This window comes from Eublepharis macularius, chromosome 18 (assembly GCF_028583425.1).
Source record: "Eublepharis macularius isolate TG4126 chromosome 18, MPM_Emac_v1.0, whole genome shotgun sequence".
Lineage (NCBI taxonomy): Eukaryota > Metazoa > Chordata > Lepidosauria > Squamata > Eublepharidae > Eublepharis > Eublepharis macularius.
The window spans coordinates 2,642,961-2,903,662 of NC_072807.1; the positions used below are offsets into that span (position 1 = coordinate 2,642,961).

Here is a 260,702-nt window from a genome sequence, read left to right on the forward strand (position 1 = left end):
AGGGGCTAGGGCCGGCCTTGGGGGAAGGTAACGGGGCGCCTCCGGACATGACCTTCTGCCACAGGGAGGAGTTCAGTCGGGCCTTGCGCTCCTGCCGGGCCTTGCTGGTGAAGCCCTGGCAAATCCTACAGGCCGACACATTGTGGGTCTCCCCCAAACAAAAGAGGCACAGTTCATGGCCATCGGTCTTGGCCATTTTCGTGTGGCATTGCAAGCAATGCTTAAAGAGAGCCTTTGAGGCCATCTTCAGGGGCACGCTAGAGAGAGGTCAAACAATCCGGGTCGTATTTACCGAGTCCAGTCAAAGTCCAAATCAGTAAGCCGAAGATTAGTCGAGGTCCGAAGTCCAAAGTCAAAAAGCCAAAGATCAGTCAGAAGTCAGAAAAAAGCACAAAGCACAGAGCAACGAAGCTCACGTTCTCTCCAAGCGGCGGCAAGAAGAGAACTGAGGGAAGGGGCCGTTGGTCGCTGGAGGATCACGTGACCGTTTGGGCGGGAAAACGGTCGCTGAGGCGCGCGACAAACGGCCACTTCGGAGCCATGGAAGCTCTAGAAAATTCTCCGGCGGCTGGCCTGCGCCTGCGCAGTCCCCATGTGTGGAGGCACAGAAGAACGAAGATGAACGTGAAAGACTTCATCCCTTCAGCTGGTTAAAAAAAAGTGCATCGAAATGGAACAGGACAGGAGAGAAGGTCATGCCCAAATTTCTTCGTCTTTAAGAGCCAATGCAGGCCTCAGCAAAGCTCGGGTAGAATACCTTTCCCTGCTTGAGCCGAAGGAACCCTCATAGGGATTTCCACATTTTTGTTCTCACTCAATAAAAGCTCCATGAGATGGGTGACCTGCCTGTCCACTGCCTCCTCTAAATAGCCGTGGCAATATCCACACCCTCATCCCCCACACCAACTGGAAGCTTCATCTGCAAAGTTACTGTAGCCCAGTTGTTAAATGGTTCGGCTGCGAATCAGCACTCAGCCGGTTTGAATCCCTCCACTGCCAAGAGCTCAGTAGGTGGCCTTGGGTCAGCCTCTCCTCTCGTCCACAGCTCCCCAACTGTATTGTGGGGATAATAATCTGACTTTGTTCACCTCTCCGACGGGGGGGGCACTAATCTGTCTAGAAGTGCTATATATGTGCAGTTATAAATTACCAGTATTATAGATAGAGTTGACAACTAGGAGGGGGAAATGCCCTGTCCCTTTAATGGGATATTATTTACCAGGTGAGGTCATTTACCTCCATGCCATGAAAAGCTTCACCTGCCCATTCCCACAAATTAAGTCTCTGTCAAAGGACCAGAATATATTTTTCTCCCAGCTGTTCACAACTGCAGTCTTTAATATAAGGTAGCTTCTAAGCATTAGCCTGATAAATGTCGGCTGTGTTAGCAGCCCTGTCCGTTCTCCTTATTGAAAGGGCAGCTTGTGAGTATGAAATATCACAAGCCCCTTCCTCATATGCCTTAAGCACATGGCACAGTCTGGCCAGGCAGAACAGATGCCAACCCCAGCTGGAGTTGAAAAATTACCAGAAGGTGAGTCAGGCTGACGGGCTGCCCCTCCAGGCCCCGGAGAAGCACTTAAAAGGGGTCTTCCAGAAGTTCCTGCGTATCTCATCAACACCCTTCCGTGCCTTCCTTGCCCCTCCTCCCTATTCCGGGTTATTCATATTATGTATTGTGATTTCTGTATATAGTGATTTCAGCTAGTAAGGATTTCAGCTCATACGAAGAAACATCTTTATTGAGAACTGGAAGCAGACAGACAACACAAACTCAACATGAGCCAAATATATACCAACAACCAATAGGCACATGAAACTAGAACCCTTATTTTGCATTAACTGTATACAAAGTACCTTATTTACAGTGCTTGTGATTGGACTTGATTGTCCAGTACGGATTGGATGCAGCCAGCAGAGAAACAGCCAATAGCAATGAGGGCTTCAGGAGCCTAGGCTCAGACAGAAGCACAGTCAGTGCATCACCATTCAGGGACCTGATAGCCCCTCCTATCTGGCCATCGTCGGTCATCAAGCACCTTCTTTCACCTATAGTTTCTCCAAGACACAATCAAACCTTTCCGAATGTATTGTTTCACCTGTGGACAAGCCATCAAGCTATTGTTTCAGGAGTAGGAGACATAATTCTGCCCCAGGGTATATTTCACACTCTAATTAGGCTGCCCCCAGGCCTATGCTGTGTGTGTGTGTGTCCTGCGATCCTACGCACACCCTCAGACACACGTCTGGGCTGCCTTTTTGCTGTGAAGCGCTGGTCGCTCAAATTGCTGCTCTACAGACATCCTCTGGCTCCTAGACTGGTAAATATTATCTGACCCCGAGTCTCCCTCCCTCCCTCCTCCTCCCCCCTGATTTTCTAGTTAGCCCTATGTGTATGCTGTGTGTGATTTTCTCTGGGTTTGCCTTTACTACTCCTTTAATATAAAACCATTCTGGTCGAACGCCCACCTGATTCTTTCAGAGGGTTCTCTAAAAGAACGATCCTAGTCTACACTGGTGGAGACATCCCAGCTATTCCCTCTCACTGCATCTCCTTGAATGCTAATGCCCCCAACTCACAAGAAGACCCCCCCCCATTTAGGGTAACAGCTGATGCAGCTGCATCCTTTATTGAATGGACCAGGGTCCAGTTGGGGAGCCTGATCTTCTGTGGCTGGAATAATGTGTATTTAATGTATTTAATGTAGAATGGGAAATCTTTCTATAAAGAGCAAGATTCAAGCCCAGCGGCACCTTAGAGACCAACTAGGTTTCCAACTAGATGAGAAAGCTCATACCCTGGAAATCTAGTTGGTCTCTAAGGTGCCACTGGACTCGAATCTTGCTCTTCTCCTGCAGACCAACATGGCTACTCACCTGAAACTTTGTATAAAGACTGCCTTCGTTCACAAAGGCCCCAAATGAATCTGAAGGTGTGGTGGTTTCAGTCTTGCAGACGGGAGTGGGCTGGGCACTGGCAGCTGTTTTAGTTGCCAGCCCTGCAGCCTCCAGACGGGGTCTCTTGAATCGTTTCCCTTCATACTATAGGCATTTGCTGCTCCTGTGGGCAGGTGGAATTTCTTCCCTGGGAGCAAGCCCTACAGTGTGTAGAAACATCTACTTCTGAGTAAGTATGCCTTGGATCAGGCTACTGTTGGCTCCAAGAGGAAGCCTGGCTGCGTAGGTAGTGGAGAGGCGCCCTCTGCATACAGAGAAGCTGTAAAATGAAGGAAAGAAGATGTGAAACGACTGCAAGCCATGGCAGACAAATGCAAAATGTAAATTAAAAATGAACAGGAGATAGCTCTTGCTAGAGATAGATAGGGGATGGTGGCTTTTGCTCATATAAACTTGGAAAGCGCACACGTACTAATCTCTTCCATCTTCAAATTCAGCTACTAAAATTAGCATAAATGACATAGAAAATGATTCGAGGCCCTGGTAGCCAGGGGGAAACCAAGGCAGGCAGACATTCATGCCGGTCAGTGGTCTGGCAGCTGAAGAAATGTCCCCCTTTAACAAGCTTTTGTCGTTGCCATTCGAAAAACGGAGCATGTCAGTTTGTTATCCATCTGGGGTGATATCTGGAGTTTGCATTTCCTTGCTATCAACATTCTTTCACCCTGGTTTTGCAGAGCTAACCTAACATAGCACATTTGTTTTGATGACATTCTAATATTTTAATCGGAGCCAAGGAAATGCACTAGTCAGAGGATCACAAGACCTGCAGCCGTTCACCCTAAACTCTTTCATCTGAGGTAACCCCACCTCTCCCTAAATTCACACCTGAGTCTGAGCCATCCTACCCAAGGGGTTTTTGAAGTCCTGGGGTACCTTAGAAACTTCTCTGGAGCTCCTAAATGAAAAGAACTGTCTTGGCTTCAACCTCCTGGGAAGACAGCTGCTTGTTGTTACTCCAGGGTAAAGGTAAGCTGATTTTATTTATTTATTTATTTATTTATTTAATTAGATTTTTAGTCCGCCCTCCCTGCCAGGCAGGCTCAGGGCGGAGTACAACATTTCTTTTTTTTTTTTAATCAATTTTTATTGAATGGGTTTCGGCCATTCAATTTTGGCCGTTACTGGTTTAACAAAAGGGATTCTGGCCAGCATGACGATGGAGGAAGAGCAACTGTTGCAAGGTGGCGGAGTTGAAGGTCTGATACGCCCCCAGGACACCGGGGATACAGCCCACGAAGGGGAATCCACCAGGGGTGCAGAAGGACCGATAAGGCCATGGCCCACAGACTATGTTCCTCCGAGGTCATGAGGAGCCTCGGAACCCAGTGAACGAGGGGAAGATGGAACGAACTGCGAAATCCAAGAACATTACTGCCGGATGGAAGACAGAGTGGGAGCGATGGAAGAAGACCTAGCCCAAGCCATCTACTTTATTGGTGTGTTGGTGAGAGAGCAAAGGGAGGCGAGAGCAGTGGACGGACTAACGGTAGCCCCGCTAGTGCCAACCGTAGCTCAGGGACAAGTACCGAGCAGGGGCCCAATATCGGTGGGTACCCAATCAACTCTGGGGTCGGGTGCGGGACCGTCACCGATTCAACTGCAGCCGCCACCAACTCAAACTATGCCGGCGGTGCCCGCTCCACCACCTTTGATCCCGCAAATAGTACCAACCCCTCCGCAAACGCTACAACTCCTAACTCAACCGACACCCATTCAAACGGCCCTGCGGCAGGTCCCACCACCACCACCTCCTCTTCAGACGGTACCGCAGCCTTTACCTCTTCCACAACCGCCTCCCAGACAGGTGCCTCCACCACCTCCTCCTCAGGTACCTCCTAGACAAGGGGTACCCCAGCACCCAACTCAGCCAAGGCCGCCTCCTCCTATGCAAGTCCTTCCGGCACCTCAACCACGTCCAGGAATTATCCCACCGGGGGCCCTGGGGCAAGTACCGCGAGCCCCGCTGCCCGGAAGTGCACCTAGACCCCGGCCACAAGGAATTCCCCGAGGCCCGCAAGACCAGCCCAGAGGATTAATGCAGGGGCTAGTGCCACCCTGTCCCCTGCCAGCCCCGTGGCCAATGCAGCCAGACAGACGGAGAGAACCGGAATTACCGTGGGGATGGATTAAACTGGAAGCCACTTTTGATGGTGATACGCAAAAGTTGGGATTCTTCGTAGTACAGGCACTCCAGTTTTTCAACCGTTGGGGACACCTTTTCCTGGACGAGGAAAGTAGGATTGATCACCTGGCATCGAGACTGGAAGGCAAAGCAGCTGAATGGTATTTAACATTACATGACTCTGGCGCTCCTGAATTAGACACTTTACAAAGTTTTGTGTCAGCGCTACAAGCCCAATATGAGGATCCACTAAAAGAAGATCGTTCCCATACAGAATTACAAACCTTACGGCAAGGTACGCAACCAATCAGAGACTATGTGGCCAAATTTTGGCAATTAGTGGCCAAGTGTCCCCATTGCGAAGAAGGGACCAAAATTGTAATGTTTAAAGGAGGCATGAACCCCAGGCTGCTAGATCGAGCCCTAATGCAAGATGTCCCACCAACGCTGTTAGGTTGGATACAATTGGCCTGCGAAGTCGAAAATTGCATACAGCAGGTAAGATTAGTGGAGCAACAACAAGCCTTAGGGGCGAGAAGAACACTGGTAATACCCAAAGGGGGGCAAACAGGTCCCCCAAGTCGTGGAGTAAGGGACACTCGTTGGCGACAAGGACTATGCCTCCAATGCGGAAGGAGCAGACACTTTGCAGCTCAATGCCCATCCCGCATACCAGCAACTGCCGCCCCTACTCCTGCTTGCCCCATCCCGGCCCCAAGGGCCAGTCGGGGACGTGGAATACCAAAACTCAGTCAACCTGAAAAAGGCTTGGAAGCAGAAGAAGTTTTAATGGAGTTGGATGCACAACCTGCATAAAATGAAGAAGAAGCTCCCAGCCCCCAATCGGGAAACGAGATGGATCTGTCGTAACGAGGCCCAAACGGCAGATCGAAAAAGAAATCACCCAGAAAGAGGTGAGAGAAAAGGGGTCTGTATTGTTTGTTCCCGTAAGATTACTAAATCCAAAAAGAGGAACTCATATTTGTGTAGAAGCTTTGATTGATTCTGGATGCTCCAGAGACATTATAGCCCCAGCCTTAGTAAACGGCTTGGGGTTGGAAACCAAAGAATTAGAAAATCCTATCATTTTTGAACAAATGGATGGATCCAACATGAACCCAGTGAATTTAGAAACCGAACCAATTCCCACAGGTATGGGGGAGCACTGGGAAAGCAGATGTTTCATTGTCAGCCATGCAGCAAAATACCCCCTTATCCTAGGTAGCCGTTGGTTATGGGATCATAACCCTTACATAGACTGGGCTAAGGGAACAAAAACGACTGTAAACATCATTGCTGGCTGGCAGAATGGGGGAGAGACAAGCCACCCCAGTTGGATGTCGCCCTTCTAACTCAAGAAGAAATTAATCTGTTACCAGAACTGCTCTTTATTATAATGGGGAATTAGCTGTAGCAGTCTGTAACTATTAATATTAAGCGAGGATCATAACCTATGTCTACGGAGGTCCCGATCCCAGACACTCTAGTGAAAAAGAGGCAGACAAGGAGTAAGGTCCAAACACGTGTATTGAGTGTAGCGTAAGCCTAGCTTGCACAATCATACAGAGAACACACAAGACCTAAGAAATACAGGGTATGAAATACAGAGACGTTCGCATTAGCTGGTTCCCAACGATGGTAAGGGAAATACTCACAATCCTGGAGCGAAGCAGAGACACGGCAGCGAGGGTGGCCCAATGCCAGCACTGGGACCACAGACGGACAGCAAGGAGGTCTGGATAGGGAATGGCCGAGGCACCGAGTGGTCTGAGAGACCAGCTTAAATACCCCAAAACGTACCCTGGGGCTGGTGCTTTACTTGGTGGTTCTCACAGATTAAAACAAAGGGTCTAATGGGCTACTGAATGGCTTGGATGGGCCACTTTGGTAATCAGATTGTGATAAGTGACACCTCAGGAAGAGGGGACAAAAGAGGGAGGGGGAAATCCAAGTGGGCTGAAAGGATGTTCCAGCGGACAGGGCTTGTCCTGATGTCATCAGCTTTGGAATGCGGAGGTTTCTTTGAGATGCATTCTTTAAGTGCTTGGGATGGTCGGCACTTAGCTCTTCTCCGGGGCGGCTCCTAAGATATGCAGAGCGGGGCGAGGGGCTCTCGCTGCGGACGTGGTGTGCCCGCTTCGCCGAAATGGCTTCTCAAAGCAGTCTTCTTCCCAGGGTCTTCTGGCTGCCTGAGAACATGGATGCCGGCTGGGCATAGCTGGGGCTGGATAGCAGGCTGCCCGGTAGCGAGGGCAAGCGCGGGGACCGGCCCGTGGGAGGCTCCAGGCGGGAACTGACCAGGGAGCGCCTAGCCAGGCTCGCTGGAGGTTTCCCCGGCAGGCGCCCGGCTGCTAGCAGCGGCTTGGGCCCATATGAGGCAGGCTTCCATGGAGGCAGCGGGAACAACACTTTAAAACACAGTCCAAAGCAGGGAACAGGCACGGTCCGTGGCAGATGGCAAAGCAGGCACGGGGAACACAGTCCAAACACACACTGGGAATTCCAGATATAGGTCAGGGCAGGGCTGCCCAGAAAGAGAGTCCTTTGTGCAGTTAACCAAACATGGAGTCAGTAAACTACACAGTCTATAGCAGCAGCAAGGTAATTGACACGCAGGCAGGAAACTGACACGTGTGCCAGAACACACACGTGCAAAGCAGTCTTTGGTGTAGCAGTAAAACAGCAACGCAGGAAACTTTAGCACAGTTCATAGCAGGCTTCAAAGCAGGGGAGGGGGCCTACTTGGCAACAATTCCCCCCCTCGGAGACCCCGGGACGTCAGGCGCGCGGGTCTCCGAACTTGACTTCAAAGGCGAGGTGGTCAGCAATGTCCGGTGGTCGAGCTTCGAGCGAAGAAGGAGTGGGAAGGGAAGGAGGGGGAGGCGTCACTCAAAATTTAGTTTGGAGAACCACCTAACCGAATAAGTGCAATTTAGATCAGCCAATGGGCTGCAGGTCTCTGGGTTCACACCAGGGGGTGTGCTAAGTGCAACCGTCAGAATAAATAGTAATAATTCATAGGTGATAGCAATTCATAGTGGCAGGCAGCAATGATCAATTCATGCATATAAATAACAACAATTCATATTTGGGTACATTGATCAATTCATGGCGGGAGGTAATTCATACGGAATTCATGGTGGGTTAAAAGCATTAAAAACCAGGGGCAATTCATATACATGGATTAATTCATAAGCAGAAGATTTAAAAGCAAGGACAATTCATGGTTCAATTCATGAATGCAGGGTTAAAAGCAATTCATACAAGGTAAAAGTGAAATGTGCAAGCAGGGCATAGACCAATTCATCAAGGGTTGAACAATTCATAGATAATTAAAACCATAACTACATAAATACATAGGATTAAAAGCAATGATTCGGGAGGTTAAAACCAATAAAAGCAGCAAGAGTAAAAGCAAGTGCGTGGAAACAATTCATGAGGGGTGAGCGGCGGAAGGGCTCATAGGGGGTCAGAAAAATAAACTCTGCAATTAAAAGACCAACTCATATAGTCAGATTAAAACCAAATTCTTCGAGCTTAAAATCAGAAATAAAATAACCTTTAAAAGAGACCGTTCAGGAGGGGTCCCGGTTAAAACCAAATTCATAAAATAATAGATATGCTAGAATTACCTCGGCGGAGGGAGTCGGGTTAAAAAGGCAATTCCTAAGGTTAAAATCAAATTCATAGGGATAAAGTTCATGGGCGCACTTGCAATAGATAGAGAGAGGGACTAGTTCGGGGCTAAATTCATGGGAGTTAAAATTCATAAAAGCAATGGAGGGAAATTCATAAAACCATAGAGTAACAAAGATCACAGGCGGCTCAGTCCATAGTACAGCTGCTGGACTGGGTTGCATATATACAGGAACAAGCAAGCTTAGTCCATGTGTCCCAAAACACACTTCCACCCCCCCTTGCTGTCTGTGTCAATCCGCAGAGCAGGGTCGGCAGGCGGCGAGAAGGGCTTCAGGCACACAGTTCTAGTCCTCATGGAGGTAGTGCCGCTGGCGGTCGTTTGGAGACGGGCCGTGGGCTGGGAGGCAGAGAGATATGTCCCCCCCTAGTCCACAAGAGGGCCTCGGAGCGGTGTCCGGCAGCAAAGCGTCCATGGGGCCGGTGCAGGATTCATACACATAATAAAATCCAAGCGTAGTTCATAATAACATAAGCAAACAAACGAGGGTTAAAGGAGGGCGCCACGAATAACCATTAGGGCAAGATGAGGTCTGGATTGTAATGATCCAGACGGTAGGACAGCTGGAGTTGCTGGAGCTGTCGGCGGCTCCAACAGCCCAAATAAAGCAGTGAGGCACACAACAACGCTTGAAAGGCCAAAATAACAACGATCGGGTGCAGAGCCAAGTTGTAAATTCCAGTGGCAGTGGGGCTCCAGCCAAAGAGGGTCTCCCACCACGAGTGCTCGCCGGTGGTCTTAATCTGCTGGACCAGATCCAAAATCTCCTTTCCGTTGTGGGACACAACCAAAGCAGTGGTGTCCCCGTCCCTCTGGATGCTCTGGAGGGTGCGGTGGAGCTGCGGGTGGGCCAAGAGCTCGTGGATTAGCTCCAGACCGATGCCAAGGGAAACTGGCTTCACATAACGATAGATGGAGGGTGCCACCAGGATCTCTTCTTGGGTCCAGACCGGTACCGTGTAAGTGAAGTCGCAGGCTGCCACCGAAGACAGGTTGCAAAAGCAGCGGTTGACTCCCGGGATCACGGGCTTGAGCTGGAACAAGCTCAGGATCACAAAGTCGCAGGCCGTTCGCACGCAGGCACATCCTTTCCCAAGGTAGACCACAGCGGAGCTGTTCTCCCGGACGACCTCGAAAGGGCACTCATTGAGGGCGTCGACTTGCGGGGCTACACAGGGGTGATGAGGGGCAAAGGCTTGGTCCTGGCAGATGAAGCCGGTCTGGTCTCGATGCTGGCACCCTTGGAGGCTGACGAGCTGCCATCCGGTCGGGGTGAAGCGGGCCCAATGGTCGGGGTGGCGGGCGTAGAGGACCTCGGTGTCGCTGACTTGGAGTCCCAGAGGCACGACTGGATACACGTGGAATGACTCGTGCGCACTGGCCGTTAATAAAAATAATTTAAGCTCCTGGGTGGTCGGTGAGAACGAGGAATTTACAAGAGACCACCAGGATTCAAGCTCCAGTTCTATGGGTGACAATTTGGGCGTGATCAATCTTTTAATTTCCAGGGGCAAATGCCCATCCGTGGCTTGCCGAATTAGCCCCATGGCCACAGCCTGATTTAATTGTTGAGCTTGCATACATGCCATGGCTATTGACACGTTGCGTTCAAAAGACTGTGTCCCTTTGAGCAGCAGAGAAAAATCTCTTTCAATTTGACTCTCCCAGTTAACTAAAATGGAGCTGATCTCGTGTTGCCCATTCGAAATGGAATTTAGGGACTGCACCACCGGTTTACCTAAGTCAGAGATGCTAGTCGTGACATGGGCAAACTTATTAGCGAGAGTCTCTATGTTGACCGAATCCATGATTGCTAAGCCTCCGGCTGCAGGGGCAGTCCAGTCGGCAATGCTTCGTCTGGCACGCGAGAGAGAGGGGGAGGGATCGATCCACAGTTGTAGCCATGCATTCCAACCCTTGCTACCGGCCTCCAGATAGGGAGCGCACTGCGGCAGCCTCTGGGTTATATTCAGTTCAGCTAAGTCTATGCGGATCTCTTTTAAAGACATTTGCGGGCGGACTAGAACTCTCTCTCGAATGTCAGTTTTCAAAACATGGGAGCCCACTATATGCGTGCCGCCTTGGCTTAACTGCTTATTGCTAACAATCAAAGGGTCAATTTGGATGGTGTGGGTCTCCTGGGTCCGGATCAGCAGGGAATAATTGCCTGGTTCGTGAGTCAAATTTACAAAGAGCAGCCCAAGCCGGTGAAATTTCTCTACTAGGGGCTTGGTTTGGCATTCGGGCGTCTGTTGAACCAGAATCCAATCGGGTGGGCCGTGTTTGGCTAGGTCTTCCTCTTTTACAATCCAGGTCAGGTTCTCCCAGCGTTCTATAGCAAAGGAGAGAACTGTGCCTGAAGGGGGCGTGATAGTGACTGATGCAGGTTCAATGGTAGTGGTGCCTAGTAGGATGGTCATTCTAAAGGGGTCTCCTGCCTTCCATACTGCGGCCGACACTAAGATAACTTCACAGTATGGTCCGAAAGCCTCAGTGACAAATGGCGAGGTTTCGAAGTTGGCAGGGGTGGTATATCTGTCTACCACCGGGACTGCAGTGGGGGCTGGCCTGATACGGGGAAGAAACATACAAGGAATCGGGGCAAGTGGTGAGACTGTATCGGTAGGCGAGTAACATACTAATTCTTGGGACAGAGTCTTTACTCCCACACATAAAATAACAAGCTCTGGGGGCCGGATCCACTGCTCTTCACAACTGCGGAAGTTAGTGCGATCCGTGGGGGTGGTCATATTGCTCTGCTGCACAACTTTGCAGACCATCATTTCATTTCCTGCCAGGGTATTTATACATCTCCAGTGGGGGTAGGGCATTAATTTGGACGGACGTCCCTCTATTAGGGTGCCTGCCAGCACGAGCAAACACAGGGTAGCCAGGTGCCTCATCTCCTGGCCTTCCTTTTCCTTTTTGTGCCGAAAATATCCTGGGGAGACCTGCGGATATAAGTACAGGTTCCCTGAGTTTATTGCAGCAAAAATAAATGAAGTGAAGTGGGGAAAAGGAGGGCGTATTTCTGCCAGCACTGTATGTTAAGCGGGGTTCGAACGAGAAGTCCCAGAGCACTAAGCGAGCCTTCCAGCTTGTTGCTCTGGGGAACTCCTATGCGGAGGCTTCTTCCTAAAGCGTGTATATTTCAGGGGGGACGTCTTTGCGTCGAGCAAGGGTCGGCTGTGCGTTAGGCGGGATTATGCAAACTCGCCCCAGGGGTCCCTGGGTGCCTAGGCTATGTGGCCTTCAGGTGCCCCTTGCTCGGTGGCGGGCTATTTTTATTTTGCGGGCTGAGAGCTATCGGTCCGGCTCGGCCTGTCCTTGCCGTTTTAAAAAGAAAAGAAAACTAAAGAGCGGTTTCCATTAACTATAAGGGTTGTTGCTAAAGGAGACCTTCGTTCTATTTTTCTAAAATAATTTTTAAGTAGGGGTGGTTAGGGTTGAAGGTATGTTTTATGATGGTTTGCTTTTGCTTTGCCTTTTTCCCTCTGCTTTTTTGCAGGACCTCTTGTATGTATTTCAGCGGACCATATTTTTTCCTAGGATCAATTTTTGGAGGGACTCCCTCGGGAGGCCCCAATTTCATGTTAAAAGAAAGAAACACACAAAGCAAAAGCACACGGGCGTGGGTTATTTTCAGGTTGCCCTCACTTGGAAGGCCTGGCAGGGCTTCATTAAAACTTCAATATGTCTCCCCCCCTTCTTTTCCCTTATACGGTACGGGCAAGGGAAAAGATTACGTGGGGCGGGCGGCTGCTGGCGGAAAGGGCCGAAGTGGAGCCGAGGGCGCTCGGCAGCGTTTATCGAAAAGCGGCGGAGGCGGCCGAGATCTGTCGGCGCCACCGGGTCTGGGTTATTCGGGGGTCATCTTGGCGCAGGGGATTCTGGCTATGTAAATGAGGCACGCTGCCCCTTGTGCGTGGCGAACGCACCCCAATAACATATTCCAGAGGGCACATATTTACAAAATACTGGCGGGTCTTTTACCTTTGCACTAAAGCGTACTAGATGGTGGCGCCGTATAGCAACTCACCATGACGAATATGAACATTAGTAAAAGAGGGATGTTGGGCTATTTGGGGATCCTTTTCCAGGGGAGGCACGGCCCTCAAAGCCAAAGCCGACCATCATGCGAAAGCGTGGGTCTGGCAGGTGAGACCCCGAATCTACGTAGATGCGGGATCTTCACCAGCACGGCGGGTGATATATTTTCGAATACAGGGATCACCTTATTTGGTGATTCCACTATGTTCGAAAGAATGCAGTCACCTCTGGGCTAAAGCCTCTCCAAACCTTTTCACACACAGCAAATCTCTTTTGCCTGTGCAATTTTTTTCCGAACATGCGGCTTACAATCCAATTAAGAATCACTTTCGGTGGTGGTCCTATTTGGCTTTGATTGCCGTGTCTTCTCCTAAGGGTCCCAACTGTGGGGCCCGCCTAATGAGGTCAAAGAATAGAACTGGAAAAACTTTTAACATTTACACCGATATCTACATATTCTACTATTTCTTTTATTCTAAAGCTACAAAGGTCTGGTCTAAGGGGACACACGGTACCTCTGGCCCAGGGTGGAGGGATATCTGGCGAATCACTGGGCAGAGGGGGGCTGGACTGGTGGAGGTTCCCCCAGGGTCGTACACAGGAGGGGCGGTTTGCAGCGGCTTCCCTTTCCATTCTTTTAACTGAGAGGCATGAAAGTATTTTAGCCACGTCCCTCCTGTCCTTCTCTGGATGGCTACCTGATAGACGGCTGGGGAGACTCTTTTCGTGATGGGGACTGGGCCCTGCCATTTGGCTGCTAGTGAATGCGCCTTTTGCGAAAACTTCCTGTACAGAACGAGCTGTCCTTCCTCCCACTGCCTGGGGTTCCTGACCCATCCTAATTTGCGGTCCATATCTTTCTGAGCTGTGCCCAACTTCTGAGCCACTTGCATGTGGACGGCGTGTATGGATGAGAGCAGGTCTTGGACCCAAGCGTCATTAATCACTACGGGCTGCATATCGGAAGGGAGCTGCGTATCTAGCCAGAAGGCTTCCGGGAGCTGCATTCTTCGCCCTGTCATTACCATATGGGGTGTTAGCCCGTGAAGTGCGGTAGTGCCTCTAATGGCCATTAGGATTATGGGGAGTTTTTCATCCCAGTCTCTCCCGGAGGAGCGAACCATTTTGCGGAGAGCCTCCTTGAGGGTCCGGTTGGTTCTTTCTATGGCGCCCGAAGCTTGAGGGTGGCCGGCTATGTGGAACCGTTGCTGGATGCCTAGTGCTTTACAAAGCTCCTGTGTAACTTCTCCGATAAAGTGTGAGCCTAAATCGGAGTCCATGACTCGCACAATGCCCCATCTTGAAAAGACATTGTTGAACAGTAGTTTGGCGGTGGTGGCTGCATTGTTGCGCTTGCACCGAAACGCTTCGACCCATTTGCTAAAGGGGTCTATGACAGTGAGGCAGTAGCGATTGCCGCGAGCAGTGGGGGGAAGGGGGCCGATAAAGTCAATCTGTATGCGAGCCCAGGGTCCATCAATTCTCTGATGCTGGAGGGGAGCTCTAGGTCCGGTGGGGTCTGCATTAACCATAGCGCAGGACAGACAGTTGTCTACCCATTGAGCTACTTCGGTGCGCATGCCAGGCCACCAACCAACCTCTTTTACCCTTTCCAGAGTCAGATCTTTGCCTCGGTGTCCCTGCTCGTGGACAAACTGAATTAAGTCAGCCCTAACTTCCAATGGTACTACCCAATGGCGTTCGCCGGCTGCATCTACTGCCCAAACTATGCCTTCCTCTTCTCTGATCATGAGTCTTCCTGTCTGATCCCTTCCTGCGGTTAGGAGGTCAGTTATTTCTGGGTCAGATCTCTGCAGTTGTGCTAGGTCTAGTGTTCCTGCGGTCCCCTGAGCTTGGTTGTGGGCTTGTGCCCGAGTGGTGACAGGGCGGAGGGGACAATCGGTGGCTGGTTCCGGTAGGGGAGCATTTTCAGTGGCGGCTGCCTTGGCTGCGAGGTCTGCCTGGTCATTCCAGTAAGCGGTCTCTGAGTTCGTCTTCTGGTGTCCCTTGACATGGGTCACCTGCGTTGGGCCTGAGCGGGACTGAAGGAGTGCTGCTACTTGCTGCCATAGCTGTAGGTGGGCTACGGGCTTCCCATCGCTTGCTCTCCACCCCTGATTCTGCCACACCGGGAGCCAGACCGTGGCGGCTTTGGCCGTCCAATCCGAGTCTGTGTAAATGGCAAGCGGGCTTTCTGGGGGCTCAAACTCAAGCACTGCCAGAAGCGCTTGCACCTCAGCCGCTTGGCTGGAATGGGGGCGGGCTGGACCTCTGAGAGTATGGGCGTCGCTCACTCGCACGGCGCCGTAGCCTGTCCGAGGGGAGCCTCCAACGTGAAAGGAGGAGCCGTCACAGAACCAGCATGTGAAGCCGTTCTGTCGGGCTTCCTCTAGCGGGACTCCCCAAGTGACTGGCCAGACAACCTGTGGTGGCGGGTCCAGGGGGCACTCGTGCTCGGTCCCGGTTACCAATAGGCCATAGGGGGCTGGTGGCTCAGTGGTTTCCTTTTTGAATTCTACTCCGCGGTTGACTAGGGCCAGGGTCCATTGCGCTATGCGGGCGTTTGAGACTTGTCCGTCTTGTATTTTTCCCGACAGGATATATTTGAGAGGCGTGTGAGTGGTTTGCACTATTGTACGTGAACCTCCTATGATAAATTCCCAATGGGTCAGACTCCAAACCAGAGCAAGGCATGTCTTCTCGCATGGGCTAAACTTAGTTTCTACTGCGATTAGGTTGCGAGAGGCATAGGCTACTACTCTAGCGGTTCCTGCTTGCTGCTGGGTGAGCGTGGCTCCTATGCTCTTGTCTGATACTGCTAACTGAATAAAGAATGGCTGGGTGACATCTGGATGGGCTAGGGCCGGGGCTGCGGCCAGACTGCGCTTTAGCTCGGCTAAGGCTGTCTGTTGCTCCGGTCCCCACTCCCAGGGAGTGTTCTTCTTGAGGAGAGCATAAAGGGGGCGAGCTTTGTCTGCAAAGGACTCGATGAAGTCTCGGGAAAAGTTAAAAGTTCCTAGAAGGGCTCTGAGGGAGGGGACATCGGTGGGTGCAGGCAGCTTGGAAATGACCTCCATTCGCTGGGCGTCCGGGGTGCGACCCTCGGGTCCCAGGGTCAGACCCAGGTACTTGACGCTGGTCTGAACCAATTGGGCCTTTTCCCTGCTTGCCTTGAACCCAGTCTCGCGGAGGAGTTCCAGGACTTCCCTGGTGATTTGGCGGGCTAATTCTTCCGTGGGGGCGTGGACTAAAATGTCATCCACGTAGCTCAGTACGTGGGGCCTCGAGGAGGGTTGGAGGCGTTCCCACATCTGAACTACATGGTCATGACAAATGCTGGGACTGGAGTGGAATCCCTGGGGTGTCCGCTTGAATGCGTATTGCTGGCCGCGGAAAGTGAACGCGAACTTGTACCAGCAAGACTCATGCAACCGGATGGAGTGGAAAGCATTGGCCAGGTCTATGACCGAGTAGAACCGGGACCCAGCGGCAATGGCCGTTAGGATCTCATTATACTTGGCCACAACCGGGGCAACTGGAGGGGTGGTGGCATTCAGGGCACGGAAGTCGACCGTCATTCTCCAGGTCACTCCATCTGCTTTCAGAACTGGCCACAATGGGGCGTTGCAGATGGACTGCATCGGGAGTATGACGTCCCACTCAAGGAGTCCTTCTATAGTCTTGGCTATCCCTGCCTCAGCTTCTGCTGGGTACTTGTACTGTCTTTGGGGAGGGGGATCCTTTCCTTCAATCAGGACGCAGGCGCCCTTCACTATCCCACACTCGGCCTTGTCTGTCACCCACACTTCAGGAAAGTCCTGAACCCAGGGGTCTCCTGTGATGGGGGCGAGAGGAAGGGGGGCCTTGAGGGCTGCGCATCGATGGACTGCATTGACGAAGTCTGGGCCTCCTGGGATGCGCCACAGGAGCCCGTTCGCTAAGTCAATGGTCAGTCCCTCGGCACGGAAAAATGGCATGCCCAAAAGTCCATCGTCTTCTCCTCGGTTTGCGCATGCCGAAATCCGGGTGGTCAGGTTCCCAACGGAAAGGGGGATATCCTGCCAGACCGGGGATTCCTGCATGCCGCCTCCAAAACCGGCGAGTTGCATGGTTGTGGGGGTCTGGGTGCCCTTCGTGACTAAGGTGGGCCGGAGTATGTTAAGTGAGGCTCCGGTATCTATGAGGAGAGTGGCAGGCTTCTTCTTTTCCCCGGGAGTCCCGATCCCTGCCTTCACTGTCGGTCTCCCCCATGTGTCCGGCTTTAGTTTGGCAACTATGCCCACGGAGGGAGACTGGGACTCGGGGCAACCCTATTCTGATCCTGCACCCTGATCGGTGGAAGCGGCGCTTCCTCTAAAGGGGTTGTTGGGGCTCGGGCGTTCCCGAACCGCAGCTATCGGGGGACTCGAGAAGGGAGGGTCTGGCGGCAAAGGGGGCGCCGACGGAGGTACTGGGGGCTGCTGCTGGTCTTCCCACTCCATGATCGCCTTCATTAGGACGGACGTGGGCTTTCCGTCAAAGAGCTCCATGTTCGCTCCAATGTTTTTGAGGCGCATCCATAGTTCCCAACGGAGGGAGTCCCTGGACTGGGGCGTGCTGCCGCGGTCCCGGTAGCCCTCGTGGTCGCCCTGCGATGCTCCCCAAGCATTAGACTGATCTGGAGGCGGGTAGACCTGATGGTGGTACGGGTGCGATGCTCGCGAGTGAGAAGGGGCTATGGGTGCATCCTGTAGTCGGGGTTCGTGGGGTCCTTGCTGGGAGGAGGAACTGTAACTCGGGGCGGGCGCAAAGGAGACTCCCGGGCGGTAGTCTCTTGGTCCTCTTCCCCGGTTAAAGCTGCCGCTCCTTCCCCTCAGGATCCCTCCCCTTGCCTCCGGGTACGGGCTGCGTCCCTGCGGTCGGTATTGAGAGTGGGGGCCATGATTGGCATAGGTGACTGCACTTATCGGCTCGCTTTCCTTTCTACGAGAGGCCGGGGACTTCACATGGCGGATGGCGCCGGTCTCCCGCAACAGGCCAGCAATGCTCCTGATGCGGGATTCCAGCTCTCCCCATGTAATGCTCCCGGGCTCGACTCCTGCTAGGGCTAGGCGAGTGGTGCTGTTGAGTCCATCTATGACTGCCCTCCTGAATTCCAAGTCGTCGAAGTCCGGCATGTCGCTCAAATCTAAATCTACCTCGTCTGCTAGTTCGGCTAGGAGCTGTTTCCTGGCTAAATATGCCTCTGGATCCTCTCCGGGTTTTTGAGACTCTGCAATATACAGGGCTTTTAAACTCTTGGTGGGCCACAGGAAGGCGCACAACTCTTTCATGGCACCATACTGACTGCGAGTGGCTAGTCTCCGGTTAGAAATATATGCGTTGAGGGAGGTGACTATTTCGGGGCTGGCACAATGGCGAGCCAGCTGAGCTACATCGGAGCCACTGGCGGAGGGTTGGGACATGGTCACGTGAGCAAACCATTGTATAGCTGAGTCTCGGTTCAAGGGTCCCATGCGGTCCGCTATGGCTTGGAGCTCATCGGGCCTCCAATTGCGGGTCTCTTTAACTATTCGGTCTGTCTTCCTGCCATCATCGTCTGTGGTGACAATTTCTTTGGTAGCTATCGGATGGAGGGGCTGTGGAGCTTCCTCGGGCTGGGGCGAAGGGGGTGACCAGCTGTCGGTACTACCTTCGGGGAGGGCCAAGAGGGCTGCGGGATGCACGGCGGAAATTACGGCCTGCTGCATCCCCAGGTGCTGTTTTAGGGCCTCTAGCTCCCTCTTACAAGCGGAGTGGTCTGCTGCGGCTATCTTTGCAACTTTCTGCTCTGCCATGAACTGGGCAGCATGGGTTAATTTTGCAATTTTCTCCTGACCTTCAATTACTGCGTGCTCAGCCATATCGGCACGAGCGGTGGCTACTTCAGCCTTGTGCTGGGCGTCCTGGAGGGCAGCGGCTAGTCCCTGCTTCTCCAGCATGAAGTTAACGCGTTCTGAACGCCACTCGGCTGCTTTTTCCTCATGTTCCTTCTTTTCTTTCCTTAGCTTCTCTATCTCCTGCTCCTGTTCTTCCTGAGCTATCTGTAGCTTATTAATTAGGGACACGCTGTCCTGTAGGGCGGTGAAAAGTGCCCAGGCTCCATACCTATCCTTCTTACTTGACCTAGGTTTCTCTTTTTCACAAAAATCTTGGAAGGCGCTTCTGACTATCTGGAGTGGGTCGGGTCCCTTGAAGGAGCCGGCTTCCCAGGGGCAATCTCCCTTCTTAACTAGCCACTTCTCCAGGCGGGGCACGGTGGGGGCTGCCCGGTACATCTTTTTCCTTTTTAGTTTAAGGCTGATCTCGGGGGAGGTTAAAGAGTAGATCAGCGACACCAGGGGCGGGGCGATTAAAGCTGCTCAAGGGTTTTAACAACTTCTTCCTCTCTATGTTCCTTTTGGGAGGTTTATCCTTCCCTCAGGTCCTCAAGGGTTTTTACCAGGGGGTTTTAAGGTCCTACTTTTAGGTTCACAAGGGGATTTTTAAGGGTTCTACACTCGGCTCTTCTCCACCGGGGGAGAAGGGAAAATTCCTATTCCCGTTTCAAGCTTGCCTACAAGCCACGGGACCAGGAAAAGTTTACTGGCTCAGAGGGTGCTCTCAAGCTCTCTAAGCCCAAGAACCAAAATTCTCAGCGCTTCCAAGCCTCTGCCTAGAAGCTAAAGCTCAGGGGTCTCCCAAGCCTCTACTCGGAAAACCAAAGCTCAGGGGTCTCCCAAGCCTATGCGCTCAGAAAACCAAAGAGTGTTCCCAAGCCTCTGCCCGGAAACTGCAACTAAAGGGGTCTCCTAAGCCTCTGCTCAGGCAACCCGAAATGCTCCCAAGCCTATACTCAGGAACTGAAGTGCTTCCAAGCCTCTGCTCAGAAGCCAAAATGCTCTCAAGCTCTCTGCCCAAGAACTAAACTCAAAGTGTCCCCAGGCCTCGTGCTCAGAGACAAACGGTTAAACTGTCTCCAAGCCTCGACCAAAAGACTACAGCGCTCAAGGACTGCCTCTGCACGTCCCCAAGCAAAATTGCTCAGGAGTAAAGCTTACTGTACTCCCAAGCGAGGTGCGCTCAAGAGTCCTACTAACTCTCAAGCAAAAGTGTGCCCAAGAGTCCCACTGACTCCCAAGCGAGGTGCGCCCACGAGTCTGACTTACAACTCGCAAGCGGAAAGGCGCCCAAGAGTCTAACTTAAAACTCTTAAGCACGGTGCGGCCGGCTGCCGCGGGGCTTCAGGAACCTGGCTTCAGATTCCCAAAGCTAACTAACTGAACAACCAAACGGACTGTCGATCCCTTCACGTTTCCTCCGGAGCGGGGATTGAAGCCTAAGTGCTGGCAGGAGCGGGGTTTGGACGGACTTAGGAGAGACGGGGGAGGGCGGAAGAGAATTTTATATGTGCTGCTTCAGGATATGTATATATATGCGTATATATCTAGAGCCTACTTCTGGGATCCCACCCACATAGACGCGTTTAGGCGGCCCGGAAGGTGGCCAGGAACTTCACCAGTTCAGAGGTCCTCACCCACAGTACACCGGTTATAACGGCTGGAGGGCCTCGCGGTGCACCACAAAAGGCAAGTAGTCCAAAGCTGGCTGAAGGAGGAAATGGGGGAAAAGCCAACCCACAAGATAGAAATGCTCGCTGGAGCCACACACATTCACACTTTTAATTCCCTGAGCTAAATTGCGCTCTTTGCACTGAGGTCTGGAAAATTTTCCTCTAAGTCAGTTCGCTGAAGACACGCGTGTCGACTCACGTGTATTCACACGAACTGGGTTATGCCCGCATCCTCCACCAGTAAACTGTTACCAGAACTGCTCTTTATTATAATGGGGAATTAGCTGTAGCAGTCTGTAACTATTAATATTAAGCGAGGATCATAACCTATGTCTACGGAGGTCCCGATCCCAGACACTCTAGTGAAAAAGAGGCAGACAAGGAGTAAGGTCCAAACACGTGTATTGAGTGTAGCGTAAGCCTAGCTTGCACAATCATACAGAGAACACACAAGACCTAAGAAATACAGGGTATGAAATACAGAGACGTTCGCATTAGCTGGTTCCCAACGATGGTAAGGGAAATACTCACAATCCTGGAGCGAAGCAGAGACACGGCAGCGAGGGTGGCCCAATGCCAGCACTGGGACCACAGACGGACAGCAAGGAGGTCTGGATAGGGAATGGCCGAGGCACCGAGTGGTCTGAGAGACCAGCTTAAATACCCCAAAACGTACCCTGGGGCTGGTGCTTTACTTGGTGGTTCTCACAGATTAAAACAAAGGGTCTAATGGGCTACTGAATGGCTTGGATGGGCCACTTTGGTAATCAGATTGTGATAAGTGACACCTCAGGAAGAGGGGACAAAAGAGGGAGGGGGAAATCCAAGTGGGCTGAAAGGATGTTCCAGCGGACAGGGCTTGTCCTGATGTCATCAGCTTTGGAATGCGGAGGTTTCTTTGAGATGCATTCTTTAAGTGCTTGGGATGGTCGGCACTTAGCTCTTCTCCGGGGCGGCTCCTAAGATATGCAGAGCGGGGCGAGGGGCTCTCGCTGCGGACGTGGTGTGCCCGCTTCGCCGAAATGGCTTCTCAAAGCAGTCTTCTTCCCAGGGTCTTCTGGCTGCCTGAGAACATGGATGCCGGCTGGGCATAGCTGGGGCTGGATAGCAGGCTGCCCGGTAGCGAGGGCAAGCGCGGGGACCGGCCCGTGGGAGGCTCCAGGCGGGAACTGACCAGGGAGCGCCTAGCCAGGCTCGCTGGAGGTTTCCCCGGCAGGCGCCCGGCTGCTAGCAGCGGCTTGGGCCCATATGAGGCAGGCTTCCATGGAGGCAGCGGGAACAACACTTTAAAACACAGTCCAAAGCAGGGAACAGGCACGGTCCGTGGCAGATGGCAAAGCAGGCACGGGGAACACAGTCCAAACACACACTGGGAATTCCAGATATAGGTCAGGGCAGGGCTGCCCAGAAAGAGAGTCCTTTGTGCAGTTAACCAAACATGGAGTCAGTAAACTACACAGTCTATAGCAGCAGCAAGGTAATTGACACGCAGGCAGGAAACTGACACGTGTGCCAGAACACACACGTGCAAAGCAGTCTTTGGTGTAGCAGTAAAACAGCAACGCAGGAAACTTTAGCACAGTTCATAGCAGGCTTCAAAGCAGGGGAGGGGGCCTACTTGGCAACAAATCGCATCCCTAAAGAATATAGAAGCCTGAAACAAGCTTTCAGTGAAGAGGAAGCGGACAGTCTTCCCCCTCCCCCCCCCCATCGTGCTACAGACTGTGCCATTGAAATAATACCAGGGGAAAGTCTACCCAAGGGACAATTATATTCAATGAGCCCTTTGGAAAGGGAAGAGCTCTGAAAATTCATCGATAAAAATTTGGAAAGAGGATTCATACTAGTCCTCATGCTAATAGTCCTCATGCAGCTCCTGTACTTTTCGTCAAAAAAAAAGGATGGCGGCTTGAGATTGTGCACAGATTTCAGAGGGATCAATGCAGTGTCAACAACCAATGCCTACCCCATCCCACTCATCCGATATCTACTCAACGTCGTGGCTCAAGATAAGACCTTGTCCAAATTGGATTTAAAAGATGCCTACTTCGATGTCAGAATCAAAGAAGGAGATGAATGGAAAACCGCGTTCCACACACCCTTAGGTCAATATGAATATCGTTATGCCTTTTGGCTTATCTGGAGCTCCTTCCGTATACATGTCTATGATCAATGAAGTACTGCATAAATACTTATATAAGGGAGTGGTTGTTTACCTAGATGATGTGCTCATTTATTCAAAAACAAAAGAGGAACATATAAAACTAGTACGGGAAGTACGGGAAGTACTAACCACTTTAATGTGCCACAAACGCCCTATCAAACTCTCAAAATGTGAGTTTCATCAAATAGAATTGGATTACTTAGGTTATCGCATTTCTGGACAAGGGCTAAAAATGGATCCCGCCAAAGTCAAAGCGGTACAGGACTGGCAAACCCCCTCCACTCGTAAACAATTACAATCCTTCCTGGGGTTTGCCAACTTCTATAGAGATTTCATAGAGGGATTTGCCCAAATTGCCCTACCTCTAACCGAGCTTCTGAAAACGAAAGGGAGGGGGGAACAGGCAAAGAAACCCACCTCCAAATTGGAGTGGAACAGAGACTGCCAATTGGCTTTCGATGAACTCAAAATTAAATTTACGTCCGAACCTGTTTTGCAACACCCCGATGAAAATCGCCCTTTCATAGTACAGGTCGATGCCAGCGATACGGCCATAGGGGGAGTGCTCCTGCAGAAAGGGGGAGATGGGAAAGCAAAGCCCTGTGCGTATCTCTCTAGAAAATTTTCTGAAGCAGAACGACATTGGAACGTCTGGGAAAAGGAAGCCTTTGCCGTAAAGGTAGCTCTCACAGTGTGGCGTCATTGGCTTGAAAACCCTCCACCTAATACAAAGGCAATTTTGGTGGCCTGGGATCCGAAAAGATGTATCCCAAAATGTATCTTCCTGCCCAACCTGTATAAGCACCAAAACAAGGAAAGGAAAACCCCGGGGACTCTTACAACCATTAGAAACACCCAATAGACCCTGGGAAGTAATATCCATGGATTTTATTACCGATTTACCTGCAGAGGCTGCTCCTGTATTCTGGTAGTTGTGGATTTGTTTTCTAAACAAGCACACTTTATTCCATGTACAACTGTACCTACAGCCAAAAAACTAGCTGAATTATTTATGAAACATATTGTGAAGCTGCACTCTTTTCCCTCTAAGGTGATATCGGATCGCGGAGGACAATTCGTTGCCAACTATTGGCGGGAGCTTAACCGGAACAGAGCAAGGAATCAGCTCCGCTTTCCATCCACAATCTGACGGACAGTCCGAAAAAACAAATCAAATCTTAGAACAATTCCTACGTTGCTACATTAATTTCCAACAAGACAACTGGGCGGAGCTTCTGCGTTTCGCTGAATTTGCTTATAACAATGCAGTCCACAGTTCAACAGGTGAAACCCCCTTTAAAATCGTACATGGCTATGATGGACAAGCATTCCCCTTTGAAATGCCAATGAAAAACCAACCCGCCAGAGATCTGCAACAATGGTGGACTAACATCACAGAACAATGGGCGGCTATCCAAACAACTTTAACCAAAGCCAAAGCAGACAACAAAAAATACGCCGATCGCCACCGTGCGGCCCAATGGGATTTGCAACCAGGAGATAAAGTGTATATCTCTACAAAAAACCTCAAAGTGGAACAAACCAGTAAAAGACTGGCTTTAAAGTATTTAGGTCATTTTCCTGTCAAGAAAATAATAAACCGCGTGACTGTAGAAGTTATTTTTCCAAAGAATCTACGCCACGTCCACCCAACATTCCACATCAGCTTGTTAAAAAGAACTCCTGCACCAGACAAATGGCGCCCATCACCAGCAACCCCTATTCCCACCATGATCGATGACCAAGTACACTACGAAGTTGAAGAAATTCTGGACTCTAAGCTCAGGTGCCATAAACTTTACTACTTAATCCATTGGAAGGACTTTGAGGAGGGGTATAGGGAATGGGTGGAGTCAATTCACATCAAAGCTCCCCGTCTGATCAAACGTTTCCATCAGCAATATCCCAATAAACCGGGGGGAGAGGGGTCTTAAGGGGGGCAGAATGTCAGGGTCTGTTTGTATGTTGCCTGACAGGAAGCAACCTGACTAACGCCATGTTTAATTCTTTAGTTGTTTAGTCTTCTTTTCCCTCTAGGCCCCACCTGCGAGGAGCCGTTTCCATGGGAGAAGACACTGTCTTATCTTTTCTACAAGCCGAGTCGACCTTGACTAGTGTTCCCACAGAGAACTCTCCTGCTATGTGAACTCTGGGGGGAGGCTGGGCTCTGCGAGTGTGAAATGTAACAACTTCTAATCTGTATCTCATTCCTAACAATGCCTTGTTCAGCCAGGGTCTCAAATCCTGGAATATGGACGTCTAGGCCTGAATGCTGTCTTTCAAAATAAAACCTTTTGAAATCAAGAGACCTTGTCTTCTTGCAGAAGGGAGTGAGGCAGACTCTCGTGTCTGAAATGCCATAGCCTGACATAGTATAGGTGTTATATGTTCCCTAATTGGGACCCTTGCAATTACTTGCGCAGCTGCATTTTTGACCAGCTGTAGCCTCTGGATCAGGCCCAGGGGAAGCCCTGTGTAGAGCAAGTTGCAGTAGTCTAATCTAGAGGTGACCGTTGCTTGGATCACTGCAGTTAAGTCATGGGTTGATAGGTAGGGGACAAGCTGCCGGGCCTGTCTTAGATAGAAAAATGAAGACGGGCAACTGCTGCGACCTGTGCATCCATAGTCAGGGAGGCATCCAGGATCACCCCCCAGGCTCCTAACTCTCGAAACCGGCGCAAGTAGCGCTCCATCCAGAGAGGGGAGCTGGAGTCCCGTGCCCATGGCCCCCAGACCCACATACAAGACCTCCGTCTTTGTGGGATTTAATTTCAACCAGCTCTGCTTCAACCATCCAGTCACAGCTTTGAAGGCATGCTCCAAGACATCTGGGGCAAAATCGGGCCGGCCATCCATCATCAGATATTGTTGGGTGTCATCAGCATATTGATGACACCCAAGTCCAAAACTCTGCACCAGCTGGGCGAGGGGGTGCATATAAACATTAAATAGTAATGGGGAGAGTATTGCCCCCTGAGGACACTGCACACCAATGGGTGGCGGGATGACAATTTCTCCCCAAGTGCCACCCTCTGTCCCCGACCATGGAGAAAAGAGACAAGCCACTGTAAGGCAGTCCCTCTTATCCCGACATCGGCAAGACGGTGGGTCAGTAGATCATAATCAACCGTATTGAATGCTGCTGACAGATAATAGAGCACTGGTAAGGAAACAGCCCAAACTGGTACCTCCCATCTTCTGCTTTGAGCCCCGAGAGAGACAGTAACAGTAAGACATTTAAATTAACTCTTGCCCCTGCTGTAATTGCTCTTCCCCAGAAAAAAAGGGAGGGAGGCAAATGTTGGCTGTATGATGGCCATCCTTCAGAAGAGGCCAGTAGTTCTCCTGGAATTACAGCTGATCTCCAGGCTACAGAAATCAGTTCCCCTGAAGAAGAAGAAGAAGAAGAAGAAGAAGAAAAGGCACCTTCGCAAGGTAGACTCTATAGCAGAGCTCCTCAACCTGTCCGAACCTGCAGGCACCTTTGAAATTGATACAAGGGGGCGGAGCCAATCACAAAACGTCAGGAAGTGAAGTCACACACAACACATAGTAACATTTCAGGCAAGAAGCTCTGTTTAATAGGAGACCTTCTTAAATTAACATATTGTTTAAAAATATGTTCTTGAATACAAACAGCTTACCTACCTTGTATAATGCAGCAAAGATCTTTGTGTTGTAGTGGTAGCTGCTGCTGAAGCAACTTTTAAGAAATCTGAGCAACCAATCAGATGTTCAGTGACCAACTGGAAGCGAAGCCCCTCAGGGCAAAGGGCCCACCTAGCCCTGCTCACAGCCTAAAAACATTTGGCAGGCAGGCATCAGGAAATATGTCAGTGGGCACCTATGGCCACCATGTTGGGCACCCAGTCTATGGAACTGCACACTGCTGAGTTCCCTCTGTCACCCCCAGGCTCCACCCTCAGATCTCCAGGCATTTCCCAAGCCAGAGTTGGCAACCCTAGCTGTGTTCTCGGCTGGATTTTTAGTTCATGCAGCGGAGACACCAGGGCTGGACTTGAGGGCAGAAGTCCAGGGTCCAATCTAGCAGGATAATCAGGGGACCCCCCCCCCAGGGCAGGTTGTGTCCTCTGCCTAAATACTCATGGGATCAGGTGACCCCATCTGTGCTTCTGTGCTTCACATTTGATGAGCGCTTGCCATTCAAAGAAGGGGGCCCCCCCAAGGCCATGATTTGTGTCTGTTATTTGCAGGGCTTTTTTGTGAGTATGCTCACTGGAACTGAGAAGAGGCGCGGTTTTGGGGGGCTCCCCCAAGTCCTGAGGGGGGAATTGGTGGAAATTGGCCCAAGCTTATATACGAGTACTGGCACCTTATTTATTTATTTTTAATTGCTAGCATGGCATAGTGTTGAACTAGGATCCCGGGGGACCCGGGTTCAACCCCCCACTTCTACCCTTGAAGTTCAGCGGGTGGCCTTGGGCCCACTACACTCTGCCTAGCCTACCTGACAGGGTTGTTGTGAGAAAATGGAGGCGGGGAGACTGATGTTCTAGGCTGCTTTGAGTCCCAATTGGGGAGAAAAGTGGGATACAAATAAATAACGTGCGTCTTGGTTATTTATAGTTTCCCTTTCTCAGTGGGACTCAAGGTTGGTAATCCGCTGGGAAACAGTGCAGTCAGAAAGAGGATTTCTTTAATAAGCTATGTAACAGGCCTAGATTAAGTCCTACATCTAAAATGACCCAATTGCCTCTCCTAAGGTAACGCACTGAATGTCAGCTTTGCAACACGGGTCAGGCCCCTCTGCAGGCCAGAGAGGTCGGCGAGCAAACGACTCCCTGCCCGCTCTCAATATAAAAAGGAGCCGCGTCTTCGCAGGGCGATGCAAACGGGGTCGTTCCCCTTCACTAAGCAGCGTCTTAAACGAAAGGGTCGCTTGGGGAAGCTGCGGCTCTTCTCCGGTTTAGCGGGATTAACCGCCGCTGCCCCCAATCCCGCTCCGACCGGCCGCCTCTTCAAGGGGCAGCGCCGCGCGCGCCTCCCCTCGCCCCCTCCCGGCGCGCGGCTTCAAAGACGCCCCAGCCGAGCCGGCCTCGCTCCGCCAGCCCGCAGCCTCCGGCCCCGCCCCCTCATGCAAATCGCTCGCTCCTCTCCTGGCCAATCCGCGTCAGCCTCGCTCCAGCTTCGCCCACGCAGTCTGGCGGAAGCTATCAATCATTCTACGGTTGCCGAGGCGACAAACCGCCTACCAACCCCCCCACTCCCCGCACCTGCCTCTGGCGTCCATAGCAACGCAAAGAACAAACCTCCTGCCTGGACTTCTCCATCCTTGCAGCGGCTGGGTAGGGGGGCTGCCTTTGTTTCTTCCTCCCCAGCCAGAAGAGTGCAGGGGCCTAATGGGGGATTATTGGGGGAGGGGGAGGGGGAGGGGTGCTGGCTGGAGTTGAAGCATCGCCATGGGATTTAGAGGGCAAAGGAGGTCCAGGGCCCCAAATGACAACGGCAGGCAAGCAGGTTGCGGCCCTTTAAAAATGGAGTGAGTCGGGGGAATTTCCGCAGGCGCCGCTTCTCCTCAGCCCAAGATACACCGCGCCTGCCAATCCCTCCCTTTCCACACGTCTTTTGGGCCCCAAGGTTGGCATTGGTAGGTGAAAGCTATCTTGGGGTATTTTATTACAATATCCTAGGAGAGCAAATAATTAGTATAGATAAACTATGCTACTTGCGGACAAAAGTAAATGGATAACAAGGCAAATGGCAAAGCTCCTTGCAAGAGTGATAAAGGCCTTATCAAAACCATCTATTGCTGTTGTGCCTGATGGATAAACTTACGTATTTTGCTGACTGACTGAATTGCTTGAATGGATGCTGGTTTTAGTTTAGATTTGTTGTGATTTTAATGATTGTTATACAATTGTAAGGTATATTAGAGTTTTTACTGTTACTGTGATGGTTGTATTATAATCCTGATGTTGTTGTCAGTCAAGGCTGTGAGCTATCGCAATAAAGCTTATGACGATGACGTTTGCCGGGTGTTTAACGGCCTTGCCTCTTACATACTAGCCTCGAAGAGTACCATGGCTTAGGAACCTGAGCCCATCAGTTTCAAAAACCTGGTTCACTTCGGGAGGATGACCCAAGGGCCTCTTATGATTCTGAGTCAGTGGGTGGATTCTAGTTCAACTGACGGCTGTTCAAACGCAAGGGCCTTCAGTGAAAGAATAACCCCAGGTAGTGGGCGTATTAAATGAGCCACAGGGTGTTCATTGGAAAAAGGTCACTGCCCAGGGTATGAGGAGAAAAGGCCATTTCGGATGGATGAGGCTATATTACTAGTACACAGTCCACATTCACTGTCTCTAGCAAGCCAGTTCCAATACCCCTTTCAATCTCCTGAAAGTCTGCACCTCTCTCTTTCAATGCTTTGAAAGTCTCAGTTGTTGAAAATGTCCGATGAGGAACCTGAAGATAACTATGATGCTGAAGAACAGAAAGAAGAGGGTGATGAGAAAGGGGGAGAAGAGGAGGAGGAGAAGGAAGCTGCTGAGGAAGAGGAACAAGAGGTGAAGATTTGATAAGATCTACTACATTATGCCTAAAAAATGGAGGTGTCCTTCCACCAAAGTTTAAAGTCCCATTCATAAATGTGAGAGAAATTCAAGAGCATACTTATGCTTCAGTAATGAAATGGACTTGAAAGGGCTTAATTCTGAGTGGATTGCCCGTATCTGAGGGGAAAAGGTAGTTTTTGTTCCTGTTCCCCCGCCCCAATATCGCATTGTTTCTTGGATGTATGTATTTCACTTTTATTTCATTGTTCTCGAATGGTGTCATCCAGTTTTACTGCACTGTTTATTGGATGTATTCCATCGGTCTTTATTGAATTGTTTTATAATTCTGTAATCTGCCCCAATGAGAAGAGGGAGGGAAGTACTGCTTTTCTCTGTGGTAAGTTTTTTTTCCTTAGAAAGGATAGGAGAGAGGCCGTTTGTGATTTGTGTGGAGTGTTAACAAACTAACCATAGTTAAAATAAACCAGTGTTTGGTGTTTTGTCTGAACTGAGCCTTTGAGTCTAAAAGTAAAGAAGAACCAGTTGAAAAAGGGAAACCATACAGAGGATAACTTCTTTTAGAAATGGCATTTATGTGGAAGCAGGCTTGGTATATATTTGGCAAGGATAATGGACTCTGGATTTAATCAGGAATTACCAGGTTGCAGACAACCTGGCATTTGTCTTTTACATTTGTCCAAGTTGGGAGACAAACCACTGGCAGCTTTGCTCCCCACCTTTCCAGTCCTGCCATGTTCTTATGAGAAAGGCTCCTCACACAATTAGGCCAGTGGGTGGAGAAAAGGAGGGGGAAACGGAAGGAGGGAGAAAAATACGTAGGAGATACTACTGCTGCTGCATCTTCTGAGTCAGTGGCAAATTTCAAAGGATAGGCCAAATTAGGGTTGCAACTGGATAATCATAGCAGTATCTTTTTTCTGACTGTTCTCTTTCCTAGCATCCCGTCTCCAACCCCCTCACTGAGGAGCACTTCAAGGAAGGCCTCTCGCTTTTGAGTAAAACTGGCAATGGCTTGGCTCACGCCTTTGTGAAATTTGAGGCCAGAGAAAAGTAAGTGTGCAAGCGTGCTTGGGGGTTGCCAACTTCCAGGTATGGCTTGGTCTTCTTCCCAAATTATAACTGAACTAGGGCGTCACATCCCTGCTGAGCCCTCTCCACCCCAAAATCTGCCCCCCCCGGCACTGCCCCCAAATCCCTGGAATTTCCCAAGATGAAGTTGGCAACCTTGTATGTTTAGGTCACCATTCCAAAGGGGTCCTGTTCCATCACCAACTTTCCTGGAAAAATGGGACCAGGTTCGACAGAAAGCGAATCCTGAACGTCTGGCAAATGTTTCTTCCCTTGTTCTGTGGCAGGGAACTGACAGACATCACCTTGATCCAGAGCTTCATCCACTTACGCTACGTAGACCTGTCGGACAACCTGCTCCGAGATCTGTCTCCCTTGTCGTGCCTCACACACTTGCTTTGGCTGAAGGTGGAGAACAATCAACTGACCAGTGCCAGCATGGAGGAACTGCCGTACCTGCAGATTGCCAGTTTTGCCAACAACCACATCAAGGACACCCACGGCATTAATCACCCGCGCTTGACCAACCTCAGCTTGAAAGGTGTGTGGGGTGAACGCGGCACGCTAAACTGAGAGGAAAAGCTCAACTGGTTTCTTCCTTGTTTATTTTTTAATGAATTCCTTGCTTCCCTTTATCTATTTTGGGAGGTTTCCAGACCACCATTATTTACTTACCTTAAGTATTTCAGTCCCCCTTTTCTCCTCACTAAAGACTCAAACCAGCTTACAAAGAATCAGAATATGGTCTAATTTAGCCAAAAAAGGTACAGAGCTCCTGAGCTGCTCTAGGATCTGCTGGCCTGGCTCAGTTAAAGGCTACAACCCTAGGCTCCTTTGGCTCTTGTCCGTTATCCCATGCCAAAGGCACAGGACTGGGGCCACACCCAGGCTAAATACCTGCAACAGATGCTCAACCCAGACCCCATGCTCAAGAATAAAGATGTTCCCACCTTCCTCGTCTACCAGAAAATACACTGAAATACTTGTAAATGTAACCGAGTTTTCAGCCATACATGATCCCCAAGACATTTATTAACACAGTGGAAAACAACATCTTACTATATAAAAGAATAAGCGTGTTCCAGATGACTTATTTCCTACCCTGCTGCACCACCAGAGGGCGCTGCCATGGAGGGAAGCCCAGGCGAGGCAGCCTGACCCTCCAGAGAGCATGCTGCAGCGGGAAGCCCAGGCCAGGATGAGGAGGGGAGCAGGTGGCAATGCCTGCCTCCCCCACCCCCGCCTTCACCCAGCTGGGATCAGGAGCAGAGCAGGTGGCAATGCCCACCCCCCTCCTTAACCAACCTGGGATCAATAACAGAGCAGGAGGCAATGCCCACCCCCACCAACAGCCAGTTGAGATCAGGAGCAGAGCAGGTGGCAATGCCCACCCACCCGTTCACTCAGCTGGGATCAATAGCAGAGCAGGTGGCAATGCCCGCCCCCTTTACCTAGCCTGGATCAGGCGAGGAGCAGGTGGCAATGCCCACCCCACCTTCACCCGGCTGGCATCAGGAGCGGAGCAGGTGACAATGCCCACCCCACCTTCACCCAGCTGGGATAAGGAGTGGAGCAGGTGGCAATGCCCACCTCTCCCTCACCTGGCTGGGATAAGGAGCAGAGAAGGTGGCAATGCCCACCCCTCCTTCACCTGGCTGGCATCAGGAGTGGAGCAGGTGGCAATGCCCACCCCACCTTCACCCACCTGGGATCAAGAGCTGAGAAGGTGGCAATGCCCACCCTTCCTTCACCCGGCTGGGATAAGAGGTGGAGCAGGTGGCAATGGCCGCCCCCCACATTCACCCAGCCAGTATCAGGCATGCAGCAGTGGGCAGTGCCTGCTCCCCCCCTTCACCCAGCCGGGATCAGGTGCAGAGCAGGCGGCAATGCCCCCCCCTTCACCCAGCCAGAATCAGACATGCAGCAGGAGGCAATGTCCGCTCCCCCTTCACTCGGCTGGGATCAGGCACAGAGCAGGAGGCGATGCCCACCCCTCCTTCACCCAGCCAGGATCAGGAGGGGAATAGGAGGCAAAGCCTGCCTCCCTTCACCCGGCCAGAATCAGGCACGGAGCAGGAGGAAAGCCCACTTCCCCTTTACCCAGCCAGCATTAGGAGCAGAGCAGGTGGCAATGCCCACCCCCCCTTCACTTGGCCGGAATCAGGCGCGGAGCAAGTGGCAATGCCCGCACCCCCTTCACCCAGCCGGGATCAGGAGCAGAGCAGTTGTCAATGCCCACCCCCCTTCACCCAGCCAGGATCATGAACAGAGCATGAGGCAATGCCCACCCTGCCTTCACCTGGTCAGGATCAGACACAGAGCAGGAGTTAATGCCCTCCCCCCCTTTCACCCTACTGGGATCAGGTATGAAGCCGGTGGCAATACCCACCCCCCTTCACCTTGCTGGGATCAGGTGCGGAGCAAGTGGCTATGCCCCCCCCTTCACTTGGCCGAGATCAGGTACAGATTAGGTGGCAATGCCTGCCTCTCTTCACCTGGCCAGGATCAGGAGTGGAGCAGGTGGCAATGCCCCCCAACCTTCCCCCCTCCCCCGGCAGTGATCAGGAGCCGAGGAAGTGGCAATGACTACCCCCCCACCCACCTTCACCCAGCTGGGATGAGTCACGGAGGAGGAGGAGGCAGTGCCCACCTGCCTGCCATCCCCTTTCTTGAGCTAGTTGCTAGTTTATAATAAAATGGACAGAAACCAAAAAAACAAATAAAAAGAACCAATATCCCACAGCTCTACAAAAACCATACAAAAAATCCTGGCATACTGTCACATCCAAGTCACAGGCCTTCCAGAAAAGACAGGTCTTTTAACCTATCCAGAATGATTCCAGAAATGTGGTCTGTCTCAGCTCCTGTGGGAGGGGAAGAGTGTTTTGCAAATACAGCCTCCAGGATTGCCAAATCAAGGAGGAAAGTGGCAGGAAATAATCTGTAACCCTTTATCTACTGCTTTTTTCTCACTGAAAACCACTTCCCCTGAGCTGTTTTATTCCCACTGGGGAAACAAATATCTGTAAAAAAGCAGTTTGAGGAAGTCTTGAAGGAAGGCAAGGAAACAACGGTAGTGGAAAGAATTAGAGTTCCCTTTTCTCTATTTCCATTTCCTTCAGAAAGTACTCCTGGCAGCTAAATTTGTAAAAGAAAAAAATATTGAGCCCTAATTCTGTACCACTGCAAAATACTCTGGAGTGAATAAATCTCATAATCATTTTCTATTCCTCTGGTGCCAAGGGAATGAGATTGAGGTAATATCAGGACTGGATCCAACCAAGCTATCAAATCTGCACACACTTGAGTTGCGGAGTAACAACATCAAATCTACAGCAGGACTCTACTTGCCCAAGCTCAAAAGTTTGTACCTGGTAAGAGAGAACACTAGTAGTTGTAATTCAGAGAATGTACAGATGCCCAAGTTCCAGAACCCCTCCTCTCCTAAATCCCCACAAGCTTCAATCCTGATGGTAGTCTTGTGCTCTTACATTGATGAGATGAACAGCCTAACCAAAGTTATCGTAGCCTAGTGGTAGTAGTGGTGGCCTTGGATCAGGGAGACCTGAGTTCAAATTCTCACTTGTCCACTGGATGATTGTCAGCTGGTTATTCTCTCAATAGCCTGTCCTATCTTACAGGGTTGTGGTGAGGATGAAATAAAATAGCCCCAGTAAGAAGGGTAATGTTATACATGAAATAAACCAACTTTGGTTGACATCAAACCCTGACCTCTCCTAGATCTTCCAGGGGTGGAACATCACAATCCACAGGGAAAACGATATGCTTCTCTTCTATGCCCCTGCCTTCACATTTTGTTAACGGGCATAAGCTGCTATCGTTCCTCTGACACGCTTTGGTTCCTTTTAGGCTCAGAACTGACAGTGCCGGATTCTGCAGCTTTGTATCTGATAGCCTCTAGTAGAATGTGTCAAGATGGGAATGAGAGAAATATCTGAATATGTGGAGCCCCCATGAGAACTTGGGGATCTGGAACTTTGTGAGGGGAACAGCAGATTCTCCCAGTCCCCATGCCGTACCAAAACAGGAAGTGTGAGTGCGTGCACTCGGGATCCGCACCCACCACTGATCCGATTCTCCCTCTCCCCATCTCAGGCTCAGAACGCCATAACCCAAATAGAAGGCCTGGAGGCTATGGCACAACTCACAACCCTGCATCTCCGGGACAACCTGCTTGAAAATCTGGATGGCTTCTCAGAAAGCGTGAAATCTCTTCAATATCTCAACTTACGGTGGGTTTGCCTCTTTTGAGGGTCTCCACCAGAAACCCCTTTGAAAGTAATGGAGAAACCACAGGACTAAAGACCCCTTACAGTTGTCGAATAGTAAAGAGTCCAGTAGCACCTTTAAGATTAACCAACTTCACTGTAGCATAAGCTTTGCTGTGGTTCTTGAAAGCTTATGCTACAATAAAGTTGATTAGTCTTAAAGGTGCCAGTGCTGCTGGACTCTTTACCATTTTGTGACTACAGACGAACATGGCTAACTCCTCTGGATCTTACAGTTGTCTGCTCTGCAAACACCAACCTTTGGTAAAAGTCTCTAGCTCTTTTAAGAGGTTTAAAAAGGTCATTTTCACACCAATGCAGGGGGAACGCAATTACGCAGATCCAGGAAGTGGCTAAGCTTCAGACACTGCCCATGCTAAGGGCCCTGGTCCTACTGGACAACCCGTGTTCAGATGAGGGGGAGTACCGGCTGGAGACTCTGGTCCTGCTCCCCCGCCTTGAGCGCCTCGACAAAGATTTCTTTGAGGACGACGAGCGGGCCGATGCGGAAGACATACGGCGGCGGCGGCGGGAAGAAGAACTGGAGCTAGAGAAAGAAATGCAGCGAGAGAAGGAACTGGAGCTAGAGCTGGTGAGACATCGAGGGGTATTCCAAGAGGACACTGGTACCTTGTATCTGTAGCAAAGGACTTGAGAGCAGCGTTCTCACCAGAGCAGTGAGAACACATGCAGCCCCATGGCAGGGAAAACTGCCCGCCCCTGTGGCCATTTTGGCATGGGAAAATGGTGCAGGAGGGAAGGTTGAACCCCCACCCCCAGCCAAATCAGGCCCTGGTATGCTTAGGAACATTAGTTCCTCAATGGCACATACGACTGCAAGTGAAATCAGGAGTCTGGTTGTTTTGGCCCTCTTGTGAAAGATGTGGCAGAGAGCTATAAAAGAAATGCCAGATGTTGAGGGGAAGAAGAGGAGACAGGCTGGAGGAAAACGCTGTAGACATTTGGGCAATAGGAGGGCTCCTTTAACCGTGCCTGGGTGATAAGGCTGGGCTGTGAGGTATTGAGATTAATTTCCCTAGAGAATCTCAAGGAGGGGCCGCTCTGAATCTCCAAAGAGGCCCTGGAGGGGGGGGGGTGGCTTGCAAAGTCTTGAAAGATGAAAGCAAATACTCAATTGGAAGTCCCCTCGTCCTCCTTCTGTAGAGATGCAGTCTACGCTGCGTGGCTGTATGGCTCTCTTGTAGTGTGGGGTGAAAAAGGCAAAATCGCTGCTAAGGATTATTTGGAAAGGGACAGAAAGTGCCTAATGCCCTTATATAAATGCACGGTGCTGCCATATTCTGAAAACAGGCCACAGTTTTTGCGGCCCTGTTTCAAAAGAGGGCAACTGAAACAATCAAAGGCTGGGAACACAGTCCCATGAAAAAGGTGACAATATCTGAAGTTGTTAATTTTATTTTAAAAATGACTGCGCCTATAAATGAAGCAAATAAATAGATCAGGCATGATGAAGATGTTAGCAAAGAGGGTAGGGATTTCCCCCCCAACTTTGTTGGGTACTTGAGGTGACCCAATGAAGGCGAGTTCTGTTAGGTCAGACAAAGGAAGTTCTTCATCACACAATACTTAATCCCACAGAATTCACTGTGACAAGTTGTGGTGACACAGTGGCTTTTTAAAGAGAGGTTAGATAAAAGCTTGTGTCAAATGGGCTCGTGAACAGCTATTCGCAACAAGAACTAAAATGAGCCTCCACCTGCCGAGGCAGTGTATCTCTGAATACCAAGTTGTGGGGATCAAAGCAGGAGGCGTGGCCTTTTCCGGGCCACTTTTCCCTCTTCCTGGCCACTGTCGAAAGCAGGAGACTCGATCTCACGGCCTGGCTCTGATCCAGCAAGCCCGTTACTGTGCTGCTCAGGGCTCAGTATGTCACGAAGGATGCAGTGAGCAGGAGAAAGAGGCAGAAGGAAAGCTGAAGTCTGTGTTGCACATGGTGCAGGCCTGGGCGGCAGCAGTTGCTCTGAGCCGGTCAGAGAGCCAGGGAGGGAAAGAGATGGAATCTCTCTCTCTCTCTCTCCACCCAATACCGATCAAAGCACCTGGGCAGGGTGCCATCGGTGAGTGGGAAGCCCAGTTGAGGAGCCAGGGAAGCTCTGCCAGGCCTCCTGGAGACTGGCTGCATGCGGGCACTGCCAGCCACGCCCTGAAAGGCTGCACCCAAGCTTAGGAGACCGGCCCTGGCAGAGGGAAAAAACACCTGAAGCAGCTGCTTAGACCTCCAAGGCCAAAGCCAGTGGGGAAGGCCAGCTGCACAAACCCCGGGTGGCTCTGGCACATCTCAGCTGCTCGACCAGGCAGACGCATTTATTGTTATTATTTATGTCATTTATAGTCCGCCCTTCTCACTGAGACTCAAGCGGGATTAGTGCAGTCCGTATCAAGGACATTTCCATAAAGAATGCCACAGGGTAAATGAACACCAGTTAACAAAGACCGGAGCGCCACTCCGATAGCGAATTGAAGACAGGCTGAAACAGACCCGAAGCCGTTCTAGGGCTGACCTCAGACCGCACGGAGCACACGCACTGAAACAGGGCCCGAGGCGGGGAGGGGTCGCTGGCGGGCTGAGCGCCGGGCTGGGCCGCAGCTGCTGCTGCGCGGGGGGGGGGGCGGGGGGGGGGCTGCAGAGCACCGCCATCCAGGGCGGCTCGTCACGGCCCGTTCCCTTCTCCGTTGCAGGAAGCAGAGGAGACCCCGGAGCCCGAGGCCGTCGAGTGAGCGCGGGCCGGACTCTGCCTCGCCGCCGGACGCCGCGCCGCACCCGGGCTTCCAGGGAGACGCGGGCCCGCTCTGCAGAGGCGCCTTGGCAAAGCCCCGGCCCAGCAGGGGGGCGCCGGCCTGCCCCGGGCCGACTCCCAGCAGGGGCCGGGCGGGCGGGGCTGCCGCTGCGCTGCGCTTCCCCTCGCGGGGGGGGGGGGGTGATGTGCCGCGTCGGAATAAATGGCGGGGGGGGCTGCCGCGCGCTCCTGGTTGCGCCCCCGCCCCCCCCCCCCCCGCCGCGGCGCCCGGCCCGCTCCGCTCCATCCGCTACGTGCGGCTCGCCCAGCGCCCTCGCCCGCCTGACTCATCGCCGCGCTGGGTCACATGCTGCCGCCCGGGCCCAATCGGGGGCGGCCCCAGCCCCGCGCGCCGGCGCCCAGTCCCAGCACTTGCGAGCCGCGCTCCGAGGACGCCGCAGCTCCCCTCCGGGTCGCGCAGCCTTCGCCCGCCTGCCCGCCCGCCCGCCGCCCTCGGCAGGTAGGTGGCCCCGGAGCGCGCCCCTCGCCCCTCCGCGCGATGCCCTCCTCGATGCCGGCGGAGCACAATAAAAGCGCAGCCTGGCGGACCGGCGAGTGCGAGGAGCGTTGCTTTGCGCTGCGCCGCCCCCGCCCCGCTGTCGGTCTTCCCCGCGAAGTTAACTGGCGGGCAAAGGCGTCCCGGGGGGGGGGGGGCAGCCTGCTGGGCCGCGCGTGGCGGGAGGGAGACGTGGCGGCCCGAGCCTCAGGCTGCGCCCGCCGTTTGGCTGCAGCAGCGCGGCAGGCTGCAGGCGGTCGCCGCCCGAGGGCCGGAGAGTCCTGGCCGGCGCCTGCTGGGCTCCCCCGAGGGCTGCGTGTCAGGGCGACGCCGGCCAAGCCCCGAGCGATGGGACGAGGCGGGCGGCGTGTGGCGGGCTGCCCGGACAGCAGCGACCAAGCGGAGGACGTGGACCCCCGGGCAGAAGCGGGGGCTGGGAAAGGCCGCCCCGGGGACGGCTTAGCCCAGCCGGCCTTGCTGCCTCTCGCCTGCCCCGCCCCCGGAGCCCCCGAGCCTCCCCGCAGTGCCCTTCACGCCTCTCCGGGCAGTGCCGCCCCTCGCTCGCCTCCGCCGCCCCTGCCCGCTTCTCCTGGGGTCCCTTTGGGAAAGAAGGGGAGGCGATGGGGGCGGAGGGGAGAGGGAGGCCTCCCAGCCCGGCCCTGCCTGCCGGGGCTCCAAGCGCTGCAGAAGGGCTGAAGGAGAAGGGGCCCCGACTGCTGCTCCCTCAGAGGGCTGGGCAGGTCTCGATTGTGGTGCAGGAACCTTGCCACGAATGGGTGATCGAGCACTGCCTGGGTGCCCATACGCCAGCACCGGAGAGGGCCCTGCAGCGCTTCTCCGGGCCCTGAGCAAGGGACGGTGACCTCCTTCTGGGATCCAGAACAACCCCCCCCCCCCCCGCCGCAAGGGAGCATCTGTAGTGTCTCAGACAGACTGCCAGCCGGCTTCCATGTGCCGAGCAGCTGCAGGAGCAGCTGATGGGGGATGCCGAGCCAGGAGGCGCTGCAGAAGACGGTGGGAGAGGAAGGCAGACCTGCGTGGGCTCCAGAAAATCCCAGCCTGAAACTCCCAGACATTTGCAGGCTTTCCTGGCACGCCGTCTCTGTCAGATTTGGGCAACACGAGGGAGACTTAAAATCTGACTGGCTTGGTGCCTCCGCTAGCCTGCTCTGGCTGTGCTGTGGCAGGCGGCATCTCAGGCCCCTCCGCTCTTCTACCCCCCCCCCTTCGAGATTGCTGCGGCCTTCTCTCCTCCAGCCCCTCCCTTCCGTAGCCTGTCCTCTGCGTCACACACAATGCAGGTGATGGGATGTTCGTAAATCTCTGCTTGGCTCAGTGTAAGGTCAACCCAGCATTGACATTCTTAACATTAATTCTTCATTCCAGATTAGAGCTGTTGCTAGCCAAAGGACTTAGTTAGGGAGGGGGCCACTGGGACAAGTCCAGGAACTGGTGGAAACAGCTTGCTGGGATGTACGGCGGCTGAAGTCACTTCCACCCTCGCTTGCACCCAAGGCCGCTCGATGCATTGGCTGTGGGCCATCCATCTGCAAAGCAATAAATGGATACAAACCAGGGATTATTCATTCATTTGTTTCATTTCATTTCCTTGATACCCCTTCTCTCTCCCCAGTGGGGACGCCAGAGCAGCGTACGTCCTTCTCCTTTCTCCATTTTATCCTCACAATAACATAACTCTGTCAGGTAGGTTGGGCTGAGAGTGTGTGTGACTAGCCCAAGGTCGCCCAGTAAGCTTCCGTGGCAGAATGGAGATTTGAATCTGTATCTCCCAGATCCTAGTCTAATGCTCTAACCATTGCAGCACACTGGCTCTAAGGTTAAAACAGGAATACGGTGAAACCAGTAAGTGAACTCTTAGGCATTCCAGAACACGGTCTCTGCACGTGGAGCCAGCTGCCCGTAGTAAAATGGCAGCCCAGAGAAAGGTCCGTCACACAGGTTACCTGCGCGGCCCTGTGAACTGCCTTGACGTAGATCATTTGGGGATGCATAGAACGGGTGTTCTGAGATCTTTAGGGGAAGAGTGGTAGATGAGATTTACAATAATTTTTGAAGCCAAGAAGGTGCTTTCAAGCACTCGCCAGAAGGGCTGCCAGCTTCTGGTTGGGAAATGCCTGAAGATTTGGGAGGTGGAGCCTGGAGAGGGCGGGGCTTGAGAAGGGGAGCACCTCAGCAGGGTGGGATGCCAGAGTTCACCCTCCAAAGCCATTATTTTCTCCAGGGGACCTGATCTCTAGCCTGGAATTCAGTTGCAATTCTAGGTGATCTGTGGCCACCACCTGGAGGTTGGCAACCTTACCCATCAGCCTCATTGCTTGATCACCAATCCTGTACTTATAATAGACTAGGAAATGGAAGTAGTTAGAACTTACTTGCATATTTGCGCCTTGGCTTTCTCCCCAATGAGGATCCAAAGCAGCTTGAGACATTGTTCTCCTCTCCTCCGTTTAATCCTCACAACAACCCTGTAAGGTAGGTCGGGCTTAATGTATGGAACAGAGATTATTAGCCTCCATTGTGTTTTTACCTTAAAACTGATACTATCCAATCAAGTTTATTTATTTACATTATTTGTAGCCCGCATATATCACTGAGTCTCAAGGCAGATTACACAGTGTGAGTTAGTACAGTCAGTTTCAATAAACAATGTAACAGAGTATATAAATGCAAATTTGCGATGATTTAAAACCATCAGAAATTCAATACAGAGTTGAGGCAATGCTGAAACAGAGCAGAAGCAATTCTATGACTGACATATTAAACAACGTAGAACCACCTATTAGGATCATACTTAAAGCAACAGATAGTACATAAAAGCACGTAGTAGTGAAGTCTCTGTCTCTGTACTGATGGACCTCACAGAGACCACTTCCGTACAGTACAGCCCTCCTGTCTGAGTAGAAAGCCCTCTTGAATAATTCAGTTCTGCATTGTTTGTGGAAAGCCAGGGGAGGGGGAGTTTTCCTGACCTTTTCAGGCAGGCCGTTCCATGAGGTGGGGGCCACCACTGAGAACGCCCATGTACAGGCAGCTGTAGATTTTGCCCATGTGCAAGGCGACACCTGCAGAAGGCCTATTCAGATGAGCAAAGCTGTCATGGTGGGATAAAGGGGGAGAGGCAGTCCCATAGATACGCCGGACCAAGACCATGAAGAGCTTTAAATGTGACAGCCAGTACCTTGAACTGAGCCCAGTACTGCTAGGTAGCCAGTGGAGTGGCTGCAGAGGGGGGGTAATATTCATGCTCCTCCTAGCTCCTAATAATAACCAAGCTGCGGTGTTCTGCACTACGTTAATCTGAGTTAACTTAAAGAGGAGGCCTAGGTACAGAGCATTACAATGGTTAAAGACTGATGTTACCACGGCATGGATCCAGGTGGCCCAATCAGTCATGTTGAGGCGGGAGACCCTTTTGCAGGTAGAATGAGGTGGCAGAAAGCATTTTTTGCAGCTGTCTTAACTTGCTAATATGCTAACCTGGGCTGAAACAAATATGAAAGGATTCCTTCATGGGAGGACATCTTCGTTTGGGAAGGGCTTAGCCTGGCTGACATTGCCCCCTCCCCCAAATAAGGGAACGCAGAGGATCTGACCCTTTTGAACAGCCAAATGGGCTCTCATGCCCAAAGGAAAGGCTAGAAGGAATCTGTCCTTTAAAACTGGAAGAAGGAATGTGCCTTCCTCATCTGATTTTTAAAAATCAGGATATGAAAGAAGGTGCAGAATTCTGCTTCCTCTCAGCTTTCATTAAAAATAGCAAGTTTCTAGTCCTTCTGATTCTGATTGTTGTAAAGGTACCCTTGAGAGTGCTTGGGCAGAGATGAGCCAAACGAAAATTTCCCATAGCCAGAGCAAGTGGCTTTCTCCCAAGCAAGTCCAAGGTCAAGTGTGAGGAATGGTGGCAATTGCAGAATAATTTGTCAGGTTATGATGGGCAGCCATGTTAGTCTGTAGCAGTAGAAAAGAACAACAGCCAGTAGCACCTATAAAACGAACAAAATTTGTGGTAGGGTAGGAGCTTTCGTGGTATCTGAAGAAGTGAGCAGTGGCACACGAATGCTCATACTCTACCACAAATTGTGTTAGTTTTGTAGGTGCTACTGGACTGTTGCTCTTTCCTACTGGTCAGAGTGTCTCTGTTGTATTTGCATAAATTATGCAGGTCAAAGAATTCACTCACCTTTTCTATCCCAGTTACGAGCTGTCTCCAGCTGATGTGCAGCCCTCTTAATAGCCATGCGATTCTAGCATTTGCCATCAACCTTCACTGCAGTTTGTGTGCCAAGCAAATGAAGATGTGTGCAACCTGAAGGGCAGGCCTCTGTATTTCCCTCTTCCCTCCTCTGGAACCAATCCTTGCAATCATATTGCTCCAAGACCTCTATGTTGCCAAATGCAAATTCACTTCAGAGGGCAACAGCAACAAGAGCAGAGCAGGCAACTGGTAACAAGCCTAGGTTAGTTACCTCTGTCAGCATCTGACTCTGGACAATCTCTAATGCACCCTTGTGGTCTTTTACAGGTCCTCAAATGGCACAGCATGGGATGAATGTATATGCTGATGCTCTTCCCTTCCCCTGCGGCCTCCTCTGAAGCAATTGGCAGCTGAGCCTTTCAGGGGAGAGAGAGGGCCGTCTTCCCAAGGAACCTTCCTGAGTAGCACACCTGACACGTGGTGTCAGTTTCCATTTGAACTCCCAGCTTAGCCTCTGCGGGATCTGTTGGTCAGGGGTCACGTAGCCTAACGCCACCTCTGAGAACACAACTCCCCTGTAGATGCCAACTGGGTCAGGAGCCAATCCCCTCCCCAGGGAACCAGGAGAACTGTAATTCCGAGAGAGGGGCTAGGGACGTGCATACGAAGCCGCCTTACACCAGTTCAGGCCCTTGGTCTCTCAAGGCAAGCTCTGTTTCCTCCGACTGGCAATGGCTCCTCCAGATCTGAAGCAGAGGCCTTTTATCCTGGGGAACTGGGGACTTCGGGGATTGAACTTGGGGGTATCTGCAAGCCAAGCAGCTCTGTCACTGAGCCACTGCCCCTCCCTAACTGAAGATGGCGGATACTGAGTCAGCCCCTTGGTCTATCTTGCTCAGAATTGTCTACTCTGACTAGCAGCAGATCTCCAAGGTCTCAAGGTCTTTCACATCACTTGTTATCTGAGAGCCTCTAACTGAAAATGCTACACATTGAACCTTGCGTGCAAAAGGGGTGCTTTACAACTCAGCCCCGGCCCTTCCGCTGACCTCTGGCACTGCATTCTCAGCTAATCACACCCAATTGCAATTCCCAGGATTCTTTGGGAGAAACCACGATGGCTAAACTCTATTAACATAGATCTGGAGTTGGCACACTTTCTTTTTTGATTGGAAACCAAGTCTATTTTATCACATGGATTAACATATATATATTCCACCTTTTGATTATGTGCAGTCTCAGATAGCTAACAATATCTCTTGGGCAAGGTCAGTTGCTGCCAGGGAATGATACAGCTAGAAAACCAGCCTCCCTGGCAAAATGTACCTACCTGGGCTCTACCATGACATGCACTTCATTCAAGGCCAGGCTTAAACTTCAAACCTGAGCATTTGGAAAGCGCAACTTTCTCCCCAATGGGGAGCCAGAGTGGCTCACAGCATCCTCCCCTTCTCCATCCTATCCTCGCAACAACCCTATGAGGTAGGCTAGGCTGAGAGTGTGATTGGCCCATGGTCACCAGAGAGCTTCCATGGCAGAGTGAGGCTTCGAACCTGAATCTCCTAGAGCCTCGTCCAGCCCTCTAACTGCTATGCCATGCTGGATCTCAGATAGTTAGTACAGGCCGTGCAACTAAGTTCAGGTCACATATGTTCCCAGATCAGGCGTGATCTCAGTCAATGGGACTTCTGCCTTAGCTAGAGTAAGTTTCTGTTTGTTTGCCTTCACCCAGTCCATCACTGAGACACCAGAACCTCCATTGCCTCTCTAGGACCTGGAAAGGCAAAGAGGTGTCCCACCAGTCATGCTGAGGGTACCATACCCCAAATCTCCAGATCCCGCAGCAATTTCGTAGTGATCTTAAGCAGACAAGATGGGACCCTACAAGCCAAAGGAGAAGTCTATCATGAGTGGGAGAATTTGCTTTTTTGTGCTTCCTCAAGTTTTGGACTGGAGTAGAAAGTGTCTGTCAGTCATATATGACAGAGGGGAAGCATTCTTTCCATATTGCTCTCCTCCCCACCCACTCTGTGATGCAAGGGAAAGATGGAAGCAGAAGCACTGCCACAAATAGGGCAGCAGATGGAAATTGCAGCCTGCACAATCCAGCCCTAATCAAGCTGAACTGGATAACTAGTAGGGTTGCCAGACTGTGCCTTGCAACCAGCAGGAACTTGGTGGGGGGGGGGGGGCGTGGACATGGAGTGGAGGTGCTGGCATCACATGAGCCATGACTTCACTTCTGAGGGGAACCTGGAAGTAACAGCACATTACTCTAGGGATCACTGGAAATTCTGTTGTTTTATCATTGAGTTTCCAGCAATTCCTAGAGCTATGTGACATCACTTCTGGCTTTTCCATAGAAGTGATGTCATGCCATACATTATGCCAGCATTTTATTGTCATTTTTCTACCACCGCCGCTCGGAGTGGTAGCGGGCAACAAGGTTGTTAGCAGGAGGTCTCTGCCATAATAATTACCAGGCAACTCTACCAGAGTTGCCTGGCAATCAGCTTTAGGAGCTGCTTTAGGAGCAGGGATATACAGAGTCATGTATGCCGCTATGACACTTCCAGGGAGAACATGGAAGTGACTTGGGGTAGATCTAGGAATCACCAGAAACTCTATGGTAAAACCATAGAGTTTCTGGTGTTTCCTAGAGCTACCCTGCATTATTTTCAGGTTTTCTCTGAAAAAAATGTGGTGGCACATGCAACAGCATTTTTAAAAAACAATGCCTGGCAGCCCTAGATGTGCCACAGGCCTCTTGACATCTGATGGGAGCAGTTAATGCTTCATTTGTTCTAAAGTCCTACAGGGCACAACTCCTGAATCTCCCACCCTGGGATAGATTAGGGTTGCCAGCTCCAGGTTGGGAAATTCCTGGAGATTTGGGGGGGGGGTGGAGCCTGGAGTGGGCAGGGGGGATGAAGGGGAGGGACTTCAGCATGATTTAATACCATAGAGTCCACTCTCCAAAGCAGCCATTTTCTCCAGGGGAACTAGTCTCTGGCCTGGAGATCAGTCATAATTCTAGCAGATCTCCAGCCAGCAACTTTCTCCCCTTGTTTGGCTTAGCAACTTGAGGTTGGCAACCCTAGAATAGATAGATAAATCAGAAGGACCCAGAGAAAATGCCGTGTGCATGTTCCTCACCCCTCGCTCGAAAGGCCCAAGTCCCTACACGTCAAGGATTCGGTGGAAATGCTTCCAGATGGTACCATGTTGCTTACAAACAGTTGTGCCCTTTGCCATCTCTTTTTCTAGAAATAAAGCCACTAGAGATGGACATTGGTGAGGCGTGTCATGAGAGAAAAAAGAAGTACAATTACACACAATGGGTTTGTGGAACTCACTGCCACAAGATGTGGAGGGGGCCACTAGCTTAGATGGATTAAAAAGGTGGCTGAACAAATTTATAGAGGATGGTTCTGTGGTTTGTCATGACAGCCAAATCGGGCCTCTTATAATCAGCTATAATCAGGGGGGAAGAAAGCAGGGAAGGGCTATTCCAGCAGGCTTGGCTCGTGGGCTTCCCTGTTTCATCTCAGTGTGACCAGCCTCTGGGTCCTGGGGTTGTCCCAGAATTATAATTTATCTGCAGAATACAGGGATCAGTTCCCCTGGAGGTAATGGCCGCTTCAGAGGGTGTGGTATGACAGAGTCTAGAAGGAACTGAAGTCCCCGGGGGATATTACATCCTTGCTGTGCGCCCTTCCCTCCTCAGGCATCACACACAAATTGCTGGAGTGAGAGTTGGCAACCTTAGCTGGGCTGCTCTTACGTACTTGGGAGACTCGGGGCCAAACTAGATGTGAAAGAGTCATGTCTGGTTTGGCCATAAGCCGTCACTGGGCTCTGCTTAGGCCAGCTGGATCTCTTGTGAGGCACCTGGGGCTTGACTTCTGTGCGGCCTGCATGCTGCATAAAGGGCAGTTTTCTCACCATTCTGCATCTCCCTTCTTCCCTCCTTGGACTGCCCATCTGACACGTTCTGTTCTCTCCTCCAGAACAACAAACCGCCACTATGTCCATGGAGAAGGTCCACGCTCGTGAGATCCTGGACTCCCGCGGGAACCCCACCGTGGAGGTGGATCTGTACACAGCAAAAGGTGCGTGTGGATGGGGGAGAGGCAGGCAGCCAGGATCTCGTCTCCAGCCTCAGGCTTTGTGGTAATGAATTTGTTCTTTGAAAGGCAGGAGACACCCTGTAGAGAAGTCCCGAGGGCAGAGCTGTCTCTTCTCTCTCCAGCATGTTCGTCACAGAAGAAAAATGTCTGCACAATTTAATTTTAGCTGTGTCCTCCGATGCGTTCTTGTTTTTGAAGCAGGGGAGTGAAAGGGAGAAAGGGAGGGAAGTAGAAGATGCAAAGATTCCTTTTCCAACAGCATTCTGAAGTCAATAGGAAAGCGTGGAGACCGTTTCCCACGAGCCTGGCTCAGTTCTAGAGCATCTGCTTTGCAGACAGGGAGTCCCAGGTTGACGCCCCGGCCTCGCTAGTTAAAACAGGCACCACATATCGTTGCCTGATACGAGGGTTGCCAACTTGGGGTCTGGAAATTCTGGAGATTTGGGGGTGGAGCCTGGGGTGGGGAGGGACCTCACTGGGTTATAATGTCCACCCTCCCAAGCTGCCATTTTCTTCAGGTGAGTTTGATCTGCGTCGTCTGGAGAGCAGTTTTAATCCCAGGGGTTCTCTCGGGTCCACCAGGATGTTGGCAAACCTCCCTGAGACCCTGGAGAGCTGCTGCCATTCAGAACAGTCAGGGCTCCTTCAGTGCGAAGCCAGTCACAATTCAGGGGAAAGACCCTCCTCCGAAGGGAAAAATGTTACAGAGATTCTTCAGTTAAATACATTAATAAATATTTTTGTGTATTTTTTAAAAATATTTCTTGTTATGCAAAGTGCAAAGTGCTGAAATGTTCAATGTAATAATGAACAGGAATACCTGTTCAGCCTTATATGAGAAGACTATGTAACAATCCTTCCTGTCATCACATACAATCAATGTTACAATATTACCATAAGTTAACACTGCAATGAAATACAGTGTTACTTCTCTTTCCATTGGAAAGCTAGCCAAGTTGGTGATCAGAGTCTGAAGAGCGCAAGTCCTTGATTATGGAATGCTAAGCCTTTGGAAAAGTTTTAAACCCGAAACGGGAAAGTTTATATGCGAGCAAGCCCCGTCAGGCTCCACCCTGCAACAGGATTTTTACATTCTGGAGTAGGAATATCATTCCAGTGGGAACATCTGGTTGATACATGGTGACTGTACCTGTAAAGAGAAGGAATATTAATTACTAATAAGATGCTGAAGAATCTGCAAGATTAACTTTGAGGATACCTTTTTCACCAGTTGAACTTGTGGACTATATATTTCATTGTAGTGTTAACTTATGGTTACTATGGCTGACTCCGCACACGTTGGCTAATGCACTTTCAATGCACTTTATCAATCGTTTGAGGTGGATTTTTTGTTCCGCACACAAATCCATTCCAAATGATCTATAAAGAGGATTGGAAGTGCATTATCCAACGTGTGTGGAACCACTCATTGTAACATTGATTGTATGTGATGACAGGAAGGATTGTTACATAGTCTTCTCATATAAGGTTACATTATTATATTTACAGGTGTTCCTGTTCATTGATTATTACATTGCACATTTCAGCACTTTGCACTTTACATAACAAGAAACATTTAAAAAATACACAAAAATATTTATTAATGTACTATTGAAGAATCTCTATAATATTTTTCCCTTCGGAGGAGGGTCTTTCCCCTGAATTGTTACTAATTCAGAATACTCAAGACAAACGTTGACAGATCAAGGGTGGCAGCTTCGTAAGTGATCCTGCACTGGGCAGGGGGTTGGACTAGATGGTCCGTATGGCCCCTTCCAACTCTATGATTCTATGTTCACCCCATACGCATGCACACTGAACATAGCCGTTGAAGGTCTTGCTTGCCTTGGTGCCATGGCTGTGGAGTTTGCGGCCTTAGAAATATTAGAATTGCTATTGTCGACAACAACAGCATAATAGTATCTCACACAAATACCTAACTGCAAGCAATATAAACTGCTATACAGTTTCAGGATTTTGCCCTCCTTCTCAAGGTGTCTGGTGAAAGGACTAAAATCTCAGGGCGAGAGGCTAAATTCAGGGGATGGACTATCTTCTGTCAAGTTTGGCAGTTTGCTTAGTCTCACGTCCCTCAGGCCCCTCTGCCCTAGACCTTCCGGGTGCTATCCTCTGCTCTCACCAAGTGCCACTAGGCTCCGGTGGTAGAGAGTGCCCTCAAGTCGTAGCTGACTTATGGTGACCCCTGGTGGGGATTTCATGGCAAGAGACTAACAGGGATGGTTTGCCACTGCCTGCCTCTGCAACCCTGGTCTCCCATCCACTTACTAACCAAGGCCGACCCTGCTTAGCTTCTGAGATCTGATGAGGTCAAGCTCACTTGTGCTATCCAGGTCAGGGTGCCACTAGGCTCTACTGCTATTCTATTGATCTCTACTCACTGATATACCAGGAACCACCCCCTGAATTTCTCTGGCTACATTTAACACCTATTCCTTATGTCAAGCAACTATTCGTAGAATCATAGAATCACAGGGTTGGAAGGGACCTCCAGGTCATCCAGTCCACCCCCCTGCACAATGCAGGAAATTCACAACTACCCCCTCCCCCGACTGCCCCAGTGAGCCCTGCTCCATGCCTAGAAGATGGATGGCATGGAGCATTAAAACGTAATGTTTCTTTTCAAGTTAGCAAGAAAACACAGTTTGTTCCCTTTGTCACCTTGACCACTGACTACATTATGCAAGTTCTGACATACATATATGCGCTGTTTTTACTTTCTTTTTTTAATGGTCTCATGGTGTATTTCTCATTTTGGAGCTCTAGGCAACCCTAGAAATCCACATGGAATGAATAACAGTTGCCTGGATTTCAAAAAATGGGTGGCTTCTAATTTTTTTGCTGCTTCTTACAAGCATGCCGGGGTGCAGATTGATAGCACTAGCCACACCCTGTGCCCCTTGAAGTCTGCTAAATATCCTATGCAGACAGACTCCCCTCAACACCATGGCCTGAAAGAATGTTTCTGTTCTCCTTTTTGGTTTTGGTGTTAACATTCAGCCTGCTAAAGAGTTCTGGAGACCTCAAAAGCTTGCACAGCGTGTTGTGTTGTGTTGGTTGATCCAAGTGAAAGTTATTGTGTAGCTTTTGAATTTGGATTTTTAAAAAAGAACGTATGTGGACTGTGAATGAGAAGTTCATCAGTTTAAAGAGAATGCTGCAGGGGAATTGGCCACATGGAAACTAATGAAATATATTTAAACCATGTTCTAGTGTTGATCTCAGTTCCGGTATTTTTACTGGGCAGCTATTATACTTCCTCTCTATCTGTCTACCTCACATATTTTTAGCCTGCCTTTCATCCAAGGAGATCAGTAGTTAGCCGTCAGATCCCCTCCCAACATTCTGAAGGCAGCTTATGGATATGGAATATCATAAACCCCTTGCCATAAGTCCTAGGCACTGCCTGGCCCCAGTTACCAAGTGGAAAGTTACCAAGCCATGAGTCATAGGAGGAATGACTCACTGGCGCCGCTCCATGCCCCAGAGAGCAGCAGAGATAATGAGGTTTCCTGAGAAAAACTCCCAGCCTTATCCCATCCACGCCTTCCTCCACCTCCCCTCTCCCACTTTCCTGATCAAATCTATTCAGCACATCTGATAGCCTTCCCGTCCAGTACTTACCCGGTCATCAAGCAATATTTATACTTATTGGCCATCCCAGATAGTCATATCAGACCATTACCAAGTTACTGTCCTACCTCCAGACAAGCCATTAACCTATTGTTTTGGGGAGCAAGATGTCAACATGCCCCAGGGAATGTTTTGCCCTGTGACTGGGCTCTCAGCCATGTGCTCCATGTGTGTGCGCCTTGATACCCATCCATGCGGGCTTCTTCTCTTCATGAAACGCTGGTTGTTTTGCTGCTCTTCCGTGGACCTCCTTCTCTCTCTGAGACTGGTAGTTATCACGCCCTGAAACTGCTTTCTCATTTCATCACTGCCTTCCTAGTTAGCTCTGTGTGTATGATGCCTGTGTTATCTGTATGCTTGCCTCTCATTTCTCTGTTAATAAAAAACCTTTTCCTGTTGAGCATCTGCCTGTTTATTTGAGAGTTCTCTAAGGGAACAATCCTGGTATACATAGGTGAAGAATACCAGTTACCCCTTCTTGCTTGCCTCCATAATGCTAATTCCCCCAACTAATTAGGACAACCTCCTGTTTGGGTGATGCAGAGCAGTTTCCCTTCCCCATTTTGTTTTCATGCCAAACCTGTTAGGTAGGTTAGGCTGAGAGATACCGACTAGCCCAGGGCCACCCAGAATGCTGCATGGCCCAGTAGTTCTTCCAGGTGCTTCCAACACTGATAATTAAAGCATACTAGTCCTCTAAAGACCTTCTTTAAAAGGCCCTGCCCCCAGGCTCAGGATCTAATGGTTAGAAGAAGGCAGGAGAGAAGGAGCTGCAGGAGAAACTGGGTAGGATAAGAGAGCCTCAGTACAGGAAGGTATATTTCCAAGTCCTCTTTCAATACAGGAAGTTGTGAGGCCATCTGAATGTCAGGAGAGAGCATTCCAAAGGAAAGGTGCTGAAAAAGGCATGGATAGGGTTGCCTGCCTGAAGGTGGGTCCTGGAGAGCTCTTGGAACTACAGTTGAACTCCAGACCACAAAGATCAGTTCTCCTGGAGGAAATGGCAGCTGTGGAGGATAGATGCTATGGCGTTATCCCCTCCCCAAACCCTGCCCTGCCAGGCCCCATCCCCAAATCTTCAGGAATTTCCCAGCTCAAAGCTGGCACGCCTAGCTGTGTGGATGGAAGATAGATGAAGCAACATAAATGTATCCATGCATGAGGGGCATGTGTGCAAAGGAGGCCATTTTGCCAAGGACCCCCAAACCTGGAACCAGCCCTGGGAACAATACAAGAGAAGATGGGATTAGAAGCTACAACAGAGGAAGAAGCAATAAGGGGAGAAGATGAGGAGGAAGAGAATAGAGTTGGAGCAGGAAGGGTGAGTTTGTCTTCTTTGCCCTCCACACTGTAGCCTTCCCCACCGCCCACAAAATCACCCTTCCCGCTTCTCCCTGATGGAGGGAGGCATTTGCAGAAAAGATCTGTGATCCTTGCGCCCACAGATTGCCATCTCCAACCCACAAAACGGGGCATCATCTTCATAAAACAAAAGCTAACGTTAAAAGAGTTTATGGGAGAAGATAAAGGAGAAAGACTCAAAACAGAAAATCAAGAACTGAACCTTAGAGGACCTTAACATCCAAAGTAAAAAGGAATGAGAACCAGAACCAGACAGAGAAACTGTTGCCTGAAATCAAGACAACATTATCATGAAAGCCAAGATCATGGAAAGAAACAGTAAGAAAAAATATTGGCAATGCTGGAAATTGAGGATAAGCTTAAAAGAAGAACCACAGGAAAAAGACCCTGGAGTTTTACCTATTGCCAAACCATTAGAAATATCAACTAGAACAGATCCAGTGGTGTAGTAGGCTCATGTGAACACAAAGTGAATTGGCAGTAGGAAAAGAAACATGACCAGGAAACACCAGGCAGCTCACAATTTTTGAACTAAAAGGAAATAGGGAAATAGAACAATAATTCAAAAGGTTGGAAGTGTCTAAAGTCAACAAGGTTGGGTAAAACAATAAATGTTTTGAACAAGGAAAGAAAGGAGTCAGAGCACAGAAGGAAAAAGAGAGGGAGAGAGAAGCTTAAAATAGAAAGAAGATGAAGAAGATGAAGACCGAGAGTAGAAGAAGATTATATCTATAGAGCTAGAAGTAGGTTTATCACAGAGAACCACCAAAGAAATAGGGGGAAACAGAGCTAGTCTCTTGGTTCAAGATACTTGTGGACCTCAGAAGGGGAGAGCTTGAAGAAATGTTCTTGCTCTCGCCCCCCCTTTGGTTCCCCCTCCCAGCGAGAAACAAAAGATTATTCCAGAAGCTCTTGTAATGTCATAGGGGCTTCTGCGGCACCCTTCCGTTTCCAGTAGTGTGGGACGTCCAGGGAAGAACAGGTCTGCTTTCTCATCCTTCTTCTATCCTCACTGGCACCAATAGCACTTGGAGGGGTGTAAAGAACTCAGTTTGTACTCCATTCTTGCCTTCGGGAAGCAGGGAGGATATTTGTGCACTTGTGTGTACGTGAGTTAACCTGAGAACCAACCATGGGAATAATGGAAGAGAAAAAAAGGATTAGAAGATAACAGTCACTGAAGAAGCAATAAGAGGAGGACATAAGGAGGAAGATGGTAAATTTGAAGCCACAGCAGTCAAAGAAGAAATGGAAGCAAAAATGTAAATGCCCTTAGAAGAGGAAATGACTGTAGCCTCCATGCGCTGCCCGTTAGCTCTCCAGAAGAATCTGAATGTCGCCTGTCAGTAATGGAATATTGGACTGCCTGAGCCTTTGATTGGCAGGGCAGTTCTTAGGTGCTTATGACAAAGTGATGCTATTTCAGCACAGCCAGTCCCTGGAATTAGATTTCCTGCTGATCGCCAGGCCTGAGTGCCTGGCTAGCAAAGGACTTGGCAGAACCAGAACAATCGGCTTGATTTCAAGCTAAAGCCCTGCAGGAGTTTCAGGAATTGGGAAGCAGCAGACAGACCTGCAACCAGAAACTTTTGGATTGTGTGATTCAAGGTACATTGTGAAGGACATTCTGAAGTCAGTGAGAAATAACAAAAATTTGAATACAGGCTATTCAATTTATTTTATTTTTAAAATTTACGTTATTTATAGTCCACCTTTCTCACTGAGACTCAAGATGGCTTACACGGTGTGAGTCAGTACAGTTAATTTCAAGAACATTTCAATAGACAGTATATGCACGTTTGCAAAGCTTTAAGACTAACAGGAATCTAATGCAGAGTTGAAGAAATGCCAAACCGAGCATAAACAATTTTAAGACTTACTATATAACAACTAAAAGGGCCCTGGGCTTAATTTCATTTCTTTCTTCCCTTTGCCATTTTCCAACTCTGGTTTTTGATTATCCTTTTCAGGAATGTTCCGGGCAGCTGTTCCCAGCGGTGCGTCCACTGGCATCTATGAAGCTCTGGAGCTGCGTGACAACGATAAATCCCGATTCCTTGGGAAAGGTAGCGTTCCAGCTTTGGCTCCTCGTAGTTCCAAAGAGCTCTTGAATATGCCTAGATTTGTGTAGGTGTGCATGTGTGTTTGTGGTCTGCTTTTGGACTGGTGACAATCGCAGGTGTGTGAGAGTGAAGTGACAGGGAAGAGCCGCTGGTCTTGTGTGCCTGTCTCCATCTCTGTCTTTCTGCTTCTCTCTGACACTCTCTGTGTCTTTTTCCTTCTCCAGGGGTCCTACAGGCGGTGGACCATATCAACGGCACCATCGCCCCTGCTCTCCTGAGCTCTGTAAGGATCCCCCTTGGTTCTTCAATGTCTCAGCAGCTTCTGCTTGGGAGCTGTCTCTCTGTCCATCTGTCTTTCTGTTTCCCACTCTCAACCCTCACCCTTTCACTTTTCTGGGTGTCCAGGTACACCATGTGTGTGTTTGTGCATGCATGAATGTGTGGACATCGTCAAAGAACAGAAGAATGCCTGATCTCTTAGGGGCCAGTATTGCAGTGATCAGTATGACCAATGGTGTTTATAAACAAAAAGTATGGAGACTTGGGGAGGCGAGCCTCAGTGGCTGGTGCCCAAACTCTGTTTCCAACATAGTTCTTAATATTACGGGGAGGGGATAACTTCCCCCCCTTTTTTTTTTTAACAAATTGGATTTTTCTGCAACCCTGAATTAAAGCCCTAGCTGGCCTGGGTGTGTGGATATTTTGATCCTCCTGTGGGCCAGCCCTTGGCTTTTTAGATACAAGAGCAGTTCTTCAAAAAACAGTCTAGTAGGTCAGGGATGTGCACTGGAATCCATTGCGGATCTTCTCCTTTCCAAGCCCTTTGAAATCTGTGGTCAGATTGGCCTGACTGCATAGGTTGGCACTGATGAGCCAGTGCAGGTCCCTGGAGACTGGCACTCCCGGATGTGAGCTTGAGGGCTTGTCGGCTTGGCTGTGGCAAATGCAAGCCTGGCCGTGCAGCACCTGCTTCTCCAGCCGTGTGCACTGGCCTTCTCCCTGGTTCAGGCAAAACCTGGTTCAGAGATGTGGAGTGGATTTAAGTGTACAAAACCGAGTAGCATTTTCACATGCATGGGAACTGCCACGCTAAAGGTCTAGAACCACTGGAATGTTTCTCACATGGGAAGATTTCTATCTGCAGAGGGCAACTTTGTCCCAAGATACTGTTCTGTAGAAGCAGCATTTGGGGCTACGATGGGAGGGGGGAAGGTACAAAAGTCGCACTCAGTGGCCAGAAATCCTTCCATCTTCAGAAATGCTCCAGCGGATCTAAGCCATAGACTCTGCTTAATTAGTTGTTGTCAGTTTTTGTTTGGTTGATTGGCTGAAAATTTTCTTAGGTGCCCAGAGTTCTAAACTGCTATGTTCAGGTCATGCCCTTGTCCACTAGCAGAGAGACAAACCACAGAGGATGGAGACAGATGTTAGCTTTTCAGCAGGCTGACAACAGGCAAGAGAATCGTGCCATGCAAAGCATATTTGACTGGTAAATAGAGCTGCTGAGTGCCTGCTTCAGGCAGGCAATCTCTTGCCAATGGTCTATCCCACCCACCCTCACCTCTTGGGCTCACGGTGGAAATGACATCGAGCTACATGGAAATGATGTCCAGGCAAAAACTGGACATGATGACACTCTAGAAACTTCTGTTGTAATACATAGAGTTTCTGGTGCATCTGCCAATATGATGATGCCGAATCTAAGTTCTTGCACAGACGTGACATTGGCACATGTGATGTTGGTATATAGGCTAATGCCATTTCCACTCATTGCCCTGTACCCCAAACTCTTGGGGATGCCAAGCCCCCACCTGACACCCCTACTGGTAAATGAAAGCAGGAAGAAATGTATATACAAGAGCATCCCAACAGCCAACATCCTCCACTCTCTTAAGAAAGTATTGTCTGTCTCTGGCTGTTTTCAGAGAGGGGAGGGCATGAGCGAGGGGCTCTTTCGACTCCCTCCACAAGTGGAGGTGGTGGCGGAAGGTCAGCCTTGCTTATCTTCAGGAACGGGAAGTTCCTTCTAGAGCCACCCCCATTTCCCTGGTTTACAAGATGTTTCTTTCTGCAGGGCCTCTCCGTTGTAGAGCAAGAGAAGATAGACAGCCTCATGCTGGAATTGGATGGAACAGAGAACAAATGTAATTCCCTTCTCTACTCATAAGACAACGGAAACGTTGGAGTGGGGGGCAACGTCCTCTTGCATTGGAAGGACAAGGGCGGCGGAATTCTGGCAGAGATGTGCCCGAGGTCTAAGCCTGGGTCCCCCATGACTCCGTGTGGTGGGAAGGCAGGGGGGTGCTTGGGACTGGACCCTGCGGTTTTGGCTTATGGGCTGGACCGAACGGATCTGTTCCCTGAGAGGAATGCTTTCCACTGGTGTATGGAGCCCTGCCCTAATACAAGAGGCTCTTTTGCATCAACAGAAAGCTCAGGATAGCTCCACGGCTGACGGAACAGATCTGCGGGGTTCCAGTGTGAAACACCTTGGCTATTGATGAAGCTGGCTTGTTCTTTCTCCTTTTAAAATTTTTGCAGCCAACTTTGGAGCCAATGCCATCTTGGGTGTTTCACTGGCTGTGTGCAAAGCAGCTGCTGCAGAGAAGGATGTCCCTCTCTATCGACACATTGCAGATCTGGCTGGAAATTCGGACCTCATTCTGCCTGTCCCCGTAAGAATCTACCACTCTTGATTTCACCAGTAGAGTACAAGAGGGGTGGAGACCAGGCAGTATAGAAACTGTGAATTAATATACAAGGGATCTGAATTCCCCTAATACCCAAAGAGAGGGTGCTCTCTCTGATTTAAGCAAATTTAAATCAGTTTCAAATCTGTTCAAACTCATGACTGCCATCCAAAGAGAAACGAGGGGGATTTTGTTTTGGGGATTGCTAACATAATATTCTCAGCACCACCCCATTATGCTGCTTTTTAAGACTCGTGGTCTAACAAGGCCAGGATTGCCTCCTTTGGCCGTGGCACCCCAGGGTATCCGACAGAGGTCTTTCACATCACCTATTACCTGACGGTTTTTCCTGGAGGAGCTGGGGATTGAACCTGGCACCTTCTGCATGCTTATCAGATACTCTGTTGCTGAGCCACAATGGTCAAGCATCTGGGATCACAACACTTCAGTTTGCAAGACTTTGGGTGGGGGGAATCGTGGTAGTTAAACCCATTTGAAACCTGTTCAGAGTTGTCGCGTAGATGCATTCCAAATTCTGCTGATGAGTTTCGTCCTTTGCTCCTTGGGGCCTCCTTCCAGGCATTCAACGTGATCAATGGGGGCTCTCATGCCGGGAACAAGCTGGCCATGCAGGAGTTTATGATCTTGCCTGTCGGAGCAGAGAGCTTCCGGGATGCCATGCGCATTGGTGCGGAGGTCTATCACAACCTCAAGAGCGTGATCAAAGACAAGTATGGCAAAGATGCCACCAACGTAGGAGATGAAGGAGGCTTTGCCCCTAACATCCTGGAGAACAGCGAAGGTGAGAAAGAGAAAAAGAACAAAGGAGAGAATAATCCTTGTGGTAGGATATGAGCTTTCGTGAGCCACAGCTCGCTTCTTCAAATACCAAAGAAGTTAGCTGTAACTCACAGAAGCTCATACCCTACCCACAAGTTTTGTTAGTCTTAGAGGAGCTACTGGACTCTTGCTCTTTTCTACTGCTACAGACAGACTAACACGGCTGCCCATCTTGAAGGATAATCCTGTTCCCACAAATTTCTCCCAGACAAATTATACCCCATTTCGAGTTCTAAATGCCCAAGTTTTATTTAGCTTGTTTGCTTGTAGGCTGCTTTTCAGCCAAGAAGTTCTCAAAGCAGTTTACAGCACAATACATTAAAATAATAATAGTTTAAAAGTCAGTCCAATGCAGTAACGATCAATAACAATCAGTTTCTCAATACTGCCATTCTCCCTGCCATTCCATCTGTTACTGATCTATTAAGGCCTTCTGGAAAAAGCAAGACTTTGAACCCATCCAGAAGGTGTTTAGGCAGACAGATATTCTTAACTCCTGCAGGACAGAGTTCTAAAGGGGGGAACCCACCAAATCTCCACTACATTTGGTTCCCAGAGGAAAGCCCCCCAGGTAAACCCCCTAATTACTTCAAGTCTTATGATGGTTGATACAGATGAAAGTGGTTCCTCAAGGTCCTCACAGAATTTCATCTGAAGATCCTCTTATCTTCGTCAGATTTCCTTTTTGTTGGTGATCCTGTCATCACCACTTCCATAGTCATATCCTTCTGTCATTTCTTTTTATTAAGTTAAAAACCTGCAGAAAATATTCCATCAAATACACAGAAACATAAAGAAACACCAGTTAAAATATTTTAACTTTTATATTTTATCTTCTGTTGTAACTTGTAACCAGCCCTGAGCCCGCTTGCAGGGAGGGCGGGATAGAAATATTATTGATGATGATGATAGACCCCCCACCCAGCAAGGTAAAACAGTTTTAAAAATGTAAAACAAGTACTAGTCGAGGAAAGAACATAAATTCAGTTTCCAAAAGTGGAACCGGCTTCTGAGGAAATAACCGACTCTCCCGGGAGTCAGTATTTTGTGTTGCCATGGAAAAGTCCATGTTTTGTTGTAAATGACAGCAGGGCCGTTTCCACACTACTTACCTTCATCCGGGATGCTGTGGAACATTGCGAAAAAACGCGGAAGATAGCGTCTTCTCGCGCGAGTTTTGTGCGACATCGCGCAAAACTCATGTGAGAAGATGCTATCTTCCGTGGGTTTTTTGCGATGTTCTGCAGCATTCCGGATGAAGGTAAGTAGTGTGGAAACGGCCCTGCTGTCATTTGGACAGAACTTGGAATAGGGATACACTGGCCAGTCTCAAATTTTATGAGAGATCATCTGGGTAGAGATGCTCCCTCAGGTATAAAAGATAATCAGGTGTACACTGAACATGGATTGTATGTGTGTTCACTGTAAGGTGTGAACAAGGGTACTATCTAGTAGTAAACTGGTTTCCCCCTATGGAACTACCTGCCTACTATACCTGCCTATATACCTACTCAGGACTCCCCAGCTATGTGGAAAAATATGACTTTGTTAATTAACATTAAGTACAAAGGAGAAAAACTTTTAAAAGCCACTCTGCTGAGAGGGTCAGCGTTAGGGTCAGCTTGGCAGCTTAAGTCTTAGTGTCTGTACACCGTGATCTTAACAGCGGTGAAGTTAACAAACCTCACTTATGGTACCCTGGATAAGCCCCTCACCTGCACTGAATCTTAAAGCTTTACTTGGAACGTTTGTTTCGCTTACGTTGACTGTCCCCGCTTTCGCTGAGTATAGACTGCGAGAAAACATGTATCATAAAAACTTGATGGTTGCTTCTTACAGACAAAGTTTATTTCGGGAGGGGGAGATAACACATTGCAAAAAGGTGCTGAATCCTTTCCCCATTGGCCACTTTGCCACCACAACTCACCTCCCACAGCTGTTTTTCTCTCTACCGGATTCTAGATGTTTGTTCATAAGGTAAACATGTGCCTGCAACCTTGCAGGGGGAAAGAACTGGAGGGGAAGGGGAAAGTGGGCTGGTGGGAGACGGGTGAGCAGCCCTTGTCCTCCCTGCGTCTCTGCTGCAAATTTCCTAACGGTGCTTTGCCTTGAAGGAGCAAGCTTTGGTGGTTTATTGCATGTGTTTTGTGTGGTAACATGTTCAGCCCCAAATCAGGGTGGGAGGAGTGGTGTTTGCTCATAACTGCTGTTTAGGAATCTCGCTTCTAAGAGGAGATTCTTAGGCGGAGTTTGGATATATTCTAGTGGTTTGTAAATCTCAGTTGGTCTCCCTCCCTCCCAGCTTTGGAACTTCTCAAGGAAGCCATAGAAAAAGCCGGCTACACGGACAAGATTGTGATCGGCATGGATGTAGCAGCATCTGAATTCTATAGAGATGGCAAATATGACTTGGACTTTAAATCCCCCGATGATCCCAGCCGCTACATCTCTGCGGATGAACTGGGTGACCTCTACCAGAGCTTTGTACGGGACTACCCCGGTGAGCCCCTTTATTACCAGAGTGCCAGATTATGGGGGGGGGGGGTGGTTCCTGCTGTAGGCTAGCTGGGGTTGGTGCCTCAGGGCTGCTGGCAATTCTCTCACTCCCCTCTTGCCTTTCAGTGGTATCAATTGAGGATCCCTTTGACCAGGATGACTGGGAGGCCTGGTCCAAGTTCACGGCCAATGTTGGGATTCAGATTGTGGGGGACGACCTGACAGTGACCAACCCCAAGCGCATTGAGCGAGCTGTGGAGGAGAAGGCTTGCAATTGCCTCCTGCTGAAGGTCAACCAGATTGGATCAGTCACCGAAGCCATCCAGGCGTGAGTCTAACCCCAACCACTCCCCCCGAATCTGTGAGCTGCTGAGTGTTCAGTCGCAGTCCTAAGGATTCGCACATTGGGAGGCAAATCCACTGACGTGATGATGTGTCCCTGCAGCTGCAAACTGGCCCAGGAGAATGGCTGGGGAGTGATGGTGAGCCACCGATCAGGAGAGACTGAAGACACCTTCATTGCTGACCTGGTGGTGGGACTTTGTACTGGACAGGTAGGTTCTGACTGGCAGAGCGGCCCCTCAGTGGAACAGGCTTCCTCGGGAGGTGGTGGGCTCTCCTTCTTTGGAGGTTTTTAAGCAGAGGCTAAATGGCCATCTGACAGCAATGCTGATTCTGTGAGCCTGGGCAGATCAAGAGAGGGAGGGCAGGAAGGGTTACCTCCATGCTTACTTCTCACGGTCAGGTAGCAATTTTCCCCAGGCCAGTTTCGCTAGAGATCCTGATGGTTTTTTGCCATCTTCTGGGCATGGAGCAGGGGTCACTGGGTGTGTGTGTGGGGTGGGGTGGGGAGGTATTTGTGAATTTTCTGCATGTGCAGGGGGTTGGACTAGATAACCCTGGAGGTACCTTCCAACCTTATGATTCTATGAAATGGAATCTACATTCCATGGAAATCTACATTCTGGTGGAAATCTACATTCTGGGGCCCTCCATGGGAAAGAACAGAGGCAAAACCTACAGCAGTGTCATGGAATTGGCTTCTACAGCCAGTGCTGTCATATCCCATGATAGCAGGGTGTCAGTGGTGCATAAAAGCTACATGCATGTCAATCAACTGGATAGTGGACAGCATTTTCAGGAGGAACATTTGGATCACATTGGAAAGAGAGCTGGCAGGCAGAGCCCTTCGGTAGGCTGCAGCCAGCTGCCGGAGTAAAAGCAGGCCGCAGATGGAAGGGGTCGTCGAGCCACACATCTGGAGACCCATTCCTTCCTTTGGAGCCTTCTCATCTGCCCCCAGTGGCTTCAGCGTCGGCTTCTGATTACCTGTCTTGCTCACGCCGGAAATATCTGGCTGAGCTGGGCAGTCTCCGCTTCTGTCGTTCTCTTATCCTGACGGAGGAGAGGGGTCCACGGAGTCGTGTCAAAGTTGTTCTTGGCTGCCTCCCGCATGAGCTCTCAGACTAGGAATGCTTGGATGCTGGCAGCAGAATATTGATGGGGGCAGAAGCGCAAGCCCTCGTGGGCTTGGCCCCAGCCTCTGATGGCCTTGCTTGAATGTCTTTGTAGCCATGCTGGATGAAGAGAATGGGCTGCCTGCGGATTGCGGTGGCGAAGCCATCCTGGGACCAGGGGGTGCGATACTGTCCTTTTTTCCACAACAAGGGCCCACGGTACACAGACTAGGGGCCTCTGGTTTGGATCCTGGCTGATCCTGATCTAGCCACCCCCTTCCCAGAAAGACCTCTTACTTGCAAAGCTTCCTTTGATGTGTCACAAGAAGCTGCCCCCCACCCCTGGTTCCCACAAGCCCCCTTTCCACACACACAATCTATCCCATTGTGGAGAATGCCCATTTTACTCTTCTTCTGTTAGCTTGTTTAGATGTAACAAAAATGAAAGATAAGTAGGAAGACAACAATTGCTGACCAGGTTTTTTTCTTGTTTCTCCTCCCATGGACATCAGGCATGAGCTCTGATACATCACGGCAATGAATGAATGAATGAATGAATGAACGAACAAATGAACGAACTGTTCATCCTGGATGGGTTGATAGAAACATGCCTTTTGACAACAGCATGTGGACTTCCCATAAAATAATAGTGAACTTGCTATTCAGATGTCATGATAAACGATTACAGTTTGTAAACCATGGTTTCATTCAACTCTGCTTCCTCACAGTTCCAAATGCAGACTGGCCACTGAATAGAGGTTTGCTTGTGGCTCTGATTCTAAACCACAGTTTTTTTTCCTAACTTGTTAATTGAGGTTGATACTAAGTGCAGTTTCTCATTCTGAATTCAGAAATCCCAGAGTGCCCAGTGGTGCTAACTCCATCCTGCCTCCTGGACACAGAACCAGCTACACAGAGCAGCAAATTGCTCCAGCGGCATTCAGCTGTGGCTGGTGCTTTTTCAGGCTGTACCCTCCTTAGTGGCTGTGTGAGACCACTGGGTCGAATGAGCAGTAGCAGAAAAGAAAGGATCTGCCCTCCCTCTCTTCCTCTGCCTTCTTCCTGCCAAGAATGACTTGCCAAGTGAGACGGTGCAGCTTCAGCACCTCTTGTGGGGAAATTTAAAAGGCAGCGCAACAGAAAACCTTCCTTGATCAAATATTTTTGCTTACCAGCATGCAAAAAACAAATTATTCCCCCCCCCAATACTTCCAGGGTCAAATGCAGTTCCCAACCAATCTGCCAACAAACCCTCCTCATGAAAACAACTCCCCTTCAAACCCCCATTATCTCCCTGGAGTAAGCCAGTCAGTGTGTGACAAAACTCAGTCAGGGAATCTGGGCAGAGAGCAGGAGAGGAAGGCGGGGGGCGGGGGGGGGGAGCTGGAAAAGTCCTGTTTTGTTTCAGAGGTTTTTTTTTAAAAGTTTCAGGAATACAGAGAAACAGCTGGGCAGAAAGGGGACAGAGATGAAGATTACTTTAGTAGAGAGAAGGAGTGAAGTACCTGAAGAAGTAAGCTGTGGCTCACAAAAGCTCATATCCTGCCACAAATATTATTAGTCTTCTAGGTGCTACTGGACTCTTGCTCTTTTCTACTGCTACAGACAGACTAACATGGCTACCCATCTTAGCAGAGAGAGATTTAGCTTACCCTCAGCTTCCCTGTCCATCTATTGCGGACAACCAATGCTGAGTGGGCTACAAACACAAGAAGAATTTGCCAGCAGCATGAGCAATGCAAGGGAGCTCTGGGTAGCATCCAGGGGCTTTGCTTGGAGGCAGTGAAGCAGACTAGTTGAGATCGATGTACAAACTGTAGTCCATTATGCACATCTGGTGGACTCACCTGGGTCTGTGAAGCAAACTGTGGTTTAAGCATGCCATGGATGATTGTGACATCTAAATGGAGCCATTGCCTTTTGCAGATAAAGACTGGAGCTCCGTGCAGGTCTGAGCGCCTGGCAAAATATAACCAGCTAATGAGGTAAGAATGCCAGGGGAGGTGAGCAACGCACATCCGTTCATTCCAGCAGCAGTGATGATCCTTACTGGAAACGGCCACGGTTTGGGATGGAGGATCTCCTGTATCTGGAGGTTGCTTGAACTCAGTTACCATTGCAAAGGTTGGCGTTGTCCAAGACTGGTTCAGCCAGGACTGGTTCAGCCAGGTTGACCAGGTAGCTACCTGGGGGTGCATTCAAGGGCTGGAAACAGCATACCATCCCAAGATCTTGCCCAACTGTTGGTGTGCAGTTTCGCAGGGAATTCTGAGACGCATTCTCGTGTGCATGCCGGGACACTGTCGCCCTGTCTCATGCGTCAGAAAGCAAAGGGCTGCTCCCGGAATCGCCTTCAAGGCAGTGGCTTCTTAGAGCAGTCTTTGAAAAATGCTGCTTTTTATGCCACTGAACTCTGAGAAGAGTGCGGTTGTGGCCACATTAAGGGGCTCTAGCCTCCCACCCATGCCACTTTCACTGCCTGCACCATCCCTAAGGAACTGCTATTTGCTCCATTGCAGCAGAGCACATTGTTCCCTCAAGAGCAGGGCCGGGATGAGGGGAGCTGAAGCCCCTTTTCTGTCCGTGATCAACATCAAGCCCACCCGCATCTGGGAGGCACTAAACTCCCCTTGCCTGTCTGTTCCAGAATAACGTGTGGATTATCCTTTATCCACCACTTTTCACCAGCCTTCAGTGTGGAGTTAATGGCTCCTAAGGACTGTACCTTGTATGCTTAAGGGTCAGTGGGACTTACTTTTCTCTGGGTTGTGTTCATTGTGAGAATGCGGCACTTGGGGTGAGTTTCAGTAACCCTCCGTCTGTCTGTCTTCCACAGGATCGAGGAGGAGCTGGGCGATGAAGCTCGTTTTGCCGGGCACAACTTCCGTAACCCGAGCGTCTTATAAAGATGCCCTCAGCCCGCTCTGGCTCGCCCGCTAATCCCCAGTGCACAGACTCTGAGCGCCCTTAGGCCGCACCCTCCCTCTTCCCTGCTCCTCTCCCCCCCCCCCCGTTCCTTCTCTACCAGCCGGTCTCTTCTGGGCCCCTGTGAGTTGAGGCCCCCCCCATCAGAATTCCCCTGAGGAATGTCAAGAATGCGGCTTCCCCCCACCCTCACGGTGCAGTTCTGCAAGTCGGCTTCTGCGTGTGTTGTGGTCTGCCCTGTGGGCCTGCTTTAGTCATTGTTACATCCATGTGTAAAGTGAGCATTTCCACCACGCGGCAAGGGCACACATGTTTGAAGGCTACCCTTAGCTTGGAGCGCAGGTTGAGTGTGCTTGTGGATACAAGAGTGTGTGTTTCTGTGTTGTCACCCTTTGGGAATGTCTGGCTCAGTAGAGTGTTCTTCGATAGGAGTTTGTGTTGAAATCTGTGTGCTGAGCATTGTCAGTAGTTGGCTGGTGTGTGTCTTGCCCACCCCGGTACTTTGTTTTTGTTTTGAGTTTGTGTATTTGCAGCACCGTTGCTTGAAGATGTGGTTGTGACTGATCTGAGAGCTGATGTGGGTTGGTGGCTTTTTAAACTGGAATGCAAAACGGCCCATTGCTGTGTGACGCTGGGTCATTGTGCCACGCTTTGTGGGGTGTTGTGGGTCACTGCATTGTGGGCATGTTTTCGCGGTCAGCACCCAGCTCAGACGGCTCTCCTTCCTGTCGCCCTCTGGATGTTCGCTCACGCTGCTCTTTCTCTTCTTCATCATTCCAATACCTGTCTTGCCCTCCTATCTTGTCTGCTTTGATCTCGTGATATTTCACCCACAACTGAGCAACAGTAGCAAGAAATGGGAAAAAAGAAAGGAAAAATCACACCAGAGAAACCCCCACAGCAGAGAAACCCTCCACTTGATTAAATTCTGTTTCACACCTGAGCTTCCTACCTTCGCCTGAAACGTGTCTTTCTTTTTTCTTTTTATTGTCAGAGATGGAAACAGGAGAACCCTGGGGAAGGGAGGGGACAAGGGAAGGGTTGCAAGATCCCCAGAACCTCGCGCCGTGAGACTCCTGGGCACTAAGGAATGATGCCCAGCAGATCAGTGGATATAGTCTGCAAGAACAGGGAAGGGACCTAGTGATACCAGGTATCACTAAGTGGGATCACTAGGTTAAGCAGTTGGGTTGTGATACAGCACTTCACCGGTTCAGATATCACTACTGCCATGAGCTTACCAAGTGGCCTTGGGTCAGCCGCTCCTCTCAGCCCCAGTTCCCCAGCTGTATTGGGTGGGGGGGAAATAACATTGACTTTGTTCGCCTCTTTGAGTGGGCACTAATCTGTCTAAAAGAGTGGTATACAAATGAACTGTTATATGTTATTATATGCAATGTAATAATATATATATCAGTTATTATTATTTTGCAAAGAATGGCGCCTGATGACTGAGTGAGGCTCCAGGTAGGGCCTGATGGAAAGGAGGCAGAATGACAGCAACCTCTCTCAAGCAGAGCAGGGAATCGCCTGCCCCCTCGCCTGGCTCCTCGCGCGGCTGTTACCTGCTTTTTTCGAGAGATCCTGACCTTGGCCACTGAACTCCTGAGCTTCCGGTCAGAAATGGAGACTTCTTCTAAAGGGAAGTCCTGCCAAAGAGAGTAGAGTGGGCTGCGATCACTACAGGAGGGAAGGACCCAGTTACGAGGAGCCCTGCCGGATCGGGCCGGTAGCCCCTCATCCAGCGGCTGGTTTCACACAGCAGTCGACCAGTTTCTGGGCCGAGGGCCTTCCACCACCCACAGTCCACCACCCACAGTCCCATCTCAAGTGGCTTATCTTGAAATGTTATTTGTAGAAGAGAAGTTAATTTGGCCTGGAGAATTCTCAAGCAAATTCTCCATGCTTGAATTTAGTTTCCAAAATTCAGTAGTATGCTCTACTAATTCGCTTTTTTAAAAAAAATAGATGCTATTGCACTGAAGGACTGTCAAGTTAAGATTTCAGTTTTGAAATAGTAAAGAGTCCAGTAGCACCTTTAAGACTAACCCACTTTATTGTAGCATAAACTTTATTGTAGCATAAAGCTAACAGTGCATCTGACCAAGAGAGCTGTGGTTCTCGAAAGCTTATGCTACAATAAAGTGGGTTAGTCTTAAAGGTGCTACTGGACTCTACTATTTTTGAAATGTATCCAGTTGTGAATGCTTTCAGCTATTGCCTGCCTGGACTCCTTTTCTCTTCCCAGGTCAGGATGATGCTGGAATAATCCGTTCCGCTTACCAGGGCCAAGCTCACATCATGCGTGGCCACCCCCAAACCCAGACCTGGAAGGAAAATCCTGTTTAATTGCCCTGGAGTCCAGCAGCTTGAGCCTGAAGGCAAATGCCACTCTGTTGACCAGACAATAGCAGGAGGCCAACCTTGTATTTCTAGTATTTCAAATACCATTATGACAATAGATCCAGAAGAGTTAGCCGTGTTAGTCTGTAGTAGCAAAATCAAAAAGAGTCCAGTAGCACCTTTAAGACTAACCAATTTTATTGTAGCATAAGCTTTCGAGAACCACGTTCTCTTCGTCAGATGCATGCATCTGACAAAGAGAACGTGGTTCTCGAAAGCTTATGCATGCACCTGACGAAGAGAACGTGGTTCTCGAAAGCTTATGCTACAATAAAATTGGTTAGTCTTAAAGGTGCTACTGGACTCTTTTTCATTATGACAATGGTATTTGCTTTGATCCAATCCAGAGGCTTCATATTGCCTGCCAATCAGAGAGGCTGATGTTCTATTCTCTGAAGAGGGGTGCAAGTACAATATTACCCATGGGAGACAATGACCTTGGGCCCCAGCTTTAGAACCTAAGGTGTTTAGTTCAAACCTGGGATCCCAGGCAGCTGCTCTCAACTTTTCTGCCAACCAAATAATATTTCATTGCTTAGGTTAAAAAAACAAAACAGCTTTTGAAAACATTGCAAAAAGGTTACTGCTAAGAAAATGCATTCAGATCATAACTGAAAACCTGAGCCTAGAACATGCCATTAACTTCAGAAGGGTAACTTATCTGAATGAAATTTTCTATGGCTTTTTGGAGACTGAGATTAACTAGGTCAGTTCTGACTATTGTTCTGATGGAGCTGGCATACCTGCAGATGCATTCTGCTCTCAGCTTCCATTTCACTATGCATTCTTTTAAGTTTTTATTTCCAGAGAAGAATGGTTTAATGGATTCATGTCTGACAGGCAAGTTATCCAGCCAGAATACTTAGCCCTTGTTCCCACCAAATGGCACCATTCTTAATGGTGCTTTCTCCATCTTAACAGTCAAAGACGAAGGAAACATGCGCACACACGAGCAGCAGGGCAAGGAGAGAAAATGACTGGATCTTCCTCATCTGAAAGTACTTCTGGGGGACCTGGTTATTCCTGAATCTGCTCATTCACAAGTAAATTAGTTTACATAAAAACATAGTATGTGAGCAAAGAGCGACAAAGCCCTCACCTTACTGTGAAACATTTTCTCCAAGCAAGTATGCCTGCTCCTCATAACATAACGGAGTAAGTGTAAGTTAGGCAGAGGCTGGAAGAAAAAGGCAAAAATGAATGATAACACCGTGGAATTCATGTATGTCCATAGAACTTACGTATCTCCTCTTGCCGCTGTTTCTGGTTGCCCACATTAGGAAAGCTAGAATGGTATAGCAGAGTACTGAAGTAAGAGATACAGGATCAAAGCCCTGCTGAGCCCTGAAGTTTGCTGGGTGGCCTTGGATCAGTCCCTCTTAGCCCAATCTATCTTGCAAGGATGTTGTGAGGCTAAAATAGAGGGGGGGTGAATGCATGTTGCTCTGAGATTGGAGGAAGGTTGGGGTCAAATGTGAACCATAAATAGAACCCCTGCAATGGGAAAGAGTAGAATTTTAAAAAAAACCCACCATGTGCCAACACAAGGGAGAATATTAATGGCCTATAAAATAATGAAGTTTTCTCATGTCTTGTTTGGGGAAGATCCCATGGGTGAGGGCTATAATCATTGCAGATTTAATTCCAATTGCGGGGGAGGAGAGTTAAAACCAGAAATACATTGTGGATTTCATTGCCTCTAGAATGGAGAGCTTTCTTTTATCTATCTGAAATTTAAGAGGAAGACTCCCTTGGGTAAAGGGTACAATCTCAGGGAATTTCATCTCAGTAGGGAGGGAATGTGTTTCCCACTGAAACAAAATGGAAATTGCCATCAAAGACGATTTAATGTCCCGTAGTTTTAACACTGATTTTTTTTTAAAAAATGCAAACCCTCAATATTTTGTAACTCAAAGAGCCCATGAAAAGAAGAGTAACCTTGAATACAGGAGATGGAAGGCCTGCAGCTTCTCTGGCGAATGGTACCACTTTCCAAAAATGTCACATTAGAGCATTATGGAATGTTGAAGAGCCCGCCTGGCAAATCCACTTGATCCGATCTGTCATACCCAGCATGGAGATCAGTTGGATTGGCTGTAGGCGGTTTGTAGAGCCCAACGTTAGTAAGACTGGATTGACTTGGTCATGTCCTATTCTAGCTGGACTTGAAATCCAGAACCAGCTAGAATTCTAAGCTGAAATGGCCTACCAGAGTTGCAGAGGAGTTCTGGGGCAGATGTGGGGGAGGGCAGAGTCCACTTGGAAGCCAAGGTCTGGAACTGGGGAAGCAAACCAGCTATAATGACAAGGACTAGAGAACAGGAACACGGGTTGCCACTAAGGAATCAGTCCCCCAGCAACAACCAGCACAGAGGAGAACTAGAGCAGCCCCAAAGACAGCTGAGGTCAGGAAGTGTATCCAAGGAGTAGACAGTGGGGGTGGGGGGGGGAGGCACTCTGAATTCAAAGCTAGGCAGCCTCTTGCTCAGATATAGAGTTGCCATGGCTTGTGAAATCCTTGGAGATCTGGAGGTGGTACTTTAGGGTGTTGTTTGGGGAGTAGAGGGAGCTCAACAGGGACGCAATGGCACTCCAGTTTCCCCTATGCTGCCATTTCCTCCAGGGGAACTGTGTTCTGAACATGAGTTGTGCTTTTGGGGAAACTCCAGGATCCACCCTGAGGTGTAATCTTGCTCAGGAAAAAACAAAACCGGGTCTGAACATATTTATACTCCGGATTGGTCAGAAAGAGCAGATGGGGTGCTTTGCGTAAGGTGTTTGGCTGGAGCCAAGAGTCTGGTAGAGTGACACTCCTGAGTGTGATTTCTCGATCCTGGGCAGCGTCCCCACCAACAAGCAGGCTTAGGGGCAGAGGCTACAATCCTAAAAACCCTTTCCTGAGAGTAAGCCTCTCTTAACAGACCTGAATCAAATTCTGTGCATATTTTTTTAGCCAAGCAAACTAAAAGAGGGTGGCTTTCTTTTTCCATTTTTAGTCTATGCTAGTCACAGTCAATATGCTAGCAACAAACTCATGACGAACCGTATAAAGTACAAAAATACAAAGGCAATAGAGTATAAAGTCCCCATGGCCTATTCTTCCACTCTTTCAGTGCCAAGTACTATGTGAACAATTACGAAGGATATATTTAATGTAGGCAGACAGTGTTTTAACCTCTCGAACAAATGTACTTCCAGGCACTGTCTGCAATTTTGCCACTTAGATCTCCCTTCTTTCTCAGGATATTTATACTGATCCAGCACCAGAAATTTCAGTGCAGAAGCAGCTTCCCCAAGGGGGGGTGGGTGGGAGGCAGCATCTTGAGTCTAGTGTGCGTGTAAATGCAAGCATGTGGACATTAAAGGACCATGCAGTGCACGGCATTCGATTTCACATACAGCCACTAGGGAAATGCTGCTTCTAAGTACATTAAAATATAATAGGATAATTATGGACTTTTTATAGTACACCTTTTAACTTTTAACAAAGGAACCTTTACAATGTTAAAATCACACCACCAAACAGGTTAGTTTCAGGTGGGTAGCCACAATGGTCTGTCAAAGAGAAAGGTTTGATTCCAGTAGCACTTAAAAAAGCTAACCAAAAATTCAGAGTATAAGCTTTGGTGAGTCAAAACTTTCTTCCTCACATACACATACGAACGAAGATCCTCAACAGCCTCAATGAGGTTGTGAGGACAGTTTCAGTGAAAATGGAGGTTGTCACTGTTGGCTTTTTCTTGGTAGTCTAAATATGGGATGCGGGTGTATCGTATCCCTTCTGTTAACTTCATCCAAATAATTAATGTGGCTGAATGTGTTCCAACAGTAAGCAGAGAAGAACTTCTGAAAAATGTAATAATGGAGACTGAGAGCACATGGGTGTGGTGTTGCTCGGGTTGCCAGCTCCAGGTTGGGAGATTCCTGGATATTTGGCGGGGGTGAAGGCAGGGGGTTGGGGAAGGGAGAGATCTCAGCTGGGTATAATGCCATACAGCTTGCCTTCCAAAGCTGCCATTTTCTTCAGGGGAACCAATCTCTGTCACCTGGAGATCAGTTGTAATTCTGGGAGATTTCCAGTCACCACCTGGATGTTGCCAGCCCCACTTTACCACTTATCTTGGTGGTGAGAATAGGGGTGTTCTAAATCCTGAAGAGAGTCCCAGTTTTCATCTGTGCCATTTTCAGGAGGAATATACTGGTTTCCGTGCAATTTAAACACTGGATTTTAGAATATCAAAATAGTAAAGAGTCCAGAAGCACCTTTAAGACTAACCCACTTTATTGGAACATAAGCTTTCCAGAACCACAGCTGTCCTGGTCAGATGCATCTGACCAAGAGAGCTGTGGTTCTGGAAAGCTTATGCTACAATAAAGTGGGTTAGTCTTAAAGGTGCTTCTGGACTCTTTACTATTTTGCTACTACAGACGAGCACGGATAACTCCTCCGGATCTTAAATATCAAAGTATCAGTGTAGATCCCACTGTTGGTATGATCCAATGAGTGACATTGTCAGTATTAGAACTGCAATATGTCTGTCTGTGTGCTCCAAATTCTGCTTTCCCAGAGACACACGGCTTCACGCAGAGTCCAGTGGGTGAGCGAATAATGTTGCCCAGTGGGCATGTTATTGTTTGCCGGGATTAAAAAACAACAGCCAAGGAGCATTCTGGGAAGTGTAGTTCAGATAGCGCTGCCTAGAACTCCATTTTATTTTGTGTCTCACTTTCCCTTCAAAATGTGATCCCTTCAACAGGTAAAGGCAACAGAGGTTGTTCTCGGTGTTTGGATGTGGGCCTCCCACTAGAGGGCAGAAGCGTGTAAGGACTAGGCTCAAACTTGACATAATAAAGAAAAAAGGTGAAAGAGTTAATAAAGGGTTTGCTTTGCAATTTGCAAACCTGAGGGGGCGAAGGGGGGATGTTGTCCTAGACTGGATTCCTAGCACTGCTGGGCCCGAGCTGAGGGCCGAACCTGAAGCGCGTCAGCGGATGGCTGGAAGGCTGAGAGGCAGCAGCAGTGACGAAGGACGGAGCTGTGGGTGAGCTTCGGTGGCCAAGGCTTGCATGTTTTTGAGAAACGTTTTCTCGTTGCTGTTGTCTTACTATTTTTGAGAACCCTTCTGCATGCAATTGTCTTTTCAGCAGAGATTCTAGCAGACAGCACGAGCTGAGAGCAGAGTGGGTGGAGAATCGTTTCCCTTCCCGGGAGGTCTGCTCATCTCTCTCTCTCTTTCTTTCGCTGCCCCAAACAGGTTTTACGCAATACAAGTTTTAACAATGCCGAGCCTGCAAAACCTGTTTGATTAGAGGGGGCGACCCAACAGATGAAGACAGACAAAAGCAAATACTTCTTTACTCAAGGAGTCAATAAATGGTGGGATTCTCTGCCAGTGGACGTAGCAGTGGCCACGAGCATAGATGTCTTTAAACGGGGCTTAGACAGATTCATGGAGGGGAGGCCCATCGACGACCGCTAGCCTTGGTGACTAAGGGAGCCTCCGTACTTCGAGGCAGTCAGCCTCTGAATCCCAGGGTGAGGAGGCAGAAGCAGAGGAGGGCCTCGGCCTCCGTGCCCGTTGGCCCTCCGAGCAACTGGTCAGCCGCCAGGACACAGGAGGCTGGACTGCACAGGCCGCTGCTCTGACCCAGCAGGGCTCTCCTTAGGTTCTCAGGGCAGGTCTGAACCGGTGAAGCTGCCTCCAAGTCCGACCGACCGTTGGGCCGTCCAGCTGCACAGGGTCTTGTTAAGCCTTGCAGGCACTTTGGGGATTTGGAGAAAGGGGGATGGGCGCCACCACCAAACGGCTGCCATCAGTGCCACTCCTAGGATTGCCAGCTCCAGGTAGGGAAATTCCTGGAGATTGTGGGGGAGGGTGGGATTTGGGGCAGGACCCCCTCTGGGTATAATGCCATAGATCCCACCTTCCAAGGCAGCTATTTTCTCCAGGGGAACTGATCTCTGTTGCCTGGCAATCGGTTGCAATTCCAGGAGATCGCCAGGCACCACCTGGAGACTGGCAGCCCTAGTCCCATCCCAGCCTACAGGCTACCAGCCCTGGTTCAGAGCTTTAGTAGTCCGTCAGCAGGTAGAGAGCACGACCCATGATCCACATTACGGACCCCTGCTGGCAGAAGAAATATCCTGGGCAGAGAAAGGTCCTTCTCAGCCCCTGCTGTCAGATCCAGGGCTCATTTCGAGGGGGAACGCGCAGGAACGCAGTTCCGGTAGTTCCCCAAAGAGGTCACATGTAGGTGGCCCCACCCACCTGACTCTCGGCCATTTGGGGCCTGTTTCAGCCTGGATTAGGGCCAAAATGGCCTGGATCAGGCTCCTGACGGGTGGTGGATCACTCTCCTACTCAGCAGTGTCCTGATCCTGACCATTTGGGGCCCAATTTCGGCCTTGAATGGCCAGGATTGGGTCCAAAACAGCCAGGATAGGTGATGTCAGGGTGTGTGGCATATGCTAATGAGTTATGCTAATGTCCTCCAGCTCTTTTTCTACGAAATGACCCCTGGTCAGATCCTTTCATTGGAGATGCCACGGGCCTTCCACGTGCCAAACAGATACTCTACAACTGAGCTATGGGCCTTCTATATGAGTGGCAGTCCTTTCAAAATACCTCCAGTGCTCTGGAAAGACTCGTGTCTGTTGCTAGCCCAGTGGTCCCCATGTTGTTGAGGTTGTGGGCACCTTTGGAGTTTTGACACCATGTGGATGGTGCAACCACAAAACGGATGCCGCAGGAGGCAAAGTCAATCACAAAATGTTAGGCAGTTAGGTTATACATAACTCTTAACAGAAGCTGTTCAATGTTCAAGCAGAATCTCTGTTTAATAACATGCCTTTTAAATGAACAGATTGTTTTAAAATATTTTCCTGCATACACACAGCTTACCTTCAGTCACACAGTGAAGATCCTTGTGCTGATGGCAGCTGCTGCCAAAGCAACAGGATCTGCACAGTCAGACCTCCAATGGCCGATCAGAAGCCTTGCCAGGCAAAAGCTCCACCTGGCCATGGCTGCTGTTTAAAAACACTTGGCGGGCACCAGGAGAGGTGTCAGAGGGCACCGTGGTGCCCATCGGCATCACATTGGGGACACCTGCGCTGGTCAGTCTGGGACACCGTTCAGAGTTAAGGCTGGAAACACACTTCAAATTATTAGTTTAGTTGAGGGCAGTTTGAAAGAGGGATGGCAGCTCTTGATGAATCTCTTGAATTGTTTGCAAAACCTGTTTGACCACAGACGAGACAAGAGATATATTTGTGTATAACACAGTCATCGATATGTCTTTCAAGCCTCTTTCAGGTCTCTTAAAATCTCCATTCTGTTTCTAGTCTACCATTGGGGAGCCAAATCCTGTACATATATGAGAGGCTTACTTTCAAGTAATCATACATAGGATTGCACACATATTGTGGTCATGGATTCATAGGCAAGAGCCTGCAGCATCAAATGCATGTATACTTACTAGTGGATGCTTTATGTTTTATATTTTTAGTGTGAACAGGGGCAGGGGTAATATTTATCAGTGTTCATTGTTGATTGTCAAAACTGATGTTACCAGGTTCCGATACATGGGTTTTCAAGATCCAATAATAATAACAACATTCGATTTATACGCCACCCGTCAAGACAACTTAATGCCAACTCAAAGCAGTATACAAACTGTGTTAATATTACCCCCACAACAAAACACCCTGTGAGGTGGGTGGGGCTGAGAGAGCTAGAAGCTGTGACTGACCCAAGGTCACCCAGCTGGCTTCAAGCGGAGGAGTGGGGAAGCAAACACGGTTCTCCAGACGAGTCCCGCCGCTCTTAACCGCTACACCAAACTGGCTCTCATTCATATAGGCACCATCAACCTTCTATAGTGGACCATTCTTCCATCTTTCTGAACTTGTTCTCTCTTGACATCAAGAAGTCCAGCGTGGGACAACTTGCACATGGAAGCTCAGAAAATAATGCACTCCCTTGCAATGACAAGACTGGCACACAATGTCAGTCCTTGGCAGGTAGATCCCCAAGCTCTCCACAGCAAACACGCAGGTGTATTGGGTTGAAGTAACTTTATTAGAGATCCATCAAGTTCAAGGTGCTCAGACAACTGGATTGGCAGAAGTGATGTGAATGGGGTTGGGTTTTAGTTGTAAGGAAGATTCCCGCCCTCAGGACAGGGACCGTTAAAGTTTGGGCGCGAAGGAGTTGGGGGTGTGTGAAGAGGAGAAGCTAGGTTTAGGCTAGACAGAGCAAAGAGCAAAATCATCTCAGTTCCCAAGAAGGATACATTTCGAGCCGCTGGCAATCAAGGACACTTGCTTGAGGGGGCAGGGAAAGAGAAAGTAAATACTTGCAAGATAACCTACTGGCTTAACATCAATAAGGAACTTCTCATGGCCTCAGAGGACCACTACATAACATAGAATTCATTCATGGCAGATATGCAGACAGGCATATATGACACACAAGCTGTTTGGCTTGTGCTTCCCATCAGCTTTTTTGGCCCACTGTTCATTATCCTGGCCTTAGCTAAGTTATAATGCTTGTTCCCCTCTTCCTTTCACATGGTTCTGATGTCACATAACTTCCTGTACTCTACTTGCAGATAAATGGGTCCCATGCTACGTCAGGAAAGGTTGAAGTCTATTGAGTTCCGTATCCAGTATCTAATTCTGAACTGGGACCGTGGCATGCCAATCATTAAACTGCACACGGGGGTCAGGTACAGAGTGGGCAGTAAGCCTCCAGGCTGGCACAAAAATCCAAAAAATAAAAAAAAATTATGTGCAGAGAACCTGAAATCTCATGATGCTCGAGTCTGTAGTGAGATCCCAGCTGCCATTTTGAGGATAAGACTAGTCCATGGCAGCAGCATTGCTGGGGGAGGGAGCAGGGCTGCCCCTATCCCTGTGCCCAGTGGGTGGGAAAAGCAGGGACTCTTGTGCCTCCATGCAAGCCATTCAGGTAGAGGAAGTGGTGCTGCAGGCAGGGAGGATCAGGGGCTGCCGCCGCTGTGTAAACTACACAGAGATGGCCACAGTGCTGATGGGAGAGCTGACTTGCAAGGGGGGAGCCCTCCCCCTGTGAGTCTGATGGGTCCCTCACTTGTTGTTTTTAATAGCAGCAGAGCAGATGCTTCTGGAAGCTAACCATCAGAACAGGGAGGTGCTGGTATAGCCTGCCAAGGGCATACTGCTTCTTATCTTGGACGACACTGAGGAGTCATCACTAATAGCCATCAACAGGGCCAGGGCTTTTTTTCTGGGGAAAAAGGTGGTGGAACTCAGTGGGTTGCCGGCACAGGGGGCAACTCCTGGCGGGAGGTGGTGCCCCTGGTACCACACGCTCCCAGGACTAGTAAGTGACATCCACTAGTAAGTGATGTCACTTTGGGTCAGCTGGAACAAGGGGGGAGTTTTTAAAAGTTTAAATCGCCCTTGGTGAAAATGGTCACATGGCCGGTGGCCCCGCCCCCTGATCTCCAGACAGAGGGGAGTTTAGATTGCCCTCCCCTCAGCTCAGCAGCGCGGAGGGCAATCTCAACTCCCCTCTGTCTGGAGATCAGGGGGCGGGGCCACCAGCCATGTGACCATTTTCAAGAGGTGCCGGAACTCCATTCCACCGCGTTCCTGCTGAAAAAAAGCCCTAGACAGGGCTATCTTTCATGAATTGTCTGATCCATGTTGAAACCATCTAACTTAAAGCCATCACCATATGCTGTGGCGGGGAGTCTTCATAAATTCACTAAAGACTGTGTGGAGAAATACTTCATTTTATCTATCCTGAATCTACCATCAATCCTTTTAATTGGGTAATCCTAAATGCCATTATTAAGAGAGAGGGAAAAACAATTATGGCTGTCTGTGCACTCCATATTTATAATTATATAAATATAACTTGTAGACCTGCAGGGAATTTGCAGAGGGGACAATGTGGAAATCACCCGAATCTCCCACGCACTCTCCAGAATTCTTTAGGTTCCCATGGGCTTTAGTTGATTAATTTCCCCTTCTTCTTTTTCCCTTTAAGCAGCTCTCACCTGCTGTCAACATTCTGCACTCTGGAAACATGTTCAGTTCTCATCAGGATTTGGTTTTTTCCTCCTTTTCATTAATGCGTTAATGTACATATTTTTTCTGCAGACTTGGTAAGTCCCCTAAGCACGTAGAAGTCCCTGTTTTGTCTGTAGCTGTACCAGTTTTGCTGCTTTCATTATCACAACAGGGGCCATTCACTGTTCTACCATTATACATAATGACGGGTTGAGGACCTGCCAAGAATCATGGGGAGGGGAAGATCAGTTGGAAAAATCCTACCCCCTTCCCTCAAAATCTCCCCTTCCAAGATGTTGTTCTCTCAGGAGCTAGTTGCTCCTCCACTCTTCCCACTCCCTTTGACTCTCATAAGATCTCAACATTCCTTCCCGCTGGGGTATATTTAGTCCTCATCAAACTGGTTGTTGGGGGTGGGGGTGGGTAATTGATGAAGTCATGTTTTTTCTACCTACCTGAGAGACCTCTGCCTTCTTTGTGGGATGTTCATCATCTGCTGTCTGTTTAGTATTAGATACAGATTCCTCACTGCTGACATCTTTTTTCTTAATCCCGTCCTTAAAGACTGCCATGCCGCTATCAAATTGCTGAAAAAGGGACATGCCAATAGCTATACCTGCCTAACATGAGCAGTATACCAACAATGCAACCTCTATTTGCAGTTGCAGACACAAGCACAGACCCAAACATATAAAAGATCAGGGTTTTTAAAAGGTCTTGTGGGCTTTGCAAGGGTTACTCCATAGAGACAATGGAGTTCAGCACAGTGGAGGTAGGCTGTACAGCGGGTGCTGGCACATGTGTCTTTGTAAGGCTTGTTACTTGGACATGCCCACTTGGAAGTGTGCCAGGACGTGCCCATGTCAGTGATGAGGCAATAACAAAGTGAACTGAGCCCCTTCTCATTGGCAGAGTGATTTTGAAGGGCCGTCCTGTGAGCTGAGAAAATAATGGCTTTCCTAGACCATCTGTCCATTTAAAGGTTCCTCTTCACACTGTATGTTTGAGATTTGCTAATGCTGGCTTCTTATGTTGGACTCAGTTAAGTGAAGCAGGATGGAGCAGCCCGGTTGTACGGGTTGTAAATGTGGCCATGCCACTGATGCTGTGTTCAGGTGTGTGCTCACATTGCTGAGTTACTTAGAAGGTAGAATCTGGTAGGATGATCTGCTGCACAAGCCCCATTGAAATGCACGGGACCTGTGCAGGAGCACTCCCGTTTATTTCCATGGTGCTTGATTGAGTAGGACAAACTGCTGCTGAATTGTAGTCAGAATTTTGTTTGGTTTTTGTCAGAAAAGAAATTCCTTAGCAAATCTGCTGCTCTCAGGGTGTGCTTGGATTAATCAGTGTATTCAGAACAAATTATAATGTCTATCAGACTGACGTCCTAATAGTGAAGCTGTGCCCCTGTTTACTTACTTGCAACACTGTGGAAATGCTGCTGCAGATCCACAAGATAAAGCATTGTGAAAGACTTCGCGCATTCCTCCTTGTTATTACTTGGCTACAGGGCTTTTTTTCTGGGAAAAGAGGTGGTGGGTTGCCAGCACAGGGAGGTGGTGCCCCTGGTATCATGTGCACATGCGCAAAGTGCGCGCACGCTTCCGGGACTGCGCAATGACGTCACTTTGGGTCAGCTGGAACAAGGGGGGAGTTTTTTAAAGTTTAAATTACCCTTGGCAAAAATGGTCACATGGCCGGTGGCCCTGCTCCCTGATATCTAGACAGAGGGGAGTTTAGATTTTTCCTCTGCACCAATGGCCATGTGACCATTTTCAAGAGGTGCTGGTACTCCGTTCCACCACGTTCCAACAGAAAAAAAGCCCTGCTTAGCTATATATTTTGGAGAGCGTGGTGTAGTGGTTAGAGTGTCAGACCAGGATCTGGGAGACTGCACTTTGAATCCCTGCTCTGCCATGGATGCTCGCTAGATGACCTTGGTCCAGCCATGCTCAGCCTAACCTGCCTCTCAAGGGTGTTCTTGGGAGGACAGAATGACATTTATTTTTATTTATGTCATTTAAGCTGCTTTGGGTCCCCATTGGGAAGAAAAGCAGAGGTATAAGTATCAAAATAAATACTTGCAGATCCCATTATTTATTGAAAACATGAGACATGATCAGACAGTTTGGAACATCCCAACTCATAAGTATGTAAACGTTCCAAGACAGGCATGGTCAAAATAATATCACTGCATACAGGAAGGTCTGCTCTGGTGTAATAGCCTTAGAAACCATGCTCTCTTGCTCAGTGGCTCAGCCAAAACAATGCAGGCTCATTTATGGGTAATTTAGGGCAGCTAAGGATGCAGGCCATAAAAACGTGCTGGAGTGGGGGATAAGGGTCTGACTATGCTCCTGGGTGGGCCCTGGATCCCATCAAGTTGATATGTACAGGGAGTTCCCGGTTGAAACTTAGATTCTCAGGTGTGTGAGACCCGAGTAAGAGGAGGACTGTGCTGCATGCAGTCTTCTCCCGGCCTGTTGTTTTCCAGACCACTGCTCAGCGGAGGGCATCTGCTTGGAATGGAGAAGGCTCCAGGTTCAATCCCAGGCACCTCCGTTTTAAAAGGATCAGACAGTCGGTGATGTGAAAGACTCCAGCCTGAGATCCTGCAGAGCCACTGCCAGTCAGAGTAGACAGTACTGGGGAGTTGCTATTAATATTTCTCACTGAGAAAACTTGTAAGTACTGGTGAGCTACCTGTGGCCACACGGGCTACATGTAGCCATCCCCAGGGAGGAGGGCAAACAGCTGCTCCCTGGGCTATTTCAGATTCGGACAGTGGTGCCAGGGAAGGCTTATGGACCCACTTCCAATGCACTGCAGCCCCAATCCAAATGGAATCCCCACAGAGAATCAAAGGCGCTGGACAGGGCCAGAGTATTGACCCTGGAACAGCTGCGTCCTTAGTTCTCTAGTATTTTTTTCTCACAGCAGGGAAACTGAGACTGTAAAAGGGTGCTCTTAGAACTGTTGGAAGTGAAGGACTTTACGCTATCCCTTAGCCTCAGACTCAAGGGGGAGTGTAGAGAGCCAGGAAGAGAGAGAGGCCAGGACCTGTGCATCCTTCCTTTGTACCGCTCTGCTGCTTCCATGGAGCAGGGGAGGGGAGGGGAGCACTTTGCTCCTTAAAAGACCTGCAGAGAAGACAGGTGGTTTGTGTTCCCAGCAAGATGCGATTCTAGAAAGGAACGTCTCTTTTTCTCTGTTCAAGGTTTTGAAAAGCAGCCTGGAAAGCTGTTTCCAGAGGGCAAGAGATCGGGGTGAAAGTTGGTCATTCTCTGGTGGTCCTAGGAGTGGAGCAGTCCTTACTTTTGGGATGTAACTCCTCCTCTCTGAAGGCAGGGTCAGTCAGCTGATTTTGATCCTGGAGGGGAGGGGCTTGTCCCTGGAATCACCAGTCTTTCTGGCCCTGCCATCCGAGCAGGACGTCTTCAGCAACGCTCTGCAGAGCGCAGCGATCCCAGTGAAGAAGAAACTGCCAGAGATGAGCTGGGCATGGCAGCGTGCGCCTGTAATCCCAGTACTCAGGGAGGCCAAGGCCACCAGCAGTGGGGAGCTTGCAGGGTAAAGGAAAGGCCATACTGCCTACCCCACCCACGTTTCGCTCGGAGTGACGTCGAGCATTAGAGCCGACGGACCTAGGTTGCTCCTAGGTTCCACAGCCACAACCGCAAAACTCCACCGAGGTTCCCCACCTTCGGGTTGGAAGGAACCCTCCCCGCTCAGACGGCCAGAGGGTGCAGTGTTTGAGTCTGCAGTAGCCTGTTGTAGAGACCGATATTATCGGGAACTCCCTCAGCTTGGAAGGAGCAGCCTCCAGCAGCAGCAGAGGACCTGCTCCAAGCCCGGCAGCCCCGACTGAACCGCGGTAAGACTGATCCTGTGGGTAACGGGGGCAGCGAAAGGAAGGAGGGAGGAGAAAAGAGTGACAGAAGCCTCAGAGCCAGCTCGCCCTAAATAAAAGGGAGCCCTCCTTTCAGCTGGGACTTGGGATGTACGTTTTCACTTTCATTTCTCCTTTTGGCGGGAAAATGTCCGTTGTCAGAATGTCAGCAAAGGCAGGCCTAGCCACCTCACAGGCCTCAAAGAGCGTAAGCCTGCGGCCTAGACTTTCCAAACTCCCAGGCCTCAGCCAACTCCTGGCCGTCTCAAGAGACTAGTGAAAGGGAGAAGGTCTGGGGTTTGCATCAACCAGGCAAGGAAGCCTGAAATGAGTTGCTGTAATGTTGTGGTTAAGTGCTGGCATGGGCCTCTCAACAGGCCCGTGAAAGAGAAATGCCTAGGGGCCTGGATGGCAGAATGTCAGGAAAGGCAGGCCTAGCCACCTCCCAGGCCTCTAAAAGTGCAGGCCTGCGGCCTAGACTTTCCAAACTGCCAGGCTTCAGCCTCTTCTAGGCCTCTCAATAGGCCAGTGAAAGAGAAAAAGCCCAAGGGCCTGGACCCATCAGGCAAGAATGCCTGGAAAATTTTCTGCTGGTGGTAGGTCAGCAAAGGCAGGCCTAGCCTCCTTCCAGGCCTCAGAGAGTGCAAGCCTGCGGCCTAAACTTGCCCAATTCCCAGGCCTCAGCCTACTCCTGGGCGTCTCAAGAGACTAGTGAAAGGGAGAAGGTCTGGGGTTTGCATCCACCAGGCAAGGAAGCCTGGAATGAGTTGCTGTAATGTTGTGGTTAAGTGCTGGGCCATGAATCATTACCCTGCTGGTTCGAGTCCCGTAATTACTAGAACTCGGTGGCTGACCTTGGGTAAAAGTCTCAATTCCCTAGCGGTTCTGGGGGAATAATGATGATTCTGACTTTATCACAGCCCCTGACTGTGATATCACAGTCCAGGCAAGTCAGATCTCATCAGATCTCAGTACCTCAGTAGGGTTGGTCTTGGTTAGAAATTGGATGGGAGACCTCCAAAAAAGACCAGTGTTGCAGAGGCAACAATGACTGGATGACATTTTCCACCACTAAGGGGAAAGAAATCACATGCCCCCTATTTACATAGTTGCAGCCATAGTTACTATTTAACAAACGAACTGGCATGGCCCAGGATGGAAATAAGGAATTCAAAGAGGTCCTGAAGGCACACCAATAAATAGTCTAGCGGCTAGACTCTCAGATGGGCAAGAGAGGCATTCCAGTGTGGGGGTCTGACTCCAGATAGGTAAAGGGGTGCCCCCTCCCCAGATTAAAGAGGAGGCAAGGGCCATTAAGGGCACAGATCTCGGTTAAGCCTTCAACCTGAGGACCCTGAGCTATCAGTTTTCTCCCTCAGCCAGGAAGAAAGGGCAGCTGTTAAAAGAAGGGAAAATTCCCTAGCAGGTCTTCCTCAGGAGCCGTATCCTAGAAAGCTCCCTAAGGTGATGAGGATCCTGGAGTCTTCTCCCTTAAGGGCTAAGGGGTTGGAGAGAATCCTCCCTAGAATCAGGAATAACCTCATCAGGCATTCCCTTCCAGTAGTCTCTCATACTTGTAGAAGTCTAAGAGGGAAACTCTGGCAAAACTAACTACTATTATTTCCCTTCTTCCCCAAGTCTTATACATTAGTTCCAGGGGTTACTGAGAGGATCAAGCTGCCATTGGTGGATGATCTGGTAACCAGCCTGCCATCTAATCCTGTGCTGCCCGTTGACAAGGACGGACTACCTAGGATTCCAGCATCAAGTGGTTTGAACTGGCTGTGTGAAGAAAATTGGAAGTTTCCGCTACATCCTTCAGAGCATTGGTGACAGCTCCACTCCTTCCTAGAGTCACATTCTCTCGGGTCTCAGACCTGGCTGCAGTGAGCAGTAAACCCCTGCCAAAGAGCAAAACTAAGAAAATAGCCCCAGCAATATGCTATGCTGTGGTCAACAAGGATCATGGTTTTCAGGCAACCAGGCACAACACTTAGCTTAGAAATTGAAACGTGGACCATTTGCCCCAAAGCCAAAGTAACTGTGGTTCCTTTCAAAGATATCAGCCTGTCTGGAGAAACTCTAAATAAAGGAAAGCAGACCAGACATTGAGAGGAGAGTAGTACCTTCTCCCTCAACAAATCCGATCAGAATACTAAAGGGCCAAAGAAGGGAACTCTATACCAAGGCAGCAGGCGCGATGGTGTTTGGGGGATGCTTACAATGTTTGACAAACCCTTGGCAGCTAATAATAAGAAACAGGCAGGTGTTGAATGCTGTGATCAGTGGAATTCAGTTCTGTGTCACCTGGTCCCTTTTCCCCTAGATCCAAAGGAATTTGGTCAAATAAAATAGATGCTTAGGAACAAGAAGGTCGGAATGGAAAGGCTAAAATTTGTCATGACTGCTATTCAGAAGGGAGATTGTTTGGCTTCCATCGATCTCTCAGAGGCACTTCCAACATTGGGCCCTTTCCTTTGAGCTGAAAACGGCACCTATGGTATTCACCAGAATCCTAGTATCACTGATAGCATGGCTAGGCCATGGAGAGTGGCTCCTTTCCCATATCCAAATGACATCGTGATCTGCGCACTTCAGAAATGCCTGTTGCCATCCCATGGGGCGTTAGATCACAAGAGGTCCAAGATAGTTGAATTGCCAGAGATCCTCAAACAGGAAAACAACCAGTGGCTGTACCTCATTCAGTCCCACGATGGTGTCCGACTCAAGGAACCAGAGAGAACAGAGATGACCATGGACATGTCTTTGGGGATGGGGATCCCGCACCCAAGGAAGAATGGGATAGGGCATCTGGCTGAAGGACAAATGATCAACAGAGTAAACCCTTTGGAACTCAGAGCCATCATACACGGTATGGTGGAATCTCAGAATCTTCCCACAGGTCACTATATGTTTATACAGAGGACAACTCTGAGGCGGACTGGCTAAGCCAGAAAGTGATGAACCAAGCAGAATGGATGCTATCCAGAGAGATTCTCAAACTGGTCTACCAGAGTTTTCAACAAGGCGCAAGGAGAAGAAACCCTCAAACCCTAGGGATAGATGATGTGAGCAGGAAGCTGCCTTCACATGTCCTGTATGTCTGCCACAGTACAGCTATTGCACAGAGCTGTTCAGAAGATCACACAGTAAAGTGCAGAAGTGATGCTAATAGCAACCTTCAGGTCCAGAAAGACATGGTCTCAAAACCTGAAGAATCTTTCAAGCATGGATCCCTGGCACCTCCACTGCAGGAGGGCCCATTGATGCAGGGATCAATACGACACCCCTGACCAGCTCTGACAAGCCTCACAGTGTGGAGGTCGAACACAAACTGCTAATAGGGTTGGACTAAACAGAAGGAATGATTGGTACTGTGCTAGCCTCCAGGAAGAGTTCCACAGAGTCTATAAAAATTTCTGCCAAGTTCCCAGAAGAGTGCATGGGTAGAGTCATATAATCTTTTGGGGCTAATTAGGGAGTTACTATCCTTTCTTCAAGAGGGGTTGAAGAAAATACCAACACCCTTAGACAACAGGTAGTGACCATCCCAACAATTAGGGGTTCTAGGAAGGGATGTTCCCTTATATATTACCTTCACGGCAGTGGATTCTAAAAGGGGACCTCATTGTAGAATCTTCCAAGGATTCACTGTTTTTTTCCCCCACGTGAAATCTTAATCTGGTATTAAGCGCATTATACAAAAGATGCCTTGAGCCTATGACCTCATGTCCCCTAAAGGAACTGACCTTTAAAGCCATCTCTCAGATGAGAATAAAATCAGCTAGACAAGTGTCAGAATGGCAGGCACTAGTTGTAGCTATACCCTTTCCTTCAAGATGGTAGAGCAAATTATGAACAAAAACAACTTTCTTCCAAAGGTGAACTTCATGTTTTCATAGGACAGGAGAGATAGTACTTCCCTCCTTCTAATCTAGTCCAAAGCACAGGAAGAAAATAAATAAGTATCACTACCTTGATATATGTAGAGATGTGAGATTCCACTTGGGCAGGACTAAACAGTGTTTCAGAAGTCTGGGATGCTAGTTGTGTGTTTGCAAGAGGTCCTTCTTGGGACCTAGAGTGTCCTTTTCTTGGCTAAGTGGGTAAAGCAGACGGTATATAATTTGGGCATGTCAAGCCAGAGGTCTGGAGATGCCCATAGATGTCAAGGTGCACTCACTAAGGGAAACAGTGACACAGGCAGCCTATAAATCCTTTAGTCATTAGAAACTATCGATACGGTGGTCACATGGAAATCAGTATATTCTCTCATCAAGAAATCTAGGATAGATAAGTTGTCCTCCCCAGACACAACCTTTAGCACAAGGGCACTACTACACACCCTCTAGGCCTGGAAGCCGGACTACCCACCCTGGGGTACACAGCTCTTGTATGTCCCAAAAGTAACAACTGCCCCACTCCTAGGACCACCGAAGAATGGAAGATTTGTATTCACTTACCGTGAAGCTTCCTTTCTCGGTGGTCCAGGAGTGGGGCAGTCCTGCCCACCCGAGTTTTTTGCGGGGCGGCTTCTAGGATTGGATGAAGAGTTAGGATGATAGTCTTCCTCCCCATGGATTCAAGGGAGGGATCTATTAAAAAAAATTGAGGGGAGTTATTATTTTCCCTTCTGGTATCATGATGGGGAGTCAGGGCTTGGGAACAGACTGATGATTCCAGGGACAAGCCCCTCCCCTCCGGGATCAAAATCAGCTGACTGACCCTGCCTTTGGAAAGGAGGAGCTATATCCCAAAAGTAAGGACTGCCCCACTCCTGGACCACCGAGAAAGGAAGCTTCATGGTAAGTGAATACAAATGTTCCATTCTTCTCACCCATCTTTATGGCTAGCTCTTGCAGGCCACCATTACACTCTCACTGTTTGGTCCTTAGTAAGTCTTGACCCCCTGTACAAGTGACAAAAAAGTGCTGAATGTGGTAATGGGTACAGAATGTAACTTCTTGAAAAGCCCAGCTTTTGTTAGGGAAAAGGTGTTTCTAGGGCTTTAATGGTGCCCCAAATCTGAACTCAGAGAAGCCCATGAAATGCAAACTGCAGGCTCTAGCAGCCCGAGTTCACTTAGGGATTGTGCAGGAAAGGGTGGCGGGGGGGGGGGGCGCGTTTAACCCTTCTGTGCAAGAGCAAAGCATGACTGATCTCTGAAGTCAGCAGAACTGCTGAATTTCCTGGGGGTAGGGTGGGGGTTCAGTGTCCCATAAAGTTCCTTTCTCGGTGCCTAACAGAAGCAGAATAATTTAAGAATCATTAAAATATACAAATGTCCTTAACTTCCACAGTACGTATGTACTGCAGGACCCAGCTTTTCTTCGAGCCGTTTGGAGTATGTAACAAATAGTCTATCGGCTATCAGTAGCTCCCTGGCTGTTGCAGAGTAGCTCATGGCTCCTGTAGCAGGCCCAGGGAAAGATCACAAAAAAGACCGGCTCTAGGCTTTTCCAGTTCTCTATTTCATAGCCTTTCCCCCTGCGCTGCTTAGCGGCTCTCTTCATTTCTAAGGTTCATCTCAGTCCATGTTGTTTCTAGGACAGAACATATATTGGGGTCAGGGAGTAGCTTGAGATATTTTTATTACTCACAAGTAGCTCTCATTAAAGATAAGGTTGGCAACTCCTGGCAGGATTGTGTTATTTCACTGTACCAGCTAAATCCCATAGAAATTAAAAGATATCACCTCCACCCCTGTTCGTTTTGTGATGCCCTAACTCTGTCCACCGCATCAAATCTGTGGATGACACAAAACTGGAAGGGCCTGCAAATACCCCCCCCCCCCAGGCCAATTAGAAAGGCAAAATTAATCTTAAACCAGAATGCTTAGCTGATTAACAAGACCATGGAAGTGAACCTGCTAGGAGGGATCTGACTAGCATTGTTGAGGATTTCGAAGATTGCAGGTCATTCGTGAAATGATCACACACTGGAACTGAATTGGTTGATGCTTACTTTACCCCTTGCTTCCAGCCTTGTTAAGTATAACTGTCTTTCTTGACAGTGAGATGCCTTGGTTGCTAGCCATGCAAATTTGGTTCGTCATGAAGGTCTTAGGGACAGGAGAGAGCAACCAGGAAAACTGTAGCACAGCCTGCTGGAATGTACCCAATACAGCCAGGTCTCTGTGTTGTCTCCTCTTTGGCCACCCTTAATAGTGCCCCAACTCGGGGCTCAGATAGCACAGAGGTCCATGAAATGCAAACTGCAGGCTCAAGCCACTTCAATTTTTACCTGGGGACTGTGCAGGAAGGAGAGGGGGGGTTAACCTTCCATTCACTGAAGTACAGTGGGACAACCATCTCAAAGAGAAGATTTTGGATGTTGCTAAACTGCAGCCGATTCTCAGTCATTTCTTTTTCACTCTTCACCTTGGATTTTTCACTTTTAATATCAAAAATGTCTTGGGAAGGCCATGACAGCAACTCCTGCACACAGACTTCCTGTTCTGTTTCTCAGATTTTGGCTACCATTGTTTGGGAAGCTGATGTCTAGGCTAGAATGTCACAAAAATGTCAAGAGAGATGCTGATGATGTAGCAACAATAAGCAATGAACATGTGACTGGCGGAAAACATTCCATTTTTACCAGTACAAAATATTAGGCTATGGATGGCCATGACACTTTTACAACTTTCTGGTCCAATATGGAGAAAAATGTGCGCAAGAAACAGGAGTGGCCCAAGACCCTTGAGCACACAGGACAAAAAAAAAAAATCCAAATGAAATCTTCTCTTTTGCTGATCACCCTGAGCAGTGAGATGTTCTGGTGTGTGCACCAGCCCATAATGGAGGTTGCTTTATTGTATTTTACCTCATTTACTCTGCCTTTCATTCCAATGGGGACGCAAAGTGGTTATTCTCCTTTCCTCCATTTTATATCTCACAACATCCCTGCAAGGCAGGTTACTCTGAAAGTGTGTGACTGGCCAATGTTACTCAGCCGGCTTCCACAGCAGAGTGAGGAATTGAATCTGAATCTCGCAGATCCTAGTCCAACATTCATTATACCACATTTGTTTGTGTAGGAGAACCACCTACCAGAATGTGCCCAGTGGGTCCAGGTCTGTGTATCTCCCACTGTGCCACCCTTGATGGTTCCCCAAATCTGCTCCCAGGACTCAAATAGCAGAGAGGTCCACAACACGCAAACTGTGGGCTCAGGCAGCCTCACTTTGCCTGGGGACAATGTGAGGAAGTGAGCAGCAGCACACCAATACACTTCACTGCCTATCACCCTGCTTCTTCTGGCAACAAATAACACACACTCAATGAATTCATCACATGGGGGCCCCTCTCTTCCCATGATGGATATATCGTTCCTGGAGATTTGGGGGGGGGGGGTGCCTGGAGAGGGTGCGGTCTGGGGAGAGGAGGGAACTCAGCTGGAACGCGAGGCCATACAGCCCACCCTGCGAAGCTGACCGGTCCTCCAGTCTGGAGAGCAGCTGAATTCCCAGAAGGCCCGACTTGAAGGCTGCAGACCCGACAGTTCTGCACCGTCACCGCAGTGGTGGCAAAAACCAAACCGCCAAGTCTGGGAGGGTCAGAATTGCGCGGGGCGGCGCTGCCCACCCCCGGCAGAGGGGGCGGCCAGGCACTCCTCCCCTTTCCTCCGAACCGGCCAACCCGGTCCCAGCCCAGAAAAGGGGTCCTTTGGAGCCTTCGAGGCTGAGCAGGCCGTCCGGAAATCAGCCCCGAGCACAAGCCTTGGCCCTGGGTGCCTCCCTAACCCCACCTGGGACTCTCCCCCGCCCGCGGGCCCCGCGCCTGAGAACCCGCTGAACAGTCAGCGGGGCTCGATGGGGCCAGCCCCCCCCTCCAAAGACCTGCAGGGGCGCTGCGCAGCGGGGCTCCCCACGGCCTCGCCCCCCCCCGCCTCTATGGAGATGAAGGCCACGCGGCAAGTCCGCGGCCTCTCCTAGCCGCCACCCCCCGGGTAGGGGCAGGCGAGAGGGGCGCGCGGCGTCCTGGCCCGAGCCGGGCCCTGTTCCCTCTCCTGCGCGGGCTGCGCCGCGCTCCCTCCCCGCTCCGGCCGGGCCTCTGCAGGGCTCCCCTCCCGCGCCGCCCCTTCTTTCCGCGGGGCTCGCCATCCTCCCCCGCCGGCTTCCCCAGCGCGGAGGCGCCGATTGGGTTACACGGCGCGCTCTCCCCGCCGCAGCCCCGCCAGGGCCCCGGGCCGGCCTCCGCGCTCGCGCTCTCCCTTTGTGCCGTTGCCTGGTAACCGGGCGAGGGGGATGGGGCGAGCGAGGCGAGCGCGCCCGGCCAGTGAGTGCGCTCGGCGTAATCCTTCAGGCGAGGCGCTGCATGCTGATCAGTTCCAGGCGGGCGCAAACCAAGACCAGGCGCGGAGCCCTGCCCTGCTGGAAGGGACTGGGAAAGGCGGCGCGCGGCTGGCAGCTTCGGCAGGGGGCGCCCTCTCCGCGCAAGAAGCGAAGCTGGCCCCGGCAGAAAACGGAGCTGGGCTCGCAAGACCGGCGCACCGGTTGCGCTGGACGGACACGCAACCTGCGGACCAGCTGTGTGCGCAAATTCCCGCGGGCGCACGTGCAATCCATCTACAGTGTCCATTTGATTTCTTTTCTTTAAAAGTGCAGTGAGCGATTCTCACTTTATAGTGGACGGCTAAATGGATACAAACCAGGAAAGAGGGGAGCTTTGCCTCTCGAAAGTTCACACCTTGGAAATCTAGTTGAACTCTAAGGTGCTGTTGGACCCGGATCTTCAACACGGCTGCCCTCCTGAAACTAGGCTAGTGTAGTGCCTAGCGTCGGACTAGGATCTGGGAGACCCGCGTTTGAATCCCCTCTGCCTGTCATCGTAACTTACTTCACGGCGTTGTTGTGAGAATAAAATGCAGGATGGGGAAATGATGTAGGCTGCTTTGGGTCTCCATTGGGGAGAAATTTAATCTACAATATACATTTATTCACATATTAGTCCCCAGTTTCATTCATAAAATGAACTCACTTTGGCTGATGTATATGCAAACAGGCAGGATATATACATATTCACTGTAATAAGAACAGGTTGCAGTGTACACTTCATAGATGCAGAGGAGTTAGCCGTGTTAGTCTGTGGTAGCAAAATCGAAACGAGTCCAGTAGCACCTTTAAGACTAACCAATTTTATTGTAGCATAAGCTTTCGAGAATCAAGTTCTCTTCGTCAGATGCCTGATACAGAGACTGGTCAAATACAGAAGAGGAGGAGGGAGAAGAGGCAATTGGGGGGGGGGGAGGGAGCAACCAAAACATTCCTTTGCTAGTATATGTAAACATCTCCTTTTGGTTTGTGGATCAGTTGGCTTCAAAGGAGTTTGCCCTGCTAGTTTGTAGCAGCCAAACAGCTAGACCATCCAATTCCAATGCAGTATGAACCTTCATTTTCCCTTATATTTCTCACATTACACTCTATGCATGCACAGCTCAGCATGTGATTGAAACCACGTTTATCTAGGTACTGGTCCTTTCTTAAAAAGAGGTGTACACATGTATGTTCACTGTGACATGTGAACAGGGCTTCTGTTCATGAAATATTTGCCCATTTTAGGTCTTTGTTGTAGGGGCGAAGCTTTAATAGGCTGTTGTATGTGAAGCAAATTAAAACACAAGTCCGGTGGCACCTTCAGGACTAACAACATTTCAATATGAGCTTTCATGAGTCACAGCCCACTTTGTGAGGGCGAGATTCCAGTCCAGCGGCACCTTAAAGGCCCATAAGATTTCTGTAGTAGAGGCTTTTGAGAGTCAAAGGTCCCTTCATCAGATACAAGGGGAGGGAGCTGATGGAGGGAACAGTGACTCTTGAAAGCTCATACCCTGGAGATCTTGTTGGCCTCGAAGGTGCTTCTGGGTCCAAATCCTGCTGTCCTATTGCAGACCAATGTGGCTATCCACCCGAAACTGTCCACCTTCACAGGCTTCCTCGCCTGGCATCTACTAGAGCCCCTTACTTTACAACAGAAGATCCTCCACGTTATGGAGTGGGCTGCCTGAGGAGGTAAAGGTATGTGTGGATCCTCTTCGGAGGTTTTAGAAAATACTACAGGGCTGTGCTGTTTGTGAGAGCATTTGAAATGAAGAGCAGGGTTCTGGGGAGTGTTTTGGGAGCAGTTTTTCTCATGCCTTAATGGAACAAATTGTGTGTTGCCTGGAGCCACAAAGGCAGGATCTGAATGCTTGAATAAAAGAAATATGTGAAAGTGTTATGAGTCAAATATGATTATTATATACCTCCATCTAAAAATGCCAGAAGGGTATCTGCATTTGTCTGTGGCACCAAAGATCAACAGTCATGTGGCATTTTAAAGACTAACCCAATTTTATTCCAGCCTAAACCCAATTCAGTAGGACTAGGATTACAGAACTGAAAGATAATGGAAAAACAAAAATCTGGTAGCTAAAAGTCTTTAATATTTTGTCCCAGCATGCTCAGGGGTCACACTGAAATATATGTTAGTCAGTCTTGAAGGTGCTGCAGGACTTCTGTTCATTTTTTACTCATCTCACCTTCAGCTCATGTTAAGAGCTAGTGTTGCATAGTGGCTAAACTATAGATCAAAAGTCCCCAATTAAAATCTCATCTCTGTTATAAATTTCCTAGATAACTTTGGGGGCTGCCTACCTAACAAGGCTGTTGTTAGGATGCTGAGATCACGTATGCAAAGAACTTGGCTGAGAATGCTACATATTATTCAGATCTCCTTATTGCTTACATGATGTGTTAAGCAATGTCTGATCTTTTGAGTCACTTCATTGGAGTGCTCCAAAATGTTCTGATGCAAAATATTTCACAAGTATACCAACGTGAGTTCTGATCAGAAGTCCCATGTCAGTCAAGGATTTCCCAATCTAATACCTCACTGCTGCACTGTTGGTACATTTCTTAAAAGCATTTCAGCCCACAAAGTGGCTCACATACCCTTCAAATGTGATGCATTATAATTGGTAAACTACATATTGTGAAAGGGAAGTCAGTAACTGAGCATGGGCCTTGGACAGGCAGAGAACCCGTGTCTCAGTTCTCCATCAGTAAAATGGAGATATTTGAAGGATCTCCTTCTCTCACATGTCCAGTGTCACCTTAAAGACCAACAATGTTTTTGTTAGTCTTTAAGGTGTGACTAGACTTCTGTTTAATTTTGCTGCCATGCAGTAAAGGGCCACCCCTCTGGAATTCTTCTCTCCTATGAACCTATACAACAGTTAAAATTCATAGGCCCCACTCCATAGGTCATTACTTTCCAAAGCAAGGTAAGTGAGTACCAGAGATTAGATTTTTCTGTTGTAGTGCTGAAAATTTGGAATTCCCTCCCTGCCAAAACTCATCTGACGCCAAACTGGATATTCACTAAGCATCAGGAAATGACATAGCTGTGTATACAACAATCTGTAAACTCTGGGAGCAGGCCTTCCCTGCTTCTCCCTCCTACTGTAGCCCATGAGCCCCCCCCCCACCTGTGTTGTTTAAGGGGTCACTGGACCCACAGAAACAACATATGGGGCAAGGTGAGGTTGCAGTAGGAGGAAGAAACTGGTGGAAATCACCACCCTCTCTTTTGTAAGTGGAGATGACCTTCCAGTGGCAAAACTGCTTAGCTGGCTATATCCCAGGTTTATTTTCACACACCATTTGCCAAGTTATTTGTGCTGCTTTGGATCTTGGCTTATAGTTGATACTATTAAATTAGAGTTCCGCTAATTTTACATAGGTCTTACTTTGTATTTTGTTTTTATTGCTGTTATTTTTATTTTTCTGAATTCATTAGCATCCCTGTTTTGTTATTTAAAATGGATTTTGTAAGCTGCCTCAAAAGTATGTTTTTATTGAGATCATGGCATATTTTAAAAGTAAATATGAACCATCTACCTTCCAAAGAGTTGCAGGGGATGAGAGAATTACCATGGAGCGCTTTCACCAGCAATCTATAGTCAGACAAAAATAAGAATATAATGTATGTAAAGCCCAAGGCATCAAATTTGTCAGCTGCCCAAAATTGTGAAAACTCAGGAAAGCCAAAGGAAGGGATGTTTGGAAAATCTGTATTGCCAGTCTGTGGTTTCATATAGGCACTTAGTTTTAATACCGTCTGCATACTCTATCAGTGTTTTCAACTCCTGAAGCACTAAAACACCTTAAATGCAGCAAGGCTTTGGGTACGGGAATAGTATTTCCAAGACTGGAAACACTTGCATATCTGGCCTGGGAACTATTTCTTTGGATATGGTAATAAACATTATTTATCTCCTTCATTTATAACTTACCTTCCTACCCAATGGGGACCCAGAGTGACTTACATTGATTTCCTCTCCTCCATTTTATCCTCACCACAACTCTGTGAGGTGGGCTAGGCTGAGAGTCTGGGACTGGCCCAAAGTCACCTAGCAAGCTTTCATGGCAGATCAGGGGTTCAAAGCTGGATCTCTCAGATCCTAATTTGACACTCTAACCACTACATGACACTGTCTCTAATAAGACTAGAAGTCCAATCCAATATTACCCTCGTGGTGTTAGGAGCTGTGCTGTGAGATTCCTCTTCCTGTATTGCTCAGGTAACATCAGATGACTCCAGCTGGGTAGGAGGAGCCCAGAGTGCAACATTCCCCCACCCCTGCTTGGTTTTGGGGAACTGCAGATATGACCCTACGGTAGAAAGCTGGACTCACACTGGAGCCCAGCTTCATGTGGCAACAGGTATGTCAGAATGGGCCTTAAGAGCCATCCTACACATTCTGAAGACTCAGGTGGAAGACTGAGGTGGCAGAGTCCTGGACTGCATCACTTCAGTGATGTTCTCCCCATGTGAAAAACTCTTCCCTGCAAGCAATAAACTAACGTACTTATGGGGCCATTCTAAACAGAGTTACACCCTTCCAGTGGACTTAGAAAGGTGTTACTTGCTTAGGGTGGCACTAGATCAAGATGGGTAACCATGTTAGTCTGCCTGTAGTATTAGAAAAGAGCAAGAGACCAGTAGCACCTATAAGATTAACAAAATTTGTGGTAGGGTGGGAGCTTTCACTAGCCACAGCTCACTTCTTCAGATACAGCAGCTAGAATGTGAGTCCATCTGTCCTTATACTTTGGTGAGTGGAGTGATTTCAGAAGCCAAATAATAATAGCAGGTGTGATTGGATTAGGAGTGGAGGAACCAGCGATGGTAATGAGACAAGAAACCTAGGTCTCCATTCAATCCAGGTGGATGCATTGTCTAGAGCTTCATTATCAGTTGTTACAATTATCAGTTGTAATTCAGTCTCTCTTTCTAACCTCCCTTTGAAATTCCATTGCAAGATAACCACTACTTTTAGGTCATCAACGGAGTGTCCTGGATGGTTAAAATGTTCCTCCACTGGTGGGACTGGGAAGTGTCCCCAGGATGGCTCTGTTAGTGTGCCCTCTTGTGTTAGTTCATTCTGTACAAGGGGCTTTTATGTTAGGGAGTATAGAAAAACAGGACCCTCCTGCCTTCCTTCTGAAGTTGTACAGTCCCATCACCTCATTCTATGATGTGTGGCTCTGTCTTTTCAGAAGAGCAGAAAGGCTGGTATATGGAAGCAAACAAAATTTGGGGCCTGATTCACCCCTAAATCCTGTGGAGCTGAACAAGAAGCGATTTATTTTCATGGGAGATTTGAGCTAGGTCTGGTAGTGTAAGGGGACAAAGGGCAATTCTGTCTCGGGCTCAGTGGTGGTTTTTAGCAGCTGTGGGAGCAGATTATGGCCTAGTTTAAATATGACATGGATGGGCAAGGAGAATTTACCTACACAATGTTCCTCCAACCCAGTGTTTCTTTTAAAATGGACTCTCAGCAATCTTAGCACACACAAGCAACATCAACCTGGGTCATTTTCACACACCTGTGAACCCTCCAGAAAATTGTGCAAAACTCACAGCATGACAGCGTCTTCATAGTGCGATTTTCCATCATGATCCAGTTTAATGGTGCAATTTCTGACGTCATCACACCACTAAATGGGATCATGATGGGAAGTCGTGCTATGAAGACGCTGTCGTGCCGTGAGTTTTGCAAGTTTTTCCGGAGAGTTTGGAGGTGTGTGAAAACGGCCCTGGTCTATGGAGCTCTGGTGTGCTGAGGGCCCACCTTAAATAAAACCTTGGGCTCTTGCAAGCGAGCACATATGAGTGCCATTTTTAAATCGGATTGAGTCTAGATTACACAGGTGGCTTCGTGAGTTGGCAGGATTCCGAGATGATAAAGCAAATCATCAGTCAGTCCTTGAACATTTAGAAAAGACAGATCTGATTATTAAGAGCCAGCAAGGGTTCCTCAAGTACAAGTCATGTCAGACAAACCTTATCTCTTTTTTTGAGAGAGTTACTACATTGTTGGATCAGGAATGCTGTAGACATAGTTTATCTTATTTCAAAAGGCTTTTGATAAGATTCCACATGATATTCTTGTTGACAAGTTGGTACAATGTGGTTTGAATCCTACTACTGTTAGGTGGATTTGTAACTGGTTGAGAGATGAATAGAGGGAATGCTCATTAAGTATGCAGATGATACTAAATTGGGAGAGGTAGCAAATATGGTAAAAGACAGGGTTATGCGCCGGGCTAGCTTTGAGTAAAGCGGGGCTCCTCAGGTCTACAATCCTATTGGGATATAGGGTTAGCAGCAGCCAATCATTCCTCTGGGATATGAACCAATTGCTGCCTTGTAAACACTTTATCTTTTGTCAGCACATGCAAATGAAGGATCCTCGGCAGGGCCGGTGCCAGAGGCTTTGGCGCCCGCGGCAGCGTGTGCGCGCGGGCGCGCCACGGACTGCGTGATGACATCATTGCAGACGTCATCACGCGCCGCAGGGGGGCTGGGCGGCGTGTGGAGGACCGCCGAGCGCAGAAGCTGCGAGCTGCTGCTGGAGCGGCGCGCGGAGGCTGCTCCGTGCGCCGCCCCAGCAGCAGCTCACGGCTTCTACGCCCGGCTGGGGCGGAGGAGCACGCAGCGGAGCCAGCCAGCCCCGTGCTTCCACCGCCGCCGCCCCCACACGCCCCAGCCGGGAGCAGAAGCTGCGAGCCGCTGCTGGGGCGGTGCGTGGAGGCTGCGCCCGGCTGGGAAGTGTGGCGGCGGCAGCGGGGCTCGAGCGGCGCACAGAGGCTGCGCCCGGCTGGGGTGTGTGGCAGAGGTGGTGGCAGCAAGGGGCTGGCTGACTGGCTGCAGCAGCTTCGCTGCACGCGTCTCCACCCCCCAACACCCCTTCCAGCGCCCCTCCAGTGCCCGCGCGCCCGAGGCCACCGCCTACCTGGCCTCCATGCGCGCGCCGGCCCTGATCCTCGGTGTCTGTGTTCTCATTGGGGGGTTACTAAAAGGGGGCGTAGTTTGGGGTGTATATATCTGGCTCCTTCGGGAGCGCGAGTATGTAGTATTTGCAATAAAGTTACTCGCATGACCTGAAATCACTGCTTGGCTGAAATCACTATGAGCACAAGGCTCAAAACTTAATAGACAAAATCAAGATTCAAGGTGATCTTGACAGGCTGGAAAACTGGGCTAAAAGTAAAAATCAACTTCAGCAGGGATAAATGGAAAATTCTGCATTTAGGTAGGAAAAATGAAAGTCATAATTGTCTGATTGGGGAGACTTGTCTTGACAGTAGTACATGTGAAAAAGATTGGATGGTCTTAAGTAGACCATCCACTGAACATGAGTAAGCAGTGTGATGTGGTAGCCAGGGCCGGTGCCAGAGTTTCTGGCGCCTGCGGCCACTCGTGCACACGCGCGCAGAGCGCGCGCATACGCCGCAGACTGCGTGATGACGTCATCGTGCGATGACATCATCACGCAGCGCAGGATAGCTGGGGTGGCACGCAGAAGCTGCTCCGTGCTCTGTGCCCGGCTGGAGTGTGTGGGGGCAGAGGAGCGCGCAGTGGAGCTGGCATGGCTGGCTGCAGCTGCTGCTGCAGCCATCCAGCCCCGTGCCGCTGCCACCACCGCCACATGCCCCAGCCGGGTGCAGAAGCCATCAGGCTGCTGCTGGGGCGGTGTGTGGAGCACAGAGCAGCCTCCGCGCGCCACCCCAGCAGCGGCTCGCGGCTTCTGTGCCCGGCTGGGGCGTGTGGCGGTGGCGGCGGTGGCACGGGGCTGGCTGGCTGCAGCAGCAGCTGCAGCCCAGTCACACCAGCTCCACTGCGCGCGCCTCTGCCCCCTGACACCGCCTCCGGCGCCTCTCCAGTGCCCTTGCGCCCGAGGCCACCACCTACCTGGCCTCAATGGGCGCGCCAGCCCTGGTGGTAGCTAAAAAGGCAAATGTGATTTTGGGCTGTCCAGGTCATGCATAGTCATGTTTCACTTTACTCTACTCTGGTTAGAGCTCACTTGGAATCGTGTGTTCAGTTTTGGGCACCACAGTTTAAGAAGGATGTTGACAAGCTGGAATGTGTCCAAAGGAGGGCAAGAAAGATGGTGAGGGGTCTGGAGACCAAATCCTATAAGGAAAGGCTGAAGGATATGGGCATGTTAGCCTGGAGAGGAGGTGACTGAGAGCTGATATGGTAGCTCTCTTCAAGGGCTGCCACAGAGGATGGAGCAGAGTTGTTTTCTGTTGCCCCAGAGGGTCCTACCAGAACCAAAGAGTAAAAATTAAGTCAAAAAAGTCTTTGTCTAAACATTAGGAAGAACTTCCTGACAGAGCAGTTCCTCAGTGAACCCGGGTTCCTCGGGGAGTGGGGGGCTTTCCTTCTTTGGAGGTTTTTAAGAAGAGGTCATCTGACAGCAATGTTGATTCCATAACTTGGTATGAATTTAGGCAGATTATGAGATGGAGGGCAGAAAGGAATGGGCTGGTGCTAGAGTCCCATGAGCTCTTCTTATATGCCCAGAGTAATGCCGATTGCCACTTTGGGGTCAGGAAGGAATTTTCCTCCAAGCCAGATTGGCCAAGTATCCTGCAGGTTTTTTGCCTTTGTAAAGATTTTAACTGTGTGTATGTTTCTTTAAATGCTTGTTTTGTTACAGAAGAAGGGGGGTGAAAGAGAGGGATGAGTGAGTGAGGTGATTGGTTGATGACTGAGAGTATAGGTGGAGTTGAGAATTGTGTGTGGAGTGAAATCTGATTGGACAATAGCAGTACTCTAGGGGTGGAGTGAGCTGTGTGCGCCTGAGACAGTGCATTCATTCTGGGCAAAGCAGGCAACCTGTGTGGAAGCCTGAAAGGATTCTCATTCTAGTTCTAGAGGAGTTAGCCGTGTTAGTCTGTAGTAGCAAAATCAAAAAGAGTCCAGTAGCACCTTTAAGACTAACCAATTTTATTGTAGCATAAGCTTTCGAGAATCAAGTTCTCTTCGTCAGATGTATCATGCATCTGACGAAGAGAACTTGATTCTCGAAAGCTTATGCTACAATAAAATGGGTTAGTCTTAAAGGTGCTACTGGACTCTTTTTGATCATTCTAGTTCTGTCAGGCAATCTATGTGAAGCCCGAACTGTGTGTTTCTGAGAGAAAATATTCATTTTGGGCGAAACAGGCAACCTATATGGAAGCCTGAAAGGATTCTCATTCTAGTTCTGTCAGGCAATCTGCGTGAAGCCCGAACTCTGTGTATCTGAGAGAAAATATTTATTCTGGGTGAAGCAGGCAACCTGTGTGGAAGCTTGAAATGATTCTCATTCTTGTTCTGTCAGGCAATCTGTGCGAAGCCCGAACTGTGTGTTTCTGAGAGAAAAGCGAAGCAGGCAACCTGAAAGGATTCTCATTCTAGTTCTGTCAGGCAATCGGTGTGACGCCCAAACTCTGTGTTGCTGAGAGAAAATATTCATTCTGGGCGAAGCAGGCAACCTGTGTGGAAGCTTGAAATGGTTCTCATTCTAATTCTGTCAGGCAATCTGCATGAAGCCCAAACTGTGTGTTTCTGAGAGAAAATATTCATTCTGTGTGAAGCAGGCAACCTGTGTGGAAACTTGAAAGGATTCTCATTCTAGTTGAGTTGAGAATTGTGTGTGGAGTGAAATCTGATTGGACAATAGCAGTACTCTAGGGGTGGAGTGAGCTGTGTGTGCCTGAGACAGAGCATTCATTCTGGACGAAGCAGGCAACCTGTGTGGAAGCTTGAAATGATTCTCATTCTTGTTCTGTCAGGCAATCTGCATGAAGCCCGAACTGTGTGTTTCTGAGAGAAAATATTCATTCTGGGTGAAGCAGGCAACCTGTGCAGAAGCTTGAAAGGATTCTCATTCTAGTTCTGTCAGGCAATCTGTGGGAAGCCTGAACTGTGTGTTTCTGAGAGAAAATATTCATTCTGGGCGAAGCAGGCAACCTGTGTGGAAGCTTGAAATGATTCTCATTCTTGTTCTGTCAGGCAATCTGCATGAAGCCCGAACTGTGTGTTTCTGAGAGAAAATATTCATTCTGGGCGAAGCAGGCAACCTGTGCAGAAGCTTGGAAGGATTCTCATTCTAGTTCTGTCAGGCAATCTGCATGAAGCCCGAAATGTGTGTTTCTGAGAGAAAATATTCATTCTGGGCGAAGCAGGCAACCTGTGCAGAAGCTTGGAAAGATTCTCATTCTTGTTCTGTCAGGCAATCTGCATGAAGCCCGAACTGTGTGTTTCTGAGAGAAAATATTCATTCTGGGCGAAGCAGGCAACCTGTGCAGAAGCTTGAAAGGATTCTCATTCTTGTTCTGTCAGGCAATCTGTGGGAAGCCTGAACTGTGTGTTTCTGAGAGAAAATATTCATTCTGGGCGAAGCAGGCAACCTGTGCAGAAGCTTGAAAGGATTCTCATTCTAGTTCTGTCAGGCAATCTGCATGAAGCCCGAAATGTGTGTTTCTGAGAGAAAATATTCATTCTGGGTGAAGCAGGCAACCTGTGTAGAAGCTTGGAAGGATTCTCATTCTTGTTCTGTCAGGCAATCTGTGGGAAGCCTGAACTGTGTGTTTCTGAGAGAAAATATTCATTCTGGGCGAAGCAGGCAACCTGTGCAGAAGCTTGGAAAGATTCTCATTCTTGTTCTGTCAGGCAATCTGCATGAAGCCCGAACTGTGTGTTTCTGAGAGAAAATATTCATTCTGGGCGAAGCAGGCAACCTGTGCAGAAGCTTGGAAGGATTCTCATTCTAGTTCTGTCAGGCAATCTGCATGAAGCCCGAAATGTGTGTTTCTGAGAGAAAATATTCATTCTGGGTGAAGCAGGCAACCTGTGTAGAAGCTTGGAAGGATTCTCATTCTTGTTCTGTCAGGCAATCTGTGGGAAGCCTGAACTGTGTGTTTCTGAGAGAAAATATTCATTCTGGGCGAAGCAGGCAACCTGTGCAGAAGCTTGGAAGGATTCTCATTCTTGTTCTGTCAGGCAATCTGCATGAAGCCCGAAATGTGTGTTTCTGAGAGAAAATATTCATTCTGGGCGAAGCAGGCAACCTGTGCAGAAGCTTGGAAGGATTCTCATTCTAGTTCTGTCAGGCAATCTGTGGGAAGCCTGAACTGTGTGTTTCTGAGAGAAAATATTCATTCTGGGTGAAGCAGGCAACCTGTGTAGAAGCTTGGAAGGATTCTCATTCTAGTTCTGTCAGGCAATCTGCATGAAGCCCGAAATGTGTGTTTCTGAGAGAAAATATTCATTCTGGGTGAAGCAGGCAACCTGTGTGGAAGCCTGAAAGGATTCTCATTCTTGTTCTGTCAGGCAATCTGTGCGAAGCCCGAACTGTGTGTTTCTGAGAGAAAATATTCATTCTGTCTGGCAAACTATGTGTGAGCCTGAGAAAAAAAGTCTGTTTATATCTGAGCGATTGATCTATTTAATTCAGGCAAGCTGTGTGGAAATGCATGATTGAATCTAAATCTGTGTAGTTTATTCTCTTAAAGAAGACCTGTGTGGATAATTACTCTGTGTGACTGAGTCTATGGGGAAAGAACTTTAAGAACAGATAACTATCTTTGGAACTACCAAGCTTAAGAAATAGTGTGAAACCAGTATGCTTCATGAGCCGATAAAGGTTTATTTTGGTTCTTTCTTGTTCTTTTTTCTGTTCTCTCCAGCATATATGTGATTTCTATATATCCCAGTATTATCCTCAGGGCCCCAGTCTCATGAAGGAGCCTAATGCTTAGGCACATTATTCATGGAAAAATTAAATTAACTAGTTTGGAATTTAATTCCTGGTGGCAGCATTATATATCCAGAGGGTGAAAGAACAAGAGGGTTTAAGTTGCAGAAACCTAACTATAAGATAGAAAGGGGGTCATGACAGCCTTTCTCTGGACATAGAGCAGTGGCCACTAGGGGAGTGGATGGGAGGCAGCTGTGAATGTCTTGTATTGTGCAGTGGGCTGGACTAGATGACAATCACTATACGTACTATTAGAAATGGGCCGCACTTCAAAAAGCTTGACAGCCCCTCTTTGTGAGCACCTCTAAAGAAAAGCAATTGTTTTCTGCAATAAGATAGCCATTCCTTCTAGCAATGACTATTTACTTTGAACCCTTCTTTCCTCATATACTGCACTGGGTTATCTCCATTTTATCACCACAATATCCCTGTATGGTAAGGTTAGGCCGAGAGAGAATCTGAGTGTTCTAAGATTAGACCATGAGCTCCATGGCAGATGGATTTGGACTTGCGTCTCCACAGTCTCTCTGTGAAGTGCTAACAACTATTGATAGCAAACCAGATAGCAAATTCTATGACGATTTAAACTTGGATCACTGGGCTCAGAATCCAGAATGTCAAGCCACTACCTCATGGGGACAGTACCAGTCGGGTCCTTGAAGTGGGGGGAAGTGATTCCCCCACTTGCACTCTTCACCTCCTTCTGCTACCTGTGTGGACCGTAAGTGAGGTGTAATGATTAGTGCGTCGGAAAAGGAACTGGGGGGAAGACCCCAGTTCCAATCCCCACACTGCCATGCCAGGGTCATGGGCGGCCTTGGGCCACTTCACTCAGCCTCACTGAACTCACAGGGTTATTGTGAGGACAAAATGGGGGAGAGTGATGTGCGCTGCTGGGAAGCAAGGTGGGGTAGAAATGAGTAACAACTCAATGAATTTTACTTTATGGAAAAATGGTCTACAGGTGTTTAGTGTTTTTTTAGCTCAGTGTAAATTAGTTCCAGAATGCCAAATTAACTCTAGATTCTCTGGTGTGTGTGTGTGTGCTGTCAAGTCACAACCAATGTATGGTGACCCTTCATGGGTTTTCTGGACAAGGGATAAGCTGAGGGAAGTTTGCCATTGCCTTCCTCTGTGGAGAACCCCAGTCTTTCTTGGTGGACCTTCCATCCAAGTGCTGGTCATCATGGCCCACCCTGTTTAGCTGAGCTTTGACTAGTCTGGATCCAGAGGAGTTAGCCGACTTAGTCTTTAGTTGCAAAATAGTAAAGAATCCAGTAGCACCTTTAATACTAACCAACTTTATTGTAGCATAAGCTTTTGAGACGATGCATCTGAGAAATAGAACTGTGGTTCTCAAAAGCTTATGCTTCCCCTGGGTTCTGGTTTGAGTGCCTTTCTAGGATTTAGGAGGCCTGGATTTGAATCCCCAGTCTGCCATGGAAGCTTGTTGGGAGACCCTGGGATAGTCTCATCCTCGCAGCCTGACCTACCTCACAGGGTTGTTATGAGGATAAAGTGAAGATGAGAATGATGTAAACTGCTTTGGGGAGAAAGGTGGGGCACACATGAAGTAAATAAATTCATGATTCCATCCCATTCATACAGTCTTGGGAATCATACAAGCAAAGTTCCTATTTTGTGTTTGGAGGTGGAGAGTGCTGTCAAGTGATGGCTGACTTATGGTGACCCTTGGTGGGGTTTTCATGAGAAGAGACTAACACGGGTGCTTTGGCATTGCCTGCCTCTGCAGGTCTCCCATCCAATTACTAACCAAGACTGATCCTGCTTAACTTCTGAGATCAGGCTTACCTGGGCTATCTAGGTCAGGGTATTTGTGCTTAAGATGTCCTAATTACACCATATCATGATTACAGAGTACAGCCTGGGCCAGGTTTTCCTGGGCCATCCAGATAGCAGTGTCTTCCTCCATTTTTCCTAGGGCTGCCTCTCTCTTCTCTCACTACACAAGAGAAGGGAGGGAACCTACAGAGCAGACAAAAGGGACCCACATTTGGGAAATCCTTGAGGGGCAATGCACTTCCTCTCCACCCCCTCCCCCCCAGCCTGCTGTCTCAAGGCAGGCCTGGAGATAGAACCACCCCATGGCTTTCAGATTGCAGTCCTAGCCCTTCTCCCTTTAGATATTCATCTGCATGAAAACGACACAGAGTAATGCCGGAAACCATTCTGCAGTCTTCACCTGGGAGCTCCTTCCAGCCTGGCCCCTTGAGCAAGTCCCCAGAAGTGGCTGCGCTTTCCCGGGGTAGCCTTGCCCGGCTCGGAGACTTTCCGTATCGCCACCGCAGCATCAGCGCTCTGCTGAGAACGCAGCCCTGGACGAGCGACGGTTTCCCCAGCAGCGCGCCCCAGCACCTCCTGCCGCCCCGCGCTCCTTTCCTCCGTTTCCAAGGAGGGCGGGAGGCCTGGCTCGGGAATCCCGCTCCTGCGGGATCCGCTCCGCCTCTTCTTTCCTCCTCCCCCCCCCCCACCTGAGCTTTGCCTTGCCAAAAAAAGCTCCCGGCATCTCCCATTCCTTTGTACTGGGGATGGAGAGGGGAGGAGGGATCGCGGGGAAGCGGGGGAGGGGCGGGGGCCGGAGCGCAGCCCGTTCGGGGCGAGGGGAGCTCGCGGGAAGCCTCCCCTCCCGCCCCAATTGCTGGTCTTGCCCCCCCCCCCCGCAAACGCCCGCTGCCTGAGCAGATCCTGCCCGGTTCTGGAAAAGGCCCCCTTTGGACGCGGACCCCCTCCCAGGCCGTCCTAACGCCACCGCTGCCTCTGGCGCCGGGCGGGACTTGCTCGCGAGGAAGCGGCGCCTTTAGGACAGCGGCCAGTTTCACTGCACAGCCACACAGTCCCCCCCCCCCCCGCCCAGGGCTCCGGGAAGCGCGGCCCCGGCCCGCGAAGCATCTCCCCGCCCGCGGCTCCCCGGCGCAAACATTTCCCTGGCGAGCGGCGGCGGCGATCGATGCGCTGCGGACGGAGGGGGGCGCGCGGGCGGGCGGGCGCGCGCCGCGGGCGGGGCGGGGGAGGGAGGGGGCCGGCGGGGCGTTCTGGGCGCTTCGGAAATGGGAGGTGGCCACGGCGGCCGGCGGCGGGCGGGCGCAGCGCTGGGCGAGCGCGCGAGCACGGGCACGGGCACGGGCACGGGCGGCGGCGCCTGAAGCCGGGGCGCAGCGGGGGCGGAGGCGGAGGCGGCCACCGAGAGCGGAGGCGCGGGGGCCAGCCGGCCCGCTCTGCCCACTCCCCCCCTCCTCCTCCTGCTGCGCCGCGGCCCCAAAGGAAGAAGCGGGCGGGGAAGTGAGGGGCCGCCGCCGCCGCTCCAGCTGGCTGGCCGAGGCTCCGCTCCGCTCCGCGCTCCTTCGCCCCCCTTCCCCCTTCATTCGACCTCCCTCCGGAGCCCGGTAAGTGCCCCTGCCCCTGCCCCTGGCGCGCCGCGCTCTCGCCCCGGGCTCGGCCCGCCGTTCTCTCGAGGCCGAGGTGGGACGGAGGGAAGGAAAGTTCGCGGGGGGTCGGGAGCAGAGGCAGCCCAGCCCTTGGCGCCGCGAGGGAGGCTGCCCGCCCCGCTCGCATCTCTCGAGGCTGGGCGAGCCCGCTCCGTGCAGCCGATCTCGGCCGGACCCTCCCAGCACCGGCGCCCTCCGCCCCGCTCCATCCGCCGCCTTCCAGCGTGGCGCCCCGTCGGCTCGGCTCGGCTCGGCTGCTCCCTCGTGCCCCGGCCGCGCACGATCCTGCCGGAAAGCGGCTGCCCTGCCCGCGGGCCCTCGGCACCGAGCAGCCCGCGGTCTCGCTCCGGGGGCGACGGCTCGGCGGGGGATCGGAGCCGAGGGAAGGACGCGCGTGAGCTCCGCGCCGAGACCGGCTGGGGAAACCGTAACATGGAGGATGGAGGGATGGATGGAGGGATGGATCCAGTTGCGAGGGGAAGGGAAGGGAGGCGGCGCAGCTTCCCCTGCCCTGCCGGGCAAACCCTGCGCAGAGTCCCTCCGCCTCGAAGCTTATGGCGATGGATGTGCTAGGAAGATAGCCCCCCCCCCGTGCCGCCACCGCCGGCGGGGTCGAGTGAGAGCGCCGCGACCCTCCTCTTGGGCGGGGGGCCTGGCTGCTTGGGATGGAGCGCCCCAGGCCCAGAAACCCGCCCGAAGCTGGGCCTGCTGCTTCTCAGAGCCCCCCCCCCCGTCTCCCCACTCATAATTCCCCGTCGTGGATCTCTTGTGAGCCCCACCGAGCAGAACCTTCTCCATTTTGTATTACTCAGCAGGCACCAAAATCCTTGGCAGGTATTCTTTTGCACATCTTTACAACAGCCCTCTGAAGTAGGCCAGCTGGATTGCTGACCAGCAGGGAGAATAAAGCTTTATTGCATTTGGTACGTTTTCATGCCATCCTCCCTCCACGGAGCCCAGGGCAGTCGGTGGACTGTTCCTTGTACTTCCATTTTAGCAGCGCAGCAGCCCTGTGAGGTAGGTTAGGCTGAGAGCGCGACTGGTCCAAGGTCACCAGTGAGCTCCCATGGCCGAGGGAGGATTCCGGCCGGTCCCTCTAACCACCCTGCTGCTCTAAAGCCACCTGGAGAGTTGCTTGCTGACTTGGGACCTGCACTCCAAAGAGCTCCACCAGGCAATAGGACTCTTAGGGAAGCTCGCACAGGATCGCTCCTTCCCCAGCCAGGTCACACAGCCCCTCAGCAGCCTCTCTTCACTCAAGATTCTCCATAGCTCTTATTTTGCAAAAAAAAAAAAGTCTTGACAACTAGGAGAAGGGGGCGGGGGAGACACTGCTCTTTTAGGTCCCTGCATCTGTCATTTTGTGTGTCTAATGCCATTGTGGTTTGAAAAATGAATATATATGTATGCATGTGTGTACCTGTAGCAAGGGGAAATGGCTGTCTTCCATCTTTGCTCCTCCTCATGCTTTTTCTAATGCTTCCATGCCTCCCCACCCCCATAAAACCTTCTATGTCTTTTTATTTACTTTGATATTTATACCCGACTTACAACATTGTTTCTCCCTCCTCTATCCTCACTCTATCCTACCTGGTGAGGTCAACTAGGTTGAGAATAACTGGCCCAAGGTTATTCAAGCGAGCTTCCATGGCAGAGGGAAGATTTGAACCTGGGTCTTCCAGATCCTAGTCCAACGCTCTGACACCAGGCAGGCTCTCACGGCATCTGTAAAGAACAAAAGGCTTGTGAGAGGGACAGGAAGGGTAATAAGGACAGGGGAGGAGGGAACAGGCAGAGGTAGCCCACAGTGTTTTGGAGCCTGAGGCAGAAAATCTAGGTAGTGTCCCTCTGTAATGGTAAATATATAATAATAAAGTGCACTATTGACCATTTTGAATGATGCCCTGAAACCCAGCGCTGTGGTTGAACAGTTTCACCCTCCCTGGTGCCATAGACCCATAGGAATGTGGAGGAGTTTCAAGGGAGTCCTCCAGGCTAGAGGGCCAAGGTCTCAGGCCTGTGTTTCAGGTGGAGAAAGGAAAGAATGCAGGAAATGCAGAATTGTCAACCCACCACTTTTAGGAAGCAAAGCTGAGGCAAAGGCTTTGCTGAAGAACCGCATGACAACTGTGCTGTTGGGGAGCCCGGAGGCAGAGGCCTTATCGGGGTTGGGGGGTTAGCCCCATAGATTGGGGGTGTCCTTAATGTTGGGTGATAGGAACAGATCTTACCTATGAGCACAAGAGGGAATCCCCATCCGCCTCCAAGCTGGTGTTCTGGGGTGCCTTTTGGATAGATTTCCTCTTCAGGAAATCTCCTCCTCCAAACAAGTCCTGTGGCTCGTCTTTCTGTTAGGTTCCCCCTTGTATACAGCCATCCACTGTTCTTAGAAAACATTTTTTTTAATTTTTTATTGGATTAGAAATAACTATAATATCCATTACAATCAATTTCCTTTAAATTTTCCAGAAAACATTTTGACTTCCACATTTACTTACTTTTCTCCCCAAGCTGCTTATAGCATTCTGCCTACCCTCTGTTTTATCCTCACAACGACCCTCTGAGGTGGGTTAGGCTGAGAGTATGTGGCTGGCCCGTGAGCTTCCATGGCAGAGTAGGGATTTGAACCCGGCTCTCCCAGACCCTAGGCTGGCACTGTAGCTGCTACGCCACACATGCAGCAGACTGAAGTGGCAGGCTTCTGAGGTGATAGCGTGGGCTGTACCACTTCGGACGGGTGGGGGCAGCCACATTTGTAAGATGTCTCCATTTTTTAAAAAAAATGGAACATATCAGAGAGAAAGGGAAATCTTCACATGGTATGCTGGGGTTGACTGATGTGTGGGAACTGTGGGGACTGTAAACCTCCCCCCTAGTTTGAAATGGGACAACCCATTCTAGCACCTCAGCTCTGGCCCTTGCGTTCTGCTGCAGGCCTAGACCATCTTGATGCCAATTAGGGCCTCCGTTTTTGATTATTTAACAGAATGCCAGAAGAATGCTGCAGAAGAAATGTTCTCTGGACGGGAATCGATGGGGCGCAACCTATAGCAGGCCTCGGCGGTTTGTGAGCCACTATGCCAAACACAGCCTTCCCATCAGCCATGCGGGGGGGGGGGGGTGGCCTTCAGGAGGAGGCCTTGATAAACCCAGTGGCCCCAACATGTGCAGGCCTAAAAAGGAAGTGGACAGTTGGACAATGTGTCCTCTGTCCTCAGGTGCAACAGGCAGCCAAGTCGAATTTATTTACTTCTCCCCAGGGACCCAAATTGGCTTACGTAATCCTCCTCCCCTTTATCCTCACAATAGCCCTGTGAGGTAGGTTAGGCTGAGAGGGTGTGATTGGCTCGAGGCCACCCAGTGAGCCTGCATGGCAAAGCCAGGATTCAAACCGGGTTCTCCCAGATGCGAAGTTTCTAAAAAATGACGCCTGTGCTTGGAATATCGCATGTCTTGCCTTCAGCCAGTGAGTCAGGATTCCTCTCCATGACTGAGATGCTGTTCTTTCTTACTCGAGGGTTGCTGGAGTTCTTAGTCGAGGTTTGCTGACTTGGATGAAGTACATGTGCCTTTTGTTTCTGAGGTTTGTTGTATTCTGTGTGGCTTGAGCATTATCTGCATAGCTGTGGTAGTAATTGGGGAGGGGAGTGGTTATTATCAGTGGTGCTATTGTTAGGATTTCTGAAATCTTAGCAGGAAAAAGTGCAAAATCTGTCAGAGCATGTGCTTTGTAAATACCTGGTCTCAGGTTCAAGGCCTCATGTCTCTGGTTTGCAGGATCTCAAGTACCTGGAATGTGAAAGACCTCTGCTTGAGACCATGTAAAGCCGTTGATGTTGGAGCACTTGAATTGCACTTTGCATTGCCCCTTCGGTTTGTTACACATCGAAGTTAGAGCAACAGTCTGATTCCAAGTAAGGTGGGTCTTTGTATAGTGGATACTTGAAGAAATAGTCTAATTTGGGTAGAGGGTATATGAAGCCCAGGGATAGGTTTGCTAGCTCTTGGTTGGAAAATTCCTGGAGATTTGGTGGGGAAAGACTTCAGCAATAATGCCATGCAGTCCACCCTTCACAGTAGCCATTTTCCCCATGGGAGCTGATCTCTGTAGCCTGGAGAACAGTTGTAATTCTGGGAGATACCCAGCCCCCACCTGAAGGTTGGCAACATTGCCTAGGGGCTGTATTTGACCTTTCCCCCCCAGCCCATGTTGCCATCCATGGGTGCGTTGGCCAAAGAGAAGAGAACATTTTGGCCCAGGGAAAATGCAGCCTTGATTTGTGGCAGTCTGGCAGCTGTCCCTCGTCCCCAAATACACGTGGTAGGAACTAAACCCCCACCACGTACTTTCTCCTTGTTCCACTGCGCTGTAGTAGATCCATTTTGATTTGGTTTCACTCCCCAGAAGTTGACTGAGGTGTTTGTTTTGCAAGATTTGCCCCCCTTCTTTAATTTTCTTGAGCTCAACGTTAGGGGCAAAAGCTTGTCGCAGAACTGCTGCTAAATTTTTATGGTTTAAATTTGCTGTTTTATCTGGCAGCTTTGCGTATTGTATTCCGGCTAGAGATACTTCTCAGATTTCTGCATATTTCCTTCAGTTTTATTTCCAACTAGGGGAACGGATGGGGGACTTTTCAAGATGCCAGAGAAGCCACCGCTCCCTCTTGAGATGCCTACATCTATGACCGTGTGCCTTTTCCATTGAAATGAAGATTGTAATCATTACAGTATTTATTTATTGTTGGCATTTTTAAAAAAGAATCTTGCTTTACAGCTCCCAATGGGCTGTCTTACAAAGTGACATTAAAATCACAGTATTAAAAATTAATGACCATGTCATGAAACCTTTAGGGGGGAACCTTTATAAAAACAGCGTACATTAGATTACAAAAGGGTAGCAGTACATTTTATTGTATTTCTTACACTCTCTCTTGCCCTTCCAACAAGGAACTCAAGGTGATGTACGTGACATTATCCCACTTTATCCTCACAACATCCCTGTGAGGTAGGTTAGGCTCAGTAAAGATAGCAAGTCCAAAAGTCACACACTGAGGTTCATGAACCTGATTAGTGGTTTGAAGCCCAATTCATCTCACCTGCTCTTCAAAGGCCTTTTCAAATAAAAGCCTAAAGGAAAAAATAAATTTATAAAGATGTGAGTGTGTAGAACAGAGCCCATCCAGGGGGATCATTTATTCACAGGGCAGGGACAAGAGGCAGGAAGAGATCGCCAGAATTGAGTGGTGGTCTGTTCCATAGGAAGGGAGGGCCAAGCTCAACAAGCTGGAGTGCTTTGATTGAGTAAGGTTTGCTTTTTCCATGGATTTGTGCTTTGCTGTTGAACGTATTTGAAACTCCATTTTAAAAATTGCCTTACAGAAGGGAGCATACTATGGAAGCTACTGTGTCTGTTTATTCCCATACAAATGTTCTGTCAGGCTGCCTCAGTCAAACTTGGGATATAGTTTTTAAATTTTTTTTCAATTTTTTTACAGTATTTACAGTCTACCTTTCGCACTGAGACTCAGTTCCATAGTGTAAATCAATACAGTCAACAGCAGGGAGGTTCCATAAACAATGCAATAGGACACACAAATGGAAATTTCCTGAGATTTGAAAACAAGCTGAGATTTGGTACAGGGCTGGTACAATGCTGAAACAGCTCAAACAATTCTGAACCTGGCATATTAAACAACACAGACATGACTCAGTAGGCTCATACTTACAGCAACAGTATGTAGCAGTATAGTCTACAGTCCCTATTGGTAGTCTATTCTACTGTAGACTATTCTACTAGGTACTGTCTTTTGATGTAGATGGTCTACTGGGTAGTTTCTGTATCAATAAGGATGTCATTATGATGTCATCATGTCAATGATGACATTAACAATGTCATTGCAACAATTACATATGCTTTATTACAGCAATGTTCCATCTCTGCATTCTGATTTATGCTGTATTCAAATTTCTACACTGCATACCCTATTGTGCTTGTTCACGGAATGTCCTAGGTGTGTAATCTGCCTTGGATCTCAGTGAGAAAGGAGGGCAACAAAACAAACCCCTTCAGCAATGCAACTCTTTGAAGCCATGTCCTAACCATTGCCAAATCAACACAGATTCGATTTGGGTGTGGTCAGTGGCTGGGTGGGAGGGGTCCTGGGCATCCTTAGGGCCAGTCATTGCTTCATGCAAGGGACTTGCTGGCTTGGACAGGGGAGGTGATTTGCACAGGCCCAGCAGGGGCTGCAAATCGCCTCCCCTGCCAGCGATAGATAGCAGCGAGCTCAGCCCCCTGCAGAGGGTCAGTTGTGCCCTCTTGTGCCACCTGAAGCAATTGTTTGGGTGGCGTGGCTGGATAATTGGTCGTGTGTAAGCCACCTTGGATTCTTTGAAAGAAAAAAGGGGACACGCACAGAAACCCCTTGAGCAGCTGTCCTTGCAACCTCTTGAGAATCAGGGTCTGTCTTCAAGATCTCTTTCGTTGTGCTTGTTTTGTTCATGTGTTTCTGAGGTCGATGGGTGCAGAACTGAGTGCAGGGATCCAGGTGCCCATCCATAGCCTCGAGGGTCCCTGTTGGTGAGTTGTCTGAGACAGGGACCAAATGCACACATGCACACCAGAACCATTCAAGCCAGAATTGCTTTATAGGACCACTTCTCCAAAAGAGCAAAACGTGAACTTTGAGTTTCACGTATGACAGGTATGCACAACTACTGTCCCACAAGAGCAACACATACCCTGCTTACCATGGAGGGAGGCTCACCAGGGCTTGATAAAGCTCCTGTTTTTCCTGTCTGCCAGAGTTGGCAAAAAATGGGGAGGGGGCTAGTTCATGGTTGTGAATTGTCACTTGTGCTGGCTTGACCTGTGGTGGACTAAACCCTGAGTCTCTTTTGGATTCTCTGGGCTCCTCTTCCTTTTCCAGGCTCTTCTGACTCCCATGTGATGGTGGAAGGTCCTTGTGTTTGGAGTCAGTGGCTTTCAGCTGGGACCACCAAGTGGGTCCTGGCTGGGGCCACTTGGTGCAGGAGATAATTCCTCGGGTCCTCTGACTCTTGGCTTCATGGCAGGATACCTCCTGGCCTTTGATTTGTTTCTGGCCATCAGCTCTTTTGCTCAATGCTGGCGAAGTCGTAACTCTGGCGCCTTCTCTTCCTAGCACGTGATTGTGATGCCACGTGACCTTTTTTTTTGGCAGCTTAGTGAATGCCATATTTGGAAAGTCTGAAGGCCCGTTTGTAAAAAAAGGTAGATGGGGGATCTAATGTGTGGGCCAGTGTGAGCTAGACGTGCCACACCCCTCTCTAGCAGTCCTAGTGCTGTTCTCCTAAGTGGGTTCACTTCTGATGGGTTCACGCCTGCCTGTAGGAAATAGGATTTGGGGGTTGTTTGCAAAGGAAAGAGCAGCACGGCAAGAGGAACATTCAGCGCTCCTAGAATATGCAGCCGCTATAATTTGAGTTGCATCCTTGAGAGCCATGGTGGTGGTGTGGTTAGAGAGCACTGGGGAGACCCAGGTTCGAATCCCCACTCTGCCATGGAATTTTGCTGGGAGACCATGAGCCAGTCATGCACTTTCAGCCTAACCTACCTCACAGGGCTAAAATGGAAGAGAGAAGAATGATGTCAGCTGCTGTGGGGAGAAAGGTAGTGTGTAAGTGAAGTAAGTATAAGGGTTGTTCAGTATAAGGGTTGGTTTAGTGATATTACCTCTAAGATCCAGCATCGATTGATTTATATTTATTTATGGCTTGAGAGCTTGTGTGGTATAGTCATTAGGGCAGTGGTTCTGGAGCCAGCCATGACTGTTTTGAAAACTGTTCCCCAATGTGGCACCTACCCCATGTTCCAGAAAAGCGGGCAAGGCCCTTCCCCGGGAGGACTTGTGGTAGGCAGGTGGTTCCCATTTGAAACAGCAGGTGTGGGAGGAACAAGTAAGCTGTGAGCCTTCCCGAGGTACAGGCCTTACGCCAGGGAGGAAAGCAAATGTGGCTGTCTTGGTTAACGACAATTGTGAAAGTTGCTCTCTGTGAGCACCACAGCGTTCGCGTGTCAGACTAGGATGCGGAAGACTGGGTTCAGATCCCCCTTCTATTCTTACAGCTTGCTGACAGGACCTGGGCTAGTTACAGTCTCTGCCTAGAGGTGGGACAACAATGTATGCTTCCTCTAGCTCCTTGGTAGAATAATAATACCCTGGAACGATCTTCTTACTATATAAAAGAGTAAGCATGTTCCAGACGACACACTTCCTACCCTGGTGTGCCACCAGAGGGCGCTGCCATGGAGGGAAGCCCAGGTGAGGCAGCCTGACCCTCCAGAGAGCGTGCCGCGATGGGAAGCCCAGGCCAGGAAAAGGAGGGGAGCAGGTAGCAATGCCCACCCCCCTCCTTAACCCAGCTGGGATCATTAGCAGAGCAGGTGGCAATGCCCATTCACCTGGCTGGGATCAGCAGTGGAAAAGGAGAAAATGCCCGCCCCCAGCCTTCACCTGGCTGGGATCAACAGTGGAAAAGGTGAAAATGCCCGCCCCCAGCCTTCACCTGGCTGGGATCAGGTACTGAGCAGGTGGCAATGCCTGCTCCCCCCTTCACCCAGCCAGGATAAGGAGCAGAGCAGGTGGCAAGGCCCCCCTTCACACACACACACACGCACACACGGAATCAGGCACAGAGCAGGTGGCAATACCCTCCCCACCTTCACTCAGCTGGGAACAGGCGCGGAGGAGGCTCCAATACCTGCCCCGTCTTCACACAGCTGGAATCAGGTGCAGAGCAGGAGGAAATGCCCACTCCTCCTTTCACTGAGCCAGGATATAGTGGGAAGCAGGTGACAATGCCCGCCCCCCCTCAACCCACCAGAATCAGGCGTGGAGCAGGTGGTAATGCCTCCCCCTCTTCGCTCAGTCAGGATCAGGAACGGAGCAGGTGTGCAAAGTCCACCACCCCTTCACGTGGCTGGATCAAATGTGGAGAAGGTAGCAGGGCCCACCCTCCCCACATTCACTGGCTGGGATCAGGAGCGGAGAAGGTGGCAATGGCTGCCCCTCCGCCTTCACCTGGCTGAGATCAGGCACAGAGCAGTGGGCAATGCCTGCTCCCCGCCTTCACCCAGCTGTGATGAGAGGAGCAGGTGGCAATGCCCATGCCCCCTTCAACCTGCCAGAATCAGGAGCGAAGCAGACAGCAATGCCCTCCCCTCTTCACCGGGCCGGGATCAGGTGCAGAGCAGGCGGCAATGTCCGCTCCCCCTACACTTGGCTGGGATTAGGCACAGAGCGGGCAGCAATTCCCACCCCCTTCACCCAGCTGCGATCAGGCACGGAGCAGAAGACAATGGCTGCTCCACTTCACTCAGCCAGAATCAGGCACAGAGCAGGAGACAATGCCTCCCCCCCCCCTTTACCTGGCTGGCATCAGGAGCAGAGAAGGTGGCAATGCCTACCCCGCCTTCACCTGGCCACGATCAGACACAGAGCAGGAGTTAATGCCCTCTCCCCTTTCACCCTACCTGGATCAGGCATGAAGCAGGTGGCAATACCCTCCCTTCACCTGGCTGGGATCAGGAGTGGAGCAGGTGGTAAAGCCCCCCCACACACACACACCTTAACTGTCTGGGATCATGAGCGGAGCATGAGTTAATGCCCACCCCCCTTTCACCCTACCGGGATCAGGCATGGAGCAGGTGGCAATGCCCCCACCACCACCTTCACCCAGCTGGGATCAGTCACGGAGGAGGAGGAGGCAGTGCCCACCTGCCTGCCCTCCCCTTTCTAGAGCCTGTTGTATTTTTTCCCATAACAGGCTTTGCTGCTAGTTCATATATAAAATACGATATCACATTGATTGTATTGATAGTTTTTCAAAATGATTGCTCAGTTTCATGGTGATTGGTCAAACCATAGTTATATCCCATCATCACTCAGTGGAACCTCTGTGCATCATTGAATACCCAACGATGGGGCAGACACAAGTTCTTCAAGCCCTGCTTGTGGCTTCTAGACACACATTTAAAACAGCAATTAAAGTAAGGCCTATATAAAACATTCAAGTAATTCAGTAAAAATACAGACATACAAACACATGACAACCAGGGAGGAGGGCCAATAAGTCAATGAAGGCATGCCAGATGAAACCGAGAAAGTCTTTTCCTGCTGGTGGAACACAATGATAGAGGGAGACAGACGAATCTCGCAAGAGATGAAGTTCCAAAGGTTTGGCCCCACGATTGAGAAGAGCCTTTCTTGGGTTGCCCCTCTTTTCGCTTCAGGTGGGGAGGGGGGTGCTCTACTCGAGTCTCCAAAGATGACTTGGAGTGGTCAAGTAGGTTCATATGGGAGAAGGCAGTCGTTAAAGTATGTAAGGTCTATAGGGCTTTAAAAGTCAATACCAGCACCTTGAATTATGCCCAGAAGCAAATTGTGTAGAAGGAATAAGACTGTAGTAATATGGGCACAACAGCCCACTTCAGACACGATTCTGTACTAACTGTAGTTTCTGCATAGTCTTCAAGGGCAGCCCCACAGAGAGTGCATTGCTATAATCTAATCTAGATATTACCAGTGTGGCAAGTTAACTGCCCAGGAAAGGCTGCAGCTGGCTCACCAGCCTACACTGGTGCAAGGCACTCTTGGACACTGCTGCCACCTGTTTACCCAACAGGAGTTCTGGGTCCAGTAGCATTCCTAAGCTATGAACCTGCTCTTTTAGGAGAGGTGCGACTCCATCCAGAACAGGAGATTTCCCAGTTCCTGGGTCAAACCTTTACCCCGCCAGAAAAGCTTCTGTTTTGCTGGTGTTAAGTTTCTGCTTGTTAGCTCTTCTCCATCTCCAAACTGCCTTCAGGCACCTGTTCACAGTTACCACAGCGGCCCTGGAATCTGCTGGAAGTGTGAGATACAGCTGAGCAGGGCCTTTTTTCAGCTGGAACAGGTGGAACAGAATTCCGGCACCACTTGAAAATAGTCCCATGGCCGGTGGCCCCGCCCCCTGATCTCCAGACAGAGGGGAGTTTTGATTGCCCTCCGCGCCGTGGGACCATTTTCACCAAGGGCGATTTAAACTTTTAAAAACAACCCCCTTGTTCCAGCTGACTCAAAGTGACGTCACTGTGCGGTCCTGAGTTCCACCACCTCTTTTCCCAGAAAAAAAGCCCTGCAGCTGTGTATCATTGACATTTTGGTGTCAAGGGATCAATCTGTAAGCATCTGAAGGACCGCTCAGTGATCCGGGGAAGTCAGCATGGTTTTGTTCCTAACAGATCTTGCCAGACCAACCTGGTTTCCTTCTTTGATCGAGTGACCAGCTTACTGGATCGGGGGAACTCTGTTGACGTGATTTATCTGGATTTCAGTAAAGCTTTTGATAAGGTCCCCCATGACATTCTGATGGGCAAACTGGAAGACTGTGGACTGGACTATAGGACAGTTCGGTGGATAGGGAACTGGTTGGAGGACCGCACTCAAAGAGTGGTGGTCAACGGCGTTTCATCAGATTGGAGGGAGGTGTCCAGTGGGGTGCCGCAGGGCTCGGTTTTGGGCCCAGTACTTTTCAATATTTTTATCAATGATCTGGATGAAGGAGTGGAAGGGCTGCTCATTAAATTTGCTGATGATACCAAATTGGGAGGAGTAGCAAACACCCAAGAAGATAGAATTAAAATTCAACAAGACCTGAATACTCTGGAGAAGTGGGCAGCTGTGAATAGGATGCAATTCAACAAAGACAAGTGCACAGTATTACATCTGGGCCACAAAAATGGGAAGCACAAATACTGGATGGGGGATACACTTCTGGGCAGTAGTATATGTGAAAGGGATCTTGGGGTAAGAGTGGACTGTAAACTAAATATGAGCAGTCAGTGTGATGCGGTGGCAAAAAAGGCTAATTCAATCTTGGGTTGTATCAAAGGGGCCATAGCGTCGAAATCGCATGAGGTCATAGCCCCTCTCTATACTGCCTTGGTCAGGCCACACCTGGAGTATTGTGTGCAGTTCTGGAGGCCTCACTTCAAAAAGGATGTGGACAAAATCGAGAGGGTGCAGAGGAGAGCGACGAGGATGATCAGGGGTCTGGAGACTGAGCCCTACGAGGAAAGGCTGAGGGCCTTGGGAATGTTTAGTTTGGAGAAGAGGAGATTGAGGGGGGACATGATTGCTCTCTTGAAATATTTGAAAGGCTGTCATTTGGAGGAGGGCAAAGAGCTGTTCCAGTTGGCAGCAGAGGGTAGGACGTGAAGCAATGGGCTAAAACTACATGCACAAAGGTACCGGCTGGATATTAGGAAAAACTTTTTCACGGTCAGAGTAGTTCAAAAGTGGAATCAGCTGCCTAGGGAGATGCTGAGCTCCCCCTCACTGGCAGTTTTCAAGAAGAGGCTGGATGAATACTTGTCAGAGATGCTTTAGGCTGATCCTGCACTGGGCAGGGGGTTGGACTAGATGGTCTGTACGGCCCCTTCCAACTCTGTGATTCTATGATTCTATGGTGGCAACTGAGCCTAAATATCCAGATGACTTCTCCCAGCGCCTTTACATAGATGTTGAAAAGAATAGGGGATAAGACGGAACCTTGCAAGACCCCGTAAGCCAGAGGCCAAGGGGTGGGACAGCAGTCCCCCAGCACCCCACTCTGAAACCTACTTTTGAGGTAGGACTGAAACCACCACAGGCCAGTGCCGCCCAGTCTCATCCTCAAGGTGGTCCCGAAGGGTACTCTGATGATGTCAAACGCTGCTGAGAGATCCAGGAAGATTAGCAGGGTTGCTCCCCACCTGTCCGTCTTCCCTGCAAGTCGTCCATCAGGGCGGCCAAGGCCATTTCAGCCCCATTACCAGGCCTGAACCCAGACTGGAACAGATCCAAACCGTCAGCTTCATACAGGAATCACTGAAGTTGCTCCGCAGCTACTTGTTCAAGCCCCTTGCTCACGAATGTTACATTTGAGATTTGGACAGTAGTTACTCAGCTCTCTTGGACCTGGAGTATATTTTTTATGAGTGGATGTACCCAGGGCTTTTTTTCTGGGGAAAGAGGTGGTGGAACTCAGTGGGTTGCCCTCGGAGAAAATGGTCACATGGCCAGTGGCCCCGCCCCCTGATCTCCAGACAGAGGGGAGTTTAGTCAGCGGTGCGGAGGGCAATCTCAACTCCCCTCTGTCTGGAGATCAGGGGGTGGGGCCACTGGCCATGTGACCATTTTCAAGAGGTTCCGGAACTCCGTTCCCCTGCGTTCCCGCTGAAAAAAAGCCCTGGATGTACCACTGCTAGCTATCCCAGGTGCCTGCTGATGGCAGGCAACTTCCCGGTGGTTTGCCCACTTGCCCGCCGGCTGCCAGCGATTGGTGGGACGTTCCAAGCCTCCCAGCAATTGCCACCACCAGCAGGCACCCTGCGCACAAGCGCAGTACGTGAGCTCCCAGCAAACGCGGCAGCATCACTTCCAGAAGCGACCCCGTCGTGCTGGCCGCAGGAGTGCTCCCGTGCTTCACTTGGGGCAAAGTGTGGGAGCACTCTTGTGGCTGGTGTGATGACATCACTTCTTGAAGTGACGCTGCCGTGTCTGCTGGGAGCATGCACGTGCAAATCGCATACAGGGATCATCATCCTCGGTCCGGCCCCCTGCTGGGAGGGTATAAGCACCCGGCAACCCTAACCTCTGCCCTAAAGGCGGTGGCAACTGCCTCCTCTCTCAGAGGGGCACCTACTGTTTCCCAGGCACAGTCCGCTGCACACAGACAGCAGGAGGGGCAAGGCTCATATAAGTAAGGTGGCAGGTCTTGCAGTTCCAGGAATCTTGAAAACATCCTCAGACCGCACAAGCTGCAAGATCCCCTGTGGACAAATCGGCACCCTGGGACCATCTGATCCTGTCACCGCTAATGTCAATGCAAGAGATTTTATCCATGAAGTTTTTGGCAAAATGACCACAGCGGGCTGCAGAACAGCCCACTTCCTCCTGTAATCCCCCTGACAATCCCCCAAAGTTCCCCTGGTCTAAACTGCGCAGACGCAATGATGGCAGAGAAATAAGAGTTTCTTCTCCACCATCGAAGAGCCCTGTGGTGCAGTGGTCAGCTGCAGTACTGCAGCCCAAGCTCTACTCACGACCAGAGTTCGATCCTGGCGGAAGGCGGGTTCCGGTTAGCCGGCTCAAGGTTGACTCAGCCTTCCATCCTTCCGAGGTCGGTAAAACGAGTACCCAGTTTCCTGGGGGTAAAGTGTAGATGAGTGGGGAAGGCAACGGCAAACCACCCCGTAACAAACATCTGTCAAGAAAACGTCATGATGCGACGTCCCCCCATGGGTCCGTGATGACTCGGTGCTTGCACAGGGGACTACCTTGACCTTGACCTTTTACTCTCCACCATCCCCATGAGCTCCAGCCTGTGTCTTGTAGGATGAGTCTTTCTCTGCTTTGACGCTAGCTCTCTCCCTTGTCTTTTCATTGTCTGTGCCCCTCAGTAAACCAAGGGGTTGCCTGGGCTTAGACCTGGAAGAAGGCACCTAGGAGCAGTTGTGTCAGTCGCCCAGGGCATGTCCTCGTTCCAGAGATCAACCAGTGCATCAGTAGAACACCAACCATATCAGCGGGAAAATCCCCTAATGCCATCTGAAAACCAATCGGATCCATCGGGCTGCAGGAGCCAGGAGCAAATCATTTTAATTGATCCCTCACACGTGTGGAATCCTAGAATCATAGGGTGGGAAGGGACCTCTAGGACCATCTAGTCCAACCCGTCAGCTTGAACCTCAACAAGTTGTGATCTGTCCATGGCAAGGGGATCATTTTCAATCCCCCCACCTTCAAATTGCCTTCCTCCTAACTGGAACAAAACCTCAGCTCAAGAGTGTGCCCTGCACAATGTATGGAGCCTGTCATGACACACACACACACACACCCCATGGCTGTCACTTGGGCAGCAGGGCGGGCAGCACACCCACAGTCCGAATCCTGCCTTTCACTCCCAGCACTAAACAGATAGTTGTGTTTTGATGACAACAAAGTGCCCAAAACTATTTCAGCTGATGCTTTCCAGTTGTACAGTGTCATGGATAACAATACAGCATATTTAGCGGTCTCCATGTACATGATCTCTAATCCTTACAGAAGCCCTCTGTGGCAGGCTAGCAGTAATACCACCAAGTAGCAACTACAGGGCTGAGTCACAGTGCCGTATCTCTAAGGCTGCATAGCGAGGTTGTACTAGAGCCAAGATTCATGTCTGGGATGTGAAGCTCACATAGCACCCACTCTGCTATTATACACTTACTGTCCACTGCATAGAACTTATTTCCCCCCTGCTGTGGACATTCACACTTGATATTGGAGAAATATTTCACAGTCCAGGAGAGTGTACCTACCCTGATGCTCACGTGTATCTGAGCAGGTGTAACCACTATCATGTCTACTAGTAAGGACGTTTGCAAAGGAAGAACACATACAGATGGAAGATTTTGTTGTAATGAATAAATGGTTTGTAACAGCCTTGTACGTGTGATGTTTGCATGCCCTGGCATTGTGTGTAGACAGGGGAGCGAGATTGTGCCTGCTAGTTGACCCTGCCCCCCGTATGTAGATGTTCTGCTCACATTGTCAGAGTCTGCACGCATTCAGTCCATATCCCTTGAAAACCAGCATGTGGTTTGTTCATACATATACCTTGTGCAGACATGTCAAAACATATGGGGGATGCTAGCAGGACACGTAGGCTCATGGGTATAATCCTGCTTTGTACGTATTGCCTGTCTGAGTGTGCTTTGGACCTTGCAGAAGCATTCCAAAAGAGCTTGACGCGAGCCTGGTGTTGCCCAAAGTCAGGGGGATGGATTCCAGAGATCTATCGACAGTGGCACTTTCTCCCAACGCTCTGCCTGTTGCATCAGGAGAAAGCACCTTGCCCCTGGGGAAAGTGGCACCATCAGTAGAACTTCATTTATATCCCAGCTTTATTTATACCCCGACTTTCCCCCCCAACAGGGACCGGAAGTGGCTTACCTCTTTCTCCTTTGCTCCATTTTATCCTCACAATGACCTTGTGAGGTAGGTTAGGCTAAGGGGACGTGACTGCCTGGCCCAAGTTCACGCAGTGAGCTTCTGTGGCAGAGGGGGGATTGAATTTGGTTCTTCCAAATCCTAGTCCAACACTAACCACTACTCTACACTGCCTCTCATTAACCCCATTTGTTAATGTGACTGCTGCAGAACTGATCTCGGTTCACGATTTATAAGCAGCTCATAACAAGATGAGTAGCATGACTGTGAATTGTGCACATTTTTTAAAACGGAGTCCCGTTTTCTTGTATTCTCTTTCCACAGAAACACAACCAAGGGTATTATATATTAGTTAGTGAAACCAGGAGTACCACAGTTAGAAATAACAAACACCGCAAACGTAGAAACAGCTGTGACACAGGAAATAATTGTGTTTTATGTCATTAATTTATTTTATGTTACCAGTTTTGCACGCTATCTAGCGTTCTGAAGAAGGCATAAATAAATGGACCAGCTTTATCAGATTTTTAATATATTCACAGAATTTTCAGTGGGGCTGAGGTTTAGTAGGGGAAAGCTATGAGCCTCATTCTTTTAGCTCTCTAATTTTTCTCCACTGTTCAAACTTTCTCTTTTCGAATTCTCCAGGAATCCATAAAATACCTGGACAAAGTCCTTGCTGCCTCCTGCTGCCCCCTTTCCCTTGAAGAGTGGCGTTTGTGTGCTTCTTCGAGGCTCCCACACCTCAGTCTTCCCCAGAACAAGCAGCGTGAGGGAGGGCATACAAGTTAATGTTTTCATCCACCCGGACAAAGGAGAATGGGGATCCTACACCCAAAAGAATGAAGACTCGACAGAACAAAGACTCCGTAAGTGGCAGAAGATGTCTGGGCAGATGGAGAAATGGAAGAGGGCTGAGATGTTTCTTGCACTCTGTACCTAAGCTTGCGAGGCAGCTTATGTGCAATCAATTATTGTTATTGTTATTTTATTCAGTTTTTAGCCTGCCCTCCCCGCGAATGGGCTCAGGGCGGATTGAATCGAGGACCTTACTTATGTGAAGCACATCTTCTGCCAGCAAGCCACAGCTCTACATTTCTGTTCCTCTCTTCCTCCCAGACGTCCAGTGAACCCTACACGGGCAGTTCTCCTTACGATCCTCACAACAGTGCTAGGAAGTAGGTCAGGCTAAGAGAGGGAAAGATTGTGATCCAACTTCAAGTGAATTTATGGCTGACCACGAACAGGTCTTTCCAAATAATATCCAACACTCAGTCCATTACATGGTTATCATTCACCTGCTCTCTCTGCTAGAAAGAGCAGTCACAAAGTTGTGGAGGGGGAGCTCCAGCAACGAGGTGCCACTGTAGAAAAGACAACCGCCCACCACCAGGCTTCTGGGGGCAGGTGGCGCACACGGGATGGCCTTTGCTGGGGATCTTCCAACTGGCAGGCTTGTACGGGGACAAGTGGTCCTTTAAGTATGGCTCCAAACTGGGGAGGTGTAAGGGTAATAAACAGCACTGTGAGGTCTGCTCTGAAGCAAGTAGGGCAGCCATTGTAGATTTTTGGTCTTGGTTTGCCTTCATTTTCTACATTCAAATATACCCCAAACTTGCTAGAGAATATTGCAAACTGCTGCACCTCAGGCTGCCTTAAGCACTTGCGTCTTATTTTTGCCATCTTAGACGTAGGCAGAAAATACAGTTGCAACAGGTCTGCTAGCATATTTGAATATCAAGTTAAACTTTATATAAAAGTGCAAACACTGAATTATTTAATAATGTATTATCATATTATATTAAAGATGTTATAACATATTGACTGATGCCAAAGTTGTTCATAACATATCCTTGCAAGTATGTTGTCTGCGTCTACAGTGAATGCTGTCGTGTACAGTGAATGCTGTCTAGATTTCTGCCGGTAACTGATCCCTCCATCCCATATGGGAGACCTCCTTCCCCAGGAGCAGCAACTGCAGGGACTTTTTGTGCCGCTGTGGAAGGGGGAAACCAGCTAGTTTCTCTCTTCTTGTGCCCTCAGGAACCTACAACGAATCCAGCCCCTTGTCTTAAAAAGTACTTGATTCATTTCAAAACAGAAATTATGTCATAGGAATTTTTTTGCAGTTCTCCCCCAAATTTTCCAGTTTTTCCATTGGTAATTTTTTTTTCAGTCTTGGGGGAGAATTTTTCCTCTCCCCCAGACGTTCATATTTCTAGTTTCTGATAGTTCATACTAGTCTTGCTGCCTCTTTTTGCAATAATTGTAGCTGCCAAGCAGCTTTCAAGGGCAGCCCACTGCAAAGTGCATTGCAGTAATCCATCCTGAATATGATCAGGAAATGGATTAGAAATTGGATTGAGTTTGTTACGGCAAGGCTGTTGCTGGCACACACTGAAACCTGAGCAAAGGGACTGCCCACTACATAGGACACTTCACTTCTGTTTTTAGACATGAATCTAATAGCTACCCCAAACGATGAACCTGCGTCTCCAGTGAGAATGTAACCATGTCTAGAATCCCTGATGGATGGTACTGTCAATCAACAGGTCTTGTCTGAACCGAGCTTCTGTATGGCCATCAGTGTTCCTGTGCCTGTCAGGTGAATTCATCTAAAGGTGGCAGGAAGGAACTCCAAAAGAGCAGGTGGCATAGAAAGTTCCTCTTTGGGGTAAGGAAAGAACGCTGGAAGAGAAAGAAGTGGCGGTTTGCAAAAGAGCAGGATAATTTGCATTTGTTTGATGCCGATTGCACAATCCCATACAGATTTTTCAACACATACAAGCTCAAATGTAGCATATTTTCTTTCTTCTTTTTGTAAGAGCACAGTCCAAACTCTCCCCCACCTACTTTTTTACCTACTAAGGTCGCCTCTCCTGCAGCATTTGATTGGCTGATATTTGTAGGGGCTGGAAGCCTGATTGTACCAGTCGCATCTGGAGATGACACACGTGAGGTGTTGAGTGGCGCATCCAAGTGAATGCGTAAACTGGGCCAGAGAAAGATTGTCAGAGCAAAATGAGACCCGAGCCAGACTGGGCACTTCAGGAGGGAGTTTCTAGAGCAACCAGTCATTTTCTTGTCCCCCCCCCCCCAGATGTCAATGCGGAGTGGTCGGAAGAAAGAGACTCCGGGGCCCCGAGAGGAGCTCAGGACAAGGGGCCGGGCCTCTCCGGGTAGCGTCAGCACCTCTAGCAGTGATGGCAAAGCAGAGAAATCTCGACAAACCACCAAGGTAGGTCAATATTGCACCTTTTGTCTGGCATTTCATCTTGTTCGTGTTCTCCTTGTTTTGCTGAGAATTGGATATCGTTGCGTGCAGTGCACAATTCAATACACACTTATTTAGAGCAGCATTGAATATTTTTCAGTTCCTGCAGTCAGGTAAAAGCCAGTGACTACAATGGGGTAGAACACAATGAACACAACAACATCACAGCACTGCACAGTGAAACGGATTTGTCTGTGTGCCGGCCTCACTGCGGGCAAGTGCTGGCAGCTGAGCGTGAGAACATTGCAAATGACGACATGAACAAGAAGTGCCCCCCCCCGACCCAGGGGAAGCGTTTTTGGCACTGCCGAAAATGTTTTCCCCCAAAATTGGGAGCAGTTTTGCTTGAGGCTTAATCTGTCCTGCACGTTGTGTGTTACATCACAACCTCTACAAGTAGCAAGAGGTGGAAAGGAGGAGGAATTTGAGCCCTTGAGAGTGTGACCTCTTTCTCTCCTACAGAAGGGCCGCATGGAGGAGTCCATGGCCTCCAAAGGAAACAAGCAGGGCCGACCAGAGGAGATTTCAGAGAGTGAAGGAGAGGACACCAACGCCCCAAAGAAAACGAAAACAGAGGTGAGTTCTCTCTGGTGTGCTCCCCCTCGCTCTGCGAGGCCCACGTGCTACCTGGGCTGCTGTGCCGAATGCACTGTTGAGGTGGCGCCAGCCTCTCCTAAGCTCCTCCAACCTAGAGCTCCCCTAGGCTCTATCAGGCTAGCCGGCCGCTTACAGTGCCGCTTGCAGGCTGCACCAAATTCTCCAAGCCAGGGCGACATCCTTGCGTGAGCAGCACTTCTCTGGTTGTGCCTGGGGGGCCCCTGGGACTGGGGAGGGCCCACAGCCGTTGTAGGGCACATTCTGCGCAGGCAGAAAATCCCAGGTCCCATCGTTGGCATTTTTTAAAAAATGGTCTCAGGGTAAGTCCTGGGGGAGGCTCTTCTTGACCAGAGAGCCTCTGCGGGTTTGGGTAGACAGCACCTGCCAGCGCAGACCCAGCGCTTATCCTCCTCTTTCTGCCTGGCTCCAGAATTCCCCCTGGGGAAGCCCCTCCCTTCACTTCCCCCACTCGGTGCCTGTCTCTCCAACGCAGGAGCTGCCGCGGCCTCAGTCTCCTTCCGACGTGGACAGCCTAGATGGCCACAGCTTCAACGATGAGACGAGCAGTGACCCGCGTGACATCGACCAGGACAACCGGAGCACTTCTCCCAGCGTCTACAGCCCTGGCAGCGTGGAGAACGATTCCGATTCCTCCTCTGTACTGTCCCAGGGTCCCTCACGCTCTTACCATCACCCCCCACTCTTTCCCCAGAGCCCCTCGCCTGCCCCTCTGGCGGAGAGCCTAGCTCGTCCCCCCGAACCAAACTTCAGTTTACCAGGAGAGGTTCATCCACAGGGACCTACAGGCAGCTACCAGGCCCAACTAGAAGCCCAGGCTTCGAGGATTTTCCAGGCCCAGGCGCCCTCCATTGCTATTTCCTCCACCAATTCTTCCTCTTCTCCCTCTTCTTCCTCCTCCTCTTCCTCCTCTAGCACCCATGTCCCTCTTTATCCAAGTGCTAACGTGGTCCAGGTGGGCCCCAAAGCTGTGAGTGCAGGAGCAGGCATCCCACCCTCGGGTGGGCGTGAGCCATCCCTTGCTGCCAAACACAACCCGCCCCCAACAACACCTATTTCCCTCGCCTCTGTGGCAGGCGGCCTTCCCCCTCAGAAGACACCCCCTAGCAACCCCCCCTCTGTCCCTCCTTCTTCTGCTGCTGGTTTTCCTCATGTCTTAGCTAACTTGCCACCCCCGCCTGCCCTGCGCCCTCTGAACAATATGGCCGCAACTTCCAGCTCGCCAGGAATGGTGGGGCAAGCATTGAGTGGCCACCTTCCATCACCCCACAGCACAGGGCAGGATAAGTCCCCTGCCCCGTCGCGCTACCCCTACGCCCCCCCTCCACCGCCCCCCAGTTCTTCCACCCAGTATCCCCTCCCTCCGCCGTCCCAGGCCCTGCCTAGCTACAGCTCCTCCTACGGCCACTCCTTCCCCCCACCCAGCACCCTCTCTGTCTCCAGCCAGCCACCCAAATACACCCAGCCCTCTATGCCCTCGCAGCCCGTGTGGAGTCAAGGCCCACCCCCCTACAGCCGCCCTCTGGGGAATGGTGCCCCCCACCCTCCCGCCTCCTTTCCTGGCCAGGCTGCCCATCACCAGCCGCAGCAGCAACACCATCACAACCACGGCGGCAGCACAGGGCTGTCTCCTGCCGCGGCTGCCCCGTCCCAGGCGCCTGGAGGATACACTCACCCTCTGGAGCCAGGCCCACATCACCCGTCCCATGCTGCCTATGGGCTGCGCCTCTACCCGCCCCACAGCCATGCCACGTATAGTCAGGCCCCCCCTGCATCTTCCTCCTCCTCCTCCTCCTCCTCTTCCTCCTCCTCCTCCTCTTCCCAAGGAACATACTCCGGAGCCTGCAGCCACCCCCAAGGACAGAACGCTGCTGCCTATGCGTTTCCTCCACCCCCACCCCCTTCGCCTGCACATGGGGCTGGGCCCCCCGTCACTTCAGCTTCAGCCACTCTCTCCACTGTCATAACCACCATGGCCACCTCCTCAGCAGTCCCCTACAAGACAGCGTCCCCTCCGGTGGGGCCCCCTCCCGTGGCCCCCTATGGGAAGCGAACAGCTTCGCCATCTCCCACCTTCCAGCCCCCTGCGCCTTACAAGCCGGGCTCTCCTCCTTCCTCCTCTGCTTCCTCCTTCCGTGCAGCTACCCCTCCCGGGTACAGGCTGGCTTCCTCCCCAGCAGCTGGGGGCTACAAGGCCACCTCCCCAGCCCCTGTTGCCCCTCCGGCCCCTGCAGGCTTGCCCGCTCCACCCGCGCCCTTGCCCCCACTGCCTCTCAGCACTGCACAAATCAAGCAAGAGCCTTCAGAGGAATACGAGCCCCCAGAGAGCCCGATGCCCCCCGTGCGAAGTCCCTCACCAGCCCCCAAAGTGGTGGATGTCCCAAGTCATGCCAGCCAGTCAGCCAGGTGAGCAAGAATGACAGGGTGGGAGTCGGGAATATGGCTGGGAAGACAGAAAGGAATTGGTGGGGGGGTGTTTGTAATTGGATCAGGGCCACACAACTTGGTGACCCACCAAGCTAAACTCTGCTCAACTCAGTTTGATGTAGTGGTTAAGAGTGCGGGACCCTAATCTGGAGAACCCCCACTCCTCCACTTGAAGCCAGCTGGGTGACTTTGGATCAGTCACAGCTCTCTCAGAGCTCTCTCAGCCCCACCCACCTCACAGGGTGATAATCATGAGGATAATAACAACACACTTCGTAAACTGCTCTGAGTGGGTGTTAAGTTGTCCTACAGGACGGTATGTAAATCTAATGTTGTTATTGTTGTTATTATTATCATCACCATCATTATTATTTGCAGTGCCAGGCAAGTTCCGAAGACAACTTTAGTGAACTTCTGGTGTTGCCACTGTACCTCTCTGGCGGGCTGAGTCCACCTCAGCGTGTCAAAGATTGTCTAGACCTGGGCTAGGTTGAAAGTTTCCAAGTGAACTCAAAAAATGAAAGCGATCAGCCCTGAGGCCAGAGAGCTTTCCTGTAGCTCTCTCTGGTGGGCAACACCTCACTTCTGCACCCCTCCGCCTGCTATCCATTGAAGCTTCCTGCATTAAGCAGCAAACCAAGAATGCTCATGTGCTGTCTTAAGAGGGCATGGCAAGGACACAGAGCCCCTAAGGCTGCTGTGTCTCTTGCAGTAGCTTGGGGCTTTTCGGCCTGTTTACTGACTTTTATTAAAGTGTGGGATCTAGGGACAGAATTTCATCCTGTTTAGGTAGATATCAGTGTAAAGCAATTCATGGACTACATATAGGGTTGCCAGCTCCAAGTTGGGAAATTCCTGGAGATCTGGGGGGGTGAGACCTGGAGAAACCTGGAGAAAGTGGGGTTTGGGGAGGGTAAAGACCTCGGCATGGCAGAATTCCATAGAGTCCACCCCCAAAGTAGCCATTTTCTCCAGGTGAACTGATTTCTGTGGCCTGGAGACCAGTTGTAATTCCGGGAGACCTCCAGCCACTACCTGGAGGCTGGCAACCCTAACTACATATATGGTATGGTTCTATGAGAGTACAAATATTGATTAAAAAATTGAGCTTCATGAAAAATCATAGCTTTAATATGTATATTTTAATTTCATGTTTCTAGTACCTATGGTGAATAATAATAATAACAACATTAGATTTACATACCATCCTGTAGGACAACTTAACACCCACTCAGAGCAGTTTACGAAGTGAATAATAATAAAAACAACATTCGATTTATATATCACCCTTCAGGACAACTTAATGCCCACTCAGCGGTTTTCAAAGTATGTTGTTATTATCCGCACAACAATCACCCTGTGAGGTGGGTGGGGCTGAGAGAGCTCCGAGAATCTGTGGCTGTCCCACGGTCACCCAGCTGGCATCAGGCGGAGGAGTGGGGAATCAAAGAGCCAGTGTGGTGTAGCGGCTAGAGAGTCGGATTAGAATCTGGGAGACCCAGGTTCGAATCCCTACCATGCCATGGAAGTTCATGGGGTGATGTTGAGCCAGCCATACTTTCTCAGCCTTACCTACCTCTCAGAGTTATTGTGAAGTTAAAAGTGCAGGATGTTGTAACAAGAGGGCTTGTATCACAGGAGGTACAGGGCACCCAGAATCTAAATCTAAATATTACCCTAGCACACTTAAAGCTAGTTAACTGCACTTAATAAAATTAAGTTTTGTTTCATAAAATGTAAAAATCAGTGCCTCTTGCTTACCAGTTATCTCGATGCTTTTTCACTCATTGTCCAAAAAACTGGAATTCGGCAGCTTCTTTCTTATAGAGCACTTGAGTACAATATTGCCTGAACAATTTTCTTTCCTTTGTAAGTAAAAGGGACCAGGAACTTGTTTTTGATTTAATACAAGCTGAAACTTCAGGGAAGGGGCCTGGAGATTCCCTGAGCTGGGTAAGCCCCCAGAGACCTCTCTATGAAATGGGTCTGAAAGCATGGAGGTTAAATCTGGAGAAATCTCAGAAGCCAAAAGAGTTGCAGGAGAAAATTTCCGGTAGATTGTAGGGGCTGGTCTTCAGGGCCCAGTGGACTTCATGCCATGACAAGAAAAGCATAATAAATTATGCAAAATAATTACCAATTTGCTTGATTTGCATAATTCCTACAGATGATGGAATTTTGCTTTTCCTTTTGGCTAATCCTGGAGTAGAACATTGACTTTTGTCTTTTCTAGCACTGTACACACATCCCAATTCTTTGGGAAGATGAGGTGTAGCACATCTCTCTCCCTTCCCCGCCCAACTTAAAGGTCTTAATTCCTTCTTCTGCAGATTCAACAAACACCTGGATCGTGGCTTCAACTCCTGCTCACGGACAGATCTCTACTTTGTGCCCCTGGATGGTTCAAAACTGGCCAAGAAACGGGCAGACCTCATAGAGAAGGTGCGTCGAGAGGCAGAACAGAAGGCCCGTGAAGAGAAGGAACGAGAGAGAGAGCGGGAACGGGAGAAAGAACGGGAGAGGGAGAAGGAAAGAGAGCTGGAAAGAAGTGTGGTAAGTGGGAGTGGACACCATAGTCCAGGGGTAGCGCACATGCAGAAGGTCCTCTTTTCAGTTCATGGCATATCCTTATTTAAAAGGATGGACCTCTGCAAGGGATTTCAGGAAGCATCTGCTGCTCTGAGTGTACAGCACAGGTCTCAACAAACAAGGGTTCTGACTCCTATGTATGGATATTGTCCTTATATCAAACAGCCAAGGGCTAACCTACTATGTGGATAAAAAATATCTGCACAATGGGGCCACCCCTAGCTATATTAAGCATTATGCAAATCTAGAGAAAATCCCCAAGTATGCCGAAATTTTTTTTTAAGGGGGTAAAGACCCCCAAACGAGAGCTTAAGCAACATTTTGTGTTGTTATAGCAATCCCACATAGTCCTGACTTAGCAGTAGTGACTGTGAACACCAGGAGGAGGAAGTGGTGGTGAAGTGGAAGAGAAGCAGGACTAGATCCTGCACGAGGAGGAGGGGTGGAGCTGGGGAGGGAGCGGGGGCTCCAGTAACAGGATTTCCCTTCCCCACAAGTCCTTGCCAGTCCTCCTTCTGTAGACTATATTTGCAGGCTGTGTCTCTCGCTGCGGGAACCTCCCCCACTGAACGTGGCCTTCTCGATCTCTTGCAGAAAGTGGCCCAAGAGGGCCGGCCCGTGGAATGCCCATCTCTCGGCCCCATCTCTCATCGCCCATCTTTTGAGCAGGGCAGCGCAGTTGCCACCGTCCCACCCTACCTGGGCCCTGACACTCCAGCCCTCCGCACTCTCAGCGAGTACGCGCGGCCCCACGTCATGTCTCCGAGCAACCGCAACCACCCCTTCTACGTGCCACTGGGGGCGGTTGATCCAGGACTGCTGGGTTACAATGTGCCAGCCATCTATAGCAGCGACCCAGCCACACGGGAGAGAGAGCTGCGAGAACGAGAGGCCCGTGAGCGAGACCTCAGGGACCGTGACCTGCGCGAGCGCCTTAAGCCCGGCTTTGAAGTCAAGCCTGCCGAGCTGGAGCAGCTCCACGCTGTGCCCAGTGCTGCCATGGATCCCTTCCCACGACACGGGGGGCTGGCTCTGCAGGCGGGCCCAGGCCTGCACCCAGCTTTCCCCTTCCACCCGGGGCTGGGCCACCTGGAGCGGGAGCGGCTAGCACTGGCAGCTGGGCCGGCCCTGCGTCCTGACATGTCTTATGCCGAGCGACTAGCCGCCGAGAGGCAGCACGCCGAGAGGGTGGCTGCCCTGAGCAATGACCCTCTGGCTCGGCTGCAGATGCTCAACGTGACCCCCCATCACCACCAGCACTCCCACATCCACTCCCACCTCCACCTGCACCAGCAGGACGCCATCCATGCAGGTGAGGCCATCCTCCTGTCTTCTGCAAGAACAGCAGGGTCCCTTTGGGCTCAAGCGCAGCAGCATCTTCTGAGAGATTTCTCAGTGTGGCCATGAACCCATTTCTTGGCTGTATCACTTCGGGGTGCGTGCGAATCGGGATGGGGGGGGAAGCTTACTTAATGGATATCATGCAAAAAAAGATCCTGGACCATATTTACAAAGTGCATCTTCCTGATACTTAACTTTCTACATGCAGAGGTGTTTTTTTTATTGAAGTCATAACAAAAATTTTATGACTTTTCCACCTCAGTGCAAACGAGGTCTTAGCAACTGTGTTAAGTCTGCATGTCTCACTCAGTTAATGCAGGGGTCCCCAACGTGGTGCCCATGGGCACCTTTCCTTGTGCCTGCCAAGTGCTTTTAGAAACTGGAAGGTGTCAGATGGCACTGTTGCCAGCAGGGCTTTTGTTTAGCCATTTGAGATCTAATGGGCCATGCAGGTTTTTTAAAATGTTGCTTTGGCAGCAGTTACGCCCACAGCACATGGCTTTTCACTGCATGACTAAAGGTAAGCTGTATGTGCGCAAGAAAATATTTTTAAGCACTATGTTCATTTTAAAAAGGCATCCTGTTAAACAGCATCTGCCTGAAATGTCAAAAAATTACTGTTAAAGAGTTATACTGTCAAAATGCTCAGAGTCCTAGTCAGATGGACCAGTCCGTCTTGCCACTGACAATGGAGAATGGCACCTTACAGAGGATCACTGAAAAAGCGCCACCTGTGTGTGTTGGGGGGGGGGAGAGACAGAGGGCAAGAGCAGCCGTTGCTCAGCGGTGGGGAAGGTCCCAGGTTGAATCCCCGGCACTCCCAGGAAAGGATCAGTTTGGAGGTGATGTGAACAACTGTGGAGAGGTGCTGCCAGTCCGAGTAGGCAAGAGGGACCTCAATGGGCCAGTGGTCTGACTCAGCATAAGGTAGCTTCCTGGGCTCATAAAATTTCATTTGAACGCAAGACCAGGGAACAAATGGGGCAGGAGGGCATTTCATGTCACAGTAGCCCCTGTTCCTTGACCGAAAGCTAACCATTGACTATCCAATTTCCGCAGCTTCAGCTTCTGTCCACCCTCTTATTGATCCGCTGGCCTCTGGGTCACATCTCACCCGGATCCCCTACCCTGCTGGGACCATCCCAAACCCACTTCTTCCACACCCGCTCCATGAAAACGAAGTCCTGCGACACCAGCTTTTTGGTATGCACTTTGCTAGGGGTGGGGAGGGGAGGCTGGCAGGGGCATAATGGTGGAATGGGGGAGAAGGGATGCACGGAGGGAATGGGTGCAGGAAGGGAGGGGAGTCCAGGTCTAGAACAGCAAAGCTGGAACAGGAGGCAGGGGGGGGGGAAGCTGGGGGGAGTTCCATAGGGATACTCCAGGCTTCTTCCTCACATTGCCTGCTTCCATTTATTTAGTTAGTTTTTAAGAGCAAGTCTTCAGTTCCCTTGCTTAAACATACAAGTCATCCTGGATTTTAAATTTTGCTCTCTCTCTCTCTCACCGTGGTTTATCACCCCTCCGCCAATGTTTCTTTAGCCCACCACCACCACAAAATGTCTGACAGTGAGCTAGAAGAGAGAGAAGGACCAACTGGAAAATCAAAGTAGACGTATGGAGAGCAGTGTGTCACAGCGGTTAGAGTGCCAGACTAGGACCTGGGATAACTGTGTTTGAATCCCTGCTCTGCCCTGGAAGCTCACTGGGTGACCCTGGGCCTGTCACAGTCACAATGTGAGAAGCTGCTCTGGGTCCCAATTAGGTAAAAAAGCAGGATATAAATAATAAATAAATAAATACACAGGATCTGGGGGAACTGATGGCACAAAGCAATGGCGAAGAAGAGGGGAGAGCAGAACCAGAAGACAGCCGTCTCACTTTGCTTGGGTGAAAATGCAGAAGAGGGAACTCTTGTCGAGCACAGCTGTTCTCACCCGGTGCTATGCTGCTTGTGTTCTGATTCCATTTTGGAAGGACCTGCTGCTAGGTCATACGCATAGGAACCCCCTGCTCTTCTCCGCGCAAACCCTGAGACAAGCAGCAAATGAACCACTCAGCAAGGGAGAGAACTCCTTTCTGGCAAGGGCAACTTTGGAGATTTCAGCTGCTCCTCTTCCTGTGATGGGAGCCCAGCGTCACACAACTTCCTGTCATGTGCTCAAATTTCAGGTGCTCCATGCTGCCACCTAGTGTTGGGTCCTTGGACTGGAGAGTTTGCCAACCACTTCTTGTTTGCTACTCTGAAAAATACAGAGCCTCTTAGCCTCCTGTTAAAAAGCACAAGCACGATTTCTTGTTCTGATTCTCTTCTTTGGCTGCAGCTGCCCCCTACAGAGACCTGCCTGGCTCGCTCTCTGCTCCGATGTCTGCAGCACATCAGCTCCAAGCCATGCACGCGCAGTCAGCAGAGCTGCAACGCCTGGCCCTGGAACAGCAGCAGTGGCTGCATGCCCATCACCCTCTGCACGGAGTGCCGCTCCCCACGCAGGAGGATTACTACAGGTTGGCAGCTTTCTGTGGGGGTGGGGGTGGCACAACACTCTTTTCACCAAGGCAAAGAGGGGGGGGGGGTCCAGAAGTTAGAAATCAAGAACCGATTTGTTCTGAGGCACAATTTCTAGAGTTTGTTTTTACTTTTGCAAATGTAGCCTCCAGGACTGCTTTATCAAGGAGGAAAATGGGATGGGGCTTTAACTGGTTCTCCTACTGTTTTCTTGTTGGAAAAAAAATCACCCCCGAGGTGCTTTCCTCCCCCCTGGATAATAAATCCCTTTGTAAGTTGTCCCTGGTGGGAGTAAAAGCAGCTTGAGGGTGGCTTTTTTGGAGGGAAGGAGAAGAAAGGATTAATGTTTTCCCGTCTCCCTATGCCATTCTCCTCTATGATAAAACAGTTCTGAAAGTTGCATTTGCAAAAGAAATTTAAAAAAAATAAAGGCAGAAGAGGCTGTAAAGCACAGCTGAGAGCCGAGTTTGTGGGCTTGGAGCATGCGCGCTTTTGAGTCTCTTGAGGGGGCTTCAGGGTTCCTTGGAAGTTTCTTAGGTGTTCTCTTGTCCAACTAGGCTTCCTTGGACGAGAGCTGAGCGAATGTCCTCCCTCCCTCCCTAATCTCCCATGCTGTGTGCAGCCACAGAGGTGTGGAGTATGTTCTGGGTCATGTGACTAGTGTGCCACTCACACTTGACTGTGCTACCTAGAATATTCTCCAGACTCCTCTGCAAATGGGTTCGGGAGGCTCCTTGACAGACATAGGAACATGGGAAGTATTTGTTGAAAGCCGACCTTTGGGGAACAGCTGCTCCTAAAAGTCCTGCTTTCGTAGCGTATCTGAATTTGTAAGGCCTGGGTCTGAGTCTTGCTTCCAGCCAGCCAACCAGCTGCCAAGACTGAGTGCCTGCCTGTAGAGGGCCAGTAAGCTCCCCCGCCCATTTGGGGGCTCTTTTCAGTAGGGAAAAGGAGAGGGCCAGAAGAGGCAGACTTGGGGGTCTTGAAATGAGTTGCGTAAACTCTGCGAGGGTGGGGTGGCCCTGCTCATGGCCTTCCCCCCTCCATTTTGGGCTTTCTTGTTCTTTTTCTCCCCCCAGTCACCTGAAAAAAGAAAGCGACAAGCCCCTTTAAATGGACCCCCATTCCCCCTGCTGTGGCATCATGAGGCCAGCTCCTTCTTCAAAAGCCAGAGAAAGAAAGAGGAGGAAAGTCGACCAATGTTCACCCTGGGCAAGAGGAAAAGCGCACGATACACCTTGTGTGTTTAAGGATGGAAGACGCATGAAGAAAGCCCCGAAGGGGGGGTCACTCTGGGAGGGAGTGGGGCGATGAGAGGGGAGGGACACCGGGTGTCAAACACCCCCAAGAATTTTGGGACAATCGCCTCAGCTTTCACTTGTCTCTCCCATCAGTAAAGGTGTCATCCATCCGGCAGGCCTCCTCTGCCCTTTCCCCTCCCTCTCCTTTGGCCGGTGCTGCCAGTCAGAGTATGATGGGGCTGGAAATAATGCTCCCTCCCCCTCTGCAGTGACACACTGCAGTCCAGAAGAACAATGCCTTGTGGGACTTCTCAAGATGGCGTTGGCGTGGTCTTGCTTAACCCCTGAGAGACTGGGCCATGTCGAGAGGTGCACAGGGCCCCAGGACTCTTTCAAGCAGGCAAGCTGCCTTGGTAACCATGCCGTGAGTGGGTGTTGGTGGGGGAGAGTGCCGTGAGGCCGTCACCGGAGGGCAACTCATCTTTACTCTCCTTTCTCGGGCGGGTGGGGGCGGAATAAAACATGGCATGGTGGGACTGTTTCCAAGATGGCAGCTGCCCCTTTTCCCCCCTTCACCCATTCCAATTGATGTATTTTAACTCATGCACATCCTGTTAGATGTGGCAGTTTTGCGTAGCAATTTGTGATTCCTTGAGCTCCCCACGTGTGTGTCTGATCTCACAGTTGTATATCTTGATCTGTCCTCATATATATTTACATAAGAACATTAAAAGATACCCAACTATGGGAGAAGAATCTCCCTACATATGCAGTTTCCCCCCTTTGCCCCTAAAAAAACCCCTTCTCCCCAAAATGGTTGTGGTGTATTAGCGGTCTGCGTAGCCACAAGCTGTTACTAATCTAGAGATCTGAGATTCTGAAAAGTCACCCCTTCACTATCATGTTATGAGGCACGGAGGTGGACACTTTTGGAAACTGTTGCTCTAGAATGGAGCAGGAGGTGTTTGGCCACAGGTAGGTGCTGCCTGGGCCGTGGTTAGTACTTGGATGAAAGACCACCAAAGGAAACTGGGTCAGAGGAAGTCAGTGGCAAACCATCTCTGCCCGCCTCTTGTCTTGAAAACTCCCTGAGGGGTTGCTCTAAATCTTGATGGCACACAAATACGAGATGCTGCCTGTGCGCTGAATGAAGAATCCTTTCTCCTTGCAGTCCGGCCCTTTGAATAAACCTGGCCTCTTCCCTTTGGTTCCTACCAAAGCAAGCAGGGGCCAGAGAGGAATAGTATTTGGAGTTAGCCCAAGCAGCAGCTCCTGATTTGAAGAGTAACGGGGGGGGGGGGAATGAGGCTTCGGTGGGGACAGATTTTTCTCCATCACGTTGACTCTTACCTGGGGATGGTGCTCAACTACTTTGAATCCAGGCATGTTTAGCCAAGTTAGTCCCAATGGAACCTTTGAGCAACTGACCATCACACATGCCTGCCAAAAGCAGCCCTAACATGGAGTTGCAAAGAGGGCGATGGAAAAATGGGAGGCCAGCGTGGAAATCTGTGAGGCAGAGAAGAGAAAAATGACAGCCCCCACCCTGAGCAAAATAGGCACAGAGCAGAGGGGTCCCAGGGAGAGCCCCCAGAGGCCATCTAGCCAGTACATTTTAATCCTGCCCTTCCTTCCAGTGGACATGAATCTCTTCCATTTTAGCCTCACAAGAACCCTATGGGGTAGGTTAGAATTAGAGAGGGACTGTCACAAGCATTGCACCAATGGGGGGTCTTGAACACAGCTGCCCCCCCTCCCCCAGTAATAGTCTAGCTACCACAGTAGCTCAGTGTCAGGGTGCCTCCATGATTACTGGGATTTCGGACTGGTACCGCACACAAGCAAAGTGCTGCTGCACCACAAAGAGAGGCGAGTGCTTTTGGAGGGGGGGGGCAGTCCGATACACTGGTGGCACTGTTGTCTTCATGGGAGGAGGGATAATCGGCACCAGTGCCCACGTGTGGCCAAGAGAATATGAGATTGCAGCATTTACGGGGCTGTTTCCAGCACAGAGTCAAGTTTGCCCCATGGCTAGGGTTGCCAACTTTGGGCTGGGAACTTCCCAGAGGTTCATGGGTACAGCTTGGACAGGGCTGGCTTTGAAGAGGGGGAGGGACCTCAGCAAGGCATGGTGCCTTCGAGTCCGCCCTCCAGCGCAGCTGTTTTCTGCAGAGGAACTGAGCCATGTCATCTGGAGAGCAGCTGTGATTTGGGAGAGCTCCAGATCTCACCTGGAAATTGGCAACCCTGCCTATGGCTCACTTGCTTAGAAGCAAAATCATGACTAAGACGTGTGTCGGTGGGATTTCATATATTATGCTGCACAGGGAGGCGAACGTTGGATTTGTCTTGAGCAGTTTTAAAAAGCCAGTTGAATGACATCCAACTGGGGAGTGCCCTACAACTTCTCCAGGATCACTGACCTGTGGGCTCCTGACCCACCGCCAATGGTTTAAACCGGACCCCAAAGGAAAAAGAACCTGATGCGAGATTTCCGGCATCCTTACAAACTGGCTGTCACACTGCCTGCCGCTGCAAAATGTATTCGGAATCCTGCTTGGCAGTGCCCTTCCCCTTGCCGTCATCGCTGCTGGGGCGTGGCTTCAACGGTGGTGACCAATGAAATGGCTCTGATTAGAATAGCAACTCATCTGTTCTATAAACTGCTTTTTAAGGGCTAAATCCTTAAGTTTTGTAGAAAATACCAAATTTCTTCTAAAATAGAAGTCATAATTCGGGCTATGGTAACAACAGGGATGAGATGTGGTGTTGGTCCACTGCTCACCCTCACCTGAAATGTTGTCCATTCTCACTGGGTAAACAACGCGCAACTCTTCCCGCCAAGTGATTTCAGCTCTTTTAGTATTTGTCTAGTAGGCTTTCTGCTGTAGCAGAGAGCCTCGCCTAACGTGCTTAAAGTCAGATTACAAATATTTCTTTAAAATAATTGTCTCGTTTTTTAAAATTATTTAAACGTCTAACTCGCCCCCCCCCAATCACATTTGCAATTGTACTTGCAACGTTCGCATTCCTCCTGCTAAGCAATGACTATGCCCTGACCCCGTTTCCCCGGCCTCTTAAACCCCCTGATGGACATTGCCGTGGAGGCCTCCACAAAGCAACCGCCTATTGCGCACCGCTCTTTGCTGCGGGGGCTTTTAAGCGGCGCAGCGACCAGCCTTAAAAAGGGGGCGCCTGAGCCCCGCCCCGCCCGGGTTCTCTTTCCCGCGGCGAGCAGCCAAACGCGACGCGCTTCTTGCTACGGAGGCGCCCGTCGCGCCCAGCCGGCCGTCGAGCGCCGCTGCGCGGAGGCGCCTCGTCCCCTCGGGCGGGCAGGCGGCCGGCTCTGGCCACGCCTTTGAGCCGAGGCTTCGTGCGCGCTCCGCGAAGGAAGACAAGGAGCAGGCGCGGCGGCGACGAGCGGGGCGTCTCCTTGGCAGGCTGCCTGGGGGCGGAGCGGGGCCGGGGAAGGCGCAAGAGCCGCCTGTCGCCCTCGGCCGGTCGGCCTCATGTCCAGCCTGCAGCGGCCCGTGGCGTCTTCCCAGGCGCAGCCTGTCGCCTTGACCGCGGAGCAAGCGAAAGGTGAGCGGGCGGGCGCCCTGCAGCTCCCGGGGCCGGGCTGGGTGGCCTGCCCCCGGGAGCTGCACGGCTGCGCTGCGCTGCGTGGGCAGCGCGGAGGCGGCGGGGGAATTGGGGGGCCGGGGCGCATTTGGCAGGGCTGGCCGGGCAGGCGGAGTCTTGCCGGGAAAGCGCCGCTCGGTCATGCCGGGGGTGCTGTGCCAGGACTGCGGGGGGCGCTCTGGCGGCGCTGCCCGCCCTCCGGGACCCAGAGCGGCGCTGCAGGTGAAGCCACGTCGGTAGGTGTGCAAATGTCGCTTGACGAGATGGGCGGTTTGCCGGCCCGGCCCACCTGGGCAGCTGCCTGGATCACCCGGGGACCTGGGATGCTGGGCCGCCGCCTGAGCCGGCCAGGCCCCGCTGGTGCTCTGCGTCGAAATACACTCTTAGGGGAAGACGGTTTGTCCGTTCAGTGGCCCTGGCGGGGCACCGCCTGCGCCGCTAGTGTGTGTGCACGCGGTTGTTGAAAGAAAAGTGCCTTTTGCCCTTTTCTCTCTCTGGGGCATCTTTTCCTGTGGGTTCTGTAAAGTTCCAGCACCGTCAGAATGCAAGAGGAGCCATTTTGTGCCAGACTCCAGCATCCCAGGGCCAAGAGTGGCCAGTTAGGTGCCCCAGGGAACCCCACAAGCGGGGCACAGGCAGCAGCCTTCCCCTCTTCTCTGGCATCTCACAATTTAGAGGCCTTCCTCATGGGGACCAGGAAATCCAGTTTGACTGTCATGGTTAGCAACAGACGCATTCTCCTTTTGCTCCTGTCCCAACCCCCTCCACCCCGTGGCCATCTCTGTATCATGTTACAAGGAGTTCCCCGAGTTCCACCATCTGTGAAGTCCCACTTCTTTTTCTGTATCTCAAAGTGCTGCCTGCCAGTTTCATAAGGTAACTCTGAGTTCTGGCATTATAAAAGAGGAGGGAAAAAATGGATCTACTCACTCTGCCTGTAGCTGGGCAACTGGCCAGAGTGTGCACCCTGAAAATACTCCTATGGTAGTCTTTTGATCTTTTGAGAGCCAGTTTGGTGTAGTGGTTAAGAGTGCCAAGACACTAATCTGGAGATCTGGGTTTGATTCCTCACTCCTCTGCTTGAAGCCAGCTGGGTGACCTTGGGGCAGTCACAGCTCTCTCAGAGCTCCCTCAACCCTACCCACCTCACAGGGTGATTATTGTGAGGATAATATAATACACTTTGTAAAGCACTCAGAGTGGGCGTTAAGTTGTCCTGAAGAGCGGTATATAAATCAGATATCATCATCTTTGGCAGATGATTTATGATGAGGATCCCCTGAAGTCAGAAAATTGGAACCAACAGTTCTATCAAACTGGGCGTTGCCTAGTATTCCAGGGAGCCACTGCATGGTTTGTACTGGGCTGCAGAAGACTATTCTGTGAAATTAAGAACAATCTTATTCTTCTCCCTTTTCCCAGGAATATGACTTTGTCTTCTCAGGAGCCCTGACCTTTGAGGAAGTCTATTTCCAGGTTGCTTGGGCATGACTTAGTGTGCAGTGCTTGCGCTGGGCAATGGATGGGCTTGGGGCCCTGAGTCTCATTCTCTGCCCTAGCGCCGAAGCAGGAGCCGTGCTTCTTTCCCCTCCTGGGGTGCGTTGTGTCCACAGCTCACAGGTCTGTGGCTGCTTGCAGGGATAAAAAATTGTGAACATTAGTCCACGCGGATTCCAAAAACAAGAACAAAATTAGGACCAGCCAGATGGACACAAAAACATTGTGCAAGCTTTTGAACTCAGTAGAGCTCTTCATCAACATTTTGAAAAGATAAGAGGTGTGGGAAGTAGATTTTTCAGGCATGATGTTATAACCTGATCGCGCCAACATGCTCGGTTAAATGCACGGAGGCAAATAGCTTCACTTTATCGCTGGCGTTGGGTTGCAGCACTTTCTCTGGGAAGAATCAGTTGTTTGATGGCCTCTGCTCTTTGTTCTCTCACTGGAAATTTAAAGGCCTGCTAAAGTCCTCCCAGATCCGCTCTAATGCTGGCTGAGACATGCACCTCTCTTGGAGGATGAGAACAGAAGAAAGCACCTGGTAGTCTTTATATTTACCTTATTCGCGTTAAATGGATGCCTGATGAGTCTCTCCCCCCCCCCGCTTTCTCCCTTAGTGGTCCTGGCAGAAGTGATCAAGGCGTTCGGAGTACCGGAAAATGCCCAGCGCCTGGAGGAAGCGAGGGAGAACGCTGGCAATGACATGGGCAAGATGTTACAGTTCCTGCTGCCCGTGGCCACTCAGGTCCAGCAGGATGTGATCAAAGCCTATGGCTTCAGTAACGATGGGGAAGGTTTGTCTCAAGTGTAGAATTACCTAAAAGGGGAAGGGGGTGCTGCAGATCTCTGTCCCTGTGTGGGTGATGCGTTGCATTGGGAGTGAGGGTGTGGCAGGCAACGGCAGGGGGCACCCCATTTCTCAGGCTAGCCAACAGAGGTGCTCTTGCAGATCCTGACTGGCGGTTCCCACTAATCTCCTCTTTGTGACATTCCTTCTCCCAGGATCACCCTTTTGTGGAGCTCCGTGGAAGGGGGGAGTCAGGAAAGTCCTACCCCATTGTTAGAGGACTTAATCTGGATCCAAGCAGATGCTTTTCATCTTCTCCCCTGGGTAGCAACAGAGTAGAGGGCATGGTGATGTGTCTAGACCTTGTTCCAAGGGGTTTTCTTCTTTCTTTCTTAGGAGTCCTTAAGTTTGCCCGCTTGATAAAATCTTATGAATCTCAGGACCCGGAGATTGCCAACATGTCAGGGAAGCTGAAATCCATGTTTCTCCCTCCGATGACGCTGCCCCCACATGGGGCTGGAAATGGGGGCCTGGCAGCATCCTGAAGCCCTCAGCCATCTCTCTGGCCCCTGTTAGTGTCCTGGCAAGCACGTTAGTTGCCTGGATTCTGGGACGTTTCTCGGTGCAATGAGAGATGTTTTGTGATTTCCGTACACTCTCTTGACTCTGCCCTTTCTGTGAATTTCTTTTCTGCAGGACAAAGTTTCGGTGTAAATATTTTTTTGGTCATTTTTTTTGGCTGAGTCTGTGTCAAAGTTCACCGCAGTGGGGAGCCATTTTAGGGGCACATAAGATGGAAGTATTGCTTCGTTCTCTGTAATCTCATCCTGCAACCCTAATAAATGCTGAGACTTTATATACATGCACATGGATGGATATATAAAAAATGTAATTTATAACAATTGAGTACTGACTGGAATTTATTGAGGGGTGTCAGAATTGAAAAGATACTTTCCTGTACTCAATATACAGGAGTTCTGTGGTGCCTTGAAGGCTAGCACTATTTCAACAAGTCTACCAAAACTTAGACAATTTTACTCCACCATGAAACTGTTCATCTTTACGGTGCAAAACTCTGTGCTGTGACTAACGTGCTTCCCCCTCCAAAATTATTTCCCTCACTCATTACTACAGAGCTGTGGAGGGGAAGAATTAAGAATATTCATCTTATTTTTGGTTTCTTTAGTCCATGTTTGTATGACCTTTTTTCTTGCTGGGTCCTAAGGTGTCTCGGGGTGCTGCAGAATTTCAAAGTAAATAAAGCATAATGTGTTGTAATGGCTGTTGCGCACATGAAGCTGTCTTAGATTAAATCGGACCGCTGGTGCAGCCAGGTCAGTACAGTCTCCCCCAGTTGCTTTCAGTTCTAGGGTTTTTCACACCACCTACTTAACCTTTTAAATGAAAATGCTGAGGATTGGGCCACGGATGTTGGGAGTTCCCTTGCCCCTTCTTATACTTTCTCAGCATGACCTGCCTCACAGGGTTGTTGTGCGACTACAGTGGAGGAGAGGAGAATGATGTAAGCTGTGTAGAATGCGCATCTATGATTGAATGTAAGTTGACTATGTAATGGCATTTGCTAATGACCACCTTGGTCATGGGTTTGGGCTCTTCAAGAAACCTGATGCATATATTGCTCAAGACCTGCTTGTTTATACCTGATTTCTCCCCAATGGGGACTGAAAGTACTTTACAACATAATTCTCCTACACTGTCTCCTACACTCCTACACTGTGAAGTAAGTTAGGCTTGGAGAGTGACTAGCCCAAAGTCACCCCAAGAATCTGCATGTCAGAGCAGGGGTTCCATTTCTGGTCTCCCAAATCCTAGTTTGACACCATGTTATTCTACAGAAATGTAAAGTTTTCATGCCTTTGGCCTCCTTTTGCAAGAATGAAAGAAAATGCTTAGGTAAATAACATTGAAAATTCAGGGCGGGAAGATTCCTTCATAGGAGAGGTCAGAGCAAGACAAGCCAATGTGGAATATTCAGAAGTGGGGGTTCCATCGCTCTTGCCACTCTTGGCTAGGGAGGAAGTGGATTTCCAACAGCACCAAGGAATCTTAGACTTGTAGAATACAGGTTGAGATTATAGATTCACAAGACAATGAAAATTGCTTACAGATTCATATGGTTTCAGCCACTTCAGATAAGGCATCTTACAGGAGAATTATGATGGAAAAGAATTTATTTCCCTTGGCAGAACTACTATTTCATTTGCATCTATTTTAAAAAGTGTGTCTATCTTTGGTGTCAGTTTTAGGGCGAACAGAATCCTTCCCAGGAGACAAGCATTGATCAATGTTCAACTGCATAGCCATCAATTTTGCAAAGAAGGCAGGCATTTATTTCCTCAGAGAAGAGATAATCCCTTGTATGTAGTTAATACAGGCTAAAATGGCACCCCCTGTGCCATTTTTGCTTGAAAAGATTGCAACTATAGTTCTCTCTATCATTTTTCATTACTTGCTTTTAAGAATGATTTATGCTGCTGTTATTAAATGATGGCTTTGTGATTGCTAAAATTGGGTGGGTTGTATTCGTTGGCTAGTTTTACTTTTTGTTCACTGCCTTGTAGGTGTCTGGAGATACAATTTTTTAAAAAAATAAATGTAAATATATGGGCTCACCCAGTTCAGAGTGCCAGAGCGGGGGTCACATAACAGTGCTCCTCTATATAATATCTTTCCCTGATAAAGCAAACTAGCAGCCAGGAACAAGGATTTTTTGTTTGTTTCTTCATGAAGTACCAAGTTACATGTGACTTACATTTGCAACTGACATGCCAGATGTGTAATTTGGTCCTAGAATGATTCTCCTCTGCTTCTTGACCTGACTGTACCATCTCCTTGCATGAAGTGGCAAATGCATGCTAACCCCCCGTTGACAACTAGCCCCAATGTTTCCACTGGCTCAGCAACTCACTGAGATCAAACTGACTTGGATTTACTCTGCTCTTTTAGCAGATGGCCACCCTCTGAGCAGTCCTCTTTGCTAACTAGACTCAAAGCATTGTATTCAACCCTGAAAAATAGCGCTTTGGTAAAAAACGATAATACGTTGCAAAATGACCTGGTTCCTGCTACGGTGGCAGTGCTGAAGAACTCTTCCTCATATTCCTGCTCAAAACAATGCTTTAAATGCACTGGGAGACCCCGATGTGATTGTTCCTTTTGAGACGGGGGATTCATCCCCTTTCAAGCCAGTGATTCCTCAAGAACCGTATGTTATAGTTGAGAAGATTATTGTTAATCATATTCAACCTGATCAGACTTCAAGCTTGGATGTGGCTCTGGATGCATCACTTTCAATGGAGGCCAAGGACACAAAGGTTGCCCGTTTGCTGGTTTTTCATCTTCACCAAATTAGGCAGCTTGTCCCCTATCCTTCTTCCCACGACTTAGCTATGGTGGTCCATGCGATGGTCACCTCCAGCTTTGGACCACTGTAACTTGCTCTATACAGGGCTACCCTTGAGACTGACCTGGAAACTGCAACTGGTCCAGAATGCAGTGGCGCGGTAGTGAGCTTTAAAGAGGTAGATTGGGGCTGCCTGATCTAAAACTATATTATGCAGCTGCCTGTTTAGTTTGGTTAAAGGATTAGATAAAGTTAAAGAATAGACTCCTGGAATTAGAGGGACATGACCTAAGATATGGGTGGCATGGATACCTGTGGTATGATAAGATTAAAGTAAATGCAGATTTTAAGAACCATATTATACGTCAAGCCCTGATACGAATTTGGAATAAATTCAAGGCAAGAATAACAACAAAAACACCATTATGGCTTTCACCACATGAGGCGTTATTTAGAAGAGCAATAGTACATAAAGATAAGTGGTTAACGTATTACAATCTAATTTATCACAAGAGGAAATAAAAATGCATTCTAGAGAGGAATTGAAAGAATGGTTTTAATTGTCAGTGGTTTGCATATATGCAACTATCAGAAAGGTTTTTAAATAACCTTAAAATGTATGGTATGGAGGAAACAACTAGTACATTTGAAAAAGAGTTATGTATAAAGGAAGATCACTTAATATCTAGGATGTATAAATTTATGTTAAAAATTGAACTGGAAGAGGAACAAGTGAATGACTATATGATTAAATGGGCTAAAATTTTTGGATATAATATCCATTTGGAGTAATGGTAGAAAATGTGGAATTTTGGTCTAAAATTTACATTATGTTATAATTTGAAAGAGAATTTCTACAAAATGAAGTATAGGTAGTACATGACCCCACAAAAATTAGCTAAGATGTTTAATGGGGTGTCAGATGTTGGAAGTGTCAAAAAAATGAAGGTTCTTTCTACCATATGTGGTGGACCTGCCCTGTTGCTAAAAAGTATTGGAAGCAAATACATCTAACAGTGCAAAAAATATTAAAGAGTAAATTACAATTAAAGCCAGAGATGTGCCTATTGAGTTTAGTGGATATTTCAATAGAAAATGAATTTGGAATTTTGATTAGATATATGGCAACGGCCGCAAGAATAATTTATGCACAATATTGGAAATCGAATAAACTTCCAACAGTATATGATTGGCTAGTGAAGATGTTGGAGATTGCGGACATGGCAAAATTAACGGAATTGCTGAGGGACAAAACAACAGCCAGTTTTGTGAAGATCTGGAAACCTTTCATGAACTTTCTGTATGCAAAAGAGACGTCAGAGCTAATGATCTTGGATTTGAAAATTAAGAGTTATAAGGTTGGCAACAAATGATAGGTATGATAGGCTGAAGTATGGGGGATAAAAAATGCAGATATCTTCGCAGTAGAGTCAAAGTTATATGTTTAGTTAAGATATGGGTAATACAGAAGAGTTGCTGATTAAGTAATGACCTTAAAGAAATTCTGTAAAATGTCAAAATGGTATGTCTCCCTCTATGTTTTCATGTATTTTTTGTTTCTATGTTTCTGTTTTTTTATGTGAACTTTTGTTTGTCATTTGTTGCAATAAAATAAACAGAATGCAGCGGCATGGGTTCTTACTGGGACCCCATGTAGAGCCCAATACACCAGGGGATCCATCAGCTGCACTGGCTTTTGGGTGAATTCCAGATCAAGGTCAAGATCTTGGTTATGACCTTCAAAGCCCTAAACAAACTGAGATCCACATATCTGTGGGACCCTATGCTTCCTGGAGGGACCTGCATTCCCCTGGTCAGCATTTGCTGGTTGTTCCTAAAAGATGTCTGCTTGACCTCAACCAGAGCCACAGCCTTTTCGACTCTGGTGCCAGCCTGGTAAAACCCTAATTCAGCTGAGACCCAGGCCCTGCAAGACCTGTTACAATTCCGCAGGGCCTGTAAGACACAGATGTTCTGCCAGGCTTATCGCTGAAACAAAAAGAAGGGGAAGGCAGCAACTACAATACCAAAAGAATTATGAAAATATGATATATATGCTTATAGTAATGACAATACAATTGAATAAACAGCATATGTGAAAATTAATCAAAGATATGAGTCATATATACAAGTCGTATATACAAAAATTCAGTGAGTCATATATACAAAAATTCAAAGGTTAGAGACCAAAAGCCGAATATATCCAGACAAATTAATGGCAAAACACAATACAGTCAGTACATGGAAGTAATTTACAAAGTGCCAGGACCAATATCAATGTAAAGTCAAAGTAAGCTGGTTCAGACCACAAATATGTAGTATATACTTATAAAGGAAAAGGGTTGGTAATCAGTTCATGTGTACAAACAATGTCCGTATGTGGGCAATACGCTGAGTAGCTAGACACCAAAAACTCCTATGAAAGGGCCAACGGGCTCATGCTTGCATATTTCATATTCCCATTTCACAGGTCATTGCTTCCTCAGGGCGGTAACCAGGTGCCACACACAGGGAAAAAAAGATTGAAGTCTTAAACCAAACAGACACACAAATTCACAGCCTCAATGGGAGCAGTCCGGCAGCACAACTGCCGCGTTCTCTATTATGCGTTTCCATCTGCATTAGTAGATCTAGTTCCTCTGTCTTGTTGCCCAAGCTTTGGGCATCGGTATATCGGCACCAGCAGCCCTGCAACATTCCCCCCCTTTGACCTGGCCTTCCCAGGTGGGCCTCTGCTGTTTGCTCTCCTTCTTCCCAAATGTCTCCATTCCGCTGCGATGTCAGTTTAAAGCCCTCCCACGGAATGGCCCCAGATCTCTTCCAAAGAGCTTCTCCCTTTCTTTGACAGGTGGAGTCCCTCGCGGGCAAGCAGGCCGTCTTCAGGAAAATATAAGCCATGGTCCCATTATCCAAATCACTCCTGCCAGCACCATAAATGCAGCCAGTGGTTCACCTCCACAATCTTCTGTTCCCATTGCACTCCTCTTCCTCTGACTGGAAAGGCGCAACACACCCAATGGACTCGCATGGCAGAGTGGGGATTCTGCCTGCGGTCCCTCCGATGCTAGACCTGCACTCTAACCACCGAACCACCCTTCAACTTAGGTAAGGCACAAGGGAGGGAAGGCAGCACCGTGTAGACAAATTTTGGAAGCTAAGCAGGGTCAGTACTTGGTAGACCCAGCAGGGGAAGGCGCTGGCAAACCACCTCTCCTTCTCACTTGCCTTGAAAATACCTTGTTTGGGATTGCCCGCAGTTAGCTGCAGCTTGATGACCAAATACTGTCCCCCGCCCCCCACAGTTTAAAGCAAGCGGGAGGCAGGCTTTTCAACCAAGAACAATCTGGGGTTGAGGAACACTTTGAAGTGTACTCCTAACTTCCTAAGAACTCCTTCCTGAGAGTCAGCCCGATGAATAGACCTGTGTAGGATTCTGAGTAGACCTGCTTTCCCTTTTCCAGTCACAGAATTGTAATGCTGTGTGGAGTTCAGTCCTCAGCGTCTTTTGGATGCATCACAATACGATCCCTTGTTTATTAATTAATTTCATTTTTTACCATTTGGCTTGGTCCTAATAAAAGGTATCTTTTGGCTTTTGCTTTGTACTAGCGAGGCGACTTTCTTTCCTTGGAGGGGCCTTCACAGTTTCACCTGCATAAATAAATGGTTTCAAATAGAAGCACGTTTGTGCTTCGTTTGGGTATATTATGCTCTGATAAGAACTGGGTCTGCAAGAGAGGTGGCCTGTGAGGAAAAAAGGGAGCAAAATCCAGACTTTGGGCACCCTTCAGGGAGAGACCAGAAGCACTCTCGGAGGGGTCCGGCTAGCGGAGGCCTGGCGGGCCAGCAGGTCTTGCTCTCGGCCTTCAGCTGTCACTTGCTCCAGGATCCACCAGGGAGGGCCCCAGCGGAAGGTGGCCGGGGCGGGGAGAACGCCAAGTCCCTCCCCTGGTTACCTGCTCCCCTCAGGTCGCCAAGCCTCTCCCCTCCCAAAGCTCTCCTGGGTGTCGATTAACTGCGGCTTGGCGGGGAGGGGGGACATTTGCAAAGGGAGAGAATGGAGTCTTTTGTAGCAGGCCGGGCCATGTGAGGTGGGGCTGCCTTCCTGCTTCCACCCTCCCTATGCTGCCACAGAAGAGGCTGGTTGCTCGGGCAGGTAAACGGAACTCTTTTGGCTTCGATTCGGATGTGCTGCAGGGAAAGGTTTGCCTGCTCTGGCCTGCGCTTGGCCTCTCTTGCATTCTTTCCCTGCATTAAGAACTGCAGGGGAGGAAAAAATCCGAAGAAACCCTTCCCGTTCTCCCTTTGAGGAATGTTGATTATGTCAAAGCAAAGAGGCAGGGATTTTTTTTTGCACTTCTGGTCTCCAAAGGTGTGTGTGTGGGCGGGTGGGTAGCTAAATTTTCTAAAGCAGTAGATGTATCATGCAAGTCTTTGAAAATTCATTTTCAGTGTGATTAACGGGAGGTTATTCATTTTTCACATTGTGAGATGGTTTTATGAAATGATGAATTAAATTGGTGGAGGGGGGGAGATACAGAGGAAGTTAGTAGCTGCTAAATTGATTATTGGCCGCGGGGACTATGGAAGAATAAAAAGAAACCTTGACTGGAGTACAGTGTGGAATGTGACAATGTGAAAATTAACATGTAACTTAGAGGTGGAGAGATACCGTCTTGAATAGTTAAAGGACTGGTGAAATTTTATGATCTTGGCATGTAAATACCCCAGGAAAATCCACAATAATAGTTATTGTCAATGTATCGAGGATTTTTATAATAGATTGCAATATATATCATTGCCATATAGAAATGTATATAATTTTCTATATAGTGTCATCTCATGCGGAATTCAAAACTATTACAAACCCCCCCTGCAAAGAGCTTTGTATATTCCTGGCAACCTTAGATGATCCCTTCCTAATGGAATTTAATAGTGTCCACATTGTTTCTGTTCTTTTCTTTGTTTTTCCCAGAAGGGCTGCGGGCCACGGAGTCCTGCCTACTCAGGCTTTCTTAGCGGGGGGTCCTGATGCCATCCTGCAGGTATGTTTTGCCCAAGTGAGGGTGCCCAGCTCTTGCTTAGGGCATTAGGGAACAGAACCCTTCATGAGGAGGTGGGAGAGAAGCAAACCAGAAACTCTAAGGGAACTGAGCTCAGGAGTTTTATTAGCCAGAGGGAGTGACGATGACTGGGGCAGGGGGGGAGTGGGGTAGGGTAGGAAGTTAAACTGCACCAGGAACAAGCCAGGTTGAGTGGCTGGTGTGGCACTGCAGGGCCGACTTAGCTGGATGGCCCTGCAACGCAGACGGAGCTACAGGGGCTTGGCTCAGAAGCCTTCAAAGGCAGTGGCCCTCTGGCAGCTTTCCCGGTAAGCTAAATGGCCAGTCTGCCCCTGGATGGTAGATTCAATAAAGTTGATTTGGGGGCACCTCCACTTAAGAAGAGAGTGTGGCCATGCTTTATTCTTCTGTTTGATCATTTCTGTAGCCACCCAAGGGTTAGGCAGGCAGCTGCATTGTCTGGGAGGACTGTTAATGGTTCACACTTAAGCAGCAGAGTCCTTTGGCTGTTCTTCTGGTCCTGCTCTCCTTGTGCCACTGAGAGCAACTGCTCTCTCTCTCTCTCTCACATACACACACACACACACACACACACACACAGAAACTGATGTCTCGGGCTAATACCATCTTGATATAGGGTTGCCAGCCTCCAGGTAGTGGCTGGAGATCTCCCGGAATTACAACTGGTCTCCAGGCCATAGAGATCAGTTCACCTGGAGAAAATGGCTACTTTTGGGGTGGACTCTATGGAATTCTGCCATGCCAAGGTCCTTTCCCTCCCCAAACCCCTCTTTCTCCAGGTTTCACCCCCCAGATCTCCAGGAATTTCCCAACTTGGAGCTGGCAACCCTATCTTGATACACTTGAAGTCTTATGACTAGTGTTTAATTTTAGGATTTGACGGGATAAAAGGTGAGCCATTCTGGAAGGCCATGTAGCTACATGAATGGAATCCTTGTGATACCTTTAATTAGGCCCAATCAAATTAACATTATGCAAACTTTTGAGCTCACCAGAACTCTTCACCTGACTGGATGTTACAAAATTTAAAAAGCTTACCGGGGCGTTGTGTGTGGATTTTTCACGTGGCCATAAGCAGACGTGTTCAGAGGTGGTGGCTACAGCATCCCATCTACCTTCACCTGTGTTGCTTCTTGGTTGTGCTTAATTCTTGAAATGCAACGGTGTCCAGATTTCATAGGGCACCAGTTTGTTGTGCTGTGGACTGGGGTTTCCTCCTCCACTGCTGAAAAGAAAATATAGCTGCTGGATTAGAGTTTGAAGCAGGTTGGAGTGATAAGGGTGGGTGATAAAGCCCTTGAGACCAATATTTGAATGGTCTTATACAGGGCTTTTTTTCTGGGAAAAGAGGTGGTGGAACTCAGTGGGTTGCCCTCCGAGAAAATGGTCACATGGCCAGTGGCCCCGCCCCCTGATCTCCAGACAGAGGGGAGTTTAGTCAGCGGTGCGGAGGGCAATCTCAACTCCCCTCTGTCTGGAGATCAGGGGGCGGGGCCACTGGCCATGTGACCATTTTCAAGAGGTTCCGGAACTCCGTTCCCCTGCGTTCCCGCTGAAAAAAAGCCCTGGTCTTATAAACACAAGCAGTAATGAGTGTCTGCTGGTTGCCTCTCTCAAAAGAAGCCCTGTTCGTATTTCATTTTGCAAATGGGTCCATTCTCCCAGAAAAAAACAGCTGAGCATATGCTTTGCTTGAAGAAGGTCCCTGGCTTCCCTATGTATTAGCATTTGTTTCATTTATAGTCTGCCTTTCTCACTGGGATCCAGAGCTGATTACAAATATAAGAACTATTCTGTCAACCAGTAAGCAAATTTCAAAGTATTGAATTGAACAGCAAAGATAACTATTAAAGATAACTATTAAAACAGAATAATGCAGTGGGGTTGAGTAGAGTACAGGTATGAGAAAGACTTTTCAGTCAGTCAGCAAGTAAAGTACAAAATATATAATAAAAACTTAAAAGCAAACATTGGCCAATTTTACAGGACAAAATAATGCAGCAGGACTGGGACAGCAGGATTGGAAGAATAACACAATTTTAAAAATGTCTAAGGCAACAAAACCAGTTGGTGTAAGTAATATTACACTACACTAGCGTGGTTAGTGAGTTGAACTGGGATCTGGGAGAATCTGGATCGAATCCCCACGGACTCTTGCTGGGGGACCTTCATCCAGTCTCCCACTCTCAACCTAACTTACTTGTTTATCTAATTAGATTTATAGTCCGCTCACCCTGTGAATGGGCTCAGAGCGGATCACAACCACATTTCATAGATGAAAACACGGTAGCATAAAATGTAAAACATCAATATACTTACCTCACAGGGCTGTTGTAAGGATAAAAGGGAGGGGAGAAGAATTTTGTAAGCCACCTTGAGTCCCCCTTGTTGGGAAAGGTAGGGTATAAATGAAGTAAATAAAATAATAAAATAAAATGTATCCCTTATAGAAAGCAATCTAATAGCAAGATTCTTAATAAAACAAAGTAATACGGCGGTTGTTTAAGGCAACAAAACAATATCGAAAAAGAGAAGAGCCTGGGGGTCAGCGGTAGAGCTCTTGCTTGGCAGAAGAGCCCAGGGCCGAGTCCCCACATTTCCAGTCAAAAGGAACAAGCAGCAGGTGATGTGAAATGCCTGAGACCGAGACCCCGGAGAGCCACTGCCAGATGGAGGAGGCGACCTCGATGGACCGATGGCCTGTTCCAGTGAAAGGCAGCTTCATGTGTTCCCGTGTGTTCTTCAGAGGTCACCACCTGAGCTGGCCTGTGAGGCTGTGGTCCGCTCCCTTTATAAGAATGCCCTCTTAGCCAATTCCATTTTGCACATTCTTCAAAACGACAGAAGCCTGGGGACCTTGCTGATAGCTGTCCCGTAGTGTGTGGAACCGCCGCAAACGCATCTGAATGGACGGTTGCCAGATTTACTGGGAGAAGTTTCTCCTTGAGATCTTCGAAAACCACTGTCAGTCAGTACAGGTAGTATAGCTGCTTTTACGTGGATGTTTTGCTCCTTACAGTGGAATGGGATCCCTGGTTTGGAAAGGTTGTAGTCAAAGAACCTTCAGATGCCATGTGGATAGGGTGCATTTTGCAGGTGCTGCCCACAGCGTGGCCGTTTTCACCTCAGCCCCTATGGCCACCATTTCTCCCTCCTTGCACTGAAGGGTTTTCAGGCTTTTTTAAAAAAATAAGGATTGCAAGATTGCAATAGCATTATAGCAATCTATTTAAGCAATCTAGTAGGTCTGAGCTTTTTTTAAAAAAAGTATGTTCCTAGACCTTTTGTTGCAGAGTTATAAGGAGAAATGCACAACTTGTACCTTCCCCCTTACAACAAAAAAGGATAGAGACTTATTTTTTTACTTATAACAAAAGCTGGGGATTAATAGGTTGTGTCAATTGATTGCTGTAACATGATAACACTACAGCAGAGTTCTACAAGGAAAGGTGCAGGTTGCACCTTTCTCCTTATAATTCCACAACAGAAGGCCTAGAGATTTCCTTTTTAAAAAATGAAAGTTAAAACCTATAGTGTGGTTGCAATAGACTGTTATAATGTCATAACTCTATAGTGATATAGCAATTTTAATTAAAAAATCCTCCAGTTGAGGGGGAGGAAATGGTAGCTGGCGGGGGGGGGGGAGTACAGGTGTAAGGCAAGGAAGTTGTGAGGGAAACTGCTGTGTTGCCACTGCAAAGGCCTCTGCATTTAAAGTTGCAATGTTGCTGTATGGAAACATCCTAGACGGATCAGTCATCTCTTAAAAAGTATAATTAGCAGGTAGGCATATGCATGTGCGCACACACCCAAATCCGGACTGAGGCCTGGGCATCAGGGAAGGAGGCAGCTGTCTTTTCCTCTGTGCTATTTTCCAATTTCTGTCTCCTTTATGTTGTCACAGTGATTTTGGGGGCTGTGAGCAAAAGTCCAGGATGGGGTCCCAGAATCACTGCACCCTCTGCTGCCTCCCCCCTCCCCCCACAGCTCCCATTAGGGCCACCCTAGGCCTAATCAAGGGGTGGCCCTTGAACCAGCTGCTGAGTGGGCTGGAGTGTGTGGCCAGTACCAAGCTGGCTGCCCAGGGGGTGGGCAAACACAGCCACTGCCAAGGTGTCAGATGGGCTGAAAAGTTGTAGAAGGCAGACATGCCTTCCATTCGCAGAAAATTTAGGCTTTTTCCACATGTCCTAAAAGGAGTGCCCCAAACAGGCAGTTTTGCTTCCGTTTTCTTGGCGCTGAGAAAACTGCCTGCATCCATTTTGGAAACGGAGATGTCAGAAATCCAACGAAAAAGCCGCCAGTGTTCGGTGAGTGGAGCACTCTTTTTAGGATGTATGGAAATGGCCTTTAGTCCGGATTCAACCCAGAGGCCAGACAGGCCGAACTGTGAGTAAGAACCTGGGCCAAGTAGTTAACTTACTATGGTATGCACGTAGCCCCCTGGATGTCATCTGTCCGTATTGTACTGTCATGCAGTAAGAATAATCTTACAATACTCCTTACCAGTTCAGAAATCTGGGGAAATAGCCAGTTTTTTCACTCATTGGGAGAACAATACCAGTTTACTCAGGTGTTAGGTGAGTGCACTCTAGGACAGTGGTCCTCAATGTAATTCCCAGGGGTACCTTGGCACTTGCTGATGTATTTGCCCACTTGCTTCTTCCCCAAAGCATCTCTTCCCTAAAACTGAGCAAATCCTGACTTCTTCTCCACTTCGGTGGAGCAGGAGATGTTTCAGAAGAGCCCATGAGGCCTTCCTTCTGTGTCTACAGGGAGCACCAACTTGGAAATGTGGTCTCCACTGCAGAACCTCCCAACATCAATTGGATCCAGCTCCTCTCCTGTCAGCCATTTTGTTGTGGAGCCCAATCCCTGTAATCAAAATTCCCAAAATGTCCAACGGTTCAACAAGGTTGGGGACCCCTGCTATAGGAAGTTCAGGTTTGGTGATGGGTCTTTTGAATTCATGTGCCTTTGGGGTTCAGAGTCTCTAATTGTAAGCTAACTCGAGCAGAACTCTGAAGAAGCAACACAGAAATATTCTAAATAAATAAATACATATTGGTGGTGGTTGCCTGTGCTGGTTCTCCACTCCTGTGGCAAAAACACAGTTTAAAAAGTGCCAGAAATAATGATGAAAGGGGAGCGAGGGACAGTCACAGAAGCAGAAGAGACGAAAGGAGAAGAAGAAGTGGGCGCCACGCAGCTTGCAACGGAGACTGGCGATAAGTTAGAGATGCTTCCTGTTCCTGTAATCGCAAGCAGCAACTCTGCATGGTGCCTTTGCCTCCATTCTGCTTGCCTGTCCGTTCATACCCACCATTGCAGACAGATGGTGGAGTAGACCACGAAACGCTGAGAGGCAGAGGAAATGTGTGTGGTAGTAAAGGGCCACAGACACGGAAGGAGTACTTAAGAGCCAGGAAGACTCACTGAGATATTAGACGCTTCTCTTTTATCTGAAAAGGAAGGTTCTCCAGTTGCTTTGACCATTCTTTTGACTCTGCCTGAAGTCCCCTGTCAATAATGAGGTAAGGAGAGAGCTGACGGGTGGCTGTTCGCCCCTCTCTGCCCCGTCCTTTGAAAGATACCCTCCGGGCACTAGAGCTGGGAAGGACTTCATACATGCAATGGGTCTGGCTAGAGGGGGGACCATTCCATTCACTGAATCTGGCTGTGGGGATGTGGCGTGTGGGGGAGAGAGAGAGTTGGATTGCTTCACCACCTGACCAGTTGCCTAAGGTTGCCCCCACATTTCTAGGTTTGCCACCTGGTTTACTGGACCAACTTCTATGTTTTTTAACAGCCCCTTGTCATAAAGATTTTTAGAAGGGGAGGTTTTTCCCAGCATGGAAAAAGCTTTGTGCCTGTGAAATCTGTACATGTGAGAGTGTGGTTCAAGGCCAGAAAGTGCTGGGTAAGAGGAGAAGGTTGCAACTTTCCCCCCTGTGCTTTACATCACTGGATTACTCAGCAGTTTATTATGACTGGCAGCTGAATGTGTGAACAGGCTCAGTTGAGAAGTATTGTACTATAAGTGGCTCGAGGGTTCTGTTGCAGTGTTTCATCTCTGCCAGTTCATTCACACATGCTGTTTGCCCCCTGAAGCTCCGTGCACGGACCTGCATGTCTGAACCAGAGCTCAGCTGGAACTGCCAGGAAAGGAGGAGTGCAGAAAGAACTTGACCTGCTTTCTGACTCTTCTGGTTTTAGGGTAGAGTCTATCCGTCCCTCTCTCCTCCCTTCCCCAGCTGTCCTAATTCTTCCTTTTTATTCCCCTTGTCACCAATTAGGTGGTTCCACCGTGACCTGAGTGGCATAGACGCCGAGGCCTTGCTCAAAGCACGAGGAGTCCATGGCAGTTTTTTGGCTCGGCCCAGCCGGAAGAACAAGGGTGATTTCTCCCTTTCTGTCAGGTAACTGTCCAGCTGTTGGTCTCCAGGCCTCCAATGACGATTCATTTCCGAGGGGCTCTTTGCATTCTGTCCTTCTGGTCTCACTGTCTGTGAATGATGCTCTGGGGCTGTTTCCATGTTTCCTTTTTAAAACGTCCAGAGAACTGCTAGGCAAATTGGAATAGGGACTTGGGGGACCTACTGGGAAGGGAAGGGTGGAAATGGAGGGGGGATGGAGATGAAGGAAGAGGGATCGAAATGGGCTGCCTGGGGATCCTCTCCCTCTAAAGTTTCTCTCTATCCCTGGAAATACCAGGGGCTGACCCTGTGGCCTTCTGCAGGGCAAACAGATGCTCTGACGCTGAGCCGCAACCCCTGCCCAGGTCTACTGGGGGACCAGAAGTCGGGGATCACTTTTTTTTTCAGGGTTGGGGATGGAACTTTGCTGTGTTTTTGCAAGTTTTCCATTCGATGCTTAAAATGACAGCCTTGCTCCTCCCTGCTGTGGCAACTGACCTAATAGTCATTGTAGGAACTAGGAACTATATGCAAGCTCTTCTTTTTTCTGGCAACTGTACTTCTCCCCCTCAGTGTCCAAACACTTCCTCAAGGTGATTGCATCTGGGGAGCTGTCAGGATCATGCAAAGCCCTTTCCTGGCAGTGGGCTCAGGCTGCAAGCCTCCCCTTGGGGGCTTCCTTCAGCAGCGTCTCTTAGCTGTACAGCTCCCAAACCGACAGCTGACAGCTGGGGCCAGCTGCAGCCTTCCTTACCGTCAGCCTCCCCAGCCTGCGTGGGACGTGTAAATTCTTCCCCCTCTCAACCCAGTTTCAAAGGTTTTCTTAAATGCTTTTGGCTTCCCTCCATCTGCTTCCTAATGCCTGAAGAACCTCAGGGCTATAAGCCCAGTTCAAACAACCAGGGAGGAGGTGGCGGGAAAGGCCTCTGCCCGAGACCCTGGAGAGCAGCTGCTGGCGTGAGCACACAGTGCTGTTCTTGATGGACCAAGGGTCGGTCTAAGGAGAAGGCAGTTTAATTTAAGGGAGGCGCTGCAACTCAGGAGGTGGCCTTGGGTTCAGTTTCCCCCAGGCCAGTTTGGCTAGGGGGTCCTGATGGTGTTTTGCCATCTTCTGGGCATGGAGTAGGGGTCACTGGGTGTTGGGGGTGGGTGGGAGGTATTGGTGAATTTCCTGCATTGTGCAGCAGGTTGGACTAGATGACCCCGGAGGTACCATCCAACCCTATGATTCTACAGAACTCTCCTGAGAAATGTTACTGGAAGAACAGTTGCAGAAAACCTTCATTTCCCACAAGATTTCCCTGGATTCCTTTCCTAAGGAACACCCCTCAGCTTTGCTTCAAATTTAACTCAAATGTTTCAGTGGCAGCTCTATCTCACAGGGTTTGCCCTTTCTTTCAATTTGGGGGTTTGTTTCAGAAGTAGGGAATGCACCTCCTGTTCATGCTCAGGAGGGCTTGAGTGGCTGCCAGAAAAGTTTAAGTAGGATCCATAATAGAGAGCTGACTTTCACTTTTCTAAGTACACCATCCGTTTAGATTCTGGGATGACAACATTTCCCCTGGCTCTCTGGTTTGAATGAGGGGCGTGAGTGGTGGGGCAAAGCCGATTGTATGTTCTGGGACCGAGCCTTGACCTTGAAAGCAGCTGAGAGCCAAGCTACAAGTGACGAATTACACTTGCCTGGCAAGTGAGCAGACTCACGTGTATTCCTCCCTGTTCACTTGCCCTCCACTTGATCAAGTGCAGAGCAAGTGAATGGCAAGTGAACAGGGAGGAATACACGTGAGTCTGCTCACTTGCCAGGCAAGTGTAACTCGTCACTTGTAGCTTGGCCCTGAGACTAAGTCCTGGTGTAAACAAACTCTGCTTCTCCTTTCCCTTTGGCTCCTGTTCATTGAACTCCTGTGGTTGGGGAGGGCCGTGGGTGGAGGACCGTGGCTTCACCATATTCTCCCGCCTCCCCGGTCCTAGGACCATCAGTGTTTCTTGACCCTTTGCCTCTCCCTGCAGGGTTGGGGAGCAGGTAACCCACATCCGTATCCAGAATACCGGGGATTTTTATGACCTTTATGGTGGGGAGAAGTTTGCCACTTTGTCTGAACTGGTGGAATATTACACACAGCAACAGGGATCCCTGCAAGATAAAGATGGGACCATCATCGACTTGAAATATCCACTGAACTGCTCCGATCCCACGACAGAAAGGTATGGCTGAAGCAGGCCCACTTGCGCGTACTGCTCTCTCCATTTCCTCCCCCCCCCCGTCTTTCCCGTTTAGATTGATGGTTCCCACAAACTAGTCATCTCCCCTCTTCACCCCCCCCTTTTTTACTCTTGCACCCTTCTTTTACTGGGAAAGATCAGTACCCAGAGGAAGGCTGCACCCTGCAATCTGCCTTTCTGCATATTGGTACATAATATTTTGGTATTGATTTGACTCATATTTGGAAACTGGATTTCCTGTGCCTCCCTGATTTGCTATTTTGGGTTCACTGAAAACTGTGGCGTTGATAAGGTGTAGAGGCAGAGCGTCAGGTGTACGATAGCGGGCACCCTTATCGGTCCAGGGCACGCGTGGCTCACCAGCAGCTTTCTTCCAGCTTCCTTTCTGCCTCTGTGGCAAAGTTGCCTGTCGTGCCCCTTGGCCTGCAATTCGTACCAAAGCAGGTCGGCTGGTCTCAGTCCCCTCTGCTCTGCAATTCAGGTGTGTGGATGGCAGCAAAGGGCTTGACAGTTCATGCTACAATTAGGAGTCTCTACAGGGGATCGATATAATCTCCCTCCTGTTCTCTTCTTCTTTTGCATCCAGCAGGCAACAGTTGGTCATGGAGCCTGCTGCTTCCTCCCTTGCGGTTGGAAACTTCTGCCCTCCAGGCACTTACGAAAGCTTTTGAGCTCTTTTGTCTCCCCTCCCCTGCAGATTTTCCATCACGTGGCTTCCTCACAGCTGGGTCACAGTGGACTTAACTGTTTCTTCCCTGCAGAGGAGGAAGGCCCACTGCACAGCTGTCAATCTGGCCAATTGTGAAAGGTTTGACACTGTGAGAATAGCAGTCCCACTTCCTTAGGCACCCACTGTCGATTTTAGGAAGGTGGTAGGAGCTTTGGTGGATGTTGATAGTGCCCCCCACCCCCACCCCCACCCCGATTTTTCAGAAAAGAACGAGGTTACCATACATAGCTTGTCATCTGTGTTCACACAGGCCTGATCTGATCTCAGCGTGACTTTTTGGCAGCTTGAGATATAACAACAGAAATTCTCAGCAGGAAAGGATGAGAGACTCCGTTTTATTACTCAGTCCTGCTTGTGCCTAGTCCACCTTGTCTGGTTTAAGGTAGCAGAACTGAATACTTTCACTTGTGATTATCTTTGATTGGTGCTATTTTGCATTCTTTGCTGGGAGAACCCAATAAAAATAGTGCCTCCTTAGACTTTGCAGAATTTGGTTTGTATTGATTTTTCAGTTAAAAGGGGTGAAAAGCCCTGGATTACATTCACTGTTGCAGGAAAATAATACTACTGTTCAGCTCACTTGCCTTTTAGTGGACTGAAGTGTAGAACTGCATTTTCACAGGCAACAAATACTGGGGTCTCAGAAGCCAGGGAAGCCCACATTCTGCTGAAATCCACCTTGCCGTGACCTGCAAAAGTCTAACAAACTCCACCTATCACCTGCCATATTCTGCCCTGCCTTGACCTAGGCCAGTTCCTTCAGGCTTTCTCATGACCCAGTGGCTTTTCCTTTGGCTCTGATCATTCTGGTTCTATTCCTGGTCCCATCCAGACAACCAGTGTTTTGGACATCAAGGCAAGAACTCATAGATAACAGTTTAAATAGTTTTGAGTTCCTTGTTGCTGTGACCGACAAACTTGTGGAATTGAAAAGAGTTGGATTAATGTCCATTCCTGTTTGCTAGTGTAGCCTCATCCTATAAACAAATAATACAAAAATGCTAAATTTTCAAGGCTATAATATTTATTTTAGAAGTTGTTTATAGCAAATCTAGGCAGTCTGGAATAAATCATTTTAGTTGGTTAATTATATGTCTATTAATTAATCAATTAATCAGTTACATTAAAATATTCACAAACATCTATGGAAACACATACATGTTAAAAATGCTTCAAATCATGGCAAAAGCCCTTAGCTAAATAATCACTCCAAAATACCAAGAAGGTCTGCAGACTTTTTCAGGAGTCTTGGCAGAGGGAAAGCATGTCCTACCTTTTCTTATACCTTTTAATAATAACAACAACAGCGCTTATATACTGCTCTTCTAGACAGATTAGTGCCTTACCCAGAGCGGTGAACAAGTTAGTATTATTATTATCCCCACAAAACAGCTGGGGAGCTGGGCTGAGAGGAGTGACTCACCCAAAGCCACCTACTGAGCTCATGGCTGGAGTGGGATTCAAACCAGCAGAGTGCTGATTCACAGCCACACCACTTAACCACTGTGCTACAGCAGCTTTTCTGTTTCTCCTCTTCATGGTTTTTAGTATTTTTGAGTTTTTTCTTCAACTGAAACTACTGTGACATATAACACACTTGTCAGAATATGATCTGCCTGCCTGGGTGCACTGTTGAAAAATTAAAAGAAACATACACTGCCATGGAAAACGGGGGAGAAACATTCCACAAAGTTTGTCTAGACTCAAATATATGAAGCTGCCTTTTATTCTGAATCAGACCTTTGGTCCATCAAAGTCAGCACTGCCTGCTCAGGCTGGCCTCAGCTCTCCAGGGTCTCAGGGTCGAGGCCTTTCACATCACTTATGCCCTGATTCTTACTGGAGATGGTGGGGATTGAACTGGGGACCTTCTGCATGCCAAGTAGATGCTCTGTCACTGAGCCACATAGTAGGATGTTGGTGAGAGGGTATGTAATAAACTGCTAGCATCCATATGAAGAGCTTTGGAAGCAAGAAGGACTTTAGGTTCTAGGTACTACTAGCCATTTTCATTCGTAGCAAGAGCTGGTATAAATATATCCAAAGCCTACCTGTCAAGAGCAGGTGCAGCACGGCAGCCATGAAGTCTGAGCTGAGAAGGTCCTGGTTTAAATCCGTGACTTCATTAAGCGTCTTTTGGCAAACTGCAGTCACTGAGCCCCCTCCCCCATCTGTGATATAGGAATAATCACTTTGACTGACTTTACTGGACTGTTAGTAAAGACTGCCTTCATTGGAGGTTTTTGGTGGCCATCTGACAGCAATGCTGATCCTGTGAACCTAGGCAGGGGGAGGACGGGAAGGGTTGCATCCGTGCTTAGTTCTTGTGGCCCCTTTTTATACGCCCAGGGTAAGGCCAATGGCCACCTTGGGGTCAGGGGGCACTTTTCCTCAGGTCTGGTTGCACTTTGGTTTTGAGTGGGCACTCAGGGGCTTACTTGGGTTTGTATCTGTGGAATGTGTGGAATGAGTCTTGCTATAATACATTGCTAGCAGGCATTTGACGAGCTTTCCATAAGCTGCCTTCCAGCTAGACTGGCCATCTGTGGATGACCCAAAAAAAGAAGACAAAGGGGAGGGGAAGAACAATATGTGCATGTGCTAGTTTGCATATGTCACAGATGCAAATTTATGCAGCGTTACAGTACTTTATGGAGAAATACTTAGTGGCAGCTCCATCTGCTGTCTGAGTGCTCACTGTGAACGGGGAACTTTCCGAGGCCCTTCCCTCCTGATCTCCTTTACAGGGTTCTTCATCTTTATTTATTCGCTCCAGACAGATTAGTCAGCTTGAGCCTCCCTTTTCCTAACTGTGATTTTACTGGACAGAAGCAGAATCTGAGCATTTACAAGGATAGGCCTCAGAAAGACTGTCCCCTGCAAAAGGGCAACACCCAGGTCCAGCAGCACCTTAAAGACCAACAAGATTTCCAGGGTAGGAGCTTTTGAGAGTCAGAGCTCCCGTTGTCAGATGTTCAGATATCTGACGAAGGGAGCTCTGACTCTTGACTGTTCATACTCAGAAAATCTAGTTGGTCTTTAAGGTGCTGCTGGACCCGAATCTTGCTCTTCTATTACAGCTACCCATCTGAAACTACCCTGAAAAAGAGGACATCTGGCCACCCAACCTTCTGCCGGCCCCCCCACTTCCGTAGTCAGATGTCTTAACATTAAGCCACCATAGCAACCAAAAATTGCAGGGGAAAACAATCAGGTACTCAGCCTCAAAGCTTCCTTGGTTATTATCAGGGCTTTTTTTCTGGGGAAAGAGGTGGCGGAACTCAGTGGGCTGCCCTCGGAGAAAATGGTCACATGGCTGGTGGCCCCGCCCCCTGATCTCCAGACAGAGGGGAGTTGAGATGGCCCTACGCGCCGCTCCTGCGGCGCGTAGGGCCATGTCAACTCCCCTCTGTCTGGAGATCAGGGGGCAGGGCCACCGGCCATGTGATTATTCTCAAGAGGTTCCGGAACTCCGTTCCCCCGCGTTCCCGCTGAAAAAAAGCCCTGGTGTTATCAACATGCCTTACCCATCCTTAGTGCACATCTAAGACGATTCAGAAAGTACATTCTGCATTCACTTTGAGTAAATGGCTTCACATGAGATTGGGGGGACTGATTTTGAGTATTAGAGATGCACGACACAAGTTCAAACTCCAGCAGGAATAACTAAACCACACTGAAGTCGCTTGGCAGCGTGGAGGGCCATCTCAACTCCCCTCTGTCTGGAGATCAGGGGGCGGGGCCACCAGCCATGTGACCATTTTCAAGAGGTTCAGGGACTCCGTTCCCCCGCGTTCCCGCTGAAAAAAAGCCCTGGTTATTATTACTCAGTGGTAGAGTCCATAGGTGTTGTGCGCAGAAGCGCAGCTTCCCCCCTGCCAATTTCTAGCATCACCTGTTGAAAAGATCTCCACAGACTCTGGAGAGTTGATGCCAGTTGAACTTGGAACGCACACTACTGGGCTTGACGTACATTCATATATAGGAGCAACATTTGTCTTGAAATCTATATGAATGCACAGAGAAATCAATCATGTGGCTAAGTGTATTTTTTTTACAAAAAGTGTGGGTGGGGAAGGCCACGAAACTTCAGTGGAGACATTTTTGTTCTTGAAAGTGAAAAGTGGTTGCCTCCTACTGGCAATCAGTTCACATGACCAGAAGCCTCGGTGTATGGAAAGCCCCAGGGAAATCTCCGAGTGGGATGCCATTTGGGGAGAGCAGCACCTGCTGCTGCTTCCATATCTCAGACGACTGTTGATTATTCTTCAGGCGTACCTCTATTTCTGGACAACTCCTTGGTCTTACGTACACATTGGCTTTTCTTAAAAGCGATTAAATGGGCCCATGAGCAGAGCATGCATGCCAAAGGCATGAATCGTTTTGTTTTAAAAAAAAAAGTTTGACAGTTTCATATGTGTTGATCACCTTATTATCAACAATATTTTTTAAAAAGCTATCACAACAGATGCTCATAAAATATTGACTATATCCAAGAATAGATCTATGAGTCTTGCAGAGAAGGATTTTTAATCCCTTCTCATCCTTGCTGAAGTCTCCTGGCTTCTTTCGCCAGTGGTTTGTCTCCAAGTGAATGTACTTTGCAGCTGCGTGTGTGGTCCAGGGGCCAGGCACTCAGCGGGCCATAATGCGAGCACTTCATTTCAGTTCCCTTCATAGCATGTTATGGGGCTAATAAAGACAGGGGATGTGAGGCACAAACCTGTGTAAGAAAGCTCCATTCTCATTTTTTGGGAGGTGGGATTTTGGAGGAGAGAAGCTGTACACGTGTGCGTGTGCGTGCATGTGCGTGCGTGCATACACTTGACTTTCCTCCTACCTACAAATTTTTTGCTCTGGCCACGCTGCTTTGCCATCTGCAGTGTTCAAATGGTATTTTTGATTATCACGAATAGTAAGCCCGTGACTGTGCACGGTTACTTTCCTGGAGGACGTTACATATTGATGGGCCAGAGGAGGTATCGGAGATCTGTGACTGGATCTTCCATCTCTTTACATTTCTTTTAAAAGGAGCCTCCTAGAGGGGATTACATTGGGACCCCAGTGAGATCAGAACACACTGGAAAAGTGGGCAGATTTGAATAAGATGCAATTTAACACGGGTAAGTGCTGGGTTCTGCATCTGGGTAACAAAAATGCAAAGCATCTCTACTGGATGGGGATACACTTCTGGGTAGCAGTTTGTGTGAACAAGATCTTGGGGTATGGATGGCTGGGAAGCTCAATATGAGCAGTCAGTGTGATGCAACAGCAAAAACAGCAAATACAGTCTTGGAGTGTATGAACAAAGGCGTAACATCCATCACAGGATGTCATTGTCCCACTATATACTGTGTTGGTCAAGCCCCACCTGGAGTACTGTGTGCAGTTCTGGAGGCCTCACTTCAAAAAGGATGTGGACAAATTGAAACGGGTGCAGAGGAAAGTAACCAGGATGATCAGAGGCCTGGAGGCCAAGCCCTCCAAGGAAAGACTGGGGGACCTGGGAATGCTCAGTTTGGAGGAGGCTGAGGGGAGACATGATTGCTCTCTTTAAGTATTTAAAAGGCTGTCACTTGGAGGAGGGGAGGGAGCTGTTCCTGTTGGCAGCAGGGGATAGGACTGGAAAAAAATGGGTTAAACTACAGGAGGGAAGGTACCAGCTGGACGTTAGGAAAAACTTCTTCATGTTAAGAGTAGTTCAGCAGTGGAATCGGCTGCCTTGGGCTGTGGTGGGTTCCCCCTCATTAGCGGTCTTCAAGGAGCGGCTGGACAAACCCTTGCCAGGGATGTTCCTGCATTGGGCAGGGGGTTGGACTAAATGGTCTGTAAGGTCTCTTCCAACTCTGTGATTCTATGAAAGAATTTACGCCTTTCCTCCATGCCATTTTTTGGATGTAAATTCTGCCACTACCCTTTGCCCCGAGCTAAGTACCTTCTCCCCCGCCCGCCCCTGCTCCTCAGTTGGGCAACCCAGGGACGTGGCAACCCGAGCGACCTGCATCTCCCAGTGGAGGCACCTCTAGTGTCAGCCAAAGAAGGTCAGAAAACTGAGGTACCATTAAAGATTTGCTTTTTATTTTAAATAATTTTTCTTGGCAGTAGAAAAGTACCATTTGATTCCCCCCCCCTTCAATCACCCAACTAGGAGGGCCTGGATGTGACAATCAGAATTCAGAATTGCTGTGAGTGAAGTAACAACCTTTGAAATGTTAATATTTAGCAATTAAAGCAAACACCCCTTGCAAATGTTTCAAGCTGCTGTTGAAAGCCCAGGCCTTTGGATAGCGGGATGAGAGTCCAGCGGCGCCACAGAGACCAGCAAGGTTTGCAGAGAGTCACAACAGACAGAGATCCTGTTGGTCTCTAAGAGCCAAGCCACAAGTGATGCCTGACACAGGTTGGACACTTGTTAGCTTACCTCAAGTTTTGATGGGAAATGTAGGCGTCCTGGTTTTACAGCTTGGCTCTCCATTACAGCTGCAAGACCAGGATGCCTACATTTCCCATCAAAACTTGAGGGAAGCTGACAAGTGTCCAACCTGGGTCAAGCGTCACTTGTAGCTTGGCTCTAAGGTGCCACTAGACTCTCATCCTGCTGTTCTGCCGCACACCAACAAGGCTACCCACCTCAATTAGGTCTTTGGATAAAACCCTTGACATGTCCTTCTTTATTTTTAACCTTCCACTCCCCGTGAAAACCATCTTCCATTGCCTAGAGAGATAGTGTGGCATAATGGCTAGAGTGCTGGACTTGGACCTGGGAGACCCAGGTAGGAATACCCCCTCCCCCCACTCTGTGGTCTTCCATCTCTCACTAAAAGGCTTCATCTGAAATCCAACCAAAAAAAAATCTGTCCTCACTAGGAGGTGAGATATAAGGGCCATTGCTGTCTTTGTGTTTTCTGTGGTTATCTGACCATTTTATGGCCTCTTGCTCATAGAAAAGCTGGGTATCACTAGATACCTGCATCTCACCTCTATAGCACCAGGCAAACAACACCAGGATTTTGCATCATGTCCTGAAATGCTTTCCTTACCCTATTTTTTAGTTTAATTTTTTTTTATAGCTTCTGGCCAGAAGAAGAGTTCTGGAGAACTGTTATGTGTTATGATGTATTGTCGAAGGCTTTCACGGCCGGAGAACGATGGTTGTTGTGGGTTTTCCGGGCTGTATTGCCGTGGTCTTGGCATTGTAGTTCCTGACGTTTCGCCAGCAGCTGTGGCTGGCATCTTCAGAGGTGTAGCACCAAAAGACAGAGTTATGTGTTACTTGGTTGATCCTATAAAGATACTATGTGGATTGTGTTTTAGGGTTTGGGCTCAGCTGAAATGGCCATAATTTCATGCTGATTCCCTTGTTTCATTATAAGGCAGCCAAACACCTTCAAAGTTCCTCTGCCACATAAGCATGTCCAGAAACAGTTGGCGCATCTGAACAAGGCTACAGGTTTGGGTTTTTAAAAACTTTATGGTGGCTGTACAGATATAAGGGAAGTCTTTCTCACACACAATGGCTTGGAAGTGCTGCAATATCCTATTGCAGCCCGGTGGATTCTTCTGTGCAAGCTGTGTGCCTTTATGAGCTCACCCACATGGAAGCATCAGCTGCCTCTGTGGTACCTGTGATGTGGTTCCTCCGCCTGTGAACTGGTCTGTGCTTCCACGGCCATGCTTACTTTTAACTGCCTGCAACTGTACATGCATCTATTTTTTCAAAGAATTGTTGCATTTGCAGAGGCAGCAAAAGGAAATAGATGGCCAGAAAAATAAGCCTCTGGTTGTGATTATTGCAAAATTGGATAATAACTGAGGACGGTGATAACAGCCAAAGCAGGAGGTGTTCCAAAATTCTCCATTGCCCAAGCAAAGTTCCCCCTATGAAAAAATATCATTCAAAATGAAGTTTTTGCTGCTACTCGGTTTACCAGGGATTCTGAGGCTCAGAACCTGAAGTTTGGCAAGTAGAAGGTCCCCCAGTTTAATCCTTGGCATTTCCACTTAAAAATTTGAGGCAATAAGCAATATGAAAAACCTCCACCTACAACCCTAGAGAGCCACTGCCCGCCCGAGTAGACAATACTGATCTTGATGGACTAATGGTTTGACTCAGCAGGGCTTTTTTTCAGGGGGAACGCGGGGGAACGGAGTTCCGGAACCTCTTGAAAATGCTCACATGGCTGGTGGCCCCGCCCCCTGATCACCAGACAGAGGGGAGTTGAGATTGCCGCCCTCAGGGGGCGGGGCCACCAGCCATGTGACCATTTTCTCTGAGGGCAACCCACTGAGTTCCACCACCTCTTTTCTCAGAAAAAAATGCCCTGTGCTTCAGTATACAGCAGCTTCATATGAGTGTGGGGGGGGGAGGACATATATGGGTCCCCCGTCCATTTTATCTCAACAATCCTGTGAAGGAAGTTAGGCTGAGAGGCTGTGACTGGTTCGAGGTTTACTTTATTGCGATGTGAGGATTTGCGCCCCAAAGGACCCCAAGATCCTAGTCTGATGCTCCGACCCCTACAGCACGCTGGCTTGGTGTGGTAGGGGCAAAGCTTAGCAGCACTTGGATGGAACAGAGGCTGAGACCTGGCGAAGAAGAGGGACAGGGCCTGTATGATGCCCCCCTTCACTTTTGACTTAAATGGCACTGGAGGCGTTTTAAAATTCAAAAATAGCAAAATATTTTAACATAGAGAGGAAAGTCAGGTGAGATCAGGGGTTGAAAATTTCTGAGGTAACTCAGTATAGGTAACTCTGAGGGAAAATCAGTACATGCACAGACTTTAATTCTTATGCTGAGGCATTCTTACACTCTTCACAGTTACTTAAATCTTTATGTTGGGACGCTTTTGTTCCAGTGTTTCTCCAAACACTCTAGCACACTTTCTTTGAGTATTATCTGTCTCTTCTTGGTTTCCGGAAGGCTGGTACCCTCTTTCCAGTACCCAAACCCCTTCTCTTCAAACAACAGTACTTATCTTCAGTTTTTAACTGACTCTTAAGGTCTCCCAAGGCAGTTTCTAACCACACCAGACCAGGGATCTCTTCACTCTTCAGAGCTAATTTCCTGTTTGACTGGGTAAGGGAATTCTCCTCTCACTAAAGATCTGTCCCATTTCTTTGGCCTGAGTGGGAGTCTTCGCCTACTTCCCAAACTTCCTTGCTAACTTTCCCCCAGTTCTCTCATCTGTGTTAAACTGTTCTCAGTCAAGGATGAATCGCCAAACTGTCTCCTCTCAACTACTCAATCTGATTCCTTGGAGTAGCCGTTCACTTAAAACTCTCTGTTTCTGTGAAGCATTAACCCTTCATAGTCCTTCAGCTGTTGTACAGCACTTCTAAGCTTTTAAAAAGTGCTGCCTGTCACAGGCTGTTACCTCACGGTGCAGCCTGACTGGGGAGGGGTTCTGTGGAATAGACAGACAATATGACTGGACTCTTATTTAGCAAGCATCCATTTTTTTTGCTTATTTCAAAACAAATCAAAAAATGGCAGCATGATATAGGGACAGTCAGCTAATTATGTATACATTTCAGAAACTAGTAGCAAAACAGTATATATTATGCAGAAATGACTAGACTCCCGGGAAAACAGACTGGTGTCGGATACCCAAAGAGGAACATTTATTTGTAGCAGATTGCCAAAAAATAAGATATTTAAATAAGATATTTCAGCATTGCCTTTCTCTAGATACCCGTTTACTTCCTAATACTTGATTTATTCCTGCAACAAGCTTTTATCTCTAGCCAATGAATGACATAAAAAATTGGGAGTAGATTAAGAAAGTATTTCAGCTCCTTATTCTTAATGTTTATTTTAGTGTGAGGTATTATACAAAAGTAATCACAACAAACACCTTTAAAATTCAACAAACACCTTAAAAATGTGTGTGTGTGTGTGTATTCACTGTAAAATGCAACCAGGGCTGGTGGCTCAGTAGTAAAACATCTAGTTTGTACACAGAAGGTGCTAAGTTCAACCTCCAGTCAAAGGTAACTAGAAGCAGGTAATGTGAAAGCTGCTGCCAGTCACAGTAGACCAGAGATTACCAACCTTTCTGAGCCTGTGGGCACCTTTGGAATTCTAACATGGGGAGGTGGGCGCAACTACAAAATGGCTGCCATGGGAGGTGCAGCTAACCACATAACAGCTGCCACAGGTGGAAGAGAAGGGTTGCCAGTCCCCCATTGGAGATGGGGGATCCCCCGCTCCCACCCTCCACACCCCTGCCCCCGCTTACCTTGCCAGCGGGGGAAAAGGTGGGGGGAACACGCCTCCTGGGGTGTGCTCCCAGATGGCGCAACGCACTCCTGTGCTCTGCAGCGGGCCAAATTGGACCTGTTTGGGGCTGAAATTGGCCCGCTGTGAAGCACAGGAGCACTCTAGGGCCCATAGTACCACCCCAGCAACACGCCCGTACTCCACAGCAGGGCGATTTCAGACCCAAACAGATCTGATTTGACCCCAAATGGGCCAGAATTGGCCTGCTGTGGAGCACAGGAGTGCTCCCAGTGGCAGCATGAGGCTCTGCACGTTGATGTCACTTCCTGGAAGTGACATCATTGTGCAATCTGGGAAAGGTGAGTGCCTGGTCTCCTGCCTCCCACTCGGAGGATATGGGGACCTGGTAACCCTAAGGCAGAACCAACCACAGAATGTTAGGAAGTGAGGTCATGCATAACTCTAATAGTAACTCTTTAACAGGCAGAAGCTCTGTTCAACAGGCCACATTTTTAATATGAATGTGTTGTTTAAAAATATTTTCTCACTGGCACGCAGCTTACTTTCACTCAAGAAGACAAGATCCTTGTGCTGTGGTAGGAGGTGCTGCTGGAACAATGTTTCTTTTGAATCTGCACAGCCAATCAGATCACCATTGGCCAGTTAGAAGCCCTGCTGGGCAAAAGCCCCACCTGGCCCCACCTGCCTTCTAAAAACACTGGACAGGCACTAGAGAAGGCGTTGGGGGACACCATGATGGGAACCCACGGAGTAGACAATCCTAACCTTGATACACCAAGGGTCTGACTCTGAGTAAGGCAGACTCATTTAGGGAGGGGCGATGGTTTGCATGCAGAAGTCCCTAGATTAGGCTTCCCAGTTGTCCGCTGGTGGCAGACAATCTCCTGGGGATTTGCCCCGTTGCCCATTAATCACCAGTGATTGGCAGGACGTGGCAAGCCCCCTGGAGATCACCCACCACTGGCGAGCAACCTGGAAAAGTGCGCACTGGGCGCACTTCCAGCGGTGCGTGACGACATCACTTCCAGAAGTAACATCATCACTTTGGCCGCAGGTGTGCTCCCACGCTTTCACGCTACAGCAGGTAAGTCCTGGTTCCCCCACTCCCACCGGGAGGGTGTAGGGACCTGGGAACCCTGCACTAGGTTGGCTGTGCAGATTCAAAAACAGGCAGCTGCTAGTACATGAAATTAAAGACGTGGAGATGACTTCCAGTCTGAGATGGCTTGAGCGAGTGTGGCGGCAGATCCATGACGAAGCATCAAGAACATCTTACAGGACGCTTATGAAAGCCTATGGGATGGCAGCGAAACCCGCAAAAAGGGATTATTATGCAGCTTCCATTGCGCCTGCAAGCTCCCGCCCAGCACAATTGTTTCGGGCAATTCGGTCACTAGTGTCCCTTTCACAGGGGACAAGAAAAAATGGTAATTTGGCACTAAGCTGTGAGGCATTTGGAAGCTTTTTTGCGGAAAGATCTTGTCACTCTGCCGGGATCTGCCAGCAACGCTTGAGACAGTATGTGAACTAGAGGCCCCTCGGCCGCCTTCAGGGTTGGTATTGGGCCACTTCAGGTTACCCTCCCAGGACGAGGTGGGTAGGATCCTGTGTTCCGTGAAGCCTGCCACATGCCCACTGGACCCGTGCCCGTCACGGCTGGTGAAAGCCGGTAATACTGGGATCCGGGCCCCTTCAGCTGACATCATTAATCGGTCTTTGAGCTCTGGGGTGGTTCAGCCCTTATTTTAAAAAACCGTCATTGGATCCGGTTGATCCAGCCAATTACCGCCCAGTTTTGAATCTTTAATTCCTGGGCAAGGTAATTGAGAGGGCAGTGGCAGAACAGTTACCAGTATTCCTAGATGATTCCTCTACCCTGGACCCATTCTAGTCTGGCTTCCGGTCCGGCCATGGTACAGAGACAGCTTTGGTCGCCCTGACAGATGATTTACGGCGACACCTGGATCGGGGCTGGTTGGCACTGCTGATACTTTTGGATCTTACAGCAGCGTTCAACACAGCCAACCGTGTTCTTTTGACTCACTGCCTCGCCACTGTGGGGATCCGTGGGACAGCCCTTCAATGGCTGAGCTTCTTTCTTCATGGTCAGGGACAGAGGGTGGCACTAGGGGAACAGATGTCTGCCCACCATCCTTTGGTGTGTGGCATCCCTCGGGGCAATTCTTTCCCTGATGCTATTTAACATCTACATGCACCCCCTTGCCCAGGTGGTCCATAGCTTTGGGCTGGGTTGTCACCAGTATGCTGATGACACCCAGCTCTACCTGTTAATAGACAACTAGTTAGACACCGCCCCAGACTCTTTGGCCTGGTGTTTGGATGTTGTGGCGGAGTGGTTGTGTCAGAGTCACGTGAAGTTGAATCCCCAGAAGACGGAGGCTCTGTATCTGGGTTGTGGGGCGACGGAACTGGGAGTCTGGCTCCCCGCCCTCAATGGAGTGCAGTTACAGCCTTCGTCGACAGTGAAGAGCCTGGGTGTGCTCCTGGATGCCAGACTTTCTATGGAGGCTCAGATTGCAGCTGTGGCCAGATCTGCTTTTTTCCATCTTCGGCAGGTCAGGCAATTGGTGCCCTATCTCCCATCCCAGGACCTAGCTTCGGTAATCCATGCAATGCTGGGCTGCCTGTGGGCTTGACCCGGAAATTACGTCTGGTCCAGAGTGCAGCAGCACACGTCCTTACGGGGATGCCGTTTAGGGCTCACATCTGCCCTGTGTTACACCAGCTGCACTGGCTCCCGGTTGAGTTCTGGGTCCAGTTCAAGGTACTAGTCTTAGTATTTAAAGCCCTTCATCGACTGGGACCTGCATACCTACAGGACTGCCTTTCCCATTATGCCCCCTGTAGGGCCTTGCGCTCTGCAGATAAACAGCTTCTGGTGGTCCCTGGACTGAGGGACATTCAGCTGGCCTCAACTAGGGCCAGGGCCTTTTCTGCCCTGGCCCCAGTCTGGTGGAACGCTTTCCCAATGGAGATCCAGGCCCTGCGGGACTTTTTACAGTTCCGCAGGGCCTGCAAGATGGAGCTGTTCCACCGGACCTTTGACTAGGGGCCAGCACTTTGTCCCCTCTTCTGACCGCCACACCCTCCTTTTGCAGCCGCCCTGGAGTTACATCATGGTGGTGCCCGTGGTTACGGTGACTCTGCAGTGGCCAGATTTGTTTGGTGGTGCCTGGAATTTTATGGTGCTGGTATATTGTGTATTAATATTGATTTTTATGCTACTTGTAGTAATGTTTTATTATATTTTAATAATATATTTTGTTGGAAGCTGCCCTGAGCCCGCTTATGGGAAGGGCAGGGTATAAGTCGAATAAAACAAAGAGAGAGAGAGAAATTCCTCCCCCAGAGAGTACAGGATCTGGCCTCACCACCGACCTCTCCCCCTCCCCTTGTTAGGTTTCATGTGTGTATATGTTTATTATTGGGGAAGCCTTCATGACTGGTTCAATTCTCCCTGTATGCAAAGCAAGGAAGCTGTGTATTTTATTGGAGGGGGGTGTTGGGGGGTGGCTTGTTCTCTTCTACTATCTACTACCTTTCTTATCTCTATTGGTTACAATCAGAAGGTTTGCCTCTGTCATTCTCTTCATGGAGGGTTTGCTTCTTATCACGGGGTGGAGGTGCTTTGGATCACTACTTCTACCATCCCCTTGGTCTGTGCAGCCTATCTGCTTGGAAGTGGTTGTAAACTAAATAAGAAAATAACTCCCAGAATTGAGAGCTGTGCTTATAGAGATGGTGTAACAATTGGCAAAGATTAAAAGCATTGTGTTAGTAGGAAGGAAGCTGTTCAACAGAAACATCAGCAAATTGTTCTGGTTGCACACCATCCCTGTCAGGCACATGTGTGCTGCGTCTTTCTCTCCCCTTGACGTCCTTCTCTCCACAAATGAAAGGCAGGCAGAGAGGTGATTTTCCCCCCAGTAGTTATTCAGTGCTGGAAATTATTGCAATCACATTGATTATATTAACTGTACTAAATAGTGGGAATGCTCTGAGTTACATTTTGATTCATCATGATCTGACTCCTCATACCTAATTCAGAACAACCCTAGAAGGAAAGTGTCTTTCATGAAGCTGTTTTGTGGGGCCATGAATTCTCCTGAAGCCCAGTACACCACCGAGCCAGCAAAGGATTAAAATGTATTCTTTATTTGGATGAATTTGTACATGCTGTAGAGTATTGAGACATGAATTCTTTTGCATTTATTGTCATATAAATTGCTTGAAAAACTTGATACACTTTCGCATTGTTGATAAAATGTTACTTTATTGCCTTATTTTGTGTATTGCGTATATATTGTTTCCTGGGATTACCTTTCTGTCAGTGCCCGGTGAGTCTGGCAGAGTCTCCAGAGGCGGAGCTCGAAGAGCTAAGGCCGGGGGACCAGGAGAAGCCCCTGTGGACGACCTCCAGCTGTCCCTGAGACCGTCCTGCCAGAACTGTGAGGGGCACCTGCCACCAGCCCCCAAGACAGTCACAGCCAGCGTCGCCAAGTGTCTGGTTTTGGCTTGGACAGTCCAGTGTTTTGGGGACTGTCCAGGAAAACAGCCCCCCAAATATTGGACACCTGGCCTGGCCCCGGCCCTTCCCTTCCCCTGTCAGTTGCCCAACCCAGCCTCCCAGCCTCCTGCAGCAGCACAGCGCCGGGAAAGCGGCCTGCCACTCTGGGCACCCAGGCAGCTTCCTGCGTCGGCGCAGCACCACCCACAAGTGGCCAGCCAGTCCAACTGGAAGTGGAGGGAGGGTTGGTGGGAGGACGTCATCCGGCTGCTCGGGAGTGCACACATGACAGATGAGTCCCCCTGCCTCTCTCTGGGGCCCAGTATTAGGCCAGACCCCATCTGGCAACCCTAATCACAGCACCTCTACTGGGCAGGACACGAACCCTCACCCACAGCCCCTAAGAACTTGCTCTCATGCCACAAGCATCGGCAGAAGGCCTGGGATGAGGCAGTGCATTAGAGGCAAAGTACCAGGCTGAGCTGGCAGCGCTACTCCAGAGGAGTCCAGACCTGGCCAGCCTGCAGAGCGCAGGACACAGGGATATGCAACAAGCCATAAAACCATCTTGTTAAAATGACAGTATACAACATAACCATACACTAGTTAATAACAGCTGATCAGCATTCCTCACCCATGCTTGGCATCTGAATCCCTTGCACGGGTCAGTTTATGGATTGGACTTGCACAACTACTTAGAGTGAACATGGACGGTGTGTTAACATTTCTCCAACCATGCGGAGAGTCTGCCCTCTGCAGGACTGAATCTTGGTCACCAGTGGCACAGGATGGGAATGCCTTTGCCCTCTGGATTCTCGCCATTTAGGGTCGCCAGTTGTCCAGTGTTCACCCAGACAGTCTGGTGTTTTGGGGCCTTTTCTAGGGGAAACATCTCTCAAATACTGGACACTTTCCCCCTCCCCCTCCCCCTGCCCAGCTGCCCAGCCACCTGTGGTTGTGTGGCATTGCCGTGGGCCGGGGAAGCGGACAGGAGCTCAGACACCCAGGCTCTTTGTCGGCGAGAGCTGGGCTGGCTGGCCTTCTGCAGCTGTGTGGTGCCACCCGAGAGTGTCCAGGCTGCCTAGCTACTATGGGGTGTATCTCGTCTGGTCTCAGGATGGGGTGAGTAGGGTGGAAGAATGCCTCAAACTGCCCTTGCTTCCCTATCTGCCCATTCTGCTTGAACAACATTTACAGCCGTTTTCCCCGGGCTGCTTTTCTCTCCCCTTTTCTGACCTCCTCCTTCTCTCCAGATGGTACCATGGGCATCTCTCTGGCCCAGCAGCAGAGGCCTTACTCCAGGCCAAGGCCACACCATGGACCTTCTTGGTGCGTGAGAGCCTCAGCAAACCGGGTGATTTTGTGTTGTCCATCCTGACCGACCAGCCTAAATCTGGACCGGGTGCTGCTCTACCTGGAGCTACCAGTGCCCCCAAAGAACGGCGCAAAGTCACTCATGTCAAGGTTATGTGTGAGGTGAGAAATTGGGGAGGGGCTGGGGGAGGGGGCAGCTTCCTGCAGGATAGAGGAAAAACCTCCCTCCAGCTAATTTTATCTCTTACTAAGGGGCCCTCAATAATTCTGTCAGTCTGATTTATTTTTTATCATATACTTGCCTATAGTTATGCCTACTCAAGGGACATACATGCACCCCTTTCCACCTGCAATTTATCCTCTCAACAGCCTTGTGAAGTAGGTTGGGCTAGGAAAGGGCAAGTGCTCCAGGGTCAACCAGGAAAGCGTACTTATTATAAACGCCTTAGTCACCAGGAATCTTCTTCAGATAATATGCTTTATGGGCATTCCCAAGAGAACACTCGCCCTGTTTGAAATGCACCACACCCCTTCTGGCTAGCTTGGGAGAAGAGTCCTGCCATTGCTTATGTACCAGGACACTGGTGCATAATTCCCTTTAGATAAGGATTGGTTAACATGTTTAAAAAGCCTTTCCTCACGTGCACTGCACTCTGTGGGGGAAAAAACCCAACGATTGAGGGAATCTTCCAATATATCTCAGATAGAACGCTTCTGGTCACAAGTGACACCCAAACCACAGGAAAGACAAAATGCGGTTGCCTTCCTTCAAGGCAGTCAGAAACGGGACATGTATGCTTGGAAGTGCATTGCCATCTTTCATACCTGCACATCAAGAGCAGGAGAGAAGGTGCCGCAATGCTTGGATTCGCTGGCATGAATTCAGTCTGAGCACGGAGGCTGAGCGTGCGGAGTGGTGCTTGGGCCTCCTCGATCTGGCGGCTCTGCCACCCTGACTGTTACATCCGTCAGTAAAGTATCATGTAAGTAAATGAGCAGTGAGGGGCAAGTAATGCCAGCAGGGTAAGGAAGGGTTGCAACCTGCAAACATGCAGGAAAGCAAGTGAAGACCTCCGACTCAGGCAGTGATGGCAGCTGAGGAGGCTAACCTGCACAGCAATTTGCTGCTTGTATCTTTGTGTGATTTTGATCCAGAGATGAGCAAGTGCTCCGATCCAATCAGCAATTATTCAGAAAACCAGAAACTTTTTCTTGATTGATTGTAGATTATTATTATTTACATAGTGCAATCACTTTGTCAGATGAGAAAACGATAGGTCTCTGCCTCATGGAGCGTATAGTTCCAATAATAATGAGGCTCATGCCTGAGTTTGAGAGGTTTCTGTGAACGTCGCCTTCCCGCTTGAATCGGATTCTGGCTGCTGCCTCTCCTAACTCTCTGCTTATTGGAGGAGAGCAGCAGCAGCAGCAGCAGAGAAGGCCCAAGTGTGCCAGAGACACTTCCGTGAATATGTCCAAGTAACGCTTGTTCCCACGAGGCCGACCAACACAGGAGCACCTAAAGTCTCTATGAAACTTGCTTCCTTCCTGGTCCAAACCTGGCTCTGGCAACTGCCCTCTCCTGCTCTTATAGCCAGTGTGGTGTACTGTTTAGAATGCAGAACTAGGGTCTAGGAGTCCCCGGTTCAAACCCCCACTCTGCCATGGAGGCTTGCTGGGGGGCCTTGGGTCAGTTGCTCTAATGGAGAGGAGAAGGATGCAAGCCGCTGGGGTCCCCCAATGGGGAGAAAGGCAGGGTAGAAATGAAGGAAATGAATAAATAAATAGAAAGTAATATGAAGTGTGGGTGGTGGTGAGGATTGGTCTGATTTGTGCTGTAGCCCTTTGTGGATTCCTCGGCCGTTGCTGCGCAGGCCTTGTGCATTCAGAAGGGCCAGAGCCACGGGAGTCCTGGGCCGATTCCAGACGACTAACCTGAAGGTGCTGCATGCCGCCATGTTCCGGATCGCGATGGGGAAAACGCGAAATATCGCGTTTTCTCGCGCGAGTTTGGCACAACATCGCGCCAAACTCGCACGAGAAAACGCGATATTTCACGTTTTCCCCGTCGCGATCCAGAACATGGCGGCATGCAGCACCTTCAGGTTAGTCGTCTGGAATCGGCCCTGGTTGCTGTGATGCCTGCCCAACACAGGCATGACCGAGGCCTACACAAGACCTGTTTCCTTCTTGTCGTGAATCACAGTAAATAGTGTGAAGAGAGGGGATGTGTTTGGATAGTCCAGAGCAGCCGAGGAGCTCTGCCCTTGGTTCTGCAATTAGGCAAGGAGATCCAAAGAACCTGCAGTCAGATGTGATCCCCCCTGGGAAGGCCTTGGGCGCAGCGGCCCCTGGGCAGTGGAATTCCCTCCCTTGATACACGTGGGGCTGGCTTCATCTTTTGCCTGTCTTCCTCTTGAAGACCTGAAAGTGATTTCATCAGACTTTGGGGGAGTTGATTTATTTATCTTTTATTTAGCTCTTACTTATTTTCAGTTGTTCAGCTTCTGGTTTAAAATTTTTAAGGCTTGAAAAGTCCTTTTAAAATTGCTTATTGCAAACTGCCTTGAGAGGATAGCTTTTTATTGACAGGCATTATACAAATACAAGAAATAAATGAATAATTAGAATTGTTGCCAACACAGATTCCTTTAGAATCGGACATGGACTTTGGTTGGAGCGGAATCTGAGCTGGAATAAATCCAGGGGTTGAGGATGATTAAAAATGGCTAAAAGCCCAGCTGTAATCCTAAGAATAGTTTCCTGTGAGTAAACCCCATTAACTAAAATGGGACTTACTTCTGAGTAGACCTGCTTAGGTTTGCTCCTTAAGTAACTGAGAAAGTTAGCAGCAACTCTGTTGAAGCACTTATAGCTAATCTGAATGCTGTACAGAGAGAACTGGGGAGGGACACGAGTCTTGCACACTAATAAAAGGGTTCCGGGTCAAGCTACTGAACTCCGGAATGCCACTGTGCAAATAAGAGTGAGAATAAAATAATGAGCTGGTGGTGAAAGATTATGACTTGTGGTTTTCACAAGAAACTACACTCCCTGCACAGCTAGAACTGGGGGCTAATATCAGCCGTCTGGGATCACCAGCTGGGCTGAGTTCCTAGAAACCAGCTGTGAAGCATTTTGTGTGCCCGATCTAGAGGAGGAGGGCCAGACTCTCATGACAAGAGGCTGCCTTACTGGGAAGTAACGTGGAGCCACCGTCTCAGGGAACAGATTGTGGGTGCTATTAAAATGCAGAGAGAGGGAGACCAACCAGACCAGCTGCATGTCGCACAATCCGTCAAGAGGTTCTCCTTCACAGCCCCCCATTGAAATGGAACATGTAGGTGCTCTTTCACAACTCAGCAGAACTTCTGGGGATTTTGTGCCCCATCTAAACTCGAGTGTGGGTGTTGTATCCGAGAGGGTGTCATCGGGCACCAAAATTCCTTGCATCAGTTTTTGGAAGTAACCTTCCTTTGAGAGCCAATTCACACATTACAAAGTCCAGCTGTTCCCCCTGTGGACTGTCAGCAGATGTGTTCCGGGAGTTCCATACTCTGGGGCACAGCAAAAGAAATGGGAACTACTGTTTGCCCCGCAGGGGAAATGTACGTGTAGGCATCAGTTCATCTAAGTTTCCTTAGGGGAGCAGACAGCTGTCAGGAAATGAGTGCAGGGTGAGAAGGCAAGCCCCACTTCCTGTGCGCCACAGTCCCGAACCAGACCGAGCCCCTGAATGTCCTGGAATTAAGTTCCAAGCATGGAACTCCCACAGCACGCCTGCTGTCAGTCCAGATGACAGACACGAGCCCTTGGTGATGTGTGAACCGACCCTCTGAGAGCACCACAGTGTTGCAAGGATAACAGATGAATGACATGAATAACACTCCTTTTAATCCCTTCCAGAAGGGAAAGTACACAATTGGAGGCCCTGAAATGTTTGGTAGTTTGGCAGACTTGGTGGAGCATTTTAAGAAAGCAGGAATCGAGGAGGTGTCTGGATCCTACGTATATCTTAGACAGGTAAATATGGAGGTGTACACCCGTGACGCACATGCTTGTGCAAACTAGCCCTTACGGTCAGGGGTGCCACAGGGATCTGCTCTCTGGCCCTGCCTTTTCTCCTGGCTCGAGGAGAAGCTCCGCCTGTTTCGATGCTCTCCTTCCTTTCCTTCCTCAGCCTTTCAATGCCACTCGAGTGAATGCGGCTGACATCGAGAACCGGGTACAAGAGCTCAACAAAAGAAGCCAAGTGGAAGAGGCAGCCAAAGGTGGCTTCTGGGAAGAGTTTGATGTGAGTGGGTGGAAGAATCAGGGACCCAGGGTGCCATCACAAGGCCTTAAGGTGCCCCAGGGTTGCCAGCTTTGGGTTGGGAAATTCCTGGAGATTTGGGGGGGGGGGAGCCTAGGGAAAGTGGGGTTTGGGGAGGGGCGGGACCTCAGTGGGGTATAATCCCATAAAGTCCACCCTCCAAAGCAGCCATTTCCTCAGGAAACTGAAATCAGCTGTAATTCTGGGAGATCTCTGGAGGTTGGCAGTGCTGCCCTGTCCACATCCATTCCTCGGGAGCCCAGTCCTCCTGCTGCAGAAACCCCTGCTGCTCTCACTGCTGCACATGCCAAACTGCCAGCCCCTCAGGGAAAAGGCCTAGCGTGCTCCAGCTTCCACAGGGGGCCGCTGCATTGAGACACGCCCTTCCTCTGGGCTGGGGCTGAAGAATCCTGGACCACAATGAGGGGCACCAGGGAGAGGGAGGGGCGTTGTACATGTAGAGGAGAGGAGTCCAGGTTTGTGAGCCTGCATGGGCTTTCCTAAGGAACTGTTCTGGAAAGCCTAAGTGGAACTCAAGTTCATCCTCCCTAATTATTTAATTAATATTTTTTTAACCCCGTAATGTGCAGACCGCTTTGCAAAAATAAGAAAACTGTAATCTAAAAACTGACATGGTGATAAGGGGGGATGATGCATTTGCTGGCTGCCTTGAGTCAGAAAAGACAAAGCAGGGAATAAAAAATGTAAATAAGAAGGTCCAAAGTGAAATAAATATGCAAAGCCGCAGCGCCTTAGACTGTCCCTCCTCTGCCCTGCTGGAGGAAGGCCTTAAGAAACGGCGTATTTCCCTGCCTGTGAGCTCCTTCTGGATACCGAGAGAGGTGGTCTTCCTGAGCATGCAGACACTAAAAGAACTCGTACAATCAGCGCGAGGGCCGAAAGCTACACAACAAGGACCACAATAAGAATATCCGTGAAATCCACCCACCCCCTTTTATGTGCGGAATGCATAATTCCGTATTTTGAGATCTCCGTCTCGTGTGGTTCCTCCTTGCAGCACACCCCGCACCCGGATCCCTCAGCCTTGAGTCTTGCTGGGTGCTGCTGAAGCCCTGTCCTCCCTCCTCTGCTTCCCTCTTCCTCTTTCAGAGCCTGCAGAAACAAGACTCGAAGAACCTGTATGATCGGCACGAGGGCCAAAGGCCAGAGAACAAAAGCAAGAACCGCTATAAGAACATCTTGCCATGTGAGTCTGCACAACAGGGAAAAGACTAGCCTAGAAACTTGCTCCCTGATGTGCTAACTTCCTACTTGCAGGGAGGAGAGAAGGTCTTTTTTTTAAAAAAAAAAAAAAACCATGGGAGAGTATTCTCTCCTTCCCCTAACTGAAGTTTGTAGTGGTTCATTCCAGATTTTTATGTCAATTCTGCGGCATACATAGATTCCACCCAAAGAGCGTTCAGCAATGATGTGCTTCTTTGGAGGGCAATGAGAGGATCTCTGCACAGCTAAGGAAGTGCAGGCTGGAATTTCCATAGAAAGCATGGCTAGGGTAGCAGAGCTGTTTGCCACTTCTGGAGAGCATGAAACATTTGCCGTGAGATAAGAACTGTGTTTCTGGAGCATATCCAGGGATCATCTTGTCCAGCATTTTCTTTCCAGCAGGGGAACCCACTAATTGTGGCTGGGCTTCATAACCAACTATTATTTTCTACCAGCCTGCTGTAAAGTGCAATCCCACCACAATATCACCCATTGCACTGAGACAATTCCTAGATTGTGTATAAGTGCTGTCAAGCTGCAGCCGACTTACGGCAACCCAGGCTCAGATTTTCAAGGCAAGAGATATTCAGAGGTGGTTGGCCATTGCCTGCCTCTGTGTAGCAACCCTGGACTTCCTTGGCGGTCTACTATCCAGGTACTAACTGGGGTTAACCTAGTTTAAACTTCTGAGATCTAACCAGGGCCGATTCCACACGGCTTACCTGAAGCCGGGACGTTGCGGATCATGCCAGGAAAAATGCAAAATATCGCGTTTTCTTGCGCGAGTTTTGCACGACGTCGCACAAAACTCGAGCGAGAAAATGTGATATTTCGCGTTTTTCCCAGCATGATCTGCAACGTAGCACAACGTCCCGGCTTCAGGTAAGCCGTGTGGAATCGGTCCAGAGTGGGTGAGCCTGGCCCATTGAGATCAGGGCAACTAAGACTACTCAGATGCTGTCTAAGCCATGTAAATAAAAGTTAAACAGTTCTTTGAATGTAAAGCTTTAAAACGTACTATCTTTTGTGCCCATTATCTTTAGTCTCATCTAAACTGATGAATACATGAAATGGTTGTTTTAAGCTGTGATAAATTTTGTCATTTTTGACCAGTATGTTTTCTCAGTTTTTACATCTAATTTTTTATAGCAAATACATTTAAGTTTGTAAATTCAGATACTGTACAACATATACATTTTCTGTGGAAGATTTCCCTCCACCCCAAATATAGAGAAATTTAAGACAATCCATTTTACATTACGTTGCAGTTTGCAATATTCATGCTGTATTTATTCACTTCAATTTGTAGCTCACCTTTCTCACTGAGATTTAAGAGTCTCTCTACACAAGACATCTTACACGGGGATGCTCAAGTGTAGGGAGATGTAATGTTAGCGGGGAAGCGTAGTCTAAAAAGACAGAGCTCTCAGCTCTCTGAGATCACTCCTCAGAAGGTTTGTTAATTTTATCTTCAACTCCATGAAGGGGCAGTGAAATTGACAGCCTTTATCTCCACTGTCTGTTAAAACTACACTTCCATTGCGTCTCCCTACACTTGAGCATCCCTGTGTAAGATGTCTTGCGTAGACAGACTCTAAGTATGGTATTGAACCTTGTTACAGTTGCTATGTCTTTGCTGTTTCAAAGTGCTTAGCTTAAATACCTGTCCAAAGCAATTTGCTACAGATATGAAGACGAGGACTGACAAGTTTTCCAAGAACAAGTTCTGTGGAACTTCGAAGACTGTCATGGTTTTGGGAGGCAAGCGGTCCTAGACTGAAGTTCTGCTTTTTCAGATAAAGTTTTTCCAGATAAGGAGAACAGCCGTAGAGTATTTGGTTGCATGCAAAAGATCCCAGGCTGAACCTCTGGTATCTCCTGATCAAAACATCAGTGTTGGAAAGGGCTGGGGTTGATCTGTGGAAAACTTCTTGAGGTCCATGGCCCCTTGACAATATTGGGCTGCTGGACCAGTGAATCAGGCGGCTTTGTATGCATTTTCAAGGCTGCAAACTTATGCACATTTACATGGGAGTAAGCCCCATTCATCCATTGAAACTTAACTTTTGAGTCAATATATGTTGGATGAAATGGAGCATTACTCAAACTCCTTGGCCACTGGGTGTGGACAAGCTTTTTCAGAGAAGTCAGTAACAATTTTCAGTTTTTTAAAAAAGAACAACTGTTTCTTTACAGAAGCTAGATAAGACAAAAGCGTGGTCAACCTGGCAAGTTTTTACTGTGCTGCTGAGTGCTTTTGCTAGTTCGCTACCCTTTGTTTCTCTCAGTCCCCCTTTTTGTTCCAGGCAGAGGAGGGAAGAGGAAACAGAGCAGGCAGCCAAAGGCAGCTGCAGTGTTAAGAGAAGCTGTTTTTGAAGCAGGGAAAAACCTGTGCTGGGAATGAAAGTTATAAATCAGCTGCAGGTTTAGTGCTGTAAGAAAGGAGCAGCAAATCCCTGTAATTTAAAAGGCAAAAGGCAGTTGCCTGGATGACAACATGGTACATTAGGGAATCCCAGAAGCATGGCTTTTGTCCCCAGTTGCCTCTGAACATGGAGGCTCCATTTAGCTATCACAGCTGATAGCTGTTGATTGATCTGTGAATCTGTCTTTGGTCTAATCCTGTTCTGAAGCCATCTGAGCTCGAGGCCATCAGCCCATCTTGTGCTAATGAATTCTGTAAGTTACAGATGACCAGGCAATAATACCTTTCTGGGTCTGTATGACTTAAGGAACGATCTAGACAGTGGGCAAACCTGCATTTTTACTAGTCAGACAGCTTCTGCTTCACCTAATGGGATACAGCATCAAGGAGAAAGAGCCCATTTGTGTAGGTTTCTTACATGTCTAGGTTACTATGTCTGACAAGGGACATGGGGGAAATGAGTTGTATGTGGGCATCACTGTGTGCGGGTGAAATCGGCTTGGATCCTGTACCTTTGTTCCACCCACACTTCTCCCTGGGCATGGCGGAAGCAGACCTCAGGGCTTGCTTTCTCCTCTGGCAGGAGGCACTTCCACTGGCCATGCCAGTGTTTTCCAGCAATCCCCAACGTGCCTCGGGCGAGAGGAAGCGAGCGTCACCATGGAGGACTGCCTCTGGAGTGCCTGGAGAGAAGTATGGATATTGTACTTACTTAGTTGCTTGCTTACTTACTACATTTACACTCCACCTTTCTCCCCAATGGGGCCTTCAAGTGGCTTTTCACATTGTTCTCCTTTCCTCCATTTTATGCTTACAACCCTGTGAGGTAGGTTAGGCTGAGAGTATGTGACTGGCCACAAGGTGACCTTCAGTGACCTTCCGTGGCAGGGCAGGAATAAGAACCTGGGTCTCCCGGATCCTAGTACTCTGTTTCCCCACACTGATAGAGAAGCTAAGCGTACGTCCATTTTGCAAAAAGAGTAGAGCAGTTCCTTGGTGCCATGGCGTCTCTCTCCCTTCTCTTCTAGTTGACCACTCGCGAGTCATCCTCCAAGACAGAGATGTGAATGTTCCTGGGGCAGATTATATCAATGCCAATTACATCCAGGTGAGGAGGAAATCCTCTCACTGCGTCTAGAGGGTGGGGGGAGGATGCGCCGTTCTCGGCCATTCGTATTTTGTGTGTTCCCTCTAGAACAAGCTCTTTGGCCCCGAGGAGTCCACCAAGACCTACATTGCTAGCCAAGGCTGCCTGGATGCCACCGTTAATGACTTCTGGCAGATGATTTGGCAGGAGAATTCGCGGATCATCGTGATGACCACCCGGGAAGTGGAGAAAGGAAGGGTAAAGAGGGCCAGGGAGGGCCCAGTCTCTAGCCTTAAAAAAAAACCCCTTCCACGAGTTTCCACCTGCTTTGTTTCTCGTTTCTTCTGCAGTCAATGTCTTTTGTAGGCATGTGGTTAGAAGTGCCCCTGGCACATTCTGCTAGTCTGATGGCCTGCCTGATGCACAAGGGCTGCCCACTTCTTGGGGGTCAGGAAGCAGGCCAGCTTGGCTTGGGATCCAGATGGCATTTTGCCATCTTCTGGGCATGGAGCTTGGCCCCAAGCCTACCATCCTCCAGCCAGTTTTTCCACTTAGGGGAATTGAGATGCATGTTTGCCTTGCAAATTCCTGTAATGAAAGATGTGGGGCGGGGGGGCGGCGGCATGATTTTCAGGTGGGTGTGGGAAGGGGTGAACAATCCTCCTCTGCTTCTCCACTCACCTTCAAGCCCAGTTGTGCAGTCAAGAAGCATCAGGCTTTTATTGACTGCGTGGGGGTGATGTGACATTTAGTCGGACTCCCTTGGAAACTCTTCTGGCTTCGCTAGAAGATCCCCTCATATTCTCCCTGTCCCAGAACCTCCATATTAGTTTTTCATTCCACAGTCTTAGGATGTGCCTGCCCCCACCTCCCCAGGAAAATAACAACAACAACATTCGATTTATATACTGCCCTTCAGGATGACTGACCACCCACTCAGTGGGGTTTACATCCCCACAACAATCACCCTGTGAGGTGAGTGGGGCTGAGAGAGCTCTGAGAAGCTGTGACTGCCCCAAGGTCACCCAGCTGGCTTCAAGAGGAGGAGTGGGGAATCAAACCCAGCTCTCCAGGTTAGAGTCCTGCCGCTCTTAACCACTACACCAAACTGGCTCTAGTCTAATCCAAACAAGTATTTCATCCACAAAGGAATCAGCAAATTTGCTTCCTGTTTTCTGTCACTGAATGGCAAGGGTAACTTGCTTCTTCCAGTCCCTCACCAACTTGTTCCATTTCCCTCCATTCAGAACAAATGTGTTCCCTATTGGCCAGAGGTGAGAAGCAGCAAGGAGTACCGGCCATACTTAGTGGAGAATGTCTGCGAGCACGATGCCTTGGAGTATAAACTCCGACACCTCCGTCTTTCACCCATCAACAATGTGAGTGAGGCAGGCCTGGTTGTGGACATTTCCTTTTCAAGACTTCTCGGGGCATTCTGGAACATGAGGGGGAGGGCCAGGGGAACATACCCATTTGGAGAATTCTCTGCACAAAGGGCTGTTTTGCACTTGAGCAGGATTAACTCTTCCTCAACCAGCTGGAAGTAGAATTGAAACGGGGGCTCCATAGGGCACTTAATGTAGCATTATTTGATTTATTTGATTTTATTTATGTCACTTATAGTCTGTTTTTCTCACTGAGACTCAAGGCGGATTACAGTGTGAGATTAGTGCAGTCAATTTCAAGGACATTTCCATAAACAATGCCATAAGGTAAATAAACACAATTTTACAAAGTCATAGCATTAGCAAGAATCCAATACAGAGCTGAAGAAATGCTGAAATGGAGCATAAGCAATTCTGGGCTGACATTAGAAGCAAAGTAGTTCACAGGAGTACATATTTAAGACAACAGGTAGTATGTAAGACCATATAGTGGTGAGGTCTGGTCCTTAACTCATTAGCGAAGCATCTGAGAGCCCCTCCCTACAATACAAAAGCCTTTTTTGATTACTTTGGTTTTGCATCGTTTACAGAAAGCTAGGAGAGTGGGGGCTCTCCTGACCTCCTCAGGCAGGCCGTTCCACAGGGTCGGGGCCCCCACAGAGAGAGCCCGTTTACAGGCTGTTGTTGATTTCGCCCATGTGCAGAGTGGCACCTGCGGATGAGCGAAGCTGCCATGGCGGGACATAGGGAGGGAGGGAGGGAGGCGGTCCTATAGGTATGCCGGGCCAAGGCTGTGAAGAGCTTTGTACGTGATAACCAATGCCTTGAACTGGGCAGGGTAGCTGATGGGCAGCCAGTGGAGTTGTTTGTGTGATGTGCCCTCAAGTCTCCTCTAACCTGTAAGTGATCCTATGAATGAGACTTCCAAAACGTCTCCAAAACAGACTTGCTCAGATCTTGCAAACCGGAGGACGTGGCTTCTTTTATTAAGCCCCTCTTGTTTTGAGTCTTCCTTTTTTCCTACTGCCTTCCACTAGCATTATTGACTTTTCCAGAGAATCTCATCATGATGTGACCAAAGTACGATAGCCTCGTGTATAATGTAGCATTATATTTCCCATGAAATATGTATTTCCTGTAAAAAAATAGTGATTTTTTCTATTAAAATCTAGCAAGGCTTATCCACATGGGCAGGATCCTATATGTTTATTCAGTGGAAAATCCTGTTGACTGTTAGCGTGAGGGGGACAGTCAGGGGAGGAGGAGAAAAGGTAGCAGACTGCAGGCTGAGCTGTGATTACTCTTTAGGGAGAGGCTGTGCGAGACATTTGGCATTACCAGTACCTGAGCTGGCCTGACCATGGAGTCCCTAGTGAGCCCGGAGGCGTCCTCGGCTTCCTCGATCAAGTCAATCAGAAGCAGGAGAGCATCCCACGGGCTGGGCCTATCGTGGTGCACTGCAGGTGAGTGGAACTGCCACCAGTCCTGTCTCCCTGACCACAGCTGCTGTGTTTGTCTGCTAGGTAGTCAGCAAACCTGCCTAGCAAGCGAAATCACAGCACCTTACACAAATCACAGGTGCGCTGGTGCTTTGCGTGTTGCAAGCTGCTGCAATCAAATGACTGCATCTGGCAACGTGTCCTCCCTGAACTGTGACCCCCCCCCTCCCAGGGACGACCCAACTAAGCAGCTGCTGAAAGACTGCTTAAAAGATGCCCCCCTCTGTTGTGCTGCTCCAAGCAATATCTCGGCCGAAGAACCATCCCTGCCTGGACGGTTCCCCTCCCATCGCAGCCTGCAGGCTTCCCAAGTGCTTTGTCAGTGAGCTGTGAGCCCTTTCTGGTGTTGGGGAGGGGGGCAGCCCAGCTGAACAGCTACTAAGAGACACGGCTTTTAGCCACCAATAAGATGCAGACCCCTTTCCTGGGATGGCTGCCCCTCAGGGCTGGTTCATACACAGCAATATCTGGGATGTACACTGGGGGGTGGGGGTCTCTCAGGAGTAAGCCTTGGTTTTGCAGACCCTCTCTTCCGCATGAAGGCGCAGGGATGATGGCTGGAGTTTGCCCACAGAGGAGCCTTGGGCTGGCCCCCGGGAGGTCAGAAGCTCTGGCAGCCGTCCCAAGTCTCCACTCAGCAAGGCCATCCCTTCCCCTCGCTTCGCAGGGGTGCCAAAATCAAACTGGGTATCACTTGCTGCCGCCAGTGGCCCTAGGAGTATATCCTGCTAAACTGAGCCATACGTCCAACACTCAGTACCTGTGCTGCAGAACAGAGGCTTTGCCTATTTGCCATATCTCTGGCTACCCTCTTACGAGCGAGTGCAGGGGCAATCTGTTGCAATTTCAAGTTGTCCTGCTCCAGAGATGGCACCCTTACCTGCTCTCCCCCCACAGTCCAGACAGCAAGGCTGAATGGGCATGGTGCATTTTCAGAGATCAGGCTCTACACATCCCTAACCAGCTGGGCGTGGGGTGGTAACCCACTGTTCTCCTTCAACCCAAAGTATCAGCACAACCAAGAGCTTGTGTGATTTGTACTTGGAGTTTGATGACTCCATCCTTCAGCCTTCCTGCCAGCTGGACTTCTGAGCCTGTGCAGAGAGTCGTTCCAGTGACTAAAGTGCTGGGGTGAATTTCTTGGTGTAAGGCGTTTCTCCACACACAGTCAGGTTTCACTCCGCTGAACCCCTGCACTACCTAAAACAATGTGGGTTTTTTTATTCACTTCCTTTCTACCCCACCTTTCTTCCCAGTGGGGACCCAAAAGGGCTCACGTTGTTCTCCTCTCTTCCATCCCATCCTCACAACAACCTGGTGGGGTATGTTAGGCTGAGAGTGTGTGACTATCTCAAAGTCAGAGTGGCAATTCGAACCAGGATCTCCCAGATCCTAGCCCGACACGCTAATCACATCAACCAGTACTTCTGAATGCAGAGGCAGATATACCTTTCAATACCAACGTTTTGAGGACATGACTAATTGCCAAAGGCGGCCGTCCCCTACATATCCTACTTGCACGTTCCTGGAGGCATCTAGTTGACCTCCACAAGAAACGGAGCCCTGGGCTAGGCAGCCCTTCATGTGATCCAGCAAGACCATTCTTACTGGGCAGAACGCCCTGCCAGGTTCATAATCTACACTTGTCCTTCTCCCCTTAGCGCTGGAATTGGTCGCACCGGGACCATCATTGTCATCGATATGGTCATGGATATGATCTCCACAAAAGGTGAGGTAATTTCCATTCTGTTCTGCTTCCCATGCTCAGTTCTGTGCCTTGGCTGTTCCTTCCTATGAGGCAGGCTTTAGACGTATTCAGGCCGAGGACAAGAACAGCCACACATCCTGTATGTAAAGTCAGAGGGGATTCTAACCAGGACCTCCCAGATCCTAGTCCAACACCCTGTCCACCAAGTCACACGGAGCTGAACTACACGAGATGCCCAACACGTGCCGTGTTCTTGCAAGTTTACCTGGGAATTGTAGTTGCCCCCTCCCCCCTGAACTACTGCGGGAAAACACGAGCAGAGCAGATTTTTGCAGAAGTGTCTCTTGCTCTGCTCGGGTTTTCCTCTAGGAGCTCGGGGGCAGTGGGGGCACGTCAGAGTGGCAGCATCAGCAGGGCCAGAAGGACAAGAGGGAAAGAGTCAGTGAGGGGAGCCTGAAAAGAGCCGAGCCCAAAGCTGACAGGTGTCTGGCAGCGGCAGGAGGAGCTGCTGGGGCTGCCGCCGCCAGGGCTGCTAGGCTCAACCATCCCTTCCCACAGAGCTCGGGGGGCTCAAGTCTCCTTCCCCTCTCTGTTGAGCGTCTCATGTAGTTTAGCTCTGACTCACAGGCTTTTCCCATGTTTTTAACTGAGGTCTCCTCCGTCTTGTAAAGCTGCTTGTAAAGCTGCTTGCTTCTAGCCTGAGAACTGTTTTATGAATTTCATTTCTAGGCTGTGGTTTTATGCAATTTTTATGCCCTGGTTTGTTCATTATTGATCATTCTTATGTTGTTTTTATGGTTCGATCATATTTTATCTTGTGGGCTGCCTTAATTAGGTATCTGGAGAGGCAGCATATACATTTTCTAATAAATCAATTGCTTAATAAGCAATCCTATGCATGCCCCATGATATTCAGTGGGACCTCCTTCTGAGTAAATGTGCTTTGGATTAGATTGAACAGTCCATCCTTTAAATTCAGAGGGACTTAGACTTTTTGTAGTTATAGTTGTATTATGCCCTTTATTAGGTTTATTAAGGAGTATTTTATTTTTGAGTGCTGTTTTGTAAGCTGCCTTGAGCATCAGGGGTCAGAGAAGTTCTAAATTAAACACCTGAGGATGGCTGCAATCCTATGCTTGTTTTTTTCTGAGAGTAAATCACATTGCACAGAGTCGCAATTACTTCTGTGCGAGCATGCATAGGTGCAACCTACATGGCACCAACCCTGTGCACACTTACTTTGGAGTAAACTCCTTTATACTCAGTGGGCCTTACTTCTAAGCAAGCACATTAAGGATCATGCACAGGTTTGGGTCATGAATTGAAACCCCCACCCTCTATCTACATTCCCACAGGGCTGGACTGTGACATAGATATCCCAAAGGCCATCCAGATGGTGCGGGCCCAGCGCTCCGGAATGGTGCAGACGGAGGCCCAGTACAAATTCATCTACATGGCCATCAGCCAGTTTATCGAAACCACCAAGAAGAAGCTGGACGTCATGCAGGTCTGGGATGGGGAGTGTGTAATCCCACACAACCATATTCAGCACCCGTAACGTGGTCTTCTTTAGGGAGCAGCATAAAGGGCCCCTGGCAGACACACGTTTCTGTCGATCCCCATTGCAAAGCTCTGAATGCACTGAAGGGCCCGCTGGAGGAAGAGGAGGCGGCGGCAGGCAGCTGGCAACGTTGCCTTCCGGCCCATCCTGGGTCTAGCATCTAGTTAGCGGCAGGCCACATTATGTGTATCCGTCATCCGGAGCGGAAGGAAAGATTCCTTGAAGCACAGCTCAAGGCATAAATATTCCGTCCAGCAAAAGCAGCCCCCTGCGAGAGAAGCGAGCGCTCGCCTCGCCTCTGACATGGTCACTGTGCAGGCTTCATCTGGCTCAAAAGGCCAACTGGTTACTGCTGACCCAGCCTGTGACCAGAAACAAAAGGAAGTTCCTGTCTGGGATTCCCAGCAGGCCAGGTGATGTGGGTGGGAGAAAGGGGCCACCTTGTTCCGTCACTGCCTGCCCACGGTCTCCTGCCTCCTCTGAGCCTGGCCACACGTACAGCTCCCCTTGTTCGTCTTCGTCTCTTGTCTAACGTGGGGGCTCTCGGGCTGTGCAGCAGCACAATGAAGTCTGTAGTGATGCAGGCACTCGTAGGCACCGTGGGTGGGTGTGTCTGCAATCCCCTCCTTTCTTTTTTTATTTGCTGCAGACCCAGAAAGGAAGGCCAAATGAGTCTGAATATGGGAACATCACCTACCCACCTGCTCAGAAGGCCTCCCACACGAAGGCATCACGAAAGTCCTCCAAGTATGTAAGAAGGCAACTGGTACATCTGCTGTCTTTTTATCTCACAGCACAGATGAACACATTACTTGTGTGTGTGTGTAGGGGTGTGTGTGTGTGTGTGTAGGAGGGCTTCTTGGCAGGACCAATTCTGCAGCCAAGCCCCTGCCCCAGAATCTTCACAATGAAGACAGCACTGATTCACCACAGCAGCCCAGCCTGGTTCCAGCCAGCAGGCGCAGGGGAGATGATTGGCACCCCTTCCTGTGCCACATGGCCACCAATGTGGTTCAAACCAAACCCTGTGGAGTTGCCCTGGACTTGGCTTTGACGAGGCCCATAGTGTTTTGGGACCAGAAGAGGATGGCTGTATTGTCTTGGGGTGGCAAAAAACCTTAACCAACCTCGCTTTTCAGCAGCTGCAGGAAGTGCTGCATTGGCTAGCATCCATAATGTCATCCGCACACATGGAGCCCCAAATAGTTCAGCAGCATTTTTGAAATGTTTGTTTTGCTGCTTGAATGAGTAAATTGGGAGGCAAAGAGGGGCAAGGCTGGGAGCTGGTGATCTGCCAACATGGCATTTGGCTTGCTGGTCCAAAGCAAAGCTGAGCTGGGCACCCAGGTTGTAGCCCCCAGCGCGGCCGCCCTTAGATTCTGCCTATGCATCTTTGCTCGCAGCCTTTCCCCCTCTTTCTTCAGGGTCCAGCTTTGCTCAGCTCCCCCTTGTTTCCTCTTCTTGTCTCACAACAGGCAGAAGGAAGAGTCATCCCTGTACGAGAACTTGGAGAACACCAAAGGCAAGAAGGAGGAAAGAGAGCAAAGGCAGTTCCCCCCTTTAGGGAAGGAAAAGAAACTGAAGGGATCTCTGAAGAAAAAATAACCCCTGCCCAGCATCCCAGCAGGGTGGCTAACTCACTGGCTACCCTTGTGGCAGGCTTGGAGTGACCCCTTGTTCCTTGCTCTGGGGGGATTTCGTAACTGTGGAGGACCAACCTGAGGCAGAGAGGTGGAAAATCCAAAGATCACAACGGGCTTCCTGGGTTTCAAGGGGGCTTTGGTCAAGAGGCCTTTCCTGGGGATGATTCCTGTCAATGATTTGCAAAGTCCGCTGCTTGAAGCAGATAATCGTTCAGGCTGCCTCTGCCTTGCAGACACCCTGCCTGGATTCCTGGCCGACGTTTTAGTGCCCCATACGGTCTCTCTCATGCCACGTGTGCCTGATTGCCGGCTTTCCATGGGCATCTCTGCTTGGGCTTTGGAGGTGGGGGAAGCCCCTGGCATGGTGCTCCCCGGCATGTGCATGCGCTGTGGTAGTCAACAACTGTGACATGCTGAACATCCTTCTCTTCTCCCTCTTGGTTTCCTTCATCTTTCAGCAAATCCATTATCAATTTGCAACCTTGACTTTAAAGGCTCTCCCAGCTACTAAAACCTCCTGCTTCCGCCTTACTTTACAGCTCTAGATTCTTCTGTTCATCATGAGTTGGATCCAGTCCTTAAAAGTTTTTTTTTGTCCTTTCCCAAATATTGCCGTTAGATAATTTTAGATTCTAGCCTTAGGATTTGGCAGGGGGGTGGGGGAGGGGGTTGAGCCTGTGGGCAGTCTGAAGTTCTGACATGGGGTGGTGGGTGCCACCAGAAAATGGCTGGCCATTTTGCCCTGCCATTATGTGGCTCCACGGGAGGTGGAGCCACGTAATGGCAGGGAAGAAGGTTGTGCAGTAACTCTAATAGCAAATCTTCAACTTTTCAGACAGAACCCTGTTTAACAGGCTGCCTTCTAAAACAAACATACTGTTTTAAAATATCTTCTTGTATACTCACAGCCTCCCTTCAATCGTGCTGTGAATATCCATGCGCTGTGGTGACAGATGCTGTCAAAGTGACTTTTTTAAAAAGCTGCACGATCATCTCCAGTGGCCAGTCAGACGCCCTGCTGCACTGAGGCCCCCCTCTGGCCCGGACCACTTTCTAAAAACACAGGAAAGTCATCAATGGGCATCACAGCTGCCATGTTGGGCAACCCTATTGGAAGGGGTAATTTTTACCATGAATGCCAGGGCATTCAGAAACTGTAATTCCAAGGGACGCCCTGGGGAGAAAGAAGGAAGGAGCTGAGATGGAGGCAAACAGGACACAACTCATGCGGTTGTGACTACAGCCTCCATCTTACCTCCCACTCCTGATGAGCCCGGATGTCACGGGGAGCTGGGATTTCACCCACACCTTCCCCTCCTGGATAGCCCAGGTGAGCCTGATCTCATCAGATCTCAGAAGCTAAGCTGGGTCGGTCTTGGTTACTAATTGGATGAGAGACCTCCAATGAAGACCAGGGCTGCAGAGGCAGGCAATGGCAAACCACCTCTGTTAGTCTCTTGCCCTGAAAACCTCACCAGGGGTTGCCATAAGCCAGCTATGACTTGAGGGCACTCTCTGCTCCACTCCCCTCCTTCAGCAGCCCCTACATCTCCATAAAAGCAGGTCCTGTCATTTGCAGGCTTTTGCTCAGTTCAAAGAGCTTATTCTGCTTAGACGAGATGGGCAAGGGCAAATTCTGCCGATTCTCCCTTCTGGTTGAAGCACCCTGCACCCCCTTTCCACTCAGGTCCTGACAGTCCACCACAAGAGGCTGCAGAAGGTGGTGAAAAATCCCTCTTTATATGAATGGATTGGATCCAGCCCTGTGGCTGGAAGAGCTTCTCCGGGGCTTTTTTTCTGGGGAAAGAGGTGGCAGAACTCAGTGGGTTGCCCTCAGAGAGAACGGTCACATGGCTGGTGGCCCCACCCCCTGATCTCCAGACAGAGGGGAGTTGAGATTGCCCTGAAGGCAATTTCAACTCCCCTCTGTCTGGAGATCAGGGGGTGGGGCCACCAGCCATGTGACCATTTTCAAGAGGTTCTGGAACTCCGTTCCCCCGTGTTCCCCCTGAAAAAAAGCCCTGGGCTTCTCACTGAAAAAACAACTTGGTTGCCCATACCAGTTACCAGACTACGTCTCGGATTGCATTGACTTTTGTGACACGTCTTCTGGAGCTCCACTTGCTTCTCTCCATTCTCTTTCCATGGTTTGCGTTTATGTTCTCCAGGCAGTCAAACCACCATTTGTTCCACCAGTAGTTCCAGGCCATCCCCTCCAAAGCCACCTTTTGCTTAACTGCCAGATTTTCCTGTTGCACTTTGTAAATAATGGAACATTTTCCTAATAGATTGAATTTTCTTTATTTTGTAAATAAATCAGATTTTTGAGTATTAGATTGTGCTGTTTCACTATTAACTTGATTTTCAAGTGGGGCAACTGGGAATAGCTCAAGATACTTGTGGGATGCCAGGACTTGGGATGTGATTGCTACTGGAAGACAATTGGGAATATATTCAGATTTAGATCTTACTTTTAAAAACGAGTTAATTTCTTAAATATTGGAATTTAACCTAGGCCTGTTAGAAAATCAGCGTGACAGTCCTTCCTGGAGCTTTAGTGGGAAACATTTCTATGCGTAATTCTCCATACACCTAAAGGGGAAATTCTCCTGGGTTGACCCCTTTAACCCAAGTGCTCTTGCCTGCCAAACTGCAAAAGGGATGAGAAAGAGGCCGTTTTCACACGTCTTTACTGTCGCGCCAAACTCACAAAACGACAGCGCCTTCATGGCGCGATTTCCTGTCATGATTCCGTTTCGTGGCACGATGGTGGCAGAAACAGCACCATGAAGATGCTGCCGTTCCGTAAATTTTGCAGCAGAAAAAGAAGGGCATACTTTTCACATTGGGACTTTAAATTGTTTTAGCACCGTCTCTCCTTCCCACGTTTGCATGACTTTCACACACTTGAAAGGTGGTCACAGGACGCAGAACCAAAAATTGGCCGTGTTTTCCCCATTTCCCGCCCTGCACAGATACTGCAAGTTTTGTTTCGAAGCCACAGGGGAGTCGCGGCTGTTGCGAACCTTGTCGATGGCTGATTCCGCACATGTTGGATAATGCACTTCCAATCCTCTTTATAGATCATTTGGAACGGATTTTTTTGTGCGTGGAACAAAAAATCCACCTCAAACGATTGATAAAGTGCATTGAAAGTACATTATCCAACGTGTGTGGAATCAGCTAGTGTGAAAGCATATACTCCCATTTGGCTTCTCTGCTCCCCCCTCTCCTTCATCCCGAGAGGTGATTGGTCCATGAGGAATTGTCCATACCTGCCCTCCAAACCTCCTTGGCCACTTTTTCCACCATTTTTTTTTTGTTTCTGGATCACAATGTTAACTTGAAATTTTAAATTATCACCTTTCTGATAAGGTGGCGCACTCACAGCAAGTGTTGGGCCTTTTTTTTAAAAAAAAAAAATTTAATGTGTTGGTAGGAGCAACATTGTAGCATTACTGTACTGGGGAATCAAAGGTTTTGCTGAGAATCCCCAATGTTGCTGCGTGCATTCCACACATCGGCTTACTGCTGTAAACCTATTATTCCAAGGTGGGGTCGGGGCATTCATAATTTTAACTAAAATGGCATTTGGTAGAACTGCCAGCTGCATTTGTGCAGAGGTGATTGGCATGGGGTGGGGAGGGATCCTGATGGGCTGACGATGTCACAACGTTACTACACTTGTGCAAAAATTTAAAAAAAGATGACGTGTGCTGCTAGGCCCATAAAGCCCAATCTTTCCTGCCAAAATGTATAGGCCAATCACTGATTTTTCAAGTTAGGTGAGATTCTTTCCTTCCAATAAAGGATTGATTGGCATGGGGCGGGGGGGGGGGGGAAGAGGGATCGTGATGGGCAGACAATGTCAGATGATGTATCAACATTGCTACGCAGGCGCAAAATTAAAAAAAAAAAAGGGGGGGGGGAGTGACGTGCTGGAGGTCCATAAAGCCCAAAACTGAACTGAGGCTTCTGACATGAAAAAAGAGACACAAAATCGAAGTTGCCCAACAGTGTGAAGTGAACAGGTGCGATGCAGACTTCACTGCAATCGGGGCGACTGCTCATCATCTGCAGTTTAAGCCATGAATGTGAAAACTACCGGGAGAACTTCTTTTTTTGCAAAATGAGAGCATAAAGAAGACGGCAACTAAACCCTTATCTGGACAGGCTTGGGTGTTTGCTGTGTTTTTTGCCCCACCCAGGGATAAGGCAATGCTGAAAGCATCCACATAGGCTGAAAGGTAGGGCGGGGTTTAGGTCTTCTGGCTTGCTTTGCTCTGCTTTTGTTTAGACAATCATGTGCCTTCCTTCATTTTTTCATTTCATGAGAATGGGAGGTTGCCTGTCCTATTCACAAATTGGACTGGGGGATGAAAGAGCTTTGTGGCTTTTGATACAAATGAGAGATGCTGACCTGGGAACTTAGAAGCTTGATCCTTCTTGCTGAATTCCTGTGTAACAAGAGCTATTTCTCACCCCACGCCTCCATTGCCAATCTCTCTGGCTTTGGGATAACTTTGTCTTTCAGTAGGAAGTACATTACTTCCATTACCCCTGCAGCCCTGTGCCTGACCTGTCTGCCTCTGCAGAGGGTACAAGCGATGCCTTTGGCATGCTGCTGGGCCTGGCATAGGGAAAGAGAGAGTACAGTAGCTGGTTTCCCTTTCCCTTAGCACAGCTTTGGGGCAGTCAAGCAACCAATACAATTGACTCACTCCTCTCAAGGTGAAATGCAGTGCCTGGCTGTTTGCCTCTAGGCCACAAGCATTAAAAGGCAGGTTGCCTTTTAGGGGGAAGGGAACCCAATGCTCTACCTTTAACGTGAGACAGCTCTGCCTTGCTGAACATTCAGCCAAAGCTTTGTTCATGCAAAGAGGGCCAATGATCTATAAAATCAGAATTTCCCCCATAAGCTCCTAACAGTGCAGTGACAGGCAGAAATTGAAGAAAGGAGGAGGGAGCTTTGACTCTAGAAAGCTCAAACTCTGAAAAATCTTGTGGGTCACTAAGGTGTCTCTGGGCTCAAATCCTGCTGATCCACTGCAGACCAACATGGCCATCTACCTGAAACTGCCTGAGGCAGAAAGTGGAATGCCTGAGCACAAAAATGGCTACAGGGTTAACCCTGCTGGACTGGAACTCCACCGCCACCACCACCTGATCTAGCTGGAGACGTGCCTCTTATGCCCTTATTTGCTGAGTCATTCTCTCTCCTCCCTACCTCTGTCGCTGCTTTGGAAATCGAAACCAGTCAGTGAAGCCCCAGCACAGCTGCCAGTTCAAAAATGTCTGCCTTTCAGGAGTGTTTGTTCTACACTTTTGTGGGGGTTGCTTGTCTAGGGCTAACACAGGAATCGTTGCATACATGTGCATGCATGCAGACACACCAATGGGTAGAACTAAGCATTTCATAATTACGAGGCTTAGATCCATCCTCAAACAACACATACAAACTGCACAGAGAGCACGTCATTTTAGAAATATGTCTTAGAAGAATATTTTTCAAAAATGTGGCCTGCCACCAGGGAATGGATCCCCTGCAAGAAGTGTTTGGAAATCTGAGGTAAGGACACCATTGTCAGTCAGTGCGGCAAACACCCATGGGAAGGTTTTCAGGAGTGGTTGGGAATTCCAGCCCTTTCCAGCAGCTTTCAAGGGGTATGCAAAAACATCTTGAGTAAGCACACACATGCACAATTTTTTTTTACCTGATTCTAAAAAGACTGGAATCCTGGCTTGCAAGAAAGAATGAAAATCCACAAGTCGTATGGGTATTTTTGTTTACCATCCCATACACATTTTTTTGCTGAAAGTTTTTGACCACGCCAGGACTTTTAAGAAAACGCATTTCTGGGCCTAACCAGCAGCTCACAGAAGAGCTCCACAGCTGGCTCCCCACCATGTCCCTGTGCAAACACCACCAGCCTAAACAGCCCTGCAGTGCTCTCCCCCATCGCCCCCCCCCATTTCCCAGGCAAGCCACCCTGCCCCAGTCCATCCAAAGCTGTCAGAGAGAGCAAAGATGGGCAGCCCAATCCTAAGAGGGGCGGGGAAAGTGAATAGGAACCGAACTAAGGCTTGTGACGGCGCATCTGGGCCTTACGCCGGCGTAAGTGGCCCTCCGCCCATGCTGGGACGTGGCGCTGGCCCGCCAGCGGGCTGGCACCGGCGCAAGCCACAGGCGCCTGGGCGGCAGCAGAGGAGTAGCGTAGAGCCCCACGCCGGCGCGGGGGCGGGGGGGGCGGGGTTGGAGTTAGTCTGCTCCCTAAGCCCCTCCAGAAGCGGGAACGCCCACAGCGGCGCAAAAAAGCTACGCCACGGAAAAAGAAGGTGTAGCCCATAGGCGCCCATGGAACGGCGAAAAACCGGCCCCCTCTCTGAGCGCCCCGCTCCGCCTCCATGGCCCGAAGGAGCATAGGATGAGAACTATCCCGGGGACCAATCAGCGTGCGCACCCAGCGTGGATGAGCCCCTCTCTCCACACCCAATCACCTGCGACCGTGCCCTACAAAACATCCGGCCAGCGCCCGGCCAAACCCCTCAGGTGAGCACGTCGCTGGAGGCTCTGTCCCTCTGTCCGTGTGCTGCGTGGCGTTGCCCCTTTGAACACCAAACGGGGGTGAGGGCACTCACGGTGGCAGGCACGGAATGCACTCGGGGGACTTTGTGAAGAAGTGGGGGGACTTCCCGTAAAAGGGAAGAAGTGCAAATGTCTGGCTAACCCCCTTTTTACCCTGACAGGAAGAACAACTCAACATCTAACTGGACTCATGCAAGCTAGTTGCTTCTAACTAAGCACAAACAAATGAACCCTTCCGTGAGAGAAGGGAATGACACTTGGAGAACTAACCGCAGCCTCTCCTGTCTCCTTGCAGGTACCCTGACTCTGGAATTCCCGCCTGGTGATGACTGACAGAGCGTTGACAGGTGAGGAGGAGGTAGGGGAGGGGGGACCCGTTCCGCAGATTAGTGCAAACTGCCCATTCACCTGACCCCACCCGCTCACTTGCCGCTTCGGGTGAGGCCAAGCAGGGGTGGGGGGTGATCATGGCCGCCCCTGGCCGCCTCAGAGGCAGGCGCCCCGAAAAACACATGTGACCAGATGTTTGTAACGACCAGCTCATTCCCTCCCGTAAAGGTAAAGGCTTGCCACAGCCGAGTGCATCCTCGCCAGACTGCTGTGCATCAGCTGGTCGCTGCTGCCCTCGACTATGTGCATCCTCCCAGATGGCGGAGTGTGGGGCTTGCCTCGCCAGTGGAACGAGGCAAAGCCCAAATGTGTCTTTTTCTCCCGCAGGCACGTCCAGGGCATGGCTGCTTTCCCGCGCCCCGCCCTCCCCAAACATCTCTGACGGACGGTTGGCTGCAGCCCAGGAAGCACTTTCGCGCCGCGGCCTGCATCCCAGCCCCGCCCCTCCGAGTGGGAAGGAGGGCTGTGTGGAATGCTCCGGCTCCCTTGCTAGCCTAAACACAAGCCCGCTTTTTCCAGTGCAATAAAACAAGTTGTAAAACAACTACCTTCTGTGTCTGCGAGCCTGACTTTGTCCTCAGCCCCTCCCCCAACACTCCCGTCACATATCTCCACCTGCACATCACTACAAATGTATCTGACAGACCCCGTTCTGCCTCCCCGCCCCCTCCCTCCCCTCACAGTAATGTCAGGTAGAGGGTTGGGGCAGGGCATGTCAGCGGGGAGGGGGGAGCCACTGAGGGCACTCAATCCCTGGTAGGGCGAGCAGCTGGCACCCGATAAGCCAGGGAGAGGGTGGCCGGGGGTGCTGCTGCAAGGGGGCGGGAGATGGCAGGGGAAACGGTCCGCTCACTGGAACCCTAGCCCCATCAGTGAAGAAACTAGGGTAGCGGCAGGCGGATGCCGTATCCCGGGCAGGAGGTCTTGTGCGCCTGGGGAGGGTCGCTCCCGTTGCAGCCGCAGCAACAAAGTCCCATGAGCGGCCGTCTCCCAGAGTGGGTCCAGCCCCTCGGGTGTCTGCGGTCATTCCAACACCCTCTACCCCGCGGCATCCCGCCTCGCATCCAATCCTACGGGGCAGTTGCAAGGCTCCCGCACCAACATGGCGTGGTTGTTGGGAGGGGTGGGGTGTGTCCAAGGCTGTGAGTGGCTCCCCCCAACACTGGCCGCAATGTGGGCGGCGATCGAGAGGGAGCGGCTAGAGGTGCACGCCGCATGGGAGGAGGCGAACAACCGCGGCCGGGAGTTCATGGCTGTGGTACTGGAGGTGGGAGAGGGGCTCCGTGCCTCTCAAGCCCGTGCCGAAGCCCTGCTCGGGCAGCTCGTCGCCATCCTCGACCCGTCGGCCCCACCCGCTGCAGCAGCTCCACCCGCCCCAGAGGCACCCCTCCCTCGGGCCCAGTTGCGTGCGAGAGGCCGGGCCCGTGGACGGCCAAGGGGGTCCGGCCGCCGGCCTCGCCGGTGAGCCCCGCTGCCGCCTTGCGGGGTGGTGGTGGGGTGTTCTGTTGGACAGGCGGGGCCGCGGCCCAGGGTGTTATACAGCTGCTGGAGGCAATGGGGCCGGGTCCAGGGGGGCCAGGAGCAGCGGAGCGGGGCTTGGCCGCGTGACCTGGTCGCCGCAGCCGGGAAGGCTGGGTGGAGGGGCAGCTGCTTCTGACCATGCACTCGCACAGGCGCCGGACGGCACAGGGGGCGAGCGGGAAGGGGGCTGGCGAGGCAGCGCCCAGGCCATCGACAGGCTCCTGGCTGCCTGTCCTTCCAAATGGGCTCTCCCCAGCCATGCCTCCCCATGGTCCCTCAACACCCTACCTCTCCTACATGCCTCCCCTTCCTCATATCTGCTGGGGGAGGTGGGATGGTATAATAATAAAGGCTGATTTCTGTGCCACGGGTGTCTGTGGTCTTTGCCTTGGGATGGGGACGGGGGCAGGCCCGCTGTGTCTGCCTCTTGGTGGCGGCCTCAGGCCAACCCTCCCCTTCGGTGCCACTTGGTGGCTGTTCCCTGCTGCCAGAGACTGGCTGCTGCCCTGGATTCCTCATGGCAGGGCGCCTGCCAGTCCCATGCCAACCTCTCTGGACGCGGCCGCCACGGACTTGGCGCTGCATTGGGCAAATGGGGGAGAGGCTCCTCAGACCACGCCCACCCCTCTCCTTCCCGACTGCGAGCCCCGCCCAACGCACGAACTGAGGCGGTCTGCCGGCATGGGTGCAGTTTGCCTGCTGCTCTGGGGCCTGGCCGGGATCGTGTGCTGCCCATAGGCTGCGCCTTTCCTGGCCCCTCCCCCTGCCGCTTGTCAGGAACAGCGCCCTTTGGCTGCGCCTGGCGGCGGCCGTGCATCAGTCCCGCCCACAACACTTTCTGGTTCTTCCAATTTGCATCTCTGCTCCATTGCTGCCGCCGCCGCAGTCACACTTTGCTGGCACAGGATCCGGCCTGGCACCGCTGCTGCTCCGCCTGTGCAGCCATGCCGGGGTTGGGGCCGGCCATAGGATTGCGCAGTTAATCTTCTGCCTCACTGTGAAGCTCACTGCTCACGGCTTCAATTTTGACTGGTGTGTGCACACCCATAAAAAGCATATAACCTAGCATAGTGCAAAGAAGGCTGCAGCCCCCACACAACTGGCTGTGTCAGACTATGGAATCCCAGTTATCTAGGAGTTCGTCTCCCCCCTTCTGCAAGAAGCACAAATTTTCTTGATTCCAAAAGGTTTATTGAAAGACAATGCTCAGGATACAGTGTCCATCTTCCAAGGATTAGAAAGGCCTTGGCTGAACGCAGGCTTTGTTGAGAATGACACATAGAACGAAAGTAACAACACTTCAAACACCCATTCCCAGCCTCCCCCCTTAGTCCTGTCTAGAAGGCCTGGGAAGGCGAGGACCTCAAGGTCAGCCGGAACGGGTTGATAAGAATTCTTTGCTCCCATGGCTTGGGCAGCACCTGGGCCTAGAGGGAGAGAACTAAACAACTACAGATTATAACACAAGAACATGGTGTAGCTCTGGCTTGAGAACTGACTAGCAAACTGACACTCTGACATTCTGCCCCCCTTAAGATCTCTCCCCTCACCCTTCTGCTCCCGCTTTCTCGGGGTACTTTTTATGGAATTTAGCAATTAGTCTGGGGGCATTCACATGAGAAGCTTCTACCCACTCATGAAACCCCTCCTCAAAGTCCTTCCACCTAACTAAGTAAAAGAGCTTATTGTGTCTGCGTTTGGAATCCAAGATTTCTTCAATTTCATAGTGAACTTGATCTTCTATCATGGTTGGGTGTGGCACCAATCTGCTGGGATGTCACTCATCTGGGGGAGGTGCTTTCTTGAGCAGGCTGATGTGGAAAGTTGGGTGGACTTGGCATAGATTCTTTGGTAATTCCAGTTCTACAGTCACATCATTGATTACTTTCTTTATGGGAAAAGGCCCCAAGTACTTCAAGCCCAACTTTTTACTAGGTTGTTCCGTTCTGAAGTTTTTGGTGGAGATATACACTTTATCTCCGGGGTGTAATTTCCATTGTGCCACACAATGGCGATCTGCATATTTCTTGTAGTCAGCTTTGGCTTTGTTCAAAGACTTTTGGATTTCCGCCCACTGTTTTGCTAGGGTGGTCCACCACTCGCCTAAGTCCCCCGAACGTGTGCTGGGGGGTTGCACTTCAAAAGGGAATGCTACTCCTTCGTAGCCATGGACGATTTTAAAGGGTGTCTCTCCTGTTGAACTGTGTACTGCGTTGTTGTAAGAGTACTTGGCAAGATGCAAGAGCTGCGTCCAATTATCCTGTTGAAAATTAATATAGCATCTGAGGAATTGCTCTAACACTTGATTAGTTCTTTCAGACTGTCCATCGCTCTGGGGATGGTGGGCGGAGCTTATTCCTTGTTCAATGCCTGCCACTTGTAAAAGCTACCGCCAGAAGTTGGCAACAAATTGAACTCCCCGATCCGATATTACCCTGGAAGGAAAAGAATGCAGTCTTACAATATGTTTCATGAACAAAGCAGCCAACTTCTTTGCGGAGGGAATACTGGAGCATGGGATGAAGTGGGCTTGTTTGGAGAACAGATCCACCACTACTAGAATACAGGTACAACCCTTAGATGGGGGAAGATCAGTAATAAAAATCAAGGAAACCACTTCCCAGGGCCTGTTGGGGATTCTAAGGGTTGTAGTAGTCCCGGGGGCTTCCCCCTCTTGGGTTTCGCCATAACACACGTGGGACAGGAAGCTACATATTGAGACACATCCCTCCGGATACTGGGCCACCAAAGCTGTCTTTGTATCAAATGCAAGGTTTTCAGGTATCCGAAATGGCCAGCGGTACGGGCATCGTGGCACTGTTGAAGCATCATCCGTCTTAAACTAGCAGGGATGTACAGCCGATTTCCCTTAAACCACTCTCCAGTGGCCGTTTGTGTCATTTTTCCTGTAGGCGCTAGCTCCCCCTCTTTCTCCACTTTGCTTTTCACTTTAGCTCTCCACCCCTTTTGGTTATCTGGCTGCTTGGTTGCTTGGCTACGACTAGTAACCACTCCCCCCAACTGGGTGGGGGAAAACACCGTGTCAATAGTCTCCTCCTTCTTGCTCTGGTATTGGGGCATGTGCGAAAGGGCATCCGCTAGGAAATTAGACTTGCCCAGTAAGAAATGCAGAGTGAAATCAAATTTGGAAAAGAATTCCGCCCACTGGAGTTGTTTAGCATTAAGGCGCCGGGGTGTTCGGAGCGCTTCTAAGTTTTTATGATCAGTCCAGACCTGAAATGGATGACGAGCTCCCTCCAACCAGTGGCGCCAGGAGTCCAGAGCAATTTTAACAGCAAACACTTCCTTTCCCCACACACTCCAATTCCGTTCTGCTTCTGTGAATTTTCTGGACAAATAGGCACAGGGTCGCACTTGACCATCCTCCCCTTTCTGCATGAGGACGCCTCCAACAGCTGAGTCACTGGCATCCACCTGTACTATAAAGGCTTTGTTCTCATCAGGATGCTGTAGGACCGGTTCGGTAGTAAACCGATCCTTGAGCGTTTCGAAGGCTAATTGACAGCTTGGGCTCCACTGGAGTTGGGCCGTAGGTTTGGCGGCTTGCTCTCCTTTCCCTTTTGTTTTAAGTAACTCTGTAAAGGGGAGGGCGATCTGGGCGAAGCCTTCAATGAACTGTCTATAAAAATTAGCAAAGCCCAGGAATGATTGTAATTGTTTGCGTGTGGTGGGCGCCTGCTACTCTTACACTGCTTTAACTTTAGCTGGGTCCCTTTTTAGTCCTTGCCCCGAAATCCGGTAGCCTAAATAGTCCAACTCCTCTTTGTGAAACTCACACTTGGATAGCTTGATTGGAAGCTTGTGGCACATCAGGGTGGCCAGGACTTTCCGGACTAATTTTACATGTGCCTCTTTATTTTCTGAATAAATAAGCACGTCATCTAGGTAAACAACAACCCCTTTGTACAAAAATTCATGTAGGACCTCATTTATCATTGACATATAAACCGAAGGGACCCCAGATAAGCCAAATGGCATGACCAGGTATTCAAATTAGCCGAGGGGGGTATTGAACGCAGTTTTCCATTCATCCCCCTCCCTTATCCTGACATGAAAATATGCATCTTTGAGATCCAATTTCGAAAAGATCTTACCCTGCGCCACTACACTCAGCAGGTCTCGAATTAATGGAATTGGATAGGCGTTGGTCATAGACACAGCACTGATGCCTCGAAAGTCTGTACAAAGTCTGAGTCCCCCATCCTTTTTCTTCACGAACAACACAGGGGCGGCATGAGGGGAGCTAGCTGGGCGAATGAAACCTCTCTCTAGATTCTTGTCTATGAATTTCCTGAGTTCTTGCCTTTCCGCCGGACTCATGGAATATAACTTTCCTTTGGGGAGTTTTTCTCCTGGGATTAATTCAATAGCGCAGTCTGTGTTCCAGTGCAGCGGCAGGCTATCCGCCTCCTCCTCACTAAAGGCTTGGGCCATGTCTTGATACTCTGGAGGAATTCGACTTAGCTCCTCAGCGGTTAACAGGGTGACTTCCGCATTGGTGGGGGCTACTGCACCCCATTCTGCCTTCCAACGATGTTGGCAATATTCTGGATCAAACACTATCATCCCTTTGGCCCAGTTGATGTAGGGGTTATGATCCCATAACCATCTACTGCCTAAAATGAGCGGGTATTTGGCGGCTTGGCTTACAATAAACGGACGCATTTCCCAATGCTTGCCCAAGCCTGTGAGCACTTGCTCTGTTTCTAGGACTGCTGGGTTCATATTAGAGCCATCCATTTGTTCAAAGATAATCGGGACTTTTAGTTCATGCATTTCAAGTCCCAGTCCGTTTACTAGCGCTGGTGCTATAATATCTCAGGAGCACCCTGAGTCAATTAATGCTTGGACTCGAATGTGGGTCCCCCTCTTAGGATATACTAGTATAACGGGAACGAATAATATGGCCCCTCTTTCTCTCACCTCCTCCGGAGTGGTCTTTTCTTCGATCTGCCATTGGGGCCTCCTCACGACAGATCCATTTCGTTTCCCGATTGCGGGCTGAGCTCATCGGCCTCCGGGATCTGGGCTTCGAACTCCATGCACACTTCCTCCGCTTCCAGGCTTGTCTCAGAGCGCCCTTTTCGAGTTATACCCCGCGCTGGTGGATCATCTTGTATTAGCACCCTGTCCAGTAATTTGGGGTTCATCCCATTCTGAAACAGCACAATCTTGGTTCCTTCCTCTTGATGTGGGCACTTGGCGGCCAGCTGACGGAACTTGGCTGCATAATCTCTCACTGACTGGGATCCTTGCCACAAGGTTTGCAGTTCTGTGCGGGCTCATTCACCTTCTAGAGGGTCTTCATATTGGGCTCTGAGTGCAGCAATAAAGGCTTGTAGACTTCCCAATTCTGGGGCCCCCGTATAGTAGAGGGTTACATACCACTCTGCTGCTATGCCTTCCAGGCGGGCTGCAAGGTGCATCACTCGGCTCTCCTCATTAGGGAACAGGTAACCCCACTAGTTAAAGAACTGCAGGGCTTGTACGACAAAGAACCCTAACTTACAAGGGTCACCGTCAAAGGTAGCTTCCAGCTTAATCCATCCCATCGGTAATTCACCCTCACCGGCTCCTCCCACGTCCACAGGTTGGACAGGTGGCCGTCACGGTGCAGGAGGTATGCCTTGGGGATGCGGCTGAACCGGCACGGGTCTCAGCAGCCTCGGTCTTGGTAGCGCTCCTGGAGCACCCGGACACGGCTGAGGTGGTCCTGGTTGCAGCCTCGGCTGCAGCGGTGGCGCTGGCCCTTGAGGTTGAGGCACGACTGCCGCAGGGATAACAAGCCCTGGACCCGCAGGGGCCGTTCCTCCTCCGACAGGTGTCGGGGGGCCCCCCGCTGGAGGGACTCCTGGCACTGGTCCTTGGGGCGCTACCCCCCCCTCGCACACCATTTCCGGCGGGTGCAACTCCTCCCGGCAGCGGTGGCAACGGGAGTGGTGGGCCTTGCGTGGGCAGGGCGGCCGGTCTTGCGTTGCCCCTGGCTGTCACCAATTCAAGCAACTGATGTAGTCCCGCTGGGGCCTGGGCCCCGGTGCGCCCCACACCTTCCTCTCCCCGGACCAGCAATGCAATCAAATAGGTGGCTTGCGCTAAATCTGCTCACATCGCCTCCATTTGCACTTCCAGGGCTTGGCAGCGGTTCTCCTCCTCTACGTTGAGGTTGGGCTCCGTCTCATCCTCTCTGGGCAGCTGCAGCAAGCTCTCCTCCCAAGCTCTCTGTTGGCAGTCGGCTCTCTCCACCTCCTCCTCCGTGGCTTGGGCTCCTTGAACTTGGGCTTGGGGACCAGACGCAGCAGCTGCCCCCAAACGGACTTGGTCCGACATCTGTTGCGCTAGCCACCCAACCTTTGTCAATTCCAGTCACTGCTAGAACTCTGTACTGTAGCACTTGGGCCTGCCCCTGTAGGGTGGCCAAATGTCCCTGCCTTTCAGGAACCTCCACCTCACTCTCCCAAGTTCCTACCGAACCGACATCCACATAGTTCCAGCTCATGGGCTCCATACGCGGCGTAGTCCAATCTGGGAGACTGCCCGTTTCTTCTGGCGGATTCACTTCCACCAGGAACTGCTCCACCTCATCCCAATGATACCACGGCCGAGTACTGGCCCTGGCTTCTCTGGCGGAGTGGACCTCCTGCTAGTTTCCCAAACTGCGAAACAAAGGAATGGCTGTTCCCGTATCTGTACAGCACTAACAAGAGAGAAACCTCTGCCGCCTGGGTCCGGGTTGTTGATACTGCATTTCCTCCCTTTTTGATGATGCTATAGTGCACGCTCCTGATAAAGAATATGAAATCTGCTCTAATTAGCCGGCCTCAGATTGGATGTGACTGGTAGCCCTCTCCATCGGCTCCATGTACACTCATCTTCAGCTCTACAATCCTCTTCTGTAGGAGTACGGAGGAATGTGAAAGAGGAAGAGATAAAAAAGAAGCAAGACAGACTTAAAAGGCTTGAAAGAGACTTTTCTCTTTATTTGAAGGACGTGGTTTACACCCGGCTTGTGATTAATTTGCATGGTTGAGATTCTTAGCTCTTTAGAAATAATTATTTATGAATGATATGAATGTCATGAATTAATTGAGCATTTGCACTTTAAATACACTTTGTAAGTTTCCACTTGAGGTTTCCCAAACCGGACCTCCTGTTGCTCCTAGGTCCTCCGACACTGGAGCTAAGTCCATCATAGAGCGGGAAAACATAGTGCCGGCATGTCTTTCCCTGGTATCCTGGGGCCATGGGCCGCACTGCTGGAGTGTAGGTACGGATGTTAGAGGTGTAAATCCTCGTCTCACGCTGGTATCCCGGGGCCGCGGGCCCCCCTGCTGGGATGTAGGCCCGGACGTCTGAGGGGTAATTCCTCGTCCCACGCTGGTCCGGTGCCTGGCGCCTTCCCTGCTCGCTCATGCCTGGTCGGTCCCACCGTCAGGCTGTGTAAACAGCCCCTCACCCTCCGTGCCTGGATCAGACGGGTCTGTCGGAGGTACTCCGGTATCCATCTCTCCCAGTTGAGGGGTCAGGGAAGTTAAAAGGGATTGTCAACAAAATGTCAGACTATGGAATCCCAGTTATCTAGAGTTCGTCTCCCCACTTCTGCAAGAAGCATAAAGTTTCTTGATTCCAAAAGGTTTATTGAAAAACAATGCTCAGGATACAGTGTCCATGTTCTAAGGATTAGAAAGGCCTTGGCTGAACGCAGGCTTTGTTGAGAATGACACATAAAACGAAAGTAACAACACTTCAAACACCCATTCCCAGCCTCCCCCCTTAGTTGTCTAGAAGGCCTGGGAAGGCGAGGACGTCAAGGTCGGCTGGAACGGGTTGATAAGAATTCTTCGCTCCCATGGCTTGGGCAGCACCTGGGCCTAGAGGGAGAGAACTAAACAACTACAGATTATAACACAAGAACATGGTGTAGTTCTGGCTTGAGAACTGACTAGCAAACTGACACTCTGACAGGCTGACTAGACAGAATAGTTATGTAGCCGCTAGTACTGGCATCTTAATTGTCACCTGTTTGTTTTGGGCCTACAAAGTAACAAGTGATGCTGCAGTACGGGCCTTCTCCTCTGCAAAACTGCAAAGGAGGATGGGGGTTGCTGTCTGTTTTAGTCTATCTAGACTAGAGGAGGGGCTGTGGCTCAGTGGAAGAGCCTCTGCTCTGCATGAAGAAGGTCCCAGGATAAAGTGGGAGGTGATGTGAAGGACCTCAACACGAGACCATGGAGAGCCCCTGCCAGTCTAAACAAACAACAGTAAGCTTGATGGACTGATGCGGCAGAACTACAGTAGATGAACCTGTTCCTATTGTATCTGCCACCAAGGGTTTTGCCAGCTTGATTCTAGGGTTAAGGTGGCTGTTGAGATGTAAGGGCGTGGGAGAGATGACCATCTGGAGTGGTGTCCTATAATACTGCGCTGAAGTGTTAGGGACTGCAGTCCTTCATTCTCCACCACCACCCTAAACAGCCCTGCAGTGCTCTCCTGCCCCCCACCCCGCCCCGCCCCCCCATTTGCAGGCCCCCTGTGTGGCACCTCTCTGGGTGATGGAAGAAAACAGACAGGTGCAGCCGAGTGACACTTGTAGCTGGACAATCGGAAAGAAAGCAGCGACAAAATGGCTGGCAGTTGCAGGGAACTAAAGTAACACTGCCCCCCACCCCCACCCCAAACCAGGCCATCTTCTATGATCCTCCATCCCACCACAAGGGCTTTCCTGTGAACACATTTTCAAAAAGGGACGGTCTCTTCTCAAGAGATGCAGGGCACCTTTCCCCCTTAGTCAATAAGCCTTCCCATTAAGTCCCCCAATCCCAAACACCATGAAATGCCACATGTAGTGTTAGGAGAAGTTTTGGACTGGAATTTATTTTTTAGAAAGTTGTGGATCAGACTCTGAATATAAATGGTGATTACAGCACGTGCAAAATTCCCCTGACCCCTCAAGTCCTGAGATGAGCCTCCCAGTGCAGGGATGGGAGATGGAGAGAGGAAAACAAAGAAACTAACTGAAAAGAGACACAAGCTGTTCTATGGACCTATGGCCTCCCTGAAACCCAGCAGGAGGGGAAGAGCAATAACATGATAAGCATCAAACAATCGTAACTAGCCAAGGGCCTCTGAAGGTGGCATTCTGCAAGCCACCCTGCCCCAGTCCATCCAAAGCTGTCCGAGAGAGCCAAGACTTAATCATCTGCCTCACTGAGAAGCCAGAGTCCGTCTTGCTGGTTCCTGCTGGTTCTTGCTGGTTCTCAGAAACGGGAGCCAGGCTTGTTAGTGGTGGGCCGAGGAATTCAAAGAAGTGAGGATGACGACGGGAAGGCTGGCCCGGGCAATGGGGGCTCCTTGCAAGTTGAAGAGAAGTGTGCAGGGCTGCCCACCATGGCTATCTTGCCAGCCGGCGGGATGGTTCTAGGAGGGGACCACCTGTTCATTTCTTGTTCTTAATCAGGAGGCTATCACTGGAAGAGAAACAAGAGGCATCAGAGAAGAACTAGGGGACGAGAACGGAGCCAGCCCAGCCCACTGTAAGCAGAGCTGCAGCTGACGTCACCCTGCAGTGGCAAAAAGGTGTTTTTCTGCACAAGGAATGATGTGGGCTGGGCTCAGGCGGGAGGGAAGGGTGCTGGAAAGCAGCTGGAACTGCCACATCAGGATACTTTTATTCAGATGGCCAGCAGTTGCCACAGGAGTCCAGAAAGCTGGCCCAAGGCCATGGGGTGCTGCCAGCTGCTCTTCCAGCCAACAGGCATAGCAGCCTGCAACCACTGGCTTCTGTCGCCTGCTCTCTGTTTAACCCCATTAAGATTCTTGACACGAGAATGGAGAGAGGAGGCCTCCAGGTTGGGGGCTCCTTTTCTATTTTGCTAGGAGAGACAGCCAGCCAATCCCTCCGGCCTGCTGAAGCAAATGCTTCCCGAGTCCCTTCTCCTCTCCTCTGGGCGGCTTGGCCACTCTTGCTTCACTCCATCCTGGTATTTGCCCCTGCCATACTTTCCCAGACTTGTGTTTCCTTCCCACCTTTGGGGGGTTCTTTACCCCCAGCACGAAGGCTCTCCTGTGTTTTCGGCCGCCCCACCTCCATTTCTGGCTCTTCCTTCTCTCCCTTTCCCTTCCAACTGCCTTCTTTGGAGACAAGGCTGGGTAACAGCCGAGGCTTCCCAGAGCACAACTCCAGGACCTTGTTCAACATTATGCTGTAGCTCGGGAAGCCCGTGTGATGGCAGCCGTGTGACAAAACGGCCACCAGCCCGGGCAGAAGCTACACTGGGAAGCTTGAACCCAGCCCTTTGCTTACGCCCTGCCTGGGGAAGCCACTGCCACTGCCACGCCCCTCCCTAGCTGCTGCCAAAGAATGTTTGCGCTCCGGCTCCCCCTACACCATGTTCAGAAAGAAGATTTGGAGCACAAGCATCATTTGAGGCAAAGGGCACTCGGATGAGACTCCGCAATGGGCCTGGCAACCAATTAACTTGAGAGCTACAAACCCTCCCTCAGCAATTCTGGCTCTGATGCAGCTGCCACCAGGCAAACCACGACAGTGTGGGTTTCCAAACCAAGGGGGGAGGCTGGCAAACAAAGCCTGACAGTTGTCAAGAGCAGGAGAAATGAGAAAGCCCCCCCCCAAACCATTCAACCGTCTGTTCCTCTTGTTCACCTCCTCTGCCCCAATCACTGCCCTTCCTCAGCAAACCTACCCCCAAGGCCACCGCCTTTAAAGCCACCTGCATCCTGGGGCTCCAGGGGCTGCTGTGCAGGGGTGCCTTAGACCCCCGTTTCATAACCTGGTCAGGCAGCCTCAAGAACCCCGTTGGCAGGGAAAGCTATACACGGGCACCGATTATTTGAGGGGGGGGGGAGGAGCCTGTTCTTGGTGCTGTTGTTTCTGTAGACAGGGCAGCTGATTTCAGAATTAATACTGTCAGCAGAAAACGGATCACCGCAACTGGGCCTCAGAGGCGAGGTGCTTTCGCACCCTGCTCCTGCAGGCCTCCACCCAGTTCAGAGGCGGGGCCCATTGCTTTGCTCCGATCCTGCCGCTGTGGCAGAAAACGGCACCGCACACCCACATCTTCCCATTTCTGCCTCCCCAGGTTAAACGGTCTCCTCTACTGCTCCACAACAGACTCTAAACTGAAGCCAAGTTCATCTGTTCCTTCACTCCCCTTCCCCAATTCTCACGTTGCTACAAGTCTCCTGTTAACATTCCCCCATTCCCCACTTGCACAATTTCCTGCCGTAAACTGAAAGAACCAGGGGGGGAAAAAACAAAGAGTTTCTTACCTTCCTCTGCATCCAGACAAGCACATGGGGAAGAAGAACAGAGAGAAACACAAAAAGTTAGAAAGCTCTGGGGAGCCTGCCCCACATCCGTGTGTGTGAATTTCCACTCAGATCTAGCTGCCCAGTGATCTCCCACCCATTCAGGTGCTGTGCAGGGCATCATCTTTGGGGCAAAGAACTCAAAAGCACCCTTGTGAGAGACCCTTAGGGGGGCATATGGGTCTTCTCAAGCCACCTTACCTAGTAAAACTCTCCTCCTGTAGATTCAACACTAAATTGTCAGCAGTGAGATAAACACGGTTCTGGGATGCAGCGAGCTGGAAGAGAAATGGGGGAAGGGAGAGCGCAGACGTTCATCAGAGCAGAGCTCAGGATAAAAAGCTCTGCCTTCTAGGCCTGCTAGCACTGGGGGGGGGGGCGGGGGGAGTAAGTTCAGGTTTCTTTAGAATTAAGATCAGCACTGATTTTAGCAATACCAAATCCTAAAAAGCAGGGTTAAAAGAACAACCAAACTGTACAAAGCTGTACAGAAAACCCAGATAAATGGTCTCCTAATAAACTCTGAAGTTTGCGTGACTTTCATTCTGAATATGGACAAGGCCCCAGGCCAGCTCTGCCACCGACTCCTTCCAACCCAGGGCCATCAGCCTTCGAACTGCTCGCGCTCATTCTGCCTCTCTACCACCCTCGTTCCTTCCTGTGAGCCTTCCTTGGACCAGGGGCACACCAGGTTCTATGAGCGGCCCCTGCCAAGTGTGGCACGTGGAAGGTGCTGTGGGTCTGCCTTTTCAGCAAGAGTTGGAGGCTTCTGGAACCCTACTGAGATGTACAGACCAACCCTGGGCAAGAACCCAAGGGTGGAAAGGAAGCGGCCCAAAGAAGCAGATCGCCTTCGCCTTCGGCTCATCATCTGGCCTGGTGCAGTGAAGAGGTGGCCCTGGGGTGTGCCTTAACCCTGCCTCCCCCAAACTCACCGTCTTGGAGATGTTCTGGGCAGCGCGGATCTTGCGCAGCTTGATATACCCGGGATTCCTGCCGAGGGCTTCACCAAGGTACAGGATTAGTTAAGGCAGCACTTCCTAAAGTCTGGGAACTCAAACTCCACCTCCTGAACTGTCACTATCTCCTGGGCCCACCTGCTCAGACCACCCAGTCCAAACCTATCCAGGGATCCTTACGTCCATCTAGGGATAAGACAGCAGGTTTCTTTCCCTTTCCCATCATTTTTGTTCTTTTGCTCGGCTCCACATTCAACTCCTTCAATTCCCTTGTGCGCAAAACTGGATTGCATAAACTTGTAACCTCTTCCTTGTACTGGAGGAAACAGGACCACCCGGCTACTAGGCCCAGAGTGCTGAACTACACTTTTCTCCAATTGGTTTTTACAGAATTCCTGCTTTGGGGAGGAGGAACAGACATCACTAAATGCTCTCAGAGAGTGGATCTGCTGCTTCTCTTCCGTCGTGAGCAGATCATTCCCAGAATATCTACGCTCGCAAGTTTCCTAATAGTACAGTGACAAGCTCTGCCTTTCCCCGTTTGCAAACTCAAAGCTAAACTTATTTGTAAAAGCCCACAGAACACCAGCAGCCACTGATGCTGTTCCATGCACAGCTGCTAGATGAACTCTCTAGAGCTTAGCAATTCTGAAACAGATGATCCTCTCTCATCCCCCCAGCTTTGCACAGTGAGGCAAGGATATCATTTTGGCAGCAGTGGCTTCTCCCTCAGCCTGAACGATCTTCTGCCTCTGCTCCTGCTTGGCCTTCTCGACTAGAAACTGGGCCCGCTGTGCTTCTTGCTGAGCTGGAGAAGAAGAACCAGGGATCGGGAGTCACACACAGCCTCTAAGGGATCCTTTAACTCCCTACCAACCTCTTCCAAGGACCCCAGGCACACAGGCCAATCCTAGATGGATTCCCTCAGAAACAGAACTACTGTGCTCAACAGGCCTAGATATTTGAGCTGGGAATACAACTTCATAGGGCATTTCCAAACAGTTATACTCCTCTAAGCCCACTGATTTCAAAGAGTTTAGAAGACTGTAATTCTGCTTAAGATTGCACTGCCAATGCCCTTAGTTTGTGTTGTTACTGCTAGGGTAGGAAACATAGTTCTGCCCAGTTCTCATCATGGTGGTAAACCAGAGTGCAAACTGTAAGAGGCAGTTCAGAAGACTGAAGAAAAAATCCTTTGTCTGGAAATTAGCATTTTGGAAAGATGGATTCTAGGCTCGCTTCCCCCCACGCCCCCCAGTGCCAGTCTCATTTTCTTTGAAGGGGGCTCTTTTTGCCCCACCACAGTCTAAAGCCGCTGCAGCAAGGCCAACGTCATACAACAGTGGCAAACAGCCGCACCCAGTCAATGATGGACATGCGCTGACCAAGGCATCACAAAACCGCTCTTGCTTATTCTGTGATTAGATCTTACAGCACCTGCAACCAAGATGAGAAACTACTTCTGCTTGAGCCTTTTTTCCTGCCGCATCAACATCACCTTGGAACAAAATCACCTTCCAATGGCCGACAAGAGCACCAGGGCAGGAATGCCAAAGAGCCCCCCTGCCCCCCCGGGAAGCTCAGCATTAACTCACCTACTTGCTTGGCCTCCACTGCTGCTGTGTACTCGCGGCTGAAGCTCAGCTCTGTGATAGCCACATCATCAAGAATCAGGCTGAAGTCTTTGGCCCGTTCTGTCAGCTCCCGCCGGATCAGCAAAGATACCTGAAGTGATGAGTGCCAGGTTAGTCACACCTTCCAGCTTGCAGCCGATGGAGCTTGTACAGTACACTCAATCCTTGATGACTGAAACCATCAAGGAAGCATGCAAAATGATCTACAGGCCTGGTGATGATGGCCTTCTATAGCCCAGCCTTCCCTGAAAAGCCCATTAAGCCTACCTGGGGGAGAAGGGAACAGACCTGAGCTCGTTGGGTAATGAGCTGTGAGGCGTTGAACTTTGCTACCACACTTTTGAGAACTTCATTGACAATGGAAGGTAGGACCCTTTCTTCATAGTCGAGACCCAGGCGCTGGTATAAGCTGGGCAACTCTGCAGCATTGGGACGTGACAGGACACGCAAGGAGATGTTCACCATCTGTAGATCTAGAGTCAGAAGGCCATCAGCCATGGTTGCAAAATGCCATCCTCCCCCCTCCAGCTCACAGCCCGCTGAGCATGAATGTCCTTCCCCCTCCCCTGCCATAGTCCTTTCCCTATAAGGCACCTAACAGGCAGGTTGCTCACCACTGCCCCCCGCCCTGGAAACGCTTAGAGTTCCATGACGGAATCACAGAAGGATGCATGCAGAGGAGTGCCTATGTCCTTACCTTTGGAACCAGTGGGTGAGGAGATTTTGCGGGGCCGAGCTCGAATGTCGTAAATTATTGGGTACTGGAACCATGGAATTCTAAGGGGAGAAAATAAAACAACAAATCATGTAAAATATGAAACACCCCCCATATACATACACAATCACAGAGCTGTTAAAAAAATAATACTTTACAATTGAAAAGGCACAAGTACTGACTTATTTCTGAGTATAGATCCAAAACATTCCATACTGCCTGGCAAAATATTATGTTTTCTGTTCAAACCTCGAAAGCATTAACAACTGTTATTCCACTTCATTCCTGTCCACAAATACGTAAACATAATTTTTGGTGATTCAGGGTTCTCGGTTTCTCCTTTATTATTTTATATGAGAAGATCCATTTATCTGCATGAGAAGTTCCACATGGGAACTTTCAGAACACAGCACAGAAAGATACTCTGTTATGTCCCTGAGAGATTCTAAGCATCTTTCTTGCAAGAAAATGCTCCTTGCAAGGCACCTGAAATGCAGTCCCTCAGCAAGAATGGTGTCCTGCTGAACTCCTCCAATACGGTTGAAGAATATTGCTCTTTGGCCACCGTCCACTACAGAAAGAAGAGAGACAAAAGCAGTTAGAAGTTATTGCTGAGAAAGGTCCAGGAGAAGAAAGCAAGACTACAGATGGTTTGGAACTGAGACTCACCGGTGAAGACAGATTCCCGGACGCCATAGGCTGCAGCACCAGCACCCAGCAGCAGCTTCAAGGCCGTGCCCATTCCACGAGGGCCAGCAGGCAATCGCCCAGCAAAGTCCTTCAGGCTCTGAGCCATGGCCACCTTGAGAGAAGGACAGGGCCACAGAATAAGCACCTAAAGGCCTGCAGCCCCATATAGTTCTGCCTGTTCCCTTGACTAGGGCTGCCAACTAGCTCTTTTATTCTGCTGTTGCCAGAAAAAGAAAAAAACAAAGCGTGCATAATAATCAATAATAATAATAACAACATTCGAATTATATACCACCCTTCAGGACAACTTAATGCCCACTCAGAGCTGTTTACAAAGTATGTTATTATTATCCCCACAACAAACACCCTGTGAAGCAGGTGGGGCTGAGAGAGCTCCAGAAAGCTGTGACAAGCCCAAGGTCACCCAGCTGGCTTTGTGAAGGAGTGGGGAATCAAACCCGGCTCTCCAGATTAGAGTCCCGCGCTCTTAACCACTACACCGAACTGGCATGTGGGGGGAAGAGTTCATTGCCATGCATGAAAAATTCTTGCTACAATTTTCTGTAGTAGAAGTCTTGTACCTATCAGAACTGAAAGGAGAGCAACACAGAACTAAAAACTATGTATTTCTAATTACTATTTTTTAACAACAACCTCCCCGGTGCACTTTAAAATAACACAAAAACCTAGTTTCCTCAGCACATGCTCAGGAACACCCCAAAGCAAATGCCCTATAGTAAAAAATGCATAATTTTAGAATCACAGAGTTGGAAGAGGTTTCCAGGGTCATCTGGTCCAACTCCTGCACAATCCTGGAAATTCACAACTACCTCCCCTTCCACATCCCCAGTGACTCTTTCTCCATTCCCAGAAGATGGCAAAACACCGTCAGGACCGCTGGGAAAACTGCTACCTGACCCTACATCCACCTGGAATCTCTACCCCTTAGGGAAAGGCACTCTGCGCATGCTCAGAAGTCATGCAATACTGGGGGGAGGGAGGGGGACGCATTTAGGAGTGTTTTCTTGCTTGAGTTAAATGAATGCCTGACCCTCCGCCAGGCACCCCGCCCAGCTTAGAGGGCAAGAACCCAACCGCTGGCCGGGAAGAAGCCCTCTCAGGGCTTCCCCTTCAAGACACACGTTTACTCGAGAGGAGTCCTGCTGAACCGGGAAGGCTTACACCAGCGGAAACAGAAGTAGAACCAGAACTCCCAAGCTCCCCCGCAGCCCCTCCCGCCCGTCGAAGCTGCCCCACAGAAGCGCCGCCAACGGCCCCTCACCGCCCCACCACGCCGCGCCTCCAGAGAGAGAGAAGGACAGCGGAAGTGGCGGCTAGTCCCACCGGAAGTAATTCTGCCCTCTAGCAAGATGGTTCCCGGATGTGACGCTATGTCCGCAGCTCCCGAAGCCTCCCTGCCCCCGCGCAGGGCCCTTCAGCGCCAGATTGAGGAGCGAAGGCCCGAGGGCGGCGTCAACCGTCAAGCCGGGCCTTCTGGGATTTCCGACGTACCGGAAGTGGAAAATATGCGGCGCTCACCCCATAGAGACAATAAGGTCTAGAGAGCCGCGTAAAATATATAGCCGTCGCAGGTGTATTCCAGTGGTTGGTCTGGTCTTTTTATCTCTATGGTTTCTGTTTAGAGCGGAAGGCCTTCACGAAACCGGAAGTAGATGGCCTGAGCCCCGCCTCCCCCGAGCGTCGCCCGCTGCTAAGATGGCGGCCTCCGCGAGGAAGCGGCCGAGGGCGACGGAAGACGCCGCCGCCGCGGAGCCCGAAGCGCGGCCGGGCCCTCCGCGGGCGACGAAGCGGCGGCTGCTGGTGATCCTGGAGGGGGCGTCGCTGGAGACCGTGAAGGTGCGGGGAGAGGAAGAGCGGGACGAGGCGGGGATTCCCCTCCGGCCGACCCCGGCCTGCCACGAGGCTGCGGCGAGGGCGGCCCGCAGGAGGCGTGTGGCGAGGGAAGCACGAAAGCCAGTGGCCGGGAGATAATGGGAGCCACGAACGCCGATTGCCTTGCCTTGGCTCCATTGAAATACGTGGCAGAACGGAAAAGTTGCAGTGAAAATGTGGAGCGGAGTTGGAGGGTCTTGTTCTGAGCCCTGAATGACAGCCCCGAGAGAGAAATGGCGGTCCCTGGGACCAGGAGAGCTGCTCTAGAGATGGCATGAGGGCACCCAGAGTGGAATGAGGGTCCCTGTGAGTAGCTAAACAGCTCTGGGCTTCGATTGACAGCTGCCTGCCTGTCATTGAAGCCCCAGAACAGTGTAGCTGGTCGCCAGAGGCCATCATTCCAGGCCCAGAGCAGTTTAGCTTGTCCCGGGGATCGTCATTCCACTGGGGGGCTGACTGTCAAGCTCCAGAAGATTCTCTAACTCCATCCCACATTTTCATTTCAACTTTTCTCTGCTGTAATGTATTTCAGTGGAGCCAATGATAGTCAATTCACATTCATGGCTCCCATTATATTCAGTGGGTCTTCAAGCCTCTCTGTTTTTAGTTGGCATCCTTGTCATTCATTTTAGTATCTCCTGTGTGGCACTTCAGGACTGGGCATGTAAAACGGGGGGGGGGGGCTTGTGACTGAGAAAGGAAAGCTCCAGATTTCCTGGTGTGTTTCCAGGGTTTTGGTTTCTTTGGAAGGAGCTTTTCGTGTAGAGGAGCATTTGCAGTCATCTGGAGTGGAGCCCTCCATCCTGAGGACTCTCGCCCGTTCTTCACTCTGCTGCATGTGCTTAGACCAAAAGCTTCTGACGGCTGATAAAAAGGTTTATACAGATTCAAAGAGAAGGTAGGCAGGTCTGTTGCTAGCCCTTAGGTAGGACAGCTGTGCAGAACCTCTGCTGTGCATTGTATCCCACTTCCTCCAAGGAACACAGGCTGTTGTACATGGTTTTATTTTTGCAGTCCCATGAGGTAGGCGAGGCTGAGCATTCTGGTGGACTGAGGATTTGAGCCTGGGTCCCCAGCTCCACGAGCCCTGCTCAGCTGTCTTTTGGGTCAGAAAAGGGGAAGTCATGATAGCTAACTGCTGTCTCTGTTCACAGATGCAATACACATCTGAATTTCTGAGGACTGAGAGATTGATAGGGGATTCATTTGATCCAGCAAAGCAGTTCTTTTGCATTTATAAGACAGTTAACATTGCCATATGGAGCTATTTCTCAAACTCATTCCTGAATGCTGCCTTTTCCAGCAGGAAGACCTTGTACAAATCCAGGCTTCATTAACATCCCTATTTTTTGATAACCTTTCCCCCCCCCGATCATTCCAGGTTGGGAAAACGTATGAATTGTTGAACTGCGACAAGCATAAATCATTGCTACAACGCAGTGGCCGGGACCCTGGAAGTGTTCGACCTGACATCACCCATCAAGTATGTGCTTGGAAGGGTTGCTTACAGGCTAGCCCTCAGAATGTCTTTATTTGTAAAATAATAGCTGGGGAACTAAATTCTCAGGGAGCAGTAAAAGAAAAATAACAGTAGTGACTCTATGTCTTGAATTCAAGATACTCCCCAGTGTCTATGGGCTTAGCGATTTTTATTATGGATGCTTAGCGCCATGGTTTTTCCCAGGAGCTGCCATTTAATAACATTAATAATAACATTCAATTTATATACCACCCTTCAGGACAACTTAATGCCACACTCAGAGCGGTTTACAAAGTGTATTATTATTACCCTCACAACTATCACCCTGTGAGGTGTATGGAGTTGCGAGCTCTGAGAGAGCTGTGACTGACCCAAGGTCACCCAGCTGGCTTCGAGTGGAGGAGTGGGGAATCAAACCTGGTTCTCTGGATTAGAGTCCTGCTGCTCTTGAGCATTACACCAGACTGCCTCTCTGTACTCTTCTGCATTCTGTTCAAATTTTCTGACCCATTTTATTGCTACATTTCCTTTTTCAGCAGCATAAACTTGTTTCCCTACTTCTTTCCAGAGCCTCCTGATGCTCATGGACAGTCCTCTGAATCGAGCTGGCCTTCTCCAGGTTTACATCCATACAGAGAAGAACGTCCTAATTGAAGTCAACCCTCAGACGAGAATCCCTCGAACTTTTGATCGTTTCTGTGGCCTTATGGGTAAAGTGGGCTAAAAACGAAGCCTCCTTCCTTTCACCAAATAAAATGTTATGAGTGGGAGAGAAAAGGAGGGCTGGCCTAAGCCAAATGAATTCAGTCTAGGCAGGCAGGTTCTTTTAATGATGTGTTTGAGGTCATCCGAGACATTGCTGTTTTTTTCTGCTAGAGGGGGTTGTGATGGTTGCCGAGAGCATTGCATCCACATAACACATCCAACCCCCACCCCCCACCCCCCCATTGTACTTCTGGTTTTATACACTCACTTATTCTGGCCTGCGGGCACAAATCATTTTGTACGACTGCAGGATGTGGAGGGCTGAAGCTGCATTGCCCCTTTGGTACTGATAAGTGATTGAAAAGGCAGAAAAAGGGCTTTGAGCTGACCAGGAAGGTAGGATCATGATGGGGAGGAGAGCGATATGGGTTCAAGGAACAGGCATTGAGCTAAGAGACTGGAAACTGAAATAAGCTTGGGTGGGGAGACCTACAAGAAGGCACTGAAGCTTGGGTACTGGGTGTCTGACCAGGACATCCCATGGAGTTGAAGGAACAACTGTTTTTTCAACTGGAGCTCCCCGCTGAATCAGCAGATCAGCAGAATCTGAATGTAGCTCAGTGATGTTTCTAATGGGATGTGATTCTGTGAAGAGCTGCTGATTAGCAACTTCAAGCTACACCATCCTGTTCAACTGTTGCCATTGCTGCAGGTTGCCGGCTTTCCCTCAGCCCTGCCTTTTGTCCAGTTTTAAGCAGTCATCACATCACAGGAATGCAGTGGAACCATTTGTTTGAGACTTCTCTACAGCAGGCCTACCCTCCTGTCTGTCGCTGTTAAAATTACTAACTGCTTGATAGGCCATAAATCTGCCTGTTGAGCGGAGTTTCATTCTTCTGCATGGGCCTGTTCTTAAAGGAAAGGATCCAAATATTCACTGATAAGAGCAAAGATCTCCCTGGAACTTCGAAAAGTTGAATGCACTGTCATATGTCTGGATGCATCTACTTTTGCCTAACTCAAATGTAAAAATATCCTCTCTCTCTCTCTCTCTCTGTTAGTTCAACTCCTGCATAAATTCAGTGTCAGGGCTGCTGATGGGCCTCAGAAGCTGTTAAAGGTAACACAAGCATCTGTATATAGTGCAATTGATTTTGTTTCTATTTCACTTCCAAACTAATCCTGTATTTTTGTCCAAAGGTGATTAAAAACCCAGTGACGGATCACCTTCCTGTGGGCTGCATGAAGATAGGCACGTCTTTTTCTGCCCCTACTGTGACAGATGTTCGCGACTTGGTCCCTACTACAGATCCTGTCGCTATCATTGTGGGAGCCTTTGCCCATGGCTCGGTAAGGAGCATGTATGCACATGCGTTTTCACGTGTGAGCGTGACCAAGGAACTTTTCCTAGCAACATCTCACCTTGCCTGACCTTTTGCAAATACAGGCAAAAACACTGGCTTGCATTGTAAGCTTTTGTTTGGATTGAGTGGCTGTGACCATTTTCACACTAGTACCTGGTGTACGGCTAGTCTATTGGGTGTAGAAAAAAAGGGTACTTGTCCTCTGATGCAGATGATAATCCTTCTAGAATCAGATTAGAGTTTATTGCTTTTCCTTTTCCCCAGAAGGAGCAGGTGGTAGATAACAGCTGCTTGTCTCTTCCCAGGTTAACGTGGACTATGCAGAGAAGACTATCTCGATCAGCAACTATCCGCTCTCTGCTGCCTTGACTTGTGCTAAGATCACTACTGCTTTTGAGGAGATGTGGGGAGTGGTGTGAATTCCTTCATGTGGATTTTATGCTAGCTCCTGGATGTGGAGCAAAGTGTGTTGCAGGGTTCTACCTGTGGCATCCCCTCCCTGTGGGAGTTCAAAGAGTCTCTTGTGACAAATACAGACTTAAGATTGAGATAAATCCAACTAGAGGACTGTTTTCAGTGTTAGGCCTTGGCTGCTCTGAGCTAGGCTTCAATTTTGACTGGTGTGTGCACACCCATAAAAAGCATATAACCTATCATAGTGCAAAGAAAGCTGCAGCCCCCACACAACTGGCTGGCTAGACAGGATAGTTATGTAGCAGCTAGTACTGGCATCTTAATTGTCACCTGTTTGTTTGGGGCCTACAAGGTAACGAGTGATGCTGCCGTACGGGCCTCCTCCTCTGCAAATCTGCAAAGGAGGATGGGAGTTGCTGTCTGTTTTAGTCTATCTAGACTAGAGGAGGGGCTGTGGCTCAGTGGAAGAGCCTCTGCTCTGCATGAAGAAGGGTCCCAGGATAAAGTGGGAGGTGATGTGAAGGACCTCAACACGAGACCATGGAGAGCCCCTGCCAGTCTAAATAAACAACAGTAAGCTTGATGGACTGATGCGGCTTCATAGGCAGAACTACAGTAGACGAAGCTGTTCCTGTTGAGACATAAGGGCGTGGGAGAGGTGACAATCTGGAGTGGTGTCCTGTAATACTGCGCTGAAGCGTTAGGGACTGCAGCCCTTCATTCTCTTAGTTGAGAGAGACTTCCCTGTGATCAAAAAACAGCCCAACGAGAGAAAAGCTAGAATGGAAAAAAGCAGCTCAAGCATGAGTGAAAAAACCAACTGGGACCAATTTTATCTAGCAGAATTGGAAGGTAGAAAAAGTCAGGCAGTGGCTCCATTCCCAGGTGGCAGCTGTGTCAGGTTCTTTACAATCATCTGACATTTCCCAAAACTGGAGTGTCCATGAGGAGAAGTCAATAGATAAGGCAACACGGAAGAGGGGTGAGGGGATTTGCAGCCTGTCCCCCTCCTTCTGGGCTTGCAGCCCCTGTGCTCTCTTCCTCCCTCTGTCACTTGGTCAAGGCTAGACACAGCAAGTTTGGCAGCTGATGCTTCTGTATTCCCCATGACAAATGCACATGTGGTACAATCTGAAAGCAAAAAAAATAATCAAACGTTGACACGAGAGCTCCTTTGCGACATTCTTAGTCCAGTACTTTCTAGGAGCAGCTGTCTGTCAGGTACACTTCTCTCACCTTTTGATTGTTACTCTGCTTTCTTTAACTTCTCTTTCCGTGGCACAAGTACTTTTCGGACAAAAGGCATTACAACCAGTAGTGTAAAAAACAACACATGGCCTAAGAAATAAACAGACTGGTATACCTGCAAAGAAAAGAAAGAGGCCAGTGCAAGGCAGCTTGCAGTTTCTCAACAAGTAAGGGGATGAGGGATCATCCCCACCCCCCCTCAGGGAATTTGGAGTCCCTTAGTACCTTGATCCACTTTTCCCAAGTGAAAAGGCAAAATGGCACCAGAGAATATCCCATGAACATCCAGTGGTTACATTGCTGAAGAAAATAGAACAGAGGCCGCAAGATGGTGACCGAAACCAGCTTACTCAGCAGCGGACTGTCTCTTACCAGATCAATAGCCTACAAGAAAAAGAACTCTAGTTAAAAGGATACTATTTTACATTACTTTGTCCTCACATGTCGTAAGAGAATTACATTCCATTGGTGAAAAGTCTAATTAGCAGGGTTGTCAAAGAATGTACAACAATACAATACATTAGAGCTAGATGAATGTTTTATTACATTTAAACATACTGTCACAAGTTGAGATGTGCAGGATATTCTTCTAATGTTGCGTGTGGCCAGATTGCCTCCCTGTTTCACTAATGCCAGAAAAAAGTCCTCAAAAACAAACAAACCCTTAATTTTTTAGCTTGTGGGATGATTTGGCTCTCTCCAATCAACTTAAGCCTTCAGTTGCCTAGCCCACCAGCGACATGCTTGCAGCACGGCTTTGAAGCACAGCCTGGTGTATCACTGAGGAAGCTCACAGAGCAGTTACAGACAAAGGAGCTCTTCCACATCCTCCCTGGTGATCGACGGTCACTAATGTCAGGCTCTTCCAACATTCCGCAGTAGAATTGGTTTCTCAGGACCCCCATCCCACCCTTCAGAGCTGCTCACCTGTCTTTCGACAACAACAATCAGGAACTCCATTTGGAAGCACACCAAGTAGCCACAGTGCAGCCCGTGCCAGATGGCCAGGAAAAGCAAAGAGATGGCTTGCGACACCAACTTGTTTCCCAGGAACTTCAGTCGTTTGTAGATGTAGCTGTTGATGGAGAAGGAAAGCGCTTAATCCAATGGGCACTCCGCAGCCTGAAAAAGCAGGACTGCCACCAGGGAGAATCTTGGTTATAAATAACCACTGGGACCATAAAGTGACCATTGAAGCGACACAACTGAGAAGGAAATTTGATTTCTGCTTCCTAAAGTTAGGATGTGGCTGAAATCATTTTATGTTTAGAGAAAGGAGGTCTGATGGATTTTTTGTTTTTTAGAAAACTGCGCAACTAGTTTTCCCTTTTGATGTATTCCTGGGTTTGGTTTCTGGCAATAGATATGTGTGTGTTCCCTAAAGAAATGCATACATTTACAAAGTTATCCTGTAGCATATTTTCCTCCTGAGAGATGCTGGGTTTCAGCTCTGCCTGAGACTCCTGCCCATGCTCCCCTCAGGAGGTGGTGATCTATCCATGGTTTAGAAGGGTGCCCTCTTTGGAGGAACCCATGGCAACTCTGTCCTGTGGCTTGTAACGAAATGGTTACAAGGGGTGAATTGGGTGCTGGTTGCAGTTAATCTGTTTAAAATAAAATGTTTCCCCAGGAGGGTTAATGGGCTGTAGGGCCAGGAAGGGGCCTGCAGGAGTCTTGGTAGGGGACGCCCTTCTTTCTGGACTACAGCTCCCAGCTGCCCCGGGCCAAGAAAGTGCAGGGGGAGGGAAGGGGTGGAGCAGCCTCAATGGATATACCCAGCCCTTCCTGAGGGGGAGTCAGTCACCACCTTGGTTGAGGAAGGAGACTCCTGCTGCTGGGTGAAACCAGGGTGCCTAGGCCCCAATGTGGAGGGCCTGGGAGGCAGCAGAAAGGAAATAAAGGGTGAACCTTCCCTGAGACCCCCCACCCCCCGCCCTTTAAGGTACAGTAGGGAACAGTGTGGTAGGGCAAGCAGACAGCGGTTCTCTTCTGTTTAATTTTCTACCCTATGGGTTCTGCAAAGGGGGGGGGGGGTCTACACCTAAGTGCTGTGCCTTTACCTGCTTTGTGTGCAAGTGTTCTGTATATAGTTATTGTATTATAGTTTTTTGAATAGAAAGACCCTTGTGGTGCTCTGACTATGTAAACCTCCCCCACTTGGCACGCTACAAGCAGGGAGGGAGCCCAGGAAACGGAGAAGGCGAGACCTTTGGGGAGTGGGGGGTTGCCAATTCTCCAGGGCCCAACTGAAGATCAGGTAATTCACTTCCCAGTAAGGAATTCAGCCGGAGGGATCTCACTGTCCCTCAGTCAGGCAGTGTACAAACCAGTGAGTGGTGGCAGCGATGGAGAGTGTGAGCAACGCCCACCAGGGACGGTGGGAGGCAGATAGCGGGGCTTGCAGGCCAACGACGGTGGCTCAGTTGCCCGAACTAAGAGCAGGCGCCCGTGCCACCACATGGCTCTTTATTAGTGCTGTTCAAGTTTCACAGTGGGAGGGATTTTTAAAATTGTAGCCCCCATTTCAAAAGTCATCCACCACTGGTGCTTTTGAGTTATAAAATTGTGCCAGGTCTTTTCTCACCTCTGGGTGAAGTTGTACAGTAGGTTGGAGGCCTTTGCATGGTGAAGATGATCACCTGAATCTAAAGGGCCACTGCAGTCAGACAACAGCCTCAGCTAGCTGTGTGAACATAAGTGCCCACAATTCCATATTACAAACCAAAAAAAAATTAGAACTGAGTCTTCTCCCACATAAATCTATCCAAATGAGATTAGAAGGGGAGAACGTTCTTCATGTTCTAGACCTAGCAGGGTCTTCTCTGGAACTGTCTCAGAGTTCTGGGATACTCAAGAAGTCTTGCTTCTGTTCTCGCAAGAAGTCTGCTTTCCCCTGTATTTACAGAAGCTTTGGAAGAGGCCAGAAACCTTTTCTATTGGTCTTAACAGCTTTATCATTCTTGGTCTTAAATAGATGTGCTTATTTTGCATAGCCACCTCAGAAGTAAGTTCCTAGTGGGGGTTTCTCCTAGGTTAAGTGAACGTAGAGCTAAGCTTGAAGCCCAAGGAATGATGCAGAACCCTGAACTCTTGCTCCTGATCTCTGAAAAGCCTAGTTGGCCCTCTTCAACCCTGGTAGTTTTACCAGGTGCACTTTTGAACCTCTCTCCTCAGCAATCAAGGTCAAAAGCATTTTCCAAAAACATGGTCAGGACAATGTTTGTGTAATATCTGTACATCCTTTCCCTTGCAAGACCTCTTCCACACTAGCAAGGCTACAACTGTTCTGTAGAAATAAGAGTGAACACCACAGCTTACCGGGCTACCCAGGCATTGGTGTTGGTGTTGAAGGAGGCAATTGTCCCTGTGAAGAAAGGTGTCGTCTCGAACAACCAGATTTTCATGTTGGCACAAGCATCCCATTTTGAGTGCCCCTTATCATCCTTTCCGTTGTATCCAAGGCCGGTGAGGATGCAAACTCCTTCCTGCAAGGAGAAAGGGAGAGTTTAACACTATGTGGCTGCTTTGGCAACACCTGGCCCGAATGGAAGAGAGCGCGCAGAATGGAAGAGAGATTCCAGACTTACTGTGACCAGCCAGCAGGTAACATACTTGTAGAGGATCACCTTGCCCCAGATCAAGATATACAGGCAACGGAACCAGAATGGCTGCTCCTACAAAGACAGCAAATAAGCCAGGTAAGATTTGTGCTGCAGGGCCTTCAGGAGATGCCAGAGGTGGCCAGTTCCTGCTGCATTTTTTACAGCATTTCAGATCTCGGCACTGACAGTGTGTCAGACACGGCACTCTGGGAAAGGGGTGTGATTTGGCTCAAGCAGTACAAGCAAATACTTGCAACAGGACAAGGGTCTACCATAAAGAGAAAAGATGTTGGCTAGAGCGACAGTATACAAGAGGTCAAGAAATGGTGTGCAGGCAAAGGACTACATGCACAGATGAGCCAGGCTGGGGGATTTCAAGCAACTCCTAAGACAGGTTACGTAGTTCTGCATGCACAGCAGCAGCAGCAATACCAAAAATTCAAAAGGGTACAAAGTCTTGTGTGAATTTCTGAGATCAATAGATGTGTAATTTTCTCAAGATTTGGATAAAAGAAATGCAGGGAATGGGTTTTTCTTTAGGGACTACAGCACTGCAAATTTTTATGGTGACTAGGAAAATCAATGCTAGAGGATACAGGATAGCCTCCAAGTTTCTTCCAGGAGGAAGCACCCATCAGGCTCAAGTAAACCGAAAACAACACTGGCAAGTTTGTAACACACGGCCCTGTACCCAGACAACAAGTTTTGCAACTGCCCAGATCATTCAGTTCTCCGGCCAGAAACGGGACAGTGCTAGGGCAGCTGCTGGGCTTAAGGGTAAGTGGCAGTGAGCTGTCACGTAGGCCTGCAGCCACCATCGCTGCAACAGAGCACTTGTGTAGATCCTGCCAGCGCCACGCAGCTGTCAGTTTCAGGGGTAGCTGTGTTGGTCGGCAGTAGAAGGGCAAGGTCTGGGTCCAATAGCACCTTAAAGGCCAACTTGATTTCCAAGGGATGCGCTTTCAAGAATCAAAGCTCCCTTTGTCAGATACAAGGAATGGAAAAAGGTCTTTATAATTCAGGCAGGGGGGGTATTGTAAATTAGAGTGTCAGGTAGCTAGCTCTAATACATGTAATTAGCTTGATAGAGCAGAGTGCAAAGTGCAGAAAATTAACACGGTCAGACTCTTAGAGTAGGATCTAGAAGATCCAGGTTTGAATCTCCACTCTGCCATGGAAGGCTGCCAGGTGGCCTTGGGCCAGTCACACACTCAGCCTAGCCTACCACAGAGGGTTGTTGTGAGAATAAAATGGTGGAGAGGTGAAAGATGCAAGCCCCCATGGGGAGTGAGGTTATAAATTAAGTAAATAAATAAGATGGATAGTTAGTGTCACAAAAGAATGGCAGAAGGAGCACGAATCTGATATTGGTGCTCCTTTGGGTCTGGCACTACTTACCAGATAAGTATCAGAGATGAGGTATTCCTCAGAGATATATGGAGCCAGTACAGTGTAGACTACCAAGAAGAAGAGACCCAGAACCAGGCGCTTAAGAGCAGGCACAAAGCTGAAACACGTATATGTCAGAGAAGAAATTCAGACCAAGTCACGGAGAATTTCACAATAAAGGGGAGTGGGGTAGCATTGTGGTGCAAATGGGGGCAGCCTATGCACACTTCATCAAAGTCGGGATGCCAAAATCCCCCGCCCACCCACCCCCCGGATAAACCATACTCCAGAAGGGTGCTAGGAAAGTATTATGCTGCCCAGGTAACATCGTTCACAAGGATCGCGCCTGAAACTGGTGCTTGGGTCATCCTTTACAAGGATGTTTACCTGCTGGGTCTTTGGCCTGGAACATCGGTCAACTCGCCCTTCACCAGCTTCTGATATTGTGTCATTGAGAACTGAGGCCCCACCATGAAGGCACCATAAAAATAAGAGAAGCCAGAGACCTCCAGTAACGTAGGAACTCCCCGTACAGCAAATCTCTGTTGTTCCTGGGTTAAAGCCCCCTGCATCACAACGTACAGAGCTATTAGCATCCACTGTCAAGACCCCTGAAGAACCCCCTTTCCCCAACAGGAAGACTTTCAGCCACTGGGTATGCTATGCAGCATCGTCAGCAATTACAGACATATCACGGAGTCTTGCGCTCACATGACGGTGTTTTATTTTTTCTGAAGCAACAAGACACTTCCTAAAATCCTACCAGCTACCTGACTTTCTAGCTTTCCTCCCTGAACACCGAGGCAGGGGCTGCCGCAGTGGGAATGGCAACAAGCTCAAGGACGTATCAGCAGATGGCATTACTCTGTCCAGTCATGACTTAGTCCTCTTCCCCCTCTCACAAATGTGCTTGTATCAACTGATCAAACATAGTCCACATAGGTAAGAGCCAACACTTAAAGTCTCTCACAGCAAATCTGAAGATTTGCTAACAAACACGGAACAAGTAGTATGTTTTGTGAAGGTTTAACCAGCTCTAGTTTTCATTATTTTTTCCCCTTAAATCATCCCACATCCACCTGCAATCTGGCTAGTCACTTGGAGAAATGAATTTTTTTGAGTGGCTATAATTTTAGTCTCCAAATTCCCCTGAATTCAGTTATTTTTTTACTTCCTGATTAAAGAGAAACAGGGAAGAAAATGAATTTCACTTACCACTTCCTTCCTGCCATCATAGTAATCTAAGGACAAACCTACAAAGAGAAAAAAATACAACATGATTAAGTGTTCACGGAAGCATACTGAAAGCGTGCTGAGAATTGCAAGCTAAGCAGACAAGGATCAGATCAGTGCCTGGTTAGAGGGAACGGGGGAGCTCATGTAAGCTGCAGCGAGCTTCCTCTAAAGAAAAGCAATATTCAAATGCAACTAAGTATTTTTGAAAGGGGGGGAGGTAACTTTGAGATCTCCAGCACTGATACGCACATATCACCATCTAAGCAGTAAGATTTGAAGGCAGGAGAAAAATTGCGGCTCCAAAATAAGAAGCAAACTTACCAATCAGTTTGAGAGTCAAGACACAGTGTGGCATGGTCCATTTGATGTCATAGTGCTCTGTAGCAGTGAAGTAGTAGCCGGCCATCAGATATGTCTGAAAGACAGCAGCCAGGATGATTCCTAGGCAACGTTCCCACCCACCCCCACTCCCGCCTCAAGTTTCCACAAAGTGCTTTCAGAAGTGGGCAAAAAGAGAATCTGACAGACAGATGCAGAGGAAAGGGATCTATTTACCATCTGAAAGATCAAGGTCGTGGCAACGGCAGTGACTGTGCGGCCCATAAGCCTCAGTATGAGAAACTGAACAAAGATACATATGAAGGAGTGGCAGCTCTGTGGTCCTGAGAAAAAAGCAAGAGGCAGGGTGTAAAAGACATACAGAGAAGGAGGTGCCACACACTCTCTCACAATCCAGGACTCACTAGTCACATTCCCATCTTCACCACCACCACCACCCTTACCGAAGTTGAAGTAGGCAAGTGAGAACCCCGTGAATGTGTTGTATAGGTGATTGAGGTAGAGCTCCTTCTGGAAAAGAAAATAGCGCTGGAACAAGGCAAAAGGGTAGCCTGAAAGAGAGAAGAACACCACAATGGGATTCTATTAAAATGGAACATTACACTCCCCAACTTGCAGATTTGGACAGCCTTGGAAGTTGGCCTCTCTTAAGAAAGGCAGGGGAACAGGAAAATACTTGTCTACTTTAAAGAGATGCAAGTATTTCCCAGGAAAATGCCAAGTAACATTTATAATATTAACACTCCTACAGGCTTATTTTAAATGTTTCACTGCAAATACTTAAGAAGTTAAAACCATAAAGAGTAAGTATATTAGCCAGAGTCCAATCAAAAAGTTTCCACCAGGAAGATCAAGCAGAACAGAACTCCCTTTTATTGGGCTGAGCAGACAGCATCCAAATGCCCCCAAAGGTCTGAAAATCCTGCTGAGGCTGCTTGCTCTCTGCCCAGGTGACTACGAAGCAGCTGAACTTGCCCTTTTCATGGATCCAGTCTCTGTCGAGGTTTCAAGTATAGGGCTTCAGTTCATCCCCATGTCCCGTGCCCGAGTGGTGTGTGCCTCACAGAAGGGCCCCGTACCCGTCTCTGTCTGCAAAGGACCCAGACACAGCCTGTGCCCTCCCAAGGACTGCTGTAGTACAAGAGGTTCTCTTTTGTACACATCTCAATGCATGGTGCCTGTCATAAAGCTGCTAGCAAGTCCACCAGGGATTTCTTGACTCGCTTCTTGATGAGATGCAATCTCTCTTTGAGCAATGAAAGTGACAGCACAGGTTTTCCCATCCATCTCACTAACATCATGTTCATCATGCCCTCTGTAGCTATCTCAACTCTGAAGCAGCATGAGTCTAGACCAAGAACCAGTTCTGCTCGTTCTCTGTACTTGTTGGGTGGACGACATTAGTCTCTTTCTCCAGCTCCACACACACCACCAGGTACAGGACTACAAACACCATGTTTTGTCACAACCATATTATAAACACAGCTATGTAACAATCCTGTATTGTAGGTGTGACCATTATCAGATCTCAGCAAGCTGGGAAGATTAAGACTGCACCCAGGTCTGACCCAAGAAGACATTTTAGCAGGAATTGAACCACCACATCTTTATACCAGTAGTCTTCAGTATATTCTAGTATCTTTTAAAATTCCTAACAAAATGTAACCTAATTGAGGCTGCAATCCTGTCCACACTCAGAATCACAGAGTTGGAAGGGGCCATACAGACCTTCTCATCCAACCCCCCTGCACAGTGCAGGATGAGCCTAAAGCATCCCTGAACAATATTCATCCAGCCTCTTCTTGAAAACTGCCAGTGAGGGGGAGCTCACCACCTCCCTAGGCAGCTGGTTCCACCACTGAACTACTCTGACGGTGAAAAAGTTTTTCCTAATATCCAGCCGGTACCTTTCTGCATGTAGTTTTAGCCCACTGCTTCGCGTCCTACCCTCTGCTGCCAACTGGAACAGCTCCCTGCCCTCCTCCAAATGACAGCCTTTCAAATATTTCAAGAGAGCAATCATGTCCCCCCTCAATCTCCTCCAAACTAAACGTTCCCAAGGCCCTCGGCCTTTCCTCGTAGGGCTCAGTCTCCAGACCCCTGATCATTCTCCTCACTCTCTTCTGCACCCTCTCGATTTTGTCCACATCCTTTTTGAAGTGAGGCCTCCAGAACTGCACACAGTACTCCAGGTGTGGCCTGACCAAGGCAGTATAGAGAGGGGCTATGACCTCCTGCGATTTTGATGCAATGGCCCTTTTGATACAACCCAAGACTGACTTTGCCTTTTTTGCCACCGCATCACACTGACTGCTCATATTTAGTTTACAGTCCACTCTTACCCTAAGACCTCTTTCGCATACACTACTACCCAGAAGTGTACCCCCCATCCTGTATTTGTGCTTCACATTTTTGTGACCCAGTTGTAATACTGTGCACTTATCTATGTTGACTTGCATCCTGTTCGCAACCGTCCACTTCTCCAGAGTATTCAGGTCTTGTTGAATTTTAACGCTATCTTCTTGGGTGTTTGCCATTCCTCCCAATTTGGTATCATCAGCAAATTTAATGAGCAGCCCTTCCACTCCTTCATCCAGATCATTGATAAAAAATATTGAAAAGTACCAGGCCCAAAACCGAGCCCTGCGGCACCCCACTGGACACCTCCCTCCAATCTGATGAAATGCCATTGACCACCACTCTTCGGGTGCAGTCCTCTAACCAATTCCCTATCCACCGAACTGTCCTATAGTCCAGTCTGCAGTCTTCCAGTTTACCCATTAGAATGTCATGGGGAACCTTATCAAAAGCTTTACTGAAATCCAGGTAAATCACCTTGACAGAGTTCCAATGATTCAGTAAGCTCGTCACTTGATCAAAGAAGGAAATCAGGTTGGTCTGACAAGATCTGTTGGGGACAAAACCATGTTGACTTCCCTGGATCACTAAGCGGTCCTTCAGATGCTTACAGATCTATCCCTTTAAAATCTGATCTTCCCAGCAACAGACGTCAGACTGACCGGCCTGTAGTTTCCTCGGTCATCCTTCTTCCGTTTCTTAAAGATTGGGATAACATTTGCTCTTCTCCAATCTTGTGGCACATCCCCAGTCCTCCAGGAGGCCTTGAAAATGATGGGTACAGTTTGTTGTTTTAGAAAAGAGCAAGAGTCCAGTAGCACCTATAAGACTAAGAATTTGTGGTAGGATATGAGCTTTCATGAGCTACAGCTCACTTCTTCAGTTTGTTGTTTGTCATCCCTGTCCGCCCAGCCAGCCCCCCTCCGCAAGCTCCAAAAGTTGATAGTAGTAAAATCAAGCTATCGTTGGTAACAGAGTGTGTGTCACCCATTTATTTTGATGATTTCCATTCACTTGGAAATAAGCCCCACTGAATGCAGTGGAACTTACTTCTGAGTAGCTGTGCATTGGCTGGCACTGTAAGTCTGCCTAATGCCTCTTCTTCTTCTTGACTTGAAAACTACCAAGGTATGCAAGTAGGGGTTTCTGTTGTGCCCAATATCTGCCCCTCCCCTTCTAGTCAAGCAAACACACACACACACACACACACAACCCCAAACCACCACAATAAAAATCCGCCCAGCTTAATGAAGAGTTCTAATAAATATGAGAGCTTGCTCACTGTTTTGTAATATTTATTTGGTCCTAATCAAGGCATCACTCTTTTGAACATAATCAGGATAATTCTCTTGCCCCAAGTGAAGCAGTTTAATTTCAGAAGCGGTCATTCAGCATGGTCCACTTCCCCCAATAAAGCTTTCTAGACTATTTTAATATTAGATAGTACAGATACAATTTTTATCATTCATCTTCCCTACAATGGGGAGTTCTACTTTTTTTTTATAAACTGGAAAAAAATACCAGTGACAAATCACAACTCCAGGCTGAACTGGAGGCTTGAATGCACATCTCCATATCTTGGGAGGTTCAAATTCACAACACTATGCACTGAAGTACTCTGGCTATCACATTTAATAATTTACTGCTGAAGTCAAAGGTTCTAAATGTTTCAGTCTTGCTTGTTCCTGCCTAACCTTCCAGATCATTAGCAGCAGCAGCACAAAGACTAGAGGCAGACCACAGGTTTTTAAGAGAATTTGAGGAAGTTTGTTACAACACTTGTCTCTGATGTGTGCATTCATTTCTTTTAAATTCTCTGGTCAAATAGATTTTTGACCATTACATAAAAAAGATCAAATCCATTTGCTTTGAAACTATGATAGGACAAAATAAATGGATGACACACTATTACCAATAGCTTGATTTTACTACTATCAACTTCTGGGGCTTGTGGGGGGCTGGGCGGACAGGGATGACAAACAACAAACTGAAGAAGTGAGCTGTAGCTCACGAAAGCTCATACCCTACCACAAATTTTTAGTCTTATAGGTGCTACTGGACTCTTGCTCTTTTCTAAAACAACAAACTGTACTTCTAGCGTGCAAGAGCTTATGATTCAAACTTGAAAGTAATCAAGATTCAAGATATCTGAGAACCAATTCACACAACCGCTTGGCACATTATGAGTTAAAAATGGGTTAATAATTAATAACCCTAATAAGCCATAGGTACAATCCACTATATTCCTAAGCATATCTTCGTAAGCCTGTAAGTTAGGAACTTTGAAGAAAATGCTGATTCTGCAATAGATTTCAGGGTATGTACTTCTTGGGAAAGTTGTTGGCTGCCGTACAGCCCCAGCCTCTGAGCATCTCAAGACAACCAGTCATTTCATGTAATGGAATAGTCTCATCATGTTTGCGCCACTGTGACAGCAACAATACAGAGAAGCCTGCGAGCTATTTTATTTATTTAATTTGTAGTCCGCTCTCCCTGCATGTGAGCTCAGAGCAGATTCACAACTACCTTTGCATTAACCTTTGTATTAAGAACAGCAAGTACCAGAGCCAGTTTGGTGTGGTGGTTAAGAGCAGTGGGACTGGAAAACCAGGTTTGATTCCCCACTCCTCTACTTGAAACCAGCTGGGTGACCTTGGGTCAGTCACAGCTCTCTCAGAACTCCCTCAGCCCCACCCACCACACAGGGTGATTGTTGTGGAGATAATAACAACATACTTTGTAAACCACTCTGAGTGGGTGTTGTTATCTTGAAGGGCAGTATATAAACTGAATGTTGTTGTTGTTATTATATTTCACCATCAAAATGGGACCCAGTGGCTGCTTCAGCCCATGTCTTATCCAGTGCCCCCCTTGCTTAGCAGAGGCGCAGGCTGTCTCAAGAGAGCAGAGGTGCAGACAGGGCACTGTGGAAGCTGCTCAGTTCCCCTTGCATCCTTGTGAAGCAAGCATCGGCCTAAGTCTCCAAGGGCTGCCTAGCCCATCCTGGTTCCTTTGTCATCTGTTTCAGGTAGAATCACGGCACAGTAGTAACTATGGAGGCTCTATTATGGCCTTCCAGGAACCACAAGGAAGGGAAGATCAGCAAGAGCAGACACTTCAGCTGCTCAAGTTGTGTGTGGGCATGAGCACATGACAGAATTGCATCTGGATGGCAGTGGGGGCCTCCAGCTGCTCCCCAGCTCCATTCTGGACTCTAGGAGACCCCAGCCTTAGCACCTCACTGAGAAACAACCTGGTGTGGTGGACTGTCTTGGAAGAACTGTGGTGGGACAGATTATGCAAGTGGAGAAGAGGGTTGCGACTATCCTTTAACTTCCTCTGTGAAGCTCTTTGCGTGACCTTGAGCCAGCCACTGTCTCGGCCTAACCTACCTCACAGAGCTGTCAAGAGGACAAAATGGAAGAGATCAGAATCATGCACAGCACCTCCCGGACCTCCACACAGGAAGGGTGGGATAAAAATGGGATGGACAGATAGGATAACGCCCGTTCAGCTTTAGTGGCAAAGGAACTGTGTAGGGAACAGATGCAGAAAAGCTAGGAAAGAAGAATGGCACCCCCAACGAGAAGGAAGAATAGAGACAAGGAACGGCTGCCAGTGTCCAGCATGACCATTCGCCTGCATGACAACAGACTCCCCTGGATGAAGACCGAAGAGAAGGGAAGATGAAAATCTGACAAGCACTGTGACTGTGATCACTACCCATCTTACAATGGGAACTAAGCAGCTATCGTAGCTATAGGATGGAATGAGAAAGATAAACAGTTCTGTAAAAGGAAACGATTACCAAGTTTGTATACAGGGAAATCCCAGAATTCCTGCAAGTGAGGAGTTAAAAAAATCAATTTATAAAGAAGAGCCTGAAGTGAGTTACAATATTCTTGAGCTGCCCATCAAGAGAAAGGCTGAAATGCTGTGGCATGAGTGTATGTCGCTACACGGGAAAACTGTGTTGGGTTCTGATAGTGCTCGCTCCCTTTAGGCCCACTTCTCTTGCTATTGCAGTAGCATCACAGCTGTTAACAAAGCCAGCAGATTTGCCTTAGCCCATTCCACAACCAATCATAATCCATCATTCCCATACTGTCCTGTTAACAGGACAGCCACACCTTGACAGGGAGTCCATTGTGTAACCTGTTGGATTTGAATGCTTTCCTAGGGTGTGTGCTTGTTCAGACTTGTGAATCCTCCTTGGAAGATGCACATGCAAGACATTAAGTATTAATCCTCAAAGCATCCTAAAGTGTTGCAAGTCCACCAGGTGACACAATTCTAACATTCCGGTCTTGAATGTTTCATATGAGAGTCACTCATTGCCATGTAGCTGTGCACAGGATCGGGATCTCAACAGTTTCACCATATACTTGTTTTCTTGCAAGTAACTCTTACCAGTACTCTGGGACTTAGTTCCCAGCAAATACGTTCTAGACTTTGAACTCAACAGGACTTCCTTTAGCAGTCTCACTTTAATACAAGGACATATAGAAATATGTTTTGCCAGATATTTTTTTTTTGTAAACTGCAAGCTATCCAACCATGCTTTGGTTTTTAAATCATCTCTGCAGTGCAAATTCTACAACTTCACAGAGAAATTCTTCCATTTCCCATTTCAAAACATTTCTGTCTACTAAAACCATTAGCCTTTTCATTTTGGCAGGTGGGCAGGCATATTTCCAGGGCCATCCCAAAGGCTTTTGGTAGCACAGGTGAGCTATGACTTGGTCCTCACATTCAAAATACAGAAAAAAATTCGATCCTTTCATTTATAAAGAGATAACATTAATTTTTTTCACAGAGAAACAAATATTAATTTCTGTCTAATTTGACACCTCTTAAACCCTGGTGTGCCGTAGGTGGCTGCCTAGTTCATCTATCTGGTCAGCCCATTCCTGCTCCCCCACCCTACTTCCCCGTTTCTGAGAGAGATGCATCTCTCATATGTAAAAGTCATTCCTTAAATTTATGTGAGCCCTAGAGTGAAGGTTTGTATTTATGTCATGTATTTACTTGTGCTGGTCTTTTAGGAATAACATTCAACTATCCACATTTTGCTCTCTTGTCTTCTTCCCTGGCTGGCTAGTTTTAAGACAAAACATAACCTGTTTTGTTCTAGGTCATTTCTAACACCAGGAACAAATTAAGTGCCCCCAAAGTCCATCTTGCACTGGGCTGTGCACCTGCAGCTATGTATGGTGTGTGATAGGAATAATTGCTAGGGGCTGGGAAAGAAAAATTGCTAGTGGCTGGGAAGCTTGAAAGATGGAATACATTTAGAGCTGAAAAACTCTGCAAAGCACTGACCCAAGGCCAGCATTACCACTTGAGGGGCATTTGGCAAAGCAGACACTCTAAGCATAACTGCGCTCCCTCAGTCATTCAGACTTCTCCCATCAATCTCCAACTGACTCAGGGAACCTAGTAGAATCTGTAACTCACATGGTATCTCCATAGCTATCTTCAGTCTGATGCTCTTCTCTCAAAGATTGCATAACAAAGAAAAATGGAAACTCCTGGACCCTAAAGGAAGCCCCACTTCCACATAAGTATTTGTAGAAGTGCAGTCTCAAAATCCAGCCAGCACAGCATTCAAGCTCTTAGGAACTTGATTTTTAAAATTCATACTGTTTTCAAGTAGATGTAACTGAGGTGTTGGGGGCAGCGGGGCGGGTTTGACCCCTAATGTGAGATAACAGGACTCTTAACCCCTTTAAAAACAGTGCAGAAAAGGTAATTTGATGGATGTACCTGCACTTGTTGCTTCTGTATTCTACACAAAAGGAAAAAAAATAAGGGAGCTCTTGTGCCATCTCGTTTGCACCACCAGGCCACTCACAGAGCCATCCATCCAGCTCTTTACACCAGACCAGAGGACATCACAAAGGCCAGGGAGAGCAGTCCACAAAAGGGAGAACAGCTACCCTACAGAATCAGACCAAAAAAAGGCACTGACCCTAGCATCCTCTTCAAACGGCAGCCAAGCCAAAACCTCTGGGGAATTCACAGCCAGAGCACTGCCTCCACTACTGCTGGCCCTCAGCCCAGATTCATGTCAACACAGGAAGCTGCCTCATAGAAAGGCACAGCCGGTCAATGAGAGACGGAATGGTGTAGCGGTCAGCGTGTCAAGACTAGGACTGGGGAGGCCTGGGTTCAAATCCCTACTCTGCCTTGTAAGCTTGCTGGGTCATCTCAGGCCACTCTTTCTCAGCCTAATCCACTTCACGAGGCTGTTACTAGGATGAAAGGGAGAACAGAGTGTGCCACCCTGAGCTCTTTGTACCGAAGGAATATAATCAATCCAGTAGAAAAGAGCAAAGAGTCCAGTAGCACCTCTAAGACTAACAAAACGTGTGGTCGGCTGTGAGGTTTTTTTGAATCAGAGCTCACTTCTTCAGATACATATCACAAAAGCTACACATTTTGTGAGTCTTCTGGCTGCTACTGGACTCCTGCTGTTTTCCACTGCTGCAGGCACTCGCACGGCCACCCATCTTGATCCATCATCAGTCCAGCACTGCCCACCCCAACCAGCCGCGCTAAGCAGGGCGGCAGAGGGGGCACCGCCAGGGCACCTTCCGCCCCCGCCCTCCCACTCCGGCCCGTTCCACGCGCGACCCTCTGGAACCCCCGTCTCATCGCAATCCCCTCCCCGCCAAATCCGGCCTCCCCCCTCTTGCCCTCACAACAGTCCTGCCAGGTAGGCTAAAGATGGCTTGACAAGCTGCCAAGCAAAGGCAGGAGGGAATCGCGGAGCACCTCGACGAGGCCCCGCGACGCCCCTCGGCCCCCGGCCGGCTCTCCACCCCCTCCCGCCGGCTCCACCCCGGCCGTTACCCACCCAGCAAGATGGACAGGATGAGGCGCAGCGCCTGCTCCGAGGAGCCGAGAGACTCGGCAATCTGTGCCAGGCTCATGCCGAGCCGGAGCGCCGTGTCGCCGCCGCCGTCCTCCGCCGCCATCTTTTCGGCCGGGCCGTTCCGCCGGACCCGTCCCGAGGCCCCCTCAGAAACCGGCAGCAGCGGAAAGCGGCAGCGGCATCACCGAGTCGGCGGCCCCCCGCACTCAGGCCACGCCCCTTCGGCCTCCTTTCCTGCGCCCATTGGTCACCAGCCTCCCAGCTCCCGCCTCCCATTGGCTAACAGGTGGCAGGAGGGTGGGGCCACAGGTTCCAACGCTTAACTGAGGCAAAGGTTAACCACGGGCCCCTCCCCCACCGCCTCGCGCACACACGTGAGAGCGGAGCCCGATTGGCGCGGCCGGAGAGGGGCGGGAGCCCATTTCCTATTGGGAAAGGGGGGGCGGCTCTCGGAGCAGGAGGCGGTTTCTCGGCTTCTCATTGGCCGTCCCAAGACAGGAGAGAGCCAGGCAGGGAGGGGGGCAGGAGCAGGAGGCGTTGCCGAGGTTACTCTCGGGCACGAGGCAGGAGGGAGGCGTGGGCGTGGCCTCCGGGGGACCAACGGACGCTTGCCCGAGCTGTCAGTGCGGCGCTGGAGGCACGCCCCCTCTCATGAATATTAAGAAGGCGGGGACGCGCATGCGGCTCCGATGAATGGGCGTCGGGCGGCACCTTTTCTTGCGCGTCTTTTGTGGGTGGAGGACAATGGAGGGGGGGCGGTGCGTCATAAAAAACTAAGGCTAATACAATCCAGGCAGCAAACTGGTGGTTTACATTTTTTTAACAAAATAGCAATTTACCTTTTTTAAAAAAAAATGCATTAACGTGACCGTCATCCTTTCCAAGCAGGGTGCCTAAGCGCGGTTTGTTGCCCTGGTTCCCTCCCTTAGTCAAGATGCTCCTGTAATGGTGGTTGTGGGTTTTCCGGGCTGTATTGCCGTGGTCTTGGCATTGTAGTTCCTGACCTTTCGCCAGCAGCTGTGGCTGGCATCTTCAGAGGTGCTCAGGTAAGGTTTCAGTGTCATCTGTGACACTGGGAGATCTCTGTCTTTTGGTGCTACACCTCTGAAGATGCCAGCCACAGCTGCTGGCGAAACGTCAGGAACTACAATGCCAAGACTACGGCAATACAGCCCGGAAAACCCACAACAACCATCGTTCTCCGGCCGTGAAAGCCTTTGACAATATAAAACAGTCTGCTCCAGGACATACCTAAAGGAACTAACAACAGAACACCACTGGTTGTCACCTATAGCTCCCAGCTCAAACCCATCCAACGTATCATCAGGGAGCTACAACCCATCCTGGAAAATGATACCTCTCTCTCAGAAGTCCTGGGTGGAAGACCTTTCCTTGCCTACAGACAGCCCCCCAACCTTAAACGACTTCTCACTTACAATCATGAATTGGCTAGCAGAGTCACCAGCACAGGTACCAGGCCCTGCAACAGACCCAGATGCCAGCTCTGCCCCTATATCTACCCAGGGAATACAATTACAGGACCCAATGGCATCAACTACACTGTCTCTGGCTCTTACAGCTGCTCATCCTCCAATCTGATATATGCCCTCATGTGCCAACAATGTCCTTCTGCTCTGTACATTGGACAAACCAGCCAACCTCTACGCAAAAGAATAAATGGACACAAATCTGACATTAGAAATGGAAACGTCCAAAAACCAGTGGGAGAACACTTCAATCTACCAGGACATTCCATCAAAGACTTAAAAGTCGCTGTGGTTCAACAGAAACCCTTCAAAAACAAAATCCAACGGGAGGCTGCTGAATTGGAATTCATATGCAAATTTGACTCTGTCAAGCGGGGACTGAATAGAGACTATGAATGGTTATCACATTATCACAGGTAACAGATTTCCTTTACAGAGGCGTGGTCTGGGGGAGCCCAGAGACGCCTGGTGTGGGCTTTGTTTGTCAATTATCTCAGCCTGAGTGCCTGTGGGCTTTCGGGGACCACAGTTCTCTTTGTCAGATGCAGCTGGCAGGGAGAGCTGTGGTTATCGAGGGCTTATACTACATAGGAATTGTATACCTTCACTGCGGCAAACTGACTCCACACCAAAAGGAGATGTTTACATTTACAAGCAAAGGAATGTTTTGGTTGCCTTCACACTAATTGCATTCTGTCTTCTTGTGATATATGTCCTGTTCTTTCCCCTCCCCTCCTCTTCTGTATTTGACCAGTTCGGATCAGGCATCTGATGAAGAGAACTTGATTCTCGAAAGCTTATGCTACAATAAAATAAAATTGGTTAGTCTTAAAGGTGCTACTGGACTCTTTTTGATTTGACAATATAACACTCCTGTAATATTTATTTCTAGCCCGCCTTTCAAGACGGATTACACAGCGAGAGATTAATACAGTCAATTTCAAGGTCATTTTCATAAACAGTTCTGTAGGGTAAATAAACACGTTTACAAAGATATAACATTAGCAAGAATCCAATATAGAGTTAAAGAAATGCTGAAACGGAGCATAAGCGATTCTACGGCTGACATCAAACAACATTTGAAGGAAGCGAAGCTGGAGGGGTGGCTGTCTTCCTGCCTTTCCCAAGAGACCCGATTCCAAGTGTCAGGCTAGGGATGACAGGATATGGCAGACAGGTCTCTGTCCCATTGCAGCAAGAAATCCAAGCTCTTGGTTAAACGGTTTTATTCAGAAATCCACTCGTTTCCCTATATATGTCCACAAGAAAGCATCTAATTTTTTTTTAATTATTTATTTCAAATTTGTGTTCCGCCCTCCCTGCGAGTGGGCTCAGGGCGGATAACAACATATTAAAAATACAATTAAAATACAATTAAAAATCATGTTAATTAAAAACACATTTAAAACAGGTTGGTGGACAGCCTTCACGGGGAGGGTTTTATATACCCCTTTTTTCCAGGCCGGCGTAGGCCCTGCCTCAGCCATATGCCTGGCGGAACAACTCTGTCTTGCAGGCCTGGCGAAAAGATAATTTGGAGGAGATTGAGGGGGGACATGATTGCTCTCCTGAAATATTTGAAAGGCTGTCATTTGGAGGAGGGCAAGGAGCTGTTCCATTTGGCAGCAGAGGGTAGGACTCGAAGCAAGGGGCTTAAATTACATGCAGAAAGGTATCGGCTGGATATTAGGAAAAACTTTTTCCCGGTCAGAGTAGTTCAAAGGTGGAATCAGCTGCCTAGGGAGGTGGTGAGCTCCCCTTCCCTGGCAGTTTTCAAGAAGAGGCTGGATGAATATTGCTCAGGGATGCTTTAGGCTCATCCTGCATTGGGCAGGGGGTTGGACGAGAAGGTCTGTATGGCCCCTTCCAACTCTGTGATTCTGTGATCTCATCAGACCTCAGAAGCTAAGCAGGGTCTGCCTTGGCTAGTAATTGGATGGGAGACCTCCAACAAAGACCAGGGTTGCAGAGGCAGGCAGTGGCAAACCACCTCTGTTGCTCTCATGCCTTGAAATCCACACCAGGGGTCTCTATAAGTCAGCTATGACTTGAGGGCACTCTCCACCACAAATGATTAACCACAACAAAGGATGTAGCTCCCCCTAAAGCCACAAAAGTTGTTCAAGTATGCCTACAAGGGAAATATGTAATAGCTTAAAGCTAGAAAAACAGCTTTCTGGCATGCACAATACAAAGGTCAAAACATAGATCAAAGGGTGAACTTATTCCATTTACTGCTAAGTGTGAGGAAAACAGGTGCAGAGAAGATATAAAGCCTTTTGATGGTGCAAACCGCTTTGATATTTTGACTATAAAAGTAAGATGAATAGCTATGAATGGTAGAGAATTTGCTTTCTGATCCACATCACAATAAAAACCACAACGTTGTTTCCAAAATTTGGAGCAGAAGTCTTTTCTTGAATCCACTTCTCGGATTCCCAAGGGGAGTGTACCGTTCCAGCAGCAAAGAGAGGAAAATTTCTTGCGTATCTGCCCTGCTAGTAAAAAGGAGATCTTGCATGTTTGTCCTGCAAAGGAAAAAGGAAAGATTGCTCTTGCCTGTCTGCCCTGCAATCCAGAAAGAGCATCTTGCAAAGGGAAACTGAATCCCTCCCAAGTGAAATACTGCATGCTTTACCCTTCAAGCAAACAGCAAAGAAACGTGCATGCAAAAGTTTCACCTCCTTCCAAGCAACAGCTCCAAGCAATCTTTGCTGTGGTTTAAACTGCCTCAGTATTACAAAGCTACAACCTAGGTGCCTTTGTTTGCAATTGCTAACTGCTCATCTCACGCCTTCAAGCTATTCTTGCAAGCAGCCTCTTCCCCTCCTTCCAACTCTGCAGCACACACTCACTGCAAGCCTCTATTGGAATAAATGCTGGCACGGCGCTGCCCTCCAATCAGCCCTATGTTTGAGGAAACAGCCTAGCCACAGCTCCCTTAGTGCAAAGCCAGAGCATTGGAAGTTTGCTGCGCCCTCTGGTGGCCAACTCTCGCAATCGCATCTAATTGCCTTCTGTAGCAACCTTCAGTCATACAGCTACTCTGTGACAGCACCACCCAGTGGATTTATACGGAATCACAGTTTTTCCTTGCAGTTCTTACTAATTTACAGCCAAAAATGGAAGATTCCTTGGACACCTCCCTGATTCCACTGCAGTCATCACTCCTGGTGAGACAACGTTAGTCCCCTCTGGTGACACATCTGCATCAGCTGCAACTGGCTACACAGAAGCAAAGCCTGTGCTTCAGACTCGAGAAAGAAATCCTTCACTTTGGATGCATGAACATTTATCCAATAAGAAGGCTGAACTGCATCTGAAAGCCGAGAAGGCCTGGCTTAAAGTGCAGGCAACCCTGGACAGCATTGCCAAGGTGTCTGGATTGGAGGGGGCGGATGCTTCATGAACCCATTTAACCACCCAGCACCTGGCCTGGAAAGCACTTCGGGACTGCATCTTCAGCGTCCTAGACCAGCTGAACACGACTGAGAAAGGGCCTGGGAACGACTTGATGAATGCTATGGAGCATCGTCTGAAACTGAGGGCTCACTCATGCTGTGGCTAAGGAGGTTTCCCAAGATACCCGCCACTGAACCTTGGCGACTTTGGGACTTGGCTGATATCCTTGCAGAGCTGGAAGCTGCCAAGAGGAATCTGAGTCTACCTGGGCTGGCATTCCTTGACCAACATTTGGCACAGGTGGCGATTACAGAGAAGTTACCAGCCTCACTGCAAGACAAGTGGGGAGACACTGTAAGCAGTTACAAGGACGGGCTTCTGGGGATGTATCCTCCCTTCTCACTTCTCATTAGCTTTGTCACTCGGTTGGCAAGAACACTCAATGACTCACAATGTGGATATGCCATCCATCCCTCTACCTTTCAGCCTGATAGGGCGTCTCCATGGGACACCGGAGCCAAGCCAGCAGTGTCTGTGCATAAAACAGGGGTGTCTACCGTGCCAGCTACTTCCAGAGGGAAGATCTGGCCAGATCAGAAGTCTCCAGAACAAAAACCTCTGCTGCAGCAACGTTCAGAGTGGAAGTCACATGCAAGAATGTCACCGCGATTCTTCTGCCCCTTCCATGAAATGTCCCACCCACTGACCTCTTGTAGAGCTTTCAGAGGACAGCCTCTGGTGGAGCAGAAAGTTTTGCTCATAGAGTACAAGGTGTGCGTCAAGTGCTGTGAGTCTACTCTCCACACAGCTGCCACCTGTAGAGCCAAGATCATGTGTTCTGTGTGCAGCAGTGATCAGCACCCCTCCGCTCTGCATCCGGAACCTGATTCACTGCAGCCACCCACACCTGGCTCCCCTTCAGTTGTGCCCCAGACAGAGCCGCTAGGCCCAGCTGCGCCTGTCAGTGTTCACTGTACTCAGGTTTGTGGCACCATGGAAAGTCAACGTACCTGCCACCAGATTTGTCTGGCCACGGTCTTCCCTACTGGTTGCCCTGATCTAGCTGCAAAGATGTACGTCATCTTGGATGGACAAAGCAATTGGTCCTTGGCCAGCCCAGACTTCTTCAACCTCTTTGATGTACATGGAGAAGAGATGCAGTATATCCTGAAGACGTGCGCTGGGGTACAGTGCACGGCGGGGAGGAGAGCTATCGGGTTCCAAATCCAGTCCCTTGACGGCAGTGTTCAGTTTTCTCTGCCACCACTGTTGGAGTGCGACACCTTACCAAACGACCGCACCCAGATTTCCACACCAGACATAGTGTTCCACCACCCTCATCTAAGACCCATAGCAAGTCAACTTCCAACATTAGACCCTGATGCACAAATCTTGCTTTTGCTGGGCATGGATATCTCCGATCTGCTGGCATGCCACGAGCTGCTCATGGGATCCCCTGGCACACCATACGCTCAGAGATTAAAGTTAGGATGGGTTGTCATGGGGGATGTATTGCTTACAGATTGCTTACAGATGCCAAACTAGACAAGCGTCTTCACAACAAATGTCTTGGACAATGGGAGAGCCTCACACTTGAAGCCATGTGAGGAACACTTCACTTGACATGAAAGGGACTTTGTCTTGGAAGATACCGTGTTCCAGACAACCAAAGATGACAACATGCTCCCTCCTTCTATGGAAGACAAGCAGTTCCTGCAGCTGATGGAACAGGAATTTCGGCAAAATGACCGAAGTTGGGTTGTTCCACTTCCTTTCCACATGCCTCAACAACGCTTACTCAACAGTTGGGAACAGGCCCTATCTAGGATCTTCACCTTGTGCAGAACTCTAGCAGGGAAGCCTGAAATGAAGGTCCATTTCGTGGAATTCGTGGACAAAATGCTGCAGAACAAGCATGCAGAACTCGCACCACCGCTGAAGGCAGGTGAAGAATGCTGGTACCTGCCATTCTTTGAAGTATACCATCCTCAAAAGCCTTGTCAGATCAGGTTGGTTTTTGAATCCAGCACTCAGTTCCAAGGCGTCTCACTGAACAAGGTCCTCCTTACGGGACCTGACCTGATCAACAGTCTACTTGGCATGCTTCTCCACTTCAGGAAGGAAGCTGTAGCCATAATAGCAGACATCCAGCAGATGTTTTATTCCTTCCTTGTCAGAGAAGACCACTGCAACTACTTGCGATACCTGTGGTTCAGCGATGAACAGCATTGCCAGACAATCACTGAGTATCACATGAGAGTTCATGTTTTTGGCAACGGACCATCCCCTGTGATAGCCAACTATGGGCTACACCAAACTGCATGCATTGGAGAACTGCAATATGGTCTGGATGCAAGACTGTTCATGGAACGGGACTTCTGCGTGGACGATGGGCTCAAGTCTGTAGCCACACCAGCGGAAGCCGTGGACCTGTCGAAGAGGACACAACTGATGCTGGCCGCAGCAAACCTCAAGCTGCACAAAATTGCTTCCAACAGTGCACAGGTATTAGTAGCCTTCAATCCAGAAGACCACACTAAAGGTCTGCAGGATCTAGACTTGGGCAACGACACTCCACTCCTCCAACGGAGCCTTGGACTGAGTTGGGATTTGAGGAAGGACACCTTCACCTTCCGAGTGCCAGTCCCAGAGAAGCAGTTCACGAGATGAGGCATCCTGTCAACAATGAACAGCCTGTTCGATCCCTTGGGGTTTGCGGCACCAGTGACCATCCAAGAGAAGCATCTCTTACACACACTCTCCTTAGGTGCCAAGAATTGGGATGAACCGCTTCCTACAGAACAAAGACAGTACTGGGAAGCATGGAAGAACTCCCTTAGCAGCCTGCAAGGCATACACATACACCATACGTACCGATCTCAGCTACCGCTGCCTCCTGCAGAGAGCTGCACATCTTTTCAGATGCATCAAGCCAGGCGATAGCAGCCATAGCATATATATGGGTTGACGGCGGGGAGAGCCACATCCACCTTGCATGTCATCAGGATGTTTGGCCGACTGCCAGATGAACAACGCCTGGCTGAAAGGCTGATTCTACGCAGTGTACAACATGAGTCCTACTTGGAAGAGCTCAAGTGTATCAAGAATGGATCGGCAATTCCAAAAGCCAGCACTCTCCTCAAGTTGACCCCTTATCTTGATGACGAGGGACTGCTCAGAGTAGGATGCTTGAATCAGTCCTATTACTGAAGTGGTTCTGTTCGTGGCTAATACAGACCTCGAAGAATGAAGTTCCAGCTTGCATGCCTTAGCTTCTGTTCAGTTTGATAGTTAGTAGTGTAGCATGCCTTATATGCACAGTTACAGTTGTACCAATCCAATAACATTGCAAGTTCATAGTGGAATCCCCAGTATTCCAGGCGGGGAGTGTACTGTTCCAGCAGCAAGCTGAATATATTAATCAGTATGTATTAGACTAGAATGTATGCCTATAGTTTTAAGAAAAGTGCATCTTGGGAGTTGTAGTGCCTTACCCCACAGGTTCAGTTCCTGGGGCATTAAAAGCCCGCCAAAACTTGTTAAGGCCATTTTCTCTTTTGTTCTTTCATACCTCAGCAGGGAGAGGAGCACGTCATCTCTCTTTTTTCACCACATTCACTGGGTCTACAAAGCTCCACCAAGCGCCTTTATGCATGAAAGATGCACTCTCTCCTTTTGTTATTTAGAAGAATTGTGAGTAGAGATTCCTTACGTGTATGAAGAAGTTGAATAAAAACCATTTAAGTTTGTAACCTGTGCGTGTGCATTGACACTTGACGACAAAGGGTTGGGATTCCCTCCTCGCGTCGGAATAGGGAGTAAACAATTTTTCCTGATATTTGTCACACGTGCCTACCAAGTGATGGGATCCTACCCGTGCCTCTTACTCTGGTACTATTATATATTGAGATTAACAACTCTTTATTATAGTAGACATCTTTATTGGAAGCTGGAAGTAGACAGACAACACTCAGGCTCAAGAGTAACTAATTTATACTTGCAGAAACCACACCCACCCTTAATAACAACCAATACAAGGTGAGCAGCTAGAATCCTTCATTTGCATGAACTATATAAACAAAGTAACTACTTGCAGCACAGTGATTGGACTATAAGGCAACAGTTATGATTGGCTGTTACTGGCACAAAAATACCAATAGTCTTACAGGCCTCAGGAGCCTTCGTTCCTACTGAAGCAACACATAACACCCCCCTAAGTTCGGGCTACCCCATCGCAAACGCAAAGTCGCTAAGATATGCCAGGGGACGGCGAGCCCACTAAGACCTACGCAATTCTTCTGATATAGATGGTCCTGGAAAAGTAAGCGATAGGGGCCTCCTGCTCCTCAGGCATTTGATGGCTCAGGACGGCTCCGATTCTGTAAGATGAGGCATCGCAGGCAAGCACAAGCGGCTTGAGTTCATCATAATATGCAGGCACGCTGTCTGATGACAGGAGTTCCTTAACTGCAGAGAATGCCTGGTTGTGCTTCCGACCCCAGACCCAGGGCACTTTCTTCACAAGTAGTCCATGCAGTGGCTTGGCTAGTGATGCCTTGTGCAGCAGGAAAGAGTGGTAGAAATTCAGGAGCCCGAGAAATGCTTGGAGTTCTTTCTTGGAGCGAGGTGTTGGTACACTGCGGATGGCCTGCACTTTACTGGCTGTGGGGTGGATGCTGTCGGCGTCAATCATGAATCCCAGGAATTCTACATGAGACATGTGTTGTCAGAATTTGTTGGTGGGTCGGAACCAGGCCTTTTCTGGCTCATGTTAGAAATAGGGAGCCAGCTACAGTCTGAAAGAAAAAAAAAAGGGAAGAAAGAAAGAAATCTTCCGAAGACTCTCCCTCCCTCACTGCAGAATTAAGTCGCAGTTCCTGGGAAGGTCTCGACCCCGCACAGGGAACAGATAAGACCATAAAAGTTAATTGTTTGAGACCTCTTTAAGGGTCCCCTGGCCTTCTACATATAAATCACCAAAAGGGTAAACAACAAACAGCTTATCTTTGGGAAAACAAGGTGTCTAAAATCCTCAGCCAGTGAAGTGTGAACATTCATGTGTAATTTACAATGTAGTCAAATACATACCAAGGATGCAGTCTATCACAGAGGTAAAGGATGTGTAGACCTGTGTTTACACGAAGGACTTTCGACGGAACTGTCTTTCAAGAACAAAGACAATGCGATTGATTAAGATATTAATGAGGCAAGTCTTTGATATTTCCCTATAAAAGAGGGATGGAACAAGAACTCGGTACCCCTCACTTGCCAACACACAAAGGCCAGATTGAGCTTGTGGTTGTGCAACGGAGTGGTCCCAGAGCTCTGGAATGGGAGGGGGAGGGAAGGTTGTTTTTCTGTAGTCATCTTATAGTATTATTGTATCTTGCATGCTAACGTGTTCTGTATCTATCTCTATAGTGCTCTCGCGGCCAGTGAGCTGGGCCCATATCTGGTGCCTTGCTCAACTGTTTTTCTTGTTTTGTTTTACCTTTATAAATAAAAACTTCCAGCTTTGCTTAAAGATCTTCTTGCTGCTGGCACGTTATTCTTAGCAGAAATATCAGCTTAGTACTAGGGAAAGATCAAGGGAGGTTGCACTCTTTACATGCCTATGGTAAGAGGCAAAACCCAAGCAGCAAACCGACAACAACTAATGGACTGACCCCTGGTTGCAGAGAGACCATTTCCACAACAACATGCTGAACTGACACTTTTCCTTCTTAACCTTGAGTCCAGCATCCTGGAGACAACAGAGTACCTGTCACAGACAGACAGCGAGTTCTGTAGAGGACGTTCCCATGATCAGGACGTCATCAAAGTACGGGATGGCACCAGGGGTGCCCTTGAGCAGTCCCTCCATAAGTTCTTGAAAAATTCCGGGTGCCACGCTGACCCCGAACTGGAGCCGCTTCACCTTGAATGTGCCTTGAGGAGTCACGATGGTTTGTGCTTCTGCGGTGGCTTCATCTACTGGAAGCTGCTGGTATGCTTGTGCCACAATCTTTGCAAAGATCTTGCCCCCCGCTAGCGATACCAGGAGGTGACTCACTACTGGCACCAGATAAGTGTGCTGTTGCAGTGCCTTATTTATGGTGCACTTATAGTCCACGCAGATGCACATTGCCCTGTTGGCCTTGATGGGCGTGATGATGGGAGTCTCCCAAGGGGCGTGTGACACAGGCTCAAGGACCCCTTGTGCAACCAGCCGGTCCAGCTCCTCATCAATGCGTGGCTTGAGAGCGAAGGGAACACGTCGAGCTTTCAAACGAATCGGCAGCACTGTAGGGTCCAGGTCGAAAGATACCGGCGGTCTGGTGTATCGCCCCAAGGACCCGTCGAATACGGTTGGGAATTCAGAACAGACGGCGTCAATGTCCGGTTGGCTGATTTGTTGGACGCCAGTGATGTGGCTTCCCAATGCCTCAAACCAATCGAGTCTCAGCAAACTTGTGTCGTGCCCCTCGATAACGGCCAGGTGGAGGAGGGGACCACGGAAGTCTTCCGCGTTTTTGGCACAATGTTCTGGGTTGTTACGAGCAAAGGTAAGCCGTGTGGAAACGGCCCATCTTGGAAATTATTTTGACTAAGCCTAAGGAATTGTACCCATTGCACCATAGGGGATATCTTCGAGCTTCAGTGTAGTCCTCTACCCTGAGGACTGCATTTTCCCTGAGGACAACATCCTTGATGCAACATCAGTGATTACAATAGCAATGTAGGAATGCAAGCAAAATACATCTAGTAATGAAATTTAAAAAAACAAAGGAAGTTTTGAAGCAAAGGCAAACTTGCTCTCTTATGTTGCACACAAACTATTTTCCACTTCATTCACAAAACACAATGAAGGCAGATGGGAAAAAGTTATAGGGACTGGCCCAAGATTACTCAGTATGACTTGTGGTTGACTGAGAATTTTAATCCAGGACTTCCCAATCTAAATTTGACAAACACTCAGCCACTCCATGCTGAATGTCTAGACCACTAACACAGCATATTTAACACAGCACATTAGTTATAGCCTCAGCCAGGAAAATACACAGATAACGGATCAAGACATATAACTGAATCATAAGAAGGACGGCAGCATGCACCACCAAGCAGACCACCTAGCTTAAACAGTGGCTTGTGCTGATCCCAATAGTCTTCTATATATGTGACCAAGATTTATTCTCACTTTCTAGCACCTGAAAACAACACAGTTCCTCTGATAAGAAGGGACAGCAGAATAACACTTAGATTTCTCGATTTACCCCAGGACTTTGAAAGAGAGTTGCCAACTTTGGGTAGGGATTTGGGGTTGGAACTAGGGGAGGGCAGAGTTTGAGGAGGGACCTCAGTGGGGTGTGATGCCATAGAGCCCACCCTTCAAGGCTTTCATTTCCTCCAGTGGAAGTGGCCTCTGTAGTCTGAAGATCAGGTGTAGTTCCGAGTGTCAGTCCCTGGCAGTTAGATCCCTTATTTCCCCACAGCAAACACACAGGTGATTTGGTTGAAGTAACTTTTATTAGAGATCTGTATCCCAAAATAAGATTTGGAGGTGCACATATCAAACACCCCCAGTCAGTGGGCTCTGCCCCCCAGGTGGACCTCTGATGCTTCCAGCTTCAAAGCCCAGTTCTCATGCTATCTGCTCCAAAGTAGGCTGCCCCCAAGAGGAATGCACAGGTAAGAAAGGGGGGAAGCTGCGCTAGGACTGCCAGGTCCCTTGACTCCCCCGGTGGGAGAATGGGAGCCTGGATCTTACTCTGGCTTGCCCTGGGTCTTCTTCTCCCAGTTTGCATGACGATGTCACTTCCATGAAGTGACATCATCACGCAGGTCAAAGGTGACCATGCAGGCCAAAGGGCGCTCCTCTGCATTCCCCAAGTGGCACAATTTGGCCCGAAATGAACCCGTTGTGGGGCGCTGTGGGGTGGGATTCGGGCCGCTGTGGTTGCAGGAGTGCACTGTGCTGCCTGGGGGCGCGCTGCACTGCTGGGGTGTGTGTGCCCTGGGGACTGCCCCCCTGCCAGCCAAGTAAGTGGGACAGGGGAGGGGAGGGTGGTAGCAAGGGATCCCCCTGGGCGAGGGAATGGCACCCCTAAGCAACACCCACAAATAATCATCTCTGGATCTCCCTGAATCACACAGCCTCACACTCCAGAGACTGCCCTCGACAAGGAGACGTGTGCTGGTGCCAATCCAAAGTCTGGTTCTGGAGCAAAGAGCTCCTATTTGGGCTGCCTCCCAGAGGCTTATATTGGGAAGAGATGTGAGTAAGGAGCTGGAACTGTTACACCACAAGTCTTGGCATAGGTTTCAAGGTAAGGACTATCTACTGTGCATTACAGTAGTCATTTGCCAATGTTACCAGGGCATGGATCCAGGTGGCCAGATTTGTGGTGCCCTTCCTTGCTCTCTAGCAGGGACCCAAAGCAGCTTATATTGTTCCCTTGTCCTTTATTTTATACTCACAACAACCCTGTGAGGTAGGTTAGGTTGAGCGTGTGTGACTGGCCCAAGGTCACCCAGCAAGAACTGGACTTTGGAGCAGGAAGCAGCAAAGGTCTGCCTGGGGGGGGGAGAGTCCCCTGACCTCATTTTGGGGTGCAGAGGGCATGTAGCTCTTCCAATTTCTTATTCACATCTCTTCCCAATAAAAGCTTCTGGGAGGCAGCCCAAATAGGAGCTCTTTGCTCCAGAACCAGTTATTGGATTAGCAATAGTACATGTCTTCTTGTAGGGGACAGTCTCTGGAGTGCAGGGCTGTGTGATTTGGGGTGATCCGAAGATTGTTTGGGGGTGCAGCTTACCCCCCTTTCTGCCTGTGCATTTCTCCTGGGGGCACCCTACTTTAAAGTAGTTACCCCAAGAACTGGGCTTTGCAGCAGGACTCAGCATAGGTCCACGTGGAGGGCAGAGTCCCCTGAATATGGAAGTGTATGATATATACTCCTCCAAACCTTATTTTGGGATACAGAGCTTTTCAATTCTCATCAATATTTCTATTTGGATTTGCGAATAAGGAACTAGGAACCGCGAATAAAGAACTAGGGACCAACTTCAGCTTCATCTTATCTGTAGCTTTTCCGATTTCAGTTCACACAAACATACCCTCAAGAATCTAGATTTCTGATCTTGCCTACTTTAGTTGGAAGATGCACGTGTTGCCCTAGTCACACGAAAGGGCTAAGGATCCCAGGTGTCCGCTGGTGGTGTACAGTCTTTGGGTGATTTGCCTGCTTGCCCACCAGTTGCTGGCAACCACTGAGAGGTTTCAGGCCACCTGGCGATCACCCGCTAACAGCAGGCACACTGGGCAGAAGCTTGGCATGTATGCTCCTGCAAGACTCGATGACATCACTTCTGGAAGTGATGTCATTGCGCCAGCCATGGGAGTGCTCCCATGCTGCTTGGGGACCCCGAAGGGGCTGATCCTCAAAAAAGTGGCCCTGTGCTGTTGCCAAGTAGGCCCCCTCCCCTGCTTTAAAGCCTGCCATGGACTGTGTTAAAGTTTCCTGCATTGCTGTTTTACTGCTACACAAAGATTGCTTTGCACGTGTGTGTGTGTTAATACACGTGTCAGTTTCCTGCCTGCGTGTCAATTGCCTTACTGCTGCAATAGACTGTGTAGTTTACTGACTCCATGTTTGGATAACTGCACAAAGGACTCTCTTTCTGGGCAGCCCTGCCCTGCCCTGTATCTGGACTTCCCAGTGTGCGTTTGGACTCTGTTACAAGTGTGCCCCGTGCCTGCATTGCCATCTGCCACGGACCGTGCCTGTTCCCTGCCTTGGACTGTGTTTTAAAGTGTTGTTCCCCCTGCCTCCATGGAAGCCTGCCTCATATGGGCCCAAGCCGCTGTTAGCAGCCGGGCGCCTGCCGGGGAAACCTCCAGTGAGCCTGGCTAGGCGCTCCCTGGTCAGTTCCCGCCTGGAGCCTCCCGCGGGTCGGTCCCCGAGCTTGCCCTCGCTACCGGGCAGCCTGCAAACCAGCCCCAGCTATGCCCAGCCGGCATCCATGTTCTCAGGCAGCCAGAAGACCCAGAGGAAAAGACTGCTTTGGGAAGCCATTTTGGCGAAGCGGGCACACCACGTCCGCAGCGAGAGTACCTCGCCCCGCTCTGCATATCTTAGGAGCCGCCCCGGAGAAGGAACTAAGTGCCGACCATCCCAAGCACTTAGAGAATGCATCTCAAAGAAACCTCCGCATTCCAGAGCTGATGACATCAGGACAAGCCCTGTCCGCTGGAACATCCTTTCAGCCCACTTGGATTTCCCCCTCCCTCTTTTGTCCCCTCTTCCTGAGGTGTCACTTATCATGATCAGATTACCAAAGTGGCCCATCCAAGCCATTCAGTGACCCATTAGAACCTTTGTTTTAAACTGTGAGAACCACCAAGTACAGCACCAGCCCCAGGGTACGTTTTGGGGTATTTAAGCTGGTCTCCCAGACCACTCGGTGCTTAGGCCATTCCCTATCCAGACCTCCTTGCTGTCCGTCTGTGGTTCCAGTGCTGGCATTGGGCCACCCCCCTCGCTGTTGTGTCTCTGCTTCGCTTCAGGATAAGTGAGTATTCCCCCTATCATCGTTGGGAACCAGCTAATGCGAACGTCTCTGTATTTCATACTCTGTACTTCCTAGATCTTGTGTGTTTCTTGTATGCTTGTGCAAGTTCAGGCTTACGCCACATTGTTAGACAATACACGTATTTGAACCTATTTGTAGTCTGCCTCTTTTTCACTAGAGTGTCTGGGATTGGGACCTCCGTAGACATAGGTTAAGATCCGCGCTTATTTTAAGTTACAGACTGCTAAAGCTAATTTCCCCCTTATAATAAAGAGCAGTTCTGGTAACAGTGCAGAGCGTGGGAGCAGTCCTCCAGCTGGTGCAATGACATCACTTCCAGAAGTGATGTCATCACATTCACACCGGGAGTGCAGGCATGCAAAGGGCACGTGAGGAAGATCATCCTGGTAAGTTCCAGGTCTCCCCCTCGCCTGCTGGGAGGGTCGAGGGACGTGGCAACCCTAAAAATGTGCATATTAAGCAAATTCAGTGTAGCACACTCTCCTGGTATACAAGGTGGTCTCCAACTCTGGGTTCAGAAATTCCTGGAGATTTGGGGGTGGATCCTGGGAAGGGTGGGGCTTGGGGAGGGGAGGGACCTCAGTGGAGTACAATTCCATAGACTCCACCCTCCAAAGCAGCCATTCGCTCCAGCGGAACTGATCTTTGCTGTCTGGAGATCAATTGTAATTCCAAGCCCCACCAGGAAATTGGCAACCCTCGGCAGGGGGTGAAAAAACACGTAATGGAGCTTTTGCTGCAGCAGCCCCCGTGTTGAGACCATAGGACTGGGCTGCCTGCTCTCAGTCTACGAACGACCACAGCATTTCATGCATCATATTTATGTCCCATTTTGAGATAACTGCTGTTCCCCAAGGCAGATCCTATCAGTCAGGAGACAGCAGTTCTCTGCTGTCCTTAGAAGTTAGAAAGACAAAATCCCTAAGGAAAGGACGAGGAGGGGGAAAGTAAAAGGGGAAGATCAGTATCATTCATTTATACCTGCCTTTCTCCCCAGCGGGGATCCAAATTGGTTTACATTGTTATCCTCTCAGGGCTTTTGTTCTGGGGAAAGAGGTGCTGGAACTCAGTGGCGTGGTGTGTTTTGCCAGCACCTAGGGCCAATGTTCCTTCTAACGTGTGCACTGTTATGAGCCAAACATTTATTTTGTGAGCTGAAACTTGCACAAAAATTTATTTTGTGAGCTGACTTGCATAAAAGTTTTGAGAGCGTGATGACGTTACTTCCGGAAATGATGTCACTCCTGGAAATGACACCGCTTCCCAGAAGTGAAGCCGCTTCCCGGAACCCAGCACAATGCATTGCGACAAGATAAATTTTAGTAAGCTTGGGAAATTACACTATTATGAGAAAGGTTTTTTTTTTCTTTCTGTATCCTCTACAAAAAGTGAAATCTTTCATTCCCTTTCCCAAACATTTCATTTCTTTAGAATCATATTTTAAAATCATGGAATCATGTTTTAAACTGTTGTTAAACTGCCCTGAGCCCGTCTGACAGGGAGGGTCTAGAAATGTGATAAAATAAAAAAATAAAATATGCAAGAAGGAGGGGGGCTCTAAAAATCCAAAACCCATCTCACCAATCTAAATTCTAACAGATTCCCTCTGCCAGCGTAGAAAAAAAAATCCAAAATTCTTTCTCAAAATTCCACAAAGTCTGAAATTCCTAATCTAATGAATATTAAATTTTCAAATTTTCAGGGAGGGTTTGGCTTTACTGGAGCAATTCAAAATTAGATACTCAACTTTAGCTGCATTAGAGTTATACTTAGTTTAAAATGGCTTTTTTTGGTGCCTGCCAACTCTACCTTACCAATGGCTAAGCTGTTGTGACATTGTGAAATGCTCATAAAGATTCCAATGTCCCAGACAAACAATATTCATAAAAACTTCCATATGCCCACTGCAATTTCAGTGATGTTAATCAGCTGAGGGTGGGGAGAACCATTTGAGTTACAGCTATTAAGACATAAAAAACACCTATATGCTGATGAATATATTGAAGAAAGCCTTCTGTGACTTGGACACAGCTATCTATTCCTAGCATAAAACTGGAATAACCATAACTGATATTTTAACAAATGCAAATAACCATAACTGATATATTTAACTAACACAGAACCAATCTGCATTCAAAAGCTGTGGGAACCATAACAATGTTAACTTCAGTCAACAAAAAAATGAAAGCAACACACACACACACACACATGCACAGCCCCACCCACCCCCTGAAAAGAAAACAGAATGAACTCAAAGCAGCACACACACACAGCCCCCAAAGCCCCCACACCCCATGAAAAGAAAGCAGAATGAACTCAAAGCAGCACACATACACACAAAGCCTCACCCACCCACTCCCCCAATAAAAATAAAACAGAATGAACTCAAGGCAGCACACACATACACAGAAACCCCTGAATGAAATGAAAGCTGGATAAACTCAAAAGCAGCATACACACACACACAGCCTCCCTCCCAAAAAGAAAGCAGAATGAACTCAAAGCAGCACACACACACACACAGCCCCACCCACCCACTGCCCCAGTGGAAATAAAACAGAATGAACTCAAGGCAGCGCACACATACACAGAAACCCCTGAATGAAATGAAAGCCGAATGAACTCAAAAGCAGCTTAGCCCTCCTCTGCAGAGCCCGTGCTGGGCGCCATCTCCCTCTCCCTCTCTCTCTCTCTCGTTCACTCACCTGACTCACATTCACAGGCTGGAAGGCCTGTCAAGAGTAGGTAAAACTGCACCCACCCACTCCTGGTGAGATGGCCTTCTACAAAGGTTCCAGTCCCACAGAGGCCAACCCCATGGATGGTGGGGAAAAACAAAGAAAGTGTGCATCACCTGATCCGACAGCAGCTGCACTTCCCACCAGCCCCAAACCAACCACTATCAATGATGCAAAGTTGGTAATTTGGTCATATCCTGCACCTCACACGCCCTGATTCAGAGCACTTGGCTGAGCTCTCCCCTCCCCACAGGGATGATGGGAGACCAGAAGGGGCGTTGCTTGTAATTGAACTATAGAGCTCGGTGCTCCAGATGGGGCAGGAGGCCCCAGCCAAGCCTTCAAAGTGCACCAGATATTTCTCAAGTTGTACTAGAATCCAATGAGAGCTAGCAGCTAACTCCAGAGAGCTCATGAATCACAAAAAGGACGTTAAGAAAAGGAGTTTGGAAACCGCTGGTGCAGTTTCACCCCTCGAAGGATGGCTGCAGGGTGAAAAAGGACTGAAAGTATGAGGTGCAGGGGAAGTGGTTTGGGGGGCTTTCAGGGCACAAGCTGTGAGGCCAATCCACGCCACTCTTACAGAACCAACCCAGTGCTTTCTACTGATCACACTTTAGCTCGCCTTCCATGCACAGAGCTCTCTCTCCATTTTGTTTTCATAACGAACTTGTGAGGCAGGCCAAGCTATGAAAAAGTGATTGGCTTAAACCCACCCAGTAAGCTCCATAGGGATTTGGACCCGGCTCTGCCAGATCCTAGTCAATTAACCTTTACACTGCATCGGTTACCTGGTGCCTAGTACAGTCCCTGAAAGCTTAACTGACTAGAAGCAACTTCTAGGGACCTTCCTGTCCTTCAGAGCTTCCTTCCTATAGCCAAAGTCATTTTTGGATCGAGTCCAGCGGCATCTTAGAGACCATCAAGATTTTTAGAGTGCAAGAAGTCCCTTCTTCAGACACTTATCTGAGATTTCTGACTCTCAGAAATTTACAGTCTGAAAATCTTGTTGGTCTCGAAGGTGCCACTGGACTCAAATCCTGCTGTTCTACTGCAGACCAACACGGTTACCCACCTAAAGTACCCTTTTAAAATAGTCTGGCTCCAAGATGTGAAAAGATCTAGAACAAAGTGCCCTCCTTGATCCCAATGTGCGTGTGTGTCATGTGCTGTCAAGTTGCTTCCCATTTATGGACACCCTGTGAATGAACAACCTCCAAAATAGCCCATCACTGGAAGACTTGCAAACTGAAGGCTGTGGCCCCTTTTACTGAATCAGACCCAAGGTCCAGGTCACTAAAACAAACTAGAACCTGTGCCCCACAGGGGAAAGGGCCGCCACCTGGCTTGCCTTAAGCCATCTCCACGCCTGCCCCAAGAAGACCACAAAAGGAGCTCTTCTTCTCTTCACGTCTCTTTCACCCCCAAACCCCGATGAGTAGAGGAACCTGGGAGGAAGACCGTTTGGACTTCAGAGCCCTGAAGTGACGCAGGCAGTTCCAGATGGTCCTCTCAGCCTTGTCCCTGAGAAGAAGTGATAAAAGCTTTGGAGAATCACTAAGCTCCCAGCGTCCCTTATACTGGAAAAACATTCCTCGCTGCCAACCCCCCAAATATATTAGCTGCTGTCAATGCCGACATCAAAGAACCTATGACTGCTGAACATTTAAAGATGGGAACAACCATAACGCTTCAAATTTAGGTAGCCATTTCCCTCAATGCTCAAAGTGCTTCTAAGACATTATCTCGCAACAAGCCTGTGGGACAGGCCAGTGCTCTTATTCCCTTACTGATGATGAAGGCTGAGAGGTTTGCCATGGAGCTGATGGTGGGGGCAAAATTTGAATTAGGAGCTTCCTAGCTCAGACCTCAGCAGTGGTATTTCCTCACTAGAAGACAAGTCAGGTGTACTTTAGGAAGGGGCAGTATGCCACAATAGATCCATGGATCGGTTGCACAAAGAGCGCATTTTCCTCTGGGTTTTTTTTGGATTAATGGAAGATTCCATCATTCACAGAACAGATCTACAGGATCCAAACCAATATCAAGCCCGTTCTCCCCCCCCCCCATATTAACTATCTGGGGATGGGGAATTTGTGGAGTTTGGAGGCAGCTGTTGAAAGTGGAGGCACTTCATGTATTCAGAGCGCTGGCTCTTCTAGTGAGCTATATGCTTTATGGCAGACTGGTTTCGGAGTCCCTCTTCATTTCTTTCGCTGCTGCTTCTTGACAGAGAATCATAGAATCATAGCGTTGGAAGGGGCCATACAGACCATCTAGTCCAACCCCCTGCCCAGTGCAGGATCAGCCTAAAGCATCCCTGACAAATAATTCATCCAGCCTCTTCTTGAAAACTGCCAGTGAGGGGGAGCTCAGCATCTCCCTAGGCAGCTGATTCCACTTTTGAACTACTCTGACCGTGAAAAGGTTTTTCCTAATATCCAGCCGGTACCTTTGTGCATGTAGTTTTAGCCCATTGCTTCGCGTCCTACCCTCTGCTGCCAATTGGAACAGCTCTTTGCTCTCCTCCAAATGACAGCCTTTCAAATATTTCAAGAGAGCAATCATGTCCCCCCTCAACCTCCTCTTCTCCAAACTAAACATTCCCAAGGCCCTCAGCCTTTCCTCGTAGGGCTCAGTCTCCAGACCCCTGATCATTCTTGTCGCTCTCCTCTGCACCCTCTCGATTTTGTCCACATCCTTTTTGAAGTGAGGCCTCCAGAACTGCACACAATACTCCAGGTGTGGCCTGACCAAGGCAGTATAGAGAGGGGCTATGACCTCCTGCGATTTCAATGCTATGGCCCCTTTGATACAACCCAGGATTGAATTAGCCTTTTTTGCCACCGCATCACACTGACTGCTCATATTCAGTTTACAGTCCACTCTTACCCCAAGATCCCTTTCACATATACTACTGCCCAGAAGTGTATCCCCCATCCAGTATTTGTGCTTCCCATTTTTGTGGCCCAGATGTAATACTGTGCACTTGTCTTTGTTGAATTGCATCTTATTCACAACCGCCCACTTCTCCAGAGTATTCAGGTCTTGTTGAATTTTAATTCTATCTTCTTGGGTGTTTGCTACCGCTCCCAATTTGGTGTTTGCTACCGCTCCCAATTTGGTATCATCAGCAAATTTAATGAGCAGCCCTTCCACTCCTTCATCCAGATCATTGATAAAAATATTGAAAAGTACCGGGCCCAAAACCGAGCCCTGCGGCACCCCACTGGACACCTTCCTCCAATCTGATGAAACGCCATAGAATCATAGGGTTGGAAGGGACCTCCAGGGTCATCTAGTCCAACCCCCTGCACAATTCAGGAGATTCACAACTACATCCCCTTCCCCACACACACACACACTGACCCCTGCTCCATGCCCAGAAGATGGCAAAACACCATCAGGATACTTAGCCAAACTGGCCTGGGGAAAATTGCTTCTTGATCCCAAAGTGGCGATCAGCCTTACCCTGGGCATGTAAGAAGGGGCCACGAGAACTAAGCACTGAGGTAACCCTTCCTGCCCTCCCTCTTATGATCTACCCACGTTCAGCATTGCTGTTAGATGGCCATCTAGCCTCTGCTAGATGTATTACTGCTGCTATTTTTGGCTTCGTTTTACCTGTTTTATTTATTTATCAATACATTTGCACTGTTTAAATATGACGGTTGTCCAACAACTTATTTTCTCATTGCGGCACACCACCATTATGCTTTTAAACATAAGAAAAGGGAATATAAATTATCCTGGCACATAAACAAACCGTTTGCCGCCCACCCAGCCAAGTCCATTGGCACCACTCTGAAGACCAAAGAAACAAAGAAAACAGGTTCTGACCTGATGGAACACGTGACACGTAGGATCACAACCGCCTAATGGAAGGAAAAGATGGGGGGAAATGAAGTTTCTGGTTTTGATTACTACATCTAGACAGGAGTGGGAGGGGGTGCTTTTTGTTTTCTATGAGACCCAATGCTCTGACATGACACCTGGATTTAATTTATTTGATTTTTACCCGCCCTTCCCACAAGTGGGCTTAGGGCTGGTTACAACAATATAGTAACAATAAAACAATTTAAAATACTTAGAAGTAAAAACAGTCACATGATCAAGTTAAACCAGGTTACCCAAGATGGCTATCCATGTTCACAATACACCCCATCACTCGAGATGTTATGGGCTAGGACAGGCAGATGATATATGATGTCAGTCTCTGGCCCCAAGACTCTCCTTGCAATCCTACAACTCCTAAAATTCTATCTCAAAAGAAAAATCAAGTTTCTGGCCCTCAAGGAGCACACAACAAAGGCTTAGAAAACACAAGGCCAAAGTGCGTTTCCCCAAATGTCATAATCATGATTTCGAGGCTTTGCCCATCAACGTCTGAGTAGCAAAAACAAGCACATTTATGCAAGCCAGCAGTGCCATGCTGCCAGTGAGCTCAAATGGAGGGGGGAAGCCCCCTGCGAAAGGGGACGAGGCGTCTAGAGGGCAGGCAGTGTGCCACGTTCCAAGGAAAGAGAGGGCCCTGCAGCAGACAGGGGGGGCGCTTTCCTTAAGGGCAGAAGCTTGCTGCTGAAGTCCACCCAAATGGCTCTGCTACCTTGGAAGACGCAGAAATGCAGAATCATCTCAAAGTAACTGGTCCAGCCTTCCCCAGTCATCTACACTTTACCCCCAGGAAACTGGGTACTCATTTTGCTGACCTCAGAAGGATGGAAGGCTGAGTCAACCTTGAACCGGCTACCTGAACCTGGCTTCTGCCAGGATCGAACTCAGGTTGTGAGCAGAGCTTGGGCTGCAGGACTGCAGCTTACCACTCTGCACCACGGGGCTCCTATGAAAGCTCCTACCCAGGGCTGTAGCGAGGTTCACCCGGGGGCAGCTCCAGGGCTGTTGCCACCCGTGACTACTACTGCAAAAAGATGACACTGCGTGTGATGTCATCACGCAGGACATGCCACTCCCCAGAGCACACCCGCAATTCTGTGCGCTCCCTGGCCAGTAGCTGTGAGCCGGCTGCCTCATCATCGTGGCAGGCAGCCCGGGTGGCGCGTGGGTGGCCTCCCAGCCCTCCTGCTCAGTTACCCCAAGCGCCGCCCCGACCACATGCCATGACGATGGCTGCGCCTGGCTGATATCTATTGTGCCCAGCTGCAAATGTGCACTGGCGGCAGCAGTGTGGGGAAACTGTGCAGGAGGCTGCCCCACGCTGCTGCCACCAGTGCGCGCTCCTGGCCAGGTGCAGCAGCTGTGGGCCAGGTGCAGCCATCAGCACAGCAGGCGGCCGGGGTGGCGCGCAGCCACCCAGCCCTCTTGCTCAGCTACCAGCACTTCCACTGCCAGCTCTGCAGTGTGCGCTCCCGGCTGGCAACCGTGCCCAGTGCCCCCTCTTCGTCGGCGTCAGGGACAGGCGACCCCCCCCTGCCCCCCTATTTTCTACATGGCCGGTGCCTCTCAGCGTTCAAAGTATCTCTATGTTCATCCTTGTATCTAGTGTTTATATTAACATTTTGTACTGATATTTTGTACAGAGTTGTATTTATATATTTATTCAAGAATTATTAGCACTTGGACACAAAAAATAATCAATGAAAATATTTTGATATAATTGTGGGTGTGTTGTCCCTTAGGTGTGGTTTTCCATT

General features: G+C 49.4%; 8 protein-coding genes and 1 non-coding gene across 15 annotated transcripts; 7 read left to right on the forward strand and 2 right to left on the reverse strand.

Annotated features, from left to right (window-relative positions):
* The first annotated feature begins 27,827 nt into the window (after positions 1–27,827).
* On the forward strand, positions 27,828–37,242 carry LRRC23 (leucine rich repeat containing 23). 2 transcript variants are annotated; one of them, XM_055002832.1, is made up of 8 exons: positions 27,828–27,870; positions 28,960–29,091; positions 30,038–30,150; positions 30,456–30,709; positions 33,412–33,542; positions 34,285–34,421; positions 34,779–35,049; positions 37,158–37,242. In XM_055002832.1, the coding sequence occupies exons 2-8, from the start codon at positions 28,975–28,977 to the stop codon at positions 37,194–37,196; spliced, it is 1,062 nt and encodes a 353-aa protein (XP_054858807.1). In that variant the 5' UTR covers positions 27,828–27,870; positions 28,960–28,974; the 3' UTR covers positions 37,197–37,242. The 2 variants fall into 2 exon arrangements, with proteins under 2 accessions (XP_054858807.1, XP_054858806.1); XM_055002831.1 differs by lacking the exon at positions 27,828–27,870 and adding an exon at positions 27,989–28,172.
* A 157-nt stretch (positions 37,243–37,399) lies between these two features.
* ENO2 (enolase 2) lies at positions 37,400–64,506 on the forward strand. Of its 2 annotated transcripts, XM_055002829.1 has the most exons (12): positions 37,400–37,715; positions 45,978–46,079; positions 53,081–53,176; positions 53,398–53,456; positions 55,248–55,317; positions 55,715–55,848; positions 56,443–56,665; positions 59,006–59,203; positions 59,326–59,527; positions 59,645–59,753; positions 62,583–62,641; positions 63,493–64,506. In XM_055002829.1, the coding sequence occupies exons 1-12, from the start codon at positions 37,400–37,402 to the stop codon at positions 63,560–63,562; spliced, it is 1,638 nt and encodes a 545-aa protein (XP_054858804.1). In that variant the 3' UTR covers positions 63,563–64,506. The 2 variants fall into 2 exon arrangements, with proteins under 2 accessions (XP_054858804.1, XP_054858805.1); XM_055002830.1 differs by lacking the exon at positions 53,398–53,456 and having other exon boundaries at positions 37,479–37,715.
* A 6,476-nt stretch (positions 64,507–70,982) lies between these two features.
* Positions 70,983–134,215, forward strand: ATN1 (atrophin 1). Of its 3 annotated transcripts, XM_055002416.1 has the most exons (11): positions 103,171–103,419; positions 107,239–107,380; positions 120,105–120,325; positions 122,557–122,694; positions 123,193–123,306; positions 123,821–125,751; positions 128,103–128,325; positions 128,956–129,673; positions 130,762–130,905; positions 132,027–132,207; positions 133,288–134,215. In XM_055002416.1, the coding sequence occupies exons 3-11, from the start codon at positions 120,248–120,250 to the stop codon at positions 133,319–133,321; spliced, it is 3,561 nt and encodes a 1,186-aa protein (XP_054858391.1). In that variant the 5' UTR covers positions 103,171–103,419; positions 107,239–107,380; positions 120,105–120,247; the 3' UTR covers positions 133,322–134,215. The 3 variants fall into 3 exon arrangements, with proteins under 3 accessions (XP_054858392.1, XP_054858391.1, XP_054858390.1); XM_055002417.1 differs by lacking the exons at positions 103,171–103,419; positions 107,239–107,380 and adding an exon at positions 70,983–71,026; XM_055002415.1 differs by lacking the exon at positions 107,239–107,380.
* Positions 134,216–136,291: 2,076 nt separating this feature from the next.
* Positions 136,292–136,352, forward strand: LOC129345872 (U7 small nuclear RNA). The gene has a single exon (XR_008598633.1). It is a non-coding gene; the product is annotated as a U7 small nuclear RNA (small nuclear RNA).
* Positions 136,353–136,830: 478 nt separating this feature from the next.
* On the forward strand, positions 136,831–140,259 carry C18H12orf57 (chromosome 18 C12orf57 homolog). The gene is made up of 3 exons (XM_055002836.1): positions 136,831–137,031; positions 139,188–139,364; positions 139,754–140,259. The coding sequence occupies exons 1-3, from the start codon at positions 136,959–136,961 to the stop codon at positions 139,900–139,902; spliced, it is 399 nt and encodes a 132-aa protein (XP_054858811.1). The 5' UTR covers positions 136,831–136,958; the 3' UTR covers positions 139,903–140,259.
* Positions 140,260–146,761: 6,502 nt separating this feature from the next.
* Positions 146,762–191,955, forward strand: PTPN6 (protein tyrosine phosphatase non-receptor type 6). Of its 2 annotated transcripts, XM_055002803.1 has the most exons (16): positions 146,762–146,877; positions 147,697–147,766; positions 154,102–154,224; positions 156,235–156,429; positions 173,202–173,424; positions 177,169–177,285; positions 177,443–177,556; positions 178,685–178,781; positions 182,252–182,331; positions 182,419–182,568; positions 183,558–183,689; positions 185,004–185,158; positions 186,856–186,923; positions 188,258–188,409; positions 189,113–189,210; positions 189,939–191,955. In XM_055002803.1, the coding sequence occupies exons 2-16, from the start codon at positions 147,753–147,755 to the stop codon at positions 190,066–190,068; spliced, it is 1,848 nt and encodes a 615-aa protein (XP_054858778.1). In that variant the 5' UTR covers positions 146,762–146,877; positions 147,697–147,752; the 3' UTR covers positions 190,069–191,955. The 2 variants fall into 2 exon arrangements, with proteins under 2 accessions (XP_054858778.1, XP_054858779.1); XM_055002804.1 differs by lacking the exons at positions 146,762–146,877; positions 147,697–147,766 and adding an exon at positions 153,078–153,339.
* An 18,191-nt stretch (positions 191,956–210,146) lies between these two features.
* On the reverse strand, positions 210,147–215,279 carry PHB2 (prohibitin 2). 2 transcript variants are annotated; one of them, XM_055002602.1, is made up of 9 exons: positions 215,230–215,279; positions 213,927–214,059; positions 213,744–213,828; positions 213,240–213,319; positions 212,831–213,015; positions 212,504–212,633; positions 211,613–211,716; positions 210,885–210,962; positions 210,147–210,227 (listed from the first exon to the last, which is right to left on the reverse strand). In XM_055002602.1, exons 2-9 carry the CDS (start codon positions 214,051–214,053, stop codon positions 210,147–210,149), a joined length of 870 nt encoding a protein of 289 aa, XP_054858577.1. In that variant the 5' UTR covers positions 214,054–214,059; positions 215,230–215,279. The 2 variants fall into 2 exon arrangements, with proteins under 2 accessions (XP_054858577.1, XP_054858576.1); XM_055002601.1 differs by lacking the exon at positions 215,230–215,279 and adding an exon at positions 215,130–215,213.
* Positions 215,280–215,374: 95 nt separating this feature from the next.
* Positions 215,375–219,948, forward strand: EMG1 (EMG1 N1-specific pseudouridine methyltransferase). The gene is made up of 6 exons (XM_055002511.1): positions 215,375–215,804; positions 217,222–217,323; positions 217,889–218,030; positions 219,087–219,145; positions 219,226–219,375; positions 219,695–219,948. Exons 1-6 carry the CDS (start codon positions 215,664–215,666, stop codon positions 219,806–219,808), a joined length of 708 nt encoding a protein of 235 aa, XP_054858486.1. The 5' UTR covers positions 215,375–215,663; the 3' UTR covers positions 219,809–219,948.
* Positions 219,949–220,611: 663 nt separating this feature from the next.
* Positions 220,612–237,049, reverse strand: LPCAT3 (lysophosphatidylcholine acyltransferase 3). Its single transcript, XM_055002510.1, has 13 exons — positions 236,835–237,049; positions 228,061–228,168; positions 227,834–227,940; positions 227,600–227,693; positions 227,258–227,295; positions 226,430–226,608; positions 226,052–226,160; positions 224,639–224,725; positions 224,370–224,536; positions 221,979–222,126; positions 221,277–221,435; positions 221,040–221,166; positions 220,612–220,934 (listed from the first exon to the last, which is right to left on the reverse strand). The coding sequence occupies exons 1-12, from the start codon at positions 236,953–236,955 to the stop codon at positions 221,050–221,052; spliced, it is 1,434 nt and encodes a 477-aa protein (XP_054858485.1). The 5' UTR covers positions 236,956–237,049; the 3' UTR covers positions 220,612–220,934; positions 221,040–221,049.
* Between the last annotated feature and the right edge of the window lie 23,653 nt (positions 237,050–260,702).

Bases quoted from the DNA above. Each gene is read 5' to 3' on its own strand.
- ENO2 (XM_055002829.1), top strand. From the start codon at position 37,400: ATGTGCCGCGTCGGAATAAATGGCGGGGGGGGCTGCCGCGCGCTCCTG. The intron at 53,457-55,247 runs GTAAGGATCCCC...TTCTTTCTGCAG, and splicing joins CCCCTGCTCTCCTGAGCTCT to GGCCTCTCCGTTGTAGAGCA. The intron at 62,642-63,492 runs GTAAGAATGCCA...TGTCTTCCACAG, and splicing joins AAATATAACCAGCTAATGAG to GATCGAGGAGGAGCTGGGCG.
- EMG1 (XM_055002511.1), top strand. From the start codon at position 215,664: ATGGCGGCCTCCGCGAGGAAGCGGCCGAGGGCGACGGAAGACGCCGCC. The intron at 218,031-219,086 runs GTAAAGTGGGCT...TCTCTCTGTTAG, and splicing joins TCGTTTCTGTGGCCTTATGG to TTCAACTCCTGCATAAATTC. The intron at 219,146-219,225 runs GTAACACAAGCA...TTTTGTCCAAAG, and splicing joins GGCCTCAGAAGCTGTTAAAG to GTGATTAAAAACCCAGTGAC.
- ATN1 (XM_055002417.1), top strand. From the start codon at position 120,248: ATGTTTTCATCCACCCGGACAAAGGAGAATGGGGATCCTACACCCAAA. The intron at 128,326-128,955 runs GTAAGTGGGAGT...GATCTCTTGCAG, and splicing joins GAGAGCTGGAAAGAAGTGTG to AAAGTGGCCCAAGAGGGCCG. The intron at 130,906-132,026 runs GTATGCACTTTG...CTTTGGCTGCAG, and splicing joins CCTGCGACACCAGCTTTTTG to CTGCCCCCTACAGAGACCTG.
- LPCAT3 (XM_055002510.1), bottom strand. From the start codon at position 236,955: ATGGCGGCGGAGGACGGCGGCGGCGACACGGCGCTCCGGCTCGGCATG. The intron at 224,726-226,051 runs GTAAGTAGTGCC...CTGTCTTTGTAG, and splicing joins TCATCTCTGATACTTATCTG to GAGCAGCCATTCTGGTTCCG. The intron at 224,537-224,638 runs GTAAGTCTGGAA...TTCTCCTTGCAG, and splicing joins TTACCTGCTGGCTGGTCACA to GAAGGAGTTTGCATCCTCAC.
- PTPN6 (XM_055002803.1), top strand. The intron at 177,286-177,442 runs GTAAATATGGAG...TTCCTTCCTCAG, and splicing joins CCTACGTATATCTTAGACAG to CCTTTCAATGCCACTCGAGT. The intron at 185,159-186,855 runs GTGAGTGGAACT...TTCTCCCCTTAG, and splicing joins CCTATCGTGGTGCACTGCAG to CGCTGGAATTGGTCGCACCG.
- C18H12orf57 (XM_055002836.1), top strand. From the start codon at position 136,959: ATGTCCAGCCTGCAGCGGCCCGTGGCGTCTTCCCAGGCGCAGCCTGTC. The intron at 137,032-139,187 runs GTGAGCGGGCGG...TTTCTCCCTTAG, and splicing joins GACCGCGGAGCAAGCGAAAG to TGGTCCTGGCAGAAGTGATC. The intron at 139,365-139,753 runs GTTTGTCTCAAG...TTTCTTTCTTAG, and splicing joins CTTCAGTAACGATGGGGAAG to GAGTCCTTAAGTTTGCCCGC.
- PHB2 (XM_055002602.1), bottom strand. From the start codon at position 214,053: ATGGCTCAGAGCCTGAAGGACTTTGCTGGGCGATTGCCTGCTGGCCCT. The intron at 213,016-213,239 runs GTAAGGACATAG...TTCTGACTCTAG, and splicing joins CTCACCCACTGGTTCCAAAG to ATCTACAGATGGTGAACATC. The intron at 211,717-212,503 runs GTGAGTTAATGC...CTTCTTCTCCAG, and splicing joins AGTGGAGGCCAAGCAAGTAG to CTCAGCAAGAAGCACAGCGG.
- LRRC23 (XM_055002832.1), top strand. From the start codon at position 28,975: ATGTCCGATGAGGAACCTGAAGATAACTATGATGCTGAAGAACAGAAA. The intron at 30,151-30,455 runs GTAAGTGTGCAA...GTTCTGTGGCAG, and splicing joins AAATTTGAGGCCAGAGAAAA to GGAACTGACAGACATCACCT. The intron at 34,422-34,778 runs GTGGGTTTGCCT...ACACCAATGCAG, and splicing joins CTTCAATATCTCAACTTACG to GGGGAACGCAATTACGCAGA.